This window comes from Pinus tabuliformis, chromosome 1_1 (genome assembly GCF_031772625.1).
Source record: "Pinus tabuliformis cultivar Carrire ecotype Pingquan chromosome 1_1, CPIR1, whole genome shotgun sequence".
Classification (NCBI taxonomy): Eukaryota; Viridiplantae; Streptophyta; class Pinopsida; order Pinales; family Pinaceae; genus Pinus; species Pinus tabuliformis.
In genome coordinates this window covers 25,922,014-26,210,371 of record NC_142297.1, presented here as the reverse complement: position 1 = coordinate 26,210,371, position 288,358 = coordinate 25,922,014, and the positions used below count along the sequence as shown (strand labels likewise).

At 39.8% G+C, this 288,358-nt stretch overlaps 1 protein-coding gene across 1 annotated transcript; it reads left to right on the top strand.

Annotated features, from left to right (window-relative positions):
- Positions 1 to 50,721: 50,721 nt before the first annotated feature.
- Positions 50,722 to 284,307, top strand: LOC149211428 (DNA polymerase alpha catalytic subunit-like). The gene is made up of 32 exons (XM_089388389.1): positions 50,722 to 51,334; positions 52,642 to 53,264; positions 53,860 to 54,030; positions 54,165 to 54,248; positions 54,698 to 54,772; positions 122,979 to 123,043; positions 169,271 to 169,361; positions 169,537 to 169,725; positions 170,005 to 170,168; positions 170,352 to 170,466; positions 233,868 to 234,047; positions 234,173 to 234,286; positions 234,443 to 234,562; positions 234,648 to 234,968; positions 235,196 to 235,288; positions 236,158 to 236,279; positions 236,406 to 236,478; positions 236,558 to 236,614; positions 238,035 to 238,127; positions 238,268 to 238,393; positions 238,531 to 238,628; positions 248,760 to 248,805; positions 281,536 to 281,649; positions 281,782 to 281,865; positions 282,106 to 282,219; positions 282,449 to 282,538; positions 282,628 to 282,713; positions 282,848 to 283,097; positions 283,226 to 283,279; positions 283,406 to 283,525; positions 283,622 to 283,696; positions 283,824 to 284,307. Exons 1-32 carry the CDS (start codon positions 50,722 to 50,724, stop codon positions 283,968 to 283,970), a joined length of 4,767 nt encoding a protein of 1,588 aa, XP_089244515.1. The 3' UTR covers positions 283,971 to 284,307.
- Positions 284,308 to 288,358: the final 4,051 nt, after the last annotated feature.

Sequence of the window (288,358 nt, the reverse complement as noted above, 5' to 3'; positions counted from 1 at the left end):
CTGTTCAAAACTGAATGCAGAGGAACCACTCTTTAAGGAAAACTTCAAAAAGGTAAATCATCAAAATTTAGGACTTAACCTTGTTTGCTGTGTGATTTTCCTTAGCTAAGGAAATCCTTTCTGCTGACTTAGTTGTATCTTCAAATCCTAGATTTGCCTCTTCATAATTCTGATGTTGGGTTTGAGCCTATTATTAATCCATCTTATGTATCTTGCCTTGCTTAATTGAGGAAGTTCCTCGCTTGAATTTGATGAAGATTTCTGATCTTTGCTCACCATGGGCTTGTTTGCTCAAACTAAGAATTGTATCAAATGTCTATTCCATGAACATGACCAAGATCAGCATGAATATGTCCAGGATCAATTAACTCTTCCCTTACCCTTTTTCTTTGAAATTTTTTCATTGATAACAGCGCCAATGTATTTTTTGCACTGTGGAGGGCAGCCTAATGCGTCGCGCCAGCTCTATGCGTCGCGCAAGTGACCCAATGCGTCGCACTTTTTGCAAGAGATTTTTGGAGTGCTTCCCGATGTCAAAATTAGGCATGGGATAACACGTTAGAAAGTTTATTGAGTCTACTTTCCAACCCAACTGGAATTTTTTAATTTGGAGTTCATTTTCCCTATCAAAAATCAAATCTCCCAAGACTGGTCAAAATGTGCCAAATGAGGCTGCCTAAAGGCAGAGTGCTGTTGCAGTCAACTTTTAAAGGCCTTACACAACTCCAAATTGAGCTCATGATAGCTCATTGGAAAGATATTTGTGTCTAGTTATCATTGGACTCATCAAGTAAGTCATTTGGCCAACCAAGCTAGGAGAAAACTTGATTTTTCCAAGGTCACTTCAAAGGTGCATCAATTCTCCTGAGGCAACTGTATTTTTGACATTTCTATAAAACCATGACACCTGTGTAAAAAGTGAAGGAGGTTTTCCTTCCCTGGCCTATTGTGGACAAAAAAATCTCTCATTTTTCCAAAATTTATCTTTTATTGCTCAGAAACATCATTGGAGTAGAACCTATCCCGATGTGTGAAACAGGGGATTTGACGAAATGGAGTGAAATGAAGGGGATCAAGGGCTTCTAAATTCTTGAGAAAATTTTGGGAAGTAGGGGAAAGTGGAATTTCAAATATTTAGTGAGGGGAGGAGGTCTAAAAGGGCAAAACACAGGCCTAGCCTAGAAAATTGTCAAGTTGTAGCAAGAAACTAGGGTTTGTGCGAAAATGAGGAATTCAGGGGATCTTAGTGATGGGAATTGTTTAATAAGGTACATTAAGGATAGGGGAAGGTTTATGAACATATGGATACAAGTTTTGCTAATGATTTGACCATCCAAGAGAAATTAAATTCAAAACCCTAGGAGAGGGAAATGAACTTTACCTAGGCGCAACTGAAGCATGAACAAAGTGTAAAATGACCCATTGGAACCTGGCATGATGATGACAACCCTCTGAATGATGGTACACTCAATTGAATGGTGACATGGACCGACATTTGGACAACTTTGAAAGGAGTAAAAGCAAACCCTAGAACTAATACCTAGTGACCAAATTTTAATTGAAGACTCACTGAAATGACAAAATTTGACCTTGACACCTTAAAATCACTTTGTAACAGCATGTTGGATCACTGGAAGAAGGCTGCAAATACTAACACTAACACATCGACCCATGGAATTTACCCATGGTATTGTAAGTGGCATCCCCCCACGGTATTGTAAGTGACATCCACCCATGGTATTCATTCACCCATGGTATTTGCCCATGGTATTGTGACATCCACCCATAGTATTCATTCACCCATGGAATTGACCCGTGGTATTGTAATTGAAAAATACTATAAGTAACAAGTCACATTTTGTAAAAGGACAGGTTGTCCACCACAATGTAGTCCTTACAATTATTATCTGTTTTAATAAAAAGTTTCTTTATGGTTTTGTTTATTGGGCATTCTCCTCTTTTTCTTCTAGCAATTTCAATTTTTCAAATCTTGTGGGCCTCCCCCCCAAGATCCATTTCAATCTTTTAAATCCTGAGGGCCTCCCCCCAAGATCTGGATCAGTGGTACCAGAGCAGGTTATGATTCCATGGGAATGAAGGTTTCATGCATATTTCAATTTCAATTTTTTTCAAAATTTTTCAACAAACTTCAGGCACGCGCTGCAACCTCCACAAAGAATTTTCTTCGGCCAAGCAGGAAGAATTTTTCTTTTTTCTTCTTTTCATTTTTTGGCAGGATTTTTTTTGGGAAACGAGTTTGCAGATAATATCTGAAACATTTGGTGCAATATTTACAAACACAAATATGATATTTGGATTCCTTGCGAAAAAATACCAAAATTCAAAAAAAATTCGGCCGAATCGGAGTCTGGATGAGGGAGATATCGCTGATTTAAAATCAGCGATGTTGTAGAAATTTTTTCTGTCAACAACAGGTGGACGACGACTTTCCTATCATTTTTGAAGTTTTTGTGCAGAATTTCAAAAAGATGATTGTAAATCTGAGCTCCTCTTGAAAAATCACCCAATTTCAAAAAAAAAAGGGTCGAATCGGAGTTCAGATGTGGGAGATATTGCTGATTTAAAATCAATTATCTTTTTCGAAACTTTTGTGATGGCGGAAAAATTGTAGCGCGAATATGAGAGCCTAGAATGTCCAGATAATGATTTCCAACACATGGGAAGATGAAAAATGGTCCTTCTACTTCCAAAAACATGTTATAATAAATATTCTGAGTTATATTGACCGAGTTATGTCAATTTTAATTTTGGAGCAGCATTCGAAGTAGGTTCCCTTTGGAGACGTGCCCTCCCACCCCACTTTAGTAGGCACCTGCTTCACATTCATCAGTTTCAGCTTAGTAGCATTCAGCTTGGGTTATTTGGAGACGTGCCCTCCCATCCGAGGCTATGTAGGCACCTGCTACTTCATCAACAACCAACATCACGGTTATGGGTCAACCGCACAAAATCCTTGTCATCGAAGTCCATTTGTTAGGCTGCACACTATTAGTATCACGGTTGGTCACAAGCATTACAAGGTATCTCTATCCTCGGATCTTCGTTTGTCATGGTTATGGGTCATCCACAAACCCACACTTCATTGAAGTCCATTTGCGAGGCCATACACTGTCAGTATCACAGTTGGTAACAAGCATTACAGGGTATCTCTATCCTCGGATCTTCATTCATCATGGTTATGGGTTAACCACATAAAACCCTTCTCTTCAGGGGGTCTTCATATTCAATAAAGGCTTCGCAGGAGGGAACTTCATGCAATGGGGGCCATTGCTTCTTAAGGAGGGATAAATGATCCAAATGGAAAATGGCATCAACCCATGGTATTCATCCACCCATGGAATTTACCCATGGTATTGTAAGTGGCATCGACCCATGGTATTGTAAGGGACATCCACCGATGGTATTCATTCACCCATGGTATTTTCCCATGGTATTGTGACATCCACCGATGGTATTCATTCACCCATGGTATTTTCCCATGGTATTGTGACATCCACCCATGGTATTCATTCACCCATGGAATTGACCCGTGGTATTGTGACATCCACCCATGGTATTCATTCACCCATGGAATTGACCTGTGGTATTGTGACACCCACCCATGGAATTGACTCATGGTATTGTGACATCCACCCATGGTATTCATTCACCCATAGAATTGACCTATGGTATTGTAACTGAAAAATACTACAAGTAACAAGTCACATTTTGTAAAAGGACAGATTGTCCACCACAATGTAGTCCTTACAATTATTATCTGTTTTAATAAAAAAGTTTCTTTTTGGTTTTGTTTATTGTGCATTCTCCTCTTTTTCTTCTGGCAATTTCAAATTTTCAGATCTTAGGGCCTCCCCCCCAAAATCCATTTCAATATTTTAGGTCTTGAGGGTCTCCCCCTAAGATCTGGATCAAGAACTCTTGTTCAGATTGGAAGCGAGTTGTTACCTCTATCTGTAATCATACACTTGATGTGGATGGTGACATATAGGAGTAGCCATAAGAGACTAACGATAACAAAGAGGTTGCACTTGATCAAGCACCAAGTTTTGGGCATGTGGTGAATTCATATCAGTGCTTGCAAGTAGTCTCGAAGACGAACACCGTGAAGCAATCCCAAAAGCAAAATGATTGTTATAATCTTAGGAGTAAAAGAGCTCCCCCGCACTTGAGGAGATGCAAAAGAAAGTGAGACGGCTGATAAAGAAGGCCGATCCACCAGCTGCCTCAAAGCAACAAACACAAAGCAAGTTCGAGAAGATAGCAGCAGATAAGAACACATTCGTGAGCAGCAAGTTGAAGAACAATTCGCTAGACAGCACGAGCATCCATTCCACCCTAGACATCTTGGTGAATCTACCACCTCTGGATTACAACATAGTCGATAACATGAAGAAAACTCGAGTGAACATTAGTTTGTTCAAGCTATCCAAAGTCCAGAGCTTACGAGATATCATGTTGTGCACATTGGGAAAAACAGAAACAGACAGCGCGACCTCTACCAACAAGGGAGCATGCACACCTCCTAGATCACTATCCACTATGCTCAATACACTCTGGATGGAAGAAGCAAACTCAGGTTGCCCCCCATTCCTGCTTTCATTCAAAGTTTTCAACTACAATGTCCACAACTGTTTGGTTGATTCTGACATGACAACCAATGTCATGCCGCTCTCCATTGCTAAGAAGATCAATGCACAATGGAGCAAAACATCTACGAGAATCATCCAACTTGATAGAACATCAGTACCAGCCATTGGTGAACTACGAGACGTAATCATCCGACTATCTCATGACAGTCGAGTCCACCAATGCATCAACATAGTTCTTCTGGACATATCAGATGCATATGGTCTGCTGCTCAGTGGAGACTGGTCCAGCAAGCTAGATGGATACTTTACCACAAACTAGTATCACATGTGGCTTCCGTACAAGGGAAGATGCAACCAAATCCGGGTGTTATCGGAGAGGTATATGAAACACAATGTCACTCCCCTTAATGGTGAGAATGAGCCATTGGCCTTCGCAGAACTCATGTTTGGAAACTGCTTCTTGGAAAAGACATTGGAGTGTTATCTTACACGACCAACCCCAACCTCATCAGAAAAGCAGTTGAGACTCCTTCCTCGCCCAACTGATGATAACGAAACTCGTACAGTTTGTTTTTCTGATAGTAGCAGTAGTAGCAACAATGGTAGTAGCAGCATTACTAGCACACCAAATGGTCCATATACATACAAATTGTGGGCCATGAGTCTTGGCAAATCATGAACACATAATGGATCAAGGACCGAGTGTATCTCAGACAACCAAAATATTGAACCATGCGTGATTTCAAGTTTTTTTAAGTCCAAAGTCACAAACTATGATGCTGAAGCACTCGTGTTGAACAGGTGAAGGACCAACACAATGAATGACCAGAGTAACCTGGGAACCCACCATGATCCGAAGATGGCTAATCTTGGTACAAGTTACACACTGTAGCAACAACCAACTGTTGACCACTAGATCGAATAGTACCGACATGGGTCTGCTCAAGTAGATGATGACCTAAGTACCCATTGTACCCGAGCAATCCAACATGAGATTCCAGGTAAAGGAGGAGACAAGCCATTGCAGCTAAGAACAAGTAACACATACATGTTGTTTGTCCTCCTTTTGCGGAAAATATTGACTAACATTTTAAGTGTTTGGATTACTTGCAAAGTTTGTCATCATACTTGCTTTTCTAATTCAAATCCTGCACGTAAGAAATCTGGGAAAATCTGCTTACGCATTGACTTCAAAAACTTGAATCCTTTCCGGAATAAAAATAATTACCCCATGCCATCATCCGAGCCCATGTTGCACACAACACCTGAAAGAGTGGTGTTGTCTTCACTCGAAGGTCTTTTGGAATGCCACCAGGTTCCGGTAGAAGAGCCCGGTGGACCGGCATTGGTCCATGAGAAACTTGGCTCACACACGAATCATTTGCAATCACTTGATAGGAGGATTGATAATCTTCCTATCAAAGGGCAAGTCCTCAAACACTAGTTTCAGTAGGTTGGGCCACACCCGTGCTATGTACATAGCCTGCTTGCTGCTTGTTGTTTCATTTGGTTTGTTTTGCTCATTATCTTTGCTTTCGCCTTGTTTGATTCTACTTACTATTTTTTGTTCACATTCATTTTGTTTATTTGATATATCACTAATTTTGTTTCACGACATAAGTGTTGCCAACTACTGCGTTCAGGCTTTTTAATGGAGTATGTGGCTAAAATTTGAAGATACTTGTGACACTGCAGCACTTGGCCTATCTTGTGCCCATTTTCTCTGTGCTTTTTTACAATCTTCGGCCAATGAAGTCCTAACGGAAAATACGAACTATCTGCAAAGGAAGCTTTGGTCCAAGCGTGAACCTATGTCCACACTAGGAAGCCCCATGCCTGTACTCAACCTTCTGCTTTGTGTGTTTAAGCTAATCCAACTAGTAGAAACGAAGAAGGGGAAAATCTAAACGAGCGAACCTATGTTAGAGGTCTTACATGCTTCTCTGAAGGAACAACCTCTTATTCTATCAATAAGTCGAGATCCCTCTTCCGCCCCAAAAAATAAATAAGTGCCTATGCACAGTTCTCTTTAAAATACAAGGCGAAAGAAGAGAAAGGCTTCCTGCACAGAGAGGTGAAGCTTGTAACTCCACTGGGGTACTGACTAGGCTTGCTGGTAGTGGAGCAATGTGTGTGTTCCTGTGTGGCTCCGTCGGGGTACTGTCCAGGCCTGTTAGCAGCAGAGAAACACCAGAGATGAAAACTTATACTCTGAAAATCTTCAACTCACGAACTAAACTACCCTTCCTGGATTCGAAACATTGAGATCTAAGTTGAACTTTTGATTGTGTTTCACTGTGTTGGCAAAGGGTGAACCATGTATGTCCATGGGGTAAGTGGGGAAACTGAAGTGACTTCCACAACGATTCAATACTCCCCGAAAGACCAAGGCCCTCTGCTAACAATGAACCAAAACAAAGAAGTTGGAGTTCTACTAGTGTGTCACCAAGTCTTGTAACAATTACAACACCCTCCAAAATTTTAGCCTGCACCAATTTCAGAGCCTCCCTTAAAGAGTTCACTTGATGACTGCATACACTCGGGTTCACTCTATGAGCTCGTGTGAGTGTTTACATCCTCCTTGTTTGTTCATTGCAGTCAAGTCTCTACATGTTGATGTCCAAGTCATGCTTGCGACCATGTTCTGGTTATGCTCGAAGTCTTCGCTTTGTATGTGTTTGTTGTATTCGCCATGAGAGCATCTGTTGCACTCACACACGGAATCACATCTGTTTTCGTGCAAGCGTCATCTCGATTAATGAACAATCAATCACGAGTGTCGCAATTGTCACTTGCACCGTCGGTCAATGATGTTGAACATGTGTGTCTGGATGGTTCGGTCGTTTCGTTGTCAAGTCATGTGAGTGTGTATTCATATGACCACCTATGTACCTTTCGACTGTTCACACACTTAGTCATTTTTGCTGAAGTTCTGACGACCAGACTCGTCACTAACAACCGGACCATCACCCCGCCTTCAACTCGATCAACTATCAACTAGAACAATGCAAAAGCACCAAGCTAGTTCTTTCAAGCTATGTTGCCTGCAAGCATCTCAAGCAACACTCATGCTGGCTACCCGGACAGTCGACCAATTGTTCATCTTGTTGAAATATGGAACAAGAATATTCCAATTTAATTTGTTCTTGAATTAAATTGTGAATTAAAATCGAATTTAGTCTTAACATCCACATGGAAATAATTAATTTATTTATTTCAAATTAATTAGTTGGAGAAATTCAAGTTAGAAGTCTTTCTAAAGTCATGCAAGAGTTATCCCTTAAATTAAGGAGATAAGATTGAGTTATATTTGAGTTGTAATTAGTTAACTCAATTTACTAAGTTAAGTTTAGTTACGTTAGTTCCAAACTGTTTGAGGATCTATTAGAGAGTTAACAGTCAGTTGATGCATGCATGCACTCAACTAGTACTACTCTAGTTAACTAAAGATTCCCTCATCAGAAACTCATGCATGTTTATTCTGAGAAAGACCCATTTGAGATTAATGTGAAGGACAATGTGTTATAGACATTTTTGTGCCTAACAGCATGAAGCATGAAATGACAATAATCTGAGGGATCCAAAGTCCCTAAACATGTTGTTCTTACCCCTAGAGGAACAAGGTCAGCAAACCACAGCACTGAAAATCAGTTCTCCACCTAAAAACACTCAAAAACAAGCTATTTCTGGATCATGTCAGCTGCTCCACTGAGCATCTGCGCTGAATGTCAACTGCTCCACTCTGTACCTGCGCTGAATGTCAAAATCAATGAAGGCTACCTGTGCTGGGCGAGATTGGCCAAGTGGCACAGTCATTCTGCAAGGTGTCAAATGCCCAGGAAGCTTCCAAAATGACACTTGGATCAGGGAATTCGCCTTGTGATGAGTAAGAGGATCTAGATCTCCAAGTGGAAGCAAGAGACTCCAAGTGGACTCAAGAACTGAAGATTAACTGAAGTAGGAGAGGACACTAGTCAGCTTCATGTCAGTCTCAAGCTGACTCATGCTTTCTCCAAAACTTCTATATATAGAGCTCTCTCATGAGGTCTATAGAGGCGGGAATTTTGTGCAAGTAAGGAAGTGTTGTTGGTTTGTGCATAGAACTATTGGGTGATTTGCTTGAAGGAGGTGAAGAGGAGATTTCTTTCTGCTGGGAGGTGTTGCTGGATTGGGCCTATTATGGTTGTAACACTCTCAGAACTTTACTTCTTCCATTAATAAAGCATTTGAGGTTCTTCTATATGCATGTGTCTTTGTGGCGTATTGATGCTTGTATATTTGATTTATTCTAATCCTTGAATCAGTTATGGATGTATGCTTCATGTAGTTTCCATTTCTTGTGCTTTTGCAGGATCTTTGTGTAGCTGGGCCGGTGAAAGAGCAAGGAGCTAGGAGCAAGCAGCAAGGAGTGAGGATTGGATCGACTATTAGCGCAAGATAACGGTTAGTAGATCATCCTTTTCTTCTCTTTCTCATCTCATAAAGAAGTAATCTTGAATAGCTTTGCATTCAGTTGTTGCTGAGGTACTATCACCCTTAGAGTGGGATAGGGTCATTCCGTATTGGATACTTTTCCCAACAACAAATTGGCGACTCCGCTAGGAATCGTATCTTGTTGGTTGTTTGTGTTTTTTGCTATTCATTTCATAAACATAGGGAGTACCGAATCGAACTGCATTTGGATCTTTCAAATGCAAAGTAGAGGGCAGCTACTCTAGCTCAGTTTCTGGGCAAGTTTATGATTTGAAGAGCTGATCCACAAGGACTCTAAATAGCTCTTAGTGATAGCTTTTCATCCTCCTTTTCATCCCTTAATGTGTCCTCGACTGATAGCTTCTAATTTGGCCAAAAACTGTGAATTTTTGAGCAATCTGTGACCCAGAAACTGAGAAAAACGAAAGTTTGAATCTTTAGTGCAGGTGCTGTGAAGGCAGTCTGCATTTCAGCGCAGTTCCCGAAGGGGCTACCTGTGCTGAATGTCAAACTGACAGTGTACCACCTGCGTTGAACCAGTCTTGCCTTGTGCTACTGGGGTTTCCTGCTGTTTCTTGCCCTGGTTTCACCCTTGTTTTTGCAGCCTGTTACCAGTCAATGTACCTATCTGAAACCAACTTTCCTTGCCACTATTTCGCCTCGGTTGTATAAAGAAACTGTGTTTGTTCTTTGTGTATTTCTTGTATCATTTACAGTTTCCCATAACGAAAGTGAACTAGTCTTGTTGTGGCCTCTTAGATCTAGACCTGTGATAAAGTGTCGTTCTGATCTTAAGAGTTAGTTTGTTTGTTGTTCATAGCTGGTTGAGCTTTTGCTTTCGTCATATGGTTTGAATTTATATATTTCTAGTGTCGAAACAAGTGAATCTTAAGGTGTCTTTTGATTTTGGACAAGCTTGTTTGCTTTCACTTGAAATTGAATTCGAAATTATACAACAGCTTTCTTTTTGTATTACATCAACATTAAGAAAGAGAAAATAAATACCTGCATTTTGCATTTTGCATATAAGTTTGTATGTTGATTTAGGGAAAAAGTGCATTAGTGTATGCTCTTTGATCTGTGTGAAAAGATTTTGTCTCTCTTTTCCCTCAGTAGTTAAGATTTTCATAAGTCGAAAAGATTGAAAAAGCTTGCTTCTCATCTTAGACTGCATTTAGGAATTTGTATCAAAACATCTCGTGGTGAACCTTCAAAGGCAAACTTTAAAAAGATCAACTTAAAATATATTGAATGAACCTAACAACGCTTTGAAACATAACGCAAACACATAGAGGTCTAAGCTAGAGACGTGTTCCGGCGTCGTTAAACGTAGTGACTGTCGATCTCGACGAAGGTGGGTGATTCCTCCTGAGAGTCGGTGGCACTAATACGGACTTGTGCTCCCACATACCGTTGCGTATATATTGGGAGACCCCTATAGGCATATAGCCTTTATCCATAGGAAATCGTGTCGGCCGCCCTACTGATCGCAATGCAGTGAACACAGCATTCACGAAGATCGACCACTCGTACCGTAAAACGTATTCTGTGGTTTTGCGAAAGGTTTGGCACACCCTCTGCCTAGATCTCCAGAGCAATTTCTTTTGGCCTTTTTCAAATCTATAACTGAAAAAGTCCATCCGAGCATTTGTCACTTCGAGCTCGTTAAAACATCGAAGGAGACTAGAGTCATCTTTAGCTTTTTCTCGACTCTTTAAAACTGAAAAAGCAAGTTGTGTCTAAAGCATCGTTATAAAATTTATTTTAAGCGGAATAATCATCACCTTTCCCTCGTTGATCTTCGAAGTTAGTCCACCACAAGTGGAAGTTCCTGTAGAATCGCTAAGAAATCTTTTGGATAGACTAGATATGTCTGAACAACTGTCGACATCTAGGACTGTGTCGTCCGACACAGCAGCAGCAGAGCCTCCTGCTACTACTCCAACGATGTTCGCTGGTATACCATCTGTCCCGGCCAATTGTCAACAACAAGTCGGAGTCCAATCAGGGACAACGACATGGTTAGTTCCTATTTCTTCATCCGGATTATCATCTGGTATTTCTTATGTTGAAACTCAACAAATTGATCCAATGTGTCTTCAAAGGCCAATTTACCCTTTAAGTACTAGATTTCCACCATATGGAGGGTAGTATGCTCTTTCATTGTTCCCTCCTAGAGAACAACCATATGGGAGTTTACAACAAAGTTCAGGTCAAACTGGAATTACATTCAGCGGTTGGGTACCAATACTGCCTCAACAACGAGGGGTTGTATATTCAATGCAACCAGTACACCCTGTGTCGAATATTCCCACCACACCTGCTATGGTGAATGCGTCGCAAGTACAAGCGCTACCTGTTGTATGTCGACCCCAAGTTTCTCAAGTTGCAATACAACAACCTGTTGTCTCAACGACTCAATCACAATCTCAGGGTAGTGCCTCCTTATCTGGAGCGACTCAGGCTCAAACAAGTATTGTGACTCCTCATCTTGGTCAATCATCCAGTATTGGTCAACAACAAATGGTCCAACAACCAGAGCTGGTTCAATCTCAACAACCGCCTTTCCAGCAATCATATCAAGGACCTGAGCAACAAGTCTTTGTAAGTAATGGGCAACCATACTATAATGGTTATGCCCATCAACCTTGTCAAAGTTGCCAGCATTATGCTGGTTTGCAAAGACCCATTGCTCAGGCGATCCCATCTTATCCTGGATATGCTTCGCCTAACCTGAATCAACAGTTGCCCTTTGTAGCAACTCTAGAATTACCAGATCTAAACCGGCTGACAAATGATCCAATTGCTTATGCCCCTTGGTGGCCAGCGATTCCACATAAACTTCCGTCAGATATTCCTAAATTTAATGGAAATCCGGGTGAAGATCCATCGAATCATGTGATGACATTCCATCTATGGTGTTCATCGAACACCCTGAATGATGATTCGATAAGACTTCGCCTCTTTCAGAGGACGTTAACGGGTCCAGCGGCAAAATGGTACATTGAATTGCCTAGAGCTTCGTTCGACAACTTCAGTACCTTAGCCACAACCTTTTTAACCCATTTTCAATTACCGATAAGGTATGAAACGGGAACAAAACTCCTTACCAACTTCAAACAGACGACCGCTACCCACATATCTGATCATATACATGAGTGGCGACGTCGTCGTAGGATGGTAAAAACGTACGTTCCCGATCAGCTATTAGCTGAATGGTTTATCAAGTCATTACTTCCTGCCATCATGGAAGATGTGGCAAAGGGGGGAGTCGTAACGGAAGAGCAGGTTATCGCTCGTGAACAATATCTGGACTTGGTATATACTCAGTCCGGCACGCTCTACGACAAAATACCTGACGCCCCTAGACCGGAATTCTCAATTCCTCCTCCTCCTAAATCAAACAATGACTCTCATGTCGGCGATGGCGTGATTGGCAAACAAAAAATTTCTAGTCAAAATGCAAATGAGGAACTTCTTGCCTCGGAAGTAAATGCCATGTCAACCGACAAAGGCAAACGACTGAAGCAACCAGGGGGCAAGAAGAAAAAAGGGAGGAAAAGGAAACCCCCTGCAGGGTGTCATATATGCGATGAGGATCATTGGACGAAAGATTGTCCACATATAGCTGAAGTTAAGAAACTCTTTAAGAGTCCAAAAACCCCAGCAGTATTGACTGATCCGTTTCCCAACCCAGGTCAAAATCTGGTTGCTAATCAAAATGCTTCCCAATCCCAAGTGCTTATGTTGTCTGTATCAAAGCAGCAAAATGATGCTTTGACGAGGAATAAGGATTACAGGAATCCAAAGTTGTCGAACAACAAGGCTACTAAACAACCTAGTAGTTCGACAACAACTTTGACCGAAGTTGTGCCACCCATCGTCCCTGAGCCAATGATAAAGTCGCAAAAGGGAGCAGTACACAAATCGACATTTAATCCTTGTGCGAGAATAGCACAGATAGAGGACCTGGCCCAATCGCCGTCCGTTATGTCGACACTTGAGGTACCGCAAAATTGCCCCTCCCAAGAGCAAGCTTTATTATCAGCAATAGGTGGGATTGGCCCAATGGATTCCAATCTTGTGGCCTTTGATCATAAAGGATATGACCCTCAGTTACCAGCTCAACTAGCTTTCCTTATTCAAGTGAAAGCCCTCAACAAAACTGTTCATCGAACAATTATTGATGAGGGGGCATCTACATGTATTATGTCGATGAGTTGCTGGAAAACTTTAGGATCTCCAACCTTGTCACAGTCTCCGACGACGTTAAAAGCATTTGACGGAAGGACATATACCCCATATGGTATCCTAAATAACTTGAAAGTTGAACTAGAAGGGAAAACAATAGAAATAGATGTTGAAGTCATAGATGGGAATCTTGATTACAACATCCTACTAGGAAGACCATGGATATATGCCATGGCAGCTGTTGTATCGACCTATTTCAGAAAGATTGCATTTCCCTTTCGAGGAGGGATTACAATCGTCGATCAGCAAAACTTCCTCCCCAATGGTTCTCAAGTTACTGGAAGCATTCCCATGATCCATGGAAGTAATCATTCACTCCAGAATATCGGAGTAGGTCTCCTAAAAGACCCTGCCTTAATGGGTACTTTTTCCCTACCGCCTCCGAGTAATCTGGCGGAAATGGCCACAGTGGAATATGAAACCTTCTATATCTAATGGATTCGGGCTCAGAGGACGGTTCTTATCTTGTGTCAACCTAGTTAAAAAATGAAACGAATCCCCTTTCTCAAAGGTAAACCTTCATTCCAACCACCGAGTTGAATGTAATGAAGCTTGGGGGGCATGCACCTCGATTTTCGTTATTATGCTGGGGGCATGCGAACTTATCATCGAGCAGTTTTAGCATAAAGTTCATGCTCGTTAAAAAATAAATGCAAGATCCGAGCAGTTTTAACGCGGAATTCATGCTCGTTAAAAAATAAACATAAGCACCGAGCAGTTTTAACGCGGAATTCATGCTCGTTAAAAAATAAACATAAGCATTGAGCAGTGTTTTGGTGCATTCAAGCTCATTAAAAAAATGAACCCATCTCGTTAAATAACCACTGTGATCGTAAATTTATTAGCCATAAAAAGCCTTGGTCGTGTTTACACCCACCACCTCCATTTCATTTGGCCAATCATTCACCCCCATATGATTGTTTACCTATTTTGAGGAACAGCTGCGAAGAGTGATTTCACCTAGCCATCCTTGTGACACTACCGTGATTGGAAAATTCCAACCTGTACCTGGAATCTGTTGTTATCCCTGTTTATAACTCGTTCCTCAAAAGACGAGTCTTCTTTGAGCTCTTTTCATCTGACTCGTAAAATATGAAAAGTTTGCTGAGTTTTGGCCTTCCAGCTCGTTAAAAGGACCGGAAGAGCTATCCCTCCTCTAGATTTTAATCTTTTTGGACCTGAGGGATTATTGCACAAAAAGGTCGAGCGCTTGTTTTATTCGGCTCGTTAAAATTATCGAAAATTCATCCCTTATGTATTGTTTTTTCGGACTTAAGGGATTAGATGACAAAAAAGGAATTTTGGAGTTAACTTTCTGTACCTTTTCAGACTCTCTAAAAATGAAAAGGACCGAGTTTTCCTTGTCATTAGACTCGTTAAAATGATTAAATAGCGACAAACTTGTCTTTAGACGAGAACGAGTTTCCCTATCGCTAGGCTCGTTAAAACATAGCGATGGGCTTGCCCGAAGGGCGGGTTATAGAACAAGCATATGTTATCCTCCTCAAGCTTGACAAAAATAAAGAGGTACTGGTCAGAAATGACTGGGGAAAAATTGGGAGAACCTCAAAGCTTTAATGGTAGCAAGTCGCTCTTGAACATGATATTTTGTCCTCCGTATCACATCGGGTTGGGTTGTTTCATTCACCGGTCTCATCACCATGGTCTTCGCCAAACCATCCGTATTTGGGGTAATGCTACCGATCCATCACATCAGTGTCGTTATATGTTCAAGAGATGTGTTTAGAAAGAGTCAACCGTGTCCCATCCACTGCCATACATTATCCTTCATCCACCCATGATCGCCACCCTGAATCATATCTCACAGATTGTTTTCACCTCCACTAAAATCATTAGCTCCGTTCCGTGTCACTGATGTGGGATTCATTAAGGCCCTCCTTTGACGGATCGCTTCTTGTCGACTTCAGCTCATTATCCAAGAAGTTGATCTAGGAACACCCCCCCCCCCCCCCAGTACTTTGAAGCTTGCATGCCTCAATGGCAAGTTTCTCACTTCCGGCGATAGGTATACATTAATGACCTTCGACCAGAAGATTTTGCGTGGTGTTCGACGCCAAGTCCTTTATTCACACCACGTGAATTGTACTGCAGTACCTTGAGGGTCATTGTCATTATTGGTGATTCCTCTCGCGCTTGTTAACGGTTTACATTATCGACCGGTAATCAAGCGATGTCTTTCCATGTTCGACTTCAGCGCAATTCTCACATGGATCGACTTGTACTTAGAGTGAAGATCGAACGAGTTTTGAAGACCCCGGATCTAGTTTCATCCATCCGGGCTGCGATATATATTCAGGAAATATAAAGACATTTGTTATGTACATCATTGCAGCAGATGATCATCCTACTCAAAGGATGATAATTTCAGCAGAGAATTATCAGTCTACCATCAGACGATCGTCTGTTCTATGTACCAAAATGAATTTATAAAGCTAAGCATGGGAATGCCCGCCTCAGCTAGATCATGAAAGCAGAATGAAAAATAATGTATTGTATTTTATTTTATTACAGGGCACCTCTCAGCGATTGAATGAACTTCGGATCCTCCTGATAAAGCATTTCACCCGATAAACGACCTCATACTTTAGGGGGCAACTGTTATAGACATTTTTGTGCCTAACAGCATGAAGCATGAAATGTCAATAATCTGAGGGATCCAAAGTCCCTAAACATGTTGTTCTTACCCCTAGAGGAACAAGGTCAGCAAACCACAGCACTGAAAATCAGTTCTCCACCTAAAAACACTCAAAAACAAGCTATTTCTGGATCATGTCAGCTGCTCCACTGAGCATCTGCGCTGAATGTCAACTGCTCCACTCTGTACCTGCGCTGAATGTCAAAATCAATGAAGGCTACCTGCGCTGGGCGAGATTGGCCAAGTGGCACAGTCATTCTGCAAGGTGTCAAATGCCCAGGAAGCTTCCAAAATGACACTTGGATCAGGGAATTCGCCTTGTGATGAGTAAGAGGATCTAGATCTCCAAGTGGAAGCAAGAGACTCCAAGTGTACTCAAGAACTGAAGATTAACTGAAGTAGGAGAGGACACTAGTCAGCTTCATGTCAGTCTCAAGATGACTCATGCTTTCTCCAAAACTTCTATATATAGAGCTCTCTCATGAGGTCTATAGAGGCGGGAATTTTGTGCAAGTAAGGAAGTGTTGTTGGTTTGTGCATAGAACTATTGGGTGATTTGCTTGAAGGAGGTGAAGAGGAGATTTCTTTCTGCTGGGAGGTGTTGCTGGATTGGGCCTATTATGGTTGTAACACTCTCAGAACTTTACTTCTTCCATTAATAAAGCATTTGAGGTTCTTCTATATGCATGTGTCTCTGTGGCGTATTGATACTTGTATATTTGATTTATTCTAATCCTTGAATCAATTATGGATGTATGCTTCTTGTAGTTTCCATTTCTTGTGCTTTTGCAGGATCTTTGTGTAGCTGGGCCGGTGAAAGAGCAAGGAGCTAGGAGCAAGCAGCAAGGAGTGAGGATTGGATCGACTATTAGCGCAAGATAACGGTTAGTAGATCATCCTTTTCTTCTCTTTCTCATCTCATAAAGAAGTAATCTTGAATAGCTTTGCATTCAGTTGTTGCTGAGGTACTATCACCCTTAGAGTGGGATAGGGTCATTCCGTATTGGATACTTTTCCCAACAACACAATGTACTATCAGTTGCATGTGTTTTCTCTTGGATAAAACTCATGCATGCATGCAGTCAAGGGCATCAACCTTGAGGATTGCGCAATTTTGGATGGAGTGTTCCACTTGGTAACAGGAGAATCATCCACAAGAAACAGCGCAAGGAAATAGGAGCTTAGAGGGTAGAGAGGAAGGCTGGAGAGAAGCCAAGATTGTCTGTGAACATCTATGAGGATTGTACTGAGAGCTGGCTCGCTGTGAGAGCTAAGGCTTTGTATAATTCCTATATATTTCCACCTTGTATGATAATATAGATAGCAGGGTTTTTAGCTGAGGCTTTCCCAAAAGTATTTTCATGTGTATTGTGCCATTGATACTTCTTTTTCTGGTTATATTGTTCAGCTCGATCTTTAAGCTTCCGCAAATTGATAGTAGAAGTACGTTATTGTATTATGCTTTGATTTATATTGCATTATCGGGTTAACCTATCACAAATTTTCTACATGGTGTCAGAGATAGATTTGTAGGAAATTTCTACATGGTATAAGAGTTGTGAACAATATACTGAGAAGAGAATTTGAAGTTTGAAGTTGGGGATTGCAGGTGCAAATCGAATTTATATCACACTTCAAGGTTGACCAATGGCTTTCTATGGCTTGAGACTCGAGTATGCCTTGGAAGGTAGCTCAAATTACATAGCATGGAAAGATAGAATGGAGGTTGTATTAGAAGACAATGGCTTGAAGGAATTCATTGATCAAGAAATCCCAAAGCCATCTTCAACTAATGCACAAGAGTTGGTTGAGTGGAAGAAGTGTGTGGTGAAGGCGAGACAGATCATCCTTGAGGGAGTTCGAGACCATATTGTCTCGAGTCTCCATGGGAAGGATACTCCATTTTCAATGTGGAAGACATTGAAGGACCTCTACCAGAACAGTAGCGACCAGAGGAAATTGGCGCTCAAGGATAAACTTCGAAGAATCAAGATGGAGAAGGGCAATACTATTTCCACATATTTGAACAAGCTCACCACCTGCAGAGATGAGCTTGGCATTGTGGGAATAACTACTGCTGATGATGATATGGTGAGCCTTGCTCTCTCTGGCCTTCCAAAGAGTTGGAATAGCTACCAGGACTTTGTGAATGGAAGGGAGAAACTACCGGATTGGGAACAACTGTGGTCGGATCTTATGCAGGAGGAGCACACGAGATGGTTCTTCATCCAAGAATGATGATGAAGAAAATATGACCTCAACAAGTACGACAAGGAAAGGGAAGGGGAAGGCTTCCCATTCCAAATCGAATTCTTCTCATGGAGGGAAGAAGGGTGACATGTCTAAAGTAAGATGCTTTAATTGTCACAAGATGGGACATTATGTGACTAATTTCCCATCGAAAAAGTCCAAGAAGGGATCCTCAGAAGGATCGAAAGGTGAGGCATTAGCCTCTCAGTTCGAAATGGACTTTACCCTCATCGCATGCATGGTGTCATCGATGATGGGTTGTGTCTGGTATCTCGGTAGTGGAGCCTCATTCCACACTACCGGTGATAAAAAATTGTTTAGTGTCTTGGAGGAGAAAGACCTCAAAATGCGCATAGAGATGGGTGACGATGGAAGGTATAGTGTTTCAAGAGTGGGCACAATTGCCTTTCAGAGGAAGCATGGAACTCCTCTCACCTTGACAGATGTGATGTATGTGCCTGGACTGAAGAAGAAGTTGGTGTCGATCGCAATGTTGGAGAAAAAAGGCTACGATGTTGTCTTCAGTAAAGGAAAGGCGTTCCTAAGACACATAGCCACGGGTCAGACCAAGAGGATAGGGATTCGGGTGGAGAATCTCTATAAATTAGAGATAGATGATTGTGCAACATTGAGTACGAAAGTAGAATTGGTGCAAAGCCAATACATTGGTGAGTTGTGGCATAGGTAGTTAGGCCATTTGCATCATGGGGCTTTGAAGATAATGTAGCGGATATCTACAGGACTTCCCAAAGGTAAACTGGAGCAAGTTTACACATGAAAAGGTTGTACCTTGGGAAAGTACACCAAGTCTTCCTCTCACGATTGAGACAGTCGAGTAGAGGCTATCTTAGAGCGAGTTCCTACTGATGTGTGTGGACCATTCTCGACGACATCCACAACGAAGCAAAGGTGTTATGTGATTTTCATTGATGACTATTCTCATAAATGCTGGATTTATTTCATGCAGAAGAAGGACCGAAGTTTCCCAAAGTTTTGTGAATTCAAAGCTTTGGTCGAGAAAGAGTCAGGGAAGAAGATCAAGGCCTTGAGAAGAGAAAACATTGGAGAATATATCTCTCAAGAGTTTAAGGACTTCTATGCAGTGGAAGGAATTAAACAAGAGTTGATGACACCTCATAACCCACAACAGAATGGGGTGGCCGAGAGGAAGAACAAAACTATTTTAGGGGCAACATGGGAAATGCTGCATGACCAAGACCTACCACTTCACTTGTGGGCTAAGGTATGCAGCACAGTGGTCTATTTGCATAATAGAAGCCCACATCTCATGCTTGGGAAGAAGACATCAGAGGAATCTTTCTTCCGTAAGAGACCAGATGTGGGTCACTCCAAGATCTTTGGCTCATCGATACATTGTCATGTGAAAAAGGATGCACAGAAGAATCTTGAGTAGACATCAGAGTTGGGGATATTTGTGGGGGTACACTGATACACCTCACAACTATCGGGTGTACTTGCCTACCAGTCGGAGGACAGTGGTTCGCAGAGATCTCAAGTTTGATGAGCAGAAGGCCATGCGAGTTTCCCTTGAGAGGGAGCTCCAACTACAGGCTGTGGAGGGATTGTTGGTTCCTAAGGAGGAGCCTCAGATTGACGCGGAGCAGCTGCATGCAAAGGTTCTAGGAGTGGAGACATCCACTCAAGCAGAGTCTTCCAGAGATGGACGGAAGTGCACAAGAGAAGCTAACAGATTGTTGGAGGATGCGAGAGAGAATGTGGGAGCACCATCTTCTCAACGCAGACAGAGGAGGTCACCTAAGAGGTACATTGGATACATGGCCCTTGCCGGGGAATGTGTTGAGACCGAGCCATCTTCCTTTGAGGAAGCAGTGCAGCAGCCAATTTGGGTTGATGTTATGGTGGAGGAGTATGACTCCATAGTTCGTAACAGTGTTTGGGACGTGGTTCCGAGACCGAAGAACAAGTCAGTTGTGAGTTCCCGTTGGCTTTACGAGGTAAAGCAAGCTGCTGATGGTAGTGTGGAGAAGCATAAGGCAAGATTTGTTTCCCTTGGATTTTCACAGGTCGAGGGGCTTGACTATGATGATACTTTTGCTCTTATTGCAAGGTACTCATCTATCATATCTATGTTGGCACTATTAGCACATATGGGTTGAAAGATCCATCAGATGGATGTGAAGACTACATTCCTCAATGGCCAGATTGAGGAAGAGGTGTACATAGAGCAGCCGGAAGGTTTTGAGACCTTCGATCATGAGTTGCATGTGTGCTGACTCAAGAGAGTGTTGTACGGGCTAAAGAAAGCACCTCGTGCTTGGTACACCAGGATAGACAATTACTTCACCGGGTTGGGCTTCACAAAGAGTGAAGCGGATGCGAACCTGTACCACATTGTGGTGAAAGGTAAGTTGTTGATCATCATACTTTATGTTGATGATCTCATATTGAATGGTGATGATAAATTGATCGTGTCTTGTAAGGAGGACCTTGCAAGAGAATTCGAGATGAAAGACATGGGTCTCATGCATTACCTTGGCATGGAAGTGTGGCAGAAGGTTGGGGAGTTGTTTGTGTATTAGGGCAAGTATGCCAATGAGATACTTAGGAGATTCCACATGGAGAAGTGCAAGCCCATGCAGACTCCTCTAGCAGGTAACTGGAGGAAGGAGGATGCTACTTCAGGGGAAGTAGCGGAAGCTATTGTTTACAAGAAGCTTGTGGGTTCACTGATGTACTTAGTGAACACACGACCAGATTTGTGTTATGTGGTGAACCAGCTCGGTCAAGCGATGGTTCAGCCTACGAAGATGTTTTGGAAGGCAGCAAAGCATGTATTGAGATACCTCATAGGCACATCTCAGTATGGATTATGGTACAGACAGATAGAGGGAGTGAAGCTATAAGGCTTCACCGATGCAGATTGGGTAGGGATTCCATCACATCGGAAAAGCACATCAGGAGGGATTTTCAACATTGGGTCAGCGGTAGTTTCTTGGTACAGCAGGAAACAGAGGTCGGTTGCACTCAGCTCGATACAGGCAGAATTGATCCAGGTGGATGTTGGTGGCCACCCACCAACCCATTTGGACCCCCACAACTGTCTCTTTCAGTCTTTTCAGTTTCCTAAATTGCAGCACAGTTTACTATTTTTAGCAGTTTTTCGGGTCCTGAACTTCCAGAGCCGTTTTGAGGCCCTAAACGACGTTTTTTTGGGATTCTGGGGCAACATGGGTCCATGGACCGATGTTGCCTCCCAAAGTGGTAGTACTCGGATAGATCTTTCTAACGAGCTATCGTACGCGTCAAACGGAGATCGTATGCCAAAGTTACGACCCCGGGAAATTGATGTACCAATTTACCCAAACGGGGCCCACAATTTGGCGTTTCATCTTCTAGGGTTAGGTTTCGGGATGTGAAGGGTTTTCCATTGTTTCTCAACAATAAATAGGCCTTCGAGCCTCATTGTAATACAGTTCAGAGGCATGTAGCCGCACATCTCTTCTCAGAGATAAGCTACCATCGCCCTAGCTGGTTTATTTCCATTTCTGGTTGTAAGCATATTTCAGTATTTTACAGTAATGAAATGAAGTATTATTTCCGCTGCATCTCTGTATTTATGGTTATCGCATCTCTGTGTTTATGGTTATCTATGTAATCTATTACGTTCCTGTCTAAATCTGGATCAGTGGTATCAGAGCGGTCTGCTTTTTCTCTGTTTTTCTTTGCATGTCCCCAACGAGGTCGAGATATAAGGAGTTAGGGCTTGAACTGGTCGAACCTTTGCAAGACCAGCCTCGAAAATCTCGACGGCCTCCCATGGCGGATGAGAAGAAAAACGAGGGGGCAGGAGATCCTATCAAAATCTTGCTCGAAGAAGCGCTCGAGCGACAAAGGAACGCGATGATGGATAGCTTTGCGCAGATCCTTCAGCGGCTACCCAGAGGCGACGCATCGGCTTCCAACAGCGACTCTGGAAATGCCACGCTGTTTAAGGTACAAGTTAATTTTGAAATCCCCATCTTTGAGGGTCAAATAGACGCAGATGCCATAGATAAATGGTTAAATCTGCTAGATGGGTATTTTTCTGTTCATGAATTTTCAAGTCGGGAAAAGATTGTTTTCGCTCTTCTCAAAGCAGCCCCCCATGTCAAGGACTGGTGGGAAACCTACTGCGAGCAGAAGGATGAAAGTACAGGCTCACTATTTTCAGCCGCACCCACTTGGAATGACTTCCGGGATGCCATCAAGGAGCAGTACTACCCTGTCGGAAGCTATGAGGACAAATACATCAAATGGACCACACTGCGGCAGGGACGAGACCAAGATGTGCCGGAGTTCACAAACATTTTTCATACCCTTCGCACACAGTTGGGTATCAAAGATTCTGAGCTGCATCTGGTACTCAAATACCGCGGCTGCCTACACAAATACATCCAGGAAGAGATGGGGTTCTTGAACATCCCCTCACTCAGCACAGCATACCGATACGCTGTCAAAATTGAACAAAAGTTCAAACAGAAGAAGCGAGACTTTGGATCTGCAAATCCGAAGCCCAAAGGACAAAGCCAAGGCGGGGTGACCCAAGACAACCCGTCGAAGCCGCAAGAAAAGAACAACACCACGAAGCCGAAGAAGGACACAGGGAAGTGGTGTGAGTTCCACAAGAGTCCCACTCATAACATAAGTGAGTGTCGGACCAAGCAGTCGTTGGTGGCCGAGTTGAAGGCTTCCGAATCAGATGCATATTCCGACCATGAGCCAGAACCCGACAAGGGGAATGGCAAAGGGAAGCAGATCATTGATGCGGATCCCAGCGCCACTGTTGCCACTGCCAAGATCAAGAAAAATGAGCCCGAAGATCCAGAGGAGGGGGAGCGTCTTTTCCACTCACAGATGTGGGTGAAGGGTTCACCGCTGCGATTCATTGTCGACAGTGGTAGCCAAAAGAACCTGGTTTCAGCAGAGGTCGTGAAGCGGTTGGGCCTACCGACTACACCACACCTACAGCCGTACAGTATCGGGTGGCTTCATGAAGGACGAGATCTCAAAGTTCGCCAGCAGTGTCGCCTTCCCTACAGCATCAAGCCCTTCACAGACGAGGTATTGTGTGATGTTACACCTCTGGATGTTTGCGATGTATTATTAGGCCAACCATACTTATGGAGGCGACATGCTGTGTATGAGTCAAGGCCTCGTGCTGTCATTATTTCTTTGAGTAATTCATTATACAGGATACCAGAGGTAGCCCCACCTACTGCCACATCTTTGATCACTACCAAAAAAGGCAGCAAGCTCATATCACAGACCAGGAAATTCATCTGTTTGGTTCACTCCCAAAGTAAGGGGAAGATCGTTGCTACATCCATGACCCCTGCAAAGGGTTCCTCCATGCAACAGCAGCAGCAAAAGGATACGGTCATGACAAAACACAGGAACAACTTCTCCTCACCCACAGGGGTACCACACAAGTTTTAGGTGGGCGACAAAGTTTGGTTACATCTGCAGAGAGAACGCCTTACCAGAACCCATCAGAAACTCAGGCAACTCCGACATGGTCCTTACACCAGTACCAAGGCTACGGGCAACAATGCTTCGAAGCACAGCATTCCTCCATTCCTTTGCTTGCACCGAGTATTCAATGTGGACCATCGTCGACCATGCTTTCCACCATCACTGGACACATCAGAGATTGCAGGACAAGTTCAGCAGATGGAGGAACTCAACGCAATGGGGACCATTGCTTCCTAAGGGGGGAGGAATGATCCAGGTGGATGTTGGTGGCCACCCACCAACCCATTTGGACCCCCACAACTGTCTCTTTCAGTCTTTTCAGTTTCCTAAATTGCAGCACAGTTTACTATTTTTAGCAGTTTTTCGGGTCCTGAACTTCCAGAGCCATTTTGAGGCCCTAAACGACGTTTTTTTGGGATTCTGGGGCAACATGGGTCCATGGACCGATGTTGCCTCCCAAAGTGGTAGTACTCGGATAGATCTTTCTAACGAGCTATCGTACGCGTCAAACGAAGATCGTATGCCAAAGTTACGACCCCGAGATATTGATGTACCAATTTACCCAAACGGGGCCCACAATTTGGCGTTTCATCTTCTAGGGTTAGGTTTCGGGATCTGAAGGGTTTTCCATTGTTTCTCAACAATAAATAGGCCTTGGAGCCTCATTGTAATACAGTTCGGAACAATTCAGAGGCATGTAGCCGCACATCTCTTCTCAGAGATAAGCTACCATCGCCCTAGCTGGTTTATTTCCATTTCTGGTTGTAAGCATATTTCAGTATTTTACAGTAATGAAATGAAGTATTATTTCCGCTGCATCTCTGTATTTATGGTTATCGCATCTCTGTGTTTATGGTTATCTATGTAATCTATTGCGTTCATGTCTAAATCCGGATCAAGAAGACATGGTTGCAAGTCAGGCAACATGTGAGGCCATCTGGATGCGGAAAATCCTAGTTGGTTTGTTTGATCAAAGGATGGATCCAACTATGATCTATTGTGATAATCAAAGTTGTATCAAACTCTTTGACAATCCAGTATTTCAAGATAGGTCCAAGCACATTGACATCTGTTATCATCATCTCAGAGACTATGTAGCGAGGGGGATCATGTTGCTGCAATATATTTCGACAGAGGAGCAAGATGCTGACATTTTGACAAAGGCATTGTCAAAGTGTAAATTTGAGTTCCATAGAGACAGGATCGGGGTGGCAGATAATCCCTTTCTTGTGAGAGGGAGTGTTGAAATATAGCAACAAGAATATTCCAATTTAATTTGTCCTTGAATTAAATTGTGTATTAAAATCGAATTTAGTCTTAACAACTACTTGGAAATAATTAATTAATTAATTTAAATTAATTAGTTGGAGAGATTCAAGTTAGAAGTCTTTCTGAAGTCATGCAAGAGTTATCCCTTAAATTAAGGAGATAAGATTGAGTTATATTTGAGTTGTAATTAGTTAACTCGGTTTATTGAGTTAAGTCCAGTTAAATTAGTTCCAAAATGTTTGAGGAACTAATAGAGAGTTAACAGTCAGTTGATGCATGCATGCATGCAACTAGTGCTACTCCAGTTAATTGAAAATTCCCTCATCAGAAACTCATGCATGTCTATTTTGAGAAAGACCTAGTTGAGATTAATGCCAAGGACAATGTACTATTAGTTGCATGTTGTTTATCATGGATAAAACTCATGCATGCAGTCAAGGGCATCAACCTTGAGGATCACTCAGTTTTGGATGGAGTGTTCCACTTGGTAACAGGAGAATCTTCCACAAGGAACAACGCAAAGAAATAGGAGCTTGGAGGGAAAAGAGGAAGGCTAGAGAGAAGCCAAGATTGCCTGTGAGCATTTGTGAGGATTTTATTGAGAGCTTGCTAGCTATGAGAGCTAAGGCTTTGTATAATTCCTATGTATTTCCACCTTGTATGATAATACAGATAGTGGGGTTTTTATCTGAGGCTTTCCCCAAAGTATTTTCATGTGTATTATGCCATTGATTCTTATTCTTCTAGTTATATTGTTCAGCTCGATCTTTAAGCTTCTGCAAATTAATAGTAGAAGTAGGTTATAGTATTCTGCTTTGACTTATATTGCATTATTGGGTTAATCTATCATAGATTTTCTACATGGTATCATATGTATATTTGTAGGAAATTTCTACACATCTCATAAATTGTGCAGTTTCTACTTCCAGTGACTCCAGTAGCCGACTGGCAGTTCCCTCTAGGAATTGCGTAGATCTCGCTGCTAGTGACCCCAACAACCAACTGGCAGTTCCCTCTGGGAATTACATAGCTCTGACTGCTAGTGACCCAAGCAGCCAACTGGCAGTTCCCTCTGGGAATTACGTAGTTTTGGCTGCCAGTGACCCCAGCAACCAACTGGTAGTTCCCCCTATGAATTGTGCAGTTCTGGCTGCTAGTGGCCCCAACAGCCAACTGGAAGTTCCCTATAGGAATTGCGTAGTTCTGGCTGCAAGTGTCCCGGGCAGTTCCCCATAAAAACTAAGAAATCCCTGCTTGCTGACCCTTCATGCAACCCGACCCGTTCCTCTAGAAAACTGTGCAAATCTGGTTGTCCAACCCCTGTTGACTGTCCGTTTCAGAAAATGAGCAAAGCATGCCTATCTTGCCCTTCTGCAGCTCGACTGTCCCTCCCAAAATTTGCACAATTTTGCCTCCCAGCCGATCTAGACCTTGCATGCAGTAATTGTCAACTCATATTGTCTGTCTTCATCTCTTAGTGACTCTTGCGCAATTTTCATCAACAGTTGCCCGGAACCATCATCCCGCATTATAACCCTGCTATCTCTCCCGGTCACCTGCATTCGAATGATCATGTGTCATGGTAGACTAGGAGGTTTGGATTTGATGTCGTCTCATCATGAGTGACTGCAAGTACAGGTACACCAATAAACATGTTAAGATGACGAACTGGATGAATGAAGGGAGCACATGTAGATGGGCAGGTTCACCAACAGACGAACAAACAAAGCATGCGAAGCAGACGAATGCGACAAACATGCACCTTCGCTAACAAGTGAGCCTATCAAGCCTTCCAACAGGTAGGAAAGGAACAACATGCTAAAGCTTCATCAAGCGAACCAAATACCATCGAAGACTCCACACACTTCGCCATGTGGAGGTGAAGCTATGATACATCATGAAGACATCCTTCACTCAGCAGCACTGTAACTCGACATGCACTCCAAGAGCAGCATGAATGTAAGGACATTGTCATGTCAAATCATGTCAAGTCAAGTCATGAGTCATGTTTCCCACATCTCCACTATGGGTTTGTTGTCAATCAATGTGATATAACGTGGAAGTCCAAGAGACTCATTTGTTGAACATAGAGTCATGGAAGTCGAAAAGTCATGGAAGGCGAATGGTCATGAGGGTAGTTGAACAACCACAAGGGTCAGTTTCACCCTTGGCTATAAATATCCCCCTCATTTGTACAAGGGACTTTTCACCTCAGCTCCTTCGACATAGCCAAGAGAGTTTGTAATCTTTTCTTTGAGGAGTAAGTAGTGGCTCCAACCCCTCACTGAAAAGGGTTAGTGATGTATGGTGTAACGATGTGTCTTGGAACTTTCGCTTAATTCATAAGCATGTCAACAAGCAACACGTTTTCACACATGTATTGTATTTGTTGTAAGACCGATCTTTAACACTTGTAATGCATGTTGCTTTAATCATGTGTTCTACATCTGAACTGGTTCATTTGTTGTAATGCATAATCTATTAATGGAAATTTGTTGTGTATGTTGTTAATGTTGTCCCATTTGTGTCGATTGTTGTGTCAGACATTAGACAAACCTTTCACATGAACCTTGCTGTAACAACCATTACACTTGTCTCACACTGATCCGTGAGTGTTGTACGTGTTATCTTACCTTATATGTTGTGACTGCCGCATCTGAGTGAACTGCTCCATCGAAAGTTGTGTATGTCCTTTGTGTTGTGTGTTCCTAGATGATTTGGGACTGATCCCTTTCAATCTGGAACTCATCTTCACCTTTTTCCCCTCACGGTGAAAGAACCATTGACACAAGTACACTCACACTCACCAGGCACGCGAATCTCACTTCTCAAAGACAAAGCGAACCAGTCTCCTGTGGTGACAAGCAAGAGTTGAGGCAAATCCTTAAGATAATGGAAACCGGACCATCATACCGGATGGGACTCCCATACCAAACAATGTGAGGTCTAGTTGGGACTTCATATGGGGTGATCCCCTGAATGTTGCCGGGTCCAACATTGTCAACAAAGAGCATCAATTATATGCCAATCTTAGCAAGTGAAGCTTCTTTTAGACAAAGGTACATCACTTAGGACATGTTGTTTCCAAGAAAGGCATGGCATTGGATCCGAAAAAGGTAAGAGTTATCATGGAATGGGGCAGCTCCTAGGAATGTGGATGAGATCATATCATTCATCGGGGTAGTAGGTTATTACAAGAGGTTGATTAGGAACTTCTCACAAATTTCCTATCATACTACATCATTGCAAAGAAAAGGAAAGAAATTTGAATGGATGAAGGAATGTGCAACGAGTTTTGAGTAGTTGAAGCAGTTGCTTACAAATGCTCCAGTTCTCAAGATTGTAGATCTGGATAAAGAGTTCGTGGTGTGTACAGATGCTTGTAAGAGAGAACTTAGCAGAGTCCTAATGCAGGAGGGTCAAGTGGTATGCTACGAATCAAGGAAACTGAATAAGCATGAGCATAACTATGTGACGCATGATCTTGAGTTGACAACTACCATTCATGCATTGAATATGTGGAGGAACTATCTTCTTGACAGGAGGTTTTGTGTTGATGAGTGATCACAGTGGATTGAGATACTCATTTAACCAAACGAAAACCGAATGTCAGTCAAGCTAGATGGTTTGGCATGATCAATGAGTTTGACTTCGATATCAGGAACATTAAGGGGAAAGAGAACAGGGTTGCAAACGCTCCTAGCATAAGAGTACAAGTGAATCACATATAAACTATGAGTTCATATGGGAAAAATTTATAGGATCAAATATTGCAGGCAGGACAAGAGGATGACAAGTACATGGAGCTTAAGCACATGTTACAACAACAGGGTAGAGACGAGCAAGGTGTGGATTATCATCGCACAACAGATGGTTCGGTGAGGTTTAGGGATAACATTGAGCTCAATAAACTTATCTTGAGGGAATTTCATGTTAAGCCATATTCATGTCACCCAAGATATTAGAGTACATTGACAGTTTTGAATAAGTTCTACTATTTGCCGAATTTGAAAAAGGAGGTAGTTGAGTTTGTGGCTAGGTGTTTGAATTGTCAACTAGTAAAAGCATAGTGTAAGCATCTAGGTGGTTTATTGCAGTCGATTCCGATTCCATAATGGAAATGGGAGGTCATTGCCATGGACTTCATTATAGTTTTCTAAGGACTTCTAGACAACATGATTCTACTATGGTTGTGGTTGACAAGTTGACTAAGGTAGTGCACTTCATTCCAGTGAAGTCTACTTATTCGGCCAGTGAGGTAGCACATGTATTGTTATGAAACCAGCTCACAAAAAGATAGAAAAGAGAGATCCATGCCTTAGAATTCAGCCTCTTCGAGGGGGCAACCTCCTTTACATTGCATAAATGAACAATTTTTGGATGATACAAATGACAAAACCTCCTTTCTATATATAGGAGTCTAAGGAGTCACAATATAATCCAGCCGACCTAACAATAATAATATAAAGCCACAAAAATAACAATAGAGGGATTCTATGGGGCACAGAAATAATAATATGGGGGTAACAGGGGCACAACAATATAAATAAGGGGTATAACTACAATAGTAATGGGGTAATTACTAGTATTATAGGGACCCAACATGCCCCTCTCCTTCAAAAAAGTGTTGTCCTCAACGCTTGAGCAGTTCTGGATACTTCTGCATAAAATTCTCATCCTCCCATGTGGAATCTTCAGCAGATAAGTTCTTCCACTTGATAAGATACTCTGAAATTGATCGATTTCATAGCTGTCGAGTTCTTGTTTCTGTGACTGCTTCCGGTTCCAATATAATTTTTCCTTCCTCGTCAAGTTCTGGCAATATTGTTTGAACTGGGAGCTTGTCGCCTATAACCTTCTTTAAACATGAAACATGGAAAACTGGGTGCAATCGAGAAGCTGCAGGAAGCTCCAATTTGTATGCCATAGTACCAATCTTTTCCAACACCTTGTACGGACCATAATACTTTGGTGATAATTTATTATCCTTCTTAGCTTGCTTTAGGGACATTTGCTTATATGGTTGTAGCCGTAGGAATACCCAATCACCTACATCAAAACTTCTTTCACTGCGATGTTGATCTGCCTGTTGTTTCATTCTATTTTGTGCCAACACGAGGTTATCCTTTAAGAGTTGGAGGACTTGTTGTTGATGTTCGATGTGATGTTCCACTGCCTGAACCTTAGAATTTTCTCTTAAATATGATGTGATTGATGGTGGTTGATACCCATAAAGTGCCATAAATGGGGTCATTTTTGTTGCTGTATGGAAGGAAGTGTTATACCACCATTCAGCCAGAGGCAACCATTTGACCCATTGTGTCTGTTTATCAGATACAAAGCAACGAAGATATCCTTCCAAACATTTGTTTACTATCTCAGTTTTCCCATCAGATTGAGGATGATAAGATGAGCTATGAGCTAACTGAGTACCAAGACAAGAAAATAATTATGTCCAAAAATTTCCAGTGAAAATGGGATCTCTGTCACTTACAATAATCTTTGGGTTTCCATGTAGCTTTTGAATTGTTTCCATAAATGCAGTAGAAACTGTACTGGCTTTAAATGGATGTGATAATGCACAAAAGTGTGCATACTTGGTAAGTCTGTCAACTACCACCATGATGACACTCTTTCCCTCAGACTTGGGTAAACCTGTGATAAAATCCATTGAAACCTCCTCCCAACGTTGGCTTGGAATGGATAAAGGTTGTAATAGACCCGGTGTCTTAATTGTTTCAACTTTATTTTGTTGGCAAACCAAACATTCCGCCACAAACTTTTGAATATCTGATTTAAGGCCATCCCAAAAAAATTCCTTCTTAACCCTGTGGTAAGTTTTTAAAAATCCTGAGTGCCCTCCTAAGGGAGAAGTGTGCAATTCCATAAGAATCTTTTGTTTTAGCTGGGAATTCTTACAGAGGTATAAGCGATCTTTGTACCATAACGAATCATTTTTCCAGCTAAATGTATCAGAAGTACTGGAATCTTGTTGTAGCTTTCGAATAAGTGCCCACACTTCTTCGTCATTCTTCCATTCCTCCTTGCTTCGTTTATCCAATCTGGTTGGATAATAGAAATGGCACACAACAATGCTTCCACATCCTCATCCTTTCTTGAGAGTGCATCTGCCACCACATTTTGCTTCCCTTTTTTGTAGATGATTTCAAAGTCATAACCCAACATCTTTGTGACCCACTTTTGTTGCTCTTCAGAGGATAATCTTTGTTCTAAAAAGTATTTAAGGCTATCATGATCCGTTTTTACCTTGAAGTGTCTTCCCATTAGGTAGGGTCGCCATTTCTTAAGTGCATGGAGTATTGCCAACATTTCCTTCTCATAAATAGCTTTGCTTAAAAACTTTCCCTTGATTGGACGACTTTCAAAAGCAATGGGTCTTTCATCTTGCATTAGAACAGCACCAATTCCATTTCCTGAAGCATCACATTCCACAATAAAGGTTTTTGTGAAGTTCGGTGTAGCTAAGACCGGTGCTTGGCACATTGCCTCTTTAAGATGTTCAAAGGCCTTTGTTGCTTCCGGAGTCCATGAAAATGAATCTTTCTTCAATAATGTTGTTAGAGGTGCTGCTATTCTCCCATAATTCTTAACAAACTTGCGATAATACCCTGTCAACCCAAGAAATCCTCGCAGATGCTTTATGGATGTGGGGATTTTCCATTCCTTAATGGCTTTAATTTTGCTAGGGTCTACCTTAACTCCTTCATGAGATACAATATGACCCAAATATTCCACCTCCTGGACTCCAAAGAAACATTTGGATCTTTTTGCATATAATTGTTTCTCCTCCAATAGTTGTAGCACCTTGTCAACATGTTCAACATGATCCTTCCAAGACTTGTTGTAGATTAGTATATCATCAAAAAATACTAACACAAATTTTCTAAGGAATGGTTTGAAAATTGAATTCATCAAACCTTGAAATGTTGAAGGTGCATTGGTAAGGCCAAAAGGCATGACCAAAAATTCATAATGACCCTCATGAGTTCTAAATGCCGTTTTCGGAATGTCTTCAATCTTCATTCTGATTTGATGATATCCCGAACGAAGATCCAACTTGGTGAAGTAAATTGATCCATGCAATTCATCCAGTAATTCATCAATGACAGGAATGGGGAACTTATCTTTAATAGTGAGCTTGTTGAGCTCCCTATAATCTGGACACATGCGCCATGATCCATCCTTCTTGTGCACCAATACTACTGGAGCTGAGAAAGAACTTTGACTCGGTTGAATTATACCAGCCTCTAGCATTTCTGCAACCATACGTTCAATTTCACTTTTTTGGACATATGGATATCTGTACGGCCTGATGTTTGGAGGAACACTTCCTGGAATCAGATGAATAGCATGATCATGATCACGCATAGGTGGGAGACCTTTGGGAGTCTCAAATACCTTGGAATGATTGTCCAGGACTTTTTGGAGATCTGGAGAAATAGATGATTCCAATGTGGAAACATCTAGCGAACATAATTGTGCAATTACACCTCTTTGCTCCTTTTTTAGAAGCTTTGTCATGCCATTAGAGCTGATTATCTTTCCTGGTTTCCCTGCAATACCCCTTAATTCAACTTCCTTTCCTTCCACAAAAAATTTCATGAAAAGTTCTTGAAAATTAAAAGCTATTGTACCCAAGGATTGTAGCCATTGGACTCCTAGTACAACATCAGCACCTCCCATTGGAATGGAAAGCATTGGGCTAGTCAATACATATTCTCCCATGGATAGCTTGATATTATGGCACTTTCCAGAACAATTTATTGTTCCTCCATTTGCAATCATCACTTGACACTCTGGTGCTGGATATAGGAAGCAATTCAATTCTTTTGCTACCCTACAATGAATAAAATTGTGGGTGCTTCCTGAATCAATCAACACTATTACCTTTTTCTTCTTGATTTGTCCTTCTATCTTGATGGTTTGAGGAGTGGTAATTCCCGCCAATGCATTACAAGATATGGTCGGATTTATTTGTTCTTCATCTAGGCTTTGTTCCTGGAATATATCCTCTTCTTTTGACCTTTCTTGCTCTTTCCTTCTTCCTCTTCACAATCTATGTAGAATAATTTCTTCTCACCACACTTATGACCCTTTGTGTATTTGCTATCACAATTGTAACAAAGCCCTTTTGCTCTTTTTTCTTCCAATTGTTGTGGTGTCAACCTTGTAGGTTGTGGAAGACTATGGGCAACAACACTTCCGTCTTTATTGTTGGACACCTAATCCTAAAGGGTTAGTGTGGAATTCGAATGGACAAAGGCAGTCCAAGAGACCTTGGGATCTGAATCCCAAGAGTCACCTATTGTACTATAAATGTGTATCTTATGTTAATAAAAAATGAACTGAATGTTTTATCTTTCACATTGTTTTCCTATCCATGTGTGTTTAACATGGTATCAGAGCCATGATGAGTGGCCTGTTTTCCCTGAGAAACTGGTCTGAGTTGCCTTGAATAGTGCTGACTAGAGCTGGCCTAGTCTTCTGTAACGCTCCATTAATTCTGCCATCCCTGCGCTGTACCTGCGCCCTGCTCTTCTGAAGCTGCATACCAAATGATGTCATAGCTGAAACGCACGCTGCCTGAAGACTTTTTTTCTGAAGACTACCAGTATAATCGCTGGCTCAGTTGGAGGAGTTGCGCTGATAGCAGTAGCGCCAGTGCTGAATTGAAACGCCTGGTAACGTAACTGATAGCAGTAGCGCCAGTACTGAATTGAAACACCTGGTAATGTATGGTCTCAGAGCTAACGTATGTTTGATTCTCTTTTTGGTCTGCGTGTCATTCAAACTGCTCCGACCTCCCTCCACTTCGCTGTGCGCTCAAATCAGTTATATCCTTGCTCCTGAAATTAGTGGTTTAATGCTCTGCATTATTCTATATCCTGCGTGCTACTCCGTGACCTGCACTCCTGGAATTTTGACAGTCTTTATTGACGTAACGCTCCTTCGGTTTTATTGACTAGATTATGATGAATGTTGATTATTGCTCTGGGATTGATTCAACAACGTACTAGTCCAGATCTGCGGTTTTGCGTGTATTCTTAAAGAATAAAGACTTCGAATACGTCTTGAGGGATTTTTGCTGGGATTGATCTGCTCCAAGTTGGGTGTCTGCGTTGAATGATTTTGGGCATTGATATGCTAGATACGTTGAAGACATTTTGAGGTTATTGGGATTGTTCTGCTGCAAGTTGGGTTCCTGTCTTGGCGTTACTGTTTCTGTTGCTTCACTGAAGGGTTCCTATCTTGGCGTGGCCTTCGGAACAGCATTTCTACGAAGTCTGGAAGGTTGTTTGCGGTTTCTTTCGAGAGATTTCAAGGGAGCATGTCTCTATACGATAGTCAAAGTAATTCAAAATGCCGCTAGTCAAAGGAACTCAAAACATTTTGAATGTCCATGTCCGCAATCTCCATGGGTAATTTCTATAGCGTTGGTATTTTGTGTATTTCTGTAAGGTGGAGACAGAGTTGAATTTTGGCGCCTTCGTAAGCTTGTATTGACATATAAGACGGGTCGATTGAGACCATAAATGGTGACATTTGTAGCATCATAACCGCGGTTACTTCTTTCGTTGGGTGAGAGGATTTATTTATAAGAAAGTTGAAGTGCGGATTGATTGAAACCAGTCTTTGCAACAACATCAAGAATGTGTCTTCCAGGAGCGTTTTCAAATCAATGGCGAGATTCGACCAAGAAATTTTGATATAATTTTGGCCAGATGCTGTATAATGGACCTGGATATTGTTTTGTTGGTGATGTTAGGGGCGAAAACATTACAGCAGACGGAGGATGTTGTCTTTCGTTCTTAAGGTTTCAGAAACAGTCTTGTGTTGAAGAAAACGATGCGGTCAATGGTACGTCCACTCCTTTTTTAAACACCATGCGTATGCGTATATGTTGACTGTGTTGTGCGTATATGGTGAATATATTGGTGGTATATGTTGACTGTGTTATGCGTATATGTTGACTGTATATGGTGCGTATATGGTGAATATATCCGCTCCCAATTTTAATTGGTATATGCTGAAGACCTCGTTCCTCTGATGCGTTCCTACGACAGAAGTATTGAAGTGTTGATGCGTTCCTCTGATGCGTTCCATTTGAACTGCTACTTGTGTTTGATGCGTTCGGGTTAATGTGTTCATACATAGTGGTACACCACTCTCGTGATGTTGTTGTTGAGCTCTCGAATTAGGGCAACATTTCTACTTAGATTCTCTGCGATCTTGGATTCGTGATTTTGATTTATCTCATTAATAAGCAACCGGTTCTGGTCTTGAATATTCTGCACCTGACTAAAGCTTTTCTGGATGTTTTGCAAGCCTACCTGTCACATAGCGGTGTAGCACAGGTAAAAGGCACTTTGCATATCGACTGATTTTTAAACCTATGATAGTGTTTAACTTTTCAATTTCACACCAAGTTTCGGGAATGATTGTAACATAGATCGCGATAGTGTCCCTGCACTCCTGCATCATTTTCCACAAAATTGACGAACAGGGTTTTTCCTGCGACAGTAACCGGCCCCAACTTTTGAGGTTGCCGGCCCGGTGCAAATCTTGTACAGCATTGATGGTAAATTTTGATCCTTGCACCATCTAACCGCTGCGCCTCTATCCAGTGTAGTAATAAGGAGCCTCAATTTATGGTTTTCGATTATGATTTGAGTTTTTTTTTGTAAGTGAAAAGTGATTAGTCAGCTTTATAGAAGGAACGACACCTTTTGGTTCTTGCTTCGAGATTTTGAAGCCCGGATTCCAGATGTACACAATAGCGCATGAAAGTAAATACGCAACTGCAATGTGTAAGGAAAATGGATCATCTCCAGCATAAGAAGTCGGGAACTCCAAGAGATATCTGCGGCGGCAACGAAGAGGCACAGGGACAACCTCGGTCTTGAAGTCCAAGAGACATCCGCAGTAACAACGAAGACGGGTGACAGTCTCACATCAATAACTTTGAATTCATTAAGCTTAATATCTCAGATACATTCGAATTAATTATAATTTGTTCAAGCTGCTGGATGTAATACGTCTCCATTCAAATTTAGAAGAAAACGTCTTTGCTTCATTTTTGAGACCAGATGTATCATGAGATCCACTATTTCAATTAAGAGGCTTTTGTGTGGCTGCTAAAAGTTTATAGATTTGCTGACAGTGGCAGACGTAGCTCGGATTTGAGATCATTACAGCCTCGGTGGAACCTAGAATTGTGCGTACTGTATCCTCGGTGGAGCCCATAATTGTGGGTATTGTAAACTTCGGTGAAGAAGTCAGACCTTGGCCATATTGCAGAAAAATAATACCAGAAGTTTTTTGTGGCACTTATGGTGTTCATACAACTTTTTGTATTTTTTACCTATAGAAATCAAGAAAGGTCAAGAAAAGTCATCTCGTTGTGTTGTGGGAATTTCTGAAGGAAGTCCTTGGGAAGGTTCTGGTGCCCTTTTGCCTGTGTAATCAGATTGAAGAAGTTGTTTCCTCTGATCATCTTCTTTATTTCAAGCGCTGCATAAGAGTTTGGTGGGTTGTATGAAGGCAGTAATTATTCTGGCAATTAAAAGTAGCCTTTTGTGGAGGAAAGTTTAGTCATTTGTATTATCATAACATGTTGCATTCTATATGCTGGTCATGAGCTCGATACTGATCATGAGTAAACTGCTGATATTAAAGTTTTGATAACCATCATTTCTGAAAGAGTACAATATTATTTTTCTGTTACTGTTGCCTCAGTTGTGTTTTTTAAGTGACATTGAAGAAAAATGGCCAGACTTGAAGATGAATTAAAGTTATTGAATATCCTAATTCATTCCACTGTTGATGATATGGTCAAAGTTAACAAGGAAACTCTCTTTGACATCCAAACCTCTCTGCAAACTGCACATGAGAATATTGAGTTTTTGCAGCTTGAAACAAAGCTACAGCAGGAAGAATTACACCAGTGGAGTCATCATTCTGAACCTGTTTCTGTTCAGAACAATGAAGCAGACTCCCATAAACAGCAAGTCAATAATGTTACAATTCATTCAGATAAAGCAGCAAGTGTACATGCAGATGCAGAAATTCAGTCTGCACTTCCCAAGCCCATCATCAGACCTTGGGAACAGCTTGTCCACAACAAACACAGAACTGGTCTTGGATATGACAAGGACTTGTCCTTTCATATTCCAGACTATGCCAAGCCCATTCAGTTTCAGAGTGCTGGATTCATTTATGACAGTTCACCTGCTCCTCGTGACAGTTTAGCTCCAGCTGTTCCCGATTCTGCCCCTCTTCCACAACAACAACAAAAACAACAGATTGTAAAATGCCAACACTGTGATCGAGTTGGCCATCTGAAAGATCACTGTTTTGATCTTCATCCATGTAAGCACTGTCATAAAACCAGCCATTCTTCAAACATATGCTTCAAAAACAAACATCCTGCAAGAACAAAGATTCATCTTGGATGGATCGCTTCTTGGCAATGGGCATCAACAGCCAAGAAGATATTCCAAACACATGTCAGAACTTGTTCCAGAGTATTGAACAGTCTTGCAGTTGAGTTTTCTCCATCTTCTCACCTTGTACCTGACAGGGGGGGAAATGATGGTCATCTACAAGCTTCAAAGCCACATCAAGCGAGCCTGAGCCACAACCTGCCACACCAGTTTCAGAGTTGCAGCCAGAGACAAAGATGCCCGTGAACACAGATTGAGAACACTTCCTCTAGCAGAAGACATCAGCTTCTTGCCAATGTTGGAAGAGTTCAGGAATTGCATTAAGCATTCCAGCGTTGTTGGTTATCCTTAAACCATCACAGGTTGAGACTTCCCTTTTCAGGTTGAAGTTTTACCTTTTATGCGGGGTGAGACCTCCCTTTTATGGTTGAAGGTTTCCCTCTTTAAAACAATAGGATCACTTCCTCTAGCAGAAAACTTCAGTTTCTTGCCAGTTTTGGAAGAGTTCCTGGAACTGCACTAAGCGTTCCAGTGTTGGTGGTCATCCTTAAACCACTGCCCTTTTTTATACCAACATTTCATAGAGCACATTCAGCCTAGTGCTGCCATGCATTTTTTGCACATTTTGTACTACAGCTCTCTTCTTGGACTCATACATAACCCTTCGGATTAAGGGGGGGAATGTTGGACACCTAATCCTAAAGGGTTAGTGTGGAATTCGAATGGACAAAGGCAGTCCAAGAGACCTTGGGATCTGAATCCCAAGAGTCACCTATTGTACTATAAATGTGTATCTTATGTTAATAAAAAATGAACTGAATGTTTTATCTTTCACATTGTTTTCCTATCCATGTGTGTTTAACATTTATAGTTGTGAATGGTATGCTTCCTAGTTGCCATAATTTTGCTTTCCATTTTTCTTGCTAACCTGAATGCCTTCTCTAATGAATCACATTCCCAAAGGTGCACATCCTGTTGGATATTATCCTTTAAAGACCCTATGAACACATCAATCCTATGCTCCTCTGGAATATCTTTTACCCTTATGTTCAATTTTTGGAACTCCTCAATGTGCTCCATTATTGAACCCTTTTGTTTGAGACTTATCAATTGGCTAAAAAAAGTGTATCCTCATAATGTGCTACCAATTCTTCTGTAAAAATCGCCCAAGTGATAAATTGTTTACGAGAACAAAGCCATTGATACCATACAAACTGATTTGGTTCCAAATATAAAGTTGCCATACGTACCTTTTGTGTGTTTTGCACATTATTGAGATCGAAGAATTGCTCCATCTGTAATATCCATGTGGCGGGATCCTTGCCATCAAACTTCCTCATATCTATTTTTGGAACATGGTGAGTCTTCGATCCAACATTAGAGTCTATGGAATCATGATTAACATTTCTTTTGTTCTCATCATGAGTTTCCTTTACTACCTTTTCACCATTAGTGACCCTTTCTTGTAGCAACTTCTTCAATTCTTCCATCAAATCCTCCATCTTAGCTTCCATGCCCTTTATCTTAGATTCCACGCCATTTATCTTAGATTCCACGCCACTTATCTTAGCTTCTGTTAGCTTTTGTGAGTGTGACATTTGTTGCACTTGTTCTTGTAATTTTGATATATCATGTAGCATTTCTTCCTCTTCTTCATGAGTCATGCTAGAGCTTTTAGGTTCCTTACTAGGTGTTTTCATTTTCTTTCCTTGGGGCATCAGTTACCGATAATAATGCTTTACTATGCCCTTTGAATTCCTTCAAACCAAGCTTATGCAAAAATAAAAAATAAAAAAACTACACACCTTTTTTTTTTTTTACTTTGTAGAAGCCTGATATTGAATCTGATGTATCTCTGTAATTTCGAATCATCCAGTTCTGAAATTGTGACGTGTAGTAGCCTTCTATGTCCTCTTTCCAATGCCACTAGTCTGATCCAAATTGGATTCTCCAAGAAAGAGTTATGCACAATCTCCCGCAGTGACCTGATTATAGACTAGTTCAGTAGAGCGAACTTGTATGAAGTGCCACGTGTCACTGTTTCAACCTTTGACTCTGAAATATATAAGCGAAAACTACAGTCCGTCCTCTTTCTGTACCTTCTTACGTAATTTCAATCCGATGCTCAGAAAGAAAGTTATGACGATTTTCCCCAGGTCACCTGTTTTGAGTGTAATTCAGGAATCTGCAAAAAGACAAACTTCCTCAGATCATATCTCCGCAAATATCACGCGAAAAGCTCTGAAATTCGGACCCAAGGTTCACCGCGATTTCTTCTCAAATGGGTTTTTTTTGCGACTTTTGAAACGTCACAGAAAAAAAATTATAGCGAAAATGCCACGATGACCTGTTTGGAGCAGTGAAACCCTAGAATCCAAAGCTCTGATACCAAATGTTATGAAACCAGCTCACAAAAAGATAGAAAAGAGAGATCCACGCCTTAGAATTCAACCTATTCGAGGGTGAAACCTCCTTTACATTACATAAATGAACAATTCTTGGATGATACAAATGACAAAACCTCCTTTCTATATATAGGAGTCTAAGGAGTCACAATATAATCCAGCCGACCTAACAATAATAATATAAAGCCACAAAAATAACAATAGAGGGATTCTATGGGGCACAGAAATAACAATATGGGGGTAACAGGGGCACAACAATATAAATAAGGGGTATAACTACAATAGTAATGGGGTAACTACTAGTATTATAGGGACCCAACATGTCTTCATCGGGGAGATAATGAGGTTGCATGGTATTCCTAAGAATATTGTGTCATACAAAGATGATATGTTCACTTCCAAGTTTTGGAAGGAGTAATTTGCAGGTTTGGATACAAAGTTGGACTTCAGTACAACTTATCATCCGCGGACAGATGGAAAGATAGAGAGGGTCAACATGATTTTGGAGGATATGGTAAGGATGTATGTCATGCACCAACAAAGGAGGTGGGGGGACTATCTTCCACTAATGGAGTTTTCTTACAACAATGGGTATCAAGAGTCACTAAGGATGAGTCTGTTTGAGGCACTTTATGGGTGCAATTGTAATACTCCCATCGGCTAGAGTGATCTAGTGAACAAGGTGTTGATAGGACTGAACATGTTGGCAGAGATGGAACAAGAAATGCAAGTTATCAAGAAGAATCTAAAGGTAACATAGCATATACATAAAAGTTATGTAGACCAACACAAGGCAATTAAGAAGTTTTAGGTTGGGGAACATGTGTGGGCACATCAATCCCAAGAAGACTTCCTTGAGGATTGGATCATGTGCAAAGTTGGAACCTCAGTATTGCATGCCTTTCGAGATCCTTGAGAGGATTGGACCAGTGGCCTACAAATTTGCGTTGCCTCCTACAGTGAAAGTCCATGATGTTTTCCATGTTTCAATGATTAAAAGATATGTGAAAGATGTTGATCATGTGATTTATTAGTCTGTATTGCAGGTGGAGCCAGGAGGAGAATTCTAGCCGGAGCCTTAGTGCATTTTGCAATGGAAACAACTCATGCTTTGAAATCGTGCAATCGAGCAAGTTAAAGTGTAGTGGAAGCAGGCTATGTATCCTTCATTGTTTTTTGGTTGAGGCAAAAGAGTTTTGGTATGTGTACATGTCTATATATGGTTTCTATTGTAAACATCACGACGAGTTGTGTTATAAAATGCCAATAAGCGGTATGGTTGTCATGTTGGTTTGTTTTTTAGCAAATTGTTCACTGTAAACACTGCATCGATATGAGTTATAAAGCTCCATGAGTAGTATGTTTTGGTTTTCAGCGGTCTTACTAGTTATAGGTGTCATAGAACACCGAGGACAATGTTCCCCTAAAGGGGAGGGATTTGTAACAACCTTGGGTTAAAATTTCATGTAATAAAGTTTATAAAGGAAATATAAGACCAAGGTCACGAGACACGTATTCCAAGCTGAATGTTGGGGAAAACATCCTAATGGGTGTTCATTTCGTTTATTATGGTTAAAGAAAATTGTTGAATGTTGGGAAAAACATCCTAATGGGTGTTCATTTGGTTTATTATGGTTAAAGAAAATTGACAAAAGCTTGAAAAGACAAATACGCATTAATTGACATTTTTTATTTATGAGAATAATGGAAAATAGGAGAAAAGGAAAGTGAAGGGTCACAATTTGCATGTGAGGAGAAAATTGAAGAAAAATAGAGGAAACTGAAGAAAATAGAGGCCTCAACAATAAAAAGGCTTATGACGATCAGTTTACAACCTTTTGTCAGTTTTGGGTTGGAACTTTCTCTCTATTCTTTCTCTCTCATACTCTTGCACACTTAGAGCATTCTTGGAGCACTCTAGCATTGGATTGATTTGGATTTAAACAGGAATGCAATAAAGTACATAAATAACAATAAATACAGAGATGTAGTGGAAATAATACTTCATTTCATTAATATAAAATACTGAAATATGCTTACAAACAGAAATGGAAATAAACCAGCTAGGGCGATGATAGCTTATCTCTGAGAAGAGATGTGGCGGCTACGTGCCTCTGAATTGTGTTACAAGTAATATGGAAGACCTATTTATTATTGAGAAACAATGGAAAACCCTAAACATCCAGACACTTAACCCTAGAATATGAAACGCCAAACTATGGGCCCCGTTTTGGGTAAATTGGTACATCAACTTCCCGGGGTCGTAACTTTGGCATACGATTTCCGTTTGACATGCACAATACCTCGTTAGAAAGATCTATCTGAGAACTACAACTTTGGGAAGAACAAAATTTATCCATAGACCCATGTTTCTCCCAGTTTTCCCAAAAAACGTTGTTTAGGGCCTCAAAATGGCTTTGGAAATTTAGGACCCGAAAAAACTAAGGAAACTGCAAAACTAAAAGAGACAGTTGTGGGGGTCCAAGTGGGATAGGTGGGTGGCCACCAACATCCCCCTAGATCATTCCTCCCCCCTTAGGAAGCAATGGTCTACATTGCGTTGAGTTCCTCCATGAGATGAGGAAACTTTTGTTGAACTTGGACCCTGGTGAGCTATTATGCAATCTATGATGTGTCTAGTAATGGTGGGAAGGATGGTAGAGGGCGGTCCACATTGAACACTCGGTGCAAGCAAAGGAATGGGGGAATGTTGTGTTCCAAAGCTTTGTTTCCCACAACCTTGGTATTGGTGTAAGGACCATGTCAGAGTGGTATGAACTTCTGATGGGCTCTTGTAAGGCGTTCTTTCTACAGATGCAACCAAACTTTGTCGCCCCCTTGAAACTTGTGTTGTACCTGATGCTGATCATGTCGCTACTTGTACTTGGCATTTTCCAGAATGGAGCGGCGATATATCGGCCCGTTGGGTAGAGGTTCTCTGGGAGTCAGATCGAATGAATGTTTGACTTGACAGTGCAACGGTACCCCTGTGGGTGAGGAGAAGATGTTCCCGTGTTCTTTCATGACCGTGTCCATCTGCTTCTCCTGCTGCGTGGAGGGACCCTTTACAGGGGTCATGGATGTGGTGATGATCTTCCCCTTACTTTAGGAGCGAACTAGGCATAAAATGAATTTCCTAGTCTGGGAGATGATCTTGCTACATTTCTTAGCAGAGATCAAAGAAGTGGCAGTAGGTGGGGCTACCTCCGGTATCCTATATAATGAATTACCCAAAGAAATAATAATAGCGTTAAGCCTTGACTCATACACAACATGTTGCAAACATCAAGAGGTGCAGCATCACACAATACCTCATCTGTGAAGGGCTTGATGTTGTAGGGAAGGTGACACTGCTCGCCGACACGAAGGTCTCATCCTTGGTGAAGCCACCCAATACTCTACAGTTGCAAGTGTGGTGTAGTTCATAGGCCCAACCGCTTCACAACCTCTGCTGAAATGAGGTTCTTTTGGCGACCACTTTCGACAATGAATTGCAGTGGCGAACCTTCACCCACATTTGTGAGTGGAAAAGACGCTCCCCCTCCTCTGGATCTTCGGGCTCATTCTTCTTGATCTTCGTAGTGGCAACGGTGGCGCTGGGCTCTGCATCAATGATCTGCTTCCCTTTGCCATTCCTTTTATCGGGTTCTGACTCAGGGTTGGAACGTGTATCTGATTCTTAAGCCTTAAACTTGACCACCATTGACTGTTTGGTTCGACACTCACTTGTGTTGTGAGTGGGACTTTTATGGAACTCGCACCACTTTCCTGTGTCCTTCTTTGACTTTGTGGTATTGTTATTTTCTTGTGACTTCAACGGGTTGTCTTGGGTCGCTTCGTCTTAGCTTTGTCCTTGGTTCTGCGGTTTGGGGAAGCCTTTCCCTTGCTTTGGATTCACGAATCCAAAGTCTCGCTTCTTCTGTTTAAACTTCTGGTCAATTTTGATAGCGTATCGGTGCGTTGTGCCAAGTGAGGAGATGATCAGGAACTCCATATCATCCTGGATGTATTTCTGTAGGTAACCAGGGAATTTGAGTACAAAATGTAGCTTGAAATCCTTGATACCCAATTGTGTGCGAAAGGTATGAAAAAAGTTTGTGAAATCCGGCACATCTTGGTCCCCTCCCTACCGTAGGGTGGTCCACTTTATGTATTTGTCCTCGTAGCTTTTGGCAGGGTCGTACTACTCCTTGATGGCGTACCGAAATGAATTCCAAGTGGATGCAACTGAAAATAGTGAGCCCGTACTTTCATCCTTCTGCTCACAGTAGGTTTCCCACCAGTCCTTGACGTGGGGGGCTGCTTTGAGAAGAGCGAAAATAATATTTTCTCGACTGGAAAAATCATGAACAGAAAAATACCCTTCTAGCATATTTAACCATTTATCTATGACATTTGCATCTATCTGACCCTCAAATATGGGGATTTCAAAGTTAACTTGTACCTTAAAGGGTGTGGCATTTCCAGAGTAACTGTTGGAAGCCGATGCGTCGCCCCTGGGTAGCCGCTGAAGGATTTGGGAAAAGTTTTCAATCATCGCATTCCTTTGTCGCTCGAGGGCTTCTTCAAGCAAGATTTTGATAAGGTCTCATGCCCCCTCGCCTTTCTTTTCATCCGCCATGGAAGGCCATCAAGATTTGCGAGGTTGATCTTGCGAAGGTTCAACCAGATCGAGCCCTAACTCATATCCCGACCTCATTGGGGACATGCAAAGAAAAACAAAGAAAGAGTAGACCACTCTGATACCACTGATCCAGATTTAAACAGGAACACAATAAAGTATAGAAATAACCATAAATACAGAGATGCAGCGGAAATAATACTTCATTTCATTAATGTAAAATACTGAAATATGCTTACAAACAGAAATGGAAATAAACCAGCTAGGGCGATGATAGCTTATCTCTGAGAAGAGATGTGGCGGCTATATGCCTATGAACTGTGTTACAATGAGGCTCGAAGGCCTATTTATTGTTGAGAAACAATGGAAAACCCTAAACATCCAAAAACCTAACCCTAGGAGATGAAACACCAAACTATGGGCCTCGTTTTGGGTAAATTGGTACATCAACTTCCCGGGGTCGTAACTTTGGCATACGATCTCTGTTTGATGCGCATAATACCTCGTTAGAAAGATCTATTTGAGCACTACAACTCTAGGAAGAGAATAATTGGTCCATGGACCCATGTTGTTGAAAATAGCAACAAAAAATGCTAAAAATAGAAGTGCTAAAAATAACATTGCTATAAATAGCATTTCGGGACACATTCCAATTTTAGTTAGTCACTGAACTAAAATTGAGAATTAAAATTCGAATTTTATCTTAACAATTGTTTGTAAGATAATTAATTAATTCATCTTGAGTTAATTAGTTGTAGAAAATCAAACATGAAGTCTATGTGAAGACATGCAACAATTTCCCCTTTGATTGGGGAAGTTATCCCTTGATTAAGGAGATCGGGATGAGTTGTACTTTGAGTTGTAATTAGTTAGCTCAGTTAACTGAGTTAAGTCTGGTTAGATTAGTTCCAATAGTTTGTGGAATTGATTGTGAGTTCAGTTAGTTAATGCATGCATGCATGTAACTGCTGCACTTAAGATAACTGAATATTCTCTCATAAATAACTCATGCATGTCAGTTCAGTCAGAGACCCAGTTGAGATCAAATGATGGGACAATGTACTATCAGTTGCAGGAATATTCCATCAAGGATATCTCTTGCATGTAGAAGGAATTCATTCCTTGGAGATTGCGCAGTTACTTTTGAGCTTGATGAGTTGTGTGAGAGGTTAATTCACACAGGTGGCAGCTAGAGGACCCAGGAGAAACTGCGCAAGGAAATAGGAGGCTTGGAGGACTGAAAGAAGACATATGTTGTGTCTATTCAGTCTATGAGCAACATTGAGGGATTGTATTGAGAGCTGGATAGCTTGTGAGCTAAAGCTTTGTGTAATCCAGACATATTTCCACTTGTATGATATTACAGAGATCGAGGTTTTTAGCTGAGGCTTTCCCTAGAGTATTCTTCTGTGTTCATGTGTGATTGCTTTCTCATTCTCTGTTATGTGTTCTATTTGATCTTGCTCAAAATCGATTAAGCTTCCGCAAGTTTGTTTGTAGAAGTAGATCAAGTATTTTGCTTTAGTATATTGCATAATTTGTTGATCTACAGTGGAGAATTCTACACATGTTGCTCCCAGTTTTCCCAAAAAACATCGTTTAGGGCCTCAAAACGACTCCGGAAGTTCACGACCCAACAAAACTAATAAAAATACTAAATTGTGATACAATTAAGGAAACCGCAAAACTGAAAGAGACAGTTGTGGGGGTCCAAGTGGGATAGGTGGGTGGCCATCAACATCCACCTAGATCATGGACGGAGGAAGGAAAAGGAAGGATAAGAAAGCAAAGGAAAGCAAGGATCAAGCAAAGAAGAGTTGGATCAAGCGACTACAATGGGATTACTTTGCAGGTATTGAGTTGCATGTATGGTTTACTTGCTAGTTTTGCGTACATGCATGTGTGTAATTGGTTCTCTTGTTGTCATTGGCATGAGTTTTGCCAGGTGTGACAGTGATTTCAACCTTGCCTTGCCATTTCTGGATAGCCATGGTGATGGGGTTCTTTCATTTGGTTGAGCTTTGGATTGCCGGATGGTTCTGGAATCGGGTGAGGTTGTCTCAAGAAAATTCCCAAGGGCCTAGCAATCCCTCTACTGGTAATGGTGGGATTGTGGTAAAGCTCGATGGTGGAGACATGCAAATTCCTCAAGCTTTTGGTGAAGAAATTCGGGGGGCATCCAAGCTTGTTTAAGGTCTAGTGATCCCTTGACCGGTTTTGGCAGGATTGCTATAAAGCTTAAGGAAGCCCTAGTTGTTTATATTTAGTTCAACCCAATCTATGGTTTGGTGGTACGTGGAAGTCCTTAACTTGGTTGGATTTGCATATGTTAATAAGAGCTCTTTTCGTCTCGTATCTCATGAGTATTTATACTTGTTATTATGTGGCTTAGATGGTTGTTCTATCATTGTTATTATTCTAGCTATAAGCATGGTTTCATGACAAATTCTGGTTATGGCTCTCATCATGTTTTGATTGGTAAATGAATGGTTATTGAATGCATGACCTAATAGATGTTATTGCAGCTATTATGAGAGGACATCAGACCTTCTTGATGAATTTCAGATAAGTATGAGACCCCTATGTCCAAATATGCATTTATGACTTGTAGATTACATGTTCACAATGTGTTTGACAAAATGTCTGTCTCGGTTAGGCCTAGTTAAGTCAAGTTCTTGATTAAGTTTCGCATTAATGGCTTTGTCCTTGTGTTATTCATCATTCTGGAAATTTATATTAAGTTTTGGGCAAAGGTTTGGATCTTAGCCCTGAAAAAGTGGTTGAGATTTTGGGGTCACATGCACATAATTGGGAATCCTAGACTATAGTCGCTGAGAGGTAGGGTTATCCATATGACTGGAGCGTTACAGTCGCTGACTTGCCTTGTTATGCAAGTGTCTGGGAGTCCAGATCATTAAAAAGGCAAGTTAGCTCAAGGTTTGGGCACTTGGAGTGGTTGTTCAAATCTTGGGGGTCTTGTAACTCCTGAGGAAGGTCAATAAAGTTTTAGTTTGTCGATCGCACTTACTTAATTGTACCTAAGAGGTTGAGTCATATCAGAGTAGCCCTCAACTCATGTTTACCCTGGCAGGGTGGTGAAAGTGGGTAGATATGGGAGGGGTGGTTATAATTGACAAAGAATGATTGCAGAAATAAGGTCCACAATACTTACCTATAACACGACACAACTGTTACACTTTAGGCCACGCAGTGTAACCTCGAATGACAGGGAAGTACTAGTAAATCACACGATGCAAATGACTAAAGGAGCCTTGGGAGAAATGACACGATGAAAATGAAATAGGAGGGGGTGCTATATATAACTTTTCCACCATGGGATGTGTATTGAACGTGCTCTTATTACATTGTCGAAAAAATAGTTGGGATAAAAAACTACTTTGAGGGGTTGCGGTGTGATGCACTATAGAGTTGCGATGCGATGCAATGCAACTTTAAGACTTTCAAGTTTTATGAGTTAAAAAACCTTCCCATACATGTAACTTAAGGGTATGAATAATAGTTTTAGGGGCTAGATCACCTAGATGTCTAATTTTTTGAAATAGGGGACAAAAAGATTTGGATCCTATCAGGTTTTTTTTAGGGTTGTTGTAGCTACTGCAAAATTGGCGAATAACTTGTAGAACCTCAAGATATCAATTCAACCTTTGACTTGACTTTGAGGGTACCATTGGTGTAGTTGTCTCATCTTGATTAACTATATTGTCCCTCTATTAATTGGTTTGCTCTTGATTCATAACACCAATTTATCAAAGCTTGTAGATCAGAAGTTTGAGGAGAAATGGAGATATTATGCAAGTGAGAAAGTGCTCATAATTAAGATGAGTCTTTAGTTTTGTTCCATTGTTAGTGAGCCTCCATAGTCCTGACAGAGTCACTCAAGGAGCACAAGCATTGCTTTGCTTCCAGTGTACGTCCATAGCCCTAACGAAGTTGCTTGCATCACCCTTGCATGCAAGAAGCCTTTCTCATGTCTTTACACTTTTATTGATCTTCTTTATATGATTTTTTTGCATTATTATTTTTGGGCTTTTGATGTTGGGGTGGATGAGGGATCTCGACTTAGCTTTATGAAACAAACAAGTTGTTCCTTATTGTTAAGAGAATAAGATTTTTTGAAATGGTTTGCTCACAATTACACTTTTCTCCCCATATCTTCTCTAACCAATGGGCTAACACATTCATGCACATAATCTGTTTATTAATACCAATCAAGTTGTAGAGATTATATAATTTTTTTGAGCTTTACTAGCTTAATAGAGTTCCCCATAAGACTTAATATATATATAGAGCAAATATATATAAAGCAATATATACATATCTCAATACATTAAACCAATCAATATAAAAAGAAATAAACTAGTCTTATCACAATTAGATTAAAACATAACAAATATACATAAAACAATTATATACAAATGAACCTCTCCTCTTACCTGGATTCTGTCGGCTCTGCTCTCTCCCTTACCTTTACCTATTTATTCACCATCACCCATCACTGACTTCTTCAATAATTCTCATCCTGATGATGAACCACAGAGGCTGGTTCGAAACGTCGATGCACTTAAACAACAGATGCGATGAATCCGGAAGATACAACCACACAGAACACAAATCGCAGAAGTCTAAAATCAATAACTTAATTCTTGTTTTCCATGTGAACAATGCAAGCTCATATAGGTTATTAAGACAACCAATTGACGAAGATTAAATGTTAGCCAAGCGATGAACAATCAGTACAAACCTATTCATGGCATCATAGAGTACCTTTTATTTATTTATATGGGTGAGTTATTTATGTACAAGATCCAATTATTTATGTACAAGGGTTTCAAATTAAATGCAAAGCAAAGGAACAACCATGTAAAACAAAAGAAAAGAAAAATACATGAATTACAATATGTAAAAGGTAAAACAACTCAAAGAGCTATAATCTAAAATAAGCTTTCAAATATTGGTCGTTGACAGGGAGGGGCTCTGTCTCCCATGTAAGGTTTGCAATAGATAAGTGTTAAGGCCAAGTTTCTCATGGATAAAAAATAGACCGAGCCAAATGGATTGGAACTTGGTATGCTTGCCTTTGTCTTCATGGGGTTTATCCCATTTGAACACAAGGTCACCTACTTTGAATTCTTTGTTACTTGCAGACTTCATGTCAAACCACCTCTTGATTCTATGTTGATGGGTGCCAAATTTGAGTCAAGCCTTTTTCCTTTCCTCCTCAGGCTTAAGTAGAGTATCGATTCAACTTTGAATAATAAGGCAAACATGGAAATCTTGCGAAAGTTGCAATGCACACATATAAAGATTTGGAGGGAGAACAAATTCTTTCCCATATATTAGGAAGTATGGTGAAGCACAAACCGAATATTTGGGGGTCACTCAGTTGATCGACACAACATTGGATAAAGCATTATGCTAGTTGTGTTGTTGGTCAACTACGGTTTTCTTGATGATTCAAATTAAATTCTTGTTACTCGACTCAACTAAACTTTTTCCTTGTTTGAGTTTCAAAGTGAAACTCGACGCTGTTAAATTCCCAAAACACCTTTGGACAAAAGAGTCTGTCACCTTTGGATATATTAAGAGGGTTGAAGGTGAAAAACAATTTCTCTTGGACTACCCAACTCTTACTCACATTTATTCCAATTTTCAAAATCTTTGCCACACTACCACCCTTCTTCACTTGTTAATTCAATAAAACTATAGTAATCTAAAAATACTTCTCTCACTTTTTATTTATTTATTATAAAAATAAAATATTAAAAAATCTCAAATAATTTCATCATATTAATTGTAATTTACCTGAGTCATGATCGTATAACTTATATAAATGAAATGTATAAAATTATTATAAAAGATCCATTTAAACCCAATTCTAAGGAAATGTTTAACAAATCCATTTAAACCCCAATTCTAAGGAAATGTTTAACAAATCCATTTAAACCCAAATTTCGAAACGTTTTGTTTTTTCAACACCTTTCTCAACTTTAAGCACGATAATGTTTATGACGTGACCACGGTAGAGCAGCACCATAATGTCTATAATGTGACCATGGTAGATCAGGGCGGGTAAAGTGCCATGAAAATATTAATTGAAGAACATTTGGCGCCATTTTGTTTGCATCTTCCCGCGAGAACATACCACGGCGAAAAACCCAAAACTCATCTCTGTCATTCGATCTTGCAGCCGCTAAACAGAGAAACAAAAATGTCGACTGGAGGAATCAGCAGCAGCAGGCGGAGGAATGCTGGAGCCGCAGCGGCGGGCTCTGATCGTTCTGCCGCTCTGCAACAGCTTAAGAACCTCCGGCAGCAGGGTGGGCGCCGTGTCGACGCCTTCGAGATAAAATTAGATGATAAAATATACGATTCTGTGGCAGAAGATGACTACGCCAAGCTCGTCGCAAAACGTCGTGCGGCTGTCAAGGATTTCGTGGTGGACGATGGCGGCCTCGGCTACAATGATGACGGCGAGGAAGATGATTGGGAGGCAGGCGATCTCCCTTACTCCTCATCAGAAGAGGCAGAGGCAGATGGCGGATCTGCTAGAAGAAAGAAAGCGGCGAAGGATTCGTCGGAAAATCGGAAGAAGAAGGATGGGGGGAATCCGTCAAAGAAGGCGTCGGCTCTGTCAGCTGCGGCAGCAATGATGGGGAAGCAGAAAGTGTCGTCAATGTTCGCCTCGGCGTCAATGTTCAGGAAAAATAAAGAGGACAAGAGCGGGCAAATAAAGGGGTTTTCAACGGACAGTATTCTCGAAGATGTTCTTGCAGAGATTACTCCCGACGAAGTCGATAGGGAAAAGCGAAGGAGGCGAGCAGGTAGGAGAATTTTAAGTTGCCGTGCCGCCGAAATGCAAAAGAAATATTATCCATAATTGATATTTCGTCATTGGCACGTTTTTAAATTGCCAACTCAGGATCAACATATGCAAGTTTGTCATTTTATTGGTTAAAACGTGAAATATAAAAAATGTTATCTGCATGAAAGATTTCCTCAATGCCAGCTTTTTGGATGCTACACTACCATTCGAGGGTAAAAATACAAAAAATCAACATCTTCTGTTAGAGATTTGGTTACTGGCAAATCTTAAACGATATACTGGTAATGTAGGGTTAAAATATGAAAATTTGTTATTTGCCATTGAAGATTTAGGTATTGCTAAGTTTCTGAATGTTAGGTTTGCCAGCGTAGGGTTAAATTTTTATTTTATTTTATTTTTTATTTTTAACTGCCTTAGGGAATCGGTTGCTGGTACATGCTAGTTTACCAATATAGGGCTATTTACAATTATTATGGCCTTCACAGTGTGAAAATTCCTCACCCGAAAATGAAATTTAGTTATTGGCAAATTTTCAAAAGGTAGAAGCACAATGTAGATGCTTATTTATCAGACTATTTAAATTTTATAACTGGCATTGTAAATAATGGTTTCATAGATTTATAATGGATGTTTTGTAGTCAGCTTTAGCCGGAAAGTACCTTCTGTTATGTTTTTTTTGTTGGCATTTGTCAGATCATGCAAATCTGATGATGTTTGCTGTTGAAGATAATCTGGAAACTAAGACTTTTCATGAACACCAGGAAACATGGTTGTAAACATGATTATTTTTACAAGTATTGGGATTCACCGGTCTGAAATTTCTGGCTACAGTTTGCATTCAACGATTGCTGGAAAGCTAAAGTTGTTACAGAAATTGTAATACACGGTTTAAATAAAAAATGACTAGTTACTGAACACAACCTCGGTTGCTTTTAAGATTGCAACGCTAAAGGGGGACTGATTCAAAGAAGTTTTGAAATCCTACTAATTAGTCAATGGCACAGGTCTTTGGGAAAATAATTTACTAAACATGAAAACATAGATTATTGTTCGGGGCATGGATGTTAAAATTGTATAAAACATTACCCGTTTAAAGAAAATTGCATTTTCATGCAAAAATCAAGGTAAAACCCAAGCATGCTGTATATTGATCTTGTCTGGTGAACCAGGTCTTTTGTCATACTTGATTATGACTTGTTTTCTGAAACCTTCTTTTATATGCACTTGTTCTGGTTTGTCAAGTTCCAATTCTTATTATTAGTGGTATTGCTAACTGATGTTGTAGGTGTTTTTCTATGATTTTAGGCACAAAGAGTGCAGCAGCATTAGGGAATGCTTTTGTTCATAGTATTCAGAGATCTCCTCAAGCTTTTTGTTCAAGCTTGCCAGAATATGATGTGAGTGAAGTTTCTCGGGAACCATGTATTAATTTGGAAAGCAGGCAGGAGCTTCCCACCGTTGAAACTGTACATGAATATGCACCGTCTGAAACAACAAATTCCCAAAGTTCCAAGTCAGCAATAGAGGATCAATGTGCTTCTGTTCAATGCTCAGCTGATATTACCGAAGATCCAAGCTGCAAGGAAAATAGCTTAAAGCCCAAGGTTATGCCATCTGACAATTGCGAAGCAATTTCAGCTGATGGTGAGTTGAAAGCAAAAGCTGAGAAGGATGATAAGGATAAATGTGTATTGAATGCTCTAATTGGCTGCGAAAATTCATCTGGCAAAGCAACTGCCGACTGGCAAGCGGTGTGGCAGGGTGGAGATGAAAAAATGGCCAAACTTGAAGAGACAGATGACCGTTCAACTTCTGAAGATGTGAATGATCTACCATTGGAGTCAGATGGAGCTTTGCTTTTTTACCTTGTTGATGCATATGAGGAAGCTTATGGAGCTCATCCCGGTACAATATATCTATTTGGGAAGGTATGGTGATTAACTGAGTTGTAAATTTTCAAAATGTATTCAGTTAGAGTTTTGGGTAAATAGTTGTTCATTCTCATTTTGGGATGTTTTTCCTGGCCGATAAAATAAAAAAGGTATACTATTTCATTAACATATGCCTTGCTGATTGGACTCTTTAGTCTTAGTATTTTATGTCATTGGTGGACGAAATAAAAACCTGAATGCAGCTTTCTGAATAATATTATTGGTTGCTTTCTAAATTCATTCTGCTACCTAGATTTTGTATGTAGTGTTACTTTTATGTAGAGATGGACAGCAACTGATATGTCTTTTTTACCATTTGGTTATGAAATTGTAGGTCTCCATACTTTCTGGCTTTGAGTATTTAAAAGCATCATTCGAGTCTAGGTTAAGTTATCATGGTAGATTTAAGTAGGTGAATGGATGGGGGAAATACAAGCTTTGCAGTTGCAATGTAAAATTTATGCAAACTATATCAGTTTCCTCTGTTTTGTGCAAGTATGGCCATGATAGATACTAGATAGTTATATTCATTGTTTGACATCAATGGTGGTAGAAAGTGTATTGATAATAAAATTCTCGCTGAATGTTGTAGGTAAAATTCAGAAATTCATATGCTAGCTGTTGTGTGGTGGTACAAAACATGCAACGGTGTGTTTTTGCTGTACCAACCCCTTCAGTCTTCCCAGATAAAGTGATCACAGAGCTTGAGCAAGCTGCAAAAGATGGTGTAGTTGAACTATCTACTTTGCAGAAAAAGTTACAGGTCCTGCTGATTCTCTAATGTTCCTAGTGCAAATATTTTGGCAATGCCATTATTATTTTGATGATTAAATTAAGATTTCCTATGATACACTGGCAAAGCAGGGTCACTGTTTTCACTGTTTCTTGACATTGCAGGAGATGGCATCGGGCCTAAAGCAAGAACTCTCACAAAAATTAATGGATCTGAATGTGACTAATTTCAGTATGGTACCAGTCAAGGTTTGTGATTTTTAATTTCATGGTGCTCATTGCAGATGGCACAACATTGATACTGTCAAACCTGTTAAGTTTGGGGGATGAACATTTTTACAAAGTTGTCGCAAGATGCAAGTGCAGGCTGCGAGAGTGTGCATGCATGTCTGACCACTGTGAATGTCTGTTTTGTTGTTTATGTTGGATGCTTTGGCCTGATTAAAGGTTCAGTTTCAATGATCCAGATTGCAATTTTGTGATCTTATTATAGTTTTGTTTGGAGGTCATGTTTAACTGTTGTTTGAACTTTGTACATTTCAACCATGCAAATGTTTCTCTATGTATTCGGATTTCTCTTAAAAGCTTTCAGGTCCCAATTAGTGTATTATTTCTATGTGTATAACAAAATTGTCAAATGGCAATTTATTTTGTTTGCATTGATGATGCACAGTTTCTAAATGGTGATCGCTGTGCAGCGTAACTATGCATTTGAGCGGTCTGATGTACCAACTGGAGAACATCATGTCTTAAAGTTGAGCTATCCATTCAAGGTAATATTACTGCTGCACTCCAAGCTTTCTTTTTGAATCATTGTTTTAAAAGAGCTTTTATTATATATTATTTATTTCGTTTTCTTATTATTCTTTTCTCTTCAACAATTCTTTGTTATTATCTAGGAAGGCCTTTAAGAAAATTTTAGGCTGAGATTATTTCAGAAGTCATATCCTATATATATTCAGTTGTAGGTATTTATAGTGTAAAATTGTAAGATTTGTTAACACCCAAAATCATATGGTTCCAAATACTGACTTTGGAAGAGTTAAAAGATAACTAGGAAAGGTGCCAGTGGCACCTCACACAATCCCTCTGCACTATAGAAAATTTCTAGCAAAATCACAATTAATGCAAAACAAATTATTTCACCTCTTTCTTAGAGGTTTCCTGGATCTCACCCTAGTGAATTTCTAGCCTTAGGGTTGATATGGAATATAAATATAGCAACAGCATTTATGGACAATAGTTAAACTCTCAACAACCCAAATCCAGTAGGCAATTCAAGAGATGAGACATTGATGTGTTTGAATAAGCTTCAGCCCTCTAGAGTAATCTTATCATGCATATAGCAGATCTGAAAAACACTTATGGCAGTTGTAAATACAGTAGCAAATCTGCCCTTTCTTCTACAATTACAATGTTAAATCACTAAACACATTCACCTTAAACTTATGTCAAATTAGCATGATATATGGCACTTTAAATTGCAAACCATGAAGAATATATATGGCTGAAAATTAAATCTGCATTTTACTGAAGTATTGAATAGCTAAAGCTTCATTATTATGCGTAAAGCTGAAGTTGATGTACATATCATAGCCTTATCACAAGGTTAGTACAATCTTGTAGCTCTCCAAATGCTTAGCTTGGGAAAACTAAAAAGACCCTAGCTCACAGCAAGGTGATCCAACAAGTGTATCACGCAAGCATGTCCTCTAAGGCAAGATGCCTCTTTTTTTCACCAAGTACAACCTAGTGTTTCATCACAAAACCTTAATCTCCAAATCTCAAAGGGATGAGATTCTAATCCTAGTCTTCAAGATGCTCCAAGAAGTTTAGGAAATCCTGATGATTCTAGGAGGGAGTGATCAAATACAAAAGAAGAATTGAGAGACAAAGAAGTGGTGTTCTCTTGATAACATCTATACACAATAATGAATAAGAAATGAATAAGTGAAGGAATATTTCCATCATCTATATATATGAGAGGTAAGAGAGACAACAATACATGGGTGGGATCATGCCCTTACAAACAAACCTACAATAATTCATGTATGCTCCACATGTGAAGCGCTACACTTGAAGGGTACATGTGTCAAGCTCCAAGGTGTTGTTCACAAACAAGGCTCCATATGTAAGGGTGTTAGGGTCGAACCCTAACCCCCTTATTTATGTAATAGGGTTGAGTCATAGTTATAGTTAGTTAAAGAGTCAATAAAGCCCATATTAATAATTGCAAGTGGTTGACCCAACATTTAAAGAAGGGACCACAGTTAGTTGCAAATGGGCCATGGTATTAGATAGATAGTATTAATAAGAACCATGGTACTGACCCATGGTATTGCATATATGAATCCTATATAAAGAATAGAGACTCCCCTTGAGGAGCGTTGTGTCTTATTTTGTAATTGAGCCCAACTCTATCGGAGGTTGCCCCCTCGAAGAGGTAAGTGAACATTGCTTTCCTTTTTGAATAATAAAATACATGCTATTATTTCTTATTCTTCTGTGTTTTGGGTATATTTCTTTGCATATTTTGTATTTTGGTATCTTCTCATAGGTCAAGAGCATAACAAGTTGTATCAGAGCACTTTCTAGGGCCGGTGGGATCTCCATTTTTAGCAGGATTTTTTTTTGGCTAGAGACGTGTTTCGACGTCTTTAAACCATGGGATCTGTCGTTGAGCGCATAAACCTGTGGATTCGGGGAGGCATGCACGCAAAAAATACAAGAGGTGGTCACGCTTGTTGGACTTCCTTATAATCCCTGTGGGTACCCCTTCGAGTAGTAGCGCATTAGACAGAACCGTGCACAGACTGTCTTCCAAGTGCCCTTTGGGTATATCGGAAGCCCCCTAGGCTCTCTTGAAACCTTCCCATAGATAAACCGTCGGCTGTCTTGCTGCTACAGTACATCGAGAACAACACTTGGGGAGATTACTCACACGTACGATAGGGTAGTTGGGTTGTACGGCTAAGGGTACGATTGATCCTCCTTGGTTAGTACCCTGAAAGATTGGGCTGAGTACTATTGTCAGACCCTTGTGTATATTGCGATCTGTAGCACTTGACACTCCTTGAGACCATAGTTCCCTTGTCTCTCTCTAGATCATGCATCATCTTTGCCAGATCAGATCTAGCAGGTTGGGTTCTGTTGCAGCCGCAACAATCAGTTCTACCATTCAGATCTATCAAATCTGCCATTCAGATCTATCAAATCTGCCATTCAGATCTATTAGATTTGCCATTCAGATCTATCAGATCTGCTAATCAGATCTATCAGATCCGCCATTCAGATCCAGCAGTTTGGGTTCTGTAGCAGTCGAAACAATCAAACCTGCCATTCAGATCCAACAGTTTGGGTTCTGTAGTAGTCGCAACAATCAGATCTGCCATTCAGATCTAGCAGCAGGGGTTTAATCACTACCACATTCCAGCTCATACTCTGCAGTTGAGGGTTTCACCGACAGATCTAACTATTTGTGTGGCTCCTATACCTGGGTTTGATTTTCGCAGGACATTGGGCAGAATTAACTTTTTTGGGAATCGACTTTTGCAATATTCCTAAGCGAGGAGTAAAACACCTTTCGGAGTAAAAAGAGTCTGAGACCCTCCCAGGACGCTTATAGGAGACTTAGCCCATAAGAGTCAGGTCGACAGGCTGAGCAAGGTGGTACCATTCACTTGTCAGTATCAAAATTTTGGGTGGTCTCAATTTTTTTTCCACTGTAACGACAAGTGCACCGGATCGGTGCATGGTACAAACCAGAGCTCAAGCTATGGCCAATGAGAAGATAGACACCCTTGAACAAAAGTTGGAGGCATTAACAAAGCAGATCCAGACCTTAAATGACACAATCACAAAGGGAAAGTCGGGGGAACAATCGAAGGCATATGATTTTAATGAAAACCTTGAGGGCGAGTCTAGCCATTCTCTTCACTTCTATGGAAACCACCAATAGTCCCAGCCTCGACCACCCAAGCTGGACATGTATAAATTTGATGGCTCTCATCCAGCCATATGGCTAACACAAATGTAGCAATATTTCACATTGAATCACATCAGAGATGATGCAACTAAGCTAAGTGTGGGAAGCTTGTATTTGGACCAAGAAAGATGGCAATGGTGGCAGTGGCATCAACGCTGCTATGCAAGGCCAATGACTTGGCAGATATTCTCAAAAGCCCTTTTTGATCGCTTTGACCATGAATCTAACTTTTTGGGTCGTCTTACTAAGCTCTGACAGATAGGCATAGTGCAAGAATATATTAAAGCCTTTGAAGCATTAACCTTCCACACAGGAGGTCTAGCAAATGAATTCTACTTGGAATGTTTTGTCAGTGGTCTCAAAGACGCCATACAAGCCCATGTCCGACTGCAACACCTAGTCTCATGGCTAGCAGCTTGCAAGATAGCTCGTGAAGTAGAACGCGCATTAGCGACCTAGTCGACTCGTCCAAATTTCATAGCTAAGGGATGCCCCACCCAGGCTCCAAGCACTACCCAAACACTTAAGGTTCAAAAGGTGTCACTAACGGAAATGGCGGAAAGAAGAAAGCAGGGATTGTGTTACTACTGTGATGAGAAATACTCCCCGGGGCATAAATGCGAGGAGCCCAAATTCTTTCAAATTGATGCTACTGATCATAGTTCCTCTGAGGAAGCCCCACCATTTGAGGGACTCGAGGAGGAAGATGAGAATAACCAGTCAGACAATGAGCTCCCAGCTACACTTGAAGGACCAGTTATCTCGCTTCATGCTTTGACAAGAATTTCTTCTCCCCAAACTCTCAAAATCAGAGGTTTTATTAAGCATCGCCTTGTAGTAGTCTTGATTGAGAGTGGCAGTACGCATAACTTTATCCATCAAAGAGTCGCTGAAGCAGTGCATTGTTTTGTCAAAGCAGTCTCTAATATCCAGGTCCAAATTGCTGATGGGGGACAATGAAATGTGAAGGCCGTTGTGAAAATGTCAAACTTCAAATGGGAGATTATCACCTAAAGACCCACATGTTTGCCATCAACATGGGTGGGTGTGACATTGTCCTGGGTGCTGAATGGCTTCGCACACTTGACCCAATCACAATGGATTTCCAGGAGTTATATATGAGCTTTAAGCAGAATAACCACACACATACCCTCCGCGGACTCCAGGTAGGTGCTCCTTCTATCATCATCTCGCATAGGATGGAAACATTGTTAAAAAATGGCCACCATGGAGTTATAGCCCAATTTAATGCCATCCAGGCCTTCGAAATCACTTCTCTTCATATTCATCCTGAGATGCAACAGGTCTTAAACAACCATCTGCAGGTCTTTGACAAGCCTCATGAGCTTCCACCCTTGAGAGGGGAACATGATCAAACATTACTTTGGTCCCAGGGGCACAACCACGAAATGTGCGCCCATATCGATATCCTGGAAGTTGGTGTCATTCGTCCTAGCATTATTCCTTATTCATCGCCTGTGGTGATGGTGCTCAAGAAATATGGGGAATGGCGTATGTGTCCAGACTTTAGGGCCCTCAACAAGCTGACGGTCAAAGATAAATTTCCCATCCCGGTGGTTGATGATTTGCTGGATGAACTAAATGGGGCTCAATTCTTTACTAAGCTCGACTTTCGCTCGGGCTATCGCCAAATTTGCATGAAAGAAGTAGACATTCCAAAGACTGCTTTTCGAACTCATGAAGGCCATTATGAATTCCTGGTCATTCCATTTGGTCTCTGTAATGCCCCATCCACTTTTCAGAGCCTCGTGAATCACCTGCTCAAACCATATCTCAAAAAATTTGTCCTTATTTTCTTTGATGACATCCTCATCTACAACCTCACCTGGGAAAAACATCTTCAGCATGTAGATCTGCTCTTGCAACTGCTCCGGAAGCATAAATTATTTGTCAAATTGTCCAAGTGCTCTTTTGGCATGGAAGAAGTTGAGTATTTGGGCCACATTGTGGGGAGTGAAGGTGTCAGGGTGGATCCCAAAAAGATCCAGGCAATGCAAGATTGGCCACAACCAAAGACCTTGAGAGGATTTTTGGGTCTCAATGGCTACTATCGCAAATTTGTTTGCAATTATGGTCGCATTGCTAGGCCCTTCACTCACCTTCTGAAGAAAAAATCATTCCTCTGGAATGATGGAGTGTAACAGACATTTATAGCTCTCAAACATGCCATGTGTTCCACTCTAGTATTGGCACTACTCGACTTCACCAAATCTTTTTTGATTGAATGTGATGCTTCAGGTACGAGTATTGGGGTTGTCTTAATGCAGGAAGGTCGACTCTTGGCCTTCACTAGCCAACAACTAAGTGGGACAAATTTGGGACAATCTACCTATGAGAAGGAGATGATGGCCATCTTACATGCAGTGGATACCTGACGACCATACTTATTGGGGTGGCGTTTCCAAATCCGCACAGACCATCAAAGCCTTAAATATTTTTTGGAGTAACGCTTGTCCTCGCCAGAACAAAATAAATGGCTAGCCAAAATGTTGGGATATGATTATGAGATAATTTACAAGAAAGGGCGCGAAAATGTCGTAGCAGATGCTTTATCACGCCAATTTGAGGAGGAAAGCACCCTGCTAGCAATCTCTCTTCCCATTCCAGAGTGGATTGAAGAGGCTCGCCAGGAATGGTTTTCACATCCTTGGCTCTCCCAACTCATTAATAAATTGCAGGCGGATCCAAATTCCACAACGGGCTACTCTTGGCAGGATGAGATTCTTCTCTACAAGGACAAAGTAGTGATATCACCAACACCCACCCTCAAAAGTCACATTTTGGCAGAGTTGCACTCATCTCCCACTGCAGGCCATTCAGGCTTTCAAAAGACTTATGCTCACACTCAACGTTCATTCTTTTGGACAGGCATGAAAAGGGACATTCTTACTTTTGTAGCTGAGTGTGATGTGTGTCAGCGCCACAAAGGAGAAACAGTCAAATTCCCAGGCACATTACAGCCATTGCCCATCCCTGCCTCAATCTGGACGGAGGTTTCCGTGGATTTCATTACGGGTCTTTCGAAGTCAGGCAACAAGTCAGTCATCATGCTGGTTGTGGACAGATTTTCTAAGCATGCTCATTTTTTGCGCCCTACCCCACCCTTTTACAACAACTTTGGTGGCTCAATCTTTCATGGACCAGATCTTCAAATTGCATGGCATGCCCACTTCCATTATGTCTGGTCGTGACCCGATCTTCACTAGTAACTTTTGGTAGGAACTCTTCAGGCTACAAGGTACCCAACTACAACTCAGTACTTCCTATCATCCCCAAATTGATGGTCAAACTGAAGTAGTCAACAAATGTCTGGAGACCTACCTTAGGTGTTTCACTTCAGAAAAACAACATCTATGGGTACAATGGTTACCTCTAGCCGAATGGTGGTATAATACTAACTATCATGCCACCACCAAAATGACTCCATATGAAGCAGTTTATGGTCAACTCCCTCCTTCACCTACTTCTTATATCCAGGGATGCTCGAAGGTACAAGCAGTGGATCAACTCCTACAGAACTGTGCAACCATGCTGACCCACCTCAAAGAGAATCTCCATTAAGCTCAAAATCACATGAAGCAATAGGCAGATCAACATTGTTCAAAGTGAAAATTTCAAGAAGGGTATCAGGTAATCTTGAGGCTGCAGCCATATAAGCAAACATCACTCAAAGACAAGGGTTGTCAGGAATTATCTCCAAGATTCTACAGACCGTATCAAATACTTCAGCGCATTGGAGAAGTAGCCTACAAGCTAACCTTGCCACCCGCTGCAAAAATGCATCTCGTCTTCCATGTCTCATGCCTCAAGAAAGTGGTTGGGAACCATTGCAGAATTCAAACCAGTCTACCAGAATTGGATGGAGAAGGTTCAATTTGGCTCCAACATGAACAAGTTCTTGACATGCGAAAACGACACCTGCGCGGCCCCACGATCAAGGAAGTCCTCGTCAAGTGGAAAGACACCTCTCCAGAAGATGCGACCTGATAACTAGCCACTTCTTCAGTAGTTTTTGCATCTTCAACTTTGAGGACAAGACTATTTTTATGGGGGAGGGCATGTTAGGGTCCAACCCTAACCCCCTTATTTATGTAATAGGGTCGAGTCATAGTTATAGTTAGTTAAAGAGTCAATAAAGCCCATATTAATAATTGTAAGTGGTTGACCCAACATTTAAAGAAGGGACCACAGTTAGTTGCAAATGGGCCATGGTATTAGATAGATGGTATTAATAAGAACCATGGTATTGACCCATGGTATTGCATGTATGAATCATATATAAAGGATAGAGACTCCCCTTGAGGAGCGTCGTGTCTTATTTTGTAATTGAGCCTAGCTCTATTGGAGGTTGCCCCCTCGAAGAGGCAAGTGAACATTGCTTTCCTTTTTGAATAATAAAATACATGCTGTTATTTCTTATTGTTTTGTGTTCTAGGTATATTTCTTCGCATATTTTGTATTCTGGTATCTTCTCGCAGGTCAAGAGCATAACAAAGGGTGCTCCATGAGGTATGTTTGACTCTCTTCCTATGATCCTCATAAGAAATTTACTCCACTGGTTCTGATCCCCTTGTATGAACACTAGCACAATAAGACTTCATGCAACCTTCCAAGCTACTCAGTGCTATTAAGGACCTAATGCCCTCCTTTTGGATGCAAAATGTTGCTCCTCCTAAGTAGAGTGTTCTTCTAGCAAGTAACTGTCTCCACGTGGCGACCATGTATAACATTAGTAAAGCTATTTGGAGATCTCCATAACCTCGGGGAAGTATATCATGCAAGCATCTTGTTAACACATAATCTAGTAGGGCCCCAGGAGGGGAACCTATGGGACAAGTACTAGACTTAGTGACAACGATGGGACAATGCCCCACTATCACCTCAAATAATGTCCCTTGCCCTTTATGGACTTTAACTGATGGGAGGAGTCTTGGTAGGAAGAAATCACTTGTAATGAATATGTGAATGACTAGGTATGAAGTTATTTCATAAAACCCATTCAAGGAGAGACACTATAAAGGCTCAATGCTTCAAGGAAGCTAATTCACTCTCCAAGAAAGACCTTGGGATGAAGATCAAGACTTAGGGCTTGATATTTGCAATGATAATAGGCATGCCTAAGATCAAGGCTCCAAAGGTAACATAGGACCTCTCAAGAAGCTTTATTAGATGATTTGACTCTTCAAATAAGCTCTTCGCTTTTCTGGAGAAACTTATTAAGGAATTATGCTAGACCTAGGGTTTTAGGGATAATCGTGGAAATAAATTCCTCCAAGGTATTCAGTAGGCCAACATAAGAGAGAGTAAAGGTGTCTTTTGATTTATTCTATCGAATACAAGGCTCATATAACCCTCAAGGAAGCCACCTATCCAAGGAAAACAAGCTAGGTTCCCTTTTAGGGCACAATGATTTATAAAGAATTAACCGTGAGAATTCCACCAAAATTTGAGATCATCAAGGGGAAACACTAAGGAAGAGTTCTATTCGAATGAAATCTTAAAATTTCTTCTCCAAGAGAATTCACTTGATGCCCTAGCTAGTTGTCCTAGGAAAGAGGGGCCAGAAAAAAGAGAGGTTGATCACCAAATTCCTCGGACCACTGGATAGTCCCTTGGGCTATTGAGTCTAAGATGATTCAAAGTTGGCCAAAACCGTCATTAAGGTGGCTAAATATTGATGCCTTAGCTACCAACCTTTAACATTTACCCACTCAAAGATTTATGGATTTTCATGGAAGAAAAACAAAATTTCATCCACTAGGAACGTTCATCTATTGTCATGTATGAGTAGCTGTTAATTTAGGATAACGATGGTATGTTCTATGCTTAGAGCAATTTTACTTCGATTTCTTTATGGGCCCAATAACAATATCCAGTTTAGCAGCCACATCAACATGATAATAAAATGTAGATAGAACATAAACAATAACTGTAGAAGACTAGCCAAGACAAGAGGATACAAGTTATGGCACCAGCCAAGGACAAACCCCAATGTGGGGAAACCCTTGATCAATTCTTCAAAAGTTCAGCAGAAAGAGAGAGTACAATGTATAATATTCACTTGCCTAATTACAGTGAAAATTTGATCAATCAAATAGCAGAAACAGAAAGAACCAATGTTGGTCATCAAGGCATAATTTTTTCTCAATTCAGGTTGGTCAAACCCAGTCAACTTTGGCCTCCAACAACAGGTCTAATTAGCCCAAAAATAGTTTGAAAAGGTCCAGTCAAACTTGGTCAACAAAGGTCTACGCTGTAGCCAACCCTAGCACAATCAACTCTGGTCAAACAAAGGTTAGATTACCTTAGATTTCGTGCCCAGAACTTTGACTTGCTCAAATAGAATTCCTCCACCCAAAACCACACTCAAAACAGGTTAACGCTTGGTCAACGCAGTAAAAAACAACCTCTGTAATTTTGGTCAACTCTGCTCAACGATTGGAACATAAAACCCTTCCTTTTCCTCGCACGTGTGGAGAGCAGCTTCTGAATTTCGTACCCAATCAAATGAAGGAGAGAGAAGATTGTGAGTGAGTGAAGTGTCCAAATGAGGAGGCGTCATGTATTTATAGGCAAACATTGAGGATGAATAGACGTGATTGTTGGGCTTCTGAGCCTACATGAGTTTCCTGGCCGACCTTGACAATTCGTCCATAATCAAAATAAATTCATAATTCCATTTGTGCATGTTAGAATGGGATGATCTTTAGATCAATCCTACACCTCTCGGAGAGAGGAATCCAAGAAAAATATGAGTTGTCTCATATGCGCTGTCTAATGTGAAGTTGGCCCTAGTTGCCAAATTTAACACTTCCTCTCAACTAGGGAGAGCTTCACCTTGCCAAACTGTTTAACAATATTTACCATCACTGTCTCTGCTTTGCTCTTCTCTTTTGAACTATGAATAAAGAAGAAATAATCGAGAATGTATCATACCATTCTCCACTGACCTGAAGTCAGTCTCTAATAATAGAGAGTGTGACATACCACTCTTAACTGACTCGAAGTCAGTTTCCATTGATCCCAAATCAATATCAACATCCTAGCATAGGGAGTATGGTAGTACACGATGTGTCCATCGCTAGTACTATGGTCCATATCCTCATTTCTCTACTCATTGGCCAAATGAGAGGTACTTCCATGAGTCCCAGACTACATGGGTAGGATGTGCAGGCAAGAGAAGGTGAACCGCTCGTCTTGCTCATATGCCATAAGAGAAGGTGAATCACTCATCCTATGCATATCTCAAAATGGGGTATCATAGGGGAAGGTGAACCACTCATCTTGTACATCACGCACCATTAGGGGAAGGTGAACCACTCACCCCATGGTCGCTCATCGCTTCAAGAAGTACCCCAAGCCCCCCGGAGCTCCTAAAGCTCAACATCCATCTCATACGGGACCCTCATAAGAGGGTCTCTCCACGACTCCAAGTTGTTTGTGTAAGGTGAAGAATTTGACCTTCCCTAGGGGCTTTGTAAGAATATCGGTGATTTGATCATCAGTCCCAATGTGTTGGAGCCTTATTGCTCCCCATTGTACCATATCTCGGATAAAGTGGTACATGATATCAATATGCTTGGAGCGCTCATGAAACACAAGATTCTCCAAAAGACGAATCCCACTTTGGTTGTCGCAGAAGATCACGGTGGTATCTAGCACATGTCCAACCAACTCACTAAAGAGCTTCCTCAACCAAACAACTTCATAGGAGGCTAAACTAGCAGGAATGTATTAAGCCTCAACAGTGCTCAAGGCAATCGACTTATGCTTCCTGCTCATCCATGATATCGAAGCAGAACCTAGAGAGAAGCAACATTTAGTTGTGCTTTTACGGTCCACCACACTGCCAGCCCAGTCTGCATCAGAGTAACCATGGAGCCTCACATTCCTGGCAGTGTATCTCAGTCCATAAGTGATTGTGCCCCGAAGATATCTCAAGAGATTCTTGGCAGCAATCTAATGTATGTGATGAGGCTCGACCATAAACTGGCTCAATGTATTCACTGCAAAACATATGTTCGGATGAGAGTTCACTAAGAACATTAGGGCCCCCACGAGTTGATGATACTCAGAAGGATTTCCCAGATCGGGCCTAACAACACTTTCACATAACTTCTTGAAGTTAAGTTCCATCGGAGTAGTCACGGACTTGCAGTCCACCATCCCAAATATTTCAAGTATCTTCACAATATATTTTCCTTGAGAAAGGAAAATCTTACTGGGCTTTTGCCAGAACTCCAACCTTAGGAAGTAATGCATCAGTCTTAGGTCCTTCATCCCAAATTCATAAGCGAACTTCCTCTTACATTGATGAATAAGAGGGTCTGCACATGTCAGAAAGAGATCGTCCACATAGAGTACCAAGATGAGAGGTCTATCATTCACAACCTTAAAGTAAAGGTTTGGATCAACTTCACTTCTTGTAAATCCCAACTTCATTAGATAACTATTGATCCTCTCATACTAAGCACGGGGTGCTTGCTTCAACCCATAACTTGCATACATGTGTTTGACAATCTTGAACTTCGAACCCCTCAGGTTGTTCTACATAGACTTCCTCCTTAAGTGAACCATGCAAGAAGGCAGTGTCGACATCCATCTAGTGAAGATTCCATCCTTGCGAGGCGGCAAGGGCTATAATCGAATGGATGGTGGTGTAGCAGGCAACTGGTGCAAATATCTCATCATAATCTACACCTTCCTTTTGAGAGGAGCCTCGAGCAACGAATTTGGCTTTGAACTTTTCAACACTTCCATTAGCTCCATGCTTGATCTTGAAGAGCCATTTCGAGGTGACAATGGATTTGTCCTTGGTCTAGGGACCACATCCCATACATCATTCTTCATAATCGACTCATACTTTTCGTTCATTGCATCCTTCCAAACTTGGTGTTTGGCAGCTTCTTCGAATGTGCAAAGCTCAAATTGAACAATGGTGCTCATTGCAGTTAAGTACTCGTTGTACCTATTCGGCTTCTTGCTTTTACGAAATGCCCCCTAGGTGCAACATGTCTGTCGACATCTTCGAGAGTCTCCCTAAGCCATGAGTGTCTCCTTTTCAATGAGGAGGGCTCATGAGGGGGTGGATCAATGGGATCCATTGGTCCTTCAGCATTGGGCATCTGCTCATCCTGCGGTTCTCCCTGCTTTCCGAAATCTGATTCTTTGCCCTTCTTTGGAAGAGGAAGGTTACTGATCTTCCCAAGGGCAACATCCTCAGTGAAGGTGACATCACGACTTATCTACACTTCTCTTTGACTAGGCACATATTCTATATGCCTTAAAAGATTCATTGTAGCCCACAAATGTTCCTTTCTTCCCAGAAGCATCCAATTTGCTTCTCTTTTCTTTTGGCACATGAAAATATACAAGACTACCAAAAATTCTAAAGTGAGAAACATCAAGTTTCTTATTGGTAAAAACTTCTTCGAGAGTTTTGGAGTCCGACGCTTGATGAGGGCATCTATTTTGAACATACACAACGATGTTTGTAGCTTCGACCCATAAGAACTTCAGAAGGCTTTGATCATGAAGCATGGCACGAGTGGCTTCTACGATAGGATGGTTCTTGTTTTCAACAACACCATTTTGATCAGGAGTATATGCGGTAGTAGTCTCCTCTAGCTTCTCTACAATATTCTTTGAACTCATTTGATTCATATTCAGTTCCATTATCGGTCCTCAATATTTTTATCTTTTTCTTGGTTTGATTTTGACCAAAGCTTTGAATGAACGAAACCATGAGAATACTTCTTCCTTCTTCTTCAAGAAATATATCCAAGTCTTGCAAGAGAAGTCATCCATAAAGATAACATAATATAAATATCTTCCAATGAGTTCACGGGCATTGCACCAGATAGATCATAATGAATCAATTGCAATTTGTCAGTAGTCTTGCTATCACTTGAGGGGAATGGTCCCCTTGTATGCTTTCCTTCGACACACCCCTAACAGACATCTTCATGTTCTACTTTCAATTCGGGCATACCTGTCACCATCTTCCTCACATTGGGTAGAGCCCTATAATGTAGATGAGCAAACCTCCGATGCCATAATTCAGATTAAAGTGATGTGTCGCAAGACATAGCTCCCAATGGGCTTCCTCCAACTTGATGTAGGCTATCAACCCTGAAGCCAAGTGTAAATGCATCTTTAAATATATTATTCCACACACGTGCCATTCCATTGATGAATGCCACTTTGAATCCTTTGTCCTCCATAACCGAGATAGATACCAGGTTCTTCTTTAGAGCGGGTAGATATAGTACTTCTTGTAGATGAATGGGACTCAATTGAAGAGTAACATTCCCAACTCCCTTCATGGGATAGGTGGCATGGTCTCTAAGAATAATTTCTAAATTTGTATCCCTTTCAATCAGATTTGAAAGAGCTTCCTTATACCTGATGAAGTGCCTTGAGGCACCACCATCAATCAACCAATTTCCCAAAGTGTTCGAGGAGATGCCGTAGAAAGGGCAGATATAAGATAAAAATCTTTTTGCTTGTTATCAACAAAATTAGATTGATCATCCTTGGTGATTCTTGATCTCTTGGGAGGGCGACCATTTCCTTGATGAGAAGTGGGAGCATTCCTTTTTCCTTGGTTGTTGAAGCTGCCATTCCTGAAATTGTTGTTGCCTTTGAAATTGTTGTTGTTGTGGTTGCCATCATCATGAGGTGTATCCCTTCTATTAAGACACTCCCTAGCATAGTGCCAAACTTGTTGCAAATGAAGCATCTTCCCTTCCTTCCATTTTTGAAACCCTACCTTCCTTGACATTACTTCTTTGAACCCGTATTGTTCTTCTTTTTAACATGAGCGAAGAATGCGGTAGGATTATTCCTATTTAAGGCATATCTAGTTCCATCGTCCTTGTTTCTTCTTCAGAACATCTAGTCAACAATTCTTCAAAACCTGGAATCCTGTTGTTGTTAAGAATAGTAGTGTTGAACACGTGCCATTCATGAGGGAGTCCTCCAAGGGCAATGAGGGTAAGTTCCCTATTAGCAATAACTTCTCCAATAGAAAGAAGATTACTTTTGATCTCAGTAATCCTCATGAAGTAGGATTGAATATCTTCATTTCTTCCTTTCTTTATATCCTTCAGCTTGTTCCTGAGGAAAATAATTTGATTTGCATTGCTAGATTTGAACATGCCAACCAACCTGTCATATATCTCCTTTGAAGTATTCAAATTGGAAATGTAAGCAACTAAATAATTGGAAATGTAAGCAACTAAATGCTTATGAATAGAATCTTTGATGATCTTGTTGGATTTGACTTCACCCTTCTTGTACTTGGTCCTAGTAGTAGCCGACGCATTAGAAGGAGGTTATGAAATCTTTCCCTGCACATAATCCATCACATCTTGCTCTTCTAATGTCAAGTCAAGAGACATCTTCCATGCATGATAATCAAACTTATCATTAAGCTTGTCATCTGACTTGAATTAGGGTGTGGAAGCCATTGAATCTTGTCTTTGATCAATGATTGCTCTTCTCCCTCTTGCTTGGGTTTTGTCTTCACCTCAGCTTTGAAACCATGTTAATTTTAGGATAACAATGGTATGTTATATGCTTAGAGCAATTTTACTTCAATTTCTTTATTAGCCCAATATCAATATCCAGTTTAGCAATCACATCAACATGAGAGTAAAATGCAGATAGAACATAAACAATAACAATAGAAGACTAGCTAAGACAAGAGGGCACAAGATATGGCACCAGCCAGGGACAAACCCCAATGTGGGGAAACCCTTGATCAATTCTTCTTATAATTCTTCAAAAGTTCAATAGAGAGAGAGGGAGAGAGAGAGAGAGAGTACAATGTATAATATTCACTTGCCTAATTATAGTGAAAATATGATTAGTCAAATAGCAAAAACAAAAAGCCCCAACGCTGGTCAACATGGCATAATTCTTCCTCAATTCAGCTTAGTCAAACCCAGTCAACTTTGGCCTCCAACAATAGGTCTAATTAGTTGAAAAATAATCCGAAAAAGTCCAATCAAACTTGGTCAACAAAGGTCAACGCTACAACCAACCCTAACATTTGACGTTGGTCCAATAGAGGCTAGATTGCCTCGGATTTCATGCCAAAATTGTGGCTTGCTCAAACATAATTCCTCCACCCAAAAGCACACTCAAAACAGGTCAACACAGTAAAAAACAACCTCTGTAATTTCAGTCAACTCTGGTCAACGATTGGAAAAGAAAACCCTTCCTTTTCCTCACACGTGTGGAGAGCAACTTTTGAATTTCGTACCCAATCAAATGAAGGAGAGAGAGGATTGTGAGTGAGTGAAGTGTCCAAATGAGGAGGAGGCATCATGTCTTTATAGGCAAACGTTGAGGATGAATAAACGTGACTGTTGGGCTTCTGATCCTACATGAGTTTGCCGGCCGACCTTGACAGTTTGTCCATAATCAAAATAAATTCATAATTCCATTTGTACATGTCAGACAGGGATGATCTTTAGATCAATCCTACACCTCTCAAAGAGAGGAATCCAAGAAAAATATGAGCTGTCCAATGTGAAGTTTGGCCCTAGTTGCCAAATTTAACTGTAACACATGCAATTGCCAACCAAATAGCCTTTTACAATGATATTGAACAAATTAGGGCACAATACCATTAACTAGTTACAACAATTCCATAGATTAGACATTATTTCAAGAGAAATTTTCAATAAGAAGTACTTACAAGATGACAATAAGATATATCCAACCATAAGCCATGAAGTAGCTCCAAAGGTGGGCAAAATTCTAGTTCCAAAAATCAAAATGCACAAAAGAATCTCTAATAGTGTACCAAGAGAAAAGTGCGAATTTTTTTACGAGAGAAAGATCCAAGTGATGATGACGAGTTCTCACAAATGAGACTATTTCTACTTATATGAGTCTCTCCTAGTTCAATTTAGCATAATGAGCCCCCAAAATTATAAAATAATGTGCTAAGAACAAGCCTTGGTCACAAGATGACCAAGTAGCTATTACACGTTATGCATCCATAAGTGAGTCAAAATGATGATGACATGATGAATACGGCTTGATGGAAGGTCTTTTTGAGTCCTCTAAGTGCCATGACGAGAGAGCGAGCTCCAATAAAGATGAATTAGGGGATGGCCCCTAATTTTTCATGCAAGTCATCATGTGGTGCCCCACAGTGGTTTTGGGCACAAACGCTGGTCTCCTGGGTCTCTTGATGAAAGATAAGCTTGTAAATTGCTCCAAATGAGGGCTCTGATGATGGTGCATGCCCTCTCATTTCTCAAGGGTGAGACAAACCTCCTTTGGGCCTTGGATTAGTTGCGTTGATCATGCTAAGTTAGCGAGGTTAAGCTGGTCCAAGTGCATCATCTCGCAAATAATGTGGGGCAATGAACAAATTGTTTTGGGCACAAATGTTGGTCTCATGGGTCTCTTGATGAAAGATAACCCTGTAAATTGCTCCACATGAGGGCTCTGATGATGGTGCATGCCCTCTCATTTCTCAAGGGTGAGATGAACCTCCTTTGGGCCTTGGATCAACTGCGTTGATCATGCTAAGTTAGCTAGGTCACGTTGGTCCAAGTGCATCATCTCACAAATAATGTGGGGCAATGAACAAATTGTTGAAGGTTTTGAGGGTGCCAATGGCATGAAATGATGCTCAAACACATGATGGAGTCCCATGGCTCTCGATGCATCCCCTACAAATGTCAATATGATCCTCTAGTGTGCTTGGGCCTCAATTAAGTTTCCCAACCCATGATGGAACTACTTGCCAATTACATATAGGATCCAATGCGCTTCCTCTCCATCAGGTGCGATAATTCATTAGTGCATCTAAGTGAACCAAGCTTGTTAATCAAGGGCACAAGCGAGACTTCGTAGTGGGCTTCCCTTCCAAATTTGGGGCTTTAAGGATGTAATTATGATACCTTCCTGGATAAGAGTGGCCAATAAGCAACCTTATTAGGTGTTCCCAGACCCTAAAGGGAAAGACATGTCCAAGGTACATTCTTCAAGTGATAGGGGTCATGTGAATAATGATGAGGTGGATAGGGACATAGGGGTCTCAAGGCCAAATGCCATGGGTTCAAGGATGGTAATGATGAGGGATTTCAACATATTTAGGTGTATAGACGTAGGAGGGAGCAATTGTGGTACATGAGTTACCTGACCTTTGTTTTACTGCCCTTCTTCATTTGCCTTTTGCCTTTTCTTGATTTTCCTTTGTATTATTGCTTGGGGCTCTAGGAGATGTGTGATCTCCCCAATTTCCTAAATTGCTTAGGAATAACCCAATTTTGACAATTTTGGCAGTGGAGACATTTTTGACATGAAAACTTAGGAGAAAAGGAGAAAATTACAACCTTAGTGGAATGTGGGGACCACAAAAGGAGGCAATTTGACCCCCCAAGAGATAATTTGCACTTGTGGAGGAAAAGAGAAAGAAAAGGGGTGCGAGTTAGTGGAAGACAGGGACTATTAAGGGAGAGAGGACCAACATCTATAAATAAGACAAGGAGGCCTTCATTTTAGATATTTTGTCTATCTAACTTCATAAATCAAACTCTCTTGTAGCGTTTGAGCATAGATAGAGCATTGCTTCTTAGCACAAGAGTTCCAAGCGGAATTCCACCCTCATTTTAGAGAACTTTGAGTGTCTCCCTAGTGAGCTAGTTGGGAGTCTATTTTCGGGTTTCCACCAGAGCTTCAATTGTAGGGATTATAAAGTTCTACGCACTACTTGGGCACAAAGGCAGTTCCTGGATAACGGTTAGGTGCAGCTACAGTGAGTTGTAGCATCCAGGGATTTTTCTACCTTGAGGCCTAGATTTTGGCACACTTTTGCAAGGCTAAGCTAAGGAGAATTTGAGGGTTGAATACTGCTATATCTAGTTGTGCACATAAGTCACTTGGCACAGCCTGTGCAGGGGTTAGAGGAAGAGGAGCTTGGAGGAGATTTGGGCTGAAGAAGAAGGGTAATTTTAGAGGAGATTTTGCAAGGAGGTTGGAGGCATTTTCAACGGAGGATTTGGGCATAATTTACTAGAGCATTTCTTATATTGCACATAGCCAACCAGAGAGGGCAATTCACACTTTTTGGGGGCTTTTGGGTCAACTGAAACCAACCCAAAACATTTTTGGGTGTTTGTGGGTCTAGTGAGAGGAGTATGGGGTTAAAATTGTAGAATTTTCTGAGTAGCATATCAGGTAGAATTCATAGTTCCATTAGCAGGCTAGTAGCAAAAATTTATGTACAGTGTGTGTTACCAATTTGAGGCCATTTCTAGTGCTTGGGTCAACAAAATTCCACCTAGGGTTTGCATAGCTTGCTCAACAACCCTAGGTTCTATCTTTCTTATCATTTGATGTACTCATGCACCCATGATTAATAAAATGGCTTAACATTTTTCGCTCAGTTTCTTGGTGTACTAATTTGTGTGTGTGGTTTTAAAATTTTAATTGCTGTTCTTAGTGCATGTCTTTGGTACTCATTGTTATTTTCCACTGAGGAACATTACAGTGGTATCAGAGCATGTCCTTGGCTAGCTGTGGGCACAGGAGCAAGTGATGCCACCTAGATACAATGGAATAATATTTCATAGAGGAAGAGGTCAAGGTAGAAGAGCTGAGGTAGAGGAATGGGTCCTGACCCATTCCCAGACACTTAGCTAGAGCAAGCTAGGGAGTGTAAAGGTTGGGATGAAGAGCACAGAAAGAACCAGGAGAACATTGAGTAGCCAAAACAAGGTGGAAGGGGGTTGACTATGGAGGAGTTGGTGAGGTAGAACAAAGTCATTATGGAAATGCTAGCACAGTTGATGGGGGTGCATTTGCAAAACCAATAGGGTTAAGCCAACAACGGGGAAGGTGGTTCCTGGACAGGAGAAGGAAGCCACGTACATGTACACACAACCCAACAAAACAATTCCCATGCATATGGCTTGTTTAGCCACCCTTTTGTGCCTTAGTTTTTGGATGGAACCTGACAGGGAGAGAGAACTGGATACCTTGGTAGATTTGTTGAGGTCTTCCTCAGATTGGATTGATGAGTATGATGCATTGGATCCCAGGAACTAGAGGACTTTATAATTTGGGGGTTTTTGCTATTTGAAGGAGAAGCATAGGTCCGAAGCTTGATCATCATATAAAGGGGGTCAATAGAATGAGGACGCACAAAAGTTGGCAAGGAAGATCACACTTCCTAATTTTGATGGGTCAACTAGAAGTTTGGCTAAAGTGTTGGTGCAGAAGTTGTACACTTACCTCTTGTTGAACACCATGTAGGAGGTAGATTCGATTAGGTTTGCCACCTTGAACTTGGATGGAGATGCGTAGGAGTGGTGGTGTCACGGGTTGATCACGTTATTTCATGCTTCCATCACCTCCTACACAAAGTTCATGAGGAGGCTTAGAGAGAGGTTTGACCAAAGGGACCCCGAGTTGCATTTTCGGGAGCTAGCAAACTTGAGGTAAACAGGCATGTTGAGGTGTACATGGAAAGGTTCCAGAGATTGGCTATGATGGTTTTTGATATTTTGAAGGCGAAATTGATCATTCTATTTATTGAGGGGCTATCAAAACACTTGTGTTGATGGGTGAGGGCTTATAGGGCCGCATTGCTGCTGGATGGTGTTACCTGGACTAGGGACATGCTAGATGTAGTCCCTAAGACTAGAGCAACAAAACCCCCTAGGCCTACCTTCCGTCAGAGGGGTAGGGAAATTAGATCTCCACATAGGGAGTTGACAGGACGAGGGCAGCTTGATGATGAGATCGAGAGGGATCTCAGGAGGAGGAAGCATGGTTTCACCTGCTAGGGGCCATGTGCCTTGAGACACATTTGCACTAAGGACAAGGCCAATTATATAGAGGTCTTTCAGATAGTGAGTTGGAGGATGATGAAGAGCATGATGCAGTTGGAGGAGAGGGTGAACCTCAAGGCGCAGGAGGAGACATGAGTTTCATAGTTCCCATGGGCAGTGTCATTGCTTCACTCATGGGGGTTTTGAGATACTTGACTTTGTGGATTAAAAGCACTATTTAGCGGTAGTGTGTGTCGATGCTCGTAGATAGTGGGGCCACCCACAATTTCATTGATACATAGATGGTAGAGAGGAGAGGGCTACACACGGAGCCCATCAAGGGTTTCTCAGTACTGGTGCCAGGGAACCAGACCATGCAGTGCACAAGATATGCCCCTTAGTTGACCTTGACTACGGGGGACTATTCAGTCACTGATAACTTCTTTGTGGTGAACGTGTCAGACACCAACATGGTGATGGGTGTGCAATGGTTCTATTTTATTGGGTTTGTCACTACATATTACAGGGCATTGGAGATGGATTTTATGGGGCTTGATGGGAAGTTGGTTGTGTTGGGGGACATGCATTCTTATCCACCACAACATTGTCAGCTAATTGGATGGAGGCAAATTTGCGGCATGGGATATAGCATGGGTTATGGAGCTCAAGATTTTAGCGACAGGGACTCGGGCGAGGCAACCACACTCGAATATTGTAGTTGTGTTGGAGAGGCACCAGGGGTTTTTGGAGACATTCCACTGGATTGACCACCAGATAGAGGCTTCGAGCAGATGATTGAGCTGGAGGAGGGGGTCAATGTTGTCATCACCACCCCTTACCGGCATCCTAAGGCTTACCAAGATGAGATTGAGCGAGCCATACAAGAGCTATTGGATTTGGGCCATATTAGGCCGAGTTCCAGTCCCTTTGCTTCTTTAGTGGTACTGGTGAACAAGGATGGGACTTTGTGCATGTGTATAGACTACGGGGCCTTGAATAAGAAGACACTGAAGAACTCACACCACATTCCATGCATTGATGAGTTGATGGATGAACTTAGAGAGGCGAAGTACTTCTATAAGATAGATTTGTGCCTCAGGTATTGTCAAATTCCAGTGAGGGAGTAGGACATCTCGAAGACAATGTTCCGATGCCACTACGGGCATTTCGTGTTTCTGGTTATTTCATTTGTGCTAACTAATGCTCCAACTACTTTCTAGTCTTGCATGAACCACGTGTTCCACAAGTAGCTGTGTAGGTGTGTACTGGTGTTCTTCAATGACAAGTGGCACTCTTGGACAAGTCGGCCTAGAAGAAGCAGTTATTCAACCTCTTGGATGTGTATATATAGAGAGAAACTTGCCCACTTTGGCAACCAATTAATCACTCATCCATTTACATCGAAATTTGTGTTGAAAAGTAGCGTAAGAATGGATTCTTTGGTTTGTTCCTTAATTTAAGGAATTGATTTGGAGATCTTCTTAGTCATATACGAGTTCCAGTGATGAGGACGAGTTCAAGAAGCAGTTTGACTAGTGCGAGTTTGTGGAGGATGAGTTATCTGTCCTCTAGTGTGAGTTAAATTAGGAATTGAATGCTTAAGTGGAGTTAGCCTCCTAAATTTTAGGAGGACCCACTTAACTAAGAGTGTTGACTTTTGTTAACTAGAAAAGCTCCAATTCAATTCCTAATTGAGAAAACTCACTAACAATAGCCAAATCGAATTTTCTTATAATGAGATCGAAGGCACACTTGTTCTTCATTATTCCTAAGCACGAGTTTGTGAGCAAGAGAGCTTGTGAGAGGAATGAACCAAGAATTTTTTCTTTTGCAAATTGTTGGAGGAGAATTTCCCCTGGGAAGTGCGCACAAAAATATGAGGAATTTCCTAATTTTTAGGAGGCCGAATGCAGTAGGAAATAGGGTCCTATTTCCTAAGGAATGCACAAGGATTTCGGGCCTTAGTGTGGGTTGGTTGAGGGAAGCAGATCAATATTCTTGCAAGTTGTTTCGAGCTTAGTTCAAGGCTGAGAGATCAATTGTATTCTTTATTGAAGCAGTGTTATTTGTAAGAGATTTGTAGCCTATTTTTCTTCAATAAAATTTTGAAGCAAGCGAGGGTTTTCCTTGCCGGGTTCCCTAGAAAATTGTTGTGTTTTGTTGTGTGCATTTTGAGAAATTATTTTTGTTCTATTCTATTGCTATTTGGTAGAGAAACTTTGTGATTGTATGAAAAGAAAAATGTTTTCAAATTGTTAATATCAGCAGATCAAAATTTCATGGAAATTTTACATGGTATCAGAGTTGTGAGCGTAAATCAATCAACATATAGTCTTCAAAGATGACGACTCACACATGATTGGGATTGCGAGAGCAAGATAGGTTGGATGGCTCTTCAACTTTTGTTGTTTGGAAGGTTCACATATTGTTTTTGTTGGATGAGTTTGCGCTGAAAGAATTTGCTGAGAAAGGTGTTGCAGAACCTTGAGATCCATATGAGTTGAGGCTCTTCCAAAGACAAATGGCAAAGACCAACCAAATGATCTTGGATTGACTTTGGGATCATGTTGTCCCTCATGTTGCAGGTAAGGATACAATTAAGCACATGTGGGATGCCTTAGTCAAGCTCTATTAGAACTCCTCAGAGAATCGAAAGATGGTCCTCAAAGAGAAGCTGAGCACAATCAAGATGCAAAAGGGTCAATGTAGCTACCTATCTCACAAGAACTCAGAAAGTCCATATGAGCTAGCAACTGTTGGAGAGAAGCCCATAGACACAGAGCTAGTGCGTGTGGCTTTGGATGGGTTTACCAAAGATTGGCATACTTTTGTCCAAAGCATTACTGGATGAGATAAGTTGCCGGATTGGGAAAGCCTATGGAATAACTTCATCTAGGAGGAGCTAAGGCTCAGACTAGTTGAGATTTCGAACAACAGTGGGAAGGGTTCCAAGGTTGAGAAGGAGGAGGAGAATCTTTCTCTTGCAGGTGAAGTCAAAGGGAATAAAGGCAAAGGGAAGAGAGAGAACGATCAAAAGGGTGACAAGAAAAAGTCATATTCGAGTAAGATCAAATGCTTCCATTGCCATACCTTTGGACACCATGCTTCTAAGTGTCCTAACCGCAAGAAGAAGGGGTCGAATAAGGAGCATGTAGTATGTAGTTGCATCAATTGAGGTAGATGAGTTTGGCTCCTAGTTTGAGAAGGACTTCTCATTGATATCTTGCATGGCAAGCTCAGTAGGGAGCAATACGTGGTACATTGATTCATGAGCCTCTTTCCATATGACTGGAAATCGAGAGCATTTAAGCTAGTTGGACGAGAAGGATACGCAAATGAATATCGAGCTTGGAGATAATGGCTAGTATGCTACCAAGGGAGTTGTATTGTCTGTTTTGAGAGGGAGTCAGGTAATACTCTTCATTTCAAAGATGTTCTCTATGTTTGAGGGTTGAAGAAGAACTTGGTTTTAGTATCTATTTTTGAGGATAAAGGATATGATGTCATCTTCAATAAAGGTAAGGCTTACCTCCAACACTTGCTTCTGGATGTAAGAAACAGATAGATGTGAGGGTAAAAAACCTCTACAAGTTGCATGTAGAGATTGATGCAGCCTTGAGTAGCAAGACAAGATGTGCAGATGTAGGTGAACTTTGGCATAGGCACATGGGATAGATTGGGGGCATAGACTGTGGGGAGACTTTTGCCCTAGTCGCATGGTATTCATCCATCTAGACTATTTTGGCACTTGTAGCACAGATGGGGTGGAAGATCCACCAGATGGACGTGAAGACAACATTCCTCAATGGAGTTGTTGAGGAGGAGATCTATATAGAGAAACCAAAGGGGTTTGGGCAGTTCAACAGAGACACACATGTGTGCAAGCTAAAGAGAGCTCTTTATGGACTCAAGCAACTTTGAGAGCATGGTACACTCGGATTGACAACTACCTTTGAGGATTGGGCTTCACTAAGAGTGAGGCGGATGCCAATTTGTACTACATTATGGTTGGAGGGATTTTGCTCATTCTAGTTCTCTATGTCGATGATCTTATATTGACTGGAGATGAGAGCTTGATCTAGGATTGCAAGGAGGACCTTGCAAGGGAGTTTGAGATGAAGGATATGGGGCTTATGCACTATTTCCTTGGCTTGGAGGTTTGGCAGAGTGATGGTGAGATCTTTGTGGGACAAGGCAAGTACACAACAAAGATTCTCTAGAGATTTCATATGCAGGATTGTAGGCCCATGGCACACCTCTAGTCACAAATTGGAGGAAGGTGGATGTTGGAAGAGGAGATCAAGTGCATCCTATAATATACAAGCAACTCATTGGGTCATTGATGTACTTGGTTAACACGACTTGATATTTGTTTTGCAGTCAACCGAGTCAGTTCATGGTGGAACTGACCAGAGTACATTGGGTCGCTGCAAAGCATGTGTTAACATACCTTAGAGGCACAACAAACTATGGATTGTGGTATAGTTAGGTTGATGGAGTGAGGCTTAAGGGTTTCACATATGCAGATTGTGTAGGGATCAATATTGGGTTTGTTGCAGTTTCTTGGTACAGTAGGATGCAAAGATCACTTGCACTCAGTTCAACAAAGGCCGAGTACATGGCTGCTAGTCAGGCAACTTGCGAGGCTATTTGAACGAGGAAGTTACTTGGGACTTGTCGCTCATATTGTACATACACCGTGACAACGACTTAGGGTGGGGGCTGTCACTTTGATCCCTTCCCACTCTATTCTAGCTGTCTCTCGAGTCCCAACTATAGATTGTGGGGGGTAGTCCCTATAGAAGTGAGATAATGGAAAGCAAGTTGGGAACCAACTTGCTCGGGAGACACATTGGAGTGGCCTAGCTACTGGTGGAAATTTAGCAAGATTAAGGATTCAATTAGATTTAGAATCGAGACTAGTGACTTGTGGAGTAAAAAATTATTGCTTATTATAAATTATGACCAAGTAACCAGATGGACAACCATTGCTATATGAATAACTAACCTATAGGAAGTGCAACTCTTAAAATCTAAGTGTGATGCAAGGATCTTGGTTAATTTGAGATCATATGCCTAGTCTAAATGGAACCTTCCCTTAATTGTTTTGAGAATAGTCTACAGAGTAGGTTGCGGGATGGAAGCCAATAGGAAGCAAGCAAAAGCTTGATTAACGATACCTCCCTCGGTGTTCCAACCACCTAGTGCCTTCGGCTATGCAAAGACTGTGGCTCTAACAACTGCAAGGTCACTATGTTAACCGCTAAGAAGGGCTGAATCCCTCAAGATAAATGAGAAAGGGTTGTCCTATGAGTCTATCAACCAAGCTTAGGATAAGTTATTAATGCAACTACACTTAGGATGAAATGCAAGATTATGAATAAGTCTTAATTTAAGATTTGTTTTTGTGATTCAAGTACTTGAAGTTGATTATCTTATAACGAGAGTACTTCAACAATTTTTTGGAAAACAATCTTAAACAAGATCAAGTGCTCAATGATACAAGTGCCAACAATATACAAGAGATCCTCTATTCACTAATTAGCCAATGAGATGCCAATAACCATTGCTTGAGATAGGATAGATGCCAATGATGTTGCTCTTAGACAATGACAATAATTAAGGATCTTGAAGCACTTGTCCACTTATTAATTAACCAATGATTTATCAACACAAAATGGAAATCACAATTCCTCAATATGCTCCAATTATGATCTTATGTCAATATCACAATGCCAGTTAGATTTCAAATGTTCAATATCAACGAGATTGGAAGATTAGAGATTATATGTGAGTGATATAAGTGCAAAATTTGGGAATTCTTAAAATTTAAGACAAGACAAGTGAATGTGATTTTAGATAACCAAAATCAGTGGTAATACTTTAGAATTTTCAACGCTTATTAGCCTTATGACAACAATAAGAAAATCACTTTAGATTCAAGAGATAACAAGCATATAGTAACTAGATATGATCACTGAGATGCCCAACAACTTGCCAAAGTAAAACAATGATTCTTAGTCCACTTAAGATGCAATATTCAGAATTATATCAAATCTGAAATAACTTATTACAACATCAAGTAAAATAGATAATCAATGAGCTATTTGTGCTACAAGTGCCAAATTAGTCCCAAAACTTGGAATAAAATGCCAAACTGAAAATTTGATTTTTTGAGTCCTTTTAGGTGTGTTATTCAAAAAATATTCAGATCTGATGCAATATCTATGCAGAGAATTTCCAGCAAGCAAATTACTAGATCTAGGCTAGATCTTTAATGCCTAAGTGGCCAAAATTCCAAGAAATTTTTATTAAGAAATTTTAAAGTACTTTGACCAGTTAGATGTGTTTTTTAGGGCTTTATATCACTGTCATGAAGATGTTATTACAGATGTAATAAATTAGTGAGGATATGAGGGTTTAGAGAGTAAACCCTAGGCCCAAGGCCATGTAGATCACTTGCACAAACCTGCCAAGAATTTCCACTGAAGTTGCCACCTGAAAACACAAGCTTTTGAGCCCAAAATTTTGCAAAACCCACTAAGTATTCAGTCCCAAAAATTTTCAAAAATAGATAGAGGTCAAACTACGGCTAAGGGCACTAGGGGAAAAGGTTGAGGAAGACTTGAAAAAAGGCAGAGAAGAAGCCACAAAAGGAGAGCGGAAGGTAGAGGAGGGAGAGAAAGCCCTAAAAGGGTTGCAGCTAGGCCCTAAGGGGCTTAGAAACCCACGACAAGCCCTCTAGGGTTGTTGTCTAGGGAAAATAAGGGGGGCCAAGGCCTCCTTGGCCTACGACCAGCCCTGAAAAGGGCTAAAACCCTTGACGCATGGGCTGGAAGGGTAGGTCGAGGCTCCTAGAGGGTACCACCAGAGCCTAGAAAGGCCCTAAAAAGATGATGCAAGAGGCTTTTAGGCTGACGCAGGGGGGAAAGAAGCTAAAGCTAGCCCTAGAATGGCTAGATTTGGGCTCGGGAAGGCTGAAAAATAAAACCCGCACTTCAGAAAAATTTATGTTCTTCAGATCTGCAAATTTGTTCAATTTCTTCAATGGATGGCCTTGGAAAAAAATTTGGAGACTAGATCTTACCCTCAAGGGCATAGATCTAGCTCTATTCTAGCTTTCTTTACTTGATTTCTCGTGCAAAAATGAAGATAAAAAATACCCGAAACCCCAATATATACAAAAATCTTAAAATCCCAAAACCCCATTAGAAAATATAATTTACAAATTTATTATACAAATCTATTTACAAAATTTACAAATATACAAGGGTTTTGCAATAAAGTTCTATAAAATTTTCTTTGATAAATGGCTAAAAATTCTTTTGAATTAAATACAAGCTACAACCTTAGTGGGGTTGGATAAACCACAACAAATATCTCAAGTCCAAACAAGGTTAATTCATGCCACAGTTTGTGAACATGGAGCCCAAGGATTAGGGAACATGCAAACTTTTCTGCGGAATTTTTTTAGCCAAACATTGAATGGCTTGAGACCCAAAATGACTCTCTATTAATAGATAAATCCTCCAAGTGGAAAAATAACTGCTAGTTGGTGTCATCCTTGTCAAAATAATCTTGGCTATTGATAAATCCTTGATGATCTTTTAATATCAATCGTTAAAAATATGTAGTTTGAGGAATTTTTGAATTTCTCATTAAATCCTTTGTTTATTAGCTCAAAATTAATTATTTTGAGCTAATTTCCTCAAAAAACTTACTTTGACTTAACCACCAAGTTCCAAGGTTCGAATTTTTCTTGAGATTTCCAATATTCCCTTTTTGGGGGACCTCCAAAAATTAATTTCTTTGGGACCCACGAATTTTTCCACTTGGAGAATTTAATTTCTCTAGACATTTCATTTTGACTCTAATTAATTAAATTTCTGGCTTAAGATTTTTATTTATTTTTGCTAGAAAAATTAATTAATCGACACTTGAGGGGATCAAATATTTTTTCCACCCTCTAATATTTTAGCCATGGTGTCTAAGTATGAGGGACCATGCACTAAAATATTTTTTATAATTCAACTCTCAAAGGGGGAATACCCATTCGGCTTAGATCCTCAAATTACATACTAAATTTTGCGACACAATATGATATAGTAGACCAAGTGATTTGTAACAAAATAATTTAGCCAATTAGCTTAAATTATTCCCAAATCAATTTTACATAAGACTCGACTAGAACAATAGGACTCACCTGAGACTTTGACGAATAATTCCACCTTAGCTTTGGGGTGAGGTTGGAGGGAAAAACTTTGATGACCATCTGTGTTTCTAGTGTTTAGAAACAAAGATGAATCGATGAGATAAAAAACCTTCTAGGATGAAACTCTTGCCAAAACAATAGACTTACCTAGGTTGTTACATACGCACACGATCTTACTAGCATCATTTACATGATAAATTTTGTAGAATGGGTTTACAAAGACTCAATAAATTGCTGATTGATGATCCGATCATTTGAAAAAACTTTGGCAAATCTGCTTCTTTGGAACTCTGACAAAAAGTGTGCAATAAGACTTTTTAGATATAGGATGGAGCCTACCATGCTACATTGTGATAATTAGAGTTGCATTAAGCTCTTTGAGAACCCAGTGTTTCATGATTGCTCAAAGCATATCGAGATCTAGTGTCACCATCTTAGAGATTGTGTGTAGAAGGGGATAGTCAAGCTACCATACATTCCAACAAGGGAGCAGACAACAGACATCTTGACCAAGTCATTGTCACGAAGCAGTTTTTCTCATCACAGAGATAAGTTGGGAATTGTATAGGATCCCTTCCTTGTTAAGAGAGAGTGTTGAAAAGTAGCGTAGGAATGGATTCCTTGATTTGTGCCTTAATCCAAGGAATCAATTTGGAGTTCTTCTTAGTCATGTACGAGTTCCAGTGATTAGGACGAGGTCAAGAAGTAGTTTGACTATTGCGAGTTTGTGGAGGAGGAGTTAATTGTCTTGTAGTGTGAGTTAAATTAGGAACTGAATGCTTACGTGGAGTTAGCCTCCTAAATTTTAGGAATATGCAGTTAACTAAGTGTGTTGAATTTTGTTAACTAGAAAAGCTCCAGTTCAATTCCTAATTTAGAAAATTCACTAACAATAGCCAAATCCCCTTGCTTATAAGGGGATTGAAGGCACACTTGTTATTCATTATTCTTGAGCATGAGTTTTTGAGCAAGAGAGCTTGTGAGAGGAACGAGCCAAGAGTTTTTTCTTGTGCGATTTGTTGGAGAATTTCCATTTGGAAGTGCACACAAAAATATGAGGAATTTCCTATTTTTTTAGGACGCTGAGTGCCCTAAGAATAGGGGCCTATTTCCTAAGGAATGCACAAGGATTTTGGGGCTTAATGTGCGCTGGTTGAGGGAAGCAAATCAATATTTTTGCAGGTTGTTTCAAGCTTGTTCAAGGATGAGAGAGCAATTGTATTCTCTATTGAAGCAGGGTTATTTGTAATAGATTTATAGCATATTTTTTTTCAATAAAATTTTGAAGCAAGAAAGGGTTTTCCTTGTTGGGTTCCCCAGAAAATCATTTTGTTTTGTTGTGAAATTATTTCTGTTCTATTCCATTGTTATTTGGTAGAGAAATTGTGTGATTGTATGAAAAGAAAATTGTTTTTAGATTGTTCATATTAGCAAATCAGAATTTCGTGGAAATTCTACAATTTGTGCAAGAAGAAGAAGAAAAACAATGAAAGTCAAAAGAGATAAATTTCTATTGTATACCTTATTTTTGCTCACACGTGCAAAGGTTCTAGGGGTACTTTGCGAAATTGCAAGTCCGAAAATTACAGTTTTGAATTGCAGGTCCAAATTATGAGATTTGACTATGTTTGACCAAAGTTGACTTTGTTGACTTTGACCTGGTTGGCGAAGGTTTTGAAGGAGGGCAGACTTGGGTCTTGTGGCAGTCTTGGTGTTGATTTTTCGGTCTTGGATATCTCACTTTGATATGATTATATAAAAGGAGGATTTCTTGGGTTTTCCCTCTTGTGGGGCTTTTGCCTTTGACTTTGAGCCTACATCCTTGTGTTCTTTGTCTTTTGTGATCTTCATGTTTTATATTTTTGGTAATTGTTTGATGAATAGAACATAATATAAGAAAGAAAAGGTCAACAAACATTCACAAGTAATTATCAAGTAAGAGAAATCAACCTTAATTTATAAGCATATTGATTTTTCAACATAATGTTTAGTTAGGGATGCTCACATAAACAAGGTGAGCGACAACATCTACCTATCATTGAAAACTATCATCTTTAACATTCATTTTGATTGGAAAGTGGGTTGTGAAGATGCGAACATAAGAAAAAACAATAATCAATAATCATATCCCAATCTTGTCCTCTCCACTCCTTTAGCCTTTATTGAAGAGGCATAATTTTTTACAAAAACATAATAGCTATAATAAGGGAATAAAGTCATCACACACAAAAGTTAAATTCCTTGAAAGGGGGCATATGCACCAAACAAGAAAACATCATAATCAACCAATTTTTGCTTAACTTAAGGCTTTCCAACCCATGTCTGCTCTTTCTTGACAAGAATGTCTCATGTACAGTTGGAGGTCCACCAAAAAAATCTCCTTAATGTACGCGCTTTAATATTTAAAGAAAACAACATGCTTAATTAAGGAAACCCACCAATAAAAGCAACCTTATTTCCATAATAACCTCCTCAAAGCACATGCTCTAACTTAGGATAAGAATACCATGTGCAAAGTGGGGAAGTCCACCAAGGATATACTCAAACCAAAAATAGCCTCTTCAAGTATGCCTTGCTCTATAGTTTTAAAAATAGAAATTGGGTTTTGAATTTCTCACCTATCTAATTGGGTTTTGATTGGAATAAGATCAAACCAAATTGAATGAATCAGATTTGAAAAAAATACATAAAATAATTAATTTTTAATGAAAAAATTATTTTGAAGATTTCAAACCATTAGAGACAAAATATGCAAAATTTACTTATTGATATACCATGTAAGGGTGAATATATCAAAATGGCACTGAGTGCAATACATATCAACAACAAAATAAATAATTAGAGGCTCTAAATGGCCTCTAGAGTCCAAAAACAATGCTACAAGCTATTGGGCCATTGGCCTACTACATATCACCTATCGACATGATCACTCATCAAACTCATCATTGATTCACCACTACTAGAAACAACATCATCAACAAGAGCTACATAAAAATTATTTGGCTCAAAGTCTTCAGACTTGGATTCTTCCACCTTATAATATGGTAGGAATTGAAAAACTTGACATGCCTAACCACTGGTTTTGGTTTGATTGAAGGGTTCATCTCCTCAATCTTATAATATGTAGAAAAAACTTATCACACTTAACAATCATTTTGGTTTGAGTGAAGGATACATTCTTATTAAGGCCATCATAAAGGAGTTCAACAATCAATGCCACCAACATCAGAGGAGTTCAATAATCAATATCACCAACATTGACCTACATAAAGGGTTTCACACCCTGGATTAAATGCCAATCCCATACCCTCATACATGATAGAATTCAATGAAAATGTTGTAATCCTACCAATCATGAAAACTATTTAGTCTACTAAATTTTGAGTGGGATATGAAATTCTATTTTATTTGTAAGAAGCCCGATAAGGTTGGAATCACTCTCCAACATCTTGAAATATATGACGAAATAGTGCTTTAGTATCTACAAAAGGTTTTCTCAACCCATTTGATCCATTTGTAAGCAATAAGTGGCATGTGTACAAGGTCTAAATACCCCCCTCAATTATATGGATCAAATTAACCTTGGAATAATGAAAGAATCAATATAGAAAGTGCATGCCAACCAAAGTTATTAGAATTGAATTGGCGATCGAATTGGTTGACTCAACAACTATAATTGGATTGGAGTTTGTAAAAGGATAAAAAATGTTTGGTTGACAAAAATATACATAGATATTTAAATTTTGATAAAAAAATGGTCATGTACATCCACGTGAATCCATACCATTAGACATAAATACTACAAAGTTTCCTCATGTATATAGCAAGGGTGGATAATCATTTGACCAAAATAGCACATAATGCAATCCGTAATTGGATTTTGAAGTTTTGAACCAAAATACATACAAAAAGGCTTTAGAGGTCTCTAGAGTTTGAAAATTAAGCACAATATTAAGTTTTAACTATTAACTATTAAGGTCTAAAATTTAATCATCTGAAAGAATTATCTAAAGATTCCTCATCCTCTTAGCTTTGTCTCCTCAAAATGCATTAAGGTAACCTTTCATCTTGGTTCTTAATTCATTTGAGACTACCTTGCAAGGTTTATGTTCTTTGTGTTGGGAAATCAATGTGTTTGTATATTAGGTAGATTTCTCTTTCATGATAATTGCTTGTGAATGTTTGTTGGGTTCTTATTATTTTTATTATGTTCTTTTCTTCAAACAATTATCAAAAACATGAACATGAAGATCACAAAAGAGAATGAACACAAGATATAGGCCCCAAGCCAGGGCAAAACCCTACAAGGGGGAAAACCCAACCAACTTCTTATAATATCAGATAAAAGTGAGACATCCAAGACCCAAGACCAAGATCTCCACCAGTGCCCCAAGTCAATCCTCCATTCTCTGTCATGTTTTGTTCTCAATTTGATCAACTCAATCTGTCACAAGCTTTTCCTTAGATGCCCACAAAGACACTTGTCCTTCTTGTAGCTCGTATTTCATAGACCTAATAATCCTCTTGCAACTTGCATATCACAATCATTAAAGTCCTTCTTTGGCTCACATATAATTTAAGAAATAGCTACAATAATTCACATTATTTCCACAGAAAAAACATCCTCAAGAGCTTGCATCCCTTTTTGGTCATATGTCACAAAAAACTTGCAATTCTTGCCACAAAGAATTCATATATCTTTTTACAGAACTTCATCGAACTTGACACAAAAACTCAATGATTTTTTTTTGCTTACTGAAATGAAGGAGAACAAGTGCCAATATATAGTAGTTTGTTTATGCGAAGGGTCACGTCCCTTAGGCAGGTTGACTTGTCCATTTGGAGGGTTGACTTGGTCTTGTGGGGGGCAAAAAAAATATTCTTCCCTTTTGCTTTTCAAGAAGTCCAAATAGGACTTTGACTCAACAAATCTTAGAAGCATGAAGAACATGCTTGACTAACGAAAAATAATAACAATATAATTTTTTATTTTTATTTTTTTTCTTCTTCTTCTTTTACATAATACAAAGTATAAGGATATTTATGAAGAACGAACCTAGTTACATTTTCCAACACTCCCTCTTAACTAGGGAGGTATTCATAATTCTACAACGGGATACAAGGGTAGTCAAATTGAAATATTCTCATAAGAAGAGTTCAGATTGATAAACCATCATCAAGCATCGACATTATAACCAACATTGTTAATTTGCAATATAGTGAAGCCCTGACTAACAAACTCTAACTCTCCACTAGATTAGAGCCCAATGTTGGGAGGCATTTATTTGGACACCATCACCACAACCTCTCAACTTGGTGTGTCCTTATAGGACTATTCTTACATTGGATTCCTAGTCCAAAGAATATCGGTCCTCTTCGACTACTCTTTTCATGGATGCCCTACCTCATCCTCAAAGAGTATCGGTCTACGAGACTATTTTTATCTTGGATTCCTAATCCTTAAGAAGTATCGGTTCTAGATGCTTATCCAGTCCTCCATTCTGTTGGAAATACTGAGATGGGGAGTGAATCAATATTTCTTAGCAATTAATGCTTAATTACTCTTTTTCAGAGCATTAGTTAATATTTAGCAGTATTACAATTATTCAGTAAAGTAATAAACAACAGTGCAAAAAGATAGAGACAAGAGGCAGAAAATTTGTATGTGGAAAACCCCCTTTGGGTCAAAAACTACCTAACACTTTTCTAATAAGTTCTTTAATCTTCAAACCCAACTGAAAAGAAAGCTACAACTTCCTAGAACTCTAGAAAATCATTCTTCTCTAGCTCCCACTGAAAGGATGTCCCAACGCCTTGGTTTATTAATAGTCAACTGAAAGGATGCCCCAATGCCCTAGCAAGCCATAACTTGCCCTAGCACAACCCTACCACCTTGGAGTGTTTACAGACCCCAACTTGAAGGTGACTTCATTCACCTGCCTAGCACCACCCTACAAGGTTACCACCCTATAAAGACAAAAATAAATAAAAGAATTGTGGGCTCCCATACCAGGGACAATGATCCACATTACAATGATATTCAATGATTTTTCTTTGATTGACCAACAGTAACTCTAGGACCTAAACCCTTGTCTCAACAAACCCAAGAAGCAGAGACCCTTGTACCCAAAATGACTTCCACAAATCTCTGTTTAGAGATGTCTTTACAAAATGACAATGTGAATGTTTTGAAGTGCTGATGATAAGTTCTTGAGTAGATTGTTTTGCCTATAGTGATCTCTTTGCTCTGTCCTTGATGCTCTTGCACTGTACTTCACTGCTTGTTCTTGTATTGTACTTCACTGCTTGTTCCTGTATTGTACTTCACTGCTTGTTCCTGCACTGTATTTCATTGCTTCACTGTCTGTGGTAGATAACCTTGCCATCAATGTAAGAACTGCTCTCTTGAGATCATTGTGTCCTTGATATTAAACTTTGTCAAACTATCAATCAAATGTTGTAGGAATCACTATATGGAGAGACATCAATTCAGGGTCTAAATAATGGATGTTGTAGGTGTCTTGTACCTGCAAAGAGAATATCCAATGAATACCAATTTCCAAGAAGAAAACAAATGAACCCTGAATCAAGATACTTACCTTCACTTGCAATAAAAGGATATCAAGTGGATCCTATGATAGAACGTTAGTACAAAAACTATATTATGGATAGACCTTTGAAGGATAATAGAACCAATGCAAAAGCAAAAAAACTTGTGACCCTTTTTCTCAACAGTTTTGATCTTCAAAAAAATCTAAAATAAGTGAGTCAATCTGCGAATGTGCCCTGGAAATGAATAAAAAAGGCTACAACATAATCTAATCAAACACCAACCAATTTGACAAGGATTGAATGACTTTTATCTAATCCAAAACCTAACAAAATAGTGATACCGCAAGGATTGAATATTAATGAAAATCTAAAAACAACAATCAAAATCACACTAACTTGAACCCAAGATAGTTGCCAAAACAAGTGTCAAATGAGATACTTACTTGGATATTGTTGCCACTGTTAGAACACTGGTTAGGCACATTGTAATTTATGTGATTTTACTTTCAAAACAATCCTTAATGGGCTCTTTTTTCTTCTAGTGCATGGCTCCTAGATTAGGCCTCTTCTTTGGCTTTTACGCTTCCTCAAATAGGAGATCCACACTTGTAATGTGACAAAATTTTGTGGATTGTAAGGAGGGTATACACCTTAGACTTGTGCCAAAATATGCCTATATTTCCTTCTATAACCTCAACCTACTTCCATATGATTTGATCTTCAAATAGAATTAATAAGCCTTGCACAAAATGCTTTTACACAACTTTGTTGACCTCTGTTCTGAGACTCGGTCTATCTGCACAAGATTCACTCCAAAAGAGACTTGAAATAATAGTCACGAGCTCACTCTTCCTCAAGGTATAGATCTAGAAAGGTGCCCTAATTCGCTCCCATTGGTGGTGACTTGCACTAAAACAAGACCCATATTTTATCGAAGAACCAAACCCTAAAATCACTTCAGATGCTCCTTTAGGGTCGTTGAAAATTTCAGATGGGAGAATCACAAGATAATTCGTTGCTATTACATCATAGCAGGAATGATGATCATGTATTTATAAACCAAGGAGGGCTTGTAAAATAGATGACAATTGGAGGTTAGTAGGGGCTCCAAGAGAGATTAAAACATTAAAAAGTGAAGTAATACATGCCTTATATCTTAAGTTAAGAGGGTCGTTGGCCTTGAGGGGGATGTATATGGGTTTCTTCCATTATTAAATGGCAAGAGCCACATCCTATAAGTAAAAATCAATTTAATATCCTAGCTTAAGATAAATAATAATGAATAACCTTTTATATTAGATATTTGATGACCATCAACAAATAAATTTGTGACATGACACCACCCTATGGGGTTTTAGCCCATTAATTTGGGTTTCCAACTTCAAACGTGAAAGACCCAAACTGTGAAGAACTAAGTGGCGTGCCACATACTAGAAATATTTTTTTGAGGAGAATGCAACTAAAATGATTTTGATGCGAGAAACCATGAATTTCCATGCCAAATAGATCAGGGTAGCTCTTGGTGTTGCTTGGGTTGACAACAATGACAACAACCTATCAACATATTCTCCCTACTAGTGCCTTCACTAGACTTAGGATTGTTAGTCCTGGTCTAGTGCATGACAAATGAAAAATACAATGTCCCTCATTACTCCCTTTCAACCAGGGAGGAGATCTATTCCCTCTCAACCAGGGAGACATAACCATAGGCTCTAGCTTGTCACGTTCATCAACTACTCATTCTTCTATGGTGATCTTAGTGAATTTCTAAATACAAAATTCTAGCGCAACAACTGATTTATTTCACCTACTTATTTCTCACAATAAGTTATTTAGGAAATCCCTTCAGTAAACATTAGAATAAATTCTATTGCAGTTATCACATAATTACATAGAGAAAATAACAGTGATATACAAGCACAAGAACCAATCACATCTAACACAATTGTTTTTGGACAATTGTCCCCGGAAAAACCCAATGTGGGAAAACCTGTGTAGTAGATGAGGGTTTTATTAATCTTCAGTAGCAATTGCTTTACAAGGAATGATTTTACAGAGAATCTAAGACATTACTGAGAGAAAACACCCTCCTAGAAACTTTCTGACACCCTGGAGACCCTTCTCCACTTCTTTGTCACTTTTTCGTCACTTCTGTGTCACTCTACGTGAGGACTGCGTCTTCCCTCTGCGCTCTCTTGATAGCCCTGTGTCACCTCCTCCTCAGTCACTGACTACTATTGATGCCCTCCTTTTCCTCCACCCTGCAATTCTCCCTCTGAAATCGATCTCCTTCTCTTTGAGAATTTTCCTTAGGATACTGAGTATTTGTTGGTACAAGTCTTCTCTTATACTTTTTTTGTTGATGAATAAATGGTCGATATTAAGTCTCTAATCAATTGCTAAGATTAAAATAAACTTGATCCTCGTCTCTTAAAAGCTTCTCACCCTTATTTTTATTAATACCCATTAATATTTTTATTGTCCTAAGTTTAGACTTAGGAACCCATTAAAAATATTAATTATTTTAATAACTCCTCATCCTAGTGGAATTTCTCCAAATGATTTCTAGGTGTTGGAGATCTCATGTGTTTTAGCCCCTCCACAAAATTTTGGAGCTAGAGCACATCCGATGCTACCCAAATCAACACTCCCTGTTAGCAAGGAATGTGCTCTAGTTGTGCTTCCCAATAGAAGTACCACACTGATCCATGGCACCGATCCTCTGCCCCTCATCTATTGCGTTGCTGCAACATTTACGGTTGCCCGTGATACTACATCTATACTGCAACTCCCTATGAATATGTTGCATCATGCTGCCCATAGCACTACCATTGCTAATTGTTGCACTGCAACTCCCGATACTATTCGTTTCTTCTACCAAAATGGATTCTTCACCATCCCCATCTTCTCCTTGAAATAAACAAACTTTGTTCTTCCTGGAGCCTTGGTGAGAATGTTTGCCACTTGTTCTCCTATTGGAGTGTACCTCAACTGTACTGCTCCTCGTTGGACACAGTGTTTGACAAAGTGACACCTGATATCAATGTGTTCCGACCGATCATGAAATACTGGATTCTCAGAGAGCTTGATGCAACTCTGATTATCACACAAAATCCTGGTCGCTTCCATCCTTTGCCTGAATAGATTCACAAGTAATTTCCTAAGCCATATGGCTTCGCACGAAGCTATGCTAGCTGCCATATATTTTGCTTCAGCTGAGCTCAGAGCCGTGGATTTCTGTTTTCTACTACACTAGGAGGTCATTCTTGATCCAATGTTGAAACAATACCTAGTTGTACTTTTCCAATCTATTGAACTTCCAGCCCAATCTGCGTCAGTGAACCTACTTAGCCTGATGTCATTGCCTTGGGTGTACAATAGTCCATGCTCGACTGTTTCTTGTATATACTTGAGAACATGTTTGGTTGCTGCCCAATGCGCCCTCTTGGGTTCCATCAGGAATTGATTGAGGGTGTTGACAGCGTAACAAATGTTTGGCTTGGTATTGACCAGATACATCAGGGACCCTATAAGCTGCTTTTACAAGGTGGGATCGATGTATTTATCTTATGATGCATCAATCTTTGTCCAATTGGTGATCATTTGAGTAGCCATTGGTCTAGAGTCCTGCATCCTTAATTTTTTGAAGATCTCTGTAGCATATCTCCCTTGTCCAAGGAAGATCTCAACCTTCTGCTGCCAAACTTTCAACCCCAAGACATAATGCATGTGTCCCAAATCCTTCATGTCGAATTCTGTGGCTAGGTTCTCCTTGTAGTCATTGATGGGCCTGGATGATCCTGTTAGGAGAAGATCATCCACATATAACACCAAGATTAGGGGCTCATTTTGTACGACAAGATAGTAGAGATTAGGATCTGCTTCACTCTTGACGAATCCCATCTGCTGCAAGTAGCCATCAATTCGACCATACCATGCTCTAGGTGCCCATACAAGGCTTTATTCAACTTGCATACATGAGATTCCTTCTCATGTGTCTCAAAACCTTCTGGCTGTTCATGTATGTTTTTCTTCTATCACCCCGTTCAAGAACGCCGTCTTGACATCCATCTGGTGAATCTCCCACCCCATTTGTACTGCAAGGGATATCACATTCTAATAGAAGTATTCCTCGCTATTGGGGCGAAGGTTTCTTCGTAGTCTATCCCTTCCTTCTGAGCATACTCCTTAGCCACAAACCTGGCTTTGTATTTCTCCACACTGTCATATGCAGCATATTTGACTTTGTAGATCCATCTCGAACCTACCACTGACCTGCCCTGAGGCCTAGGTACCACTTCCTAGACATCATTGACCATTATAGAACTATATTCCTCCACCATAACATCTTACCCATACTTGATGTTGAACAACCTCATGGAAATTAGAGGGTTCCTCAACTTGAGCTACTAAGGCCTGGTATCTGTCTGGTTGTCTACGCCCTTTTATCACTCTTGGGTGCACCAATGAAGTCCTCTGCATCCTGTAGAATCTGTTGGAGTTCTCGGCTCGTTTTTTCCACTGGGATTGGGTACATCTATCAACTCTTCCTCTTCCTCTTCCCAAGATTCCTCTTGTTTTGAAGCTTTGTCTTTAGGAGAATTGCTGGTACTAGTTTCTGTTGGTCGAAGTGGCTGGACCAATCTTTTTAGTACTCCTTGAAAGACATTTCTTTGGATTTTTTGAAAGCTCTGTCCCACATGAACTTTACATTCCCCCCGAATTACTACCTTCTTACTGTCTGGAAGATAGACTCTATATGCCTTAACATTCTCGCTATATCCCACTGTTGATTTGGGGTAGCATCGGATGTGCTCTAGCCACGAAAATTGGTGGAGAGGCTAAAGCACATGAGATCTCCAACACCCAAAAATGGTTTGGGCAGAATCTAACTAGTTTGGAAGATATTAAAATAATTAGTATTTATAATAGAGTCCCTAAGTCTAAACTTAGGGAAAATAAAATATTAATGTGAATTAATATAAAATTGGGTTAGAATGGTCCAAAAGTCATGGATCAAGCCAGCTCTAATCTTAGTCGTTGATGGACCAACAAGAAAAGTATAAGAAGAGGCTTGAGGGTCAGTTGGAGAACACATTAAGGGAGACCAGTTAATGCTGTTTCTGGAGCGGGGTTAGCTGAGAAAATCGAACTAGTGGTCTAGAGCAGCAAGAGGCAGCAAGTTTCCAAAAGTCATGGATCAAGCCAGCTCTAATCTTAGTCGTTGATTAGGGACTTAATCTCGGTCGTTGATGGACCAACAAGAAAAGTATAAGAAGAGGCTTGAGGGTCAGTTGGAGAACACATTAAGGGAGACCAGTCAGTGTGGTTTCTGGAGCGGGGTTAGCTGAGAAAATCGAACTAGTGGTCTAGAGAGCAGCAAGAGGCAGCAAGTATGGAGCAGAGAGTCAGGATCAACAACAGAAGGCCAGCACAAAGGCAGGAGAGGTAGACGCAGGGCCTTTCAGGCAGACACTAAGGCAGCAGGAGACAACGCAGCCACTAGAGGGCCTGTGTGGGTGATGCAGAGAGGTCCAGGGTTGATGTAGAGTGTCTGGGAGCTACGCAGAGGTCAGCTAGATTGACGTTAGGCTTGGGAGAAGTGTTGGAGAATTTTTCTCTTTGTTGGGTAAGCCAGTTTGGCACCCAGTGTTGAAATTTGGTACCGGAGGACAGGTGGTTCCCTTAGGCTTTGATCTTTGGCCTAGGGAAAAGTGTCCAAAAGAATTTAATTTTTCTCCTAAAGTGACTTTATAATTTTATAAAGTTAAATCTAATTTAAAAGTGACTTTAAGTGATAAAGTTATTAAGTCTAATTTTAAAGTGACTTTTATAAAGTCAATGAAAAATTAGAAAGAAAAAGTGACTTTGGAAATAAATGACTAAGTGGGTCTTTATTAAAGTGGGGTGAATTAAAAAAATAGAAAGTGAGATTTAAATGAGCATTTAATCTCAACCATTGATCTAAATCTATTTCAGCCATTGGATTTAGAGATCACCCAAAAGTCACTTGGATCACCCAAAAGTCACTTGGAGTTATATTAAAGGAGGAAAATGAGGAAAAGCTCATTCATTCTTTCATGAGCAGATTGGGAGAAGGAGAGCAAGAGAGCAAGAGAGATTTCTGAGCAGGAATGAGAAAGAGACAGCAGCTTGGCACACATTCCAAGGCAGCAGTTGAGCAGATTTGTACAGCTGATTCAGCACATAGTGAAAGGCAGATTTTTGCACAAACATCGAGGAGCAGTTTGCTGATTTTTCTACACACAAAACGGAGGTCGTACAACATTTATTGCTGTCCTGTTTGCTGTAATTTCCAGATTGCTGTGAGGCACGGGAAATGAGATAAGTTGTAAATTTGCTTGCTGATTTTTTGCTGAATAATTCTCACTGTAAAAAGGCAATTTTCAGAAATAAAGAAGAGCTCTCAAACTGGTTTTCCCCAAGAGTTGTAGGGGGTTTTTCCAGGATCAAGTTGATCAAAAATATCAGTGTTTTAATGGCCGTTTTTAATTGCTGATTTTTATTTCTGCAATTTCCAGCATTCTGAAAAATTTCCAGAATTTGTGTTTTCAGCCATATTTATTTTTTTCAGTCTGTTAAATGTATGGTTATGGGAATGGACATTTAACTACATGGGAGAAATAAGGTGAAACTGAAAACCGGGGTAGGAAAACAGAATTTTTTTACATGGTATCAGAGCTTGAGTGCTGAAGGGCAGTTTGGGACAGCAAAAGGAAAAAATTACAGTTGCTGATTTTTCACTCAGAAAATTCCAGCAAGCTGATTTTTTCATAAACAGCAGTTTTATCTTTACTACAGCAGTGCTATTTTTCAGTTTTAGGACAGCAGGATGTCATTGGGATTGAGGGTGGAGGATAGGCTGGATGGGCATATAAATTACAACATTTGGAAGGAGAGAATGCAGAGTATCTTTGAGGAGGCAAAAGTCTGGGATATCATGGTGCATACCGCACAAAACCCTGTTGTTGTGCCCACTAATGTTACTCAGTTGGCTGAGTATAAAAAGAAGAACAATAAGGGTAAGAGGCTGATTCTAGACGGAATCAAAGACCATTGCATTCCTCATGTGAGAGGAAAGAACAATGCCCATGAGATGTGGACAGCATTGTCCAATCTCTACCAGAGTACCAATGAGAACCGGAAGATGGTCTTGAAGGAGAAGCTGAAGAACATTAAGATGGGGAATGATAGTGCAGCTGGATATCTCACAAAGATTACCAATGTGAGAGATGAGTTGGCAGCGATTGGAGAGGCCATTCCATCCACTGAGTTGGTGCGTATTGCAGTGAATAGCCTCCCCCGTTCATGGTTGAACTTTGCTGATGGGGTTTGTGCACGTGAGACCCTTCCCACATGGGAGAGGTTTTGGGATGATTGTATTCAGACAGAGATCAGGAAAGGACAGCTTGGGGCAGCCAAGCCAGTTGAGCAGGATGAGGATGTAGCACTGGTGGCAGGAGGCAAGAAAGGCAAAGGGAAGAAGCAGGCTTCCACAAGCAGTGGTGGGGGCAAAGGCAAAGGTAAAGGTAAACAGGGTAACACACAGAAGGACTATTCCAAGGGGAAGTGTTGGAATTGTCAAAAGATGGGACACTATGCAGTTGTGTGTCCGGAGAAGAAGAAGAAGGGGAAGAACCAGGACGTGGCAGCTTCAGCAGAGATTGAGGACTTTGCTGGTCGTTTTCACCGAGAGTTTGCGTTCACTACGTGTGAGTCCTCTAGTGCAGGATCACCTGCCACAGGTTCAAAGGGAGCATGCTTTTCCCTCGATTAGCGGAGCATCTACAGGTATCTGGTATGTGGACAGTGGGGCTTCACGTCATATGACAGGAGTCCGTGAGTACTTCTCAGAGCTTTCAGAGAGTGTCACTGATATTGAGGTAGTACTCGGTGATGACAGAGTTGTTAGAGCAGTCGGGGTGGGGACAGTGACATTTCAGAGGGAGTCCAAACCTCCCTTGAAGGTGTCAGAGGTTCTTTATGTGCCAGGGATGAGGAAGAACCTCATATCCGTCTCAACTTTGGAGGACAGAGGATATGAGGTACTGTTCAGGGGAGGACAGGTGTTGATGTATCCCAGGGACGCTCCAGTTGATTCAGCTAGAGTGATAGGTGTACGCCATGCAAAGGTGTACAAGTTTGCATTCCAGCCCCTTTTGGCATTGAGCAGTAGTACCGACAACAGAGCTAGCAGTTTTGAGCTGTGTGAGGTTTGGCACCGCAGGATGGGACACATGTATCACAGAGCCTTGAGGACATTGCGGGAGATCACTACAGGTGTGCCAGATTTCAGTACTGATCACTTTGATACTTGCAGAGGTTGTGCGATGGGCAAGTTTGCCAAATCCCCTTTTCCCAGCAGTGACAGCAGAGCGACGGGGATAATTGATTTGATTCATTCCGATGTGAGCGGTCGGATGTCTCATGTTTCCTTGAGTGGATATGAGTACTATGTGTTATTCATTGATGATCACTCCAGGAGGACCTGGATTTATTTTTTGAAGACCAAGAGTGAGGTCTTCAAGCGGTTTCAGGAGTTCAGAGCTCTTGTGGAGACTCAGACAGGTCGAAAGATCAAGTCCTTGAGGTCGGACAATGGAGGAGAGTACACCCTTGGAGAGTTTGTTGACTATTGTGCGGAGGCAGGCATTAGGAGGGAGTTCACTGTTCCTTACAACCCCCAGCAGAACGGGGTTGCGGAGAGGAAGAACAGATCCATCATAGAGGCTGCCAAAGCCATGATACATGATCAGGGGTTGCCATTGTTCTTGTGGGCAGAGGCCTGCAACACAGCTGTTTACTTGCAGAACAGGAGTTCGCATCGTGCCTTGGGGCACATGACTCCTGAGGAGGCTTTCTCTGGGAAGAAACCTGATCTTGGTCATCTTCATATCTTTGGATGCATTACATACTCCTATATACCCAAAGAGAAGAGGACCAAACTAGAGCCCACCGCAGAGAAGGGTATCTTTGTGGGCTACAGTGAGACCTCAAAGGCCTTTCGGATTTACATTCCTGCACAGAGGAGAGTTGTTGTCAGACAGGATGTGAAGTTCGAGGAGGACAGGGCCTTTAGGAGGTCACGGGAGTTAGAGTATCTGGATCAGCCAGACCCTCAGCAGCAGTTGAGTCAGTCGCAGGGATCCAGTGGGCAGGGATCAGGAGGATCCGGAGGTACATCTATGAGGATGTCAGGTCCATCAGTGAGCAGTGGCTCGCCGAGCCAGAGGGGTGGTGCTCCGGGCAGCATGCAGAGCAGTTCACTAGGGAGTCCACTGATGGACAGTTTACACGGTACCTCAGCTTCTACAGGTTCAGGTGCAGGCAGGAGGACAGCAGACAGACGGTCAGGAGTTCAGGCTACTGATGGTGATGAGGAGGAGGAGTTTCATTCTCCTATGGGAGAAGCATGCTCAGGGAAGAGGAAGCCCAAGTGGCTTCAGGACACCTTGAGAGATGCCACATCCGTTGCTGAGCCGAAGAGGCCGGTCAGAGAGAGTAGACCACCTGAGAGGTTTTGTAGCTATATGGCGATGGTTACCAGCATCCTTGACTCTGAGCCTTCTAGCTATGAGGAGGCAGCTAGCCAGCAGGTCTGGAGAGAGGCCATGCAGGAGGAGTATTCTTCTATCATGAAGAATGATGTTTGGGAGGTGGTGCCGAGGCCTGAGGGCAAATCCGTGGTTACTTCCAGATGGCTTTACAAGGTAAAGCATGCTGCAGATGGCAGCATTGAGAAATTCAAAGCGAGGTTTGTGGCTAGAGGGTTCTCCCAGGTAGAGGGAGTTGATTATGAGGAGACCTTCGCTCCCGTGGCTCGATATACTTCGATCCGCTCCATTATATTGATAGCAACAGAGATGGGTTGGAAGATCCACCAGATGGATGTGAAGACCGCATTTCTCAATGGCTTCATACAGGAGGAGGTGTACATTGAGCAGCCACAGGGCTTTGAGGTGCATGGGAAGGAGTCCCATGTGTGCAGATTGAAGAAGGCCCTTTATGGCCTGAAGCAAGATCCCAGAGCTTGGTACTCCAGGATAGATGCATACTTGCAGGGGATGGGTTTCACAAAGAGTGAGGCAGATCCGAACCTTTACTTTATTGTGATTGGTGAGGAGCCTCTCATTCTGGTGCTGTATGTGGATGACTTGATCATTACAGGTGCAGAGAGACTCATAGAGCACTGCAAGAGAGATCTTGCGGCGGAGTTTGAGATGAAGGACATCGGCTTGATGCATTACTTTTTGGGTTTGGAGGTGTGGCAGGAGGAGGGGCATTTCTTCCTGGGGCAGGGGAAGTATATTGTGGACATCCTTAGCAGATTCCACATGGAGGATTGTAGACCCATGTCGACACCGATGATCACCAACTGGAAGAAGCTTCATGCTTCGGATTCCGAGTTGGTGGATCCCACATTGTACAGGCAGCTGATTGGTTCCTTGATGTATTTGGTCAACACTAGACCAGATATCTGTTTTGCAGTCAACACGATGAGTCAGTTTATGTGTGAGCCTAGGAAGGTTCACTGGGTGGCTGCAAAACACATTTTGCGGTACTTGCAGGGGACAGTGGATTTTGGTCTGGACTACAGGCAGGGAGATGGAGTGAGATTGGCAGGATACACTGATTCTGATTGGGCAGGTTGTGCTTCTGATAGGAAGAGCACTTCAGAGTGTTGTTTTGGGTTGGGTTCAGCAGTAGTGTCATGGTTCAGCCGGAAGCAGCAGTCAGTAGCACTGAGTTCAGCGGAAGCAGAGTATATGGCAGCCAGTCTAGCTAGTTGTGAGGCTATCTGGCTTCGCAAGATGTTGTTTGACTTATTTGGTCAGCCGTTGAGACCTTCAGTGATTTACTGTGATAATCAGAGTTGCATTAAACTCACGGAGAATCCAGTATTTCATGACAGGTCAAAGCATATCGAGATCAGATATCATTTCATCAGAGACTATGTTCAGAAGGGAGCTGTGAAGCTTGAGTATATTTCCACTGATGAGCAGGTTGCAAATATCCTTACAAAGCCTTACCACGGGGCAAGCATGTCTACTTCAGAGACAAGATGGGTGTGGTGAGGAACACCTTCCTCGGTAAGAGGGAGTGTTGAAATTTGGTACCGGAGGACAGGTGGTTCCCTTAGGCTTTGATCTTTGGCCTAGGGAAAAGTGTCCAAAAGAATTTAATTTTTCTCCTAAAGTGACTTTATAATTTTATAAAGTTAAATCTAATTTAAAATTGACTTTAAGTGATAAAGTTATTAAGTCTAATTTTAAAGTGACTTTTATAAAGTCATTGAAAAATTAGAAAGAAAAAGTGACTTTGGAAATAAATGACTAAGTGGGTCTTTATTAAAGTGGGGTGAATTAAAAAAATAGAAAGTGAGATTTAAATGAGCATTTAATCTCAACCATTGATCTAAATCTATTTCAGCCATTGGATTTAGAGATCACCCAAAAGTCACTTGGATCACCCAAAAGTCACTTGGAGTTATATTAAAGGAGGAAAAAGAGGAAAATGTCAGTCATTCTTTCATGAGCAGATTGGGAAAAGGAGAGCAAGAGAGCAAGAGAGATTTCTGAGCAAGAAGGAGAAGGAGACAGCAGCTTGGCACACATTCCAAGGCAGCAGTTGAGCAGATTTGTACAGCTGATTCAGCACATAGTGAAAGGCAGATTTTTGCACAAACATCGAGGAGCAGTTTGCTGATTTTTCTACACACAAAACGGAGGTCGTACAACATTTATTGCTGTCCTGTTTGCTGTAATTTCCAGATTGCTGTGAGGCACGGGAAAGGAGATAAGTTGTAAATTTGCTTGCTGATTTTTTGCTGAATAATTCTCACTGTAAAAAAGCAATTTTCAGAAATAAAGAAGAGCTCTCAAACTGGTTTTCCCCAAGAGTTGTAGGGGGTTTTTCCAGGATCAAGTTGACCAAAAATATCAGTGTTTTAATGGCTGTTTTTAATTGCTGATTTTTATTTCTGCAATTTCCAGCATTCTGAAAAATTTCCAGAATTTGTGTTTTCAGCCATATTTTTTTTTTTTAGTCTGTTAAATGTATGGTTATGAGAATGGGCATTTAACTACATGGGAGAAATAAGGTGAAACTGAAAACCGGGGTGGGAAAACAGAATTTTTTACACCCAGTGGTATTGAAGAATTGCTGAATAATAAAATCCTCCCTTGCTGCACCGGTTTTCCCACATTGGGTTTTTCTGGGGATTGTTATCCTAAATGTTTGTGTCGATGTGTTGATTCTTGTGCATGTGTTTGTTTCTGTATTATGGTGTGATATCTGCAACATAATTTATTTTAATGTTTATTGAAGGGATTTGATAAACAACTTATTGAAAATAAGTAGACAAAGTAAATCAGATGTTGCAGTGATAGAATTTTCACATGGTATCAGAGCGAGTAATCAAAGACAGGAAGGGAAAATTAGTTATGGTCGAGACCATGATGCAGAGGCATCCACGTCAGGGGACTCACACAGATTTTCAGAAAATTGCACAAGAGATTTCGATTTCTCCATGTTGGCTTCTAGGATGAAAGAAGAAGTGGCTTGTATGACTAGTTTTGCATCATCAGAAGTGTGGTATATAGACAGTGGAGCCTCTTGGCATGTGACAGGAATCAGGGAATGTTTCTCAGAGTATCGAGAAGAGGATGAAATTTCAGATCACCATGGGGAACAAGGCAAGGTGTACTCTGGTAGGGAAGGGTACCGTAGTTTTTCAAACATAATCAGGAGAACGATTCCGCGCTACAAATGTGCTGCATGTACCAGGATTGGGGATGAAGTTACTTTATGTGTCGCAACTTCAAGGCAAGGGCTATGATGTCTACTTCATCAAGGAGAAGGTATATGTCAAACACCCGAGCTGGAAAAAGAAAGTGCAGATCGGGATCAAAAGTAACAGGTTGTACAGATTACAACTAGAATCACTAATGGCACTAATAGGCAGTCATGGAGACAAGGATTTGAACGAACTATGGCACAAACGAATGGGAGATTTGCACAATGGGGCTTTGAGAATTCTCAGGAGCACTATAACAGGAGTTCCGGATCTTAGTACAAAATGAAATGATGTATGCAGAGGAGATGCTCTAGGAAAGTATGCTAAGGCAACATTTCCTAGGAGTAAACACAGGGCCAAGAGTGTATTAGGATTGATACACTCATATATCTGCAGACCTATGTCCACCAAAGTTCTTAGTGGTGCCGAGTATTTCCTTACCTTCATTGATGACCGCTCAAGGAAAACTTGGATTTATTTTCTGAAAACCAAGGACAACGTTTTCTGTCTATTCAAAGAGTTCAAGGCTCTAGTGGAGAATTTGATTGGGAAGAAAATAAAAGTTTTGCACTCAGATAATGGAGGAGAGTGTGTCGATAAGGACTTCATTGATTTTTGCGCTAAGGAGGGCATCAAAAGAGAGTGGACAGCTCCGTACAATCCAGAGCAGAATGGAGTAGCAAAAAGGAAGAACAAGACTATTGTAGAAGCAGCTAGGGCCATGATGTATGATTAGGATATGCCAAAATTCCTGTGGGTAGAAGCATGCAACACAATAGTCTATGTTCAAAATAGGACTCCTCATCGGGCGTTGGACAAGATTACTCTAGAGAAAGTTTTCAAAAGGAAGACATCTGAAGTGAGTCATTTCAGGATATTTGGGTGTTTAGCATATTGTCGCATACTTGAGGAAAAGAGGAAAAAGTTGGATCAAACTGCAGAAAAGGGATATCTAGTCGGGTATAGCGAGAACACTAAGGCACATAGAACCTATCTTGCAGGGAGCAGGAAGATAGCGGTTTGATGTGATGTAAAGTTCATGGAGGACAGGGCTTACAGAAAATCTCGTGAGATGCCTTCTGAGGAGCAATCAAAAGAAGAGTTGTTGGTTAAATCTCTTCAACCAAAAAAAGTAAAGAATTCTTCCTCGGATCAGGAAGATTCACAGGATGAGGAGGAGCTAATAGAGGCACTTGCTAGCAGAGGAAGAACTAGAAGGGAACTTCGTTAGATTTTGCAAGATGCAGAGGACTTCATCGGTGCGCCAAGAAATAATAAGAGGGAGCGAAAATAGCCGAATAGATATCAAGCATTAGTAGCTCAGGATGGGGAGCCTGCCAGTTTCCATAAGGCAGCTCAACATCAGGTTTGGCTAGATGCAAAGGTAGAGGAGTACAACTCCATAATGGTGAACGATGTCTGGGATGTAGTGCCAAGGCCTCAAGATAGATCAATATTAGGTTCGAGATGGATCTACAAGATCAAATACGCTGCAGACTGCAGTGTTGAGAAATACAAGCCCGGGTTTGTGGCTAAGGGGTATGCTAAGGAATTGACTACGAGGAGATCTTTACCCCGGTAGCCAGGTATACATCTATTAAGACCGTGATATCTCTTGCAGCTCAGATGGGGTGGGAGATTCATTAGATGGATGTCAAAACAGCTTTTTTGAACAAGGTAATAGAAGAAGAGGTATACATTGAACAACCAGAGGGCTTTGAGACGCATGAGAAGAAGTCTCATGTATGCAGATTGAAGAAAGCCTTGTATGGGCTGAAACAGGCACCTAGAGCATGATATGGTCGAATCGATGGCTACTTGCAGAAGATGGGACTTTTAAGAGTGATGTGGATCTGAATCTCTACTATTTGGTTATAGAGAATGAGCCACTAATCTTAGTATTGTATGTGCATGAATGTTTTCTGACAGGATCATCCAAGCTCATTAGGGACTGCAAGAAGAATCTAGCCATAAAATTTGATATGAAGGATTTGGGACTAATGCATTACTTCCTAGGGTTGGAAGTTTGGCAGCAAAAGGGAGAGATCTTCCTTCGACAAGGGAGGTATGCTACAAAAATTCTGATAAGGTTCAGGATGGAGGACTGTAGACCCATGGCTACTCCAATGATTACCAACTGGAAGAAGATTGATGCATCAAAAGACAAGGATGTTGATCCCACCCTATATAGGCAACTCATAGGGTCCTTGATGTATCTGGTCAATACCATGCCAGACATTTGCTACGCTATCAACACCCTCAGTTAGTTCATGGTGGAATCGAAGAGGGTACACTGAGTAGCAACCAAACACGTTCTCAGGTATTTACAGGGAACAATCAATTATGGACTCTTGTACACCAGGGGTAAGGATATTAGATTGAGTGGATTTACTGATGCAAATTGGGCAGGAAGTTCAGTGGATTGGAAAAGTACCTTTGGGTAATGTTTCAACATTGGATCAGGAATGATTTCTTGGTGCAGTAGAAAACAAAAGTCCGTGGCTTTGAGCTCATCTGAGGCAGAATATATGGCAGTGAGCATAGCTTCGTGTGAGGCCATATGGCTTAGAAAACTGCTTGTGAACCTATTCAAAAGGAAAATGGAGGCGACCAGGATCATGTGCAATAATCAGAGTTGCATCAAGCTCTTTGAGAATCCAGTGTTTCAAGATCGATCAAAGCATATTGATATCCAGTGTCACTTTGTTAGAGACTGTGTCCAATGAGGAGCTGTACAGTTGAGCTACACTCCTATAGGAGAACAAGTGGCGGACATCCTCACCAAGGCCCTTGGAAGGACAAAGTTTGATTACTTTAGGGAAAATATGGGGATGATAAAGAACCCGTTTCAGTAGCAGAAATGGGGGTGATAGCAGCACATATGCAGAGGGAGTTGTAGTGCGGATGCAATGTTGGGAGAAAAGGACCAGCAACAGCATAGATGCAGAGGGAGTTGTTGTACAAATGCAACAGTGGCAGTAGTAGAGCCATGGGCAGTAGTATAGGATGCAACAGTGAAAAGGATGTTGGGCAGGGAGGCTGAGCATCAACACAAGGACAGATGCCGGATGATTAGGGTGATACTCAGTGAGGAGTATTACTAGAGCACAGTCCTCGCTAAGAGGGAGTGTTGATTTGGGGTAGCATCGGATGTGCTCTAGCGACGAAAAGTGGTGGAGACGCTAAATCACATGAGATCTCCAAGACCCAGAAATGGTTTGGGTAAAATCTAACTAGTTTGGATGATATTAAAATAATTGAATTTTTAATGGAGTCCCTAAGTCTAAACTTAGGGAAAATAAAATATTAATGTAAATTAATATAAAACTGAGTTAGAATGGTCCAAAAGTCATCAATCAAGCCATAGCTAATTTTAGTTGTTGATTAGGGACTTAATCTTGGCCGTTGATAGACCAACGAGAAAAGTATAAAAAGAGGCTTGAGGGTCAGTTGGAGAACACATTCAGGGAGACCAGTCAGTTCCATTTCTAGAATGGGGTTAGCTGAGAAATTCGAACTAGTGGTTTGGAGAGTAGCAGGAGGCAACAAGTACAAAGTAGAGAGTCAGGATCAGCAACAGAAGACTAGCGAAGAGGTAGGAGAGGTAGACGCAGTGCCTTTCAGGTAGACGCTGAGGCAACAGGAGATTGCATAGCCACTAGAGGGCCTGCGTGGGTGATGCAGAGGGGCCCAGGGCTGACATAGACAAGCAGGAGTTGACACAGAGTGTTTGGCAGCTACTCAGAGGTTAGCCAGGTTGATGTTGGGACTGGGAGAAGTGTTGGAGAATTTTTCTCTCTGTTGGGTAAGCCAGTTTGGCGCCCGGTTGTACTGAAGAATTGCTGAATAATAAAATCCTCCCTTGCTGCACCAGTTTTCCCATGTTGGGTTTTTTAGGGGACTGTTGTCCAAAATATCTGTGTTGATGTGTTGATTCTTGTGCATGTGTTTGTTTCTATATTATGGTGTGATATCTGCAGCAGAATTTATTTTAATGTTTATTGAAGGAATTTCATAAATAACTTATTGAAAATAAGTAGGCAAAGTAAATCATATGTTGCAGTGATAGAAATTTCACACCCACAAGATATCTTTTCTCAACAATTTTATCTAATTTCTTTCTCTTTTCTTCGGGTATACGACAATACGCCAAACTCCCAAATATCTTGAAATGACTAACTTCTGGTGTCTTCCTGGTGAAGACACTTTTCGGAGTGATCTTGCCCAATGCCCTTTGTGGAGTGCTGTTTTAGACATAAACTGTCGCGCTGCATGCTTCTGCCCATAGGAATTTTGGGCATATATTGATCATACAACATCGACCTAGCTGCTTCCATGGTCTTGTTTTTCCTTTCTACTACTCCATTCTGCTCCGGATTGTAGGGAGCTGTCCATTCTCTTTCCCTAGCGCAAAAATCGGTGAAGTCCTTGTTAACTTACTCTCCACCATTGTTTGAGTGCAACACTTTTATCTTCTTTCTTGTCAGATTCTCTACTAGAGCCTTGAACTCTTTGAATCGACCAAAAACATCATCCTTGGTTTTCAGAAAGTAGATCGAAGCCTTCTTGGAATGGTCAATGATGAAGGTGATGAAGTATTCGGCACCGCTAAGAACTTTTGTGGACACAGGTCTGCATATATCTGAGTGTATAAATCCCAGAACACTCTGAGCCCTATTGTTACTTCTGGAAAACACTGCTTTGGCATACTTGCTTAGAGCGCACGCTCTGCATACATCATCTCGTTCAGTACTTAATTTTGGAACTCCTGATACCGTTTTCCTGAGAATTCTTAGAGTCCAATGGTGTAAGTGTCCCATCCTCTTGTGCCATAGTTCATTCAAATCTTTATCTCCACTGCCCCCTATCAGTGCCATTGGAGATTCTAGCTGTAATCTATACAACCTGTTACTTCTGATTCCAATATGTGCCTTCTTTTTCCACCTCGGGTGTTTGACATATACTTTCTTCTTAATGAAGAAAATGTCATAGCCATTGTTTTGAAGTTGAGATATAGAGAGTAAGTTCATCCCCAATCCTGGCACATGCAACACATTGGTTGCTCAAAGCTGATCTCTTGCTTCTGTTTGAAAGACTACAATGCCTCTTCCTAAAGGGGTACATTTTGCCTTATTTCCCATGGTGATCTGAAAATTCATCCTTTCCTCCTTATAATTCGAAAAACATTCTCGTATTCCTGTCATATGCCAGGAAGCTCCACTATTTATATACCAAACCTTAGAGGAGGCAGAACTTGCTAGGCAAACAACTTCTTATTCCAGTTTGGAAGCTAACATAGAATAATCATGATCGATGTTCTTTGCGCTTTCTTCTGTCTCTGGAGATCTGCGTGAGTCCCTCTGAGTTGATGCCTCAACATCATGCTCCTGACTCATAGCCAATTCTTCTCCCCTGTTGCCCGATCTTTGCTCTGATACGATGTGAAAATTTCCAAATACGAAATTCTACTGCAACAACTGATTTATTTCACCTACTTATTTATCACAATAAGTTATTTATGAAATCCCTTCAGTAAACATTAAATAAATTCTACTGCAGTTATCACATAATTACATAGAGAAAATAACAATGATATACAAGCACAAGAACCAATCACATCAACATAGTTGCTTTTTTACAATTGTCCCTGGAAAAACCCAATGTGGGAAAATTGGTGCAGTAGCAGATGAGGGTTTTATTAATTTGCAGCAACAATTGCTTTACAAGGAATGGTTTTATAGAGAAACTGAGACTCCACTAAGAGAAAACACCCGAAGCAAAGTTCATCCCTGTCCTGGAAACTTTTTGACACCCTGGGGACCCTTCTCCCACTTCTGCGTCACTCTGTGTCAGCATGCGTCTCTTGGAACGCGTCTTCCCTCTGCACTGTCTCTTGATAGCCCCGTGTCACCTCCTCCTCAGTCATTGATTGCTGCTAATGCACTCCTCTTCCTCCACCCAACAACTCTCCCTCTGAAATCAATCTTTTTCTGTTTGATAATCGATTTTCCTTGGGATACTGAGTATTTGCCAGTGTCTCTCCAAATGATTCTCAAGTCTTCTCTTATACTTTTCTTGTTGATGAATCAACGGTCGAGATTAAGTCTCTAATCAATGGCTAAAATTAAAACAGACTTGATCTTCGTCTCTTAGAAGCTCCTCACCCTTATCTTTATTAATACCCATTAATATTTTTATTTTTTTTAAGTTTAGACTTAGGAACCCATTAAGAATATTAATTATTTTAATAACTCATCATTTGAGTGGAATTTCTCCAAACGATTCTAGGTCTTGGATATCTCATGTGTTCTAGCCCCTCCACAAAATTTTGGAGCTAGAGAACATCCGATGCTACCCAAAATCAACACTTAGTAGTAGCTTGTAGGTCTTCTAGATCTTGGTAGGGCTTCTTGGCTCCTAATAGCATCACATCATATCGAACTTCAACCTTCCCAAAACTTGATAATCATCATGCAACTTCGTCATTAAATGGTTCATCTACCATCTTCAAGGACCCAAACTTACTCACAGTTGCTAGCACATGTCTATCTTCCTTAAAAATTAGAATTCTGCCCTCATGCTCTTGCAAGCCATCATTGTTGCTGTAGACTCAAACCATGTACTCCCAATCGAATTAAACCAAACAAATGTAGCTACATCATATTATCTCAACTGCTATTTTTTCTAGTCTCTACACATACTTCTGCAAAATGTCCTTCCAGGGAGCCAAATCATATCCCAAACAAGTCATCGATATCAGAGTTACCAAATCACAATAGCCTCTAGTCAAGGTGTGGGATTTGTCATGTCAAATTCTGTTACTTGCTCCCTCTGAGATCAACATTTCTTCACATGGTCTATATTGCAACAGAGTTATGCTTCATGCTCTTCAATTTTCAATCATCAATCAATGTGTACCTGGAACGAACCAATCAACAAGCTTCAATATCGTATCCATCAGGGTCTCTATAGCTCCCTCTTTCCATTTGAGGTAAGTGAACTTCTTCCCCTTTAATCGACTTTCTTGATGCAAACTTCAAATTGCTCCCTTCTTCTTCATCTTCATACTTTGCCAGGTTCTTCCACTCCTTCCTTCTGCTCCTCAAGCTTTTAGATAAATTTTGTCTTGACCTGCAACTTTTGTTAGATCATGAAAGAACTAGAAGGACAATGTACAAGGATAACAAACAAGGAGATATAAATTACTTATCTTTTGAGAGGGATTAGCTCCATCTTAATCTTGGACCTGTTCACCAACCTTGGTCTCACATTAAATATCAAGGTTAGATCTACTGCTATAGTGTACATGATTAGACATGGTTATGCTTCTAGGGTTCTTGATTCAAATTATGCAAGGGTTCACAAACCCTAAATGCCAAAACTCTTCAAGACCTCACAAACAGTGATTTCTGCAAAACCTAGATTCATAAGGTCGTCATGGTCTGATATGTTTAGGAATTGTGAGGTCTAAAAACATGCAAAAGGATCAACTGCAAAATCCAAGAGACACTTTTTCATTTCTTGAACTCAAGACCTAGCCTTTATGTGCAACGAAATGATATCTTATATGTCACTGTCTCTAATCTATATTTTTGCAGATCCTTTTCACTACCTTTCAAATGACCATCACCATGATCAAGTGAACTTGACACAAAACATGAAATGCACACAAATTATAAATACATTTGCAACCTTACCTTATCTTTACTTATGCAAAGATCTGATTCTTCTTCAAGTGCCTACATTCTTCAACAAATGTTTATCTTCAACATAGGTGCCTCTGTTCTTCGTCCTTCAAGCTAGGGTACGATCCATAAAGTTCTTTTTCTCTTATAAGATCTTGGCCTCTAGTGATGTTTTGCATAGTTTTGGTCCCTTCCAAAAGTTATATATATCACAACATGGTGACTCAAATTCTGCTACTTGCAACTGTGTTTTAATTCTTTTTAAATCATTCTTTTCAGATCAGCTTCGTTTGGTTCCTTCTACTATACCATGATTTTTCAATGAACCAAATGTAAAAGGTCGATTCCTCATAAGATCAATCAAATTTTGTTGCATGGACGACAAGCTTCTATTTCTCCCTCTCTGGGGCTCGGGCTAGATATTAACTTCAGAATATACAGGACAAACTTTGGACTTTCTATACTTTGAATGTCATTACCACAGGTTCAGTTCTAATATATATATGCTTCTTGTCTCTGCCATTGATGTAGATTGTCCACATAAGGCTATAGTGATGTAGAAAAGCCTGGATATTGTAGATTGATGTCATCATATTTGTCTCCTAGTAACGGCCCCTCAGCAGCTTGTATTTGAGTAGAAATAATACCTTCTAAACTTCTGAGAAATTTCAAACATATGGTTTTGGTTTATATGTGATGAGCATTAGACATACTTCTATCCTTATCTTTTGTTCCTCAGGTATATAATCATAGTGCCACAGATTCACATATATTGGAGATGATGGATGGTTTCCCAAATGAATTGAGCTGTCTTATATAGTTTCAGATGGGCCTCATACTTAATGTCATTATTGATATCTTGAATCTTCAAAACTTGTTGCTACAATGAGCTTCAGATACCTCGTGGAAGTGCCACAAAACCTTGTGTATTGATCAGTACCTCAAATATTCATTTACATGCTTCAAAAACTTCCGATACAAGAGCTTCATAAGATCTGAACTTAAATTTTCTGAGTGCCTTAGAATTCAAGTTTTTATTATCATCAAAACATGGACTATGTATGCTAAAAAACTCAAATACTTGTGCTTCAGATCTTGGACATGTGTGCTTCAAATCTCAACTAGGTATGCCTCAGAACTTAAATTTACATGTTTGGTGTTAAAAAGGATTAGGAAGCCACGATAGGATACCTCTTTCGGTTTCAGAGACATTTCTTCACACAGGAAGCCTCTAATATGTAGAGTTCAAATGCCATGATAAACCACAGAGGAAAGATAGACATTTCTTTAATTTGGATACTAAGTTTCAGAGTGATCTTGTATAGCCCTTATAACTTGTTTCTGCTATGCCATAAGGTCTTGGGTTTATAGAGAAGCATGGTCTCAAATTTCCAGAATATATTATATTCGAATTCTACAATAGATATAATGGTTTATATCTACAGTATCCTTAGATGCCATCGAAGATATGTTGTTGTAGGAGCTTGGATGTCTTTTGTCATTGGTTCAGATCTTTCCTTGAGCTTAAACTCCAAAGTGATGATAGCAAGGTATAAGCTTTGATCCCTGCTATAGACATGTCCTTGAACTTGATGCTGATGGTGATGAGTGAAAACAAGAGCCTTCAATGATGCCTTTGAGAGAGAGAGAGAGAGTTGCTTCCTTTTGGAGAGATGACTGCTGTAGAATTGTCTACAAATAAACCAACTGGAAGTGATCTTCAAACTATCTTTCCTTCAACCTTAGCTGTAATACCATGTTGAGAAATCAATATGTTTGTATATTAGGTAGGTTTCACTTTCATGATAATTGCTTGTGAATGTTTGTTGGCTTCTTATTATTTTTATTATTTTCTTTTCATCTAACAATTATCAAAACCATAAACATGAAGATCACAAAAGACAATGAACACAAGATATAGGCTCCAAGCCACGGCAAACCTCCACAAGGGGGAAAACCCAACCAACTTCTCTTCTTAGAGAATCGGATCAAAGTGAGACATCTAAGACCCAAGGACCAAGGCCTCCACAAGTGCTCCAAGTCAGCCCTCCATTCTTTGTGATGTTTTATTCTCAATATGATCAACTCAATCTGTCACAAGCTTGTCCTTAGATGCCAAGTCCCACAGAGATACTCGTCCTTCTTATAGATTGTGTTTCACGTAGCTCATAATCCTCTTGCACCTTGCATATCATAGTCATTAAAGTCCTTTGGCTTGCATTTCATTTCAGAATTAGCTACAATAATCTGCATTATTTCAACAGGAAAGATATCCTCGGGAGTTCGCATCCCTTTCAGGTCATGTCACAGAAAACTCACAATTCTTGCCACAGAGAATATGTAATCTTAAACTCAACATTTTTTTTTGTTTTTTTGTTTTTTGCTTGCTGAAATGAAGGAGAACATGTGCCAATACATAGTTGTTCATTTATGCAAAGGGTCACGTCCCTTGGGCATGCCAACTTGTCCATTTGGAAGGCTGACTTGGTCTTGTGGAAGACAAAAATTATTTTTCCCTGTTCCTTTTCAAGGAGTCCAAATAGGTTTTTGACTCAATTATAAAGCTTTGACTCAACAAATCCTAGAATCATGAAGAACATGCTTGACTAATGAAAAATAATAATAATATAACTTTTTTCTTCTTCTTTTACATAAAATACAAGTACAGGGATAATTATGAAGACCGATCTTAGTTACATTTTCCAATATTCTCTTGCATGTGTTAAGGGTTGGTTCAAGCTGTCAACAATGCCCCTCCTCCCAAATCAATTTCCTTTTGACAATGGTTGCATACTATTTTACAGTTAGTGAATTGGCAATGCTCCCATGTTGAATCCTTCTTCTCTTTAGGGGCCTTGGCATTTCTTTTACCAACAATAACTATTTTGCAAAAAAAATTCTAGGATATTTTAATTTCAAGGGAAAAACATGTTATTATAAAGCAAATTATGGTTATATGAATAACATTAAACTTTTACATACCTTCACATGTTCCAAGTTATCCCAAGAAACTCTTTGATTCAACATTCCAAATCAGCCCAAGAAGCACTTCAAACTAGCAGGAAGAATGCTATTGAATGAAGATTAACACTCACTTAAACATTCACTAGCTAAAAAATTATGAAGTGATCACGTGAAGGCATGAGACATTTTTTCCCTTGGGGGGGTGTGTTATTGAATAGAAAGGGGAGGGATTTGGAATTAAGTTCAGGGTTTTCATCTTTAATTTATTATAAGTTTATGTATTTTTAATTCGTTCAAGTGGGGCTTCCGTGCCTTGGCACAACATTCCATGGAATTGGCCATTTTTTATTGGAACCACTGGTTTTTGGTTGAAAAAGTTTCAAAACTAATATGACTAATTGGTTTGGTCAATATTGGGATGGTTTTGAAAACCCTAATGCCAACTCATCTCTAATCAACTTATCACAACTCATCAAAAGGGCTCAAGAATAAAGACTTGCAACAAGGTAATTATATGGCCATGGTACTTACAAACCTTCAATGTCAAGTGATGAACTTCATAATGTTGAGTATGTTGCCGCTTGAATCCACACTTGGGATGTCGTGGAGAAATCTTTAACTCCACTTGGTGCGGTATTGGGGGCAAGTTTTGAGTTGAGTTGTTGCCCCTCAAATCTCAACTTCTCTGTTTAGGTTAACTCCTAGCGAAGCCAAAGGGGGTGGACCATGCAAAAATTGCCAAGGCTTAACAAATCTATGCTAGACAAGTTAAGTTCTAGGAGTTAATTATAATTATCAAAGATACATCCAAATCAAATCAATATATAAATAAGAGCAAATGAATTCAAAGTATCAATTTCATGAGCATAATAACAATAACCATATCTATAAGTAGCGATATTGCAACAATGGAGAAGATGGAACAAAAGTAGACCAGTGCCAAATATAAAGTACTTGCAAAAGTAAGTATTCCAAGTGAAAAAGATGACTTTGAAAGTAAAGCTTGGAAATAAATGCTCAAAAGTTAAATGCTTTAAAAGTAAATATGGCAATAACGACAAACAAGTACAAAAATGCTCAGTATGTACTATGAAGTACTTAGAAATGTAAATACTTGAAGGGAGAGTACTTGGAGCAATATACTTTGTTAAACAAGATGTATGTATTTGAAATAATGACAATTATCCAAAATAGATAAACTTTGTAAAATAAGAGGGAAAATGAGACAAGGATTCAAGTACCAATGTTGCAAGATAAATGTAGATGAATTTGTTCTTGATTTATTTTAAATTAGTTTTCCAATCAGTTAGTTGCAAATTGAACAAGTTTCAACTCAACTCTTTCCCTAGCCTTGGCCTCATCGGGGCCTCGATATTAGAATAAAAAGTCTTAGGGGGAAGAGGGTCCCTAAGTTACTACTTCAACCAACAAAGCTGGAGGTGGATTAATTATTGCAAAAGAGATAATCTAACTATTGAAAAATTAAATCTAATCTGGAGAATTATCTTGAAATGAAAATTAACCAACTATTTTAGTGACAAGAAAAAATAATCATTCAAGCACAACAAGAGACACTTTGCCAAATGGGGAAGGGGGATGCTTAGAGGAAAAACTTTTCTAACTCCCAAGAAAAATGATTTTTTTTTAGATCTCCCTTATATAATGCGGGATAGAGAGAAATAGTCTACAATAAATACCTTTCAGAAAAGAGATTTGAAGAAATGTTTTGGAGAGGGAGAGAGCTTACAACAAGATTCCCTCAAAGAGGTCAAATTCTCTTCTCCAAAAACTACAAATTAAAATAACTTTTGAGGAGTTACAATGAATCTTTTGAAAACCCCAAAATAGATCCTTCTTTACGAAATTACAATTTCTTGAAAGATCCTTTAATGAAGAAAACCCTTTGAAGGGGTTTTACAAGGCACAAATGGTGTTTTTAAAATCAATGATCCAATGGTAGTTTTTCTAGTGCCTTATATTCTTCCACCAACACTCCTCTTGGCCTGCCACAAGTTTGCAAGAGATCAACAAGATAATTAGTTTGGAAATGCTAAAAAATGATCAAAACTAATTAAGGTCACTACCATAGAAAGGACAAAAATTTCTAAGTTTAAAAGATTAGATTGATATTTTTGCTAAGGAATAACCAAGTAAATTGGTCTTTCTTAGCAAAATAGATTGCTGTCAGGACAACGGTCCAAATAGGGGCCTAAATGCATGATTTTCAATGAAGAGCAAAGAGAAATATCAAGAAATTTGAAGTCGTAGGTGAATGAGTGAAATGTGAGCCTTGGTGGCTAGGATTTTCAAAAGTTGGGCACAATTTGCCAACAAATCAACAAACATGCAAGGTGAAGGATGCTAAAACAAACTTTGGACAATTGTAATGTTAATACAAAATCTTGATAAAAAAATCTCTAGACAAATTCTAAATTAAATGAATGAAACTCCTACTTTAGAGCAAGCAAGAATAATTAAGTTTAATCAACTTTTTCTTTGCTGATTTGTGATTGCTAGGACAATCACAAATACAAGTCTTCAATTCACTAGGTATGACAATATAATGCTTGAGAATAGGACCAAGAATGATGATATACTTTATGAGAAAGAAGTGAGAGAGAACGGTTCTTTGAAAGCCCTTTTGAACCCTTTGAAAGTCCTTGATATTGGTGAAAATAATGCTTCAAAAAAGATGTTTGAAGATGGCTGGTCCAATCGAGGACTTCCCCAACTCCAAGCTTGAGGAACCTGTATCACACTTGAATCTTGCTCAAATTATTAGTAAGATAGGTGGAACATGCACAATGAACAAAGTAAGCATGCTATTCAACCTAGAAATGCATACAATACTAGATCATATAATGCAAGATGATAAGAAGATAGCAAATAATTGTTATCTTCTCTTTTGGGCAACAATACCCCTATCAAGGCCCGAGTTACCAACTTGAACAATTAAATTGAACAACTCAACAAGTTATGTCAATAAATGAACCAAGCAAACCACACAAGATGCTAGATCATGGACCTCCAAAATCTTGTTTTATTATTAATAATATAGCAGAATTACAATAAATTTTACCCAAACTCTCAAGCTTTCATCCTCTTTAGAATGAGAGCAAATGGGTAAATATATTGAGTTTTGGGAGAGGTCCCAAGACGTAGGACAAGGGGAAGAAGGGTACTGCAACTTCAACAGAGGTGGAGCAATTTGCTTCACAGTTTGACCAAGACTTTGCATTTATTACTTCTACATCTAGTAGGATTGCATCATCTGATGTGTGGTACATAGACAACGGAGCTTCCTGCCATATGACAGGTAAACGAGAGTTCTTTTCAGAGCTTGTAGAGAGGGCACTTGATATTGAGATTGTATTAGGAGATGACTGCACTGTGAGAGGTGTTGGTGTGGGGATTGTGACTTTTGAGAGGGAGTCTTTGCCTCCTTTGAAGGTCATGGATGTTTTGTATGTTCTAAAGATGAAGAAGAACTTGATTTTAGTGTTTGCTATGGAGAAGGGGTTTGACGTCACTTTCTCAAGAGGTTAGGTATTGATGCATCCTAGGGGAGCTTCCATCACTTTGGCCAAAGTGATTGGAGTCTGCTCTGGGAAACTATACAGGTTCAACTTTCATTCGGCAGGAGCATTAGTGAGTAGCACATCTAGTAGCACGCACACTAGTACCACCAACAGTGGACATTTGTGTGAGTTATGGCATCAGAGGATGGCGCATATGCATCATGGAGCTTTGAGAGTACCGAGGGAGATCACTATTGGAGTTCCTAATTTCTTGAAATGGGTTGGCAGATCCATCAGATGGATGTGAAGACCGCATTTTTGAACGAAGTTATAGAGGAGGAGGTGTATGTTGAGCAACCACAGGGCTTTGAGGTACTTGGGCGGGAGACCCATGTACGCCGGTTGAGGCGAGCACTTTACGGACTTAAGCAAGCTCTGAGAGCTTGGTATTCGAGGATTGATACTTACAGCAGATGGGTTTCACAAAGAGTTATGCAAATCCGAACCTATACTACATTGTTGTAGGGGATGATCCTCTCATTCTTGTGTTTTTATGTTGATGATTTGTTCATTATTGGGGCAAAGAGACTGATTAGTGGTTGCAAGGAGGATCTTGCTATGGAGTTCGAGATGGACATTGCGTTGATGCGTTATTTTTTGGGGCTTGAGGTGTGGTAGGAGGAGGGGCATAGCTTTCTGGGGCAAGGGCAGTATGCTATGGATGTGTTGAGCAGATTTCACATGGTAGACTGTAGACCCATGTCTACACCTATGATCACCAACTGGAAGAAGCTTCACACTTCAGATTCTAGTTTGGTGGATCCCACATTGTATAGACAACTTATTGGGTCCTTGATGTATTTGGTCAACACTAGGAGAGATATATACTTTGTAGTGAACACACTTACCCAGTTCATGGTTGAGTGCAAGAAGGTGCATTGGGTAGCTGCAAAGCACATTCTATGCTACGTGCATGGGACTGTTGATTATGGTCTGGACTATAGGCGAGGAGATGGAGTGAGGTTGGCAGGTTACACAGATTCAGATTGGGCAAGCAAGCTATGTTGTGGTTCAGTTGAAAGCAAAAGTTAGTTGCTTTGAGCTCTTTTGAGGTTGAGTATATGGCTGCTAGCTAGCCTAGTTGTGAGGCCATTTGGCTTTGCAAGTTGTTGTATGGCCTATTTGATTAGGAGTTGAGACCGATGGTTATTCACTGTGATAATCAGAGTTGCATTAAACTCACAGAGAATCCAGTGTTTCATGACAGGTCAAAACACATTGACATCAGATATCATTTCATTATGGAGTATGTTCAGAAGGGGGCAATGAAGTTGGAGTATATATCAATAGATGAGCAAGTGGCCGATGTTCTCACGAAGTCTTTGCCAAGAGGCAGGCATGTCCATTTCAGGGACAAAATGGGTGTGGTGAGAAACACTTTCCTCGGTAAGAGGGAGTGTTGATTTTTAATGTATCTTGGACACGTGGTTTCCCATGGATTAGTCTCTGCTTAGGGAAAAGTGTCCAAAATAATTCTTTTCCTAAGTGTGACTTTATAAGTGGTAAAGTTACTGCTAAATTATAAAGTGAAAAGTGACTTTAGACAAAGTACAATCTGGGCACTTTATTTTGGTGGGTGAGTTAAAAAATAGAAAATGAGAGTTAAATGCACATTTATTCTCATCCCTTGATCTAAATGAATTGTAGAAATTTCTGTTTTCCCACCCCGGTTTTCAGTTTCTCCTTATTTCTCCCATGTAGTTAAATGCCCATTCCCATAACCATACATTTAACAAACTGAAAAAAATAAATATTGCTGAAAACACAAATTCTGGAAATTTTTCAGAATGCTGGAAATTGCAGAATTAAAAATCAGCAATCAAAAACAGCCATTAAAACACATTAAAACACTGATATTTTTGGTCAACTTGACACTGGGAAAACCCCCTACAACTCTTGGGGAAAACAGTTTGAGAGCTCTTCTTTATTTCTGAAAATTGCCTTTTTACAGTGAGAATTATTCAGCAAAAAATCAGCAAGCAAATTTACAACTTATCTCCTTTCTCGTGCCTCACAGCAATTTGGAAATTACAGCAAACAGGACAACAATAAATGCTGTACGGCCTTTGTTTTGTGTGCAGAAAAATCAGCAAACTGCTCTTCGATTTTTGTGCAAAAATCTGCCTTTCACTATGTGCTGAATCAGCTGTACAAATCTGCTCAACTGCTGCCTTGGAATGTGTGCCAAGCTGCTGTCTCCTTCTCCTCCCTGCTCAGAAATCTCTCTTGCTCTCTTGCTCTCCTTCTCCCAATCTGCTCATGAAAGAATGAATGACCTTTTCCTCCTTTTCCTCCTTTAATATAACTCCAAGTGACTTTTGGGTGATCTCTAAATCCAATGGCTGAAATAGATTTAGATCAATGGCTGAGATTAAATGCTCATTTAAATCTCACTTTCTATTTTTTAATTCACCCCACTTTAATAAAGATCCACTCAGTCATTTATTTCCAAAGCCACTTTTCTTTTCTAATTTTTCATTGACTTTATAAAATTCACTTTGAAATTAGACTTAATAACTTTATCACTTAAAGTCACTTTTAAATTAGATTTAACTTTATAAAATTATAAAGTCACTTTAGGAGAAAAATAAAATTCTTTTGGACACTTTTCCCTAGGCCAAAGATCAAAGCCTAAGGGAACCACCTGTCCTCCGGTACCAAATTTCAACATAAATCTGAGCCATTAGATCTTAGGGTTGCCCGAAAGTCATTTAGGAAAACAAAAGGGGGAAAATAAAAGAGTGACCGCATTCATTCTTCATGAGTATATTGGAGAAAGGAGGATGAGAGCTAGAGAAAAGTTTTGAAGGAGAAATTTGTTGCAGCAAGCTGAAGGAGTGATTTCTAGGCAAAGATGGGCATGAAAATCAAGGTTTAGAAGACAGCATAAGGTACAATACGAACAACATTGAATGCTGTGAGTTGCACGCCATTGGAGAGAAGTTTTTGAATGTTTTTTGAAAAAAATCTGTACATTCTGTATAAAACAATCCGTACAATCGTATCGATACAGTCATATTTGTACAACACATATTTTTAGCTTCAAGTAGGCATGAAAATCGAGGCAATGTGGGCACAATTTTCAAGGGGTTTTGGGCTGGAGAGATAAGTTGTGTTTTGCTGTTTTGTTTTGTCTGCAAATGTATTTTTCCTGAACTTGAAAGATAAATAAATTTGAAGAGCTCTCTAATAGGTTTTCCTCTGAGAAGATTGAAGGGGTTTTGCCTCGGTCTAAGTTGACCAAAATTCTGTGTGTATTTTTATGTGTGTTGCTGGTGTCATTATGTCCATATTTATTTTCAGCATGTGTTGACAGTCCCATAGTTTTAATCTGAAAATTTCATTTCGAGAATTCTCTATGTTGAATGTATGTTCATGGGAAAGGGCATTTAACTGAATGGGAGTGATAAGGTGAAATTAAACCGGGTTGGGATTGTTGGAGACTTTTTTTAATCGTCAAATTTCAACATTTAGGCAAGGTCACATAGATGTGCTTGCTTCTACTATAGAATTGCTTATCAATCTAGATCAGTTGGAAGATTCCCATCACTATGCTTCTCTTTTTGGCTTTTGATGTTAGGAGAGCTTCTCTGGATTATGAAAATTCCAATATGGAATCCTATTGCAACAACTGATATTATTTCTCCTAATTGTTAATTAATTTAACAATTTATTTGCTACGACAAATATTGAAATAAACACACTATAACCTTCACAAATAAAATCCCGTTGAAAAATAATGCGCTGGAAATTGAGAAATCCTAGCACACACACATAAAATATGAAACAATTATTTTTGGACAAATGTCCCATGAAAAACCCAACTTGGGAAAACTGGTGTAGCAGTGAGGGTTTTTATTATTATGCGGCAGTGAAAATCTGAGTACAATTTGGAAGCCTGAAACTGACAATTCACATCAAGAAAATTTGAGCAAAATCATTGAGGGGAATTTACCCTTCCTCCACAAGCAATCCCGACACAACTTGCCTACAGAAAACTCAACCTTCTGAAGCTTCTGCGTCAACCTCTACACAGTCACTATGATGTCTAGCCTCTGACTGGTCTTTTGCTGTTGAGAAATTCGTCTCTCTAGCCTTCTGGAACCTTTGCGTGATCTTTGAATCTGAGAACAATTTTCTCTCTAGCAAATTGAATTACCCTCTTTGAAGCTATTGCACAAAGCTCTGCACTGCCTCAGGATCACTGTCCCTGCCCCTTTCTCACTGCTTGGATCTCTGGCTCTCAACGACAAGTGATTGCTGCTACTATAGAAATTGATTTGCTATGAAATCGAACTGCTCAAGTGTCTTTTCCATCACCACATTGACCTCCTCTTATAATCCACTGTTGGAGCACCAACGACCAAGATTAAAACATAATCGATGGCTAGAATCATCTCTGGATTGATCTATATGAGTTTCTATACTATTCTCTCCTTATCTCAATTAATATTGATTAATTAACCATATTTCCGAAGTGGTTAACAATCTAATTGAGACACTTCTAGGTGGAATTTGCAGAAATAATTTTTGGGTTTTGGAGATCTCATGTATTCTAGCTGCTCCACCAAATTTCGTGGTTAGAACACATTCGATGCTACAAAAACTAACATTGATCGCTCTGAGCCTCTCCTGGAATTAGTTGGACAAGCTCACTCATTCTTGGGCATTTCCCAAAGGATAATAGTAGGTTTGCATCGATATTTTTATAATGGTTGTTGAAGACAATGATTTTACTGATTCTTGCTACATATTTTTCAGCTGTGTTTACTCGGGACTTCTTTTAAATATATAATTTCAAAGTAGATGTAGAGTGATAAGCATGCATTGATAGAAGTGTCCCACAACATGATATTGTGTGTTTAGGGCATCTTAAAGGTATTAAAAGAATTATCTTTTAGGGGCACATAATACAAATGCCTACATATAATATCTGTGAATATTGTATTGCAGTTATTGGTAATTATTCTCTTATCTTTGCATAATATTTGTCTTCTGTAAATTATCGACGACAAATACTGAATAAAAAGACAACCACAATCTCACCAAAAATTAATCGTAGGAATTGAGAAAATATCACACAAAAATTGGACAATGATATTTTTGGACAAGTTGTCCATGGAAAAGCCCTAGTGTTGGAAAAGTTAAAACCATTTATGTAGATGAGGATTTATATTATTTCTTTAGCAAATCAAGGATTACATAAATTGCTTGCCTATAACTAGCAAGGCTTCAACATTTTTTCTTATCTTCACAACTAACGAAATCGATTCGGGAAATCGATATTTTCCCTTTGCAAATCCACTCGACCTCTTCTAGCCTATTCACACCTACTCCAACAACTTGTATTGGCAAATTGAAAAATACAAATTGGCAATTTGGCCACCCATAAACTTGCATTGCCTCCAGCAAATCAATCTTGTGATTAATATTGCCTCCATCAATTCGAGTAACCAACTCACTTTGCCTCCAAAATATGGCTTCAACAGCTGGAAACAAAAAGAGGCTATGGTAATTTGCATTGCCTAAATCGACCTTCCTCTTGCAGAATAATTCGGCTTGCTCCTTACTCTCAGAAAAGTAGAATCATTGTGAGGAATTTCTCTCTAAATTCTCTCTTCAATTTCTCCTGCTGAAAACCCTGCTGCTAGCATCTCCCACACTATCACTATGACCTTGCTATCAATGAAAATCTGTTGTTCAAATAATCTCCAAAGGCCTCATCGATCTCCTCTTATAATCTCTCATTGATGAATCAACAACGACGATCTAACTCCAATCGATGGCTAAGATTAATTTGACTTCCCCAAATCACTTTCTAGAAGTCACTAGAGCAAAATCGATTTGTCTTAATTAATCGTGATTAATTAACACATTTCCCTATGTTAGACTTAGGAAAATTCCAATTAAAATTGGTTAGTTAATTCCAATTAAGACTTTATATATATATATATATATATATTTGTTTGTTTGTTCTTTTTGGGCATTAGAGATAATCAATCCACTTGTGTTCCTAGCCTCATAGACACCATTTGAGACTAGAACACCTATTCGAGTTACTAAAACTAACAATAACATCTATGTTAGCCTAGGTTTCTTGTGTATAAAGCATCTTTTGTCATTTCATTGCCATGGTAGCTATCTAAATGTTTTGCAGTTGTAATACCGAAGTTGATTTGATAGATACTAGTTTTGGATGTCCAAAGTAATTTTATAATTATTAGCTTATTTGCTTGGGCAAATTTTAAGGCCTTCTTATTGCAAATACCAACAAACTTGAGTGCCAATTTTAAATGGTTTCTATGTTGTATGAAGTTTGAACCATGGACATTTTTACTAAATCACACTAATTTTTCATTGTTGTAGGATCCACCTCTTCCGGCTGATTTTAAAGGAAATCATTTCTCTGCTCTATTTGGTACTCACTCCAGGTTTGCAGCTTACTTTGTTATCCCATGGAAAGCATTGCTCAATCATTTAGTGATTAAGAGTATCTACGTTGCATCTTTTGTGGCAATAAAAGGATTTAATGTGCTTTTTCTTCGAACATTTTACAAAATGCCATTTCCTACATTATTATGGTTTCATTATCATTATCTTTTAATTGGTAGCATTTTGTGAGTAACATTTGCTAAGTTTTAATGGGAGAATTTGGTTAGTCATTGCTAATATTACTTTGCGTATCAATATATGTCAGAATAAAATTTATTTTTTCGTTAAATTGGTTGATTGTATGCAATATCTTACAATATTTAATTTATGATTGTTCTGTGATAGCAATGTGACACTCTCCTTTGAAGGTTCAATTGTACTTGTGAACAGTTGTGGGTAATATTACCTTAATGTTTTTAAATAAATGCCTCTATCTGTTCCCATTTCCTTCATCATTTTAACCATTAATTGAGGGATGAGGAAACTTTGCTTAATAAATAATTTAATTTAATCTTTAATGATCAATTATAACTTATAAATGAGCAATGAAATAAGGTCCTTTATATATTGCATCTAGAAAGTAAGTTTTATTCATTTTTTAAAATTCTTTCCAAGATGTTACGATTAGTGACCCATATGCGTATGTTATAAGCAAGGCTTTGTAGGGCCATGTCTTCTTGGGTGGGGTGGCTGTTTTTTATATTTTATTAAAGGAGAACAATTACCTACCATATCTCGACATCTCAAATTATGGGGATTCCACTTCCACTTTCTTAATTGTTCCTAGCAAGTAGGGAATTACTCATAGATTGAGACCACAACTGCCCCTTTAAGGGCTTGTAGGTGTCCCTTGAGAGGCATCTCCAAGTAACCCTTGTGCCTTGGAAAAGTGGTCATGCTAGTTTTAGCACATAAATTCATACCCCAGAAAAGTGAGTGACTTGATGAACTTGTGGAAAATTTAGTGTAACATTTAGAACAATTTGCCCAATAGTGGTGAGACATGCAAATTCTTCTCTCCGTTTGGGATGGTGCTTGCCAACCCTAGGGGTATGTCCCTAGATTTGCATGCACTATTTTCCCTATATATTTGCAAAGTAAACACATCGAAACAACAAAAAAAAAGGTATCCTTTGGCAAGTGACCAAGTTGACAAAGGGGTTATAACATTTTTGTAAATAGTGATGGAATTTTCTTCAACTTTAGCTTCGGATAATGAAAGAAAATCAAGGAGAAAAACACTTGATGGCAGATCTTTTTACCAAAATAAAGCTCAAGAACTTCTAAAAATTGCATAAGAAGCTATCAAACATTGTCAAGCTTTGAAAGTTAGAGTCTAGACAAAAGCACGACACAACTTTATTCTACATATACCAAAAGGTTGATTGCACCAAAGGAATAGGTACAAAACCAATACATTGATGTTTTCCTGCACAAGAATGTAAAAGCTAGAAAGAGGAGAGAAAGCAAAAGATAATATGATGCGGTTGAAGAAGATCTAACCTCGAGATGATACCCCACAATTGCCTTTAATCACCCTTTCCTCCTATGCGCATTAGAGAATGAGAGAGGTTAAATTCCTCATGCAAGGAGAATTTATTGAGAAATCCATGGAGTGGGGTAGTTAAACAATTTCTCTTATTATAACATTATCTTGGGATGTTTATTATTATTATTAGTTCTTTTGAATTATCTTTTCTTATCATCAAGACTAATGCCAAGCAACAAATAAAAGAGAACACAAGATGTAGGCACGCTGCCAAGGGCAAAACCCCTCTTTAGGGGAGAACCCAGTCAAAATTATTCCTTCAATAGATTCAAGATGAGATGACCAAGATCCTTACAATTAGACTCGAGACTTCTCCATCAAGTCATCCTCCTTTCATTGTTTTTGCATATCATGATCTATGCCACTATGTTAGCTTCAAAATGTGTTTGCACCGAGACATCATCCTTATAATACCACCGAGACCTTCACACTGTAGGATCACCAAACTGATGTCACCGTGATATTGAAGTCATTGTGATAACTTCCGAACTGAGGTCACTGTAGTGGCACTGAACTGAAATGGCACCCAAATTGTGAGACTGTAGTAGCACAGAGTCATGTGTCATATCACTGAAATTGTGATTACTGTGGAAGCATCAAACTGTAATAACACCGAACTGTGTTTGCATAACACTGAACTGTGGAAGCATAAATATCCTATCCGAGTTCCCTGTAATGACACTAAATCGTCTGCATTATTCGAACTTGTTATCTCTGTTATAGCACTGAAAACTTATTCTCTGAAATCCGAACTTGTATTGTGTTGTAATGCGAAGATCATAGGCTTGTATATATAGTGGTATGTCCATCCTAAATGAGATGACATGAATCATGAAGAGATGTGTCTTTGTATTTAGGCCGACATGATATTATTTGAGGTAAGCTGACTTGATGAGGATTCTTTCAACAACAAGGAGACTTTGACTTGATGGAGGAGTCTTCACAAATTGACTTTGACAATAACCTAAAGCCTACAATGGAGGCTTGACCTATACATTTGACCCAAGCATGAAACCCATGCTTTAACAAGTCAATTCAATTAATAATACAAATTTCTTTTGCTTTCTTTTGACAAATATATTACATTTTGATTTCAAGTACAATTATGAAGACCGAACCTAGTTGCATTCTTCAACACTCCCTCTTAGAGGTACATAGAATCATAGAGGTACATGGAAGATCTCAAAACACATCATTTGCAAAGAAGTTTAGGCACTGCAATGCCATGGACTAGATTCTTGACCAGGGCAATCTTTCCATTGGTCTCTCAACAATTTAGGCACTGCAATGCCACAAAATAGATTCCTGACTAGAGCAATCTATACGGGTGGGACTAAGATGGACTCAAGCATTCAACCTTCCTAGTTACCATGAGGCTTACTTGCTAACCATCAACCCAGGGACCTAGGTGCGTATCCATGTTCAGAGCTCTACGACCCACGCCACCCTCCCTACTTAGGGACCTAGACATCAACACAAAGTGTCGACCAAATGTCCTCCTAGTGAATGCTTCACTCATAAAGCCTCTCCTTGATCCAACAGATCAAGGAAAACAAATCTCTCCTGATTTAAACTGATCGATAACCAACATGCTATCAAAACCTTCAAGAGATAAACACAACCCCAATCAATAATATACTTTCATATATTCCTCAATAAACACAAACCTTCAGGGTTTTCCTTATGTTTCTTCTCAACACGGTAGGCCTATCAATTGAATCTTTCCTTTTCAACTTCACATATGGCAGCATATCCTTCAAAATTCATTCTCCGATCTAAACTATTCTCTTCCTCTCAACTAGGGAGACTTTCTCTATCCAAGCTCCCTCTTAATCCAGGGAGATGAGCTTCTTATTTTCGACAAAGAAGAATCTTTCGTGGCTTCCATTCATCTCATCAAGAGTTATCATTAACATCACCATTCATATCATGCTTATCACACCAACTTTTCTTTCAATCATCTTCACCATCTTGAAGATTGTGTACCTGCACAACTTAGATAACCAAAACTATAGAAGCATGAAGTTAGCCATATCAAAATCTTATAATAATGGGAACATTTTACAAACATAATCAGCAAGAGACTATACTTCACTGCTTCAACATCTTGCCCACGTTTATAAATAATTTTTCTTTTATTTCTTATCACATCATGACTCAAATACAATTATGAAGATCGATACTAGTTACATTTCTTAACACTCCCTCTTAACTAGGGAGGTATTCATAATTGTTCAATTGGTACAAGGTTGACTGCAATTTGAAATGTTTCAAGAAGAGTACAACAACATATGCAATGCTAGGGATACCCTAATTTCCAAGGTATCTTCCCAAGAGGGACTAAGGTGTCATCAAGGCAACTACAACTATATGTACCATCGGGCTACATCCTTAGTATCAATCCAATAGGATATAGATACCATCTAGGCCTCCATGCCCTGACACCAACCCTTACAGGGATCTAGGCATCAACACTAAACTGAAGCTCCACAAGATATCCTCCCTCACTGGGATCTAGACATCAACTGGGATCTCAATACTAACCAGGCCAAGATGTCCACCCAAGTACCATCATACAGGCAGTTTTATGGTACTCATCTCTCCCTTTCAACCAAATTAGAGATATCCACCAATTCGAGCATGCTCCTAAAATAAACTAACTTCTTGTTGGGAAGAGATTTCGTAAACACTTCAACTACTTATTCATCTGTTGGCATGTATTGTAACTTCACGACCTTAACCAATACTAGTACTTTTCATCAATATAAAATGCAGGGTCCTCAACCATTTTGATGCTTCTTAGGTTATCACAACATCCAAACACATCATGATGGAAACTTCATTCTTCAACTTCTCCAGCAACACCAAACTCAACCTCAACACTTTCCAAAACATCAATTCTTGCTCACAACCTAATCAATCACGAATAACAATTTGTAGTGCTGTCACAATATGCCCTCTCTTTATAACTAGGGAGATAAACACTTTCTTTATCTAAGCTTCTTCTCTACTAGGGGAAAAATCCATTAATAACTCATCCACATAAGCTCTTTCTTTTGCATTATCGTATCATCGAAGAACTTCAACCTTTCAGAACATCATGCCTTCTATCTTCACACGTAAACAAGGTCATTGATTAATCAACAATGTAAACTTCAATGTTATCAAGATTTTTATAGCTCCCTCTTTTTGTCATGCTCAACATCATCATCAAGTATAAGGTAGGTAAGCATCTTCAACATCTTTGAAGATTATGTACTTGCAAATCTTCAACAACAAATATAACCAAGTACAAATATATATGAAGTCAACTTTGTCAAAATAATGGGAGTATCTAGTGTTATTCAAACTTCGAATAGAAAATCAATCTTTAGATATACAAAACCTAAACCTAGTTAGGTTTACAATTAACAAGGATTACACTTTTTAGATTTTCACAACAATCTTTGCTAGGGTTTTGTCAAACCCTAGATTCCATTACCAAAACTAAACTTTAGACATCAACAACTAATTTCAATCATAGTGAAAGCATTTTACATCTTAGGGTTTCTAGAATCTTACATCAATCTCTACTAGGGTTTTGTTGTAAACCCTAGATATAATCATCAAAACTTTAATATTAGACATGCAACAACTAGACCAAGTTAGGGTTTCAATCATACGAAAGCATATACACTTAGGGATTCATTCCTAGGTTATTACAAGGGTTTTGTCATAAACCCTAATTTATCAAACCCTAAAGAGCTAGGGCTTCATCATATGTTCTAAATGTCATTAACAAGCGCTAAAAGCTAGGGATTTTATAGTGAACCCTAAAGGTTAGGGTTTTACCAAAGTGAGCAAATGATAGATAGTACGATAAGGGTTGATTTAATTTGAAGATCAATCACCCTAACAAATAAGAATCTTTATATTTCGAAACCCCAGGCAAGAGAGAGTGAGTAATACAAAGCAAACTTTTTAAAATGACTATACCTTCTTATATGATAAAGACTTGCTATAAGTCTTGTAAACTTACACATACCTTGAGTTGCTCCTTTTACAAACCTTGTAGGGTTTCTTATTGAAGGGTTCTCGATGCTTCTTTCTTCTTTTGAAGTCTCCCGTTGAATCTAACCATAATCTTTATTGCAAGCATTCCTTTTAGAGTATACTTGCAAACATTCCTTCTAAGGAAAACATAAGAAAAAGTATTATAATCGACAAAGAATGAAGCTGGATATATAGAGGAAACCAACAAGGAAATAAGAACATGATACTTATCTTTTGTGAAAAAGTGGGGAAGCTCCCTCTTGATCTTACATTAACCTAGTCTTGTGAGGTTTTTCTTTACTTCATCAAAACAAGTCAAGAACAAAAGCATATTAATTTTATAAACCCTAGAAATAAAAAAGATTGATCCTAGGGACGAACATAAGAGAAACTCTACAAGAAGTAAAGCAATAACCTATACTATAGGTGAAGGATATATGAGACTTAATAGAATAAGTCTTTGACTTCAGAATCCTTTGCTTTTGACTTCTTTGGAGGATTATCATTAGTAGCAACTGTAGCTTGTTCCCCTTCTCTCTTTTTGTTCTTAGGATTATTGGGCCATTGATTCTTATAATGTCCCATCTTGTGACAATGATAGCATTCTATTTTGGAGAGATCAATCTTTCCATGATTTGTCTTTGACCCCTTAAACCTTTTATTTCCTCCTTTCCTCTTGACATGAGCAGAGTAGGCATTTGAGGCATTTTCTTCATTTTCTTGTTTGCCTTCTAATAAAGAAAGATGACCTTCTTGTTGTATATAGGTAGACCACTTTTCTTCGAAGGATGGAGAATTTTTCCAACTACTAATTCCAATTGCAAAGGCATTCCAAGACTTTGGTAGTCGTAGAAGGGCAGTGATCACAAGTTCCTTTTCAGGGACTATTTCATCAAGTGCTCATAGTTCATCTTTTATACGAACAATTGTTACAAAATAGGAAGACATTGTATCATCTTTTGTTATTTTAACTGTTCGAAGTTCATTCTTTAGACCTGCTACTTACCCAATATTCTTGATTGTAAACAACTTGGAGAGAGCAAGATACATTTTTGTTGAAGAATCTAGTTTGGATATGTAGGGAATCGAGTTGTCTTTAACTCCATCCACAATTAGGTTCATGGCAAGAATGCCAATTACTTTGTACTTCTCCTTTAAAGCATCATCTGAAGGTTCCTTGACCTTTCCCACTACAAAATCTAATATCTTATTCTTTGCAAGGATGAGGTCCATCCTTGTCTTGCATGCTCTATAGTTAGAGGCTCCTTGAAGCTTGTTCTCAGATTTCATTGACGAGGCCATTAACGTACTTGATGAAAACTAGATATCTTTGCAACCTTCAATTACCTTTCAAGACTTTCTTTTTGTTATTTTTGCTAGCGTCGAGACAAATTTCCCTTAAGGGAAGCTCTATGCCACATATGAAGACAATCTCGCCAAAGGAAGAATTATAAAAATAAATTTTTTCTTATGTGTTTTCTACCGAAAGACTTTGCTTAAAAATAAAATTATTTAGGGCAAATATTTATAAGAGATTTTTGGAGATATCAAATTAAATAGTTTGAGCAAATATTCAAATTTTGAAATTTGAAGTTCCCTCCAAAAGTCAAAGCTAGTTTAATTGAAGAAAACCCTAGAAAGGGCTAATCGATGCTTGATTTTTCAGAAGGTTTGTAGTAGTAAATCATCCTTTGGTCTTGTTACCCACCACTTCGTGGGTGATATCCCCAGGAGATATTTTTCTCCATGATGAGCCTTAGCCAACAACCAACAACCCCTTGTAGCCTCCTACTAGCTCGTTGGGCCATTTCTCTGCCACCTGAGCCAGCCATGTGGTCCCTTACCCACCTATATTAATCGTATGTTTGAAGGTGGGTCTCCTGAATCTAAAGGTATGTTTGGTTATTTGGTAATTGAGTGTTGGGTTTACTTATCATGGATACTTTTGGGTATGGATTGATGGGGGGATTTGGCGGAAAGAGTCGACTTAGTTTGTGCTCCTGTCCCCTTGATCTCCTTTGGTTGTTATTCTTGGATCTTAGTCCCGTGGGATCTCCTTTATTGACCATTTGGTTCTAGGGTGGTACTACTTGGGAAACCTCGATTTTGGGTGTGTGGTCCTACTCCCTTACCCGCACATATTACTCCCTTTCCACTCACTATACCCCCATTCATCTTTTTCTCCCTCTTGAGTCCACGTTTCCATTTTGGGTCCACATAGGGCCAACCTCCCTACCCCCTTCCCCCCACCTTGGGTCAGGCCTAGAATGATGCCTTGGAGGTTGAAATAATTAAAAGAAAAAGTGAAAGCATAATTGGCCACATTTAACAGGAAATTGTACCACAAAATGGAAAAGATGGCCGGGATAAAAATAATTAGCACGTGGGAGAAAAACCATTACGTGAGCTCTACCCCAACCCATGGCCATCACCCTGGTTCCATAGGCCCTAGTGTAGAAATTTTGAATAATTTAACACATATTCAACAGAGATTATCCTGATCATGTACTATTGCGGAATACATACACAATACATAAGCTCCTCTATGTTGATCATCAATATAGCAACATCAATAACAATAAAACATCAAGAGCATTCACACATTAACACAATATGTAACCTGGGGAAAGCATCTCGCTAAAAGCCCCACACTATCTGTATATTAATGATTGAGACCATGTAACATTACAAAGTACAATGCTTATCACAAGCAATCCAGTACCAGCTCCACCTGTTACACACAATACAGCTCAGATCTGATCTCCAAATCTATTCCACTGCTTGCCTGCCTCCACTGCTCAATACCTGCTCAAGAATGAATGAGAACGGTCTACCAAACTCGTTTTTCACCTCCAAAGAATCACTCACAATGTGTAAGACGTGAGTAGAACCTACAAACTGGGCAAATACATGAGCAAACTCATTGGCATACTCAATCCCTTGATTGTGCAAGATCTGATGCACAACTATAGTCACAACTGATAGCAATCTGATTCTCTAACACCTGTCCCTGCCGAACTGAACATGCACTGACATGCAACTGAGTTAACTGATGTATTCTATAGTTGTATTATGAGTTAATAATTAGTTTAACAACTCATCATTAGTCTATTTGCAGTTAGACTAACTACAACTAGTTGAACCAAGTCAAACTGAACACAACTCCATCAACTCCACAATCAACTCCACCAAACTCAACTGATTGAGTTCTAACTGAAGTCATGCATGCAACAACTCAACTGACTCATAAGAAAAGCGTACTTCCTTCTGACAGCTGCATGGGCCACATCTGTAGCTCAAATTGAAGTGCTCCAAGAGAATAAGATCAAGTTTATAGTCCAAATATTATTATGAGACAATAATATTTGAATTTTCTATTTTTGACAACCAGTCTAAAAATAGACTTTGATCACCCACACTGTGATCACTCACACTTTGGTCACCCACACTGTGATAAAAAATAGAACTTGCGCCATAATTTGCCTGCGGGCCCACTTAGTGAAGGTGATTCTTTTCACTAAGCTCCATCATCTTGTTGCAATCTCAACACCTAGATGAGCCTCCTCTATCATTTAGGAACCCATTATTGTCCCAACACTTGGAGGGCAATGAACTGTCCTACCTAAAGGGGGTAATCACTGCTATATCTTACACATCATGCTCTTGTTCTTTGAGCCCCGAGTAGTTAACTAAAGAAAATTCATAAAAAAGCAAAAGGTATATAAAGAAGGGTGGAAAAATCAAGGCCGGGGCACCCCATGTACCACGATTGCTCCCTCCTATACATTACATACCCATGTGTCGACTTCCCTTTATCTAGCTAACCCTATGCCACACCACGTGGCTGAGGATTGCCCCTCTCGTTCCCTATTCCATATCACTTATTTGTCACTTGCCACCCCCATTAGAGGGATGTACCTTGGACATACTATCCTCTTTAAGGGTTGAAACCACCTAATAAGGTACTTGGCTAACCCTTTTGGAGCTTGGAGACACTAGCACATGCCAAAGCCCACCAAGGAAGGCCATGCCATTATGAAGTGCCCACTTTGTTATCCATGATTTGTAAGATCTTTTACTCGATTAATTTAATGATTGGTTGTATTGGAAGGTTAGGGGACGCATTGGATCTTATGCAAGATTACAGGTGGTCTCCATTTGGGTTTGGTTTCCCTATATGGGATTCTAACCCCAGAGGTCTACATTGGCACATGTCTGGTGTGCATAGAGAGCCATGGGCCTCCACAGTAGCAGATAACACTCCACGGATCTTCATGGATGCTCAAAAACTACCAGCGATCCACTTTTGGGATGATGGTGCTATGCTTGGTACATTATGCCCAACTGGCCCCCACAGGAGCCCCACACTCTTGATAGGTGTCCCAGGACTTGTACAATGTCATGGCAACATTCATTCCACACCTTGGACCCTTGTAGAGAATATATAGGCATCTCCGATTCATATGGAGACCCATGGAGTCATTTTTGTTCCCTCGGTCCCATTGGGATCACCACATGTCTGCTACTTGGAGAACGAGGGGCCACCCCCTTGTCCATCATATTTCAAGGAATCTATTCCTCAATATGGCACTTCAGGACATTATTGGGCCTTTGGAGGGCCCTGCGACATGTACATATTATTATTTGGCCCCTTGTGAAGCTTATTTTTACACTTGTGAGCTAGTTTGGTGGGGCTTGTCACCAATAGGGGTTATTTGCACATTACTTTATCATTAGGGGCTAATGTAGGCCCATAAGCCAATTCAAATTCCTTAGGAGGCTATATATTGATGTTAGATACATTCATTTGTATCATCACTTGACTTGGGATCTCTTTAATCATAGAGAATTTCACACTTTTTCCTTGGTGGATATTTTTTGGAGATGGATGAATTTTGATGTATGGATTTTGGCTATTTCTATCATCTTGGAGCTTTATTGAGCAAATGAAATGTTGGTTGGACATACTCTATAACGTTGTAAGTAAATTTTAATGCTATTATTCTTCTTGCTGCATACTACTAAAATTAGGGCTAGTTGTTGCATTATTGAAATGTGGAATTGAACATGTTTTAGCTAATTTAATCTATGGGCCAATGTTATATGAATGAAATGTCATAGGTATTTATTTATCTCGAGAATCTTGCATCATTTGCTTTGAAGTATAAATGCTTGAAGGGCACTTTTCTTTTCTTTCTCTCAACATTGGACGAAGTTGACTTTCAAGGCCTCCTTTATCAAGAAACCAAGTTCTTACTCATTGTTATCCTTGACTCCATATTCCCATGTGAACTACGCACTGATCCCTTAGAAAGGTGATCATTTTAACTCTCTTTTTACCATTTTCCCCTTTCCCCCCAAGTCTAGCCCCATTAGGTCACCTAAGGCATCAATTTCTCGGGAATTGACCCAAGGAAAAACTTTGATCTCCTATAGGTTACTGCGTTTGTGGGTCCCCTCCCTCTCCAAATTTGAGGCAATTCTAATAGTGGAATCTTTGGGAATCTCAAACCCAAGCTCTAGGATCGAATTGTGCCTAGACATCCCCAAGGCTAGACCTAAATAGGATCAATTCAATCTTTTGAAGCAACTATTCTTGTTTGGTCCTTACCCCTCACCTTGTCCAGGATAGGAACATCATTGGTTGCTACATTCCATCCCTGAACATGGGTTGGTGATCCGTAAACTACGTGGATATTCCATTGGACAATTTGTCACAACAGATCTGACAATATTATATTAAAAATCTGAGATTATACACTATTATAGTTTTATTTGATTTCTAGATTTGTAAAATTAACTATAATTAGTGCATGCATGTAAAAGTAAATCAAGCAGAAAAGTAGAGAACGACAAAATAAGCTCAACACATAATAGACAAGATATGCTTTATGGGAAACCCTTTCGGGAGAGAACCTAGCTGGAAGGTGAGGTCGTTTTGCTCTCTTTCTCTGTCTGGAAATATGGCTGCGGATGCAAAGAAGTAATGTCTATGGTCCATGGGCTGCTACAGTGCACAGATCCTCTGTGTGTGCTCTACCTCCTATTTCTCCTGGCTATCTTTGCTCAACTATGGAACAAAATGCTCTTGAAAGAATGGAATGCCTCTTCCTCCTAGTGGCTTGGTTATAACACAACCTGATAGCCTACTAGTAGGTAAGTTTGACTACATCAACTCTTAACTAGAGTTACAAAATAGACTCTTCCAGAGTCTTTTACATCACAATCACGTCGCTAGCCCCTTTTCCATGAATAATGGGGGTTGACGCGACATCCTTCCGAACTATAGGTGTGAAAACAGGAAGGTCAACTTCTGAGTGGCATAACGTTTGCATACAAACTTCGATTGACGCGATTCTTGTGCCGTTGGAAAGCTCTTCTCTAATATGTCAATCCTCTGTGTTTTTCCATAGCAAGAATTTGTCCAGATGTAGGCTTTTCCACAAAAAATTTAGTGACTTCGTCAAATTTTGCAATCATATTGTCAACCCCAAGATTATTAGGCTTATGGTTAATCTCTTGATTTCTTTCAATGGTGTATATTTGATCTTCCATGGAGAACATATTGATTTGACCACTTGTTCCTACATGTTCATCTCCCAACATGCTACCTTCCATAATTCTCTTTACATATGGGCATGTGGCCTCTTCATGGAACTCATTACATGGCCTACAAAAAGGGGGAATCTGATCTACCATGTTGGTGGATTCCAATGGATTAGGAGGCCTATAATCTTGTGGAGGGCCTTTATTCTTTTGCCATCTATCATTTGGCCTAGGTTGGAATCTTTGCACTTGTGATCTTTCCATGGCCACCAACCTATTTTGCATGGCTTGCATTTCTTTAATGTGATTCGCTTCCATGCTCTTGATGAGTTGAGTTAATTCTTTAATAGGATCATGTGTAGTCTCTTCCTTGGCCTTGCCTTTGGAATCATTTGATTTTGATGACCCTCTATTGAAACCAAGAATTTTAGATTTTCCTGATTGCTTTCTAGCTCTTTTTATCTCTAAGGCTTCAGATTGAGCTACACTTAGATTTGTAGGCTCCTTCCTCCTCAACTCATAGGCAGTGTCAACCCCAAAAGCATCTAGATATGAACATAAAAGAAATTCATTTGGGGGTTTAACAGTAGCAGGCATGCTTTTTACCAATTCATTGAATCTCTCGTTAAACTCCTCCATGGTTTTGTTCTCATTTTTCGTCATGTTGCTAATGGCATTGATCAAATGCCTATTTTCCTTCTTCTCTCCAAACTTATCTAAAAATGCAGTTAGAATGGCTTGTAAAGAGTTATATGAGTTAGCAGGTTGCTCAGTGAGCCAATCAAGAGAATACTCTTCTAAAGATAAGACAAAAAGTCTCATCTTCACATCTTCATAATTAGCAGCGTTACACCATTTAAAGATACAAACATTAAAGTTTTTCACCTGTGATGTAGCACTAATGGCATTGTTACCTTCAAAGGAAGACAACTTTTCAACAGCCTTGTCAGGGATATTGTTTTTATAGCCATTTATGCTAGTGAAGTCACAAGGAGCAAAAAGATCATTCATGATGTTATGCTCTACTTGTTCTTGAAAAAGCAAATGAATATTAGAAATAACCTCTTGTCCAAGATTAGCAAGAGCTCTATTATGAGAAAGTCTATTCAACCTCTCTCTAAAAACCCTTTCAGGATCATGAGAGGGGCTAACTAGACCACTTGAATTTCTCCTAGTAGAGACTTTTGCAAAATTTGGATTGAGTGGAGTCGCCACATGAGCAAGAATCTAAATCTAAAGTTCAAAAATGCTAAAACTAAAAGGTTAGTCAATTTCCCAAGTATAAGAAAGCTTGTCCCTGGCAATGGTGCCAAAAAATGTTAACCTTGTTGCCTACATCTACCTACACGTCAGTGAGAAAATCCTTCAACCCCACAAGGTGTGGCTGGTGGCAGGGAACTTAGAGAAGGGGCTGTCACACTAATCCCGACTCTTTGTTTGAGCTATCTCCTAGGTTAGCTAAGGGGGTTGGTCCCTAATGAAAAGTTAAGTTAAAAGATGTGAGTTTCTAGGAGAGTGTTATAGTGAAAACGGATTACTTTTAAGGACTTATGAGCAAATATGATGTGAGCAACTTGAAATAACAATGCCAATCATTAACATGAGAAAAACCATAAAACCAGTGCTTTATAAAGAATTTGCTCAACAAACTAAACATATATTTGCTTGAAGTAAAATGCAATGCTCTCAAAAGAGAAAGTAAAGTAACCCTGAAATGTAAACAAGAATTGTTAGCACAAGATATGTAAGATACAATTTTTTTTTGAGATAATCAACTTTATGAATCAAAACATGTGAAACATATCTTGTCAAAACCCAAAAATTAGTAATTAACTTGGAAATGTAAAAGAAATGAAGTGCTAAACCAAGGCATCAATATGCAATTAGACTTGAAGCATGAAAATAAAACACTTGTTTGAAAGGATTACAATACTTGTTTCTGGAATTGACTTTGCATATGAAAACTCAAACCATCAAGAGACAAGTAAATGTAATAGAAAGTGCTCTTGGTTAATTTTATCAATTATCTCTACAACAAGATTACAATTTAACTCTTCAATCCTCAGACCTCACCATCGCCCAAAGATATGGATCTCACAGTGAGGAGTCAGTAGAGGAGTAGAGGGTTCCTAAGATGTCTACTTCAACCAACTTGTGTTGGAGGTAAAATTTTAATGAGGCTTAGGGCCTTCCTATACTAAAATGCCTAGATGAAGTTTAAATTGTGTTAATTCCCCAAATTAAACTAATGCTACATGCAAATGCTTCAAAGATGTTAAATTTAGATATGTTCTATGCTTAGAGCAATTTATTTCAATTTTCATAGTTATCTCAATATCTTTTCCAGATTAGCAATCACATCAACATTAAAGTAAATTGCAGATAGAACATAAACATAGATCGCAGAGGACAAGTCAAGACAAGAGGACACAAGATGTGGCGTTAGCCAGGGACAAACCCCAATGTGGGGAAACCTTTGATCAATTCTTCTTATATGTTCTTCAATAGTTTAGCAGAGATAAACATAGATCGCAGAAAACAAGTCAAGACAAGAGGACACAAGATGTGGTGCTAGCTAGGGACAAACCCCAATGTGGGGAAACCTTTGATCAATTCTTCTTATATGTTCTTCAATAGTTTAACATAGAGAGAGAGATAGTATATTTACAACAAAAGTCAACACTTTGACTTATCTGAACTCAGTTGAAGACATGCTGCTTCAACTGATTCTCCAAGGTGACTCCTTCACCTATCATTGTGCTGCACCTTGTCATCATGTTGCACCTCACCGTCCTACACCATGCTGCACCCATCATCACTATGCTGGACCTCATTACCATGCTGCACACATCATACTACTGCACCCTATTCTGCCGCTGTTGTCTCGACTCCCATGTGCCATTGTTGCACCATGCTGCCACAATTGTCCCGTGTGTTATTGTTATTCCATTTTTGCCATACTGTTGTCCCATTGTTAGTCATCCATTACTACTCCTATGATGGCTTTAGCATGCTGTGCCCTGTCATAGCTTGCTGTCCACCAAGCTCCAGCAAGCACCATTCCCATGCTGTCCCATCTACCTTGTTGCCAACACACCATACAAACGTTGTTGTTGGTCACTTTATTACAGTTGTAATTTCTGGGACTGGTTGGGGCACACAATAGTCCCTAACCATACTCAAATCTTGGCCCAGAATCTGCCCTTATGAACTGCGACTTATTCTAGTATTCGTGCTACTGTTTTGGGCACTGTATAGCCCCAAACACTTCCATGCTGTCCCTGTTTTGAAGTGGTTAGGTTTGCGGCCTACCTCAGTCCTTGCTGTCACCTACAACCCTCTTCAAAACAGAGTTCCTTACCTTGTTTGCTGCCCAACAGACCTGCGTTTAGCCTTGAACACATTTAGCCTTCTTGTTGTAGCAACCAATCCTCAAAACTGATCCTAGAAGGCTCCACGCTACCTTCTTTTCCTCACTGGAATGCTGCCTTAGCTGTAGCCTGGCAAGGTCCCTTTACTCGACCTGTTACAAGAGAACAGACCTCAAAACATCCACAACTTGAATTCCTTAATCTCCTCTATATCACGCTGTCCTAAAATCTCCTTTAGGACAACACTTAGTCCTCTCCTCCATCACTGCGTTAGGAGTTAGGGCATCACTTCTAGGTCATGTGTGGAATATCTAGGACTGCGGCTAGGTCATGCGTAGATCATGCTAGGGCTCCTTCCCTGCTGTGTCCTAGATCAATCCTACACCTCTCGATGAGAGGGATCTAAGAAAAATATGAGCTGCCCTAAATAAGATGAATCACATGGAGTTTTGCCCTAGTTGCCAATTTTAACACTCCCTCTCAACTAGGGAGAACTCTGTCTGCTGATCCATTTGCCAGACTCTACTATCTCTGCCAACAGTGCCCTGCACTACTCTGCTGAGCTCTTCTCTGCTCTGTTGAGCTCTGCTGTGCTCTGCACTGCTGAACCATGAAGAAGAAGAATTGGTTGAGAATGTCTCATACCATTCTCTATTGACCCGAAGTCAGTTCCATATGAAGAGAGTGTGTCATACCACTCTTACTGATCCTAGATCAGTTCCAAAAGAGAGTGAGTTATGTCACTCTTACTGACCCGAAGTCAGTTTCATTTGATCCCATATCAGTATCACAAGAGAGTGTCTCAAACCACTCATACTGATCCCAGATCAATGGAGGTCATCCTAGCATAGGGAGTATGGTAGATACAATGATGCGACCATTGATAGTACTACTATGGTCCCTAACCCCATTTCCCTGCTCATTGGCCAGATGAGAGGTACTTCCCATGAGTCCTAGACTGCATGGGTAGGATGCCTCGACAGGAGAACTAATCATCCTGTCCATAAGTCGCCACGGGGTATCACAGGGGAAGGCTGAGCCATTCACCTTGTACACAGCGCACCATTAGGGGAGGGTGAGTCGCCTTATGGTCCCTTGTTGCTCCAAGAAGGACCCCAAGCCCCCTTGGAGCTCCCAGAGCTCAATGCATGCATCATGCAGGACCCTCATAAGAGGGTCTCTCAACGACTTCAAGTTGTTCGGGAAAGTCACAAATTTGACCTTTCCTCGGGGCTTTGATAGAATGTTTGCGACCTGTACATTAGTCTCAATTGGAGCCTCCTCGCTCATCGACGTACCATATCCTAGATAAGGTAGTATCTGATGTCTATATGCTGGAGCAATCATAGAATACATGATTCCTCAATAATCGAATCCCCCTCTGGTTGACACAGAAGATCACGGTGGTATCCATCATGTGTACAAACAACTCACTGAAGAGCTTCCGCAACTAGGCAGCTTCACACGAGGTCATACTCGTAGCAATGTATTCGGTCTCAGCGATGCTTATAGCCACCGACTTCTGCTTCTTGCCCATCCAGGATATTGAAACAGAACCCAAAGAGAACCAACACTTAGAAGTGCTCTTGTGATCCTCCACATTGCCTGCCCAGTTAGTATCAAAATAATCATGCAGCTTCACATTTCCGGCAGTGTATCTCAATCCATGAGAGATTGTGCCCTGAAGATATCTCAGAAGATTCTTAGCACCAATCTCGTGAGGCTCAACAATATATGAGCCGAAAATGCTAAGTGCAAAACACATATTCAGACGGAAGTTCACCAAGAACATCAATGCGAATGTGTTTATGAAACTCAAAGGCATTTCCCAAATCTAGTTCGACATCACTACCACACAACTGCTGAAAGTTAAGCTCCATCGAGGTAGTCATGGGTTTGCAATTCACAATTCCAAATTCGAAATCCAGCTCCCTCTTAACTCTACAAATGAGAGGGTCTGCACCTGTCAGAAAGAGTTCGTCCTCAGAAGGTGTTGGTATGAGAGGTTTATCATCCACAACCTTCAAGCAATAGTTTGGATCGGTTTCACTCCTACTGAATCTCAGCTTCATTTGACAACTATCAACCCTCTCATACTAAGCCCAGGTTGTTTTCTTCAAGCCATAAAGGGCTTTCTTCCACCTGCATACATGAGATTCCCGATCATGAATCTCAAACCCCTTGGGTTGTTCCACACCTGTGGACTTGCTACAAGAGGGGAATGGTCCCCTTGTAAGATTTTCCTTCGGTACATCTCAGACATGTACCTTCATGCTCTTTTTGAATTCCTATAATAAGTAGACCTCCAGTGCTATAGATGCGATATGTCAACTGACATGATCCCTAATGGACCATCCTGCAACTTGATACAAATTGCCAACCCTGAACCCGTGAGAAAGCATTTTTGAATATTCTATTTTCAAACACGTAGCTTTCCATCAACGAATGCCATCTTGAAACCTTCGATTTCCATTGCCGAAATAGACACCAGGTTCTTCTTGTGATCATGTACATAAAAGAGATTCTTGTAAATGAATCGAGTTACCCTCGTTCAATTGAGGGGTAATATTCCCTACACCCTTTCCGGGATAGGTGGCATCGGCTCCATGTATAATCCCACGATTGTTTCCATCTCTACCATATTAGAGAGAGCACCCTTCTATCCGATGAAGTGCCTTGAAGCACTACAATCAGTGAGCCAGATTCCCAAAGGATTTGAAGGAGAGGGCCAATACAAGACAACACTCCTTTATCTTATCAGAAACAACATTTGATTCTTCATACCTGGAGTTCCTTGCTTTCTTTTAAGAGTCGGCCGTTTCCTTGATGACTTGCATTACTTGTCATTCCTCTAATCATTGAAGATGTCCTTGGAATGATTGTTATCATCATCAAGTGACGTGTCCCTACCTCAGACACTCCTTCGCATAATGGCCGAACTTATTACAAACAAGGCATCTGCTTTTCCTTCCACCCTTGGATCCAGACTTCCCATTGAAGTGATCTTAAGGTAGGCCATCAGAAGCTTTCGTTGCGCCATTCTCATAATATTCTCTGCTTCCCTTGGTTAATTTGAAGAGGGATGAGGAATCCACTGATCCTATTGTCCTTTCCCAACTGTCTTTGGTGATTGCTCTTTCACTCTTGCTTGGGCTTTGTCTTCACCTCACCTCTGATACCATGTTAATTTTAGGTATGTTCTATGCTTAGAGCAATTTATTTCAATTTTCATAGTTATCTCAATATCTTTTCTAGATTAGCAATCACATCAACATTAAAGTAAATTGCCAATAGAACATAAACATAGATCGCAAAAGACAAGTCAAGACAAGAGGACACAAGATGTGGCATTAGCTAGGGACAAACCCTAATGTGGGGAAACCTTTGATCAATTATTCTTATATGTTCTTGAATAGTTCAACAGAGAGAGAGAGATAGTATATTTACAACAAAAGTCAACACTTTGACTTATCTAAATAAGAGCATAGATCATCGCTAAGAAGATGATACATGAGATATTTGAACTCAGTGGAAGACATGTTGCTTCAATTGATTCTCCAAGGTGACTCCTTCACCTATCATTGTGTTGCACCTCATCATCATGCAACACCTCATCGTGTTGCACCATGCTGCACCCATCATCACTATGCTGGACCTCATGACCATGTTGCACACATCATACTGCTGCACCTTATGTTGCCACCGCTGTCCCATGTGCCATTGTTGCACCATGTTGCCACAACTGTCCCATGTGTCATTGTTATTCCATGTTTGCCATACTGTTGTCCCATTGTTAGTCATCCATTGCTGCTCCTATGATGGCTTTAGCATGTTGTGCCCTGTCATATCTTGCTGTCCACGAAGCACTAGCAAGCACCAGCAAGCACCATGCCCTTGCTGTCCCATTTACCTTGCTGCCAACACACAATACAAATGCTGTTGTTGGTCACTTTATTACAACTGTAATTTCAGGGATTGGTTGGGGCACACAACAGTCCCTAACCATCCTCAAATCTTGGCCCAGAATTTTCCCTTATGAACTGCGGCTTATGCTAGTATTCATGCTGCTATTCTGGGTATTGTATAGCCCCAAACACTTCCATGCTACCCCTGTTTTGAAGTGTTTAGGCCTGCGACCTGCCTTAGTCCTTGCTGTCAGCTACAACCCTCTTCAAAACAAAGTTCCTTACCTTGTTTGCTGCCCAACAGACCTGCGTTTAGCCTTGAACACATTCAGCCTTCTTGCTGTAGCAACCAACCCTCAAAATTGATCCTAGAAGGCTCCACGCTGCCTTCTTTTCCTCGCTGGAATGCTGCCTTAGCTGCGGCCTAGCAAGGTCCCTTTACTCGGCTTGTTACAAGAGAACAAACCTCAAAACATCCACGACTTGGCCTCCTTAATCTCCTCTATATCACGCTGTCCCAGAATCTCCTTTAGGACAACACTTAGGCCTCTCCTCCATCACTGCGTTAGGAGTTAGGGCATCACTTCTAGGTCATGCGTAGATTATCTAGGACTGCGGCTAGGTCATGCGTGGATTATCTAGGACTGCGGCTAGGTCATGCGTGGATTATCTAGGACTGCGGATAGGTCATGCGTGGATCATGCAAGGTCTCCTTCCCTACTGTGTCTAGGAGTTATAGAGACCAGGGTAGCGAGTATCCCTCCTTCTTGACTGCGTCTAGGGCTCATACTAGGGCTCCTTACCTTTTGCGTTTAGGGCTTCCTCTCTTAGATTTCTCTTTCACTAAAACCCAAAACAAGTGGAGAGAAATCAAGAGTGAAGTGTGTGTAGAAATGAATATCAAGTCACCTCTTTTTATACTAAAACGTTGAGCAGATGTGGGTGTTATTTAGTTGCTGGCCGACCTCGACGAATTGTCCTATAACACAAATAAATTCATAACTCCATGAATACTTATCAGAATCGGATGATCTTTAGATCAATTCTACACCTTTTGATGAGAGGGATCCAAGAAAAATATGAGCTGCCCTAAATAAGATGACCCACATGGAGTTTGGCTCTAGTTGTCAATTTTAACAAAAGAGAAATAGTTTGCAAAACTGGAGAGGCTAGAATGTAAATAAGCTCATATGTGTTTGCACCATTGAATGGAAAATAAACAAGTAAAATGGAATAGATTGTTTTAAGCTACAATTGTTTCAAATAAATGATAGTGCTCCAATGTGAAAATTCCTAGTCCAAGGAACCCCTAGTGCAGTTAATTTTAATCTACTTCACCTACTTGATTTTTAATATACATTATCAAGTTATTCTTCTAAATATAGAAACAAATTACTTTTGCACCCTACAATAATTAAATATTTGATCTCATGAAACAAAAAACAGAGCAAAGAACAAAATACATAGGACACACTTATTTTTGGACACATTAGTGAGAGGAAAGACTTATGCACATGAGATGTGAACAGCCTTGACCACTCTTTACCAGAATTCAAATGAAAACAGAAAAATGGTCCTAAAGGAGAAACTGAAGGCCATTAAAATGGCTAAGACTGACAGTGCTACATCATACCTCACAAAGATCACTTCAGTGAGAGATGTGTTGGCAATTGTAGGTGAGATCATTACACCCACTAAGTTGGTGAGAATTGCTTTGAATGGTCTTCCCAAGACATGGGAGAATTTTGTGGATGGCATTGTTGCACGGGAAAACCTTCCCGATTGGGAGAGGTTGTCGGATGATTTCATTCAGAATGAGATCAGAAAGAACCATCTTGGGGCATCCAAATAGGTGGAGGAGGATGACAATGTGGCATTGTTAGCAAGAGGCAAGAAGGGCAGAGCAAAGAAGCAAGCTTCCAACAATGGAGGCAAAGGCAAGGGTTAAGGCAAGCAGCAGAACAAGGAGAAGGACTATTCCAAAGTCAAATGTTGGAATTGTCAAAATGTTATGTAAAAATTAGTTAGGATTATGTAAAATTAGATTAGCTGTAGTATTTAGGCAAAAGGGCATGACCAAAGATCATGCCCTTTCACCAAGAGGCACCTAAGGTTGTATATAACCAAGCCTCTCTCTAAAAATGTAATCATCAATTCAGTGTTCATTTATTAATAAAATATTTATATATACATATTTCTGTTTTCCATTGAAGTTTGTTACTTCATCTGGTATTAGAGCGGGTTCGTTATCCCCCACTTCCACTGTGCTCGTTGTTCATCTTGGAATTGTCAAAATGTTATGTAAAATTAGTTAGGATTATGTAAAATTAGATTAGTTGTAGTATTTAGGCAAAAGGGCATGACCAAAGATCATGCCCTTTCACCAAGAGGCACCTAAGGTTGTATATAACGGGGCCTCTCTCTAAAAATGTAATCATCAATTCAGTGTTCATTTATTAATAAAATATTTATATATACATATTTATGTTTGCCATTGAAGTTTGTTACTTCATCTGGTATCAGAGCGGGTTCGTTATCCCCCACTTCCGCTGTGCTCGTTGTTCATCTCTGCTGCTCACGCCAATTCCTCTTCCGTCATACCATTCTCCACCCATACCCGTCCACTCCAACGCTGTCTGCATTCTGCCGCTGTCCATTTGGTACGCTATCTGTTGCACGCATGCCTACATCCCCTTGGTCCTGCTCCATTCCACTGACTTGATTCAGCTCTGCGGTATCTCCATTGCTTGATAGCTCACCGACATTCTCCGCACTAGTCCGCTGTTTTGTCCGTTCCGCTACCTTGTCCGCCTGTCCGAGCTAGCGTGCCAACGCTCTTCTCCGCTCTCTGCGTGCCTCACCCCTTATCAGCCGTCCCAAATCCGTCGCCCATCGTTACATCTGCGGTAAAATTCGAGTTTTTTTTTTGAATAGTCAAGAGGTACAACGTGACATTTTATGCGGTCCTTGGTCCTCGATGGTGTTATCTGCTTAAGCATCGGTCAAACCGTCATGCCATTCCATTCCGATTTAAATTCGATATTGAGTTTTCGTTATATATATTTATAATATATATAACTAAATTATATTAAATAATTATATATTATATATAATTTATTTATATATACATATATTATATAGTTAAAAACTATATGTTATATAATTTAATTATTTAAATATTAAAAAAAATAAAATTTTAAACTGGCAGATAAATACACGCCCCCACATACTCGCTCAATGTCAATGACAATGGCTGATTTCCAAAAAAATTGATTGACGCAGAGCATAAGATAAATAATAACCACGATGAGGTCAGTAAAAGATTAGATGATTTCTAGATCAAGCTTGAGGGGTAGGTTGACAATATCAAAAATCTTCAAGATATGACAAATCGAATAGAAATAAAGATGGAAAATCAACATGTCCAAACATAAATAGATGTCAGAGAGTCCTTAACATTGCTGAAACTTTTGTGTAAACAATGAATTGTACACCCGCACTGTAGGAATTTACAGGGTAAGTTCCACAGAAAGAATACCAAAAGGACACCGCTCACAACCAGATCTCAAATCAATACACCAGTATTTTTGATGTGGTTAAAACCCTCAGAGTGCAAGGAGGGAAACAGTCCACGGCCTGTCCCAACGTGGGTACTACAGGCAATTTATTAATCAAAGAATGAAAATTTACATAAGCTTCTCTCATGCACGGATTACCCGAACAATGACCCTCCATGCGCTTTAAATAGAACTCATGGACCAATCGGGTGTCAAGCCACGGATCAAGTGTCGGTAATACCGAGGTGAGAGTGAACCGTCGGATCACTACATATCGTGACCGTCGGATTGTAAGTTACAAAATGTACAACGGTAAAGAAACACACTTTACCTAACTCTAACCTAACTCTATACTAGACCAAGTTGAACTTAACTATATCCTATGTGTCGGAATATCCTAACATCCCCCCTTAAGAACAACTTGGGATAGGATTGAAGGATTTACAAATATGACACAATAGGAGAAGGAAGGAGGCACTAGAGCCTATCCCCCCTTAGTGACAACTTCCTGAACTCCAAGCATATATCGAAGTTTAGTGAACTTCGCCTCTGTGAGAGCCTTTGTGAAGATGTCTGCAACCTGATCATCTGTTGGACAATATTGCACTTCAAGAACATGGTCATGAATGAGCTTTCTGATGAAGTGCATGTGTAGTTCAATGTGTTTGCTGCGCTGATGCTGGACTGGATCTTTGCATAGCTGAATGGCACTTTGATTATCACACCAAAGTGTGGTTGGATGCTGCTGCTCAAAGCCAAACTCTGATAGGATCTGACGAAGCCACAAGGCTTCCTTACTAGCTTCCACGGCACCACGATACTCTGCTTCTGCTGACGAAAGAGAAATGGCAGCCTGTTTCTTACAAGCCCATGTAATAGGTCCTGAACCAAGAGTGAAGACATAACCGGCAGTAGACTTCCGATCATCAGGGTCACCAGCCCAATCAGAATCAGTGAAACCAACTAACAGAGGAGCTGCTTTGGCACTGTAATGAATCCCAAACTGTACTGTACCTCGAACATAACGAAGTATTCTTTTAGCTGCTTTCCAATGACTTTCACGGGGGTTTTGCATAAAACGAGCAACAAGGCCAACAACAAAGGAAAGATCAGGACGAGTATGGGTTAAATACAAGAGTTTTCCGACAAGTTGACGGTATAAGGTAGCATCAACTTCAGGAGAAGTACAAGAGACTGAAAGTTTGACTCCAGACTGAAAGGGAGAAGGGGCTGGCTTACAGTCTTCCATGTGAAAATGACGAAGAATATCACAAGCATACTTGGACTGGGAAAGGAAAATACCCTCTTGGGATTGCAAGACTTGAAGACCGAGAAAATAGTGTAAGTGTCCTAAGTCTGTCATTTCAAATTTCTTTTTAAGGCTGGACTTCACATGGTTTATAAGGTTGGGATCACTACCAGTAAGAATAAGATCATCAACATAAAGAACAAGGATGATAAGAGAGTTGCCCACTTTCTTGGTGTAGACAGTATTGTCAGAATGACACCTAGAAAAGCCAGATTCTAAAAGAAAGCTATCCATTTTGGCATACCAAGCCCGAGGAGCTTGCTTGAGGCCATAAAGGGATTTCTTAAGTCGACAAACAAGGCTGGAGTCTGTTTGTATGAAGCCAATGGGTTGTTCCATATAGATTTCTTCCTGCAAGTCCCCATGCAAGAAGGCAGATTTAACATCCATCTGATGGACTTCCCATTTTAAAGAGGCAGCAAGGGAAAGAACAAGGCGGATAGAGTTCATTTTGGCAACAGGGAAGAAGGTTTCAGTGTAGTCAATGCCTTCAACCTGTGAAAAGCCCTTAGCAACGAGACGAGCTTTATGTTTATCAACTTTCCCATCTGGTCCATACTTGGTTCTGTAAACCCATTTACATCTAACAAGTTTGCGTCCCTTTGGTAGAGGAACAAGATCCCATGTATCATTTGTCATTAATGAATGATATTCTTCATTCATAGCTGCTTCCCAATGTGGATGGCCTGAAGCTTCTGCAAAAGTGTCAGGATCATGATTTACTGGAGCTTGAGCCAGTAAAGAAGAGGCTCTTTCAAACTGAGAACGTGTACGTCGCTGATCTGTAGGATCACCGGCAAGATCACCTGCTGCATCCCGAGTAGCACGGACCCATCTTGGAAGTTGAGGATCCTGAGAAGGTGGGGGAGGATTATCATCCTCGCTTTCATCATCTGAAGAAGAAATGTTTTCAAAAGTAGAAGAGATAGGAAGAGGTGGCACATCCGCCGGACTAGGCTCGCAGGCCGATTTATTTTCATCAAATTTTACATCTCTTCTAATGATAACATTTTTGGACTTAAATGGAATAAGTCTATAACCTTTTACATCTTCAGAATATCCAACAAAAGTACATTTCTCACTCTTAGGTTCTAAAGCTTTATGCTTTTCATCTGGAATATGGGCCCATGCTTCACTTCCAAACACACGAAAGTGACTTACATCTGGTTTAATGGAACTCCAAGCTTCTTCTGGAGTGATATTCTCTAGAACCTTAGTAGGAGTGCGATTGATTATATAATTTGCACAATTAATTGCTTCGGCCCAAAAACTAAGACTGAGTCCTTTAGATTGCAGCATACAATTAGCCATTTCCTTTAAGGTGCGATTTTTCCTTTCAGCTACACCATTTTGTTGTGGAGTGTATGGAACAGTATGTTGCATTTGAATTCCATTTTCGGTGCAAAAGTTGATGAATGTGTTTTTAACATATTCTCCACCATTATCAGTTCTTAGCTTAAGAATTTGATGTCCAGATTGTTTTTCAACAAAGGCTTTGAAGGCCAAAAAAGTGTTAAATACTTCGCTCTTGAGTTTTAAGAAGTATACCCAAGTGCGTCTGGAGAAATCATCAATGAAAGTTAAGAAGTACTTGCAGCCAGAGAATGAAGCAACAGGAAGAGGACCACATAAATCACTGTGCACAAGCTGTAAAGGGGCTGAGGCGTGCCAAGAGGCACGTTTGTCAAAACTGTCCCGATGATGTTTTCCGAGTACACATCCGGAACAAACACCATCTCTGCAAGATACCATAGGAAGACCTGTCACCATATTTTCTTTACATAGATGCTGAAGGGAGCGATAGTTTAAGTGACCAAATCGCTCATGCCAAAGTTTGCTCACTTCATCATTATGAGCAACAAATACTGAGGGAAGATTGGATGACCCAAAGTTGTGAAACTTATACAACCTTTTGGAATCATCAGCAAGACCAGTAGCTAGAATCTGTTTAGGATCTTTTAGATCCTTGATTACAACATCATGAGGTGAAAATTCAACAATTTTACCTTCACCTGAATGAGTTATCTGATAGACAGATAGAAGGTTGCAGGATAAGGTTGGAACACATAATACATCATTAAACTGACCATTGTCTAGATGAACAGTTCCAGTCCCTACAACATTAAGAGATCTATCATCACCAATATATATATTTTTGGTGTTACAATCATTTAAAGAAGAAAACATGGCTTGGTTTTTGGCCATGTGACAAGAGGCTCCAGAATCAATGAGCCACTCATGAGAATGAGAAGAAGAAGAAGATACATTTAATGCATAACCAGACTGAGATGATTGACAATGACATGCAGAAAGTGCCATTCCGGAAGTTGAAGTTGAAGTAGGCTCCACATGGATGTTATGTTTCTTCATTGCGGCTTCCAAGGCTTCCATCTTCTTAAAGCATTTAGATTCTAAGTGGCCATCTCGATTACAAAAGTTACAATGTCTATCAGTCTTCTTCCATTTGTTTTTATTGGTCTTATCATTTTGCTGAAATGATCTTTCATTTTGAGGCTGAGATGGTTTAGGACCATTCTTTTGAGGATATGACTTCTTAGGATTCTTTGAATTTGGTTGCTGCTGGGCGGCTAACGCTTTCGTGGAAGAGTTTCCAAGATTAAGAAGACCAAGGTGTAAGAGTTTTTCTTGTTCTCTTATTAAGGAATCACAAAAGGAGTCAAAGGAAGGGGCCTTGTAGTCTTGTCCTTGACAAATGAAAGCTTCCCTTGTAGAATGGAAAGTGGAAACAAATACAGAGTAGGCTGGTCCCAACTTAGTAAGGATGGAATAAATAAGGTTACCATCTTCTTTCTTAACTTTAACACCTTCCAAGAGATATCTAAGGGTCTTGAATTTGGACAAGAAATCTTCAATGCAAGAAAAATTATTAGGATCCAAAGTAAGCAGCTCATTTTCAAGTTGATGGGCTCTAATTTCATTTTTAATCCCAAAAACTTTAGCAAGTTTTTCTAATGCTTCATGAGGAGTCTCAAGTCTGCAATGTGGAATCTAAGATCAGGAGAAATAGACATCCCTATCAAACCACGTGCTTGATCTTGTCTATTTTCCCATTTTGCCGCCTTGTCTTCATCTTTTGGTTTCTTCTCTTGGTTTGTGGCTATTCTGAAGAGACCTTTACTTCTAAGTAAATCTTTCATGTAGGCTACCCATTGGAAGTAGTTAGTGCTGTCAAGAATGACTTGGCATGGACTTTCCATTTTAAAAAAACTGAAGCTGAAGATGCTGAAAGTAAGTGTTCCAATGGATAGATCTCGAAAAAATAGGCGGTTTTAAAAAAAACGGCTCTGAAAAAGGCTTCCGGATGAAGAAGTTATGGCTTTTTGAAAAAAAAATGTTGACGTTGCCGGCAAAGTGCGCGAATGTGCGGGAATGAAAAAATCCGCCCCCACAAAATGGAGACTTGAACCCAAGACCTCTACTCTCTTAAAATAGCTTTGAACCAATTGATCTATACAAAAAATTTGAGAGAGAGAGAGAGAGAGAGAGAGAGGGGGGGGCCTTGGTTTGCGTGCTTGCCTTGAGAAAGCTCTTTTTCCCTACAAAACACAAAACACAAAACCCAACACGAATATGCAAAGAAAAACGAACCTTGTGGCTCGAAGTTAGCTTTAGCCAAAAAACTAGAAATTTTTTAAAAAAATCTCAAAGTTAGCTTTAGCCGAAAAACTAAATATTTTTCTCAATGTTTCTGATTTTCCGAGATCACACTAAGGTGCAGGGAAAAGAGCATACGCATGAGAAAAATCCTTCCTTTCTGTTTCTGATTTGCCCAGATCGCACAGAGTCGCAGGGCAAAGAGCATACGCAGAAATGAAAGGTATAGATCCGGTTAAAAAAAAGGCTAAATAAACTGAGACCGAAATAAGAGAGAGAAAATAACAGTAAACTGCAAAAAAAACACTGTATACCTCCCGATCTGAAAAATGACGCAGCTAGGGCTACCGGAAACCTTTTCGCGTGAAACGAAAGGGGTTCCTCACTGGAACAGATGCTCCGAACGCAACAGAGCAGTCCTCTCGGCCCGAAAGCAGTCAGAAACAACAGATCTAGGAAACGACAGCCGCATGCAGTTCTACCGGCTTCAGATTTGGATCACCAACGGACGCGGCCCTCAAATAGCTCCGATACCATGTAGGAATTTACAGGGTAAGTTCCACAGAAAGAATACCAAAAGGACACCGCTCACAACCAGATCTCAAATCAATACACCAGTATTTTTGACGTGGTTAAAACCCTCAGAGTGCAAGGAGGGAAACAGTCCACGGCCTGTCCCAACGTGGGTACTACAGGCAATTTATTAATCAAAGAATGAAAATTTACATAAGCTTCTCTCATGCACAGATTACCCGAACAATGACCCTCCATGCGCTTTAAATAGAACTCATGGACCAATCGGGTGTCAAGCCACGGATCAAGTGTCGGTAATACCGAGGTGAGAGTGAACCGTCGGATCACTACATATCGTGACCGTCGGATTGTAAGTTACAAAATGTACAACGGTAAAGAAACACACTTTACCTAACTCTAACCTAACTCTATACTAGACCAAGTTGAACTTAACTATATCCTATGTGTCGGAATATCCTAACACGCACAACTACTACAAGAAAATGAAGAGAATCAAGAGCACAACTCATGAAAAAGCTGAATCCCCAAAAAAATCAGCGACACCCCACCAAGAAGTGAGTAATGCGACTCTTACAAACAAGCAACTCTGGGATACCTTTACCAATCAACACCCCTTTTTCGCTCAACCATTAGCGACATTCCAGCGAAGGGCAAAAGTCGAGATGCCTAAATTTGACGAAAACGAAAAAAACAATGTTGCATGGATAAATAAAGCAGACGAATACTTTGAGATATATGACATCAATGATGATGACGAAAAGCTTAGGCACACATCCATGAAAATGGAAGGGGAAGCATATAATTGGTATATGTGGTGGAAAAAGACAACACACGTTATTAGCTGGAGAAAATTTAAGGATGGATTCTTTAAAAGATTCCAAGGTTTAAAGGAAGAAGAGTTCTTTTCAAAACTCATCAAATTACGACAAAAATGAAGTGTGGACGAATATACTCAAGAATGGGAGACCTTAGTAACACGAGTGCTTGGGTTATCAGAATCTCGTCTAATTCAATCATACGTCTCGGGGCTCAAAACCCATTTACAAGTAGAACTTGAGATGCATGACATTTCATCAATAGAAGTAGCAAGACGAAAAGCAAAAACAGCCGAAAAGAAATTCGAACAATTATTTTGGTCAAAATCTGAAAAAACATATTCAAGATGAAGAATACCCCAGTATGCGGACGCAAACAATACAAGATATGTTCTACCACATCGTCGTGAAGATGAAAAATCTAATGTGGAAACGCAAAGGATAAAAGAGGGTAAATGCAAGTGTTGTGGTGAGAAGTGGGACCCCAAACATAGATGTGCTAAAGGAAAAGAACCAAAGAACCTAAATAATTGTGAAGCAACCAATGATTCAAACAGTGAAGATTTTGACATAGAAGAGATAGAAGATGCCCTAGAATTCTCACCAAAATTAGATGACGGAAGTATTCCGCAAGTGTCATTATCAGCTATGACAGGTATATCACAACCTCAGACCTTAAAGTTAAAAGGACACATAAAGAAGAACAACGTAGTGGTTCTCATCGACTCTGGTAGCACACACAATTTTTTAGATGCAATCGTGGCAAAGAGACTCAATATTTTTTCATTTCCCTTACCAAACATGAAAGTGATGGTAGTTGATGGTAAGAAGATTGAAAAAGTGGGGAAATGCCATAAGGTTAAATTGCAGATTCAAGACTTTAGTTTAGAGTCTCCGTTCTTCACGGTACCGTTAGGAGGAGTAGATGCAGTCTTAGGTATCCAATGGCTACGAACCTTAGGTACTTATGCCGCCAACCACCAAGTACAATTTATAAAATTCAAATGGGGAGGTCAGAAGTACAAATTACACGGATTCCAAGCACCAGAGAATCAAATTGTATCATCATCTCAGATGATGAAGATGATTCGAAAAGGAGCAACCGCTTATGTAGTACAATGTCACCAATTAGAAATGTTATCTGCAAATATGACCAGTGAAGAGTCATCAGAGATACAAGATTTAATTAGGAAGCATGAAAAAGTATTTCAAGACTTACCTATGAAGATGTCGCCTAATAGGGAAATTGAGCATACAATAGAAGTCAATACAGGATTAGACCCTGTCAACATCAAGCCATACCGATATCCACATCATCAAAAAACGAAAATTGAGAGATTAATCCAAGCCCTTTTAAAGTGTGGGATCATCTCGAAAAGTAAAAGTCCTTGCGCTGCCCCAGTGGTATTGGTAAGGAAGAAAGATGGTTCATTCAGGTTATGCATTTATTATAGAGGATTAAACAAAATAACAATCAAAAATAAGTTCCCAATCCCCTTTATTGACGAAATGTTGGATGAACTACATGGCGCGAAGTATTTCTCAAAATTGGACTTAAGATCAGGCTATTATCAATTTAGAATTAGATTAGAGGACATACCAAAAACGACATTGCGAGCACACGAAGGTCACTATGAATTTAAAGTAATGCCGTTTGGATTAACCAATGCACCATCAACGTTTCAAGCAACTATGAACGAATTATTTTGTCCACATCATAGGAAGTTTGTATTAGTATTCTTTGACGATATTCTAATTTACAGTAAAACTTGGAAGGAGCACTTGCAACATTTGGACAAAGTTCTTACACTACTTAAAGAACACCAATTTTATGCGAAAAAATCCAAATGCACCTTCGGAAAGGAAGAAGTAGAATACCTTGGACACATTATATCCCATGAAGGCGTAAAGGTGGACCCTAATAAAATCAAAGCTATAAAAGAATGGACCAAACTTGTCAATATATCCAAGCTAAGAGGGTTCTTAGGTTTGACTGGATATTACCGAAGGTTTATTAAAAACTATGCACATATAACTGCACCTCTGACAAATCTTTTAAAGAAGAATTCGTTTCTATGGGATGAGGAAGCAGGAAGGTGTTTTGAAAAATTAAAGGAAATTATGTTTAATGCTCTCGTATTAGCAACACCAGATTTTTCTAAACCATTTATCATTGAGTGTGATGCTTCTGGATTCGGTATAGGTGCAGTACTAATGAAACAAGGACATCCAATAGCTTTTGAAAGTAGGAAGCTCAACAAAAGAGAATGCCTCAAATCCACATTCAACAAAGAAATGCTCGCTATCATGCACGCACTAGCTAAGTGGAGGCAATATCTTTTGGGAAGTAAGTTTTCCATTCGAATAGACCACAATAGTCTCTAGCATCTCCTTCAACAAAAACACTTTTCGAAGAACAACAAAAATGGATTGAAAAAATTACCGCTTTTGACTTGGAAATACTACATAAAAGAGGTAAAGACAATGTAGTAGCAGATGCCTTATCTAGGAAAGACGAAGAACCAACACTACTTGCAATTTCGGTTGTTGTTCTTGAGTTGCTTAACAAAATTCGAAGTATGCCAAGGATCCAGAAATAACGGCGATAATTAATAACCTTCCCAACAACTCAAAATTTGAGTGGAAAAATGATATCCTATGGTACAAGGGAAGAATCTATCTAAATACAAATTCCAAGTTTAAATTTAAGATACTCAAGGAATCACATGACTCACCGTCAGCGGGACATGTAGGATTTTTTAAGACTTACTACAATGCACGTCAATCCTTCTTTTGGAAGGGAATGAATCACGATATTTAGAAGTATGTAGCAAAATGTGACACATGTCAAAGGAATAAAAGTGAAAATATTACGACACCGGGATTACTTCACCCTTTAAATATTCCAAATCAGAAATGGGAAGAAATATCGACGGACTTTATCGAAGGATTACCAGTATGTGAAGGCAAGGACAAGATTTTCGTAGTAGTCGACAGACTCACCAAATATGCTCATTTTATGGCAATAAAGAAATCATACTCAACAAAAGAAATCGCTGAAATATTTTGCAAAAATATATATAAGTTACACGGTTTTCCGAAAGTCATTGTGAGTGATAGAGATGCCAAGTTCAAGGGTAATTTCTGGAAGGAATTGTTCAGCCATATAAGAACCTACCTAAATATGAGTTCTGCTTATCACCCTCAAACAGATGACCAAACAAAGGCTGTCAATAAATGTTTGGAGGCCTACCTACGTTGCTACACTACAGAAAAACAAAATAAGTGGGCTCAATGGTTACATTTTGTTGAGTGGTGGTATAATTACACTTATCATACATCAGCAAAAATGACGCCATTTCAAGCTTTATATGGGTATGAACCCCCGAAATGGAGGATCTAGCTATTGTCTAGACAAATCTACCTACTGTTAAAGATCAACTAGAAGAAACCCAAAAAATTATCCAAATATTAAAAGAAAACTTGAATAATGCAAGGAATTGTATGAAGCAACAAGTAGACTGTAACAAAACCGAAAGAGAGTTTGAAGTCGGAGAATGGGTGTTTGTCAAGCTCCAACCATACAAACAAGTATCCTTAAAACAGAAAGGAAAAAACAAATTGGCACCAAAGTTTTATGGACCTTATCTGATTAACAAAAAGATTAGCCAAGTTGCGTATGGTTTAAGCCTTCCAGAGACAAGTCGTGTTCACAACGTCTTCCACGTATCTTGCCTTAAAATGGCACTGGGCAACAATCAATCAGTGCAAACAACGCTTCCATCCCTAGATGATGAAGGAAGAGTCATTCTAGAACCAGAAGGTATTTTGTCTACTAGAGAAAGAAAGCTTTGACATCGTACTATCAAGGAATATTTGATCAAGTGGAAGGACTTATTCGAAGAAGAAGCGTCTTGGGAGAATGAATCATTTTGTCATCAACATCCGTCGTTACGTATGCTTTGAGGACAAAGCATTCTTTCGAGAGGAAGGAAATGTTATGTAAAAATTAGTTAGGATTATGTAAAATTAGATTAGCTGTAGTATTTAGGCAAAAGGGCATGACCAAAGATCATGCCCTTTCACCAAGAGGTACCTAGGGTTGTATATAACCGAGCCTCTCTCTAAAAATGTAATCATCAATTTAGTATTCATTTATTAATAAAATATTTATAAATACATATTTCTGTTTGCCATTGAAGTTTGTTACTTCCCAAAATTTGGGACAATATGCTGTTGTGTGTCCGGAGAAGAAGAACAAGAAACGAAAAGACAAACCCATGGTAGCTTCTGCAGAGATAGAGAGCTTCTTAGAGAGATTTGATCGGGAGTTTGGGTTCATAGCTTGTGAGGCTCCTAGTGCAGGATCACCTGCCATACAGGTTCAGAGGGAGTGTGTATTCCCCGCTACAAGCAGAGTATCTTCTAGCATTTGGTATGTTGACAGTGGTGCTTCCCGCCACATGACAGGGTCAGAGAGTACTTCTCAGAGCTTTCAGAGGGTGATACGGATAGGGAGGTAGTACTTGGTGATGACAACATTGTTAGAGTAGTCAGTGTGGGGACATCGACATTTGATAGGGGACCCAAACCTCCCCTAAAAGTGTCAGATGTTCTATATGTCCCTGGAATGAAGAAGAACCTGATATCCGTCTCAGCATTTGAGGATAGAGGGTATGATGTGTTGTTCAGGAGAGGGCAGGTGCTTATATATCCTAAGGGAACTCCAACTTCTTCAACTAGAGAGATTGGTGTGCGCCATGCCAAGGTGTACAAGTTCTCATTCCAACCCCTGATGGCATTGAGTAGCAACACCTGAGACATGACCGACAACAGATCTAGTAGTTCAAAGTTGTGAGATTTGGCAACGCAGGATGGGGCACATGTATCATGGGGCCTTGAGTACATTGCGGGAGATCACCACTGATGTGCTAGATTTCAGTTCTGATCACCTTGATGTATGCAAAGGATGAGCTATGGGGAAGTTTGCCAGATCTTCTTTGTAGGGACAACAGAGCGACCGAGATCCTCGACTTGATACATACCGATGTGAGTGGTCGGATGTCTCATGTATCATTGAGTGGCTATGAGTACTATGTTTTATTCATTGATGACCACTCCAGGAAGACGTGGATTTATTTCTTGAAGACCAAGAGTGAGGTCTTCAAGCGGTTTTAAGAGTTCAAAGCTCTTGTGGAGACCTAGATAGGTAGGAAGATCAAGGTCCTCAGGTCGGACAATGGAGGGGAGTATACCCTTGGTGAGTTTGTTGATTTTTGTGCTGAGGCAGGCATTAGGAGGGAGTCCACAGTTCCTTACTACCCCCAGTAGAATGAGGTTGCAGAGAGGAAGAACAGATCCATTGCAGGGGCTGCCAAAGCCATGCTTCATGATTAGGGGTTACCTTTATTTTTGTGGGCAAAGGCTTGCAACGCTGTTGTGTACTTGCAGAACGGGAGTCCACATCGTGCCTTAGGGAATGTGACTCCGGAGGAGGCTTTTTCTTGGGAAGAAGCCTAATGTTGGGCACTTTCGTATCTTTGGGTGCCTTACATATTCCTATGTCTCCAAGGAGAATAGGACCAAGCTAGAGCCCATTGCAGACAAGGGCATCTTTGTGGGTTATAGAGAGACCTCGAAAGCTTATCCAATTTATATTCCTGCGCAGAGGAAAGTGGTTGTCAGGTGGGATGTGAAGTTCGAGGAGGAGAGAGCTTTCAGGAGGTCACAGAAGCTAGAGTATCTAGAGTCACCAGACCCTCAAGAGCAGCTGAGTTAGTCACAGGGATCCAGTGGTCAAGGATCAAGAGGTACGACGATTACAGTGTCAGGTCCATCAGTGAGCAGTGGCTCTCAGAGTCAGGTGGGTGGTTCTTCGAGCAGCATGCAGGGCAGTCCGCAGAGCAGTTCATAGGGTAGTCCACTAATGGACAATTCACACGATACTTCAGCATCTACAGGGACAGGTTCATGCATGAGGTATGTTGACAGGCCTTCAGGAGTTCAGGCTTTTGATGATGATGAGGATTCTTTCACTCCAGTGGGAGAAGTATGCTCACAGAAGAGGAAGCCCAAGTGGCTTCAAGATACCTTGTGCAAGGCCACATCAGTTGCTGGGCCAAAGAGACATGTTAGAGAGAGTAAACCACCTGAGCGGTTTTGTAGTTACATGGCATTGGTAACAAGCATTGTTGACTCCGAGCCTTCTAGTTATGAGGAAGCAGCCAGCCAGCAAGTCTGGAGAGAGGCCATGATGGAGGAGTATTCTTCTATTATGAAGAACGATGTTTGGGAGGTAGTGCCGAGGCCTGAAGGTAAATCAGTTGTTGCTTCAAGATGGCTCTAGAAGATAAAGCATGCTGCAAATAGCAGCATCGAGAAGTTCAAGGCTCGATTTGTGGTGAGAGGCTTCTCACACGTAGAGGGAGTTGACTATGAGGAGACCTTTGCTCCCTAGTTCAATATACATCTATTCGCTCCATTATATCGATTGCATCAGAGATGGGTTGGAAGATCCACCAGATGGATGTGAAGACTGCATTTCTCAATGGCTTCATTCAGGAGGAGGTTTATATTGAGCAGCCGCAGGGCTTTGAGGTGCATGGAACGTGTCCCATGTTTGCAGACTGAAAAAGGCACTCTATGGCTTGAAGCAAGCTCCTAGAGCTTGGTACTCGAGGATTGATACATACTTGCAGCAGTTGGGTTTCACAAAGAGTGAGGTTGATCTGAACTTATACTTCATTGTGGTGGGTGAGGAGCCTCTCATTTTGGTGTTGTATGTTGATGACTTGATCATCACTGGGGCAGAGAGACTCATTGAGGGCTGCAAGAGAGATCTTTCTTCAGAAAACAATATGCAAAAGAAATTAAACACAATAACAATAGCATGAAAGGACATCACCTCATAATGCCAAGAGAACACCAGCCAAATAGCCCCAAAGTCTTGATTATATTAAGAAAGTATGCATGTACAAAATGAAAAAGTTTTCTCGAGTTCAATAGCTCATAACATGATACAAAGATGAGAGCCAAAGCTCATTTAAATAAGCAAATGGGGACCAATACCAAATGGAGGAACCAAGTGATAAGTGTAGCTTGATGACAATCCCAAAGACCAAGTCAAGTTTCAAGTGGCAAAGGAACTTACGAAGCATGGAAATCAAACTGTTGTGAATACCTTTTGCTATCCTATGCGTACATCCTTTGTGCTACAACTATAATATGAGCTGGAGAAAAGAGGGAGTAAATCCCCATCAAGTCACATTTTAATTTTATGTGAAATTTGCCTTGTTATCTAACTGCTGCATGGAACTTTATTTTTTTCTTGCATATATATATTTTTCTTCATATGCTAATTTGATGGACTGCCAAGTGTGATTGATGATAGGTGCATGAGGAAGCAAACTCCCACATAAGATTGCTTCCCAACTCCCACGTAAAACTACGTCTCAAACTGCTGTTGACACCTCGAACAGTCAAGCCAACCAACTGTTGTGTAAGGTGTTGTAGAAGATTTGCGTGTAGCTGTTATGGTGACTGCTTGGAAGCTTTCAAACATGTGTTGTTGCATACAAGTGTGTAAAAAAATGGAGATGAGAGGAGACAACTTCCTCCAAACCTGTGTTTAATTTTCTACCACATATACTTGTCTTTTCTTGAGCTGCGTGTGCACTAAAGTCTTCTTTATGTGCTATTCTAGCACGCTGAATTGGAGGTTGCGTTGACTGTTTAAATTGGCAGCATAGTCCCCCTTGTTGGCTATCAACTGCATGTGTTACAATGTGTGCCAATGAATGGGGACAAACTCTTAACACATGGTGGTGTTGTCCCCCACTAATCCATGAGTCTCTAGCTCTACGTATGCTTCTTTAACTGCCTGTGCATTCGTTGAAATTGGCTGATGCGTACTCCACTAACAAATTGCCAATGTGTGATTTTAAATGGGGACAAGATCTACCATGTCACTTTTATTGGCCCCCCTTAATTTTGAAACTACTTTAATGTGTCCACCTTTAATATTTTGAGTTTCTCGTCCTTTTGAAATAAATCACCACTTTTAACAATTCGATGTGGCTCATAAACTCAATGTGGGCCCTCTTTGACTTTATTTGACTTGGAACTTTGACTTGAGTTGTAGCTTGCTTGGTGGGCCCCACATGATTGCCACATCATCTTTTGACCTTCCCTGGAATTGCCATGTCACTTGTTTGACTTTGGAAAAATTTATATTTTTTTTTTCAGTTATTGAATTTTTTGAATTTTTTCCCTCATTTTTGCCATTGCCATTAGGAAAATTGTTAATTTTTGGTATGTTCTATGCTTAAGAGCAATTTTCTTCAATTTTCTTTTAGCCCAATATCAATATCCAATTTTAGCAATCACATCAACACGATAGTAAAATGCAGATAGAACATAAACATAAACAGTAGAAAACAAGCCAAGACAAGAGGACACAAGATGTGGCACCAGTCAAGGACAAACCCCAATGTGGAGAAACCCTTGATCAAATCTTCTTATGTTCTTCAATAGTTCAATAGAGAGAGAGAGAGAGAGATAATACAAATATACAAATTTGATATTTTATGACAACAACAACAAACCCTAACCAACAAAGTCAATGTTAGTCAAACAGGTCAGATTTGATCTCCAATCAAGCTCGGTCAAAGCTCAGTCAACTTGGCCTCCAACAACAAGATGTATCAGCCCAAAACAGGCTGAAAATCCTAGTCAAACATTGGTCAATTGCAGTCAAGCTTGCAGCCAGCCCTAGGACAGTGAACGTTGGTGAACGTAGGGTCAAAGTGGTTGTCCAAAACTGCGGGCTGCCAAGTAGAGGCATCCTAACCCAATCTGCAAACAACAAGAGGTCAATGCTGTCAAAACAACACTTTTGCACTTCGGTCAAACTTGGTCAATGCTGCCCTAAACAGAAAAGTCTTCCTTCCTCCTTTGCACGTATGGGAGAGATGCTACCCCAGATCTGCGTACCCAATCAAGAGAGAAGAGATAGATGTGTGAGGATGAGATTGTGAAATAAGGTCTCCTCCTTTTATATGCAACATTGAGTTTATGTTGGGGGTGAAAATGCTTGATTTGCTTGTTGGTCGACCTTGACAAATTGTCAATAGTATAAATAAATTCATATTTCCATATATACATGTCGAAATCGGATGATCTTTAGATCAATCCTACACCTCTCGGAGAGAGGAATCCAAGAAAAATATCAGCTGCCATAAATAAAGTGACCCATATGGAGTTTGGCCCCAGTTGCCAATTTTAACAAAAATCGACTTTTGAGTGATTATAAGTCGTTTTTCGACCCCCAAAGTAGATCTTAGGATAATATTGGGTCTTTGAGGATGAATTTCGAGTAGTCACATGCCCTATACATTTCTTAAGGCTACTTATTTACATCATTACATATAAAAGAATTAAAAAATCCTGTTTTGTGGGATATTTGTAATTATTAAAAAATCCTATTTAGACCTAGCCAAATGCCACAATTTTTTTTGTGTGATCTAGTATGGTAATATACATCGACTCTAGACACTAAGATGCATTAGGAGCTCAACTTTCAAATTGTCACCCTGACTTCGGGGTAAAAAGTGAGTGAAAAAACCTAAAAAATTATTTGCTTCTGAAAAAGAAGGGATAATTAACCAGGTAAAAAAACATTCCAAGGTGTACTCGTTTGTTGATAGAGTCCCAACATCCTAAGCCTGTTATAGACTCAAAACTCATCATTACTAGTATCACTTATTACAATTCCCCGCAAGGTGTGGAATCTGGGTACAAGAAAGATGATGAGAAGATTGAAGTAGAGTTAAAAAACTTTGTTGATTGATCATATCTGATGGTACAAGTGTCCTCTGGATCACCCTTGGGCATGGAGTCTTCATATAATCATCAAGTGCCACTCCAGTGGTCAACACTCATGTTTGATGGTGATCCACTCTTCGCAATTATCCACATAGACAAATTTAATGCACATACTTCAAGGGAGAAGGTTGTCCACCAAGATGTCCTTATGTTATTATTCATGGGATCTCTCTGCGGTCATAACTCATGGCTGCATGATCATGAACCTAGGAGCATCTCATCTATTAAAGAGTTCATTGATGGCTTTCTTAGACATTTTCAAGTACATCTTGCATTAAGCATCCAAGAGAAAACCTTCCTCGAGCATCATCAAGTCATTGAGAATCTAGGTAATGAGTAAGAAGATGAGTCCTCCTTGGGTCCACACAATGAAAATGATGATCTTGAGGACACGTGCTGGGAAGGATGAATTTATGGAAAGTGAAATTGAGACCAAGCCTAACTTTCTCAATGATATTACTCCCAATGAATCTTCTTTTGAAAACCTTGAGAGAGATAATCCCATTAGCCCCTTGAAAAATGAAATTGAAGATTATTTCCACATTGAAAAGGAGAAATGGGAAATTGTTGGTCCTCAATTTGATCGTGCTCCCATTTATGACATCGACAGGGAGGATGAGGATGAGATTGGTCTTCCTTTCCCCTCAGGCGCTATTTATGATGACATACCCATTGATACCCTTGGGAAGGAGAATTATTATTTTCCCTTGCATAAAGAAGGATAATCTTTGATGGAAGTGATTGACTCCCCTTTTAATGAAAGCTCAATTTTTGATGCTTATAATGAGGAAAGCGACGATGCTCTTACCTACCCACCTTATGATTATGTATTCAAATCACTTAGCCTTTAGGTTGTGGGGAAGGAAAACTTGTTGAATATGACACTTCACCCTCCCCTTTGCCTTTCCCTCTTGTTCATTACCTGGAGTCATTCCTCAAGTAAGTCCCTCATCCCTTTTGGTATCACCTCGAGTGATCATGCCCCTTTTCCCTTTTTTGAATATGGTGTCAAGGAGGAACCCTTAATTGAATATACTTTATCCCCCTTGACCCATCCTTAGGATTATGATCACTTCACAACCTCCCCTCTTTGATGCGACCATCACATCTAGAGGCCTATTTGTTGTACTACTTCTTTATCTCACCCTTCGTTCCCCTCTTATCACAACTAGACCCATATTTACATTAATTCACTTTAATTATTTTAATTTCCTAAGTTTTAACTAGGCACCGTTAAGAATAATTAACTATTTGAATAGCATGCACTTTGGGTGGAATTTCTCCAAACGATTTTTGGGTCTTGGAAATGTCGGAGCTAAAGCACAACCGATGCTACCCAAAAATCAACACTCCCTCTTAGCGAGGAATGTGCTCTAGCAATACTTCCTAGTAGAAATATCACATTGATCCATGACATCGGTCCTCTGCACTGTTGATGTTCAGTTTGCTGCACTTCATCCACTGCACTGCTGCAATTTGTACTGCTGCCCATGACACTGCCACTGTCATTGCTGCATCTATATTGTAGCTCCCTCTTAAGTACTGCACTATCTGTTTCTTCTACTGAAATGGGTTCTCAATCATCCCCATCTTCTCCTTGAAATAAACAAACTTTGTTCTTCCTAAAGCCTTGGTGAGAATGTCTGCCCCCTGTTCTCTTGTCGGAGTGTACTGTAACCGTACTGCACCTCGTTGGACACAGTGTCTGATAAAGTGACACTTGATGTCAATGTGCTTCCACTGATCATGAAAAATTGGATTCTCAGAGAGCTCGATGCAACTTTGATTATCACACAAAAAGTTGGTTGCTTCCATCCTTCTCTTGAATAGATTCACAAGCTATTTTCTAAGCCATATGGCTTCACACGATGCTATGCTAGTTGCCATATATTCAGCTTCAGTTGAGCTCAGAGCTACAGACTTCTGTTTCCTACTACACCAGGAGGTCATTCTTGATCCAATGTTGAAATAGTACCTAGTGGTACTTTTCTGATCTACTGAACTTCTAGCCAAATTTGTGCCAGTGAACCCATTCAGTCTGATATCATTGCCTCGAGTGTAGATTAATCCATGCTCGACTGTTCCTCGTATATATCTGAGAACATGCTTGGCTGCTGCCCAGTGTGCCCTCTTTGGTTCCACCATGAACTGACTGAGGGTGTTGACAGCGTAACAAATGTTTGAACTTTGTCTTGGTGTTGACCAGATGCATCAGGGACCCTATGAGCTGCCTGTACAAGGTGGGATCTACTTCTTTATCTTCAGACACATCAATCTTCTTCCAGTTGGTAATCATTGGAGTAGCCATGGGTCTACAGTCTTGCATTTTGAAGCTCTTTAAAATTTCTGTAGCGTATCTCCCTGGTTCGAGGAAAATTTCACGCTTCTGTTGCCAAACTTCCAACCCTAGAAAATAATGCATCCTTCGCAAATCCTTCATGTCAAATTTTGTAGCTAGGTTTTCCTTGCAATCTTTGATGAGCCTAGATGAACCTGTTAGAAAAAGGTCATCCACATATAACCCCTGAATTAGAGGCTCATTCTCTACAGTCAGATAGTAGAGGTTGTGATCTGCGTCACTCTTGACGAATCTCACCTTTTGCAGGTAACCATCAATTCGACCATACCATGATCTAGGCGCTTGTTTAAGCCCATTCAGGGCTTTCTTTAGCCTACATACATGAGTTTTTGTCTCATGTGTCTCAAAGCCCTCCGGTTGTTCAATGTACACTTCTTCTATTACCCCATTGAAGAACGCAATTTTGACGTCCATTTGGTGAATCTCCCACCCCATCTGTGCTGCAAGGGATATCACTGATCTAATAGAACTTATAAGTATACCTGGCTATTAGGGCGAAGGTTTCTTTGTAGTATATCCCTTTCTTCTGAGCATACCCCTTAGCCATGAACCTGGCTTTGTATTTTTCCATGTTGCCATCTGCAACATACTTGACCTTGTAGATCCATCTTGAACCTACAACTGATCTGTCTTGAGGTCTAGGTACCACTTCCCAGACATCATTGGTCATTATGGAACTGTATTCCTCCACCATAGCATCTACCCATACTTGATGCTGAACAACCTCCTGAAAACTAGAGGGTTCTCCAACCTGAGCCACCAAAGCTTGGTATCTATTTGGTTGTCTACACTCCCTTTTCTCGTTCCTAGGAGCTCCAATGAAATCCTCTGCGTCTCGTAGTATCTGTCAAAGTTCCCGGCTCATTCTTCCACTGGTAGTGGGTGGATCTATTTTCTCCTCCTGAGATTCCACTTACTGTGATGCTTCTAGATTCTTATGCCTTGGAGAAATACTGGTGCTGGTTTCTGCTGGTCTAAGTGGCTGGACCAATGGATCATCTTTTGACTGCTCTTTAGAAGGCATTTCTCGGGATTTCCTAAAAGCTTTGTCCTCCATGAACTTTACATCATGTCGTACTACGATCTTTCTATTGTCCGGAAGGTAGATTCTATATGCCTTAGCATTCTCACTATATCCCACAAGATATCCTTTTTCTGTAGTTTGGTCCAACTTCTTCCTGTTTTCTTTGGGTATATGGGAGTGTGCCAAGCTCCCAAATATCTTGAAATGACTCACTTTAGGCTTCTTGCTAGCGAAGACACTCTCCGGAGTAATCTTACCTAATGCCTTGTGAGGAGTCTTGTTTTGAACATATACTGCTGTGCTGCATGCTTCTGCCAATAGGAATTTGGGCATATCATGATCATACAACATTGCCCTCGTTGCTTCAACAATAGTTCTGTTCTTCCTTTCTGCTACTCCATTCTGCACTGGATTATATGGAGCTGTCCATTCTCTTTGGATGCCTTCCCTTGCTCAAAACTCAGTGAAGTCTCTATCGATATACTCTCCACCATTGTTTGAGCGCAACACTTTTATCCTCTTCCCTGTCAGATTCTCAACCAGAGCTTTAAACTCTTTGAATCAAATCCTTGTTTTTTAGAAAGTAGATCCAAGTCTTCGTGGAAGGGTCATCAAGGAAGGTGACGAAGTATTCGCACCACTAAGAGCTTTTGTGGACATGGGTCCGCAGATATCTGAGTGTATTAATCCCAGAACACTCTTTGCCAGTTAATTATGGAACTCCTTTGACAATTACAGTTCCTCTGAGAATTCTTAGGGCCCCATGGTGTAAGAGCCCCATCCTTTTGTGCGATAGTTCATTCAAATATTTTCCACCACTGCTGCCTATCTGTGCCATTGGAGATTCTAGCTGTAACTTATACAGTCTGTTGCTTCTGACTCCAATTTGGGCCTTCTTCCAAGTCCGATGTTTGACATAAACTTTTTGCCCAACCAAGTATACATAATAGCCCTTGTTCTGTAACTGAGATACAGAGAGTAAGTTCATTCCCAATCTAGGCACATGCAACACATTGGTAGCTCAAAGTCGATCCCCTGCTTCTATTTGAAAAACTACAATACCTTTTCCTATGGGGGTACATTTTGCTTTATTTCCCATGGTGATTTGGAAGTTCATCTGTTCTTCATGATAGCTCGAGAAACATTCTCGTATTCCTGTCATGTGCACAGAAGCCCCGCTATCAATATACCAATCCTCAGAGGAAGCAGAACTTGATAGGCAAGCGACTTCTTCTTCCAGTTTGGAAGCCAACACAAAATTGTCGTGATCCATTATATTCTTCGTGATTTCCTCTTTCTTGGGAGAATTGTGCGAGTCCCTTTGAGTTGTTGCTCTAGCAACATCATGTTCACGACTCATTGCAGATTCTCTAACCCTGTTGCCCGATCTCAGCTTCGATACCATGTGAAAATTTCTAACATGAAATTCTAATGCAACAACTGATTTATTTCTCTTATTTTCCATGATAAATTATTTACAAAACCCTTCAGTAAACATCAACAGTAAATTCTACTGCAGTTGTCACGTAATAGCATAGAGAAAAGAACAAAGAAATAGAAGCACAAGAATCAATCACATGAACACAATTGTTTTTGGACAATAGTCCCTGGAAAAACCCAATTCGGGAAAACCAGTGCAACAGATGAGGGTTTATTTATTATTCTTCAACAACAATCTCTTTACAAGGAATGATTTGTAGAACATATAGAAACCTTCGTGAAAACACCCGAGATAATTTTCCTCCAATCATTGGAGAAATTCTGACACTTAAGAGACCCTCCAGCCTCCATTGCATCACCTCTGCATCATCTTCTGCGTGAGGATTGCATGAGGACTGCGTCGTTTGCTGTGCTCCCTCTTTGATCTATCCCTCTGCGTTGTCCCTCTGATGCACTGTGTCCCCTCCTCCTTAGTCTTCGACTGATGCTGATACCCTCCTCTTCTTTCATCCTGCAACTCTCACTCTGAAATTGAACTCTTACTTCTGGAGAATCGACTTCCCTCGGGTTACTAAGTATTTTCCCGGTGTGTCTCCAAATGACTCTCAAGTCTTCATTTATACTTTTCCTGTTGAGATATCAACGGTCGTGATCTAATCTCTAATCAACGGCTAAGATTAAATTAGACTTGATCCTCGTCTCTTAGAAGCTTCTCGCCCATATTTACATTAATTCACTTGAAGTATTTTAATTTCCTAAGTTTTAACTTAGGCATCATTAAAAATAATTAATTATTTGAATAAGATGCACTCCGGGTGGAATTTCTCCCAACAATTTCTGGGTCTTGGAGATCTCATGTGTTCTAGCCCTTCCACAAAATTTCGGAGCTAGAGAACATCCGATGCTACCCAGAAGTCAACACCAATAAGGGTCTAGAACAAGATGACATGGACAATGACTCAAGACATAAACCCTAGAAGCACTCAATGGGTGCTTTGACCTAGATACAAAATAAATAAAGCATGAAACCCATGCTTATAAATAAATTTTCTTTTGCAATAAATTTTCTTTTCTTTCTTATTACATTGTGACTCAAATACAATTATGAAGACCGATACTAGTTACATTTCTCAACAATCATGTGGTTACATGTAGCTGCTGGTTGTGTTCCTCAAACACTTCCACCTACTCCTGCTCCTCTTCTTCATAGATCACAGAGAAATAAATTAAAAGTTTCTTCTGGCAAGAGGAAAGCTTGATGTCTTTTTCTTTCTCTTGTTTAGAAATAGTCTCTAAAACTTAGGATTTCGTCTTTATTACGGCTTATTTTCTCTTAAGTAGTCTCTAAAACTTAGGAATTTGTCTTTATTATGCCTTATTTTGTAAACATTATATGACAATTTAATTTTGAACTTCGAAGTTTTGAACCCACCTTTGAACTGTTGACTGAACTATTATCTTTCGACTCTTTGTGAATGAATATGATGTTCTCTTTCATTTTGTGGTAGATGTTATTTGTTACAATTTGTTAATGATAAATTTTATATGTTGAAACTTGAAAGTTGATGTTGTGGTTGTTGATTGATCATTTGATGAAAATGCTATAAGTTATAATTTCTAGATAATTGATTTTATATGTGTACTAAATGGTTGATGTTTTAATGGTCATCGTTAATCCAATAGTTAAATCTATGTCTTCATGTTTTTGTCGATTCAACATTATGCATGCTTTTTTTGAATATATACGCATCAAAATATGTTAAAGTATGTATTATATAAAAAATACTTCTGAAATGCTCTTCTCACAGAAGTTTTTAGGAAATTGTGTTTCCCACTTTCTGCTTCCAACAATCTTGTTTCAAGGCATTCATTTTTTGGAAGCTAATACATGTTTTGTGCAACTTAGTTTTAGGTTTTACAAAGCTTGGTCCATTCTTGTGTCTCATATTGTTTTATATTAGTTTTAACTGTAAAGTTGTAAACATATATTGATAAAGCAGATACCTTACAAAGCGTCATGGTTGCTGAGTTCAAATGGCCTTACCTAACTGGATTTCTTTTTATGTGTTATATTTAACGGTCTTGAAATCAATTGAAGCTTTTATCAATTCAACAAATATCGGTCCTTGACATGATATATGTTTTTAGTTTGTTCATATCATTATTAACTATATTTTGAAAATATTTTTTCAGCACGATATCTTTTCTGTAATTGACGTTTTCAAATTTTCATCAGTTTAGTCATAACATGCTCCCTTAACTATAAGTGTTTGATCATGTGCTTCCAGTGCGCTAGAATTATTCCTAATTAAAAGAAGAATACGAGGCCCAACCTGGCTTTCAATTTCCAAAGCTGTCTGCTGCCCAAGTTCATCTCGGGTAAGATGTTCAGTTTAATATAAATTTGCTTCATTTGTATGTTGCTACATTTGATATGGATTGAGGAGTATCACTAAATTTTGAATATCTCATTTTTTTTGAGAACTTCAGATATTTGAGGTTGTCATCCAGTCATATATTCAGTTTGACTAAAACAATGTTATTTTGGGATCAGGTAAGCTGGTGCAAATTTGAAGCTATTGTAGGTTCTCCAAAGGAGTTGAAAGTTGCAGGGTCTGTGAATATTCCTCAAGAAATTCCTCCACTAGTAGTTGCAGCCATCAATCTTAAAACCATAATTAATGACAAACACAATGTGAATGAAATTGCATCTGTGTCTGTTGTCTGTTGTCACAAAACAAAGGTATGCATGTTGTGTAATCAGCTATTCATTTGGTTCTTAATGTCTGGATTGTTTAAACCTGTTTGATCTTATTTTGTGATGATATTCTCAGGGTTTAGGCTTTAGCATAAAGATTGCTCGGTTCTCCTTTTTAGGCTGTGTTTGTATGTCTTCAAAAAGGGACAATTCTACGAGCTTGGGATTTTTTTTTAACTGTACTTTCTGTAGCATAGAATTTGTTTTTCAAAATTGAAACAAGGCTAGCTTATTAGATTAGATATCATTTACTCCTCCATGCAGATTGACTATCCGATGCCAAAGTCTGAATGGAACAAGCCTGGCATGCTTGGTCACTTCTCTATTTTACGTAAACTTGATGGAGGCATATTTCCCATGGGATTCACAAAGGAGGTTGCTAACAGAAATACTAAAGCCGGGTCTAATATCTTGAACTACGAGAGCAGGTCTGTTTCTGAATGTGATTTTATCTTAAAAATAATCACTGTTCAAATATTGTTTTTGCTTGACTGAAAGATGGATAAGAAGGCAGTAAATTTCCATATATTGAACCAATAGATTACATATTACATTAGTCACATATTTTTATATACATGCCTGACTAATGTGACCATTTATTTTACAAACAGTGAAAGAGCTTTACTGAATCGCTTGATGATCAAACTTCACCAACTAGATCCTGATGTGCTGGTTGGCCACAATATTTCAGGGTTTGACCTTGATGTTCTTCTTCACAGGGCACAGGTAAATGTAGATTCTTTGGATTTGTGACTTATGTGTCTACGATGTAGAGATAGGTGAAATTTGTCATGTAAGTAGGGATGTATTGGAGACAGCTAAACTTTCTATAAGCAGTTTTTGTTTTTTAAGGTAATCACAAAGTACTTCAAAATTTTCAAAAACACTAATTTTCCATATTTTTGATTGGTCCTAAATTAATACAACTTATTAGTATTGTTGTCGTAAAATCTAGCAGGTCTAGTGCAAAGCCCCATTAGGTGGAAGCAGACCTATGGCAACAAAAAAAAGGGTTGCCCTTGTCACCTCGACAACCTTTCTTTTGTTCTTTAGTGGTATTTGACCACAAAGGAGGCTTCCGTAAACTCGGCTAAAGGGTATTTAATAATGATGGTTTAAGGTGATCTGTGTGAGGTCTATTAAATAGGAGAAAGTACTGGCCTAGCCTAGAAGGCCTAGATGTTTGATGCCAATGTACAAATGCTCTATTCCTAGACCAAAAAGATAGTTGATATAAGTTAGGGTTTTGCTGTTTTGCAATGATAAGATATGCAATGTATATAACATCCAAAGACAAGGCCTTCTAATGAATAATCAACAAAGGGGAACATGGTCTTCCAATAGATGTAAAGGATTAGGGTTTACAAATGAAATATTGTGTTTGAAAACATGCATAAACAACAAAAAGATTATGTCAATCCTAAGAAAAATGTTTTAACTGTGCAACAATGCTAGATTTTTCTTTTAGATGATTTATTGATGCAATTCCTCCTTAATGAACCATAAACATCAAACAAAATTTCACCTTTATGCAATTTTTTAACCTAAAACCCTAGGTGCTAAGCTTAGACATCTAGGAAAATAGAAAAGGAAGGAAAATTTATTTATTTAGAGAGTGATCAAGACAACTTATGATTAGTGCCTTACCCTAAATGGGTTTAATGCAGTATTCTAGGCTAAATTCAATGAGAATGGTTTTGATGGAGTAAGGGGGGATGACTAGGGAATCCACTTTTAAAACCCTAATTATTTTCCTTGTGAGGGAAGAAATTACTCCAAGTTATGAACAATCAGACCTATGAGAGGCATAATATAGAAACCCTAGTACAAAAATAGAAAGTGCAAAATATAGAAGATAAAGCATGAAACTTACAAAATTATTCAAAAAAACACTTATTTCAATACCAAGAAAACATCTCCATGCAAAATACCATCTCCAAAAGAATTCATAAATTGTACGTTCAGGTCAACTTGGACTTGACCTCTAACAAGCATGGGCCTGAAGATGTCCTACCTTGAGCACTTCTTGGAGTTGCAGGATGGTATCAGTCTTCCCCCATACACATGTAGACATTGGATGCACTAACTTAGGATCCCCTTAGGATAGCTCCGAGTTGGTTCTCATTGACTGAATGGAGATTGATCACCATACACCATGATAAGATAGGTTTTGCTAGCTATGTCACTTACGTGAGCCATAGACAGAGCGATACTTCATTTTTAGTTGCTCTCCGTTGTCGCTTAAATTGTACAAAGAATCGTGACAATGCTTAGGATGAGTGATGTCACTTTGATCCTTGCCCTCTTCGTTTAAGTTGTCTCCTAAATGCAGGCTAAGGGGGGTAGTCCCTATGAATGAGATGATGAACAACTTGCTGGTAACCAACAAGTCAAGGAGATACAATTGAATGGCCTAGCAACTTGGTTTGAAATTAAGCAACAAGTGTGATTATTAAGCACAATTTGATTAGATTCGTTGAGATTATGAGTTAGAGAACAATGCCTTTTAAGATTAACTACTTGCACAATATGGATTAATGCTCCAAGTCACCTAATGAATAGTTGTTGCGAGATGCACAATCTATCCTAAATGAAATGGAAGAATTAAATCTATGTGAGATGTAAGCTCTTAGTAGATTTTAATTATATGCCTTGTCTAGGTAAATCCTTCTCAATTCTTTTGAAGCTAGTCTCGAATGCACTAAGGTCCCATTAACAATACCTCCCGTGGAGTTCCAACCACCCAAGTGCCAACGTTCCTACAAGGGATTGACCACAAAAGAATTGCAAGGTCACTGTATTGATTGCGAATGAGTGTCTAGACTTCGCAAGTTGCGCGAAGAAGGTGGTCCCATCTCTCTTACAACCAAGCTTATGCTTGGAGGCATGTTTTAGAGATGCACTTTCTAACCTAAAAGGATGATGCAAGATATGAGTGATTGCTTCAATGGATTATCAAATGCGTTAAATGCTTCAACAAGATTAAATCACTTGAAATCAAAATGCTTATACAAGATAACAAGAGCAATACAAGTGAACGAAGCACTTAGAGGACAAATTATCTCAATGAAACAAGATTAGCAATTCCAATTATCCAAGAGCTTATTAATACTTGTTAATAAAATCTCATTGAATTCCTCTTATGATAATGTTACTTAACACTTAGGCACTAGAAAAAAATGATAGCAATTTATTACTTATATCAGAAACCAATGAAGCACAATAGAAAACACAATAATAACAATCATCAATAAAGACAAGAACAAGATGAGATTGCTAAAAATGATTAGTAATGAATGTTAGAAAACACAATACAATGAGTGATTAGTAATGAATGCTAGAAAACACAATACAATGATGCAAAATGTAAAGAGGCAAATTGCTATTTTAGCAATAACAATGCAAGAATGCAAGAGACAAGTCAGTGAAATAATGAGCTATTCTTAAGATGCAAGACTTATACAAATTATTCTCCAGGTTCCTTACAATGCAATCACTTTGAAAATGCACCAGACTTGAACAAATTCAAATAAACAAGGCATTAAGTGTTGATTTGGGGTAGCATCGGATGTGCTCCAGCCATGAAAATTAGTGGAGAGGCTAAAGCACATGAGATCTCCAATACCCAGAATTGGTTTGGGTAGATTCTAAACAGTTTGAGAGATATTAAAATAATTAATTTTTTAAATGGAGTCCCTAAGTCTAAACTTAGGGAAAATAAAATATTAATGTGAATTAATATAAAACTGTGTTAGAATGGTCCAAAAGTCATGGATCAAGCCAAATCTAATCTTAGCTGTTGATTAGGGACTTAATTTCGATTGTTGAATTGTCAACGAGAAAAGTATAAGAGGAGGCTTGAGGGTCACTTGGAGAACACATAGAGTTAATCAAGATTTCAATTTTCTCGTGCAAGGTTTGCTGAGGAAGTCGAAAGAGTGATCAGAGTTGCAGCTGAGGGGTAGTGAATACAGAGCAGAGAGGCAGAGATAGTATTGGGAGGATCAATGCAGAAGCCGGGAGAGAGGGACACAAAGCCAGTCAGAGGTTCACGTAGAGCTAGCCAGGGCTCACATAGAGGCAACGAGGAATTGCGCAGTGCCTCAAAGAGCTAGCGTGGGTGACGCAGAAGCTCTAAGGTGCCTCCAGAGGCTGACGCAGGGCGAGCTAGGGTGATGTTGGGTAGACGCTGGGCTAGAAAGGGTTGACGCAGTCCCTAGAGGTCGACACTGGGGTTTTCGTGGGGCAGATTGGAGCTAGGAGCTGTCTGAGTGTTTATCCTGGGTTTCAGTTGGAATATTTGTCTCCGAAGGAGAGGTACTACTGCCGAGATTATTCTCTGTTGGGTGAGCTGGTTTTGGCACCCAGATTGTATTTTGAAACTGCTTAATAATACAAACCCTCAGATAGCTGCATTGGTTTTCCCTCATTGGGTTTTTCTGGGGACATTGGTCCAAAAACAACGATGTCACTTGTGTGCTTGTTTTGTCTCCTTCAATTGATAATTTGTAATGTGTTGAGCATGTACTTGTATTTATTTTCAGTATTTACATGGTAAATTACTTGTTAATTAATCAGAACAAGTAGGCAGAAATAAATCAGAAAAGTACATGAAGGGTTTCCAACAGTTAGACATAGAAATTCCAACATGGTAGAAGAGCATGGTTGTAGATCACATGAGAAATGAGGACATCAGCGGAGCAGAGCAGCAGCAACAGAACACAACTGTCCCGAGTGACAAAAGCTGTTCCTAGCAGAGAAGCAACAAGGAAGGGGTGACGCAGTGCATGTGTCATCAAGTTTGAGCCGTGAAGGGGATCAAAGCAATGACAGAGTGGAGCAGACGCGACCTATGCAGTGCCCAGTCATCTTTCTCAGTTAGCTTGTGGCTAGAAGGTGCGAATTTTGCTGGTGTCGGGAGTGCATAGAGCCTAGAAGCGTTAACCTTTAGTTTGCTGGGGCTCTGGAGGTTGTGGGTAAGTTGCAGAGTGAAGATGGTGGGGTACTATAGTCAGAACAGTACCTAACAGGGCAAGACCAAGGAGGAGGGAGTTGTTGCTGAGGATTTCTAGCCAAGAAATCCGGATCTGTGGTGTAGCTGCACTAAGGATCAGAGTGGGGCATCTTGACATTGGCAGAGGGGTTTCTAGGAGGGAAATCGAGGATCAGAGGGAGTCACATCGAGAACTTCCAGAAGGGAAGTAGAGGAGCAACGAGATGGCAGTGATTGGGGGACAAACTGGAGGAAGCCTCAAACTTCGTAGTCTAGAGGGCTAGAATCTTGTTCGTTCTAGACAGGAATCATGTCAAGCAGACGATAGCGATCCCAATTGACCCAGCTGAGAACGACGAGTATGAGGAGGCAATGGCGAGGGCCAAGAGCATCATCCTTGTCGGGGTCAAGGACCATGTAGTACCACATATTGTTGAAAAGGACATGACAAATGAGATGTGGGAGGCCCTAAAGAAATTGAACCCGTAGACTTTAGTGCAGAGAAGGATGCTACTAGAAAATCGGCTGCGGTCATATTAGATGCAGAAGGGAGAACAAATTGACATCTTCCTCAGTCGATTGAAGGAGATCTAGGATTAGTTGACTTCCATAGGGGCTACATCGGATCAAGAATTGATGGTGAGAACAACCCTGAACGCAGTCTCTGAAGACTGGGAGGTGTTTGTCCAAAGCATATTTGGCATGGTGACCCTTCCAAATTGGGAGGAAATGTGGGCGACTCTTCGCCAAGAAGAGATTAGAAGGCTAAGCAAGGCAGGAAGCAGCGACAAGGGGATCAAAATCAAGGAGGAAGAGGAGGATGCTGCCCTAGCATCTGAGGGAAAGAAAGAGAAATGGAAGAAGGACCTCTCCAAGGTCAAATGCTTCAACTGTGGGGAACTGAGTCACTATGCGAGCCAGTGTCTGAGGAAGAAAAGGAAAGGAGAGGCTTCAGAGACCAAGGCTGCGCCAGCAAGGGCGGAGAAGGAAGTGGAGACAGATGATGACTGTGCCATGAGTGATCACACGCCACCTGAGCGGAAGTGGGGAGACATCGAGCTATAGTCAGACAGACTACAAGCGATGAGGGGTAGGATCCTCGAGGTACCCGACCTCTTGGATTATGCCTTGCTATGGGAGCCTCGAAGAGGAGTAGCATCGCTGGCGGATGTCGGTAGAGATGGATGCAGATGGAGCGACAGAGGGAGCTACAGTGCAGGAGTCCTAGGACAGTGCGAGGCAGCAGTGCGAGATGTACAAAGTTGATGCAGCAACACAGAGGTCAGAGAGGCAGCACTTGTCAGTGATAGAGGGAGCTTCAACATCAGGAGTGTTTCTAGCCTGACGGAGAAGTCAGAGTTGGGAGATTAGTTACTTACTCCTCAGTAACTGAGTTGCAGTGCACCAGTTAGTAGTGGAAGTGCTATGGGCAACATGATGCAACATGATGAGAGGGGTTGCAGTACAGATGCAACAGTGGTAGTGGCAGGGCCATGGGTAGCAATACATGATGTAGCAGTGCGGAGGATGTTGGGCAACAAGCCTAGCATCAACACAGGGACTGATGTTGGATGATCAGGTTGATGCTGAGTGAGGAGTATTATTAAAGCACAGTCCTCACTAAGAGGGAGTGTTGATTTGGGGTAGCATCGGATGTGCTCTAGCCACAAAAATTGGTGGAGAGGCTAAAGCACATGAGATCTCTAATGCCCAGAAATGGTTTTGGCAATTTCTAAACAATTTGGGAGATATTAAAATAATTAATATTTTTATTGGACTCCCTAAGTCTAAACATAGGGAAAATAAAATATTATTGTGAATTAATATAAAACTGTGTTAGAATGGTCCAAAAGTCATGGATCAAGATAGATCTAATCTTAGCCGTTGATTAGGGACTTAATCTTGGTCGTTGAATTGTCAACGAGAAAAGTATAAGAGGAGGCTTGAGGGTCACTTGGAGAACACATCAAGTTAATCAAGATTTCGATTTTCTGGGGCAGGGTTTGCTAAGGAAGTCGAAAGAGTGATCGAAGTTGTAGTTGAGGGGCAGTGAATACAGAGCAGAGAGGCAGAGATAGTACCAGGAGGATTAGTGCAGAAGCCGAGAGAGGGGAACGCACAGCCACTCAGAGGTTCACGTAGAGCCAGCTAGGAGTTGCGCAGTGCCTCAGAGAGCCAACATGGGTGACACAAAGGCTCTAAGGGCTGACGCAGTGCCTCTAGAGGCTGACGTAGGGCGAGCTAGGGTGAAGCTGATCCAGATTTAAATAGGAACGCAACAAATTACAGAGATAACCATAAACACAGATATGCAGCAGAAATAATACTTCACTTCATTAATGTTAAATACTGAAATATGCTTACAAACAGTAATGGAAATAAACCAGCTAGGGTGATGGTAGCTTATCTCTGAGAAGAGATATGGTGGCTACATGCCTCTGAACTGTCTTACAATGAGGCTCGAAGGCCTATTTATTGTTGAGAAACAATGGAAAACACATAACATACCAAAACCTAACCCTAGAAGATGAAACGCCAAACTGTGGGCCCCGTTTGGGTAAATTGGTACATCAACTTCCTGGGGTTGTAACATTGGCATACGATCTCCATTTGACGCGTACAATAGCTCGTTAGAAATATATATCTGAGCACTACCACTTTGGGAGGCAACATGTTACCCCAAATTTCCCAAAAAACGTCGTTTAGGCCCTCAAAACGGCTCCGGAAGTTCAAGACCCGAAAACCTGCTAAAAATAGTAAGTTGTGCTACAATTAAGGAAACTGAAAATGTTGAGAGAAACAATGGGGGGGGGTCCAGGTGGACTTGGCAGGTGGCCACCAAGATCCACCTGGATCAGAAGCTGGGCCAGAAAGGGTTGATGCAGTCCCTAGAGGCTGACGCTGGGGTTTTCGTGGGGCAGATTGGAGCTAGGAGCTATTAGAGTGTTTATCTGAGGTTTTCGCTGGAATATCTGTCTCCGAAGGACAGGTACTACTGTCGAGATTATTCTCTGTTGGGTGAGCCGGGTTTGGCACCCAGATTGTATTATGAAACTGCTTAATAATACAAACCCTTAGATAGCTGCATCGTTTTCCCGCATTAGGTTTTTTCGGGGACATTGGTCCAAAAACAACGATGTCACTTGTGTGCTTGTTTTGTCTCCTTCAGTTGATGATCTATAATGTGTTGAGCATGTACTTGTATTTATTTTCAGTATTTACATGGTAAATTACTTGTTAATTAATCATAACAAGTAGGCATAAATAAATCAGAAAAGTAAAGAAGGGTTTCTAATAGTTAGACTTAGAAATTCCAAAATTAAGATGAAAATAGTCCCAAAATACACAAGAGAAGCTAGCCAACACAATAGTTTTCAAGCCTTTAGTTAACGTGTGTTATTTTTGAGAGTTATTTAGCTTATTTGGATGATTAACACTTGATTATGCCACTGTTAGATTAGTCTTCAGATCCGGTTACTTATGATAACCAAGGAAAGAGAGAGGGCTAGAGAAATCAAACCCTCAAGGCTTAAAGGCCTTGCTCCACTACCAAGTTTGACAAGTTGAGTCAAGCTTGAGGCACCAAGTGAAGTGACTTGACGATGATTGAGCCTTTGAATACTTGCAACCACAAATGATTAACTTGAAAATAAGGAAGAAGGTCCCTGAACCCCACGACTAGGACAATATGAGCCTCCCAGGCTAGCTGCCAAGGCAAATGGCTTCAAAAATGTGATGTGAGGCTTCCAACAAGTGCAAGACGCCTTCAAACACAAGGAAATAGCCCTAAAAATAATTCAAATGATAAATCAAGCAAATTGGTTAAGGTTTAGAGGCACTTTAGGGCTGCGACTAGGGCTAGAAGCCCTAGAAACCCTTGCTTCTAAGTGAGAGAAGGCCCTCTAGGCCTATGGCTAGGCCTTAGATCAATTATGAGCACCCAAAACTTGTTCAAAATGGATATTAGACTTGCAAAACTATTGGTTAGCCAAGAAAAATCAAACCCTTGTGGATGAATGAGAAGATATTCAGTGAAAACCAAGCTCAAACCCTTGTAAAAATGATGTTAGGCTTGCAAAATAAGATATTAGCCCTCAAAATCAACTGCAAAAATGAAATTAGGCTCTTATAGGGATGCAACTAGCCTTCAAAAGCCACTTAGTGGCAGCGACTAGGGCTACAAGCCCTCAAATCCCTGCGGCTAGGGCTCAAGAGCCTTCAAACCCTTGTGACTGCCCTTAATGAAGCAGATGGATGAGTACGAGCCACACAAATTTGATTTCCTCCACAAAATTGGCTTACAACTTGCAAGTCTTCCAATGATAAAATACTTGTGAAGAACCTTAGTTGCAACAACAAATAAGCCCTCTAAGGCTAGCTACCTCCCTTGGAAGGCAAGGTGTTGAAAAACTGACACTTGGGTCTTGTAGATCAAGCCGTAAAATGCTTGGATCAACCTCTTCCAGCTGAACGCTTACCTTCCCTTAGCTGGATGACTCCTCCGTAGGTGAAAATAGGCCCAAACCCTAATTGTCTAGGTTAGGTGACAGTCTCAAAGCACTTGCTTCAGATTTGTCTTTGAATCCTTAAGCTAATGGTACCTTCAAGTTGTTAGTTTTTGTACCATTAGATGTGTTCTAGCCATGAATTTTTGTGGAGAGGCTAGAATACATGAGGTCTCCAATACCCAGAAATCGTTTATGGAAATTCCACCTAGAGATGACTTAATTAGATTAATAACCGTTTTTAAAATATTTCCCAAGTTTAAACTTAGGGAATATGGCTAATTAATCAGAATTAATTAAGTCAAGGTGAGAATTCTCTAGAAACTCACACGGATCAATCTAGAAATGATCTGAGCCATCGATTAAGATTTAATCTTGGCCTTTGGAGTCCCAACAAGAAGATATAAGAAGGGATTGATGTGGTGATAGAGAATGCACCAGAGTCACTTGGAGAATTCAAATTTTCAGAGTAGCAACAGTCGGTTGTCGGAAAGTTCGAGCCTCAACGAGGCATCAGAGATAGTGAGGGGTAGTGACAGTGATTTGAAGGAAATTTTCTAGATTTGGAGAGGCAGTAGCAAGAGTGCCAAGTTACTCCTAGTGAGGTAGTGCAGAGGACTGCGCAGTTGCTTCAGAGAAGCAGTTCGATTTGCTGGAGAGAAATTCGTTCTTAGTTCCAGAGACCGGGCAGAGGGTCTAGAGTTACAAAGGTGATTTTCTCAACAGAGACATGCAAAACGACTTCATCAGAGGCATGTTGGAGGCTTAACGTCATAGGGTTTGCTTAGAGCAACGTAGAGGATCAACAGGCCGAGTTTTTTGAAGGAAATTGTGTCGAGATTGCTTGTGGAAGAAGGGTAATACACTTAAAATAATTTTGCCTAGATTTGCTTGTTGTTTGGATTGCCATTTGGGCATCCATATATTGTACTCAGATTTTCGCTGGTGCATAATAATAAAACCTCATCGCTGCACCGATTTTTTCCATGTTGGGTTTTTTTGGGGTCAGTTGTCCAAAAATAATAGTGTCATTTTGTTAGGATATTCCGACACATAGGAAATAGTTAAGTACAAATTGGTCTAGTATAGAGTTAGGTAAAGTCGTTTCTTTACCGTTGTACATTTTGTAACTTACAATCCGACGGTCACGATATGTAGTGATCCGACGGTTCATTCTCTCCTCGGTATTATCGACACTTGATCCGTGGCTTGACACCCGATTGGTCCATGATTTCTATTTAAAGCGCATGGAGGGTCATTTGTAGGGAAATCCGTGCATGAGAGAAGCATATGTAAATTTTCATTCTTTTATTAATAAATTGCCTGAAGTGGCCGCGTTGGCTCAGGCCGTGGACTGTTTCCCTCTTTGAGGGTTTTAACCACGTCAAAAATACTGGTGTATTGATCTGCGATCTGGTTATGAGCGATGTCCTTTGGTGTTCTGTCTGAGGAACTTACCCTGTAAATTCCTACATGGTATCAGAGCTATTTGAGGGCCGCGTCCGTTGGTGATCCAAATCTGAAGCCGATAGAACTGCATCCGACTGCAATTTTTGACTGCTTTCGGGCCGAGAGGACTGCTCTGTTGTGTTGGGAGCATCTGTTCCAGTGAGGAACCCCTTTCGTTTCATGCGAAAAGGTTTCCGGTAGCCCTAGATGCGTCATTTTTAAGATCTGGAGGTATAGAGTGTTTATTTGTAGTTTACTGTTATTTTCTCTCTGTTTATTTCGGTTTCGGTTTATTTAGCTTTTTTTATTACCGGATCTATACCTTTCATTTCTGCGTATGCTCTTTGCCCTGCGACTCTGTGCGATCTGGGCAAATCAGAAACAGAAAGGAAAGACTTTTCTCATGCGTAGGCTTTTTTCCCTGCGCCTTAGGGTGATCTTAGAAAATTAGAAACATTGAGGAAAATATTTAGTTTCCGGCCAAAGCTAACTTTGAGCCGCAAGGTTCATTTTTGAAAATATTTAGTTTTTCGACTAAAGCTAACTTCGAGTCGTAAGGTTCGTTTTCTTTGCATGTCCGTGTTGGGTTTTGTGTTTTTTGTTTTGTAGGGAAAAAGAGCCTTCTCAAAGCAAGCACGCAACCCAAAGCATCAACCCCCCCCTCTCTCTCCCTCTCTCTCTCTCCCAAATTTTTTGTTTAGCTCAATTGGTTCAAAGCTATTCTAAGAGAGTAGAGGTCTTGGGTTCAAGTCTCCATTTTTTGGGGGTGGATTTTTTCATTTCCGCACATTCCCGCACTTCGTCGGTGACTTCATCAACTTTTTTCAAAAAGCCATAACTTCTTCATCCGGAAGCCGTTTTTTTTAAACCAGCCTAATTTTTCGAGATCTATCCATTGGAACACTTATTTTCAACATCTTTAGCTTTAGTTTCCGTTGAAATGGAAAGTCAATACCAAGTTACCCTTGACAGCACCAACTACTTCCAATGGTTGTCCTACATTGAGGATTTACTTAGCAGTAAAGGTCTCTACCGAATAGCCTCAGGCCAAGAAAAGAAACCAAAGGATGAAGATAAGGCTGCTAAATGGGAAAATAGGCAAGATCAAGCACGTGGATTGATAGAGATGTCTATTTCTCCAGATCTTAGATTCCATATTGTAGAACTTGATACTCCTGATGAAGCAATGAAACAAATCAATAAAGTTTTTGGGATTAAAAATGAACTTAGAGCCCATCAACTTGAAAATGAGTTGCTTACATTAGACCCTAATAATTTTTCTTGCATTGAAGATTTCTTGTCCAAATTCAAGACCCTTAGATATCTCTTGGAAGGTGTTAAAGTTAAGAAAGAAGATAGTAACCTTATCTATTCCATTCTTACTAAGTTGAGACCAGCCTACTCTGTGTTTGTTTCCACCTTCCATTCTACAAGAGAAGCCTTCATTTCCCAAGGAACAGACTACAAGCCCCCTTCCTTTGACTCTTTTTGTGATTCTTTAATAAGAGAACAAGAAAAACTCTTACACCTTGGTCTTCTTAATCTTGGAAACTCTTCCAAGGAAGTGTTAGCCGCCCAACAGCAACCAAATTCAAAGAATCCTAAGAAGTCGTATCCTAAAAAGGATGGTCCTAAACCAAACAAGGGTCCTAAGCAATTTCAACCCCAAAATGAAAAATCATTTCAACAAAATGATAAGACAAATAAAAACAAAGGGAAGAAGACTGATAGACATTGCAATTTTTGTAATCGAGATGGCCACTTAGAATCAAAATGCTTTAAGAAGATGGAAACCTTGGAAGCAGCAATGAAGAAGCATAACATCCATTTGGGGCAATCTTCAACTTCAACTTCATCTTCAGGAATGGCACTTTCTGCATGTGGTTGTCAAGCATCTCTGTCTGGCTATGCATTAAATGTAACTTCTTCTTCTCATTCTCATGAGTGGCTCATTGATTCTGGAGCTTCTTATCACATGGCCAAAAACAAAGCCATGTTTTCTTCTTTAAATGATTGTAACACCAAAAATATATATGTTGGTGATTGATAGATCTCTTAGTGTTGTAGGGACTGGAACTGTTCATCTAGACAATGGTCAGTTTAATGATGTATTATGTGTTCCAACCTTATCCTGCAACCTTCTATCTGTATATCAGATAACTCATTCAGGTGAAGGTAAAATCGTTGAATTTTCACCTCATGATGTTGTAATCAAGGACCTAAGAGATCCCAAAAAGATTTTAGCCACTAGCATTGCTGATGATTCTACAAGGTTGTATAAGTTTCACAACTTTGGGTCATCAAATCTTCCCTCAGTATTTGTTGCTTATAACGATGAAGTGAGCAAACTTTGGCATGAGCGATTTGGTCACTTAAACTATCGCTCCCTTCAACATCTATGTAAAGAAAATATGGTGACAGGTCTTCCTATGGTATCTTGCAGAGATGGTGTTTGTTCCGGATGTGTACTCGGAAAACATCATCGGGACAGTTTTGAAAAACGTGCCTCTTGGCACGCCTCAGCCCCTTTACAACTTGTGCATAGTGATTTATGTGGTCCACTTCCTGTTGTTTCATTCTCTGGCTGCAAGTATTTCTTAACTTTCATTGATGATTTCTCTAGACGCACTTGGGTATACTTATTAAAACTCAAGAGTGAAGTATTTAACACATTCTTGGCCTTCAAAGCCTTCGTTGAAAAACAATCTGGACATCAAATTCTTAAGCTAAGATCTGATAATGGCGGAGAATATGTTAAAAACACATTCATCAACTTTTGCACTGAGAATGGAATACAAATGAAACATACTGTTCCATATACTCCACAACAAAATGGTGTAGCTTAAAGGAAGAATCACACCTTAAAGGAAATGGCTAATTGTATGCTACAATCTAAAGGACTTGGTCTTAGTTTTTGGGCAGAAGCAATTAACTGTGCAAATTACATAATAAATCGCACTCCTACTAAAGCTTTAAAGAATATCACTCCAGAAGAAGCATGGAGCTCAATCAAACCAGATGTAAGTCACTTTCGTGTTTTTGGAAGTGAAGCGTGGGCCCATATTCCAGATGAAAAGCATAAAGCTTTAGAACCTAAGAGTGAAAAATGTACTTTTGTTGGATATTCTGAAGATGTCAAAGGCTATAGACTTATTCCATTTAAGTCCAAAAATGTTATCATTCGAAGAGATGTAAAATTTGATGAAAATATATCGGCCTGCGAGTCTCGTCCGGCGGTTGTGCCACCTCTGCCTATCTCTTCTACTTTTGAAAACATTTCTTCTTCAGATGATGAAAGTGAGGATGACAATCCTCCCCCACCATCTCAGGATCCTCCTTCAGCGCCTCAGCTTCCAAAATGGGTTCGTGCTACTCGAGATGCAGCAGGTGATCTTGCCGGTGATCCTATAGATCAGCGACGTACACGTTCTCAGTTCGAGAGAGCCTCTTCTTTATTGGCTAAAGCTCTAGTAAATTATGATCCTGACACCTTTGCAGAAGCTTCAGGCCATCCAGATTGGGAAGCAACTATGAATGAAGAATATCATTCATTGTTGGCAAATGATACATGGGATCTTGTTCCTTTACCAAAGGGATGAAAACTTGTTAGATGCAAATGGGTTTACAGAACCAAGTATGGACCAGATGGGAAAGTTGATAAACATAAAGCTCGTTTTGTTGCTAAGGGTTTTTCACAGGTTGAAGGCATTGACTACACTGAAACCTTCTCCCCTGTTGCCAAAATGAACTCTATCTGCCTTGTTCTTTCCCTTGCTGCCTCTTTCAAATGGGAAGTCCATCAGATGGATGTTAAATCTGCCTTCTTGCATGGGGACTTGCATGAAGAAATCTATATGGAACAACCCATTGGCTTCATACAAACAGACTCCAGCCTTGTATGTCGACTTAAGAAATCCCATTATGGTCTCAAGCAAGCTCCTCGGGCTTGGTATGCAAAAATGGATAGCTTTCTTTTAGAATCTGGCTTTTCTAGGTGTCATTCTGACAATACTGTCTACACCAAGAAAGTGGGCAACTCTCTTATCATCCTTGTTCTTTATGTTGATGATCTTATCCTTACTGGTAGTGATCCCAACCTTATAAACCATGTGAAGTCTAGCCTTAAAAGGAAATTTGAAATGACAGACTTATGACACTTACACTATTTTCTCGGTCTTCAAGTCTTGCAATCCAAGGAGGGTATTTCCCTTTCCCAGTCCAAGTATGCTTGTGATATTCTATGTCATTTTCGCATGGAAGACTGTAAGCCAGCCCCTTCTCCCTTTCAGTCTGGAGTCAAACTTTCAGTCACTTGTACGTCTCCTGAAGTTGATGCTACCTTATACCGTCAACTTGTAGGGAAACTCTTGTATCTAACTCATACTCGTCCTGACCTTTCCTTTGCTGTTGGCCTTGTTGCTCGGTTTATGCAAAACCCACGTGAAAGTCATTGGAAAGCAGCGAAAAGAATACTTCGTTATGTTCGAGGTATAGTTCAGTTTGGGATTCATTACAGTGCCGAAGTAGCTCCTCTATTGGTTGGTTTCACTGATTCTGATTGGGTTGGTGACCCTGATGATCAGAAGTCTACTGCCGGTTATGTGTTCACTCTTGGTTCAGGACCTATTACATGGGCTTGTAAGAAACAAGCTGCCATTTCTCTTTCATCAGCAGAAGCAGAGTATCGTGGTGCCGTAGAAGCTATTAAGGAAGCCTTGTGGCTTCGTCAGATCCTGTCAGAGTTTGGCTTTCAGCAGCAACATCCAACTACACTTTGGTGTGATAATCAAAGTGCCATTCAGCCATGCAAAGATCCAGTCCAACATTAGCACAGCAAACACATTGAACTGCACATGCACTTCATCAGAAAGCTCATCCATGACCATGTTCTTGAAGTGCAATATTGTTCTACAGATGATCAAGTTGCAAACATCTTTACAAAGGCTCTCACAGAGGCGAAGTTCACTAAAATTCGATTTATGGTTGGAGTTCAGGAAGTTGTCACTAAGGGGGGATAGGCTCTAGTGCCTCCTTCCTTCTCCTATTGTGTCATATTTGTAAATCCTTCAATCCTATCCCAAGTTGTTCTTAAGGGGGGATGTTAGGATATTCCGAGACATAGGAAATAGTTAAGTACAACTTGGTCTAGTATAGAGTTAGGTTAAGTGCGTTTCTTTACCGTTGTACATTTTGTAACTTACAATCCGACGGTCACGATATGTAGTGATCCGACGGTTCATTCTCTCCTCGGTATTACTGACACTTGATCTGTGGCTTGACACCCGATTGGTCCATGATTTCTATTTAAAACGCATGGAGGGTCATTTGTAGGGCAATCCGTGCATGAGAGAAGCATATGTAAATTTTCATTCTTTTATTAATAAATTGCCTGAAGTGGCTGCGTTGGCTCAGGCCGTGGATTGTTTCCCTCTTTGAGGGTTTTAACCACGTCAAAAATACTGGTGTATTGATCTGCGATTTGGTTGTGAGCGGTGTCCTTTGGTGTTCTGTCTGAGGAACTTACCTTGTAAATTCCTACACATTTTTATGTGTGCACTAGAATTTTCTCAATTTTCGACGCTATTGTTTTTGTAGTATTTTATTTGTAAAGGTTGCTGTGTGATTTGTTTGATATTTGCTGTAACAGATAAATTGTTAAAATAATTAACAATTAGAAAAATGAATTCTAGTTGCTGTAACAGGATTCTAGTTTTGGAATTTTCACATGGAATTAGAGTGTGAGAGATCAGCTGGGAAGCTCAAAAGAGAAAGAGGGAATTTTATTGTTCAGTAGGAGCAACATGCCAAAATTCCTAGAGGCAGCGCAATGCTCAGATAGGCAGTTTGAATTGCTAGGCAGAAAATTCAATTTTTGAGTTGCAAGGTTGCAGAAAAGTTGAATTGCCCGAGATTGTGATTCCAGCAGTCAGAGGGAGCAACATCAACTCATAATGTTGCTAAGTAGATTCCTTGGTTGGACACAGAGGGTTTTGTAGCAGCAAAATCAACGTCTTGTGGAAGAGAAAAACACACACAGCAGAGGGAAAATTTTCCTCAGGGAACTTCGAGTCCTGAAAGTTCAAATTTCTAGTTGCAGATTGGCAGTAGTAGTTACCAAAGTTACGCATTTCAGAAGGGAGTGTGAATAGCAAAGCAGTAGCCGAGCACGGGGAAAGAGGGAGTTTTTGACAGTTTCAGAGAAGGTTATTGCAGGTGTTATGAATATAATTCATATACAAATAAGAAATAATAAATATAAATATAAATATAATAATAATAAATAATAATTAATTAACTAATGGTTAGTTAGTTATTAATGAAGAGGCATGTCTTAGAGACATGAGCATTCATGAAAGGGCACCTACCTAGGTTATATAAGCAAGCCCTCATTCTCATTTACATCAATTCAATATACACTATTCAATATATAGTTACATGTCTTATAATGGGCATTTACGTGTTTGATGTATTCTAAAGATTTCCGCTGCGTATATGACACTTGGTCGTTACATTAGCATTAGAGCCATGTTTGCAGATCTCGACCTTTGGCCATCAACTTGTCGTCGCAACTAAAACGCTTTGCTACACGAGTTGGAGTTTCTCCATTTTTGTTTAGGCCCTTGGCCACTTTAAGAAAAAAGAGGAGTTAAAAAAGAATTGGAAAAAATTATAAAAGAAAAGAGTTAAAAAAATGAATTAGTTAATTAAAATAAAATAAAATAAGGCCTTTGGTCATTGACATTTCAATGATTCTAGTAAAAAAATTGTTGGAAATACTAAGAGTGGGGGGGGGGTGAATCAATATTTCTTAAATTAACACTTTTATTTCTTTCAAAGCATCAATTAATCTTCAATTATTAATAATGTTTATGCAGTAAAAACGATGAACAATAGAACACAGTAGGCACAACAATTTTAGGTGGAAAACCCCCTCCGGATCAAAAACCACCAAATGCTTTTTTAATAAATTCTTTAATCTCTAGCCCCAACTGAATGAAAATTACAACTTCCTAGAATTCTAGAAAATCATTCTTCTCCAGCTCCCATTGGAAGGACACCCCAATGCCCTGGTTTCTTCAGTTGTCAACTAAATGGATGCCTCAACATCCTAGACTGACTTACCACCTTGAAGTGTTCGTAGGCTCCAACCTGTAGGGGACTTCATGCACCTGCCTAGTGTTGAAGTTTCTAAGTTTACTTAGCTTAGAAACCCTTCATGCACTTTATCTGATTTATTCCTACCTACTTGTTATTTTTCCTTTAACAAGTTATTTACAAAGTAAATACTGAAAATAAACACCAGTGCATGCTCAACATATTACATATCAACAACTAAAAGAAACGAGCAAACACACCACATGACACCATTATTTTTGGACCAATGTCCCCGAAAAAGCCCAATGTAAGAAACTGATGCAACTATCTGAGGGTTTTATTATTAAGCAATATCAGAGTACAATTTGGGTGCCGAAACTGGCCTACTCAACAGAGAATTTCCTTAGCAGGTATACCTCACAGTTTGAGAGAAATCTCTTGGCTGAATTCTCGGAAAAATCCTTTTGGCAGTACCTCAGCACAAAACTGCTCTTGCAACCCCAACGTCTGCCCAATCTGGACTGTGTCAGCCCCTCTTTGTCTCACGCTGGCCCTGCATCAGCCTTTCTTGGCCTACGTCAGCCCTAGGAGGCCTTGCATTAGCTCTGGGAGTCTCTGCATCAACTACGCTGGCCCCTCTGGTGCTCTGCGCAGCACTTCGCTGCCTCTGCGTGGCCCTGCGTGAGCCCTTGTTGGCTATGCGTCACCCTCCCTGGTTGCTGCGCTGCTCTCACGACACAATCTCTGCTTTCTCTGTTCCTCTATACTCAATGCCCCTTAGCTGCTCTCCCGATTGTCGATTCTATCTCTCTTAGCAAACCTCGCTCTAGAGAATAGAATGACTGATCAATTTGGTGTGTTCTCCAAGTGACCCTCAAGCCTCCTCTTATACTTTTCCTGTTGACATCTCAACGACCGAGGTTAAGTCCCTAATCAACGGCTAAGATTAGATTTGGCTTGATCCATGTCTTTTGGACCACTCTAACACAGATTCATATTAGTACACATTAATATTTTATTTTCCCTAAGTTTAGACTTAGGGACTCCATTAAAAATATTAATTATTTTAATATCTCCTGATCTGTTTGGAATTTGCCCAAACCCTTTTTGGGTATTGGAGATTTCATGTGGCCCAACCTCTTCACCAAATTTCGTGGCTAGAGCACATCCGATGCTAACCCAAATCAACACTCCCACTTAGCGAGAACTGTGCTCTAACAATACTCACCGAGTATTACTTTGATCATTTGGCATCGGTACCTGTGCTGATGCTAGGCCTTCTTGCCCAACATCCTTTGCATTGCTGCCTCTTGTACTGCTGTCCATGGTTCTGCCACTGCTGCATCTATATGACAACTCCCTCTGCATCCGTGCTACTGCTGGTCCTTCCTCCCAGCATTGTATCTGCACTGCACCTCTCATCATGTTGCATCGTGCTACCCACTGTTGCATTGCAACTCAGTTACTGAGAAGTAAGTAACTGATCTCCCAATTGACCTCCCTGTTGGGCTAGAAACACCCACTGATGCTGAATCTCCCTTTGCCGCTAAAAAGTGCTCCCTCTCTCTGAGCTTTGTGCTGCTGCAACAACTCCCTGCATCTCGCAGCATTGCACACCTCGCTGTGCCTTCCTGCACTAGTGCAACACTCTTGTGCCTCTCGCACTACTGCAACATGCTAGCTTTGCGTTGTCTCGGCACTCTTGCACTGTAGCTCTCTCTGCCGCTCCATCCGCATCTGTCTCTACCCACCCAGCCAGTCCTGCTACTCCTCGTCGGGGCTCCTGTAGCAAGGTCTAATCTAAGAGGCTGGGTACCTAGAGGATCCTGCCCCTCATCGCTTGTAGTCCGCCTGACTACAGCTCGATGTCTGACCACTTCCGCTCAAGTGGTGCGTGTGCACTCATGGCACAGTCATCATCTATCAAGACTCCTTCTCTGCTCGTGCTGGCGCTGCCTTAGTCTCGGAAGACTCTCCCTTACTCTTCTTCCTTGTACATTAGGTCGCATAATACCCAACTCTCCACAGTGGAAGCACTTGATCTTGGGGAGATCTTTCTTCTTCCGCTTCTCTTGCTTTCCCTAAGATGATAGGGCCGCATCCTCCTCCTCTTGCTTGACCTTGATCCCTTTGGTGATGCTACTTCTCTTTGACAGTTGTCTGATCTCTTCTTGGCGAATAGATGCCCACATCTTGTCCCAAGGTAGGAGAGTCCCTCTGCCTAGGATGCTCTAGACAAACACTTGCCACTCTTTTGAGACAACATTCAGGGCTATCCTCACCATAAGCTCCTGATCCGGTGTCGCTCCTATTGCAGTCAACTGATCTCGGATCTCATTCAGTCCTTCGAGGAAGGAGTCAATCGATTGACCCTTCTTCATCTGATACGACCTCATCTGGTTTGAGCAACATTCTTCTCTACACATAAGTATGCTGGTACATGTTCTTGAGAGCCTACCAAATCTCAACTGCAGTTTCCTTCTCGCCTATATGTGGTACCACATGATCCTTGACCCCGTCAAGGATAATGCACTTGGCCCTTGCCATTGCCTCGTCGTACTTATTGTTATCATTGGGGTCAACTAGGATAGCTATAACCTTCAAGGCAAAGTTCTTGACACGATTCCTGTGAAACACTGATAAGATTCAGGCCTTCCAGACTGCGAAGTTTGATGCTCCGTCTAGTCTATCTTGGTCTCTTACCCCGTGTAGTGCCATGACACTCCTCTACTTCGCTCCTGGAAGTTCTTTGTTTGACTCCTCTAAGTCTCTACTTCCTGTCCAGAAGTTCTCTTCTGGACTCCCTTTAAGTCCTGATTTCCCTCCTGGAAATCCTTTTGCTGCTTGTCGAGATGCCCCCTACTATGATTGTCTTGTGCAACTGCACTATTGATCCAGGTTCCTCGGCTAGAAACCCTCGGTAGCAACTCCTCTGGCCTTGCTCTGTCAGGTACTATTTTGACTACAATACCTCACTAGCTCCACTCTGCAATATTTCTGCAGCTTTCTAGACTCCAGCAACTGCCTCTCTATGAACTGCGTCAACCCCTCTCTGCTTCACGCTGGCTCTGTGTCACCCTTGATGGGTCTGCGTTAGCCCTGGGATGTATTGCGTCAGCCCTCTTGCTGTCTGCGTCAGTAACAGTGGTCTCTCTGAGGCTCTGTGCAACTCCCGGCTTCTTCTGCGTGGCTCTAGTTGGTTTTGCGTCACACTTCTTGGCTTTTGCACTGCTAGAAACAAGTTTTGTCACCTCAGGACAACTGTTTTCTGCTGCTATTGCTCTGCTCGGCTGATGTCTTTTAGTCCTCCTGTGATCTGCAATCACGCTCCGATACCATGTTGAAGTTTCTAAATTTACTTAGCTTAGAAACCCTTCATGCACTTTTTTATGATTTATTCCTACCTAATTGTTATTTTTCCTTTAACAAGTTATCTACAAAGTAAATACTGAAAATAAACACCAGTGCATGCTCAACATATTACAGGTCAACAACTAAAAGAAACAAGAACAAACACACCACATGAAACCATTATTTTTGGACCATTGTCCCCGGAAAAACCCAATGCAGGAAAATTGGTGCAACTATCTAAGGGTTTTCTTATTAAGCAATATCATAGTACAATCTGGGTGCCGGAACTGGCATACCCAACAGAAAATTTCCTTAGCAGCTATACCTCATAGTTTGAGAGAAATCTCCTGGCTGAAACCCCAGAAAAATCCTTCCGGTAGTTCCTCAGCACAAAACTGCTCCTACAACCCCAGCGTCTGCCCAATCTAGACTGCGTTAGCCCCTCTCTGTCTCACGCTGGCCCTGCGTCAACCTTTCTTGGTATGCGTCAGCCTTTCTTGGCTTGCGTCAGCCCCAAGAGGCCCTATGTCAGCCCCAAGAGGCCCTGCATTAGCTCTGGGAGCCTCTGCGTTAGCACGCTGGCCTCTTTGGTGTTTTGCGCAACACTTGGCTGCCTCTGCGTGGCCCTGTGTGAGCTCTTGTTGGCTTTGCGTCACCCTCCTTGGCTGTTGCGCTGCTCTCATGACACAATCTCTGCCTTCTCTGTTCCCCTGTACTCAATGCCCCTTAGTTGCTCTCCCGATCACCGATTGCTATTTCTCTTAGCAAAACCCACTCTAGAGAATGGAATGACTGATCACTCTGGTGTGTTCTCCAAGTGACTCTCAAGCCTCTTCTTATACTTTTCCTGTTGACATCTCAATGACCAAGATTAAGTCCCTAATCAATGGCTAAGATTAGATCTGGCTTGATCCATGTCTTTTGGATCACTCTAACACAAATTCATATCAATACACATTAATATTTTATTTTCCCTAAGTTTAGACTTAGGGACTCCATAAAAATATTAATTATAATATCTGCTGATTTGTTTAAAATTTGCCCAAACCCTTTTTGAGTATTGGAGATCTCATGTGCCCCAATCTCTCCACCAAATTTCGTGGCTAGAGCACATCCGATGCTACCCCAAATCAACACCTAGCACCGCCCTACCACCCTATAAAGACAAAAATCAAATACAAAAGTGTGGACTCGCCTACCAGGGACAATGATCCACGTTAAAATGATTTTCTTTGACTAATTGACACGGTAAGGCCTAAACTCTAGTCCCAATAACCCTTGACCAAAAAATGGCCTCTTCAACTCTGGGCAGTGTCACTGACTTTCCAAATTACAATAATATACAATACTTCAATTTACAAAGGACTCTCTATACAAGACTTGATGTTGCTAGTGCTGCAGAAGTGATGATGGACTGCTTCAAGGTTTAACTGCTTGAGGTTCTTTAACTTGTCCTTCAGTGATGCTGCTCTTCTTAATGATGGACTAGTTTTGATTATTTTCAATGTTTGGCTGTTTGTCTTTTAAAGATGCTTGCCCTGATAATCTGTACCTGCAACACACTCAAACGAATCTCCCTTTCCATACAAAACTTATAATAATAACCAAAATAAATAAATACTTCTGCAAGTCAATAAATATCAACACAAAAAAAAAGGTGAACAGGCTTACCTTATCTTACCTTGTGATGCTGATGATGATACTGATGTATGTGCTCTTAATGCTGTGAAATGATGAAGATGTCCTGCTCAACCCTTAATCAAATAGATGCCTTTAGTAACTGCTGCAAGAAGTGAAGTCATACACTGCTGCTACTTCAATCCTTCACTGTAGTAGATGATGATATCATTGAATAGTAAACAATACTGTCACTGTTTCAAACACCCTTCATTACAAACAACGTACTGTCTTCAATTCTTGCTGTAGGATTCACTGTAATATAGTCTTAGAGAGAGTAGTCATTTTTGTTTGCTGCCCAGATAAAGAGATTTTGATTTGTTTTAAAGTATTGTAGGATTGCTGTTGTGATCACTGAACAAGTCTCTCAAATGCAGGTTTGAGACTTCTTGTAATTTTGTTCTTTTATGTAACCTTGCAGCCTTTCAAATTACAGGTCCGAGACTTCTGTAGGTGGATACCAGACTTGATCATCAAAATCCGAGTGGCCTGAAACAATATGATATGCCTTACATTGTTGTCCTTTTAAGCCAAACACCCACGCTATTATCATGCCTGCACTATTGCCTCTTATAATTTATGCGTTAACCTTTTACTCGCTTCTTCCTGCAATACGATCCCATCAAAATCAAACAAACCTTAACCCTCAGATATCTGCGTTATCTCCTTCAGGGGATCGAAAAATTTCAGAGTGTTATACTAATGATTTTTTTTTAAAGCACACTCGTTGAGGGGATAATGAGTCTCCTTTTATAGAGCTAGGAGGGGCTTCATATTATGAACGTTAGAGAATTTTATGAGGTAGACGTTAGGGAGGCATATTAGGAATTTAGGGTTTTTTTGTTTTGTTTTGTTTTGTAAATGTGCCATGTAATCCAAAGGTTTCATATACTTATTACTTAAAAAATAGCTTTAATAAAACTCTTAATACTTGAGAAACTGAATTCGGATATTCCATAGTTTTCATCTTTAATTTGTTGATGTTTCGAGTCTAGACCAAGACTCATCATCAGGACTGATTTACAACGAAGAGAAACAGTAGCAATAAATATGGTTATGGTTGGGTGAGATGTCACGCTGGTAAGCCGACCATCTAAATGATTTGAATTTAAATTCATTTTTATTATTATTATTGTTTAATAATATTCTTATAATTTTTAATTTGTTTTAATAATATATTACAAAGCGTTCATTATTGATTGTGTTTCTTTCTTTATAACTTAAAGATTCTTTTAATTAGATATAATTATTATAGTTTATAAATTATTGCTTAAATTAAGTTAATGTTCTTAGTTTGTCTATTCAACTAAGTTTATATCCTTTGATAAAATCTTATTACTTATTACTTAAATAATAATAAATATCCTTAATTTAATTAATTACTACCCCTTATTAATATTTATATAGAAAAAATGTCAATTCCACTAAAAAATTGAAATCAATGATTGGCTTAGAGCATAAGGTCCTACCCAAGTGTAAAGTCAATGATTGGTTTACTATCTTTGGATTTTCAATTTATTCAACTTATATGAGATGAGATTACGTGAGAATCCCTGTTATATATTGACAATCATTGGGGAATAAGGTGATGTCTCAACCCTTGGGGTTTTAGCCCACTAATGGGGGTTTCCGACTTCAAACGCAAATAACTCTCAAACTGTGAAGAACTGGGAGGCATACCATATATCAATGGAAACATCTCGACAAGTAGAATCCATCGAGAAGATCTTTGACGCAAAATAATATGAGTTGTCAAGGCAAAATGCCTATGCAAGATCGGGGTAGCCCCTGGTGTTGCTTGGGTTGACATCAATGACAACCACTGATCAACAAAAATAGCCTAATGTAAATTTTGAAGGGGAACATTCATATATATAAAAAGGTTCTACATTATTGATAAAAATTGCATGATAAAGTCAAAAGAAAATCTTTCCAAATATCTTTAAAACTATATGTAAGAGAAGGAATAGTAGATAAGATTATCTTGATTCTTCAATAAGTGGTTTACAAGCTCATGGTTTTAGCGATCCATGGTAATTGTCCATGGTATTTTCAAGGTAAAAGAACATAAGGAATACAAAATCTCTTTATGTGAATGGTAAGTTTTATATTTTACGTGGAGAAAATTCATTGAGTCAAAGGCAAATAAATGGACATATATTTTATATTATATCCCAAAGAGGTGAATAGCCAAGTTTCGCTAGGATTGTAACTTTTCAAAAAAGAAAAAAAATTATAAATGTATATAGAAAAAAGTTTATTAAAAAAACAAAATAAATAAAAAAAATAAAAAGAAAAAGAAAGTTAAAAAAATTATAAAAAAAGAAGAGAGTTTAAGAAAAATAGAGCCTAATTCGAAAATAATGAAGGTTATCAAGTTAAGAAAAATGGAGCCCAATTCGAAAATAATGAAGTAGTGAAGATGAGTCCCACACAACAATCAATATTTTGGATTAAATGTCCATTTTGTTTAAACAAAATTGGATATACTTGTCTTAAAAAAAATGCAATCTAACATGTCTAAGGTGTGGAAGATTATTTAGTACAGAAGAACATCAAGACAATGAGCAGATGCAAATAAAACAATTAAAGGAAGAAATCACCAAAATTCAACAAAAGAATGAAGCATCAGAGAAGAAATATAAAGATCTTGAAGATCAGTTTCAAGAAAAATCAACAGAAGGTAATGAAGAGATTTTGCGCCTAAGAGACCATAATAAAAAATTACTTGAACAGATCAAGAAGTCTAAAATTAAGAAGCAAAAATTAAAGCAAGAAAATGAAAGTTCTAAGGAGAAATTCAACGAGAATCTATCAAAGAAGGAAGAAGAAAATTTACATTTAAAAACACTGAATCAAAGGTTATTAGAACAAATCAAAAACTTAAAAGATAAAGAGAAGGATTCTAAGGACAAAGTCAATGATTCAGAAAATGACGAACTTGTATGTCTAAGGAATCATAACCAAACCCTACTTACGCAAACAAAAAAGCTAAAAATGACAAGGAGTCACTAAATGACAAGTTAGAACAACTTCAAAATGAAGTATTAAAGTCATCGGTTGTTTTTTTCTTGATCAAGTAAGAGTAGGACCTTCAATTAAACTCAGCCAAATAAACATAATTTAGAAGAAGACGCACCCGCTTTGTGAGAGTTCAACAGTTAGTCGGGCAGGCCGTACCATACCAATCATCCAAAACCAAGAGAAACCTGAACAGGAAAGCCAGGGAGAATCGCCAAACAATTAAGGCACAAGGTCATATGGAAGTTCTGTCATGCTTCAAATGAGCCTAGAATTCCTTGGAGGGCTAGTCCATCGAACTGGAGGTCACAAAAGGCCACAAATGACTTGCCGTGGGTCCACCAGAGGTCCCACCACAAGCCAAGCTTAAAAATGTCAAACGGACTCGACAGAAATTAAAAGCATAACACTCTAATCTGTTTTTTTGGGTCCGACCAACTAGCACAAACACATCACCACCATTGATCAACTGACTAAAATCCAACGGTCTTCGTGAATATTGGAAGGACGAGAAGCGTGAGAGATAATTGCCCAATGAGGGCGATTTTCTCTCTCCTCGCTCCGCTACGTGTCGCTCGAAGAGTGGAATCGAGCCAAACTCAGAAAAACCAAAAAGCTTTCAGACGCCGCCCGATATACTGCTTGTGGTATTGGAAAGGTTGACTCGCGGGAAAAAACAAACATGTCCTTTCGCCACGTGTTGTCCTTCAATTCCATCCAACAGGCAATTCTTGAGCCAATCCCGTCCACCTGGATTCTCTGTCATACACCACCTAAGCCATATGAAGAGGGACACCTCATCCTGTGGAGCTATCCGAGTCAAACCTTTCATCACTCAATCAAAAGGATTCTAGACTTTGGAAAGTAACCGAACCAAGGCGGGTTAGACTGTGTGGGGTTCTCCAACCTCCCGCTGGTCTTCTGGGTCCCTTTGATCCATCTTGTTAGTCCATGGTTCCATATCTTGTGTTGCCTGACAGAGATAGTCCTCCCACAATTTGCCTGGGGGTAGCGAATCCCAAGCATACCTAGAATCCTTGTCCCTAATTGTGACTCCTTCATTCGCCAATCGATCCGCTAACATATTAGCTTTCCTTTTCACATGAGCAAATCTAACAGTTTTAAGGGTTCACAGGTGAGCATAGATGCGGTAAAAAACCTGCAAAATCTTCCAGTGCTTCGACACTTTATCTGGAGAGGTTCCATTGCTAATTTTCTTAGCCGCTCTAATAATTAATTCCAAATCCACTTCAATTATAACATTGTGTGAACTAGAATTCACCAGGATTTCCAAGCATTGCTCTAATTCCATGAGCTCAGCCATGTTATTAGTGGCCTTCCCCAAGTGGCCATGGAATATTTCCTGTATTGGTCCCTGATCATCTCTTATGGCAACCCTAAAACTCGCTAATCTTGGGTTGCCCTTAGCTGCTCCATCAATATTAACTTTTAAGAAACCATAAGGAGGGGGCTTCTAAATGTTAACACTCTTGTTTATAAGGCTCACTGCCTTTGTTGTTCCCAGAGGACTAATAGACTAGAGACCCAAGTGAAGTATAATTCTCTCCTCTTGGGGCAAAGGAGGATCTTTAGGAAGGGTCCTCAGCAAGCTTCTTATTGTGTCTTTGAGCTGCCTTAGAACTTGCTCAATTATGTGTTGTGGCTTGTTTGTTTTGTTTTTGAAGATTCGATTGTTGCGTTCTTTCCACACATTCCAGATGACAAAACCTGGAATCAAAATCCAGGCTTTATTAACTATCTCATTCCCTGAGAAGTTTTTCCTCCAGTTCTTTAGAGTGTTGGATATGCTGAGACTATCCCTATTAGTTTGTCTAAAAATAGAGGCCACCTAGTCCCACACCTTTGAAGTGAAAGGACAGAGGTTGAGAAGGTGTTCAATTGTCTCTTCATGAGCGCCACATAGGTAACACTTGGAAGGACCAATGAAGCCTTTCTTAAGGAGATTCTCCCAAGTTAAGATCTTCCTTTGATGCACTAGCCAGATGAATAACTTCATTTTCATCCAATGTGAACTTTGCCAAAGTTTCTTCCAGTCTTGATCAGGATTGACAAAGTTAAATCCTGTGAATTCTTGTTTAGCCTCTTCGAGGTTAAAGTTACCTTCAATATTCTTTCCCCATCTTAGTTGATCCGTTGAGGAAGAAACTAGAATCTTTCTATGCTCTAACTCCTGGATGAGAGCTTCTGCCTTGGTCTTCAGCAGGTTTTCATCACTGTATCCTAGATCCTTCCACTTCCTCCATTTTCCATTATTCCTTCCCTGATCCCAGAAGTCTTTTACCAAAACCATACCATTGCTATCTGTGTCACTTTTCAGATCTGCAAGTTCATCCCTATAAAGGTTGGGTTCCTATTGCTAGTTATCCTCCCAAAATCAAGCAAGGTCCCCTGCTCGAATTTCCCAAAAACAATGTTGCTGAACAATATTTTTATTATCCTAGGCAAGGTTCCAAATATGGGAGCCCCTGAGTTGCCCTGACATTCTAATATGATCCTTCTCCTGCCAGTACTTGGCATACTTCTGTTTCCAAAGCTTAGCCCAGGGGGCATTCGGTTCCTTAATCCATCTCCACCAAAGCTTGGCTCCCGAAACTCTGTTGAGGGTCTCAAGATCGTGAAGCCCCAATCCACCATGGCTCTTGGGTTTGCAAAGCTTGTCCTAGGCTACTAAAGCCCACTTCTTTTTCTCTTCCCCTCTGCCCCACAGAAAGTCCCTTTGTATGCTTCTTATCTGCTGCTTAATACCTTGAGGAGCAGGAAGAGCTGAAAACATAAAAATAGGAATGGCTTGCAAGACCACTTGTGTGAGTACAAGGCGCCTTGCCAAATTTAATGAACTGCATGTCCATTTTATGACCTTGTCCTGAAGTTTTTTTAATATTGGCTCCCACACTTTCTTGCTTAGAGGTTTGTCAGTAAGAGGAATGCCAAGATATTTGGAAGGTAGCTGTTCCCTTTGAAATCCAAGAATTCTGGTAATGTTTCTCTGAATAGCAATATTAGTGTTACAGAAAAAAAACTTTGGATTTGTGAAGGCTTACCTTAGTGCCTGTTGCCATAGCAAAGTCATTTAAGATGCTTTTGATTGCTCTGGCTTCCCTGACTGTGGGTATGCCTTGCAACATTTTATCATCCACAAATTGTTTATGGGTGTTTGCCTCTCCATCCGCGGTAAGTTTGATACCTTGAATCCGTCCTTCAGCATTTGCCCTTTTAATCGCTCTGCCTAGCCCTTCCATCATGAGGACGAAGAGGAACAGTGAGAGCGGATCTCCTTGTTTGAGCCCTCTGGAGGGTGTGAAGGTCCTTGATGGAGCTCCATTAAGTAGTATGGAAAAATTGGTTGAGGTAACTAATGCCATGACCCACCTTATCCAATTCTAGTCAAAACCATAGGCTTTTAGAATTGCTCTTATGTAAGACCAACTCAATTTGTCATAGGCTTTCGCTAGGTCCAACTGAATGATCATACCAGCTTGTTTGTTTCTTTTGAGAGAGTGTACCACCTCATGAGCTTGGATGATATTGTTGAGGATTTGACTTCCCTCCACATAGCTTGTTTTCTCCTCCGAAATGAGAGCGGGTAGAAGTGGCTTGAGTCGATTGGCTATTACTTTGGAGATAATTTTATACACCACATTACATAAGGCTATGGGTTGAAAGCCATTTGGAGTCATGGCATTTTCTTGCTTTGGAATCAGAGCTATGAAGGATGCATTCAGAGCCTTCAGTATCTTTTTGGATCTTCTGGAATCCTCCACAACCTCGAGGATATCATGTTTGACAGTTTCCCAACAGGCTTTGAAGAAGTCTACATTGAATCCATCTCGGCCTGGTGCTTTACCATTCTGCATTTCATTAATCACTTCACTAACCTCCTCTTCTGATATTGGCCTGTTGAGATTGTGGTTGTCCTCTTTGGTAACCAGCTGAGGGATATACTGAGTGAAATGGTCAATGAACCTAGATTTGTCCTCTAGAAGTCATTGGTCGTTTTAATCCAAGTTGCTAATCTGTAATATGTTGAGCATGCACTAGTGTTTATTTTCAGTATTTACATTGTAAATAACTTGTTAAGGAAAATAACAAGTAGGTAAGAATAAATTAGATAAAGTGCATGGAGGGTTTCTAACTAAGTAATCTTAGAAACTTCAACACTACACCTATAATAAATAGATCATCCACATATAGTAGAATAATGACAGGTTCATTATCCATAACTTTGATATAGATATTTGGATCAACAATACTTTTGACGAACCCGATTCTTAGAAGGTATGCATCCATTCTTGCATACCGTACCCTAGGACTTTGCTTCAAACCATATAGGGCTTTCTTGAGTCTACAAACATGAGTGTCTTTGCCATTTATTTCAAAGCCTTCAGGTTATTCAATGTACACTTCTTCATCGATGGTTCAATTCAAAAATGTAGTTTTGACATCCATTTCATGGATATTCCATCCCAATGTTGCATCCAACGAAACCAAAGATTTTATAGTAGTATATCTTACGGTAGGTGCAACGCTTTCGTCATAGTCTATATGATCCTTTTGAGAGAAACCCCTTGCAACAAATCTAGCTTTGTACATGTCTATGCTTCCATCAACAACGTACTTGATCTTGTAGATCCATTTAGAAGTGACAACTGATTTGTCACTTGGTCTAGGAATGATTTCCCGAACTCCATTCTTCAAGATGGATTGATATTCTTCCTACATAGCCTTCTTCCATACTTCTCGATGAACAACTTCTTCAAATTTAGTTGGTTAAGCTTCTATTAGTTTTGTCATGTATGCAACGTATATGTTGTCACTCACTATATAAAGTTATCAGTTGCCCAAAGTGCAGAAAAGCAGTGAAGTTTGAAGCCATTTCCCAAGCCACACAGGTTCTCCAAGCTTAATCATACCCTCTCCGTTGCATAGTGCTCAGAATAAGCTTTCCAACGGTATATGGAAGTCTAAAAATGGACTTTTGGATCAGAAGTTAGAGCAGACTAAAGGGACCCTTTTTAAAGCTAGAAAACAAGGAGAAAAGACCAAAGGAGGCTCATCGCAATCGGAGGGCCCAATGCACAGTAAATCGGAGATTGGCGGTGGGTAGGTCTTGCACATCCCTCTGTCCCGCATCCGGTGGTCCCGCCATATCGTGCATCTCGCGGCCCAGCGTCCCGCAGTGCCCAAATCTCGCATATTAGACCCCACAATATCGACAATTCGACGATCTGCGGGCCCAACAGGCCATTTGTGGGGGAAATACGCTGATAGTGTTAACAACAAGGGAGGGGCCAATTTCATTTTACAAAGCAATTCAGTTGCAAAACCAGAGGCAGACAACCATTTTCTCTCTCCTCCAGGGGGGCCACGTGGCAGAATCCTATTGGTCCTAAGAATCCATGGGGTCGTTGATGGCTCCTATGGGGGCATTTTCGGGTGACATGTGTCACCACTCAGGAGGTGCCACATGGCACTAATGACGTCATCAATCCCGTAGTTGGCGATTGCACAAAGCAAAGTTTCCTCCTCCTCCGAAGTCCCTTCCGGCTTGCGATTGCGATATGCAGGAACTTCCCCGGATGCGATATTTTATGTGTTACATCTTATAAGGAGTTCACGTCCAGACAGTCGGCCTACGCTATGAAAAGAAGTGGATGGGTCTCTCCCTCTCCCGTGTTGTGATTACGATACCCTGGGTGGGCCCAATCTCGTAGATCGACGATCGCAAGGTGTCAAGGGGTGGTATCAAAGGCAAAGCATTGAAAATTGTCGGTATGCGAGATATTATGCAACAAAGGGAAAAGGCCCCCGGACAAGAGTCTAAAGGCTCTAGCGCCTTAGGGCTAAGCCCCAAGTCACAACCCTTGGTCCTTTTATGCAGAAACACAGAGAGGGGCTAAACCAAAGGGGGGCTGAGGGGCATCATAGTGCTCGGTTTCATAATGTTTCAAAGGGAAAAGCCTCAATTACAACAAGGCCCTGAGAGCACGATACAAAGCTTTAAAGGTGGATAGGTTGGTAGCTAAAACAGTGCGAAGCATTCATGTAAAAGAATATTGAATGAATTGATTAACCAAGAGCAAACAGCTCAATGATAATACAAGGATATTTACAATAATAGAAACATCAGGTTTCTATGTAGAATATAGAAACAAACAGTTTCATCTAAGAAACTGCTAAAAGAAGAAAAATAGCAACAGCTAAAAGACTGAGCATTAAATACTAAATAGAGATATTCTAATACCCTCCCTTAATGCTCAATCTATTTACAACACCAATAGACCCGCGGAATTTTACAAATTTATTAGGACCAAGAGGCTTGGTGAAAATGTCGGCGGGCTGCTCTGTTGTGGGAACATAGTTTAACTGAACTGAGCAGCCCGCCGACATTTTCACCAAGCCTCTTGGTCCTGATAAATTTGTAAAATTCCGCGGGTCTATTGGTGTTGTAAATAGATTGAGCATTAAGGGAGGGTATTAGAATATCTCTATTTAGTATTTAATGCTCAGTCTTTTGTCAGATGTCTCGTGCAGTTCTTTCAACTGTTGCCAGATTTCGGCAGCGGTCTTGCCAGAGGGAATCTGTGGTAACTGATCATCAGCGACAGAGAGCTTGAGAAGCATAACAGCCTCCCGATTTCGATCATCAAATTTATCTTGATCGGTACCAGCTGTACCGGGACGAGGCTCTTTGCCCAAAATGAGCTGATCAAGACGCCTGTATTCACAAATGGTCAGCATTCTTTGTTTCCAAATGTTATAGTTGCTGCCATTAAAGCGTTGATTTCCTTCTAACATCAGATTGCTGAGCGTGGCCATTTTCCCAAAGATAAGTGTGACACACAACAAAGTGTAGCTGCCTGCTTAAAAATCTTCTTTCAAGATGACTGTACCAAATTGTTAATAAAGTCTGTTGTGAAAGAAATAGACTTGCACACACAAAAAAATACTTAGATCTGATCACGCCACTTTAAAAATGACTGTGATGCTGGTTTGATCACGCTTCAAAAAATAACTGTGATGCTTACTTAAAAATGACTGTGATGCTGGTTTGATCACGCTTTTAAAAAATAACTGTGATACTTATTCTGGTCCCACCGCTTCAAATCAGATCATAATAACCTTTAATCCACTTTCTAAAAAAAAACGTGAAGCTGGAAAAATACCTTTACGTGAAACTGCCGTCACGTGATCTGAAGGATCTCGCTCTGTATTTAAAAAAAAAAAAAAAACTCGATTTCTCAGCAAATAAAGGTGGCTCGGATCTCGTCCTGCACGTTAATGCAATACCACGGGAGCTGCGAACGGACTACCTCACTTTGCGACGCTAAAAACAAGTGCGAACTCGGGACCTGCTGGATCAATGCTCTGAACAACGCGCTGTCAGTTCCGGGCCAAAAATGGCTAAATTTCGAGTCCCTGGCTGTACAGAATACGAGGAATCCCGTCGAAATCCCGTCCATTATACAAAAGGCGTCGTTGATCACACACGTTAGAACATGCGCCAATCCGCCGGCACGAGAATCCCTGGGCAAAAGTGATGAATCCACGTTCGAAACCCTGGACGAATAAAGAACCCAAATTATCACAACTTCCTTGTGATTCAAGCTGAAGGGATCTCTTCCCGAGGAACCAAGGCGTTACGCGGAGTCCTGAAATACCTCGCAAGCCTTGCCGTAACTTTTGATTTGATTCAGGCGTGCAATTACTGATATATTCCCGTGAGCGAAGACTGAGCATCGCACTGTGTGAGCGAAGAGCGTGTTGCCACGTTCCCGTGTGGCAAAGCAAGTCGAATTTTGGTGTAGCTGGAAAGTGCCGGAATTTTGATATGTTTCTGGCATGCCTCGATTCGAATGGATCCGGAACCTTCCTCAGAACAGACCCCACAGCTCTATTTCGAATCTTGATTCTTCAAAAACGTCGGCGGTCCTGCACGGCTTCCAAATTCGTTAATCAGATGGCCACAAAGTTAAATCCTCATAAGATGGTAATGCAGAAGATGAATCCCTTTCTGTATCGAGATTGACGACTGTAAGCTTTTATCACAATGAGCAAAGCCGAGGCTAAGACTCAGTGAAGGCTACCTGGCTTACAGAGGGCTCGACCTTAGAAAGGAATGAAGATCAAGAAATCTGCAGACCCTGAGAGCAGTTTCGAAATGAACTACTGAATTTTTCAATCTATGAAAAATTATTTCGAAAAAAATCCCTGTGCTCTGATACCATAAAACAGTGCGAAACATTCATGTAAAAGAATATTGAATGAATTCATTAACCAAGAGCAAACAGCTCAATGATAATACAAGGATATTTACAATAATAGAAACATCAGGTTTCTATGTAGAATATAGAAACAAACAGTTTCATCTAAGAAATTGCTAAAAGAAGAAAAATAGCAACATCTAAAAGACTGAGCATTAAATACTAAATAGAGATATTCTAATAGTAGCCGTGGTATTGAATGAAACAGTGTTGCAGGAAACGTCCCCCCAGGATCAAAACCTTGATTTGCAATTCGTATGGATGCGTGGGGGAAGTGCCATCCGAAATGCGTTTTGGAGAAACTAAAATGCGTTTCGGGCTGATAAACACGCTTCTTGGAAATTTCAGGAAGCGTGTGCCCAAAATGCGTTTCGGTTTTTTCGAACCGCGTTGCGGTTTTTTACGAACCTCCGAAACACGTTTCGACTGTATGAAGCGTCAAGCTTTCGAAAAAAATTATAAAAAAATGTAAAAAAGAAAAAAGAAAAAAGAAAAAAATATTTATATAGCAAAAAAAAATATAAATATAGCAGACACAAGTTTTGATATATATATATATAGCAGACGCTTCGCTTCCTAAATTTTTGGAAAATGACGCTTTTGTGTCCCCGCTTCCAAAAAAGGTCCCTGATTCATCCCCGCTTCGTGCAACATTGTAATGAAAGCATGGGGCAATGGCACACTGAGGTGGGCTAATCCTATAGAAGCCCCTGCAAACCAAGGACTACATAGGCCGCATAAATGGATTAGACGGCTTCACTGCATGACTGCTGTGAGTAAATGGCAATATGGGAGGCTCAGGAAGACTTAATGGCTCGGCATGGAGCTCCACTCCGATACCCAGCAAAGGACTGCTTGGACACTCTATTCCCACTCCGCGATAGACATTCACAGTTGACCCACTCCCTACTCCAGAGAACGAGAAATTCAGGCAGTTAAAGTGGAACTGATCGAGTGGCAGGGGAAACACATCACAACTGAGACATGGCTTGACCAAAGGCCATTCATAGGAACAACAGATGGGACACTTTCTCCATTATCTTTTCGTTTCCCTCTTTCTTTTCATTATTTTGCAAATTTCTGCTTATTTCCAAGAAGGGATCGAATCCTGATTGTAATCATTTTGGGCAACAGAGCCTTACACGCTAAGACAACAAGTCTAGCAGATAGCTGGAGCTCTAGCGAAGATATTTTGTAACTGTAATCCAAGTTCCCCCTCTTCTTATAGATAGGGGGAAGAAACATTGATAAAAGGTTCCGGAATTTCTCACCCATAGGGTCTAAATTCTGAGATGCCACTTTGGTTATATTTGCTCATTCATGGGGGACTTGACTGATGTTGCACTGAATGTTATGGATTGGTGTGTTGGACTTATATTGGATTAATGAAACTCCCTGGTGATTCCAAGCATGATCAATGTGAAGCATGTTTCCTCTTGGTAAATCTCATTTAATTTGTGTTTTCCCTTCTTTGAAATAATGTAATGAAGCTATTGGGTTTCTCCTTGATTGATGGATTTATCTAGGCTGCTAAATAGAGAACTGTACCTATGTTATATTACAGATTTACTTGTGTTATTCAATAGCATAAACTACTTGTAATAATTGCAGATTTATTTGTGTTATTGGATTAACCTACAATACCTGTGTGAGCCCAGATTTACTCATGTTGTTTGGTGCTAATGATACCCATGTTATATTTGGCATGAAACCTTAATTAGCATACTGCTGTTTCTACCATTTCACCTCCTTCCTCTTCTATATTTCTACTGGAACATTGTTGTTGAGGATTTTGTTTGTCTGCAACCCTACACATCTATTTCCCTCCTTCCTCTCCTCCTCTCCACCATCTCTACAACTTCAGTATTAAGTTGTCTCATTGTTGTGTGTCGGCCACTAGAAGATATAACCCCGTGCATTTGGATTCATATGTTGGCTTGAGTCTACTTTAATGAAGGCTTATTGAACCAAGCCCCTCTTGTTATCTTTTACTTACGTGACAATTGGAGTGCAACAAAAACCCCACTCATAATCTTCTATGAACTCCTCTCTTTAAGATGTCCTAGGCACTGGTCTACAATCAACCCAGAGGCTGTCTCTAGGAGCCTTTTTATGTCCCCTGAAGTACTCGTGTTGCAGGTGGTGCTAGAAAAAGCCACAACAATATCCATAATATCTTTTTGGTGTAGCATAAAAACTATGTTGAAGCACGAAGGACTGATAGCGGGTAAACTTGAATGTTAAAATACACAGAAGGTATTTAAAATAATAATTTACTATGGAGCTTGAAGAGAACGGTAAGATCCCCTTTTTAGATGTTCTGATCAGTAGAAAAGAGGATGGTACTTTGGGACACCAGGTCTATAGAAAGAAAACTCATACTGATAGCAATCTTCATGCTGACTCTTACCATCATCCTTCCCAAAAATCTGGCGTCTTAAACACTCTAGCTGTTAGGGCTTTCAGGATTTTTGACCCTCATCACCTAAAAGAAGAGATTGAACACTTAACCTCTGTCTTCAAAAACCTTGGATACAAAGAGTGGAGTATCAAGAAAGCTATAAGAAGAGCTCAGGATAAGGTCCTCTCTAAGCGTCCTCCTGAAGACAAGAAAGAAAATTATGGAAAAGTTTACCTTCCATTCATCCAAGGGATTACATATAAGATTGCAAAATTTTTAAGGAAGAATAACATAAACACTCAATTTACAACAGGTGGAACTATAAGGCAAATGATGAGGTCAGTAAAGGATAACATTGATCGTCAACAACTCAAGGGTGTGTACAAGATCGATTGCTCTTGTGGCAAGAGTTATATTGGGGAAACAGGTCGGTCTCTGAAAATAAGACTAAAAGAGCACGTGGCTGATATAAAGAATGAGAGATCTTGTACATCAGCTCTTGCAGAACACTCGTCCAAAACCAAACATCATGTGTGTTTGGAAGACGCTAAAATAATTGCAAGAGAGGATAATTATCATAAAAGAAAATTCAGAGAGGCCATCGAAATTATGAAATTTCCTCTGAACCTCAACAGGGACAATGGGAGTAGAAATTGGCTTCCCCTGATTAGACAAATAAACCCCTCCAGGCCTTTGGAAGCATAGTATCAGGGGTTTTCATATTAATAAAATTAATTAATTAATTTTAATTAAATTTAATTAGATTAATTAAATCAAAATTAATTATTTTAATTTAATTTTAATTTAATTAATTCTAAATAAAAATAGAAATTAAATAAAATTGCTCAAATAATTAATAATAACCAAAAAATTAACATTTGATTAATAAATAAAATAAAGATTATAAATTAATTAATTAATTAATTAATTGATTAATTAGACAATTAGGGCTTAATTGGTTAAACAATGAAAAATGGTAAATAACAATAATAAAATAAATAAAAAAGAATTATGGATAAAATTAATTAAATTTAAATTAATTAATTAAATAAAAATAAAAACAATAGATAGAATTATAAACTAATTACTTAATTAATTTTAATCAGATTAATTAAAACAAAATTAATTAATTAAATTAAATTAAATTATTTAATTATATCAATTTTAATTAATTCTAAATAAAAATAAAAATAAAAATAAAATAAAATTAGTCAATTAATTAAACTAAAATAATTAATAATAACCAAAGATTAACATTTGATTAATAAATAAATAAATAAAATAAAGATTATAAATTAATTAATTAAGGAATTTAGACTTCTGTGATCCATAACATTGTTTAGTAATCTTCGGCAAAATCACATAATCAATCTATTGTCGACGCGTTTCGAACCAACCAGTGTGGTTCATCGTCAGGACAAGTTTAAGAACTAATCTGGCTTAGCTTGATTAAATAGAGTGTGCAGAGACTCCAACGGCTATATTGCAACGGCTAATTTTGACCTGATGATCAAAGTCAAACTAATAATTTTATTATTAATAGAAACATATTATTAATAGTTAATTGAATAATACAATAAATTTATTGTTTAAATATAATGGTCATTAAATCTACATATTTATTAAAAACCTATCTTTATTATTATTCCTAAATTATCTAATTACAAATAAATAGTATTAAATTACTATCTGTGTATTTATTTAATAATAATTGTTTATATCTAAGGATCCAATGGTAAACTAGATATAATGGTCATTAATGAATTATGGTAAATTAATAATGGTAAACTAAATATAATGGTCATTAATCAATTATATCTTCATATGACCTATATTTATTATTATTCCCAAATTATTTAAATACAAATAAATAGTATTAAATTACTATTGTTCTTAGAATTTAGTTACAATAGGTAAAAGTTTAAATCCAAAAAATCATTTTAATTTAATATTTTTAAATGTAAAGGCCCATTCGAAATTAAAATAATAAGTTCTATACACTAATCTATATTTTCTTAATAATTTATAGTTCTAATATTATTAAAAACAATAAATAGTATTCTAGTTAAATCATTAATATTCCTAGAATATAGTTACATTAGGTAAATACCATAATTAAAGTACATGTTTATTAATAATAGTATATCCATTATCTCAATGTTATTGGTATACCGTATATTTCTAATAATTTCTTGTTTATCATTAGTTCTTCAACTTGTCCTGACGATGAACCACACTGGTTGGTTCGAAACGCGTCGACAATAGATTGATTATGTGATTTTGCCGAAGATTACTAAACAATTAATTAATTGATTAATTAGAAAATTAGGGCTAAATAGGATTAACAATGAAAAATGATAAATAATAATAAATAAAATAAATAAAAAGGAATTAATTAAAATCAAATTAATTAATTAATCAATTAAATTTAAATTAATTAATTAAATAAAAATAAAAACAATAGAAAGAATTATAAAATAAATTAAACTTATTTATGAATTAAGTAAATCAATTAGAATATTTTTAGGTTCAAGGTAAAACAATGGGAATAATTAAAGCTAAAAAAATAATTAATTAATTTTTTTTATAAAACTATTATAAAAATAAAATAATAATAAATAAAAATAAATAAGAAATCATATATATAAGTGTCAGCTTCTTTATATAAAAATTAGGGATCTAGGTTTATTTATACCTAGGTCGAAAGACTCTTCTCTCAATAAATTTTCATTCATATTCTATCTAATTTAGTCCTGATGATGGACCCCCTTTGGGGTTTGAAACGTCGACAGAATGAGCACGAAACTGTGGATAATTCGGATCATGCCACTGCAAAAAACTACCACAGAAGCTTAAAATCGAATATAAAATTGTATAAGATGATATAAGATGATTTGAATGTTACAATGATGCCCTACTTTTATACCTCAGTAGGTGATCTTTCGTGAATGGGCATGTATTTTAGACACGTCTTTTCACTTAATTTAATGACTATTTAACATAAATAATATTTAATTATTTAATATTTATATTTATTTTATTTAGCTAATTGTTATGAATAATATTCATAACGTTTGGTCTTTTGCTCTCTAAAGGTTCTTTTCGTAGCCCCATGTCCTTCAGCATCTTCAAGAGTAGCTTTTAACCAATTTGTCTTCTTCCTTGTGTCGGGTATGATCACAGGTTGGATATGATCACTTGGTCCCTCATCTTCTTCTTCTTGATTTGTAGTAGGATTGTCGTGGTGCTCTTTTTCTTTGAATAGTGGTATGTCCTCATCATCAAAATCAATAGGAATATCTTTGGATCTTTTGTAGGCATGATTTTCATCAAATATAACGTCCCTGCTTACGTCAATATGTCTTCTTTCCTTGATGTAGATTCTATATGCCTTTGAAGAAAGACTGTAGCCAACGAAGATCCTTGAATCTGGCTTCTTTTGTTTAAGGTCTCTACTTCAAATATAAATTCCATGAACTTTTCAAATACTTTGTCCTTTAATTTGAGTAGATATAGCTAATGGCAGAAATGTCCTCAGACACGTAATTTTATTAATAAAAAAAACAATTACATATTGATTTTGCAAGAGTTTACACTGGAACAACCAAACACTCTTGCAATGAGCTATTTATAAGCTCAATGTCCTAACTACCTCTACTTATGTATCACTTATGCAATAACAAGTGTCCACTTACAATAAAAGTTATTCAAACAATCTTACTAACAACTCTCCTAAAATAGAGCGTAAGATACGACACATTTGTAGAGTCATATCTTTTACAACAATATACTAATTTTAAATGTCTCCATTAAATAATTAAATATTCTAGATTAATAATTATTAATTTAATATCTTAAATTAATAATTATTTTATTCTAACTTAATAACCTATGATAATATTTATTTTTGGATCATCTAACATTCCTCCCTATGATCCAAAGATACATTACGACCGATACCAAGTTCATCCCTGAACTTAGTAAATTTTATTCTGCCAAGCGGTTTCGTGAAAATGTTGGAGATCTGATCTTCTGAAGGACAATAAATTGGCTTGAGGACATCTTTGGCAATGAGAGATCTGATATGATGATACTTGGTGTCCACATGCTTTGTCTTTGAATGAAAAATCGGGTTCTTGGCAAGTTTGATGGCTGACTCACTGTCAATGAATAATTATGTAGCTTCTGCCTGAGAAATGCCCAAGTCCTGCAAAATTCTGCGCAACCAAACAATTTCACACGCTGCTTCCCATGCTAAAATGTACTTTGCTTCTGTTGAAGAAGTGGCCACTGTAGCTTGTTTCTTACAACTCCAGGATACTGCTGCTGACCCCATGTTCATTAAATAACCTGATGTTGATGCTCAATCATCAATACTTCCAGCAAAGTCGGCATCTGAATATCCACCAAGTACGAAGTTTTTAGTCTTTGTGTAAGGAAGACCAAAATCTTTTGTTCCTTGGATATATCGAAGAACTCTTTTGGCTGCATTCCAGTGGCTGCCTCATGGTTCCTACATAAAACGTGAAAGAATACTGACTGCATAAGATAGATCAGGGTGAGTGTTTGTTAAATAAATCAAGTTGCCAATCAACTGTTTGTAAGTAGTGCTGTCCACCTTTTCCCCCCTTCAAATTTTGAAAGTTTCAAGTTTTGCTCCATGGGGGTAAGAACGGGCTTGCAATCCTGCATTCCAAATCGCTAAAGAACCTCTGCTGCATACTTACTTTGAGAAATGAAAATATGATGTGGATGTTGGAAGACTTGAACTCCAAGATAGTAGTGAAGTAATCCCAAATCTGTCATCTTAAAACTTGCATGTAACTTTGTTTTCACCTGTGCAATATGATCATCATTGTTTCCAGTAATGATCAAACCTCAAGTTAAACATCTTAGAGTTGGAGATCTATTTCTTAAGTAGACAGCCGTATGAATTGCTTCTGCCCAATATGTTGGACTTAACCTTTTAAAAATTAACATAGATCTCGCCATTCCTAACAAGGTGCGATTCATTCTTTCTACTACTCCATTTTGTTGTGGAGTGTAAACATTTGTAAGATGTCTTCTTATGCCATTATCACTGCAATAAGTTTTGAATTCATTTGAAGTGAATTCTCCCCCATTATCTATCTTGAGAGTACCTATCTTTTCTTTGACTTCATTTTCAACATGTTGGCAAAACATTTTAAACTTTTCAAATGCTTCTGACTTTTGCTTTAAGAAATAAACCCAAGTCATTCTACTGAAATCATCAATGAATAGTAAGAAATATTTGCAACCATCAAATGAAGTTTGTAGTGGTCCACACACATCACTGTGAACTAGTTGCAACAACCTATTTGCACGACATGAACTTGTTGGAAAGCTTTCTTGACTTTGTTTTCCATAAATGCAAGCTTCACATTTTTCATTTTCCTTTTTGAAAGTGGGAAGTCCTTTAACCATCCCTTGTTTCTGCAATTGAGAAAGACTATCAAAATTTAAATGTCCATATCTTACATGCCATAATCTTATAGGTGAAATTCTTGTAGTCACTGCCCCTACAAAATCAGAATGCCTTGGAATAACTGTCCTTTTCATCCTTAACAATTTTCCATCTTCATAACTTGTCATCACTGTTTTCAAGCTCTGTTTGACTGAATTAATCTTAACTAGGCCATCTTCTAGAATTACCTGATGTCCTGCTTGTCGAATCGTGACTAAAGATAGCAAATTTTTCTTAAAGGTTGGTACATACCATACATTTGAAATCATTTTTTCTCCAATGCTAGGGAGAAAAACTTTAACTGTTCCTTTTCCATAAGGAGTATGTTTTGTATTATTTGCAAGAAAAATGGAATTAAGTTGGCACTCTTGAAAATTCCAAAAAAAAAATCACGTCGACTAGTCATGTGTTGAGTTGCACTTGAATCCAAGATCCAAGCATCTTCATAATCACTTCTAAGATGGGATGAAAGTTGTAATACCGACGAAGAAGTAAAAACATATTCTGGGTCATTATCATCTTGATCATTTGCAAATTGTGCTGAGTGCTGATGAAACTTGGGAATTTTATTAAGAGAGGTTCGACAATCTTCAGCATAATGTCCAACTTTGTTACATATTCGACACGCAATTTGACTTAAGTCTCTTCATCTTCCTGAAGATTGTCCTCTGCCTTTGCTTTGACTTCTGTTTTGAGCTTGTCCCTTACCTTGATTATTATTTCCTCTTCCTTGATTGTTTCCTCTGCCTTGAAAATTACTCCTGCCTGAACTGTTGCCACTGTTAAAGTTGTTTCCTCTGCTTTGGCTTCGACCTCGACTTTGTACATTATGTGCTGCTTGATTCTGATTGAAATTCCCTCTGCCTCTGTTTCTAGAACTGTCAGTCAATGATTTACTAGTGTTGGCCTCTGTGAAAAAGACATCTTCACCAACTTTCTTTTTCTTCCCAAAGGTTTTATCATGTTGGGTCAACATTTCGTAGAGCTCATCAAACTTTAGTTTCTCTAACTTACCAGTTAATTGTAGAGTCTCCAAAAAATGTGTAGGAAGAAGGAAGTCCAACAATTAAAATTGTGACCATAAAACTATCATCTACGACTGGAAAACCAACGTTAATGATTTCCTGCCTAATATTCTTAAGTCTTGAGATATATTCAAGAACATCACCTCCTTTAGTCAATTTTTGTTGCAACAATTTTAATTGTAGATCAACTTTCTTTTTTTTCAGGTTGAGTAAAGTTCTCAAAGCAGACCATGCATCTGTAGCATTTACTATATGGACATACATTTCATCATTGACAGAAGATTAATGAGAGCTAATGCTTTGGCATTCTTAACTTGCCATTTTGCTAGTGCAGCTGCATCTGTGGGTTTATTTGGCTTAATATCACCATCACATATACCCTGCCACAATTCATTATAAATGAGAGTGCTTTCGATGAGGAGTTGCCATGTTTTGTAAGATTTTGTGCCTTCAAGTTTGTCGGAATCAAAAAACAAATTAATCAACTTTGACATTGTAGTGTTGAAGCTTCGCACCAAGAATCAGGCTAAAAAAAATATCAAGATGGGCAACACAACACGCAACACACTACGCAAAAAACGATCTATCGGGGCTTGGCCTTGACCCTCGTATAGTCGTTGAAATGGGAGAAAAATGAATGAGCTTTGCACTTGGCTCTAGTCAATTTCTCAAAAATTTACAAGGTAACTTTCGAAATTTGACTTTTACAATGCTCTTGCAAATCCTAGTAAAAAAAAAATTGCCCCCCTCAAAGTAAAATTATTTTGAGTTTCAATGCCACACTTATCTCTCCAAAAACAAATTACAAATAAAATCTCCTTATTACTCCACAAATTTACAAAATGTAATATCCCCAATATTTATAAATAAACTTTACACCTGCTCACACCTTATTTCTCCAAGAATATTACACCTGCTCACACCTTATTTCTCCAAGAATATTACACCTGCTCACACCTTATCTCTCCATTAAAACTTTATGAAAGTCTTTAAAACTTGCATTAAAAAGTGAATGAGTTGCAAGTGTGAGACTGGCAGCGTGGAGTCCAATTTCTTGTTGTTGAAACGATGATTTCTATTGCTGCATTCATCAACTATAATTCTCTGCTTTGCACCAAAACACCAGATTTGACAAATCTACTGACAGCTTCGCAGATTCTGCCAGATTTGCACTTCGTGGTCTATTACATAATTCTTTGGTTTCTGGTAATGACGATGACTGAAAATTCATCAAAGGTCACAACAGAATAGAAGAAATTTAAGATCCAGGAGCTGCGTGATGAACTTTCTAAGAGGGATTTGAACCCCAGCGTTCCCAGTCCTTCGTCGACTGAATGCCTGGGAAGTTCTTCAGATCTGCCGGAGAATGCCCTAAGTCGCACGAAAAGCAGGCCGTTCCTCCGTCAGAAGATAAACCAGAAAAATCTGAGGCAGTTAACGTGGAACCACCTTCTGGAGACAAAGCATCCGAACTCAACAGTTTCACAGTCGTCGTGGCATCCGTGGAGAAGCCGTCAAATGAGGGGGAAGATAACGGAGTTTGACTGGCGAAGATCCAAGATACAAATCCGATTGTCGGCTCCACAATCAGGGAAAATATCCAAATCTTTGAAGTAAATCCTCTGATAGGCCCGCGGTGATGTCTTGAAAAGGTCCTGTCTACTACGATGCCGAAGTCTCTCAAACAGAAAAACCCCACCGACAAATTCTTGGAAACAATAGCAAATCTACAATTGAATTCTTGCAACCTAAAAAATGTCGTTGGAGTGCAAATTGTCCACCACTGCTACAATTGTAGTGTTTTTAAAGTGGAGCACTTGGTATGAACCCAAGCTCTATATCTTGTAGCAGTAGGCTTGAGCCATCACTATTTACTAGACGTACTTGGAAATGGGCAAACAACAATGAAACAATTATTGGATTTTATCATGCTGGAAAGGGTAAAATAAATACAAACCACACACGATTAATGAGTGTTTGTTTTCGACATTTCAATGCCTTTGATACATTTTATGTTTGCCGAATTATATATACTGCGATTCTACCTCATGATATTAGGTTTTATTACAAAATGTGAGAGCATGCTGTTGTATGCTAGGATTATCTAATTGCCCAACTGTGTAAATCTTTCTAGCAGTTATACACGGGACACTATCATTTGTTCCTTTTTGTTTCACATGATTGTTTTCAATCTCGCTCAAGCTTTAAAAATTGTAAAAAAACCAAAAATTAGGTACCAAATATTAACTGACCAAATTAATGGAGTTTTCCATGTGCCTGTAGAGCTGGAATCTGCTCCTCACATCAGCTGTAGCATTACTGGAGCTCTGATACCACAATAATGGCAGAAGTGTCCTTAAACATGTAATTTTATTAATCAGAAAAAAACAATTACATAATGATTTTGCAAGAGTTTACACACGAACAACCAAACACTCTTGCAATGAGCTATTTATAAGTTCAATGTCTTAACTACCTCTAATTATGGATCACTTATGCAATAACAAGTGTCCACTTACAATAAAAGCTATTCAAACAATCTTACTAACAACTCTCTTGAAATAGAGCCTAAGATACGACACATTTGTAGAGTCATATCTTTTACAACAGTATACTAATTCTAAATGTCTCCATTAAATAATTAAATATTCTAGATTAATAATTATTAACTTAATATCTTAAATTAATAATTATTTTATTCTCACTTGATAACCTATGATAATATTTATTTTTGGATTATCTAACAATAGCCATGTCTTTCTAGAGTGATCATCAATGAAGGTTACATAATAAAGATGACCTCCAAGTGATTTGTCAGACATAGGCCCACACACATTTGAATGAATGAGGTCCAATATTTCTTTAGACCTTGTTTCACTGCTTGTAAATGGCTTCATTGTATTCTTTCTTAGGGCACATCCCTTGCATATTCCTTCACGACCTTCTTTGATATTGGGAATTCCATTTACCAATTGATTGAGAGAGGGAATAACCTTATAATATAAATGTCCATATCTTCTATGCCATAGTTCAATGGGATTGATTTCCATGTGAACTAGGGCTTGAGGAGATGGTGCTATGACTCTATATAAACTTCCTTCACGTACTCCAATAACCCTAGATTTATTGATGCTTGAATCATTTGCCCAATCTAGAGCTTTTCCATCTACAAAAGCAATTCTATCTGTTGATTTTTAATGTACGTTGGACAAGTGGTTTCCCATGGGTTATTCTCTACCTAGGGAAAAGTGTCCAAAATAATTTTTTTCTTAAGTGTGACTTTATAAAGTGAAAGTGACTTTATAAGTGGTAAAGTCAATGTTAAATTATAAAGTGAAAGGTGACTTTAGACATAAAGTACAATGTCGGTACTTTATTTAATGGGTGAGTTAAAAAATAGAAAGTGAGAATTAAATGCACATTTATTCTCATCCCTTGATCTAAATGAATTTGGGCCATTAGATCTCGGGGTTTCCCAAAAGTCATTTAGGGAAACAAAAGGGGGAAAAGAAAAGAGAGACTGCATTCATTCTTCATGAGCAGATTGGAGAAAGGAGGCTGAGAGCTGGAGAAAAGTTCTGAAGGATAAATTTGTTGCAGTAAGCTGTAGGAGTGATTTATGGGCAAAGTTGGGCATGGAAATCAAGGTTTAGAAGACAACAGATGGTACAGTACGAACAACATTGAATGTTGTGAGCTGCATGCCGTTTGAGTGAAGTTTTTGATTTCTTTTTGAAAAAAATCCATACAGTCCATACATCAGTATGAAAATATGTACAGTCCTTACGGGACAGTCTGTATAGTCGTATCTGTATAGTACATATTTTCAACTTCAAATGGGCACATAAATCAAGGCAAAGTGGGCACGGTTTTCAAGGAGTTTGTGCTGAAGAGATAAGTTGTATTTCGCTGTTTTGTTTTGTCTGCAGATGTATTTTTCTTGAACTTGAAGGATAAATAAGTTTGAAGAGCTCTCTAACAGGTTTTCCTCAGAGAAGATTGAAGGGGTTTTGCTTGGGTATAAGTTGAGCAAAAATCTGTGTGTATTTTTATGTGTTGTTGGTCTGGTTATGTCGATATTTATTTTTAGCATGTGTTGACAGTCCCATGTGTTTAATTTGAAAATTTCATTTCCAAAATTCTATATATTGAATGTATGTTTATGGGAAAGGACATTCAACTGAATGGGAGTGATAAGGTGAAACTATAACCGGGTTGGGATTGTTGGAAACTCTTTTTAGTTGTCAAATTTCAACATGGTATCAGAGCTACGGGCTGAAAATTGCAGTTTGAACAACAAACAATAGTTTGGGAGAGCAAATAGTGGTTTGGACAACAAACTGAATTTTTGGATAACAAACTCAGTTTGGACAACACATTGATATTTTGGGACAACAAAGTGAAGTTTCACATAGTTTGAACTTTTGGGACAGTAAGGTGTCCTGGAAAGTTCATTTCTCCATTTTCTTGGTCTTGTAAATTTTGGACAACAGTCATGGCCATGTTCTTAAGGATAGAGGACAAACTAGATGGGATATCCAACTATGCCGTTTGGAAGGATAGAATTCATGTAGTGTTTGAGGAGGCATCAGGTTGGGACATAGTGTGGCAAGTGGTTGTACCTCCCACTGCTGCAGATGAACTTACTGAATTCACAAAAAACAACGCAAAGGCAAAAAGGATTCTGATGGACAGTCTGAAGGATCATATGGTTCCTCAAGTGAGAGGAAACACATATGCATAGCAGATGTGGACAACTCTAACCACTCTCTTTCAGAGTACCAATGAGAGCAGGAAGATGGCACTCAAAACAATTGAAGAACATCAGGATGACAAAGGCTGAAAGTGTAGTTCATTATCTTGGCAGGGTCAAACAGGTACGTGATGATTTGACTGCTATTGGTGAGACAATTGCAACCACAGAGTTAGTCAGGATAACTGTAGCGGGACTTCCTAAGTCTTGGGAGGTCTTTGGAGATGCTGTTACCCCTAGGGAGAATCTTCCCAGTTGAGACCGATTCTAGGATGATTGTGTACAACATGAGATACAAAAGACTGACAGTGGTGGGGTGAAGATAGCAGATGAGGAGGATGTAGCCTTAACAGCCAAGGGGAAGAACAAAGAGTAGGCCAAGAAAGGGGCCTCATCAGATGGGGCTAAGGGAAAGGAGAAGGAGAAGAAGAAAGATACGGATATGTCCAAAGTCAAATGTTGGGCATGTCAGAAGATGTGACACCCTGTTGTTACGTGTCCTGAGAGGAAGAACAAGGGGAAGAAGGGTAATGCAACTTCAACATAGGTGGAGCAGTTTGCTTCATAGTTTGACGAGGACTTTGCATTTATTACTTATACATCTAGTAGGAGTACATCATTCGATGTGTGGTACATAGATAGCGGGGCTTCTCGCCATATGACAGGTGAACGAGAGTTCTTTTCAGAGCTTGTAGAGAGGGTGCTTGATATTGAGATTGTACTAGGAGATGACTGCATTGTGAGAGCTGTTGGTGTGGGGACTGTGACCTTTGAGAGGGAGTCTTTGCCTCCTTTGAAGGTCATGGATGTTTTGTATGTTTCGGGGATGAAGAAGAACTTGATTTCAGTGTCTGCTATGGAGGAGAAGGGGTTTGATGTCACTTTCTCAGGAGGGCAGGTATTGATGCATCCTAGGGGAGCTTCCATCACTTTGGCCAAAGTGATTGGAGTCTGCTCTAGGAAACTATACAGGTTCAGTTTTCAGTTGGTAGGAGCATTGGTGAGTAACACATCTGGTAGCACTCACACAAGTACCACCAACAATAGAGACTTGTGCGAGTTATGGCACTGGAGGATGGCACATATGCATCATGGAGCTTTGAGAGTACCGAGGGAGATCACTACTGGAGTTCTTGATTTCAGTGTCGAGCATTATGAGGTCTGCAGAGGGTGTGCTTTGGGCAAGTACACCAAGTTACCATTCCTAGTGAGTGACAACAGATCTACAGGTGTACTAAACTTTATTCATACGAATGTTAGTGGCCGTATGTCTCATGTGTCTTTGGGTGGTTATGAGTATTATGTTATATTCATTGATGACTACTCTAGGAGGACTTGGATATATTTCCTGAAGACCAAGAGTGAGGTCTTCAGTCACTTTAAAGAGTTCAAATCTCTTGTGGAAAAGCAGACAGGTAGGAAGATTTGGGTCTTGAGGTTAGACAATGGTGGTGAGTACACCGATGGTGGGTTTTTTGACTTCTGTGCACAGGAGGGCATTAGGAGAGAGTTCACGGTTCCTTACAACCCCCAATAGAATGAGTTGTCTGAAAGGAAGAACAAAGCTATTGTTGGGGTTGCTACAGCGATGATTCATGATTAGGGGTTGCCTTTTTTTTTGGTGGGCCGAGACCTACAATACTGTTGTTTATCTTCAGAATAGGAGTCCTCACAGAGTATTGGGGAATATGACTCCGGAGGAGGCTCTCATTGGAGAGAAGCCTCATGTGGCACATCTTCGTATCTATGGATGTCTCACATATTCTTATATCCCTAAGGAGCAGAGGACGTAACTGGAACCCATGGCAGAGAAGGGTAACTTTATGGGTTACATCAAGACTTCGAAGGCCTATTGAATCTTAAGTCCTTCTAAATAGAGAGTGGTGATTAGGAGGGATGTGAAGTTCGAGGAGGAGAGGGTCTATCGGAGATCACGAGAGTATGATGAGAGAGAGTCACATACTTCTCCTCAGCAAGGAGGTCAAGTACAAGGAGTAGGACCTCAGGGTTCTGGATCGATTGGTACAGTAGATACTCAATGTTAGTGACATGGTACAGGAGGTACTTTAGTGTCAGTGACATCTGGTGCACCAATGGCGAGTTCACCGAGCACTTCTTTAGGGAGTCCATTGGTACAGAGTTCACATGGCACTTCAATTGACACAAGCACAGGTGCCAATACAGGGTCTTCGAGGACAGGTGTTGGTAAAGGTAAACCGAGGTCAATTGGCAGACCTTTAGGTTCACTAGACTTGGGGGAGGGAGAGAGGATGAGGTTCCCTATGGGGAACTTCTTCAGGGAAGAGGAGGCCCAAGTTGCTTCAAGACACCTTGAAGGAAGCATAGTTTGTTGGTCCTCCAAAGAGGGTGAACAGGGAGAGTGTGCCACTTGAGTGGTTTTGCAGTTATGTAGCCAAGGCTACCAACATTGTTGACTTTGAGCCTACTAGCTATGAGGAGGCTACCAACTAGGAGGTATGGAGAAAGGCTCTGGTGGAGGAGTATGCCTCTATCATTAAGAACAATGTCTGGGAAGTGGTCCCTAGGCCCGAGGGCAAGTCAGTTGTGACTTCGAGGTGGCTCGACAAGATCAAGCATGCTATGGATGGCAACATTGAGAAGTTCAAGGCGAGGGTTGTGGCTAGAGGGTTGTCACAAATATAGGGAGTTGACTATGATGAGACCTTCGCTCACGTAGCTCGGTACACTTCTATCCGGTACCTTATTTTTATTGTTGCAGAAATGGGTTGGCAGATCCATCAGATGGATGTCAAGACCACATTTCTGAATGGAGATATAGAGGAGGTGTATGTTGAGAAGCCACATGGCTTTGAGGTACTTGGGCCATAGACCCATGTATGCCGGTTGAGGTGAGCACTCTATAGCCCTAAGCAAGCTCCGAGAGCTTGGTATTTGAGGATTGATACTTGCAGCAGATGGGTTTCACGAAGAGTGGTGCAGATCTGAACCTATACTACATTGTTGTAGGGGATGATTCGCTCATTCTTGTGTTGTATGTTGGCGACTTGTTCATTATTGGGGCAAAGAGACTGATTAGTGGTTGCAAGGAGGATCTTGCTATGGAGTTCGAGATGAAGGACATTGGGCTGATGCATTACTTTTTGGGGCTTGAGGTGTGGCAGGAGGAGGGACATATCTTTCTAATGTAGGGGCAGTATGTTGTGGATGTGTTGAGCAGATTTCACATAGCAGATTGTATACCCATGTCTACACCAATGATTTCCAACTAGAAGAAGCTTCATGCTTCAGATTCTAGTTTGGTGGATGTTGAAATTTCTAAGTCTAACCTATTAGAATTTTTCTTGCACTATCTGGTTTATTTCTCCTACTTGTTTAATTATTGAACAAGTTATTTAACCATATAAATACCGAAATAAACACAATGCAATCTCAACCACCTACGGATCATCAACTGAAAAGAATTAGACAAACACACAAGGGACACCGTTATTTTTGGACAATTGTCCCCGGAAAAACCCAACTTGGGAAAACCAGTGCAACAATTCTGAGGGTTTTATTATTAAGCAGATTTTTAGTGCTAGTAGAATTAGGGTTTGATTTCTCTTTCTTAATAATTACTTGTGAATTATGTTGGCTTCTTTTACTTCTTTATTATATTATTTTTCATCAAGCAATTACCAAATTATGTGTGTGAAGATCACAAGAATAAGAGACACAAGATGTAGGCACTCAGCTAGGGCAAAACCCCTATCTAGTGGAAAACCCAGTCAAATTTCTACCTTCAGTAGTTAAGACGAGATAATCCAAGACTCTTCGACCTAGACACAAACTTCCTCCAACCACTAAGTCAGCCCTTCCTTCCAGCTACTTCGATCTAGATCTTTGACCCTGTAGCAGCGAAACTTCGACCCAATGAATCCAGAATTACGACCTTCTTGGCAATGAAACTTCGATCCAACAAATCTGAACTTCGACCCAGCAAATAGCCCAGTAATTTCGCATAAGAGAGAGAGAGAGAGAGAGAGAGAGAGCCTAAAAACTTCGACTTGTTCTTCTTTTGCAATCCTTCCTTCTTCTCCTCAAACTTTACACTTTTCTGCACTTCCTTCTTGTGTATCAAACTTGTTGAGTTGATCCCCAAATAGATCGAACTGCACTAGTATATATAGCCTCTTCTGTGGGTCGAATTGTCATCTTGTACGCTGACTTCATTAGGCAAGGGTCGACTTGGTGTGGAGGTGACAAATTACATATTTGACTCAAACATAATTCTTTTTACATGATTCAAAAGCCCAATAAGGGTCTCATTTAATGGACAATGACTCTAATGACTCAATATAAAACCTAGAAATCCTCAATGGGGACTTTGACCTATAAGATGATGACCCAAGCATGAAACCCATGCTTTAATAAGTCATTATAATAATAATACATTTCATAATGACTCAAATATAAATATGAAGACAGAACCTAGTTACATTCTTCAACAAAGTGAAGGATATGTGACCAACTTAACAACATTGTCACCTATGTAAATCAGGAAATTGCCAAACACATGATAAGAGAAAATCAAATCACTAGTACTCCTTATCGACATCCGAACCACAAGAACAGACATCCCAATCAGTCAACATATTTGTATCACTCAAAACATAAACAACAAACTCATGTTCCGAAGAATAATGATGTCAACACAATCCAGACCGACAATAACAAATTATCCCAAATACCAAGTAAAATGCCAAGTTTCACAAAAGATTAATTCAGGATGGTATGATCCCTTCTTAGTTTGACACGTTTATTTATCACTCCAAGGATCTTATCATCCTGTGTCAGTGAAGATGACAACTCAAAGAATACTGAAAGGTGCAAATAGTTTACAAGACAAAGAAACAAATGACATGCCTTGTCAGCAATAAGTTTTGAGGACAAAGCTTTTTCAAGAGGAAGGCAATGTTATGAATAAAATATATAAAAAATAATACAAATAATGTAAACAATAATAATAATTAATAATGATTAATTAACTAGTCATTAGTTAATGAAGAGGTGTGTCCCTAAGTACATGGCCTTTGGTGAAGAGGTATTTGCTTAGGTATATATGCAGGCGCTCACCTTCATTTGTAAATATCTCATCATCTCACTTGTATTTGAATATTCTTATATATAATTACTTGTCCTACAATGGATGCTTTTGTCTTCGAAGTGTTCTGAAGATTATTACAGGTATACGAACTTTGCTCGTTACAAAGAACCTAAGGTTACTAATAGGCAAGCCACCTACTGTCACCGCAACGGCCTTGCCCTCCACTTTTAGGCTTTGGATGTGAAGTCTTCTTACCTAAGGGGGGTTTCCCCACATTTGATTTGTAATTTTGAGCTTGATGTCACAAGGTCAAATCTCCTCAACGCCCTTGGGGTTAGGCCTTGCTAGTTTGGTTGACGGGTAGATCCCTTCAGGTTGATCTACCTGGATTTTCCTGTGGATGTAGCGGCCTCTCAGTGTCCATGAACCACCCTTAAAAACAAAGTATTTTCATTCAATCCATGATTCAAGAAATGAGTTTAAGTGATGCAAGTTAACATTGTGTTTTTTGAGCAAGAATTGTCTCATAGAACAGGTGTGTCTGGTGCGCTAGCTCTCAAATATACCAACACAAGGCCAATATGAGAGAGTAATCTCCTAGAATGTTGTTTTTGGTGCACTATAACAGTCTGACAAATGAATAGCTGGCTTTGGGATTTGTCGTAGGGTGACTTTTGATATACTCAAGGTATTGGAAGTAATTTCTGTGTTCAGTTTTGTCTAATGCGATACTACTCAAATGAGTACCAATAGGGGTAAATTGGACCTCCAACAAGGCAAGTCTTAAGCTCAATGAGTAGCCTCTTGAAGTTGCGAGTTTTCCTTTTGTGTATGAGCTCCAAACTGTAGTTTTAGTGGATTAATGATATATTCTGCTGTTATTTATAGATGCTGGAACATGTCTCTAGGTTAGATTCACCAAGGGAATTTCTTGCTCAGAAGTTATTCGTAGAAATCATTGGCCTTTGCTCATCAATATGTATTGTCATTCTCATTCATTCCATTAATGTGCTTGAAACAAAATGTGATTGCTTGAAATAAAATGGTAGATGATTGTCATGAAGAATTCTTTAACCATTCGAAATTCGCTCAAATTTAAGATAACTGAAACTTTTCAGAGAAATCTCATCACCATAAATTCACCACGCACCATTAATGTCAATTCCAAAATTTACATTGGAGATTATGCATCAAGCTTACGTTCAAAAAATATTTTATCATTTGCATCGCCATTTATTACATTAAATGTGTCAGGCCAGGAGTAACTCCACTTTGGCAGAAAACTGATTCGATTTATTTCATTAGGTAGCTATTGTTATATACAAATGATGTGACTGCTCAGTTCATCTTCTGATGACTGTTCACATTCCTAATTTAACTATTTTCACAAATTCACCCAATCGCAGAGGATTAGGTGTCAACATTCCCCCCCTTAATCTGAAGGGATGTTGGTGAGTCCAAGCATCGTTCTGAATCTTTCAAGCTTTTCTCTTCCAAGCGCTTTGGTGAAGATGTCTGCAATTTGCTCATTTGTGGAACAATGACGGAGATGGATTGTTTTGGCCTCAACATGATGTCGGATCAGAGGATGTTTTGTATTGATGTGCTTTGTACGATCATGGAACTTTGGGTTCTTGACCAACTTTATTGCAGAATTGTTGTCAATCATGAGTGGAGTTGATTGTACTTGTTTTACTTGCAAATCTTCAAGAATTTTCCTGAGCCACACAATTTCTTTCGTTGCTTCAGCTGCTGCCACGTATTCTGCTTCTGTTGTGGAATCTGCTGGAACTGATTGTTTGCGTGATCTCCAGGAGACAACTCTTGATCCAGGACTCATAGCATATCCTGAAGTAGATACCTCAGTTTCTTTGTCTCCATCGAAGTCTGAATCAGAGTATCCAATCAAGCTGAAGTCATCCACCTGTGGATACTTGATTCCAAGGTCTTGAGTTCCCTTCAAGTACCTTAGAACTCTTTTTGCAGCAGACCAATGTCCCTCGCAAGGCTTTTGCATAAACCTGGAGAGGATTCCAACAGCAAATGAAATTTCTGGTCTAGTAGTAGTGAGGTAGATGAGACTTCCTACAAGCTGTCTACACTTTGTTGCATCCTCAAATTCCTTTCCTTCAATAGATGTGAGCTTTAAGTTTTGTTCCATTGGAGTAGAAAGAGGATTGCACTCTGTCATGTTAAATCTGTTTAACAAATCTCCAATGTATTTCTTTTGAGAAAGAAATATGGATTTTGGATGTTGGGTTACTTCAATGCCAAGATAGTAATGAACATCAAATCAGTCATTTCAAAACTTTTCCCCAATTCCTTCTTTATGGATGCAATGTAGCTTTCATTGTTCCCTGTCATTAAAAGATCATCTACATATATCACAAGATATACAACTGTTTTGCCAACTTTCTTGACAAATAAAGTTGCATCATCAAGATCAAAATGATTGAAGTCGAGTTTCAGAAGATGTTCAATTAGTTTTTCATACCAGGCTCGCGGTGCTTGTTTGAGGCCATACAAGGACTTCACAAGTTTGCATACTTTATGTTCATGTCCTTTCACAGCAAATCCTTCAGGCTGGAACATAAAAACATTCTCTTTTAGATCTCCATTCAAGAAGGCAGTTTTTATTTCCATTTGATGGACTTTCCAATCGTTCTGAGCTGCTAGTGCAAAGAGTGTCCAGATGGTGGCCAATTTTGCTGTGGGGGCAAAAGTTTCCTCATAATCGACCCATTCCTTTTGTGCAAAACCTTTTGTCACAAGCCTAGCTTTGTGCTTGTCAAGTGAGCCGTCAGCTTTGTACTTGTTCTTGTAGACCCACTTGCAGCCAATTGGTTTGGTTCCAAATGGAGGATCAACCAGCTTCCAAGTGCCGTTCTTTATGAGGGCATCATACTCCTTTTGCATCGCTTCTTTCCATTCATCATGAGAAGCAACTTCTTTGAAGGAAGTTGGTTCAAAATCTGTAGACAAGTTCAATTCACAATCATAAGAAACATCCATATCAACAGGTGAATTAGAGTCATCTACATCACCTCCATTTTGTCGGTTTGAATTTCTGGTTCCTGTTTTTCCAATTTCATCAGGAGGAACACTTTCAAGTGTCTTCGTCAGCCACTTTGGGGGACCTTTCTGAGATGGTCCAGGCTGCTCTGTTGATTGAGTTGGGACTAAATCAAGATTGAGTCTCCCAATTCTATCAATTACATCACTTAAAGCATCATCCGTTGTTGGAGTTTCATTTTATCAATAAATGTCATGATATATTTATTTCCATTTGCAGAAGGAATAGGCATTGGACCACATAAATCTGAATGAATGAGTTCAAGCTTCCTATGTGCTCTTGAATGTGAATCATGAATAGACTGTTTGCTATGCTTTCCTAGAATGCAATCATCACATTGCTTATGTTTCCTAGGAATTGTAGGTGTTAGTGTCAGTCTTTCCAGCGTTCCTCCAGTGATCAAATATGCTCTTACAAAGTGATTTTGAAGTGTCAAGGTCAAATTTTGTCATTTCAGTGTGTCTTCAAGCAAAATTTGGTCACTAGGCATTAGGTCTAGGGTTTGCTTTCACTCTTTCTAAAGTTGTCCAAATGTCGGTCCATGTCATCATTCAGCTGAGTCTATCATCATTCAGAGGGTTGTCATTATCATGTCAGTGTCTAATGAGTCATTTTACACCTTGTTCATGCTTCAGTTGTGCTTAGGTAAGGTCATTTCCCTCTCCTAGGGTTTTGAAGGCAAATTTGCCTGGACGGTCAAATCATCGACAAAACTTGTTTCCTGATGTTTTATACACCTTCCCCTATCCTTAAAGTACCTTATCAAATGCTTCCCATCCCTTAGATCCGCCAAAATCCTCATTTTTGCACAAACCCTAGTTTTTAGCTACAACTTGGCAATTTTCTAGGTTTGGCCTGTGTTTTGCCCTTTTGGACCCCTTCCCTTCGCTCAATCTCTGAGATTCCACTTTCCCCTGCTTCCTAACATCCCTCCCCACTCCCAAAAATTTCCCCAAGAATTTAGAAGCCTCTTATCCCCTTCATTTCGCTTCATTTCGACAAAATCCCTTGCTTCACACATCGGGATCAGTCTCACTCAAAAGCCGTTTCAGAGCAATCAAAAATGAATTTTGGAAAACTGAGAGAGGTTTTTGTCCAAAACATGCCAAGGAAGAAAAACCTCCTTCATTTTTTGCACAGGTGTCATGGTTTGAGAGAAATGTCAAGGATACCATTGCCTCAGGAGAATCAAAGACACCTCTGAAGTGACCTTGGGAAAATCAAGTTTTCTCCTAGCTTGGTTGGCCAAATGATTTGCTTGATGGGTAAAATGATAACTAGACACAAAGAGCTTTCCAATGAGCTATCATGAGCTCAATTTGGGGTTGAGGAAGGCATTCAAAAGTTGACTGCAACAGCACTCTTCCTTGAAGCAGCCTCATTTGGCACATTTTGACCAGTCTTGGGAGATTTGATTTTTGACAGGGCAAATGAACTCCAAATTGAAAAATTCCAGTTGGGTTGGAAAGTAGACTCAAAGACCTTTCCAACGAGCTATCCTGCGCCCGATTTCGACACCGGGAAGGCCTCCAAAAGCCTCCTGCAAAACGCGACCCGTTGAGCCTGGCGCGCGACCCGTCAGAGGCGCGCGACCCATCAGGCTGCCTTTTCCAGTGCAAAATTTACACAGGTGCGACCCGTCAGTGGCGCGCGACCCGTTGGGTGAGGCGCGCGACCCGTCAGCGCCCTCAATATCAAACTGCCTGCAAATTTGCCAAGGAGCCACAAATTGCCAAATTTTGCAAGGTTTGCTTAATCGAGGATGAGAATGGTGTTGATGGATTTGAATAAGGTCCCCGAAGAAGATGAGTCAAATACCTTTATTATGTTGTACAAAGATGGAAAGCCAATCAGCCAAGTTTCATGCTCCAATTCTCTAGTGAAGATACCTGTAGCCTTGCATGTTAAGGAGATGACTCCAGCGGCAATGCTTCCACTATCAAAGTTGCCTCGGGTTTATTTTCATGCAGCTGGCCAGAATCGGCAACAATCATTAGAATTTGAGACATTTCTTGGTTATCTCCTCAAAAGAGACAAAGTTGTTGTGTGTCATTTTAGATGGTATGAATTCCTTATAACACCACTATCTGGAAGTTTTGATCGTGTTGGTGTTGCTTATCGTCTCATGAAGTCGTGTAGGGATGGTGAAGTTTTAGGTGGTGTTGCATCTAATGATAACAGAATTAGAGAACCAATGGCAGCTCAAGTGGATGCTGTGATTGGGCCCCAGAATCCTTCTTTATACACCAGGATATCACAGGATGATATAAGATGTGAAGACTCTCGGTCTAAGATGGTTGTAGAGGATGCTTACTTGCAGCCACAAAATTTTCAAACATTACACACAAGGCTGGTGAAGGGCAATGCAACTCGGGGGATTTCTAATGACTATCAACAAGGTGGACCATACCCAAATGTGTCAGCTCCATATGAACACATGTTTCCATTGCATAGGGCATCTGAAGAGGTCAACAGGTGTATTCAAAGTGGTTCACCTCGAGTAGAAAACAACACTTCACCTCGAGTGGAAAGCAACACTCCACCTCTGGCTGAGAATGCATCACATCAAAAGGAACATGGCACTAAATAGCTCAGACACAGCACAAATCCCAAGAAATTTTGAGCATTTTGGGTAAATTTTGACTTTTTCAGGCAATTTGCAGGTTTTTCCCATTAACGGGTCTCACCCCCCGCGCGACCCTTCATCATGGCAACTCCATTTTGCAAAAACTTAGCATTTCCAGATTTGTCATGAGAAGTTACATATGCTCATTAATGGACTTGAGATTTTATGAAGTTTTGGACCTCCAGAAAGTCAAAAAACAAGCAAAATTTGACTTTCTGCCACATTTTTGAGTTGCAGAAAGCAGTCTTGGGAGATTGCAATTTTGGAGGGGCAAATGACCACCAAATTCAAAAATTCCAGTTGGGTTGGAAAGTAGACTCACAGACCTTTCCAACAAGCCTACTCTTGCTCAATTTGGCCACTTGCAAGTGCCCCAAAAGTGGCTCCAAAGGCGCGCGACCCGTCAGGCAGGGGCATGCGACCCGTCAGACAGATTTTTCCAAAATGCACTGTACAGCTCAGAAAAACGCAGTTTGACTTTTTGGGGTGAATTATGATAATCTCTGATGTAATTATTGTACTTGATAGAGACTTTTACTCTTATGTAACACTTCTAGAAGATTCATTCATGAAAAAGGTAAATATTAAATGAATGAATTGGTTTCCTAGCTTATAGAGACAAGTTGTTTTGACTACCTAGTTTGTAGTGCTTAGTTTAGAAGTGGTTGAAACAACTCCTAGGATAGTGAGCTCGACCCATGGAGGCAGGGAAAGAGGTTAGATCATCTATATTATGTACTTTCTTGCTCATTTTCATGGTTGGACCCTTGAGGGAGAAGCTATCATTGTATTATTCACTGTATCTCTGCAATTTTTGGCTAAGGAAGACCAGGGTTTTGCAGTCCTCTTTGGGATTCTTGTGGACTCATGTGTTGATGGTGTGTTTCTCAATGTACTTGTAAGTGTGTTATGTGAATCATTTCCTTTCTTTTACTTCTGCACATTAAACAAATGAAGTGTTAAAGTAAGAATTCATGCCTGCCATGCTCTGCTTTTAAGTTTGTTTAATTTCAATGTTTTCTACTGTCTAAGGGGAATTCAAAGTTATTGTTTGCTCTCCTTGGCTTCTCACCTGTCATTCCTGATCATCCACCTCAATCAAAGGCATCAATACTGTCTCCTACCTTGCCCCAAAGAACCCCCTGCAGAAACTGTGTCCAATCCCCGCACCCAAAATTGCCATCCCCTCAATTTGCCACCGAAAACCCTAAAAGCCCTAAATCAACCTTTCTGATCAGTTTACTAGCCTAAAATCAGTGTTACCTTATTGGTCATCTCATCCATTGAAGATTTTACCGAGATAGACCGGAGAGAGCCCTCTCCTGCGCCGTAGGGCTAGCTACGAGGCTAAGTGGTTTGATGTGGCCTTGAGGTTTACCTTTCTCAGCCTGAGGTGAAATTTCAAGCGCTAACAGTAGGCAAACCAACAACACCATTTTTCTTCAATAAGCGGAGACTGTCATAGTTTAAGTGTCCAAATCTAGCATGCCATAATAAACTTGATGGAAGTGTACCTTCTTCATGATGAGAAATATATGAGAAATGTTGTGCATGAGCAGAGGTTCCTTGCAGTTTGAGAAGCATTTCTTCTTCTATTCCCCTAACGACAAGTGAGTGGTCAGAAGCTTTTCTTACCTCAAGTTTTCCATCAAACATATGAATGGAGTAACCTTGCTGGCGGATGTGGACCAAGGACAACAAGTTTCTCTTGAGCTGTGGGAGATATAGAACATGATCCAGAAGAAAGTCTGGAAGACCAGGCAGTTTAAGCCTGATTGTGCCAAGCCCTGATGGCTTGATTTTTGACTGATCTGCAAAGTATACTGCTCCATCAACATTATCAGTGAAATCTTCAAAAAAATCTTTTCTATGAGTCATATGACAGGTTGCTCCTGAATCAAGCAACCAATCATTTTTCGAAGAAGCAAGTGAAGCATTAAACAAATCTTCATTTACTCCAATGTTACATTGTGCCTCAATATAGTGAGCGGATTCAGGTGCTTTACCTTTGTCTGTATCATCAGTTTTACCTTTCTGTTGGTTTCTTTTCTGCTCAATTTTGTCCCATGGTAGCTTGCATGTAGAGGCATCATGTGATCCATTTCTTTTGCAGCGAATGCAATGTAAGTCTGCCTTTTCTCCTTAAGAATGTCTGCCCCCCTGCCTCTGAAGTATCTTCCTCTTCCTCTTTGTCCGCCTCTTCCTCTTATAGAATCTTGAGCAGGATGTTTTTCTTTATGAGTAAGGCACACAGTCTCTTCAGAAGATTCAGGGGTTGTCTTCTTTCCAAAGGCTTTCTCTCTTTCAGCAAACTTTTTCACAAGAGAGTCAAAGGTTATATCTTTAAGATTTCCATTTGCTTGTAAAGATTCAAGATAATTGGAGTAAGTAGGATAGAGTGCCTTGAGAAAAGCAATAAGAGGGATATCCAGCTCAACCTTAGTGGATTTGATATCATGCATTATAGATTTTACTTCAGATGCAAGAGCAAGAGGATCATTATTTTTCAGCTCAAGAGTGAAGAGTTTAATCATGAGCTGAACAACTTCAAGTGCAGAATGTGAGTCATAGAGTTCTTTCAACTTTTGTAAAGCTTCAAAGGCAGTTGAATATGATGAAATATGGCGACTCACCTCTTCATTTACAGATGCTGCGATTAATGCATAGGCTTTGCTATTCTTGTTTTCCCAAATGACGAGCTCTTTGTCTGATGTAGGCTGTACTGGGTCATTGTCTGCTTCTCCGACACACACTCCTTTCCACAACTCATTGAAGATGAGGGTGTGTTTTATCATAAGGGACCATTCAGGATAGTTCTCCTTGCCAGTGAGAACTATTCCTACCATAGAGATGATTGAATGCATTCTGTAAAAAATACTTCTGCTGATAAAAAAAAACTTCTGCTGATATACAGTGAAATTGTACTCAAAAGGGCAAAAAGATTTCAAATTCTTTATGCACTATGTTTTCTTCAAATGTCTCCAAAATTTATAAAATATCCTCATATAATATTTCCATATCACCTCCCCTTTTATTTTCTTTTAAACAAGAGCTCCACGCACAAATGAAAACCATTCAATATATATATATCATTCAATATATATATACCATTCAATATATATACCATAGACCATTCGCTGGACCGATTCAAATGCAGTTCATAGGCGGTGTATATCACTTAATAAAGCCGCAGTTTAAATACTATTTCAACCGCACAGTGCTGAACTATTCAAATAGCGTTCATACCACAGTTCAAAATACTCAAAACGCTCTGTCATTCAACATATATATTGACCAGACTTTTAAAAGAAAGAAGTATGGCAAGTAGAGACAGACATTAAAATACATCGGGCACGGTTAATAGAACATCCACAGAGCGTTATGTTGCAATCGACCTTTTTTTTTAGCAGTTTGCAATACCACGGAGTGCAACACGAATATGCTGCGACCGGGCCCCTCTCACAACACGAATATTACGCTGCCGCTGCGCAGAGCAGCCACACCATTATGCAGAAGGTCTCCGGTTCATATCCAGCAGGGTATTGTGCAACTGGACAACTAAGGAAGCGATGGATCATTCAACATTCAACGAAAAAAGGCGCCAGAAATTGTATTGAAAGCAATGGGACAAGCAATAAGCAAGACTGTAGCTACCGCAGAGATTATAAAACGGAAGGTTCCTGGACTGTATCAGAATACAGAGCTCAGCTCGACAAGCATAACTGATGCTTGGGACTATTGCCTCTGGAAACTACTCGACATGTCTCTATGATTGCAATTACTCTTTCAACAACGCCACTGGATGAAAATACAACTGGCTATCAGGATCCATTGAGCGGTTGATACCATCAAAGCTCACTGATTACGGAGCCAACAACATAGCACTAGGAAGCATGACACACAAGGTGCCATACCAAGGGAGGAGCACAACGCGTTACCATCATTCAACGTTTCATTAGTGAGTTTGCAGCAGAGGCAGCGCTGGAAAGGCAACCCGTTATGGACAGAGATGAGTTTGCAGCAGAGGCAGCGCTGGAAAGGCAACGCGTTATGGACAGAGATGAGTTTGCAGAGAATATGAAACGGTTTTGGATTCTGAGCACATTCAAATGAACAGGGTGCAAAAAAAATCATAAATAGAATATGTCAGGGCAGCGCGGGTGTGGCAGACAAAACATAGGTATGGTAGATAGAATTATAGAGAGAGCAATGGAGCAGATCAGGAGTTACAAAGACATAAAGGGTAAACAGGGAGCTGGCTCTGATACCATGTCAGGCCAGGAGTAACTCCACTTTGGCAGAAAACTGATTCAATTTATTTCATTAGGTAGCTATTGTTATATACAAATGATGTGACTGCTCAGTTCATCTTCTGATGACTGTTCACATTCCTAATTTAACTATTTTCACAAATTCACCCAATCGCAGAGGATTAGGTGTCAACAAAATGTGTTTGAAACAAAAATATTATTTGCTTGAAACAACAATACATAGTTGTCGCTGAAAATAACTTGTTCCAAGAAATTCTTTTAGCATGCAAATTTAATATGGCATAACTTCTTTTCAAAGAAATCTCATCATGATGAATTTATCATGAGTTGGTTGTCACATGAGTTTTTTGAGAAAGTGATGTAACATTTACATAACCTTTCATGTAAACAAATCACCTTTCAATGGATTAATATTTGATCATTCAAACTGTGTGCCTGACTCAAACGATAAATGAACATCTTAATTGAGTGCTTTGAGTAACTTTCAGTCATCCAAAAAGGTGTATACTAAGTGTAAATGATACATTTCATAGAGATCAACAATCATTTTTACCTTGCCTCAAATTCTTTTGCATGGACCAGATGGCAAAGTAATGTCATAAGGTAATGGAAAATCATGAAATTGAAATGAGTGTTCCAATCATTTTTTTTAATTGTCCAAATGTGTGTTTGATCCAAGACAATAACATCAATGAAACTATATGCATGTCAAATGTATTCAAGGCATCTGATGTTGAATATTTCATTTAGTGCCAGAGGCATCGATTTTAAAATAGGGATGCAATCATTACCCAAACTTTAAGCATGTTTCACGTAATTATTTTGCACCATAGAATTTGTTTAATTGACATGAAAATTTAGATGTATTCCAAGAACCAACTATTTTTTTTGCACACTGTCAGACTAGAGTTTGGGTTACATATTTGTTAATACTGATCATGTCTAAGGGGTGGCCTAGATATTTGTTTCTTTTTATTCATCTATGCTACCACTATTTCTGAGGGACTTCAACTTATTTTTGTATATAAATGTTACATCATTTTCTGTGACAGGCTTGCAAGGTGCCCAGCAACATGTGGTGCAAAACTGGGCGGTTGAAGCGCTCTGTGATGCCTAAGCTTAGCAAAGGAAGTGGTAACTTTGGGACAGGAGCAAGCCCAGGAGTAATGTCATGTATTGCAGGTCGGCTACTATGTGATACCTATTTGTCTTCCCGTGAGCTCTTGAAAGAGGTATATCTGGAATATGTTAAATCAGCTGTTTTCTTTGTGAAAGGTTAGGAAAGTTTTTTGTTTGTTTGTTGAAATTAAGATTTTTTGGAACAACTTATTTAGTATTCCCTCAACTTGAATTGTAGGTGAGCTATTCTTTGACACAGCTTGCAAAGAATCAACTAGGTAGAGACAGAAGAGAGATTTCTCCTGTTGATATACCGACAATGTACCAAACATCAGCCTCTCTAATGGAACTGGTGTGTATCCAGCATTCTGTACTTATTTATTTACTTTTTATTAGAATGAGGTAGATGTTTGATTTGGATACTCTAAAATAGAAGCTGGATTGATATATCTTGCCTTCATTGAGAGAAAAGCTAAACCAAGTCTGTGCTGGTTTTGCTTCTAACCAGGTTGAATGTTCAGAAACTGATGCTTGGTTATCGCTGGGGTTGATGTTTCACTTGAGTGTGCTCCCATTGACACGCCAACTTACTAATATCAGTGGAAATCTGTGGAGTAAAACACTGCAGGTAAATGTGCATTCTGCTGGCCTTTGTGCTATAATATCAATTCCTTTTCCAGGATAAAGATATTTCTAAAGGTGCTTTACTACAGGGGGCTAGGGCCCAAAGAGTTGAGTATCTTCTATTGCATGAGTTCCATGGAAGAAAGTATATTTTACCAGACAAGATGTCAGCTCGAGAGAAAGAACTTAAAGCATCAAAAAGAAAATTTATTTCAGAAAGTGGGGTTGAGGATGCGGAGGAACAAGTTCTTGATGGTATGGTTGAGGATCAGGCTGGGCTACACGCGTATGGCAAGCATAAGAAAGGTCCAGCTTATTTAGGGGGTTTGGTTCTGGAACCAAAGAAAGGCCTCTATGACAAATATATTTTACTTCTTGACTTCAACAGTCTTTACCCTTCCATCATACAGGTAAGGCTTAATGTCATGGAAACTCTTGGAACAAGCAGTACAATTTTGAGTAAATGATGCATAAATTAGTGAAACTTGTTACTAATTACTTGATTGCAATTACAATGTTAATATTTTATGATCGTTCGTTCTCTTGTTTAATGCTCTTCCTCTGGTATTGCATTTATGAACTGATATATTAGTGAAGTGGGTCTGTGATTAACTTACAGCTTTCCTTTCTTTGGCAGGAGTATAATGTTTGCTTTACAACTGTTGAGCGCCCTTCGGATGGATCTATACCTAATTTACCAACCTGCAACATATCTGGAGTTCTTCCACAGGTATGCTGGTTGCAGGATCTTTTCTACAAATGGTATGCTTATTTTGAAGTAGCAAATATAATGAAAAGACCATTTTTTGAACTAAATATAAATGGCAGAAAGGATAAAAGGTTTCTATTTGATGCCAACACAAGGAGGATTTGGATGTCTTTGCTCAGTCCTTATGCTTTGTCTGGTTATTGATTCTTTTCCATCAACATCATTCCTTTTGACCAGCCATCCTTTAAATGGGATTGGAAATTTTAATTATGAAAAATATTCTGAAGTATTTGATTTCTTTAAACAATTTGATTATCTTATCAGAAATTTCAGAGGACAGCAGAACTTAGAATCTTGACTATTGTATTTCAATGCTGGCTCTTTAATCCACAGTGAAATGTTTTTCGGGTGCTATTCTTAGGTAAATTTCTAGAGACTTTCAGAATTGCATTCCTTATGAGATTGTGACTGATGCTGCATTGCTTATTTACGCCCTTTCTTGTTGTACAGATGTCCTAATTTCTCTTTACATACTTACCTTTGCTGATGCCAATTGATGTCCTGTACTTTATGTAGTTAATTGGATGACTCTCTGCTGGGTTTATTGTTAATTTTAATCCATTCCACCTTTGTATGCTGACTTGTGGCATGCATACTGTGGATATATTGTTTTGAAAAATATAATGCAGTAAGTTTCAGTTATGGAATACCGTAATGCCATTCTGGGACACAAATTAAGAGCATGTTATGTGCATGTGAATGCCAATTTCTTCAATGGATGACTGCAATGTAATATTGTTTTCAATTGCTGACAGTGAGAAAATGCCATTCTCATCCTCTTTGATTTGTGAAGCCTATCTTTTGACTGTGTTTATTGTTTAAATGTCCAGTTATTGAAAAATTTAGTTGGAAGAAGGAAACAAGTTAAGTTATGGCTAAAAAACACATCAGATCCTCTAAAATATCAACAGCTAGATATTCAACAGCAAGCATTGAAGCTCACTGCTAACAGGTTTATGCTAACTCTAGATTTTCAAATCATACGTCTTTTGCATTGGTGTTCTTTTGCATGATTGATTGGTGGGGTCACTTCCTTGGAGTTGACACATTCAATGTTTTTACATGCCGTATATTTCAGCATGTATGGCTGCTTGGGATTCACAAACTCAAGATTTTATGCAAAGCCGCTGGCAGAGCTCATCACCTCACAGGTGAGCAAACGTACTTCCTGCTTTGAGCAATAAGCTTTTTTCAGCACAATGTATGAGTGGTCTGAAATTGTCTGTGCAGGGCCGGGAGATCTTACAAAGTACCGTTGACCTTGTACAAAACCATCTTAATCTTGAGGTCAGGCAAGCTTGTCTTTTCATGATATTTCAGCATTGCTTGATGTCTTGTGTATCTCTGAACTCCTCTCATAAAGAAACATTGCTGATATTTTTTTGAATTGGATCCAATCCATATGCCAATTGTCTATTTCACTCTTTTCTGAAGCTAATGTACATGTGCAGCTTGCACTGTGTTGCTCCTCATATTGCATGAGGGTAACTCTTGTGAATTTCATCACAATATATGATTTGCAGCAAGGTATCCATGGAACTCTAGATGGATTAGGGGTACACTCTATTTTTTGATGTTGGAGATGATGCCACCTCGTGATTTGCTTGTGGTGGATTGTCATGGTTCCTCCATTTGTTTTCTCTTGATTGTGGCATATCGTTGATGGATGAATTGGCTTTTTAGTGGATAGTTGGTGGTGATGCTTGCTTCTTGATATGGATGGTATGGACATTATGGTGTTGTGTTTGATATGTTGCTTGTCTCATTATATGTTACAACTTACTCGTAGTGCATATGCACGAGGGTTCTAGTCCTCCTAAGGGGTTGGGTGATGATGATGTAAGTTGAGACATTATCACCTTAGTGATTATTGATTGTATTGACATCTACATTTGGTTGGCATCATGATGAGTGCTTGCTGCTTGGTGTTTGCCCCTTTCTTTCATATGGTTTCACACTTTTTGGGGTAATTTAGCATATTTTCATGGTGATGTAGAGTGCTTGCTGCTTTGCATTTGCCCCTATCTTTCATATGGTTTCACACTTTTTGGGCTAATTTGGTATGTTTTATCATGGTTGGAGGACTATTATTGGAGCATGGTAGCTTACTTGGCATGGTTTGACACTTATATTGGTTTATGGTCCTATGTGGAGTACCCCTCTTCATTGGTACATATGTGGAGGCACATATACACTTGTCGCTCTTTGCTTCAATGATGAGGTTGCCCCAATCCTTCATTGATATTGGATGATACTAGGCTACATGGGATGTATGCCATAGTGCTCATGGATTGGTTTGGCATAATGTGTGGCTTCTTGATGATTATGTATGGCTTGAAGAATTGTGGGTTGCTGATGCACCCTTTCACATTGCTGATTTGTCTTTGATGAGTTGCTAGCTAAACGGGCAATGTGTTTCATGGCAAATTATGGATATTGTGAGCTGTGTATTGTGTTAAAAATTATTTGTTTAAACTTTAAACCTGTTAGGCCTTCTCATTTCCAGAATGGCCTATAAAACCATTGCATAGGGCTGTGCTTGCAATACTCCCAGTCACATGATATGCGTGATATTTAAAAATCTATTATCAAGAACAGCAAACATGTACGAAAACATGTAATGTAAATCCACTCATGGGTTAAAGCAGACTTGGATATTGGAGTTTGTGTTTTATTTTAAAATATGTATTATTTGAATTTTGGGCAGGTCATTTATGGAGATACAGATTCGATCATGATCCATACTGGGATGGATGATATAACAGATTCCAAGATGGTAGCAGTGAAGGTCATAAAAGAGGTGGATTTGACTTGAAAACCCAATCTCATCAATGTCTTGCCTTTACATTCTTAGTGCATTTTCTATATTGTTAAATGATGACTCCATTCATGAATTTGAGCTTGTGATGGTGGGGTTATGACTGATGGTATGGTCTTCAGGTTAACAAGAAGTATAAATGCTTGGAAATAGATCTAGATGGGATATATAAGCGCATGCTTCTGCTCAAGAAAAAGAAATATGCAGCAGTTAAAGTGCAATTTAACAAGGATGGTACCATCTACGAGGTTTGTATTCAGTATTGACCTACAATACACAGTCACCCCATTGCAAGATTCTAGTGTTTTTCGAGATAAATATTGTCCACAGTGTACATTCTATGCATTCAGAATGAATGTGAAGGAACTTCATCCTGTGTGTGTAGGTCATTGAACAAAAAGGGCTTGATATAGTTCGTCGTGACTGGAGCTTATTGTCAAAAGAAATAGGCAACTTTTGTTTGGAACAGATTTTGTCAGGAGGGTAGGTTTCCTGAATTTTATTGGAGTGAAACAAATATTTTGAAGGAATTCTTGGAAACTGGAAGTTGCTGAAAACTGAATTGCGTATTTCTATATCATGTTATTCTTGAATAAAATTTTACTACTGTTGTAAGTTTCAAAGAATACGCTGCCAGAGTATGAAGGAAACCGATTATATTGAGGGGAACGTGAAGTTCTTTCCAAAATTACTATACAGTTGGTCACATCCAACTCAGAAATATTATGTTTACATTTGTTTAATCTCTTAATGTTGCACTTTGCACTTTCTGTTACTAATTTAGTAATTTCTATTGATGAATCAAAATAAGTATGAATAGTCTAAGTTTTGGAATAACAATGGGCCTACATTTTAATTTACTATGCAAAAATCAGTATAAGGGATTTTCAAAATTTATTGCTTAGAGCACTGTAATATTGCTTCCCAAGTACTTGTCTCAAGTGGTTATGACTTTCTGGGTTTTTCAGTGAAGTTTCAGTGACAACCTTGGTCAACTTATTTATGCATGCACTGCTGTAAGTGTGAATGATCAACTTTTACATTCCCAAACAGTGACTCATAAGAATCTCATCATTCAAATACCAACTTTCAATTCATAGAATGTAATAGCAAGTGATACATAAGAAGAGTCACACCGACCATCATACAAATACACTTTCTTTTCTCAAAAATATCAGTCTATAATTTATGGAGCATGAGAAATACAATTTTCAGCACTTATTAAAATTGACAAGTGGCATAACCCAGAAATGATATCTAGGAAACCTGGACTGTTGATGAACGTTGGACAGATTAAAAGAGGTCTCGAATCTCTGTGTTAGTCTACAGGACAGCTTCCTACTTGACTCTACTTGTAACAACCACTATATTGGCTCTCCTCCAGTTCAGTACAGCCCAGGAAATGATTCTAATCGGACTTCCCATGCACACAGCAATAGGAAACTCTGTTCTGGTTCAAGGCAGCTAGTAGAAACCTCCAGCATAGCCTCTCTTTGGTAGAGCATTCACCTCTGCAGTGAAGGAAAGGTTACGGTCCACTGTATTGCTGCTGGGACAATTTCTGAGAGTGGTTACAACCTAGGAAGGAAAGATAGCTTGATTCTCTTGCCTCTGCAGTGATTTCATCCAGCTTTATGAAGGATTTCGGTCCATCAGACTTTGCTAGAAAATCGCCCTCCTTCTTGCAAGAAATTCAAGCCTCCACTTAAGCTCTTCTACTCACAATGAAGATTGGAAAATTGTAGCTCAGTTCTGGCAGTGCTTTCAACCCGAAATATGATAAATATAGAACAACAAATTAGAGATTCAATTGATAGCACCTCTTCCTGCTCAAATCTCTAGAAAATCGTTTTCTCATTGATTCTCGACAGTGAAATCTGAGTGATTTCACTCTTTAGTTTTAACACTGAAATCTGCTATAGCGGCTAGGGTTCCAAAACCCTAAGCTTCTCCTTCAACACTCTCTAAGAACTCCTTCCAAAAACTTCAAAATGCATGAATGAGGATAGTCTCCTCATTTTTCTTCTTTTATGAGTTGAGGGTAGCTTTTTCACCTTCCTTTTTTTAAATTCACTTTTATTAAAGCACTTTATGATATTTCACTTTATAAAGTTAAAGTAACTTCTCACATGCCTAGGAAATATCACCCTTTATCCTTTTTGAATTTTATAAAGTTTCCTTAGGCAATTTAATTCCCCTTATTAAATATTTCCCAGCGTTAGCCTATAGGAATTGTTATCGCTCAGACTAGCAGAGGACCTAAGGGGAATCCCTAAAGGCAAAATGCTAGGCCAAGGGTAGCAAATGGAGTCTTAGCCCACTGTCACCCCAGCTAAGGCTCCCTTCTATTTACGGACTTTCACCGATGGGAGGAGACCCGATATGTATGGAGTCACTAATGAATGATAAGTCAATGGATATGAGTGATCTAGACCCTTTCTGAGAAGGTTTTGAAGGATGGAGCTCGCTTGCTTCTAGGGAAAGGAAGAGGATTTTGGGGGTTAGGTGTATGAGAATAGGCTTTGAAAGGAGTTCCCCACACCCTAATCCTTGTTAAAATTGAATTCCCAGATGGTTTTTGAAGAATGGTCCTTTGAAGGAGTGGGACCACTCGGGGCCAAGTGGATTTGGTCTAGGGTATGAGGATGGTATGAAATAATCAATGATTTTCTTACCCTAGACAAAGTGGGAAGGATCACTCAATGATGTTGCTTTGACCCTGGGAAGTACTAGCCTTGGGGATGGCAGGACAAGTTTTGGTCCGAGAGGTAGGGCTTGGATTTTCTCCCAACTCCACTGTCAAAATGTCTTCAAATTTGGAGGAGGGCTAGAGGAAAGGCCAATGCAGGAGACCCTTGGAGATTGAACTTTTTTCAGTGGCTAAGTTGTCGGTAAATTGTTGCCCTACGTGTTGAAGAAAGTGGAACTAGGTTCGGTCTTCATAAATGTAATTTTGATCTTTTTACTTGTAAAAAGAAAAGAAATATTGTTTTTGTAAATTGTAAAATGAGTTTATTGCTCATTACATAGGTCCAACACATGTTGAAGTGTTGTAGGAAAGGCAAAGAGTCAAAGAAAATGTTAAAGATATCTTCTTGAGCATATATGTAATGTAAATGAGTCAACCTAGTGTCTAGATCAGCCCTCCAAGACAAGCACAATCCTTCAAGAAAAATTCTGCCATCAAAACAATGTAGAAGACAATCATGTCGGCCTCAAAGCTTATATATATGATAAGTCCGCTAAAAAATAGAGGCACATCGGTTCACCGTAACATGTCGGCTTATTATGGAGACGTGACAACTATATAAACCCAACTAAGGTCGCCACAAAAGCTCATAATCTCACACATCCTGCAACTTTAGATGAGGCGCAGAGATATCTCCGCATACATCTTTGGAGTCTTGGTCAAGCACAGTGGTATAGGGTTTCAGATGAGGTGCAAGAGAATGAACACAAGTCTCTGCAACTTCGGGTATAATTACAGTAAGTAATTACAGTGTGACCCTCTCAGTGGTAGCACTCTCGGCATAGCAATGAAGCTCTTAGTGCAGGAAGAGAATCACAATCACGTTCTGGGCATAATTATGATAATAAGGATCTCAGTGATACACTTAGCATGCTCTCTAGACAGTTACATTCTCTGTATGGTTGTGATAAGAAGAAGCTCAGTGATCCCATAGTGAAGCATTCTCGAGATACTAAACACGATCATGATTTCGGTAAAGTAGAAATCACGATGTCGGTCATAATTAAGACATGATCATGATCTCGGTGCAACTCTCACACAGTATAGAAACCTTGTTGACATGGTGAAGATCTCAAGTGAGAGTGTAACAATGATCTAAATGAAGGAGCAACTATGGTGCAACATCAATGATCTCTTTGTCATGGTAAAGTCCTAAATGAAGGTGCAACAATGGTGTTGCAACAATAATGGAGATCTTGGCGGTGAAAGCCTCAGTGGTGCAGCATTGATGATGATCTCAAGCAGTGACAAAGAAGAGGATTGGTGTCTTGGTCTTGGAGTGGCTAAATAGGTCAAGGGTCATGGTCTTGGTATTAGTCAATTGGAATCTCTATAAGAAGAATTTTGTACAGGTTTTCCTCTCCAAGAGGGAGAGGTTTTGGCCCTGGCAGAAAGCCAACATCTTGTGTTCTTGTCTCTTGTATTTTGGTAACTATAAAATGAAGTAAGAAATACACACACTAATGATATCAATATAAGATTGTGCTAATAAGCAAAAAATTAAAATACCTCACAAATAGTTATCATGTTAAGAAGAATCACAATAACTACATTTGCCCTAGATTCTTCAACATGGAGTCAGATCTAAGGTGCTGAAGTCAAAGGAAGGACAACAAAAGAGACATACACAGATCATTCTTTAGAAAGGGCATCAAAACAAGTCCAAGGGTTTTAGGATCAAATCTACAACAAGTAGTCTACGACAACAAGGTAACTCCACATCAAGAACTTGTGTCTCCACATCACCATCATCAAAATACCACCAAGACTCTCATCAAGATATCTACAAAGCTATGAAACTCAAAGGACCTCAAAATAAAGATCTCATCATCTTGGAAAAGATTGAAGCAATCCTGACCTACTCTACAAAAGAAGGCAGAACATATTGAAGGCAAGAAGGCATTGTTATAATCAAGCAAGAATCATTTCCTTATCCAAGAAGAAGATCATCCAAGGAAGCAACAAATCATCCCTATCAAAAGGAGCAACCTTTTCTATTAAGAAAAGGCTTTCTCATTCGAACAAAGATCATTCAAGAAGAAGCCCTCATATATCTTCTTCAACCATCATCAAAGCAATCAAGGTGAAGATTTCATCTTCACATGACAAGTAAGTATCTTTTCAATTTATAAATTTGGTTAAATGACTTCATGAATTGCAAGGACATCTATAGGTTGATGGGTCATCAAGATTCCTTGCATGGAGAAGAAGGATAGTCATAGTCCTCTAAGTAGCTGAAGTCATTAAACATATAAAAAGGTCTCCTATGAATTTATGAAAATGGATACTTATGAAAAGATCCCCTCATATAGCAACATTGGAGACATAAAAGAGATGTATATGATAAACTCATTCTCTGAAGGTGCAATGAACAAGATCACATGAAATCTGATCTACATAAAAGTAAAGGGTATCAAAGGATGTAGGATATCTTCATAAGGTCTCATCTGCAAGATCTAGGATGGAAGATAACCATCATTGATCTATAATGCACTAACGTATAATCAAGGTAACTTATGGTCTTTCTGCTAAATAGAGAAAGACAAGTTGATGGCAAAAGTGTTGAAGGGTAAAGGACTAAATCATGTGTAGAAAGGAAAGAGAATTTTGGTCCTCAAACAAGGCATAATAGGTATAGCTAAAATTCTGGAAGCTCATATGTTATGAATATAAGTAACAAGTGACATAATTAAAATTAATGTAAATACTAAATAATCAAATATTGGTTATGTTAAATAGTCATTTAGTTAAGTGAAAAGGCATGTCTAAAAGATGTGCCTAGTCACGAAAGGACACCTGCTTAGGTATATATAAGCGGGTCCTTATTGTAACATTGTTAAATTTTAGGTATGTTCTATGCTTAGAGCAATTTATTTCAATTTTCACAGTTAGCTCAATATCTTTTCTAGATTTAGCAATCACATCAACATTAAAGTAAACTGCAGATAGAACATAAACATAAATTGTAGAAGACAAGCCAAGACAAGAGGACACAAGATGTGGTGTTAGCCATGGACAAACCCCAATGTGGGGAAACCCTTGATCAATTCTTCTTATATGTTCTTCAGTAGTTCAATAGAGAGAGAGGGAGATAGTACGTTTACAACAGAAGTCAACACTTTGACTTATCTAGATAAGAGCATAGATCATCTCTAAGAAGATTATACATGAGATCGATTGAGGACATGTTGCTTCAACTGATTCTCTAAGGTGACTCCACCTATTGTTGTGCTGCATTTCGTCATCATGCTGCACCTCACCGTGCTGCACCATACTGCACCCATCATCACTATGCTGAATCTCATCATGCTTCATTAATAATGACTGTACCCATCACTGTACTACATTATGTGCGATTGCTGCACCATGTTGCCATACTGACCTATGTGCCCGCTGCATCTTGCTTGCTTGTTGTCCCTAGCTTGCTTGTTCCTAGCATGCTTGTTGTCCTTTGCATGCTAACTGTCCCTTGCATGCTAGCTGTAACATTGCATGCGTGGTGTATTTGCTGCTAAGTACCATACAACTGCCCCAATGTTAGTTAGTTGTCCCTTGCATGCTGCTCTCCTTCGGAGACAGATGCTCTGGCTGTTTCGACAGTTTCAGCAATTTTGGCCATTCCGACTATTCCCAACAATTCCGGCAGTTCCGACAGTTCTGACTTTTCCTGGCAGTTCCTGGCATTTCCGGCTTCTGCCCCTTGCATCAGCTTTCTCGGCTGTTCCGGTAGTTTCAGCTGTTCCTGGCAGTTCCAGCTATTCCTGACAGTTCCGACAATTCCGATAATTCCGGCTATTCTCGATAGTTCTGACAGTTCCAGGTAGTTTCGATAATTCCGGCTATTCCCGACAGTTCTGGCAGTTCCAACAATTTCGACTATTCCCGGCAGTTCCGACTATTCTTGGCAGTTCTGGCTTCTGCCCTCTGGATTAGGGCAGCATTATCCCTTAGGATCTCTCCTCCTACTAAAATCCAAAGACAAGTAGAGAGGAAGAGATCTCAAGTGTGTTGAAATGACTTGAAGGCCACCTCTATTTATACTAAAACGTTGAGCACAAGTGGGATTTATTTGGTTGTTGGCCGACCTTGACGAATTGTCCCATAACACAAAAGGACAACATGCAAGCAAGGGACAACAAGCAAGCAAGGTGCAACCAACACATAGGTCAGGATGACAACATAGTGTAGCAATGACACATAATACAGTACAGTGATGGGTACAATCATGATCAATGAAGCGTGATGAGATGTAGCATAGTGATGATGGGTGTAGCGCGGCGAGGTGTAGCATGATGACAAAATGTAACACAACGATAGGTGAAGGAGTCACCTTGGAGAATTAGTTGAAGTAGCATGTCTTCAACTGATCTCATGTACCATCTTCATAGAGATGATCTATGCTCTTATCTAGATAAGTCAAAGTGTTGACTTATGTTATAAACGTACTATCTCTCTCTTTCTCTCCATTGAACTATTGAAGAACATATAAAAAAATTGATCAAGGGTTTCCCCACATTGGGGTTTGTCCCTGGCTAGTGCCACATCTTGTGTCCTCTTGTCTTGGCTTGTCTTTTGCGATTTATGTTTATGTTCTATCTGCAGTTTACTTAATGCTGATGTGATTGCTAATCTAGAAAAGATATTGAGCTAACTGTGAAAATTGAAATAAATTGCTTTAAGCATAGAACATAACTAAAATTAACATGGTATCGACGTTGAAGTGAAGACAATGCCCAAGCAAGAGTGAAAGAGAAATCACCGAAGATAGTTGGGAAAGGACAAAAGGATTAGTGGATTCGTCATCCCTCTTCAAATTCACCAAGGGTGAAGTTGAAGCAGAGAATATTATCAGAATGGCGCAATGGAATATGGCCTACCTAAAGATCACTTCATTGGAAGACCAGATCTCAGGGTGGAAGGAAAAGCAGATAACTAGTTCGACCATTATGCGAATGAGTGTCCGAATGGCAGGGACACATCACTTGATGATGATAACAATCATTCCAGGGACATCTTCAATGATCAAAGGAATGACAGGTAATGCAGGTCATCAAGGAAATGGCCGACTCTTCATAGAAAGCAAGGAACCCCAAGAATCAAATGTTGTTTCTGATAAGATAAATAAGCGTTATCTTGTATTGGCCCTCTCCTTAAGATTCTTTGGGAATTTGGCTTATAGATTGTAGTGCTTCAAGGCACTTCATCGGATAGATGGGTGTACTCTCTAATTTGGTAGAGGAAACAATTGTGGGATTATACTTGGAGCTGATGCCACCTATCTCGGAAAAAGGGTGCAGGGAATGTTACCCCTCAATTGAATAAGGGTAACTCGATTCATTTACATAATTTCTTTTATGTACCTGATCGCAAGAAGAACTTGGTGACCATCTCGGAAATGGAAGTCAAAGGTTTCAGGGTGGCATTCATCAATGGAAAGGTACGTTTCCAAAGCTGTTTTTTCTCATGGGTTCAGGGTTGGCAATTTGTATCAAGTTGCAAGATGGTCCATTGGGGATCATGTCAATTGACATACCGCATCTATAACACCGGAGGTCTACCTAGGGGGCCCATCTCTTCAACTGTAAGCAGCGTGTCTTCAACTGATCTCATGTATCATCTTCTTAGAGATGATCTATGCTCTTATCTAGATAAGTCAAAGTGTTGACTTCTGTTGTAAACGTACTATCTCTCTCTTTCTTTCTTCTGAACTATTGAAGAACTGTTAAGTTATGGTATGTTCTATGCTTATAACAGTTTACTTCTTTTTCTTATTATATTCCACCGATTAGCAATCACATGTACATAAAGTAAAGTGCAGATAGAACATTAAACGATCGACAGAAAACAAGCCAAGACAAGAGACACAAGATGTGGCGGCTAGCCAGGGACAAACCCCACAATGTGTGGGGAAACCCTTTGATCAAATCTTCTTTTATCTTCAATAATTCAGCAGAGAGAAATAGTACAATAAATCTGATTCATATCAGCAGTAGCAAACTCTAGATCAGTAGCATCAGCATTAGCGGCTTCATTATCAAACTAGGGCAGACCATATCTCACAAACCGACAATCGGATTGACTTCATTCCACCACCAAAAGTTTCGGCTTCCAGAGGAGGTTCAGATGAACCTACAATGCAGTTCAGATGAGGAGATCTTCTAGGCCACGCAAGTCAATCTTTACTTCTGCAGTTGCAGCTTCAGTTTCAACAGTTTCCGGCTTCAAACTAGGGCAGTCAATATCTTGCAAACCGTTCATCGGATTGACTTCATTCCACCACCAAAAGTTGCGGCTTTCAGAGGAGGTTCAGATGAACCTACAGCGCAGTTCCAAAGAGGAGATCTTCTAGGCCACGCAAGTCAATCTTTACTTCTGCAGTTGCAGCTTCAAATTCAACAGCTTCCGGCTTCACATGTGAGAGAGAGAGAGACCCATTTCAGCAAAGTAGAGAAGAGACTCATATCTGCGCAGTAGAGAGAGAGAGAGATGTGATGAGATGAGTGAATCTAAATGAGGAAAAGTCCTTTTATATTTATACACAACGTTGGTGGGTGAATAGATGCGACTGTTGGGCTTCTGAGCCTACATGAGTTGTAGGTCGGCTTGATAATAATTCCATAATCAAAATAAATTCATATCTCCATGAATACTTATCGGAATCGGATGATCTTTATATCAATCCTACACCTCTCAACGAGAGGAATCTAATAAAAATATTATCAGGCATGAATAAGTCTATAAGATGACCCACGTGAAGTTTTGCCCTGGTTGCCAATTTTAACAAGAACATATAAGAAGAATTGATCAAGGGTTTCCCCACATTGGGGTTTGTCCCTGGCTAGCGCCACATCTTGTGTCCTCTTGTCTTGGCTTGTCTTCCGCGATTTATGTTTATGTTCTATCTGCAGTTTACTTTAATGCTGATGTGATTGCTAATCTAGAAAAGATATTGAGCTAAGTGTGAAAATTGAAATAAATTGCTCTAAGCATAGAACATACCTAAAATTAACACCTTTTCACCTTCCTTTTTTATTAAATTCACTTTTCTTAACTCATTTTATGATATTTCACTTTATAAAGTTAAAGTGACTTCTCACTTGCCTAGGAAATATCACCCCTTCTCCTTTTTCAACGTTATAACGTTTTCTTTGGGAATTTAAGCCCCATTATTAAATATTTCCCCGCTTTAGCCTATGGGAACCACGTTAGGCTAGTGGACTTTGTCATAAGTTTCCTAAGTGGTTGGGGACATTACGAGCACAAAGCATTTTTTTGGGAAAACACATTATATTGTCGATTGCATTATATACTTTGTTTTTAAATATCAATTTTCTACGCTTTCCACAAGGAACCATTGATTTACCTTGTTATGAATATAATTAATAATTAATAGTTAATAACAAGTAGTATATTGAGGATGCAAGTCTCATAAAACATGACCATTCATTAAACTTTTAAAGGGTACCTATCTAGGTACATTTATGGGACCCTCAGTTGTAACCAATTCATATTCTTCAACCATATTTTATTTTATATATACTTGTATCCTCAATGGATCTCTTCATATTTTAGGTGTTCTAGATTTGCTGACTCAAGTATGAACTTTCTTGATAACATACGAATTGAAAATACTATGTATTTTAGAATCTTATGTCCATTTTTTTACCATTATCATATTATTAGCTCCTCTGGAAGAATTGTTGATGATGGAGGTAAATGAGTTCTTATTATCATTATTTCTAGAAAATCTGACTACAAGGAATCATTTTTGCTATTTTTAAGTCACACTTCACCTTAAAAATGTTGTTTTTGCATTTATTTCATCAATATATGAAAACATCTTGGGATGTCATTGTTTATTACAGGTCATGTGAAGATGTTGTGGAAGCTATTCACAGCAAGCTGCAGAAGGTATTTACTAGAGTTCCTCTTGTGGTAGAATTTTTATGACTGCCTTATAATTTTCAAAAAGAGAGTGCTAGGTTTCATGCATCACGCTTTTATTTGTCATTGCCAATAATTTACTTTAAACGACAGAGATGCTGCCATGTTCGTTTACCCAAAATCAGCTGTTAAAGCAATTATTGAAGTGATAACAAGTATCAAAAGTCTCAATGAGCCAAACTTGGAATGTGATTCTTTTATTTTGTTAATTAATCCATATTTTCTTTTATTTCTTTTAAAAATTTGAGAACTGATAGGTGCTAACAGCACTAAACAATAAAAAACAAAACAAAACTGTAATAATTGTAAAAATCGACAACAACAGATTCAACACTAAAAACTGAAATCCCAGTAGTTTTTTAGGAGTAGATTTGATTTGGCAATGCTATACTATAAATGACCAAAGATAAACCAACAGTAGCTATTAGTAACAACACATGAATGCCTGAAATCCTCGGTACATAAATCTGAAACATTCCTAAGAAGGTATGGATGCCAACTAAGGCTAAATCCCAAGTAGTATGGACACTGCCCTTTTACTAGTTGCAGTAGCATGCACACTTTACCCCTCGCTTCCACTCTAATGCTTAAGAGGCATTTTATTGCTAGTGATCTCATGAGCGACACTTATGAGTGGGACATAATAAACACTAAATATAGGTGGAATTATAAAAGATCACAACTGTGAGGAACATAAATGTGAGCATGCTTAATGACAACCTTTGAATGCAAGTATACATTAATAGTTATCTGTAGGCATTGTAACTGGTGGCCATCAATACCAACAAAGATTCCCTATTTTAAGGATGTCAAACCTCCTTTCCCAATCCATCTAACACAACAGGAGACTTTTTGATTTAATTTGTTTGCTGTGAAGCATGATAATAGTGTTTATTTCAGCTGCAAACAATACATAGTTTGAGGGACCACAACAAAATGAAGTAACAATGAGGTGAAAGGGTTGGGAACACTAACTAACCCAAAAGTGGAATGCACCAAAAAATGCCTATTTGACTATTTATTGCTAAGGGCTGTTTGGTCGAGCAAGCTTCCACTTTCACATACATCAATTTGGTAATCAAACTTGGGTGGACTTTTCATTCATATAAAAATAATAAATATAAATATTATAATAATAATAATAATTATTAATTAATTAACTAATGGTTAGTTAGTTAGTAATGAAGAGGCATGTCTTAGAGACATGACCATTCATGAAAGGGCACCTACCTAGGGTATATAAGCAGACCCTCATTCTCATTTGTAATCATCTCATATCTCATATCAATTCTTATACAATATTCAATATACAATTACATGTCTTACAATGGACATTTACGTCTTTGAAGTATTTTAAAGATTTCTGTTGCGTATACGACTTTTGGTCATTACATTGGTATCAGAACATTCCTCTGAGTATATGAACCTTGTTCGTTACATTGGTATAGAGCATTCCTCTAAGTATACCAACTTTGTTCGTTACATTGGTATCAACGCTGTTCGATCCTATGGATGCTTCACTGTTGCACAGAGAGCTAGTTTGATTCAGGGCTTTGGCCATCAAAATTTCTTAACGTCGTTGTCGTTGAAGCGTTTGCTACAACTTTTGTAGTTTCTCCATTTTTTCCAGTTGGTCCTTGGCCATATATATATATATATATGTATATATATATATGTATATATACATATATGTATCTATATATGTATATATACATATATATATATATATATGTATATATACATATATAGATACATATACATATATATATATATATATATATGTTAGAAAAAAATCATTAAAAAAGTAGATATATTTTTTTTAAATAAACGTAATTGGCACACTGCATGTTGGAGTTGTCATACTTTGCACACAAATGTTGCCGCTAGCCTTGGACCTTTGTACGTCATATTCACTGTTCCAATGTCCCATGGTCAACTATCCTCACCGTCAACAACCCCCTCTTACAGTTGCACACTTTTGATTTTGGGTAGCATCGGATGTGCTCTAGCCTTGAAATTTGGTGGAGAGGCTAAGGCACATGAGATCTCCAAGACCCATAAATCGTTTGGAGAAATTCCACTCGGATGAAGAGATATTAAAATAATTAATATTTTTAATGAATTCTTAAGTCTAAACTTAAGAAAATAAAAATAATAATGTGTATTAATATAATATGGGTGAGAAAGTTCTAAGTGACGAGAATCTAGCCAGTTCTAATTTTCGCCGTTGATTAGGGAAATCTCGACCATTGAATCGATAATAGGAAAAGTATAAGAGGAGTCTTGTGGGTCAGTTGGAAATACACCAAGAGATTCAGAATTCGATTTTTTGGGGCGAGGTTTGCTGAGGAAATCGAGTTAGTGATCAGTTGCAGTGAGGGGCAGTTCAGAAGGATTTCCATTCGAGGCTGAAGAATACATAGCAAAGAGGCAGTGGAGTGCCGCGAGAGACAACGCAGGCCCTAGAATGGCTGGCACAGAGGCTGTAGGAGCTGATGCAGAGGACGCAGAGGGCCGTAGAGGCTGACGCAAAATACGTAGAGGCTGATGCAAAAGTCGTAGAGGGCTTCGCTTGGGAGCTTTTGTGGGGTAGACTGGAAGCAGATCAATAGATTCCGAGTCAGGATAGGGTGACGCAACTCTTGGAGGAGTGATGCAGTTCCTGAGCAGTGCTTGGAGCAGCTTTCCCTATCCAACATAGGGAACAACGAGAGTCGCTGTGGGGTTTGATCATCCATTTGTTGATTTGTTAGAGTATCTGTCTCCGGATAGAGGTACTGCCATCGAGGATATTCTCTGTTGGGTGAGCCATTTCTGGCACCCTAGTTGTATTCATGAAATCTACTTAATAATACAAACCCTCTATATGCTGCGCCGGTTTTCCTGAACTGGGCTTTTCTGGGGACGATTGTCCAAAAATAACTGTGTCCCTTGTGTTATTGTTTCTGTTTATTTAAGTGCATGATTTGTATATCTGTGAAGGCTGTAATAATGTCTACTTCGATGTTTATGCAATTAAATAACTTGTTAATGTAAAGAACAAGTAGGATATTGTAAACCAATAATTGCAGTAGGGGTTTCTGATGTGTTAGATTCAAGAATTTTCACATGGTATCAGAATGATTGCAAATCATAGGCGACTGAAGGCACCAACCAAGAAATTCGGAGAATTTGCAGTAGAAAAGCAGCAGTTCCAGTGACAGCGTTGTTCCAGAGTCAGAGACGCACTAGGGGAGTGACACAATGCATAGAAGGTGACACAGAGGCTCATGCAGTGCCTGTGTCAACACTCTGAACCAGGGGAAGGTGACGCAGTAGCTGGGAAGAACCCACGCAATCGCTGCATCATCTTAAAATTGGCAACTAGGGCCAAACTCCATGTTGGTCACCTTATTCATGGCTGATAATATTTTTCCTAGATTCCTCTCGTCGAGAGGTGTAGGATTGATCTAAAGATCATCCGATTCCGATAAGTATTTATGGAGATATGAATTTATTTTGATTATTGACAAATTATCAAAGTCGGCCAACAACTTATGTATGCTCAGACACCCAACAGACACATCTATTCAACTTCAATGTTTGGATATAAGTACAGGATGACTCCTCCTCATTTGGTCACTCACTTCTCATCATATCTCTCTCTCTCCTGCGCAGAAAAAGAGTCTCTTCTCTCTCCTGCACAGAAAGGCTCTCTCTATCACCCGAGCCAAAATAGGTCATTCGAAGTCTTGCACGACGAAGTCTTGCGCTGGTGCATAGCGAAGTCTTGGACTGGTGTACGACAAAGTCTTGCACTGATGTGTGACAAAGTCTTGGACTGGTGCATGACGAAGTCTTGGGCTGATGCACGACGAAGTCTTGGACGGGTGCACGACGAAGTCTTGGACTGATGCAGGACGAAGTCTTGGACTGGTGCGTGGCGAAGTCTTGCACTGGTGTGCAGCGAAGTCTTGGATTGGTGCGCGATGAAGTCTTGGACTGATGCGCGGCGAAGTCTTGGACTGGTGCACGACAAAGTCTTGGACTGATGCGCGGCGAAGTCTTGGATTGGTGCACGATGAAGTCTTCGACTGGTGCACAGTGAACGACACACCGGTGGAGACTTGACAAGCTTGAACTAGGGTTTGCTGCTGCTGATATAAATTAGATCTTTGTACTATTTCTCTTTGCTGAATTATTGAAGATAAAAGAAGATTTGATCAAAGGGTTTCCCCATATTGGGGTTTTTCCTTGGTTAGCCGCCACATCTTGTGTCTCTTGTCTTGGCTTGTTTTCTGTTGATCATTTAAATGTTCTATTTGCACTTTACTTAATGTACATGTGATTGCTAATCTGTGGATAATAATAAGAAAGATAAGTAAACTGCTCTAAGCCTAGAACATACCATAACTTAACATGGTATTGGAGCTGAGGTGAAGATAAAGCCCAAGCAAGAGCAAGAGCAATCACCGAAGAGAAGGTTGGCAAGGCTATATGAAAGAAATCTTGGGGTCCTCAACACACTTCCCATGCTGAAGACAAACTCCTTGAGAAGTCTGACTATCACGGATGGAAGATGTCTCTCGATCTAACATTAGAAGAACAGGAAGTGTTGGACCATGCGAGAGGCGGAATTGTTGAGCCTCCATCAAATGCATCCGCTGCTACTAGGAACAAATGGGCCAAGGGAGAAGTCAAAGCAAAGAAGATCATCCGGGACTCTATTGACAAACGCTTGTGGCCTATGTTTCTGAACTGAACACCTCCAAGGAAATCTACGATAGACTGGTGAGTTTATTTAAAGTTAATGATGCAAATCAAGTCTTATTTCTTAGAAATAAGCTGAAGAAAATTAAGAAGGGCAAAGATGAGAGTATGCAAGCATACTTCTTAAGAATCACCGAGATCAAGAATGATCTCCTATCTATTGGGGAAGTAATTCCTGACAGGAAAATGACACTCACCACTCTTGGAGGACTACCATCTGAATGGTATATATTTAGGACTACTCTTTTCAACAATAATGTAAGTCCTGGATTTGAGGACTTAATGGCCAGATGCATTCAAGAAGTAACAAGGATGGAAGAGCAAGAAATACCCATACTTAAAGGTCATCCCTCTGCCTTTTCTTCTCATACTAAAAGAAGAAACAATTTTGGGGCTAAATTCAAAGGAAAGGCTGGACCAAAGGGTGGAAAAAAGGACGATGTTACAATTGCAATAAAACGGGTCACTATGCAAGGGAGTGCCCTAATAAAAGGGACTCACACTGGGACGATGATCAAAATCCCTCTCAAAGCAATCAAAGGAATGGCAAGTCAAATGGCAGAGGTAAAAGAAGTGCTGGAAATCAAGGAAGAGGACAACCATTCAAGAAGGCAAGAAATTCCAGGTATGAATCTAACACTGTTGACAATAAGCAAGATGAATATTCTTACCACCTGCTCTATCTACTACTACTCCCTTGGACTCGCTGAGAAATTGGCTTATTGATAGTGGTGCCTCAAGGCACTTCATTGGTTACAAAGAAGCTCTTTATAATCTGCTAGAGAAAGAAACCAACCTGGAAATTGTTCTTGGAGACAATTCAAAATATTCCGTGAAAGGCGTAGGAAATGTCACTCTTCAACTAAATCAGGGTAATACCATCCACTTACAAGATGTATTATATGTACCTGATCTAAAAAAGAACCTGGTGTCCATTTCGGCAATGGAAGACAAAGGCTACAAGGTGGCTTTTAGTGATGGCAAGGTACGTGTATGGAAAAAGAACTTTAAAGATGCTTTTACTCTTGGGTTTCAAGTTGATTCATTATATCAGGTCGGAGGAAGTCCGTTGGGTGTCATGACTTGTGACACATCTCTTCAGTCCGAATTATGGCATCGAAGGTTTGCTCACCTTCATTATAAAGCTCTACCTGATGTAAGAAAAATGGTAACTGGGATGCCCGAGTTCAGATTAGAGCAAGAAGGTGTATGTCCAGGATGTGCCGAAGGGAAGCTCAAAAGGGGACCATTCCCCTCAAGCCAAAGCAAGACCTCCGATATATTGCAGTTGGTTCACTCAGACATATCCGGTATGATGCCTGTGAACTCTTTGGGAGGATATTTATATTACCTCACTTTTACAGATGATTATTCTCGCAAGACTTGGCTATATTTCTTGAAAAAGAAGGATGAAGTGTTCCCTTGGTTTCGACACTTCAAAGCCTTGGTCGAGAATCAAACCGAAAAGAAGATCAAGATCTTAAGGACTGATAATGGGACTGAATATGAATCCAATGAGTTTCATGACTTTTGCAAAGAGGCTGGCATTAAGAGGGAGCTGGCTTTTGAGTTCGAGATGAAAGACCTAGGACTTATGCACTATTTCCTAGGACTCGAAGTCTGGCAGAAACCAGGGGAGATTTTCCTATCTCAAGGAAAATATGTGGTGAAGATATTGGAGAGATTCGACATGGTGGACTGCAAGCCCGTAACCACCCCGATGGAGCTTGACTTCAAGAAGTTAAGCGGTAGTGCTGCTGGACTTGTTTTACGAAATACCACTGAGTATCGTCAACTCGTCGGAGCATTGATGTTCCTAGTGAACTCCCGTCCAGATATATGCTTTGCAGTCAACACGTTGAGTCAACACATGGTTGAACCTCACCACATACATTGGTCTAGGATCAATGATACTGGTTTGGGACCAGTGAGAGTGGTACACCCTCTGAAACTGACTTTAGGTCAGTAGAGGACTGGTTTGGGACCAGTAAAAGTGGTACACACTCAGACCGACTTCGGGTCAGTGGAGGATGGTATGAGACATCCTCGATCACTTCTTCTTCTTCATAGTTCGAGCAGAGCAGAGCAGAGTAGAGCAGGGGTCAAGCTGTACAAGGCAGTGCATTTGATGGATGAATAGTAGTGACAGTCAGACGAATTGCAGATGGAGTTCTCCCTAGTTGAGAGGGAGTGTTAAAATTGGCAACTAGGGCCAAACTCCATGTGGGTCACCTTATTCATAGCTGATAATATTTTTCCTAGATTCCTCTTGTCGAGAGGTGTAGGATTGATCTAAAGATCATCCGATTCCGATAAGTATTTATGGAGATATGAATTTATTTTGATTATTGACAAATTATCAAAGTCGGCCAACAAATTATGTAGGCTCAGACACCTGACAGACACATCTATTCACCTTCAACGTTTGGATATAAATACATGATGACTACTCCTCATTTGGTCACTAACTTCTCATCATATCTCTCTCTCTCTCTTATGCAAAAAAGTAGGCTCTTCTCTCTCCTACACAGAAAGGCTCTCTCTCTCACTTGAGCCGAAACAGGTTGTTTGAAGTCTTGGACTAGTGCACGACAAAGTCTTGGGTTGATGCGCAACGAAGTCTTGGACTGGTGCATGACGAAGTCTTTGACTGATGCGCGACGAAGTCTTGGATTGGTGCACGACGAAGTCTTGGACTGGTGCATGACGAAGACTTGGACTGATGCGCGGCGAAGTCTTGGACTAGTGCACGGTGAAGTCTTGGATTGATGCACGACGAAGCCTTGGATTGGTGCACGGCGAAGTCTTGGACTGATGCGCGGTGAAGTTTTGGACTGGTGCACGACGAAGTCTTGGACTACTGCATGGTGAACAACTCACCGGTGGAGACTTGATGAGTTTGATCTACGGTTTGCTGCTGCTGATATAAATCAGATCTTTGTACTATTTCTCTCTGCTGAATTATTGAAGATAAAATAAGATTTGATCAAAGGGTTTCCCCATATTGGGGTTTGTCCTTGGCTAGCCGCCACATCTTGTGTCTCTTGTCTTGGCTTGTTTTCTGTTGATCGCTTAAATGTTCTATCTGCACTTTACTTAATGTACATGTTGTTGACCTCTTCTGGTCAACTACCCATGCAGTGCACCCCGTTTTTCTTGACAGAAAGAAGCAGCACCTGATCAGCATGTCCGTGCCATCCTGCCATCATCAGCAGCTTGATCTTTTTGATTATAAACCCAGTCTGCATGTATTAATTGTAAATAATCTTAGCAGACATGAGTCATGTATGTAATTTGCCTAGGTGGACCTAACTTTCTGATGATAATCTACGTCCCGGAAGGTTTTTTGTCTCACCGATCCACGGATCGGCAGAGTTTTCCTTCAAACCTGACCCCAAAGCCGGGATTGATTTTGTCATTAGAACTTTAGGAGAATCCTAGTGTGTTAATCTGCTAGATTATAGTTGTGTCGCAGAACTGGGTGATTTATGAGGGTCTGTATTAAGTGGGTTTGTCCCCTTGAGATGTAAATTGTAAAAAGTCATCATGAAATGTGTCTTGAGGGTTGAAAATGTTTTAAATCCCCTCGTGAGTCCTAAGTCCTAGGTCCTAGGTGATGTTTTCAAAGGCTTAGTTCGATGATCCATTTAAAAAATGAAATAAAATAAATAAAAATTAAGAAATTTAAAAAAGATTTAAAAAATAAAAAATTTTAAAAAAATTTAAAAATTTAAAAAAATAAAATAAATAATAAAAAAATTTAAAAATTTAATAAAAAATTAAAAAATTAAAAATTTTAAAAAATGGAAAAAATAATAAATAATAAAAAATTTTAAAAATTTAAAAATTTAAAAAATAAAATAAAATAATAAATAATAAAAAATTTAAAAGTTTAATAAAAAATAATAAAAAATTTAAAAATTTTAAAAACGAAATAAATAGAAAATAATAATAAATTTAAAAATTTAATAAAAAAATAATAAAAATGAAATAAATGAAATAAATAAAAAAATAAAAAAAAATTAAAAAATTTAAGAATTTAAAAAATAATAATAAAATAATAAATAATAAGAAATTTTAAATTTAAAAAATAATAATAAAAAATTAATTGAATAAATCGACGGATGAGATCAAGAGATGTCTTGATCTTCATCAACGGTCGAGATCATTTCTACATGGATCAATCGAACTAGCCGTTGGAGCATTTCCTTTAAATAGGGTGCTAGGAGTCATTTTCAATTCATTCGATCTGTGAGTCAGATACTGAAGAAGCTCTCTTGTAAATCTGTTTCTGGTTAATAAAGGAAGACTTTGGGGTCCATATCTTGCTGGTGTTACTCTCTTGGAATGCTGTGAGATCATTTCATTTTCTGCATATGTTATTTTCAGCCATTAATAATAGCTTTTTGTAGAGTATTGTGAGCACAGGTATCTTGTTCACTTGCTGGGGTTTGGGTGCTGTTAGGGTTTCTGAAGTAATGGCAGGTATCTCCATTACTGTTTGAGATCTAGCAGCATTTTTGCCCTCTTTGTTGACGGTTGTTTTGAGCTGTGCATAAAACATTTTCTGAAGGAATTTTGTGGGCGTTCGGGGAAGTTCTCGGCTGAACCAGCCAACTCCCGCAAGCATTTTTTGCTGAGCCCAGTTGGATTTGATCCTGGGTCTATCATTCGGTTTATTTATTTGATTTGCATGAAAAATTTTCTGAAGTTCTTCACAGTGACAAATCTGAAATTTTCGTTTCGTTAAAATATTTCCGTTCTTATTGCTGAATCTGGCTGTTAAGGGGCCAAATCTGTAAATTAATCATTTGTCTTAGGGTTTCAATTTTCTCTGATCTAGGGTTTCAAATTTTTTGCTTTATGCAGTTTTTATCAAGGTTTAGGGTTTTTAGGTTTCATTTTATCACATAAAAAATTTGGAAAATCATTTTTTGCCAGTTTCAGTTGTTTTTCATGTTATATCTTAAGATCTGAATTTTTCAAGTCGAGATGCGAATATGATATCTAGTTAATGGTCTAGGATTCTCGTGGTGGTTTAAAGCATTTATCTTTTTTCAAAATTCTCAATCGCTGGATATCGTTTGGTTATGTGATTTCGCTGATACCTTTTGATGACAAATGATTGCTGTTCACGGTTTATTTTTCTATATCTAACAAGTAATCATTTTAACAATAATCTCTTAAGGCACTGGTCTGCTCAATTAATTAAATCATTTTAGTGCTTTTTATATCGTATCTCGTGTCTCCCAACCAACTAGTCGACAGTTGGTCTCATCATCTCACAGGGACTACCCCCCTTAGCCGCGGGAGACAGGCTTAAACGGAGGGATCGGGGATCAGAGTGACAACCCCCGGTCTGAGCGTTGTCGTGTCAATCCGTGCGACAACACATGTGATTGCTAATCTGTGGATAATAATAAGAAAAATAAGTAAACTGCTCTAAGCCTGGAACATACCATAACTTAACACATCAGCTATCCAGGCCAGCGCAAAGGCAAAGGGAGGCAGATCAGACTTATGCAGTGCCAAGTCATATTTCTAGGCCAGGAAGGATTGACGCAGTGGCCAGGAGGAGTTGATCTAGCACTCACTGTGATTGCGCAAAGCCAGAAGGGCTCAAATTCTTTAGTTGCTGGGGCCAAGGGAGTTGAGCAGATTTCGATTTGAGGAGTTGGTGGGATGCTGTGTCTGTCAATGCAGAACAATGTCTAAGGAGACTGAACCAAGGTAGAGGGAAGCACTACCTCGACAGATTTCTAGCCAAGAAATCTAGATCGCGGTTGCAGCGGCAAAGGAGCGTTGGAGATGAGTTATTCGACAGTTGGCTAGAGGATTTCCGAGACGGAAATCATGACTCAGAGGGAGCCTAGAGAAGAGGAGGGGAGATGGCAGTGAACGAATTGAGGGATTAGGACAGATTGGATGGGGCTTCCAATTTTGTCATCTGGAAGGCCAAGATCCTGGTAATCCTGGATAAACATCACATCAAGTTCTATGCCTTAAGAACAGAAGATGTCCTAGTTGGTCTTGATGCAAATGAGAAGTATGAGGAGGCCTAGGTGAAGGCGAAATGCCTGATCCTATACGTGGTAAAGGATCATGTAATACCACATATTGCTGAGAACACAACAAGGGAGATGTGGCAGGTGCTGACCACCTTATACCAGGGCTCTTCTGTGCAGCGGAAGATGTTATTTGAGAATCAATTGAGGTCATATCAGATGCAAAAAGGAGAGGAGATAGATCCATTCCTTCTTAGGTTGTAAGGAATTCATGACCAACTTACTTCCGTGGGGTCTACACTGGATCCAAAGTTCATGGTCAGGATAGCCTTGAATGAAGTCTTTGAGGAGTGGGACACGTTTGTCCAAACCATTTTGGGCAGAGCGACTCTCCCCGGTTGGGAGGAGATGTGGGAAACTCTTCAACAGGAAGAGCTCAGGAGATTGACCAAGGTGGGGAGTAGTGGTAAGGGAGTTCGAATCGAGGAGGAGGAGGAGGATGCAACTCTCGCATTAGCGAGACAACAAGAAGTGCAGAAGAGGAAGAAGACAAACATCTCCAAGGTCAAGTGCTTCAATTGTGGGGAGCTGGGACATTATGCCTCTCAGTGCCCCAGCAAGAAAGGCAAGGGAGAAGCTTCCAACCTAAAGGTTGCTCCAACAAAGGAGGAGAAGGATGTCTATTGTGCCATGAGTGCTCATGCGCCTATAAAGAAGAGGTGGGGAGACTTGGAACTGTAGTCTAGAGGACTACAAAAGTGTTGAAGTTTCTAATTTTACTTAGTTTAGAAACCCTTAATGCAATTTTTTTGATTTATTCCTACCTACTTGTTATTTTTCTTTAACAAGTTATTTACAAAGTAAATACTGAAAATAAACACCAGTGAAAGCTCAACATATTACATATCAACAACTAAAATAAACAAGAACAAACACACCACATGATGCCATTATTTTTGGACCAATGTCCCCGGAAAAACCCAATGCGGGAAAACTGGTGCAACTATCTGAGGGTTTTCTTATTAAGCAATATTAGAGTATAATCTGGGTGCTGTAACTGGCCTACCCAACAGAGAATTTCCTTAGCGGCTATTCCTCACAATTTAAGAGAAATCTCCTTGCTGAAACCTCGGAAAACCCTTTCGGCAGCTTCTCAGCACAAACTGCTCCTACAACCCTAGCATCTGCCCAATCTGGACTGCGTCAGCCTCTCTGTCTCACGTTGGCCCTGCGTTAGCTTTTCTTGGTCTGCATCAGCCCCAAGAGGCCCTGCGTCAACTCTGGGAGCCTCGGCGTTAGCATGTTGGCCACTTTGGTGCTTTGTGCAACACTTGACTGCCTCCGCGTGCCTTGTGTGAGTCCTTTCTAGCTCTGCGTCACTCCCCTTCGCTGCTGCGCTGCTCTCCTGGTACAATCTTTGCTTTCCTTGTTCCTCTGTACTCAATGCCCCTCAATTGCTCTCCCGATCACTGGTTCTATCTCTCTTAGCAAACCCCACTCTAGAGAATAGAATGAATGATCATTTGGTGTCCTCTCCAAGTGACTCTCAAGCCTCCTCTTATACTTTTCCTGTTGATATCTCAACGGCCGAGATTAAGTCCCTAATCAACGATTAAGATTAGATCTGGGTTGATCCATGTCTTTTGGACCATTCTAACACAGATTCATATTAATACACATTAATATTTTATTTTCCCTAAGATTAGACTTAGGGACTCCATTAAAAATATTAATTATTTTAATATCTCCTGATCTGTTTAGAATCTGCCCAAATGCTTTTGGGGTATTAGAGATCTCATGTGCCCCAAATTCTCCACCAAATTTCGTGGCTAGAGCACATCCGACGCTATCCCAAATCAACACTCCCTCTTAGCGAGGACTGTGCTCCAGCAATACTCCTCATTGAGTATTAATTTGATCATCCGGCATCGGTACCTGTGCTGATGCTAGGCCTTCTTGCCCAACAACCTCTGCACTGCTGCCCATGGTTTTGCTACTGCCACTGTTGCATCTGTACGACAACTCCCTCTGCATGCGTGTTGCTGCTGGTCCTTTCTCCCAGCGCTGCATCCGCACTGCACCTCCTCTCATCATGCTGCATCGTGCTGCCCACTACTGCAATGCAACTCAATTACTGAGAAATAAGTAACTAATCTCCAAATTTGACCTCTCTGTTGGGCTAGAGACACCCACTAACGCTAAAGTTCCCTCTGCCGCTGACAAGTGCTCCCTCTCTGACCTCTGCGCTGCTGCAACAACTCCCTGCATCTCGCACTGTTGCACACCTCTCTGTGCCATCCTGCACTGTTGCACACCTCTCTGTGCCATCCTGCACTGGTGCAACACTCCTATGCCTCTCGCACTGCTGTAGCCTGCTAGTCTCGCACTCTCTCGGGACTCCTACACTGTAGCTCCCTCTGCCGCTCCATCCGCATCCGTCTCTGTGCACTCGTGAGCACACCTATGACCACAAACTGCAAATTGAGCAAAGATGATGACTCCCCTCTAGTAGATGCAACTCATTGCAGGTCAATGATTGGAGCCCTTCTATACTTAACAGCTACACGACCAGACATAATGCAAGCAATAGGAATGGTGGGAAGATTTCAATCTGCTCCCAAACAATCTCATTTATTAGCTGTAAAAAGAATTCTCAGATATTTGAAGGAAACTTTTGATTTTGGTCTTTGGTACCCAAAGGACTCAACACTAACGGTAACTGCATACACCGATGCTGATTGGGCTGGAAGTATAGATGATCGGAAAATTACTAGTGGAAATGCATTTTTCCTAGGAGACTGTTTAGTATCCTGGCTCAGCAAAAAAACAACCATCCATATCATTATCCACAGCCGAAGCCGAGTATGTTGCTGCAGTAGACTGTTGTTCTCAGATACTATGGATGAAGGAAGCTCTAAAAGATCTCGACATATGTACATATCAATCGATTATCGTCTATTGTGACAACACAAGCGCTATCAGTCTCAACAAAAATCCAGTGATGCACTCAAGAACCAAACACATACCAATCAAGTATCATTTCCTCCGTGAGCAAGTAGCTGAACAAAACATCGTCCTGGAATATATCAGTACTAAGGAGCAAATAGATGATATTTTCACAGAACCTCTTCCTCGAGAAGCATTCGAACATCTGCGTCAAAAGATGGGGGTTATTTCTTTATCATCACTCAAGTTCATTCATAAAGATGCAGCAGGACAGTGGGAGTAGTTTGACAGGGGGAGTTCGTATGCATTCCTTTGCCATTGATGTCAAAGGGGGAGAGAGCAGAAGAATATTGCCATTAATAACAAAGGGGGAGATTGTTGGACACAGATTGTCATTGATGTCAATATGGCAATATTGAAGAGGAGGAGACAGAGCCATCAGAGGAGCAGACGGAGCCAAGAGGAGCAAATGGAGCCAAGAGGAGCAGACCAAGCTAGAGGAGCCACATTGGAGCAAAGAGGAGCTATAGGAGGAGCCACATATATATATGCCAAGGAAGAGGAGCTATCGGAGCATATCGGAGCAAGAGGAGCCATCGGAGGAGCAAATGAAGCAAATAGAGCCATATATGCCTCAGATAACAGATATCGGGAGCATACACAGCTATTGGGAACCTATCAGGAGCCATCGGGAGCAGAACTCATATAGATATGTTATCGGGCTTGTAAAACCCGTGTATGCATGCTTTAACATTATCAGCGGTTAAAACCCATATATATGCGTTATACAATAAAATATGCATGCATCAACATTATCGGGAGATGTTCGGGCGATCAAAACCCATATATGCCTTCATTAATACTATCGGGAGTTGTTCGGGCAATGAAAACCCACATATGCATGTATTAACGTTATCGGGAGTGTTTGAGCTCCCAAAATCTACATATATGCATTTACAATAAGCAAAGGCCTTTTTTCCTTTTTGGCGGAAACAACACAAGTTAAATGTGTTTCGACACATATGGACCCGATGGCATATATATATATATATATCTATATATATATATATATTTTGCCATATCGGCGCATCGGGGTTTCGGCTAAGTGACACGATGGCATATCGTAATGGACCCGATGGCATTTCATATTTGGTTTATAATATATCGCATCCGCAACATAAAGGGTCGCCCACCCCAAATCCTCCGATTGCGATAACTCTGCGGACCCGATGGTGGCATTAAAACTGGTTTATAATAATATCGCATCCGCTGTATGTCGCAATGTGTATAGGGCCGTCCACCCCAATCCTTCGATTGCAATAAGTGGTGGGCGACCCGATGGAAGCTTTAAAGGGAATATATATTAACATCGCATCCGTGGTAATCGCCCATCCTATAAAGGCTTCCCATATCTAATCGCCGATAGCGATGAAACGAGCGGACCCGACATATATATATATATATATATATATATAGAAAGCATGGTTAATGGCCATATCGCATCCGATCCATCGGATCGGCCATCGGCAATAGGCTATGATATATATGAGCCGATAGCGATAAGGGAGCGGAATCGACAGGCATATACAACATGCTTCAACGTAATATCGCGTCCATAGGAGGATCGGCCCATCGGCCATCGACCATTGGCGACTGCCGATTGCGATTACAAGGCGGACCCGATACAATATAGTTGCGGGTGAATTAAATTTGAAGTCCGCCTTTAAGTGTTTTTCGCCTATTTTTCATATATTTCCTATGTAACTCAAAAATGGCTTGCGCGGGGTGTTTTAAGCCGAAAGGCTTACGATCGCTGTTTCGATGGTTCAGAAGGTTGAACGACAGTTGAATGGGGTGATTCATGGCGAAATCGATTGCGATTGGGACGTGGCTGTCTGTTAAGCTATGTTGACTTGTATATACCTACAATCAATGGCAAAGTAGCGCTGTTACAGTCTTATGAATATGGTCCTCTGCGTTGACTTAGTGCTTGCCATTGATACAACGCGTCCTGCAAATATTGGAACACTTGTATAGACAGAAGAAGCAAAGGAATGGGAAGCCGAAGTGTCAAGCGAACATAGAAGATCAAGCGAGTCAGAGGAAACGATAGCGACTGAGGAGGAAGCCAAAGAGCCAGCATGTAAGAGGAAACGAATGGACAGAGGCATGGAATGTATAAAAACAGAAAACACAGAGGATTGTGTTGTTGTGGTGAAAAAAAACCAGAGAAGAGGCAACAGAACCAGCGGAGGGTGCAGAGGCAACTGAACCAGCGGAGGGTACAGAGGCAACAGAAGCAGCAGAGACTGTAGAGGCAGCAGAAGCAGCAGAGGCAGAAGCAACAGAACCAGTTTATACCAAGGTTGGGTTGGAGCCCAAGAGGTTGGAGCCTCAGAACTGAACAGGATTGAAGTCCTTGGGAGTTGGTGCTCCTAAAATCCAAGATTGGTGTCTTGGCAAAACAGAGTTGGTGCTCTGGAGGTTGGAGCCTCACTGAAGTCCAAGTTGGAGCTTGGCAACCATTCATAGTCAGATATACTTATATTGTATTTATTTCATTGCACTGTATTGAGTCTTAATAAAAGCATTTATTCCAACTGTCGATTTTTGTGTTCTGTGTATACATATACATATCTATATATGCTTTTGACAATCACTAGAACAAAAAATAATAAATTTCATCCCCCCTCTCAGTATTTCCAACACTGTCTTGATAAAAGATGTCTGCCACCACTCCCATTCCATGGGTCGGCACCAATTCGGACCAGAGATCCATCATTAACTTTCCAAACCAGGGTATCCCTGATGAGGGGCAGTGAATTTAAGAGTGCTTTCCATACCGAAGAAATGCCAGATTTGGGCCAATCTAGTTACAAACTATATATATATATATATATATATATATATCAGTTAATTAATTTAATTTATATAATTTAACTATGTAATTAATTTAATTAATTATATATTATTATTATTTAAAAAAATTGGAAAAAAATTGAAATTAAAAAAAGGAAAGAAAAAATAAATTAAACCTAGTTCCAAAATAATATTAACGACAAATTATACACACTGAGGTACTAGTGAGGTCGTGTTACATATGTCAAGATGACAAATGTAATATGATGAAAATTGCCAGTTATATAGCTTTGAGGACAAAGCTTTTGAAGGAAGGGGCAATGTTATGAATATAAATTAATAAAATAAAGTGAATAATAAATAAATATAAATAATAAATAATCAAATAATGATTATCTTAAATAGTCATTAGTTAAGAGAAAAGGCATGTCTAAAAGACATGCCCTATCATGAAAGGACACTTGCCTAGGTATATAAGCATGGACTCATTGTAACATTCATATTCTTGTACATTTCATATATTAATAAAATATTATTTATAATACATTTGAGCATTTTATATTAAGAGCACACACACTCTTTAAGTTTTGTTGCTTTATTTTTGTGCGAAGGAAGAAGAGAATGGTCAGCTTCATATAATCCTCAACAAAATGGAGTACCGGAGCGGAAAAACATAACCATAGTTGGTTCTGCAAAAACAATGTGCTATTACTAGGATTTGGTTTCTATGGGCAAAGGCATGTGACATTGCAGTGTATATTTAGAACATGACTCCTCATAGAGCATTGAGGAAGAAAATGCTAGAAGGGTCTTCATAGGGATGAAGCCAGAAGTTAGTCACTTCAGGATCTTTGGCAACGTTGCTTATTGTCACATGCTAGATGAGAGGCACACCAAATTGGATTAGACTGCAGAGAAGGGGTTTCTCGTTGGATATAGCTAAACGTCTAATGCATACAGGATCTACATTCTTAGCAATAGGAAGATTGTAGTGAGATGGTACGTAAAGTTCATGGAAGATCGAGCTTTCAAGAGATCTCATGAGATGCTTGCAGGTGATTAGAATCAGCCAGCTGAAGCTCCATTGGTCCAACAACAGGGGCAACCAGTGGGACAATCACAGGGATCCAGTACATTAACTAATACTAGTATTTCCCTAGGAGCAGGGAATCCAATAAGATCTCAGGAGATGGAGCAATAGGGGTAGGATGAGGAGGAGTTGGTAGAACCTCCCACTATTAGTGGTTGAGCCAGCAGAGAGGTTCGCCAAACATTAAAGGATGCAGAGGAGTTTGTTGGAGCTCCTAAGACAAACAAGAGGGAGTGCAGGCAACCTGACATATACCAAGCATTGGTAGCTCAAGTTGTAGAAGCTTCTAGCTTTTAGGAAGCCTTGCAACATCAAGTGTGGGTAGATACCATGGTAGAAGAATACAACACTATCATGACGAATTTTGTATGGGAGGTGGTGCTGATGGTTGAGGCTAGGTTGTTGGCAAAGGGGTATGCATCAAAAGAAAGAATGGATTATGAGGAGACCTTTGCTCCGGTTGCCAGATACACCTCTATTCGGTCAGTTATATCCCTAGTCACTTAGATGGGATGGCAAATTCACCAGATGGACGTCAAGACAACATTCTTGAATGAGGTCATAGAGGAAGGTACATAGAACAACCATAGGGCTTCGAGACTCATGAGAGGCACACTCACGTGTGCAAACTGAAGAAAGCTCTATGCAGGCTCAAGCATGCTCCCAGGGCGTGGTATGGTTAGATTGACAACTACTTCAACAGATGTTGATTGTCAAGAGTGATGCAGATCCCAAACTTTACTATTTGATGGTAGAGGGTGATCCACTCATCCTAGTATTGTATGTGGATGATCTCTTCTTGACAAGATCATCAAGGCTCAGAGAGGACTGCAAGAGGAGCCTGGCAGTAGAATTTGATATGAAGGATTTGGTGTTGATGCACTATTTCTTAGGGTTGGAAGTGTAGCAGAAAGGCGGGGAGATCTCCCTTGGGCAGGGAAGATACGCTATAGATATTCTGAAGAGGTTTAGAATGCATGATTGTAGAACAATGTCTACGCCCATGATCACCAATTGGAAGAACATGTGAAAATTCCTACACCCAAGGAACCCCTACCACAACAAAACTGAATTTACTTCTCCTACTTGATTTTAATATACATTATCAAGTTATTTTATGAAAAATACTGAAGTAAATTACTTCTGTAGCTTACACCAGTTTAATTTGATTGCATGAAACAAGAAACTAAGCAAAGAACATACAAAAGACACTGTTATTTTTGGACAAAATAGTCCTTGGAAAAACCCAATGCGGGAAAACCAGCGCAATAGCTTTGAGGGTTTTATATTATTAAGTAATAGTTTTGAATACAATGCTGGATGCCCTCTCGACAATCTAGTTACAAAGAAAAATATAATGGCGGAAAATTGAGTGAGATTACCTCACTTCACCCGCCAATTTCCGGCTGATCCGACAATAGAATTGGCTAACCCTGGCTATCTCTGCGTTGGCCCTATGTCAGCCTTATAGGCTCTGCGTTAGCTCTGCGCTGTCTCTTCTGCCCCCTGGAGCTTTTGTGTCAACCTCTCTTCACTGTTTCGATAGTTCCTCGACAGTTCCAAATTTCTGCATGAAGGCAACTTTCTCCTTTGCATTGACCCTTTTGGCTTTGCATCAAGCCTGCATGGGCCTATACTGGCCCAACGTTAGTTCCTCTAGGTGCTGCGTTGCCTCCACTAGTGGCTCTCTGCCTCTTTGCCCAGTATTCCCGAACTATCCCTGCTCGTCTGCTGCAGAATGCTCACTTAGTTCGAATTTCTCATCTTCCTAGCCCCAAAATTTTTGAACTCTTGATCAATTTGCTCTCTTGGTTTGTTTCTAAATGAACCCCTAGCCTCCTTATACTTTTCTCATTGAGACTTCAACGACTGAGATTAAGTCTCTAATCAACGGCTAAGATTAAAAACTTGACTTGATATGCTTTCTAGAACATTTTCACCCATATTTTGATTAATACCCATTAATACTTTAATTTTCCTAAGTTTAGACTTAGGAACCCCATTAAAAATATTAATTATTTTAATAAAATACAATCCGGGTGGAATTTCACCAAACGGTTTATGGGTTTTTTAGAACTCATGTGCCTTAATCTCTTTACAAATTTCATGGCTAGAGCACATTCGATGCTACCAAAAACTAACACTCCCTCTTAGCGAGAAATGTGCTCTAGCAACAATGTCCAACTGCATGTTGCTCTGTCTCTAAAGCATGTCTTTTTCGCATTGTCGCTGTGACCAACACTCTGCTGCTGCTACTGCTGTATTGCTGTCCATGACACTAGCATCGCCATTGCTGCAACTGTATTACAACTCTCTCTCAAATGTTGCATTTGTTATGCTGCTAGCACTGCCACTGCTAACACTACATCCGTACTGCAACTCAGTGGCTGAGAGAAGCAACTGGAAAACACCCAAAGTTACTGCACTAACTGTGTTTAGCATAATACCATGTGAATGTTGGAATCTGACCGCTATTAGTCTCTGACCCTTTAAATCTTCTGCGTTGCTGTTGACTTCTGTACTGTGCCATCTGCATTGTTTCCAACCTTGCTCTGCGCTGATCAATCTCTAGTCTTAGGCTACTGCATCTGTCTCTCCAACCAACCCACTACATCATCTGACTCTAAGTCCATCTCACTACTGCTGAATCTCGGACTCGCGTATCAAGGAATTGATCCAAGAGGTGGGTTCCTCAAGGATCTTGCCCACATGTAGTCCTCCCAACTACAGTTCTATATCGCCCCATTTCCCTCCTGGAGATGTGTGGGCACTCATGGCAAACTTATCTTCGTCAATTTTTGTTGGAGCAACCTTAGGATCATGTTTCTCATCTTTATCCTTTTGCTTCAAAGGGCACTGGGATGCAAAGTGGTCCATATCGCCACATGTGAAACATTTCACCTTCGAAATGTCCTTTCGCTTTTGCTTTTGCTGTCCCTTTGATGCTAGAGTTGCATTCTCCTCCTCCTCCTTGGTCTTCGTGCCACTCCCATTGTTGCCATTGAGGTTGACCTTAACCAAATCCCTCCTTAATTCTTCCCGTTGAAGGGCTGCCCACATCTCCTCCCATGAAGGTAGTCTTTCCCTGCCCAATATACTTTGGATGAAGACTTGCCATTCATCCGAGACTCCATTCAGTGTCGTCCTTACCATTGCGGTAGACTGAGTAGACCCCACTGCAACAAGCTGGTCTTTGGTGTCCTAAAGGCGTTGAAGATAGGAGTTAACCCCTTCTCCCTTCTGCATCAATGTTCGTTGCAACTTTTGTTCTAAGTACATCTTCCGCTGTTCGGAAGAACCTTCATACAATGAAGACAAAGCTTCCCACATTTCTCGAGTTGTATCTTTGCCCTGCAAGTGTGAGACCACATGATCTCGAACTCCATCGAGTATGAACCCCTTCGCCTTTCCCTGCTCGGCCTTGTACTTCTTTTTTTGATCATTGTCCACAGGAACAACCTCAACACTCTTGACATAAGCTTCGAGATCGTACTCCTCCAGAACAATTAAGATTCTGGTCTTCCATATGACATAGTTGGAAGCTTCTTCCAACCTGTCCTGATCTTTGAGCCCATGTGATGCCATCTCACCCAAATTGTCAAATTGACTCCTCTAGTCATTGCGTAGCATTGGTCTGCTGCTCGACAAGTGAAAAAAAATTGAACTTTTGGCGAGAAAAGTCCTCTGAGGAGAAAATTCCCCTTCTATGTGTCTTCGCTCTTTTCTGACGGATCTTTGCTCTGACAGAAATTGTGCCTTTCAAGCACTACACTGAGGCTTCGCATCACTCCCTCTGCCTCTGCAAGCTCACGAACTGGAAATCGTACCTCTTTGTCGACTCTCTTAGAGAGAGATTTCCTCGAAATCTCTGCTTTCTCGGCAAGGACTGCGCAATCTCTTCAAGGAGATTCATATTGCTGCCAAATGCAGCTATTGGCCTCTCTGCTCAACACTGGATTTGCTCTTTTTGTTTCAAAATCAATGCTTTGATACCATGTGAAAATTCCTAAAACTTAAGGATCCCCTACTGTAGCAAACCAAATTTACTTCTACTTGATTTTAATATACATTATCAAGTTATTTTCTGAAAAATACTGAAGTAAATTACTTCAGCAACCTACACCAATTTAATTTAATTACATGAAACAAGAAACTTAGCAAAGAACAAGATACATAAGACACCATTATTTTTGGACAAAATAGTCCACTGAAAAGCCCAATGCAAGAAAACCGGTGCAACAACTCTGAGGGTTTTATATTATTAAGCAGTAGTTCTGAATACAATGCTGGATGCCCTCCTGACAATCTAGTTACAAAGAAAAATATAATGGCAGAAAATTGAGTGAGATTACCTCACTTCACCCGACGGTTTTCGGTTGATCCGATAACAAAACTGGCTAACCCTGACTATCTCTGCGCTAGCCCTGCGTAGGCCTTGCGTCAGCCTTACGGGCTCTGCGTTAGCCTTGCATGCTTTGCTTCAGCTCTGCGCTCTCTCTTTTGCCTCCTAGAGCTTTTGCGTCAACCTCTTCCGGCTGTTTCGGCAACTCTCTGACAGTTCTAGATTTCTGCGTGAAGGCAACTTTTTCCTCTACGCTGGCTCTTCTGGCTTTGCGTCAAGCTTGCGTGGGCCTAGACTGGCCCAACGTTAGTTCCTCTAGGTGTTGCGCTGCCTCCACTAGTGGCTCTTTGCCTCTCTGCCCAGTATTCCCGAACTATCCATGCCTCTCTACGGCAGAATGATCACTTAGTTCGAATTTCTCAGCTTCCTAGCCCCAGAAATTTCGAACTCTTGATTAGTTCGTTCTCTCGGTGTGTTTCTAAATGAACCCCAAGCCTCCTTATAATTTTCTTGTTGAGACTTCAACGACCGAGATTAAGTCTCTAATCAACGGCTAAGATTAAAAAACTTGACTTGATCTGCTTTCTAGAACATTCTCACCCATATTTTGATTAATACCCATTAATACTTTAATTTTCCTAAGTTTAGACTTAAACCTTGGTTCTGCAGTCTCAAAATCAGTTATGCCACCAGCCAAAGTGCCTTTCGATCAGCTATTGAAAGTCTGCAATTAAAAGATGATCTAAAACCTTGGTTTTGAAGAAAGAAAGTTAGTGATTTCACCAGACAAATAGCCTCAGATCAACTGTTGAATTACTTCTACTTGATTTTAATATACATTATCAAGTTATTTTCTGAAAAATACTGAAGTAAATTACTTCAGCAACCTACACGAATTTAATTTGATTACATGAAACAAGAAACTTAGCAAAGAACAAGATACATAAGACACTGTTATTTTTGGACAAAATAGTCCCCTGAAATGCCCAATGCAGGAAAATTGGTGCAACAACTCTGAGGGTTTTATATTATTAAGCAGTAGTTCTGAATACAAGGCTGGATGCCCTCCTGACAATCCAGTTACGGAGAAAAATATAATGGCGGAAAACTGAGTGAGATTACCTCACTTCACCCGACAGGTTTTCGGCTGATCCGACAGCAAAACTGGCTAACCTTGACTATCTCTGCGCTAGCCCTGTGTAGGCCTTGCGTCAGCCTTACGGGCTCTGCGTCAACCTTACGGGCTCTGCGTCAGCCTTGCATGCTTTGCTTCAGCTCTGCGCTGCCTCTTCTGCCTCCTGGAGCTTTTGCGTCAACCTCTTCCGGCTGTTTCGGCAACTCTCTGACAGTTCTGGATTTCTGCGTGAAGGCAACTTTTTCCTCTGCGCTGGCCCTTCTAGCTCTGCGTCAAGCTTGCATGGGCCTAGACTGGCCCAACGTTAGTCCCTCTAGGTGTTGCGCTGCCTCCACTAGTGGCTCTTCGCCTCTCTGCCTAGTATTCCTGAACTATCTCTGCCTCTCTGCGGCAGAATGATCACTTAGTTCGAATTTCTTAGCTTCCTAGCCCCAGAAATTTCGAAATCTTGATCAATTCGTTCTCTCGGTGTGTTTCTAAATGAACCCCAAGCCTCCTTCTTATACTTTTCTCGTTGAAACTTCAACGACCGAGACTAAGTCTCTAATCAACGGCTAAGATTAAAAACTTGACTTGATCTGCTTTCTAGAACATTCTCACCCATATTTTGATTAATACCCATTAATACTTTAATTTTCCTAAGTTTAGACCTAAACCTTGGTTCTGCAGTCTCAAAATCAGTTATGCCACCAGCCAAAGTGCCTTTCGATCAGCTATTGAAAGCCTGCAATTAAAAGATGATCTGAGACCTTGGTTCTGAAGAAAGAAAGTTAGTGATTTCACCAGACAAATAGCCTCAGATCAGCTGTTGAAAATCTGCAGTTAAAATATGGTTTGAAACCTTCGTTTTGCAGGAACAAAATCAGTGATGTCACCAGCTAAATAGCCTCATATCAGCTGCAGAATTGGGTAATTAAGGTTCACATGCACTCTGATATCATGAGATAAAGATGAGATGATTTTATTAAATGTCCCAGTCCAAGAAATGACTGCAAAAGTAGGTCAATGGGGCTGAAGAAGAGTACAATCCATATGAATGCAATGTGGGAGTGTAAGCACAGGTTCTAGACAATGCTGAAAATAACATAAACAAAGAAAGAAACAAGCGGTAGTGCTGCTGCGACATGCATAGAAAAGACTAGCACGATACAAATTAGTCAATAGTCTGCCAAGAAAAGATGAGTGAGATAGGAAGATCTAGCAATGGATCTAAGGATGTCACTCTAAGGATCAAAACAATCAGTAAACCATAGTTTTACAATAAAGAGAAAGAAGCAGCACTATTCATGAAAAGAGGTGCAACCGTAGAGATAAAAATAATTCAGAAGCGTGAGTGCAACACTTAGTGCTTGTAGATTAAATCACTATCCCAAAGATGAAAGAATGGTTGGAAGATATGTGAAATCACAAATGAAAGTTGTCTATAAATACACAACTCACGAGTAGGGCATTTTGTTAAGATTAGGTATGTTCTATGCTAGAGCAATTTATAAAATTTTCATAGTTAGCAATCACATCAGCATTACGATAAACTGCAGATAGAACATAAATATAAAACGCAGAAGACAAGCCAATGCAAGCGGACACAAGATATGGCACGAGCCAGGGACAAACCCCACAATGTGTGGGGAAACCCTTTGATCAAATCTTCTTTTATCTTCAAAGTTCAGCAAAGAGAGAGATGGTACAAATACATTTGAAGTCAACACTTTGACTTGCCAAAATAAGAGATCGGACATCAGAGATATTTCATCATGAAGATGACAGGATAGTTCTGATGACAAGGATTACTGATCTGAACTCAGGTGAAGGCACACTTCTCAGTCCTCATACTTCAAATGATTCACCATGCTGCGTCCATCACTATACTTATCCATGCCTTAGAACAACAATATTTAACATGCTGCTCCTTTACATCGATCTTCTCCTTGTGACTATTTTTCCTTTAAGATCGAGATCATAACTATGCTTAGATCATTACTGTACCTTGAAATATGTCAAGACAGTATATGCTATACCGAGACCATAATTGAGATCTTGACTGCATCTGGAGGTATGCCAAGACAGAGTGTTCTCTGTTGGATAACATCATTACATATATACTGAGACCATGACTGTGTTTTCTTCCTACACCGAGATCTTCATGAGATCGTTCATTATGCCAAGACAAGGATCATTGAGAGGCTTTACTTCTGAGTTACCCATCCGAGAAATATAGGACCACTGTACTCATCCGAAGTACTGAACCACTACACTTGTCCGAATTCTTGAACCACTGTAATTTCCTCTGAAGAATATCAGATGAATCCTAGTTCTGTGTGATTGTAATTACCCCGAAGTTTCAGAGATATTCGAGATTCCTGTACTACTGTACTTGTTATCATTATGCCGAGAATGTATACCGAGACTGCTACAGGAATATCATATATATATATATATATGTCGAGATTGTCATAGCAACTGTAGGATCATTGTTATCACTGCGGTTAGTTATTATGTCAATACTGTACCTCTGAAAGAGCAAAGATATCTTTATGCTGAGATTGTCATATCAATCTATTCATGTAATGCAGAGACTTTCATTATAAGGATTCAGGCTCTGTTGAGAATGTATATAGCTCAGATCTCACTGCAGTGTCCTTATCAGAGATCTTCATTTCCTTATCCATCCGAGTTTTGTGCCTTTGATTCATAGGTATGCCGAGAGAATATTTAGCCCAGTTCATAGATCAATTCTGCGTCCTCATCATACCTTCGAGTTCTGGTCATGACTGTACCTAATACCCCGGTCGAGGTGCAGTCATACCCTAATGCGGGCCTGCTTCTCCATGCGAGATTTCAGAGCGAGGAAATGCGAGATCTTCTTCCTTGATTGCGAGCTTTGTTCCTCCTTGATTGCGGCTCCTTGACTCGAAAATTCAGAGAGACAAATGTGAGATTTTCCTTGTGTTCTATCCAACCGAGATCTAGCTTGACTGCACCTTATACCCATCTGAGGTGCAGTCAAGCCCTTCACCGAAAATCCCTGCGGCTCTGCTCCTTCTAGTATATGTGAAATTTCAAAGAGAATTTGCGAGTTGTGTTCATCTTCTTAAGCTACGTCAACATAAACAAGTCTCTATGTACAACGTATAAGGTCTCCTCCTGAACAGCGTATAAGTAATTGACTGCGATGGATCAGCTAGGGCATCATCTGCAGCTAGGGCTCCTTCTTAGGCCAGCGTATTCTTTTGGTTCTCTCCTTCTCCAAAAACCCAGACGTGGAGAGGAGATCACCTCAAGAATACGTGTGTGCAAATGATATCAAATCCTCATCTATTTATACCAAAATGAGGATGATGAATAGACACGTCGGTTGGGCTTCTAGAGCCTACATAAGAGTTGGTCGGCTTGACTATAATTACATAAACAAAATAAATTCATATCTCCATAAATACTTATTGGAATCGGATGATCTTTGGATCAATCCTACACCTCTCGACGAGAGGGATCCAATAAAATTATCAGTTGCCATAAATAAGCTGACCCACATGGAGTTTTGCCCTAGTTGCCAATTTAACACTCCCTCTCAACTAGGGGAAACTTCATCTGTTGATCCATATGTCCGACTGTATTATCTCTGCCATCAGTGCCTTGCCCTGCTCTGCCCATCTTTGCTTAGCTCTGTTGGCTCTGCTCTACTCTACTCAGCTCTGCTGGCTTTGCTAGCTCTGCTCTGCTTTGCTCAGCTCTGCTGGCTCTGCTCTGCTCTGCTGAACTATGAAGAAGAAGAAGAATTGATCGAGAATATCTCATACCATTCTCCACTGACCCGAAGTCAGACTCAAAGTGCGTAACACTGGTCCCAGACCAGTCTTAATCGACCCAAAGTCAGCATCATAGTAGGTACGACTCTCACTGGTCCCAGACTAGTCCTGCACTGACACGAAGTCAGTCTCGGAGTATGTACCATCGGTCCCAGACCAGTCTCAGCCGACCCGAAGTCAGCGTCATAGTATGTACAACTCCTACCACTGGTCCTAGACTAGTATCATTGATCCCAGATCAATAGAGTACATCCTAGCGTAGGGAGTACGGTAGATACAATGATGCGTCCATCGGTACTACTATGGTCCCTAACTTTATTTCCCTGCTCATTGATCAGATGAGAGGTACTTCCCATGTGTCCTAGACTGCATGGGTAGGATGCCTCGACAGGAGAACTTAATCAATCCTGTCCTCACAGGAGAACACATCAATCCTGCTACTATCGCCATGGAGAACACATCAATCCAAGCTGCCATGGAGAACACATCAATCCAGGCCTCATAGGAGAACACATCAATCCTGCTACAATCGCCATGGAGAACACATCAATCCAGGCCTCACAGGAGAACACATCAATCCTGCTACAATCGCCATGGAGAACACATCAATCCAGGCCTCACAGGAGAACTAATCATCCTGCTACACAAGAGAGTGAATCATCTTGTTCCACAAGAGAGCGAATCATCTTGTTCCAGCGCACACCACCAGGGGAGGGTGAGTCACCCTGTGGTTGTATGTTGCTCCAATAGAACTACAAGCCCCCCAAAGCTCCCAGAGCTCAATGTATGCAGGACCCTTTTACAAAGGTCTCTCCACGACTCCAAGTCATTCGGGAAAATCACAAATTTGGTCTTTCCACGGGGCTCTAACGTGAACATCATCTTAATGCGATGGAGCCTCCTTGATCATCGACTTACCATAGATAAGGCAGTATTCGATGTCTATCTGTTGGAGCAATTGTCAAATACGGGATTCCTCAATAATCGAATCCCATCTCTGGTTGTCACAGAGAATCACAGTGGTATTCATCATGTGTACAAACAGCTCACTGAAGAGCTTCAGCAACCAGACCGCCTCACAGAAGGCCATACTATCAGCAATGTATTCTGCCTTGGTGGTGCTCAGAGTCATCGACTTCTACTTCCTGCTCGAGGCAGATTCCAAAGAGAAACAACACTAAGAAGTGCTCTAGTGATCCTCCACACTGCCTGCCCACTCAGCATTCGAATAATCATGCAGATTCATATTTCGACAGTGTATCTCAAACCATGAGAGATTGTGCCCTGAAGATATCTCAGAAGATTCTTGGCACCAATCCAGTGAGGCTCAACCGAATATGAGCTCACCATGCTAACTGCAAAACATATGTCCGGACGGAAGTTCACCAAGAACATCAACGCGAATGAGTTTATGAAACTCAAAGGCATTTCCCAAATCTGGTCCGACATCACTACCATATAACTTCTGAAAGTTAAGATCCTCAACGTAGTCACAGGCTTGCAGTTAATCATTCCACATTCGGAATCCAACTCCCTCTCTCTTCTGCAAATGAGAGGGTATGCACCTGTCAGACATAGGTGTTGGTACGAGAGGTTTATCATCCACAACCTTCGAGTAAAGGTTTGGATCGGTTTCACTCCTAGTGAATCTCAACGGCATTAGACAGCTATCAATCCTCTCATATTATGCCTGAGGTGTTTTTCTTCAAGCCATAGAGGGCTTTCTTCCACCTGTATACATGAGATTCCTTGATCATGATTCTCAGACTCCTCGGGTTGTTCCAAACCTGTGAACCTGCTGCATGAGGGGAATGGTACCCTTATAATATTTTCCTTTGGTACATTTCAGACATGTACCTTCATGCTTCCTTTTGAATTCAGGCATCCTAGTCACCATTTGACTCACAGACCTCTAGAGCTGAGTCAATGGACATGGTTCCCAATGGACTTCCTGCAACTTGATACAACCTTGAACTCAAAAACATCTTTTAAAAAAGTCTATTTTGAAACACGTACCTTTCCATCGATAAATGCCACCTTGTAACCTTTGACTTCCATTTTCGAGATGGACATCAGGTTCAATCAGGTACATAAAAGAGATTTTGGGGTTCCTTTTTTTCGTGGAAGAGTCGACCATTGTCTTTGATGACCCACATCTCTGTCATTCGGGCACTCCTTCGCATAAGGGCGAACTCATAACCAAGACATCTACCTTTCCTTCCTACCCTTAGATCTGAACTTCCCAATGAAGTGATGCCATCAGAAGTTTTGCTGCGCCATTCTAATAACATTCTCTGCTTCAACTTCACCCTAGGTGAATTATGAGGAACCCATTGATCCTTTTGTCTTGTCCCAACTGTCTTCGGTGATTGCTTTTTCACTCCTGCTTGGGCATTGTCTTCACCTCAGCTCTGATACCATGTTAAGATTAGGTATGTTCTATGCTAGAGCAATTTATAAAATTTTCATAGTTAGCAATCACATCAGCATTACGATAAACTGCAGATAGAACATAAATATAAAACGCAGAAGACAAGCCAATGCAAGAGGACACAAGATATGGCGCGAGCCAGGGACAAACCCCACAATGTGTGGGGAAACCCTTTGATCAAATCTTCTTTTATCTTCAAAGTTCAGCAGAGAGAGAGATGGTACAAATACATTTGAAGTCAACACTTTGACTTGCCAAAATAAGAGATCAGACATCAGAGATATTTCATCATGAAGATGACAGGATAGTTCTGATGACAAGGACTACTGATCTGAACTCAGGTGAAGGCACACTTCTCAGTCCTCATACTTCAACTGATTCACCATGCTGCGTCCATCAGTATACTTATCCATGCCTTAGAACAACAGTATTTAACATGCTGCTCCTTTACATCGATCTTCTCCTTGTGACTATTTTTCCTTTAAGACAGTATATGCTATACCGAGACCATAATTGAGATCTTGACTGCATCTAGAGGTATGCCAAGACAGAGTGTTCTCTATTGGATAACATCATTACATATATACTGAGACCATGACTGTGTTTTCTTCCTACACCGAGATCTTCATGAGATCGTTCATTATGCCAAGACAAGGATCATTGAGAGGCTTTACTTCTGAGTTACCCATCCGAGAAATATAGGACCACTGTACTCATCTGAAGTACTGAACCACTACACTTGTCCGAAGTCCTGAACCACTGTAATTTCCTCTGAAGAATATCAGATGAATCCTAGTTCTGTGTGATTGTAATTACCCCGAAGTTTCAGAGATATTCGAGATTCCTGTACTACTGTACTTGTTATGATTATGCCGAGAATGTATACCGAGACTGCTACAGGAATATCATATATATATATATATATATATGTCGAGATTGTCATAGCAACTGTAGGATCATTGTTATCACTGCGGTTAGTTATTATGTCAATACTGTACCTCTGAAAGAGCAGAGATATCTTTATGCTGAGATTGTCATATCAATCTATTCATGTAATGCAGAGACTTTCATTATAAGGATTCGGTCTCTGTTGAGAATGTATATAGCTCAGACCTCACTGCAGTGTCCTTATCCGAGATCTTCATTTCCTTATCCATCCGAGTTTTGTGCCTTTGATTCATAGGTATGCCGAGAGAATATTTAGCCCAGTTCATAGATCAATTCTGCATCCTCATCATACCTTCGAGTTCTGGTCATGACTGTACCTAATACCCCGGTCGAGGTGCAGTCATACCCTAATGCGGGCCTGCTTCTCCATGCGAGATTTCAGAGCGAGGAAATGCGAGATCTTCTTCCTTGATTGCGAGCTTTGTTCCTCCTTGATTGCGGCTCCTTGACTCGAAAATTCAGAGAGACAAATGTGAGATTTTCCTTGTGTTCTATCCAACCGAGATCTAGCTTGATTGCACCTTATACCCATCCGAGGTGCAGTCAAGCCCTTCACCGAAAATCCCTGCGGCTCTGCTCCTTCTAGTATATGTGAAATTTCAGAGAGAATTTGCGAGTTGTGTTCATCTTCTTAAGCTACGTCAACATAAACAAGTCTCTATGTACAGCGTATAAGGTCTCCTCCTGAACAGCGTATAAGTAATTGACTGCGATGGATCAGCTAGGGCATCATCTGCAGCTAGGGCTCCTTCTTAGGCCAGCGTATTCTTTTGGTTCTCTCCTTCTCCAAAAACCCAGACGTGGAGAGGAGATCACCTCAAGAATACGTGTGTGCAAATGATATCAAATCCTCATCTATTTATACCAAAATGAGGATGATGAATAGACACGTCGATTGGGCTTCTAGAGCCTACATAAGAGCTGGTCGGCTTGACTATAATTACATAAACAAGATAAATTCATATCTCCATAAATACTTATCGGAATCGGATGATGTTTGGATCAATCCTACACCTCTCGACGAGAGGGATCCAATAAAATTATCAGCTGCCATAAATAAGCTGACCCACATGGAGTTTTGCCCTAGTTGCCAATTTAACACATTTTCCTCAAGAGGATTATGGGCCCACATTTATTGGGGCAGCTTTCACTAAACCTAGGAATACAATAAAGCAGTGCTAACCAGGTCAACATTAAACAATCCTACAGACACATTCAATAATGATTGCAATATTGATGTTAGCTGTGGCCAAAAGTGATGCTTACACCATTTTCAGCAAAATGATTCTTCTTCACTGTAAACCCAAATCAAATATATAATATATTGATTTGAAGCTAATAATATTTATTCCTGAATATTAAGTCAAAATTGACAACTTCTTTTGAGAAGTTGCTAAAAAAGCCCAAAGTTATAGCCCCTGTCATATTAATGCCAAAGATCGCAATTTTTTCAAACTTCATATTTTTGTTCATTCAACTCTCAATTTGAGTGAATTGTTTTTTTTCTTAAACCAGTTTTTTGAGTAGATTCCAAATTTTTAATTTTGGTTTTTGAAAACTCAGCGCATAATATTTTCAAAAATCTAATACAATTACAACCCTCTGCTAGAATTTAAAACTTTGATAATGTTTTGTTGCATTCTTTACCAAAAATGGAACTACTACTGCAACTATTGAAGTAATAACAAGTACAAGAGAAATAATTTAATAAACAATAACGAGAACAAATGTTTGGGGGTAACTGTGCATCCAAAATTGGAATGCACTTGGACTTCCTGAAACATGGAGGTAGACATCTTCAGGAAAATGGTACTCAGATGAGAAACAAGATTTGATATATTACTATTATCAATATATCAATATATCAGGAAAATGGTACTTAAATGCGATGAGAAATAGTGATATGGTACACCCTTTATTTTTTGGCCAGAATCAGGGACTTATTCCCCCAATCCACTATTGGATTCTATTGTATCTACTGGGACTGGCTTGGAGTTAATGGAACTGCACTCCTGTGCATGCAACTCTGAATATTCCCTACTATTACTGGTATTTGAACACAGGCCAGTGGTTACAAACTCTCACATGTTTATCATTAGGACACAGCTCAGCTGACGATAATAGAGTGATTATTAGAAGTGAGGGGGTGACCCTTTTTAATATGACTCAGCTTACCAATGTGTAAATAATCTCTGTAGGTAACAACCCTCAATTAACTTAGTGATGGGTGATTAATGCAAGTAACTAACATTTCTGAACTAGCTGAGTGATGAGTCATCGATGACTCAAACATTAGATTATTGAGTTTATAAACAAAATAGTTAATGTGCAAAATAAGTTGTGTATAGGTACACAGCAGATATTTATAGTTAAATTGTTGTAATAGGTGCAAGAGGAAATGAGAAATGGTCAAGTGGAGCTTGAGAAATACGTCATTACGAAATCATTGACTAAACCTCCAGAGGAGTATCCGGATTCCAAAAACCAGCCACATGTCCAGGTAGATAATCTATAACACCATTTCATCCATTTTCAAGTAGCTTTTTTTTATGTTTATGATGTGTATTCACATTCATTCCATTGGAGTATGCGTACAGGCTTATCATAAGTTGACACATTTCATTCTTGACAGGTGGCATTAAGAATGAAGCAGAGTGGCCATCATATTGGTTGTTCTGTTGGTGATACAGTTCCTTACATAATTTGTTTTGAACAGGTGCACGCCTTTTCTCTTGTTTTATAAATGCAAATACAAAGCGTTTGATGTGTACGTTCTAAATCTTTCAAACTATACACCGGAATTTTGTCAATTCAAGAAATAAACAGAATGGGTGTTCAACTTGTCTCCGTCATTAATGATGATAGTTGTTGCAGAGAAAAGGAAGGTGCTTCCAAACTTTCAGTTCACTGTTCCTTTTACTGAGGATCTTAGTTTGCTGTTATTTATATTGAATAGGGATCTGGATTGGGATCAACAACAGGCATTGCCGAAAGGGCAAGACATCCAGATGAGTTGAAAAGGGACAGTGGAAACTGGATGATTGACATTGATTATTATCTATCTCAGCAGGTATTTCTGCATTCTCATATCATCAGATCAAGTAGTGGTAATTTTCCACCTAGACAATGGAGAATGTTACTCTTTTCATGAAAAATAAAGTATGCAGGCCACCATAGTACATTTTCATATAATTTAACCAAGCATGTTGTCTGATATGCAATATCTTCTACCTTTACACATCGATTTCAATATGTCCTATTCTCTATGTGACCTGTTTCTCGATGGCTTCTGTTTCCAGATTCATCCTGTTGTGTCTAGATTATGTGCACCTATCCAAGGTACAAGCCCAGGACGTCTTGCAGATTGTATTGGATTGGACTCATCGAAGGTGAGCATGTGCATCTCATTATAGTTCTAAGGCATTTCAGGATTTGTATGACATTCTGTATGAAGCTGACAAAATGTCTCTTTTGTCAGTTTGAACCAAAAATGAGTTTTGAAGCTGTTGTGAAAGAGCCAGCTACTGCATTTCTCTCCAGTCTCCATGATGATGATGATGAAAGGTGCAACTTCAGCAAGGAGTGATATTATCTATTTGGTTCTGTTCATTAAATTTCAGACTGCTTCTTATATCTGAGTGTACTTTGTTATATTGCATTTAGTTTAATTCTCTAACATTGTTTGAGTTGCTCCACAGATACCATGACTGCGAGCCATTCTTGATAGTATGCCCACATTGTTCCTCAAGTTTTGAATGTCCTAGTGTCGCAAGCATAATTAAAAGTTCTGAAAATCTTACAACCAACTCTGGAGAAAACGAACAAGATGAAACATTATCCAAGACATCAAGGGAGGCAACTGAGAAATATTGGTGCTCACTCCATTGTCCAAAATGTCAAGATGAGGGTGTACCAAGTGTAATTTCTCCTGCCATACTAGCTAATCAGGTTAGCCGTCATTTACAGGATTCCATAATAGGTTGATAACTATGTGGATCATCCCACTAATACTTCTGCATACTGCAGAGCTAGTGTCTATGCTTGGTTTAAATACTCTTTTGCATTGTGCTATGCAGGTGAAAAGGCAGGCAGAAAAATTCATCGCATTGTACTATACAGGGTTAATGATTGTATGGTTCTTTCCCAATCTCATTTAGATGCCCTTTATTAACTATCACATCAGAAGATTACAAAGAATTCCTTTATGTTGAACTGATTTTTCTTGGTTGATTCTGTTCCCATCTTGTATTTTTCAGTGTGATGAAGAAATGTGCAAGCACACAACTAGAAACTTGAACTTGCGGGTTATCGGTGATATGGAAAGGGGAACAGTTTGTCCAAATTATCCTCGCTGCAATGGACATCTTGTCCAACAGGTAATGACTGGTAAAATTCTCATGGCACGTGTTTTTCGCCTAATAAGTTGTTTTAAAATGGAACTAAACAGCCAAATTGTTAATATTTGGGAGCAGTACACCGAGGTAGACCTGTACAAGCAGCTTACATACTTCTGCCACATACTTGACATTCCGCGTGTGATTCAAAAGGTTTGTAATCTTTGACTGAGTTCATCCTTACTGCCTGGCAAAAATTTTTGTACAATAACAACCATTGTTGGTATTGTTAAAGAAATTCAATCAATGTTGTCTTTACTAAAGAAGTAACCTTTTGCAGTTTGAGTATAATGCAAGAATGCCAGCAGAGAAACGCCTTGCCAAAATACGACCTGCAATTGATGCTGCAGCTATGACTATTCGCAAAATAAGAGATCGTTGCGCATATGGATGGGTGCAACTTAATGATATTGTAGTCAGCGTCTAACTTCTTTCAAATCCATCTACATGCAGCACTTCATGTTTTATATCTTTTGTACTAGCAAGGGCATTGCACATGTTTTTTATCATTAGTTCATGTGCACATAGGTTTCCCCACATCCGGTATATAGCTGATATGAACAGCAGTTAGATCTTTGGAGGTACCCCTCCATGCTGATGAGTGGATTTTTTACATTATGCCCTTGGAGTCAGTATTGAGCAGATTGGTTATCGTCACTGAAGCACCAATTCTAAAATTCTGCAAGTGGCTGTCTTGTATTATAGTGATTTGTAACTATTTCAGCACATGTACACAAGTTAATGTCATTGAAATTTCTACCGTATGCCAAGTGCAAGTCTTGTATGACAAAGGTGGTTTGGGGTTTGGTTTTTGGTTGTGCATGCTTCTATGTTTATAAATTATAACTAGCAATTGCTCCAAAAGGTGCAGGAGACACCGATAGGTATTTTAAATTGAAGAAGTTGTACTTAGTTTCCATAATCAAACTAATAGCAATTGATATATTAAATTTAAGTTTTTTTAGTGTATTTTTTTTTTAATGTTTATAAAACTATATTTTTGGTTTCAGAATTTAAGTAAATGTTAATCTTGTCTTCAACTTTAATTTATTTATATTAGCATTTCTCCTCTCAATATTAGGATATAGAAGTCACTATGGTTAGTTGTGTGCTGGCATGTGCTCATTTAGCATCTCTGCAACAAGGAAAGTGTATCCATGGCTACATTATTAAAAATAGATTTGAGTCTGAGGTTGTTGGGACTCCCCTCATAGATATGTATGAAAAATGCAAGAGTATAGATACTGCGGAGCAATTGTTTAAAATAATGGGTAGAAAAAATTTGGTGTCATGGAATGCAATGCTTGCTGGGTATGCTGAGAACAGTGAAGATAAGGCCTTTGCACTTTTTAATCAAATGCTACTAGAATCTATAAAACCCAACTCAAGCACCATCGTGAGTGCCCTCTCAGCATGTTCCCATCCGGGGGCTCTGCAACAAGAAAAATGGATCCATGATTAAATGATTCAGAAGTAATTTTGAAACTGATATCTTTTTAGAAAATTCCCTTGTAGCCATGTATGCCAGGTATGGAGACATAGAAGCTGCACACCAATTGTTTGAGACGATGCCCACAACAAATGTGGTCTCATGGAATACAATGATTGCTGGTTATGAGCAAAGTGGTTATGCCCCAAGGCCTTCGCACTCTTGAATAAAATGCAACCTGATGAGTTACCTGACTCTGTGACTCTGGTGAGTGTGCTTCCGGTATTTGCCCATTTAGCAGCTTTACAACAAGGTAAGCCTATTCATTGTTATATACTAAGAAATGGATTTGAGCTGGATGTTGTTGTTGGGACTGCCCTTATCGACATGTATGCCAAATGTGGGAAGATACATATTGCACAACAAAATTTTGACAGTATGTCAGTGAGAAATGTGGCCTCATGGAATACAATTATAGCTGGATATGGCATGCATGGGCATGGTAAGGATGCCCTGGAACATTTTGAAAGAAGCGAAATGTGGGCACACAACCGGATCATATTACATTTGTCTGTCTTCTGACTGCATGCAGTCATGGTGGAAAAGGGTTGGGACTACTTTAATTGCATGACTCAAAATTATTCCATCCCACCCAGGGCTGAGCATTATGCATGCATGGTAGACCTCTTTGGGCGTGCTGGGAGGCACTTGACTTTGTTAAAAATATGGCAATAGAACCTGGAGCTAGTGTGTTAGGAGCCCTGCTTGGTGCATGCAGAATTCACAGCAATATAGAGATTGGAGAAGAAGTTGCAGACCTTTTACAGTTAGAGCATCAGTATGCTGGATATTATGTACTTCTGTCAAACATCTATGCCACAGCTGGCAGATGGAATGATGTAGTAAAGGTGTGAAAATGATGAAGTACAGGGGAATAAAAAAGATACCAGGATACAGCTTGATTGAGGTAAATAATAGGGTTCATACATTCATTGTTGAAGATAGATCACATCCTCAATCTGAGAAAATTTATGCAACACTAGAAACATTGTCTGGGAAGATGGAGGAGGCACGGTCTGTGCCGAACACAAACTTTGTGCTGCATAATGTGGGTGAAAAGGTGAAAGAAAACACACTTTATAGTCAGTGAGATGCTAGCTATTGCCTTTGGGCTTATTTGTACAAGCTATGGGACCCCTATCTGTATCACAAAAAACCTGTGTGTGGTGACTGCCACAATGCCGCTAAATTCGTCTCCAGGATTGTTAGAGAAGAAATTATATTCACACCATTTCCATCATTTCAAGGATGGATTTTGCTTATCAAGATTACTGGTTAGTTGGAATCAAATTGAGAGACACATATTAAGTATGCAGTAATATAAGTTGTGGATACCTCAGTCTAGTGGGTTAGCTCCATTGGTTTGAAACGACTAGTTTCAAGGAATTTTTTTTAATACGTAATGGGTTCAGGTCTGGTAGAGTCCCTTTGAGTTAGGAGTACATGTTGTACTCTGACAGATTTTACCAGACACACTATTCATGGAATGTGATGAAGTATCTAGATAGCTTCCCCAAAGGCATTTCCCATGAAAAAAATGAGTATACCTTATTTCAGATTGTGTTGCAAATACCTCTATATAAATGTTGTGTAGTGATTGTAAGGTCTGCTAAAAATGGAGCAACGCACCTTGCAAGCACTGAACTTGTGACTTTTGAAGGCTCAAATAGCTTGTTTTTACATGCTCCTTTCAATGAATGAAAGGAACATTACTCTTTTTGAGGAGTCTCTTGTCTAGGATATCCTATCAAATGCAAGGCAAAAAGGAATATTGGACTAACTGCTTGTGAATTTAGGCACTTCATATCTTTGATCTATAAGGAAAATTGATTTTTTCAAGTCTCCAACTAGTACTCAAGATGTTTTGGAAGATGGAACACCATTGTATTAGAAATCTAATCGTGACATCCTATTCACAATTTGAGGACACTTTCACGCAGATCCGATGGTGAATAAAACAACTTCAAGAATCTATCTTTCAAGAAGTGTTGATTATATGGTTGTCTATTTATGGTAAGATTCAACCATAAAAAACAAGAAATATTTTGAAGGCTAGAATATAAACTGGTTGCCAAATATGATATATTATTATTGAGAGTAAACTACACTTTTCAAATCATGTTTTGAGGTCGATGTTGCAACTCAAACTCTCTCCTAAAGGTAAAAAGTCCTTATCTTAGGAGAAGAGTCAAGGAGCAACTATTAGGAAAGCCACCCATTATCACATCATTGGCATAAGGCTAAAGAAATGGCTTCCTAACCTAGGGAGGGTTTTGCTACAATTCAAAGTAAACTAGGACGAGTAGTGGAAAGAGCAAAGCCTTCTAGCTAAGCTTGATTAAAACAGTTTGGTATTCAATCTTAGGATAGAAGGAATGCTTATACAGACACAATTCAAATTACCAGATTGCAACTGAGTTTGAAAGATATTCAAAGTAGCAATGACTCATTCATAATAAATGCTTGGAAATGAGGACAAAACTTGCTAAATGTGATTGAATTCAATATATATCAACGTGGACCAACAACTTATCAAGTGAAATGGTTCTTGCTTCCTGAAATGAGAGACTATTTGTCATCACAAGATCAGATTATATAAATTCCAAATTCTTTTTAAAAAAAGAGAAAATATTTACTTTACGTATTCAAAAGATTCCACAGCGATTATCTTCCTTTACCTTAATACTATCATAAATTAGGACACAAGAAGTGAACAATCCACAATTCGGAGAGACATCAGATGCCCTTATCATTAGCATTTAATTCTATATAGCATAAGCAGGTTATCAACAAGGTATCTCATAGATGAGTGAATGGAAATACTTCAAACTTAAGCCACAAAACACAAAAAAACAAATGCATCACTAAACTTCAGCCATAGTTCTAGTTAACAAGATTATAATGCCACGATTTGCATCGAGCCAATAATAGGCATTAAAAGACCAGGATACAGTGTTACCATAGCAAATATAACACTGTCAAGCTTTAAACTAACTCGAGAAATACCAATACTCAGAACTGCTAGTACAATTGCCTTAGATAATGTAATCACTTGAGCATTCAGGAACCATTGTAATACAACTGTAAGATACCAAATATATAACAGAATTTTGTGATTTTAAGTGTATTATGTGACCATGAAAAATAGCAATGAGAACCATCCAAATGTGATGCCAACGGCCAATGATAAATCTCAGAAATCTAACCAATATGGCATGACGTTGACACACTGCATCAGTTGACTGCATGCTCTTGAGTTATGTTTAGGTTTAAGAATCAATCCAAGAAATTTATCATTTCCATAGCATATTTATAACATAGGATGC

Bases quoted from the DNA above. Each gene is read 5' to 3' on its own strand.
- LOC149211428 (XM_089388389.1), top strand. From the start codon at position 50,722: ATGTCGACTGGAGGAATCAGCAGCAGCAGGCGGAGGAATGCTGGAGCC. The intron at 236,280-236,405 runs GTTTATGCTAAC...CGTATATTTCAG, and splicing joins TTGAAGCTCACTGCTAACAG to CATGTATGGCTGCTTGGGAT. The intron at 282,220-282,448 runs GTATTTCTGCAT...TTCTGTTTCCAG, and splicing joins ATTATTATCTATCTCAGCAG to ATTCATCCTGTTGTGTCTAG.